We start from the raw sequence: 288,358 nt of genomic DNA on the forward strand, positions 1-288,358 counted from the left end.
ACGGATCCGACCTTCTCATTGTTGTGCCTAAGCATTTGCGCCGCTGTGTTCTCACCGAACTTCACGACGCTCCCACGGCTGGACACCTTGGCGTATCCGACACGTACGAGCGCGTCCGGCGCCGTTTCTTCTGGCCAGGCCTTGCTAGTTCGGTACGCCGATACGTTGCCCCGTGTGACCTATGCCAACGTCGTAAAACACCACCGCTGCTACCCGCTCGCCATCTTCAACCAACTGACATACCCGCGGAACTATTTTACCGTGTTGGGTTAGACCTGCTTGGTCCTTTTCCCACATCAACATTGGAAAACAAATGGATAGCCGTTATTACAGACTACGCTACACGCTACGCTATTACGCGAGCTCTACCGACCAGCTGTGCAACCGACGTCGCTGACTTCTTGTTACGGGACGTTATATTGATTCACGGTGCTCCGACACAGCTTCTCACAGACCGTGGCCGTACATTTCCATCCCAAGTCATCGCCGACATTTTGCGTTCTTGTTCCACGCAACACACACTGACAACCGCTTACCACTCTACAACAAACGGCCTCACGGAACGATTTAACCGCACTTTAACAAATATGCTCGCTATGTACGTGTCGCCCGACCACCGAGACTGGAACCTTGCCTTACCCTACGCAACTTTCGCGTATAATTCATCCCGTCACGACACAGCGGGCTTTTCGCCGTTCTACTTATTGTACGGAAGAGAGCCGAATTTACCACTGGATAGAGTTATCTCAGCTCACACCTTGTCCACCAGCGAGTATGCCCGCGACGCGACTGCGCGAGCCGATCATGCCCGTCAGCTCGCTTGCGCTCGGCTGATGGCGTCGCAAACCAACCAATGCCGTCGGTACGATGCGGAACATAGAGACGTACGTTTCACTCCCGGCGGTACCCTCGTTTTACTCTGGTCTCTCATCGTCAGCTGGGCCTATCCGAAAAACTTCTGTCTCATTACACGGGACCCTACCGTATATTGCGTCAAGTAACACCTGTCACTGACGAGATCATCCCCATCTGTCCATCATCATTTACTATGCGGCCCAGTGATATCGTACACGTCTCGCGGATCAAGCCTTACAATAATTCGTCAGATAACGACCTTTAAAGCACCGGGACGGTGCCTCCGCCGCCGGGGGTCATGCTACGTGCCAGTGCACGGAGCTGAGGAAGACAAAGCAGATAGACTGGCACGAGCTAATCTGCGTAGCTGGGACTTCTCGCCTAACCGGCTGTAAAGACATCGGTGACTACCCCTCTGAGTCAGTCTCCTTCCCGTAACAATATTGTGCTCGAAAAATTAATAGTTACACGAATTATGTCTTTCTTAGAACACGAAAGTATTCTTACAACCTGTCAACATTGGTTTAGAAAGGGAAGGTCAACCGACACAGCAGTTTTGTCACTTTCCGAACTTATCGATTTTCCCCTAGATAACAGCAGAACAGTGGTAGGTATATTTCTAGATATGAAAGAAGCCTTTGATACTGTCAATCACAACATAATATTAAATAAACTAGAATGCTATGGCTTTCGCGGAATGTTTTTTGAGTTCTTTAAAAACTATTTAGAAAACCGTAAACAAACAGTGCAATTAGCCAACACCCAATCAGAGTTTCTTAATACAACTATAGGAGTACCCCAAGGTTCTGTTCTTGGACCAATATTTTTCTCGCTGTTTATTTACGACTTGCCTAGCGTGCAACGAAACTTCTCCATATTTAGGTATGCTGATGATACAGCTCTGATATGCGCTCAAGATTCTTTTAACCAAACCATAGCATCTGCGAACTCGGAGCTTGTTGATATCCACCAGTGTTTCTCTTGAAATGGACCAACATCAAATATACAGAAAACCAAGTACATTGTGTTTACTTCACCACGCAAAACCCTTGAGAAACACACATACACACTCACACTAAATAATTTAGTGCTGCAAAGAGTACATACGATAAAATACGTAGGCGTTACCCTTGATGAAAATTTTGACTGGAAACCTCACATTGCCGAGGTCTGCAAAAAACTGAGTAAAGCTTGTTTTCTTCTATATAAATGTCGACACATTTTTGATTTACTGACTTTACATGTAATTTACTTTAGCATATTTCATAGTCATTCAAATTACTGTGTTGTCACCTGTGGTCACACATACCACACGCACCTAGAACCGTTAATAAAACTTCAGAAAAGAGCAATACAATTTATAACTAATTCTGACTATATGGCACACGCACTACCACTCTTCCAAAATCTAAACATCATGCGTCCAACACACTAATAGATTATAAAACAGCTCTCATGGTCCATTCAAGTATAAACACTAACTATCCAGCTCAGCAAATTTTTTATGTACCAATTATGGAAGCCGTAACAAAGTGAAAGGGAAATACCTGACTCAGCAAATAAAGAACGTATACGGTAAAAGAAAACTTACTGCTAATGGAGTCGCCGTGTGGAATAACCTTCCACAAGAAATAAAACAGAATAAGAATTTCTCTCTTGCACTAAAAAATATTTAATAAATAAAATATAGGCGCCCAATAATACAATGCCAGAAATAGTTATATTATATACATTTTCAAAAAAAGTTATGTAGCACACTATTACAATACTTAAGTACACGCCTATGTGCAATTATATAATATGTATGTATATATTAGAATCTATTTTCTTTCAGTCCTTAATCAGTATTGTTATGCTATAGAGATACATATGTCATGATTAGTTTTCATATATCACAATGTACTCAATTATTTGTTGTGAAGTTTGATATGATCTCAAATGATGCCTTACATGCCTTTCTTTTTTTTCTTTTTTTTCTCTGCCTGCATCCATGATCATGATCATTCGCCGAGCACTGTAAATTCATTACGTTATATTCAGTTGTCCATGTGTAAAATACTTGTATTTGTAAACTTTCTTTTGTGTGTAAATGACATGCCCTTTTCTAAAATACTTTCTTGAATGAATCCCAACTAGCCTTTAGCCACGGATTCAGACTCATTTTTTTTGCACTGTTGTATACTGCACACTATTTTTATGTCAATAAAACTCAATTCAATTCAAAAAAGGACAAAGTTCCGTATGCGTAGTGGCAGAGAGCGATCCCGCGCGCTGGCAAGCTCCTTCAAGAAAACTCCGCTGTGTGCGAGCTGCAATTCGACGAAAGGTACATCTCTCGGAACTTCGAGCCCTCGGTGAACGACAAAACTTTCCGCGTTGAAAGGGGTAGAACCATTGGCGTGCGCAGGATTCTTGTTCGGGGGGAGGGTGGAGGCGAAGGTTCATTGCAGCGCCCCTTCTTCCTACAAATCAGTGTATGAGGCAGATTTAGCACCCCCTTCTAGATGAATATGGGGAGCTACCGCAACCCTCTGCCCCCTTCGTGCGAATGCCTATGGTTAGGCCTTTCGAAGAAGCTTTTTCGCATTTGTAGACGCCTTTGAAGTCACTTTTTAGGAGTGATGTAGCTACAACGAGCTTAACAAAGACACCTTGAAAAAAAATGTAACACTGTGCTGCCCCAAACTTCGTTCAAGCCTCCCTAATCATTTGACGAAGTTCTTTGTGCTCACCCATTTGTGTTTTACACAAAGGCACTCCACAAAGAGCGAGTGCATCTTCCCGTGAAAAGAGGAAGTACCTGAAGCTCAAGCGCGTCATTTAGCCAAGGAAAACAATGTTCTGTGGTTAGCTTGTGAACTATAAAACTTTTTCTTGCAGATAAGAAAAGACGTGCAACAAACTATTAAGAATGCATTGTTGTAAACACATAGAGAGTCACTCGGAAATGCGTTGAGTGACCATTGTGCAGAAAATAATATGTTTTCATCCAAATGCTGCTCGTTATTCTCGTCTTTCAGTTTGCGCGTTAGCGAAAATCAAAATAACAAAATCAAAATTGCGGTTTTGATACTTCTAATCTCTTTGTAGTTCACCAGTGGCCACTTATGATGTAGCGCAGCTCAAAGCGCTGCTTGAGTGAGAAGTTGGGCGGATCCATGAAGATTCCGATTGACATTTTTTGTGGGTCAGCATGCAGGCTATGGCACGCGCGCTCCCAATGCAGACTCTCTTGAAATATTCACGGGATGGACGGACGGACGGACGGACGGATGGATGGATGGATGGATGGATGGATGGATGGATGGATGGATGGATGGATGGATGGATGGATGGATGGGTGGGTGGGTGGGTGGGTGGGTGGGTGGGTGGATGTATGTTTGTATGTATGTATCGATGGATGGATGGACGGATGGATTATTGGATGGATGGATGGATGGATGGATGGATGGATGGATGGATGGATGGATGGATGGATGGATGGATGGATGGATGGATGGATGGATGGATGGATGGATGACGGATGAACGAATGGTCCCGGCTGTGATCACGCGGTGATTCACCCCACCTAGCCATGAAGTTAGGTACCATGACTATGTGTTTAAAGGGCCACTCACCAGGCCCCATACAGAATTTTAGTTAGGCAGTGGAAGTTGTTGGGTGTCCGATGAGGAACATTTTGCCAAAGAAATTTTTCGAATCGGTTAAACACGAGCGGAGAAAACAGGTTTTTTGAAGCGGCGCGAAACGAGGATTAGAGGCGGTGAAGCTCCAACCTTTGCCGCTCCTACGCGTAGCCTTCGCAAAGCAAATTTCTTCCCCACCATCTCCAGCATCCGACCATGAGGTGACGTGCGCAAGACGTGCCCAAACAAGTCCAACTCCCGAGCACGCGATTGGCGTTGCTTTGTTGACCAGCGTTATTTTGTGGTCTTCTGCCTGTTTCTGCGGGATGGTTTGGAAACGCTGGCTTAGACGCGGTAGAGTAGATGAGCACAATGAGTGCACGAGCGCGTAGGAGCATTGCACGGCGGTTGTCTGCTTAATGCGCTGACCGCGGGGACACGAACGCATGCGAAACCCTGGCACAATAGCCCTGCATCTTGTAGCATTTCATGGGAATAAATGAAAGAAAAACGTACACAATTTTTCATTGCGTCTCATTTATTTCAAAATTTATTAATCTCTTAAAGCAACAAATACATAAACTACGCATGTTGTGTTAAACAATTTCTGCCATGTCACGTGGTACACTGATGACAATGTCACAGCAGAGTCGTCTACGTAGAGGACCAACGGCACTGCATCGCCATTCCTACACCTACGTCATTCCCTCATTCTCTGCGCGTGCACTGGCAGAGGGGAGACGGAGAAGCGTTCATCTTGAAATTTGACCTATTTCCGCGGCGCGTAGCGTTGCAAATGTTGGCAGACATGATCACGAACGCCTCGTCTACGCATTGCACTTGTCAGCTCAAAATTGTCAAACCTGGTGAGTGGCCCTGCAAGGATTGAATTTCACTCAACCTTTAATTGTAACCACCAATCAGTTAGCCTCCTCCTGGTTATTTCTACCCATTTAATCTCTATTTTGCTTTCACTGTGCCTAAACCTTAATGTTTGGAACAATTCCGCGCTATTATCTTGGACTATAGGAAGGAGCCCTTTACAGAACATTATCGAATGTTCAGCCACTTCCTCCTACTCTCCACACGCAATATAGCTTGTCTGTGTCTTCGTATTTGGCTCGGTACGTCTTGGCCCGCAATACTCCCGTTCTGGCCTCGAACAGCAGAGAGCTGCCTCGAGAATCATCGTAGATCTTTTCTTTTTCAATCTCCTGCTTGAAAGTTCGGTAAGTCTGCAGTGACGATTTCATAAGCATTCTAATCTTCCACAAGTTTCTCTCTGTTTCCTGCACCTTCTCTTTAACCGATGTTTTCTTTTGCATTAGTACTCTACTGTTGTCTTAATATTCGCTCGACAATTCTTGAGCTTGCTTTCGCCATTTAGTATCAACATTCTCCATGTACAAGTAGCTGAAAACTTTCCTTGCCCAATGCTCCTGTCCCATTTTTTTCGATCGCTCTTCAAAATCTCTCTTGCTGCTAGTTTCCCTGCACTCAAACGATTCCCATCCCAGGTCACGCTGTACCCGCTGATTTGCGGTATCCCAGTGTGCTCTCAAAACAAGTCTACCTATGCAACGTTGTTTAATTTCAGGTCTTGATTGAGCCTTTGAATTCAACCACAAGACCGCATTGCTGATCATCAAACCCGAGACCATGACACCTTTCTGAATCCCTCTCACAACTTCATACCTGTTGAAGTTTCAGAGTTCCCTACTTTTCATTACAGCTGCATTCCTGTTACCCTTAGTCATTACGTATATTTAATTCTCCCATAGGTACTCAGCCCCGTTATTTATCCATAAGCCCAAATATTTGTAATTATTCATTATTTTAGCGTGACTTCCTGTATGTTATGCTCACTGCCTTCGTTATTATTAAAATCATGATTGCCGATTTATCCCTGCGGATCTTCAACTTTAACCTATCTTCCTCATTACCACACATGTCTATCAACCCCGGCAGATCTTCCTCGTTGTCGGTTATTATTACTGTATCATCTGCATACACCAATGCTGGTAATGACTGTTTAATTTCTTTTTTTCACTTGGCGAAACCGAACGTCAATGCCTCTGCAAATGCAATCTGTGTCAAGTCCAGCGTTCGAACCCTCCTGACAAGATCAACTCAACAACGTCAACTCAGCGGCGGTGCCGGTCTGTCTTACGCACCGCACAGCGAGATCCCTCAGCCCACGAGCGGAGCAATCGGCGCCTTCCATTCTGGCGAGTCTTACGCAATGCGTGGCAACACCAATCGTCCTTGGGTGCAACCACGCGAAGCGGCTCCGGATTCGATGAGCATGACGCGGCCCAGCGGCGGTTCATTGGAGGATTCTGACATCACGGCCTGCGGCACCTCTGGTTGGATGTTGGTGACTCAAAAGATCTGCCTGGTGCCTATAAAAAAGCCCTGCGGCGTGTCGCCAGCTATAGACTTGTGTGTCAGAGAAGCCTCTCGGTTGCTTCGAGCCCCTTTCACTGTCAGGGCGGCCGGTGTCCTTGGCAGTGGCGAGTTTCGTGGCGGCCTTCGTAACCTTGTCGGCGGTGCGCTTCGTAACAATGGTTGGCAGCTGCGAGAGAAGACATCTGAGCTCTTGTAGTCCCTAAGCTGTCGGCTCCAGTGCCGAATTCGTAACGCCTCTATTTGTATGCTGTACATAAACTTTGCCTTACCTCACCGTCGTCTCGTCTGCTCGTCTATCAGCTCCGCGCAGAAGCAGTCGTGAGCTGAGTAACATACGCTACCAAACGGCTGGTGACCTTGGCGGGGGAGTTCGAAGGAGTGACGCCTTCGGGACCGTATTGGCGTCTCGCCTTCGTAACAGTGGTGGCAGCGGTGGGATCGGCCGGCGTCAGCGACATTGATGCTGTGGGTGCCTGATGTTTTCCCCTCAGTTCACCTTACTCTAGCACAGGTTACAGTAGTTTAGAAAATGGCTGTGTGAAGCATTAGAGTGAGCTTTGATCGTTTCAAGCCAAGCCGAAGTGCTTTGAAACCCAAGGTAATGTGGAGGGTGTAAACACGGCAGTGTTAAAAATTGCTTGCGTGTCTTGCTAGTAGACTTATAGTGGGTACGTCAAGCAGATTCTTAACAGAGGCAAACAGCAAGAGGCTAGTGTGAACGATAGAGAACCTTAAAGTGAAGTATTGATGGATGGAAAGTCCTTTATTAAAAAAAGGGGGAGGCCCAGGACCTCTGTAGAGATAAGCGGGACTTTCTAACTACACTACTACTTTACAGTGTCACGGGTTTTTCACTTATTGTATTCACCATCACTGGTACTGAGGCGGTATAGGGTCAGTACTGTGGTTTGTCGGACCCCCTAAACCACTCTCATCAGGCCGCTCGGACTTCCACATTGGGCAAAAAAATAACTGCGTGTCCGCGTCCATAAAGAACGCTTCACGATAATTTTTGGTTTGCAAAGCTTGTACGGCCATTCCCCCTTTTCCAAATGCGGAACACTGCCACAGTAAGGGGTGAAGGTCTGCGTGGTACGTCACTGTCGCAAAGTCTAGTTGTCGCCATTTTGCTAAAGAGTTTGGTGTGTATACCGAATTTGAGGGGACCTTATTAATGAAGACTTCTTGGGAGCGCGAAAGCGTACATTTGCTGGAAAATAGGACTGGTGGGATAACCTGCACAATGCGTTTTTTACTAGCAGGACGCAGGGACGTGCGTACGGAGTGCATTGTGGCTACCGAGGGAGCCATTTGACTTAAGAGCTCATACGGGTTCATACTGAGGGGTGGGAGCAGAGAAAGATTGGTCGACCCCCCTGCGGCAGCAGCAGCGGCTTGTGCCGCCGTGTTGCCCCCGGGCACACCCGTATGCCCCGGCGTCCAGATAATTTCTATTGGCCTGTCGGCTTTTTTCTTGCCTACGAAGGATGCTTTGAATAGCAGCAGCTGTAGCATCCTCGGACGCAGGGCGAAATATTTCCGAGTAGGCAGCGTGCGAGTCGGTAAAGACACGAAGGGGTTTCTGTATAGTGTATGGGAGGCTTGCAGTCGCTCCACATGTGGCAAGTAGTTCGGCATGCATTGGGGTACCGTTCGGTAGATGGCACCTGTAGGCCTCAGTGTACTCAGTGCTTGTACAGCATGGGCGAAAGAGCTCATGATGAAGGCCCTGGTTTGCGGCGCTTATTGTCTGTCATCAGCAAGGACATTGCGCTGCAGTTTCAAACATATATTGAAACCGAGTTTGCATGGTATCAAGGGCTTGTGTTAGAGTGTTAACCAACTCCGAGCGAATCGCATGCTCCAGCTTACTAGATTCTTGAGCTCGTTCTTATCGAAAGAGCCCAATAATGTGAGAATAGGCGGAGTCCTTGTCTGTGACCGGTTTAGAACGATGTGTCGGAGAACAGCTCTTTCTTTTATTTCGAGAATGACTGCGGCTTGGCGTTGGGGACCGATTCCCTTTCTTTTGGTCAGGCATGAGGTCGCGATGTCTCTGATTTTCCGGTCGTAATTCCTGTACTTTTTGGAGAAGGTTGTTGATACACTGAGTCAGATCGAAAAAAGCGGCTGTTTGAGCACAAGTTACTTTCCGAGGCGTCGGAGGGGTAGGCTGTGTGGCAGATGTCATAGATGATGAATCAATAGTGTTGCGAAGGAGGGCTGATTAAGATATATTTCGTTCAGGACAATCAGGACTGAGTGAAATGTGTGTGGACGCTCCACAAGCCACGCAATGACGAAACTGCTTACAGTTTGGGTCGACCTCATGCAGAGCTTTGCCACAGTACCAGAATACTGGCGGGAAGGAACAGTATTTTGCAACATGGCCCAAACGATGACCATTATAGCATGCGACCGGGTGAGGCCGATATTCGTAAACACGGACATCATATTCAAACACTAAGCGCTTCAGTAAGGAGTATGTATCAAATGTCTAAAGCAGTGGCTGTGTCATACCGAGCATGCGCACATCGGTGATTGTTGCCTGTTCACAGTGCAGATGCGCTTCGATGTACTCAATTGTTAAGCTGGGTCTGATCTTCATTACCCCACGAGAGCTGCTGACTGCGTGTGGCTGAAGATTCGATGTGTCGACATCAGTTACTCGCACGCTACCATTGACTGTTGCCACTAAGTGCGAGAGTGTACATAGTTTGCGAAAATGACCTTCGTCAGAAAGTGTGATCCGTACGCAGTTACTGGTTATGTCAAAGTGGAGAACTGACATTTCTGCAATAAAGGTTGACGGAGCGCTTTGCTCGATGGCGTCTGTAAGGCCTTCTTTCGAAATGTCTGTCACATGCACTTTGTTTAGCGGCCTGATCAAAACAGTATAGCGGGGCCGACTCACCTGTTCGACGTGCAGTCTGTTCGGTGACACTTGGCGTCGGTAGTACATGGCGTTATTCTTTTGTACCCCGTTGTCGAGAAGTTCGGTGGTGCCGGTGGAAGAGCCCACTGCCGTATCGAGGACACGAGGTCCGGTAGACGACTCTGATGACAACGTAAACAGCGTAGCATCCATTGTCTCGTTTTCGTCATATAGCGTTGCGAAATTGCTTGCGTTCACTGGAAAGCTTGTGCATACCGTGGTCGTTTTCACAGTAGACGTCTAGAGATTCGGAGTGAAACACGCCGGGCGTAACAAGTTCACCAGGCACGGCATGGTTGCGCGGACGTGGTGCGTACGCGGTGCGAACGCGGCCGTTGGCAGCTGTGCCCTAGGTCAGTCTGAAACTGCTCGCTAAGCTTAGAGTGGTCAGTTCACAAAACAAAAAGAAAAAGAGAAAAAGGTTCTCCAAAAACGCTATCTGTGCGATACAGGCTCACCGTGTAACTGGCATTCACTTCTGCGGCAACGAACCATTGTCTATCAGCCGAAAAAACTAGTCAAACTGACAAGAAAACAAGGAGACGAGGTCCGGCACGTCTCCCATCGTGGTCACTCAGCAGCACCCCCCAAATTGAAGGAACTCATCGAAATTTGTGAGGAACTTGGCATTACTTTGGGCCGTGCAAAATGAAAGCAAACGATCCTTGAGATCAAGAAAGATGAAGGAGTGTCGGCTGAGGAAGTTGATGAGGCCTGGGCGGATATCAAAGCACCCTGCGAGGAGGCTGAAAAGGCGAGAACATCGCGAGCATGAGGAAGCCGAGAGACAGGAGCGCCTCGAGTTGAAACGAATAGAAATGGCAATTCTACAGTGTTCGCAGGCGCCTAGCTTAGCTTCTGCGATAGTTCACGTCAGCGGTTATAAAATTCGAAAGAAACTGCCACTGTTCCCAGTAGGGGAGGACATGGCGAAGTATCTCGTAGAGTTTGGACACGTGAGTGACCGAAATGCTTTAGAGCGGTCTCTTTGGGTGCAGAACCTGTTAGGTCTTCTTCCCGGCGAAGTGTCCAACGTAATAACGTGCTTGTCGAGGGAAGCGTTTGATAGCTATGAGGAGGTTAAGGAAGTGCTCTTGAGGCGTTATAAGTTGTCACCCGAGGCTTTCACGCAAAGGTTCCGGTATACTAAAAAAGGGGAATGAGTCACACGTTGACTTCGCGTTTCGTCTTAAAGCCAATTTAATTGAATGGCTCAAGGGCGAAGGTGTTTATGACGACCGCGATAAAGTGGTGGAATGCGTTGCATTGGAACAATTCTACCGCTGCATCGAGGAGGATGTCAAACTTTGGCTGCAGGACAAACTTGGTGAAGTACAGCTAAACAAGGCAGCAGAGTTAGCTGAAGAGTATTATACTCGCCGAAAGTTGCATAGCAGAGCAGTGCGCGTTGAAAAGGATAAAAGGGAAGAGGGTTTTTCAAAGAAACCTACTCTACGGAAACCTGCTCCACACCGTAATTTCAGGAAGGACCCGTCTCTCATGAAGGACACTGTAGGGCAAGGGCGAACGGAAGCGGAGAAATCGAGTGAGGTTCCTGAACAACGCACTGATACCACACGAGCGTTTGAATCACGGAAGCCGCTAATCTGCTACAACTGCAAAAATGAAGGGAACATCGCGATAAACTGTAAGCAAAAGTTCGCTTTTGCAACAAACCGAGAATCGGAAAAGAATATGCGGTTGTTAGAGCCGTATCTCCAAGAAATGAGTGGGAATAAGAAAACGTGTCGAGCACTTCGAGACTCAGTGGCAACCATGGACAATGTCCATCCTTCGTAGGTGTCTCCGGATGACTTTACCGGAGAATGCGCGTGGATCAAACAAGTCGACGAGGAGCAGAGTGCTTGCTTACCAATTGCTACGGTCGTCATTGAAGGCCCGTTCGATAAGCTTCGCACCGAACGGCTGTGTCTGCTGCGCTTCCCTATCGTTTTCCTGATCTTTTCTCTAATAACTCAGAGCAGCTTCTCAGAGAGCAGGGTAAACCGTTTTTCTCCAACTTAGCGTACATGGCCCTCACGCGATCGCAAGCGCAGAAGCTTTCGCAGGAGCTTGATCGTGTTCAGTGTAGTCTAACACTACATGCAAAGGCTGCTGAACTGTGTGACCTTGGCGGCGAGTCGACGGAACCTCAGACAAGAAATTCTCCGTGTGAGTCATTCGAGCAGTCACTCGAGCGGCCCGTCACCGAAGTGACTGGCATGGTCTCTGTCTGCGGAGGAGACGACATGGTGTCATTGACTCGGAGCGAGAGGGGTGCAACGCTCTCGCCTGTGGCAGGAAGTTGGAGTGAGCTGTTGAGAGTTGACCGAATAACGCTCAATTGAAAGCAGCGTGAGGACCTTTCAAAATAAGCACTAATGGAAAGCGTTAACTTGGAAAAAAAGAAAAAAAAGATTGCTTCTTTTCTTGAGAAAGCAGGACTCCTGTATCGGAGCTACACAACTGCGCAAGGACGCAAGTATGACCAGCTCTTGGTGCCACGAAACTATTGTCGCCACATATTGAAACTGGCGCATGAAAACGCGTGGGCAGGGCATGTCGGCATAAAAAAGACCAAGGCTAGAGTTTCCCTAGCTGGAAGGATATCCTGGAAGGATATCGAAGACTTGGTATGCTCATGCGACGTACACTTGTAAGAGAGCGGGGAAATCCACGGACAAGTGGAAGGCAGCCATGAAGCTAGTCTCAATTATCACAGAATCTATTTGGCACCTGCTAATTGATATAATCGGGTCATTGCCAGAGTCAAGGCAAGGTTGTCAATACATTCCTACAGCCCTCTGTGTAGCAACAAAATTTCCGAAAGTGATACCACTTAAGGAGCTCGATTCCCCTCATGTCATGGACGCACTCCTATATTTGCACGCTTCGAATATCCGTCTGAAATCCAGTGTGACAATAGTAGTGTCTTCACCAGCTGCCTTACCTCTACCTTTTTGGATAAATGGGGAATAAGAGTAGTGCACAACTCGATCCATCACCCGCAATCTAATCCGGTAGAGCGTATGCATTCCGTTCTGAAACGGATACTGAGAGCTCTTTGCTACGTGCACAAATGCGACTGGGAAGCGTGTATTCCTCCCGCTATGTTCGCTTAGAGATCAGCTCCTCATGATAGCACTGGCTTTATCTCTGCAAATTTTGTGTATAGCAGAAGTTTGTGAAACCATAGCGAATGTTAAGTGAGTGCTGGGAGGGATTCCATGAGAACCCTAATGTAGTTGCGTACGTTCTAGACCTCCTTCAGAGGCTTGGAAAAACAAAATATCTTGTGGAAAGCCACATGAAGGCTTCTCAAGTATGGTCGAAGGAGCACTACGGCAAATTGGTGAAGAGGTGCACCTTTGAAGTTGCTAGTCAGGTAATGCTGCTGCGGCCGTCCAAAAAGAACAAGCTTGAGGTTCATTAGAAAGGGCCCGTTAATGTAATATCGAAGCTTTCTGGTACCAATTATGAAGTGAAATTAGGAAGGCAGCGGAAAACAATTTACCTTAGTCACTTGATGAAGCCATACGTTCAACGTCAAGCGGTCTTAACTCTAATTTTGAATGCTTCAGAAGAAGGAGGAGCAGAAGTTTTGACCTCTAGGGATGTAATCGAACGGGAATCGGAGATAATCTTGAAGCAGCTGAATCTAGAGCCTAGTTTAGGTGAAGTCCAGAAGGAGGACCTGAGAATGATTGTTTTCGAGCTTAAAGACGTGTTCTCGGACCGTCATGGAAGCACGACGGTGATTAAACACGATATCGAGCTAAATTGTGAGGAGCCAATCTGTAGCAAGCTGTATCGATGCTCCCCTGTGCAAAAGCAGAACACGAAAGAGGAGATGGATAAAAAGCTGGAGTTTGGAAACTTGGTACCGGGCGAGAGTGACTAAACCTCCACTCTAATATTGGTTCAAGTGGTGGGAAAAGATCTGAGGCCATGCTTCGATTATTGGCGTCTTAACGCCATAACTCGAGAGCAAACTTACCCGATACCAAACCTAGAATAGAGGGAAGAAACTGTGTCGCAGTCTAGCTATATTTTCATGATAGAACTCGTGGGAAGGTATTGGCAAGTCCCCCTTTGAGAGCGCGCTAGCCGCTATGCCACATTCATTTCTGTATTCGGAACGTATCTTCATATTAAGCTGAGCTTTGGATTGAAAATGCGCTCTGTTGTTTTTTAGGCTTAATGAACCGCGTTCTTAAAAGCCTCTCTGAGTTCACTCTGCCGTATACTGACGATGTTGCCATCTTCTCAAACACCTGGGAAGAACATGTCGAGCATTTACGCACCGTGCTGAACAGCTTGAAAGAAGCTGGTCTTACAATGAAACCTACTAAATGTCACCTACGGTGCAGCGAGGTGTCGTACCTGGGACACGTTGTGGGGCATGGCCGGCGTAGACCTCCAAAAATTAAGGTAGCCGCTGTCGTGAACTATCGACGACAAACCACGAAATCTGAAATAAGGGCATTCTTGGGCCTAGATAGATACTATCAACATTACGTGCAAAATTACTCTAGCATTGCCTGCCCTCTAACTGACGAACTTCGAAAGTCCGAGCCGGTTAAAGTATTATGGGACTCACTAAAAAAAAAGAGAATGCGTTTCCAAGCTGAAACAGGCCCTAAGCGAAAAACCCGTTCTCATGGCACCCAATTTTTCTAAGGGATTTGTCATTCAATACGACGCGAGTGGTCGCGGCATGGGAGCTATATTGTGCCAGGAAAACAGTGCTGGTAACGAAAGGCCAGTTTTTTATTTTAGTCGAAAATTCAGCTGCAGGGAAGAGGCATACAGTACCTCTGAAAAGGAATGCACTTGCCTCGTGTGGGCCGTTAAAAAGCCAGCCTGTTATGTCTCCAGTTCGACGTTTGAGGTCGAAACTAACCACTGTCCTCTAACCTGGTTAACTAATATGTCGCTTAAGAGTGGCCGGTTTCTGATGTGGAGCGTGATAATCCAACAGCACATTTTCGACGTTCGCTACAAAAAAGGGAAGCTTAATGCCAATGCAGACGCATTGAGCCGTGAGTTTTAGTTAGTACGTCCTCCACCTTTCGGTTTCTCGCTGGCGCTTTGGGGCAAACGTTTGTCCTAATCACGGCCTTGGCTGAGCGCTCTCTTCTAGAGTGATATCAAGGGGCCAATTTTATGTTGCATTGTATCACATTACGATGTTGTATGTGTAAAAATTTGAGTTCTCGTTTCAAGAGTTTTGTGCCCACATGTGCCTCTTGATGTAGAGGGAAGGAAATTTCGATAGACGCGTAGCTAGGTATACGTTGTACTACACTTTGTCTAGTGTCCTGTCGGGTCACCAAAGGCGCTTGCTTGTGTCGTGTGTTGTCTGTTGGAACTGTTCTTGACAAGTTGCAGAACCATTGACAAATGCTGAGACCGAAAATCATCAGAAGAGACGAGTGAAGCTGGCCGACAAGTTGTGGCGACAAGCCAGTGGAGCTGGGATCTGTCTTCAAGATATGGATGTGTTCACGGGACTGAGCCTATAGCTACATTCTCCCAATGGCCCTGGAGGCAAACCTGGAGGGACCTGGCGAACGAGCGCACCCGACATCCGAGCCACGTGGAAGCAGCTCGTCTTTCCGGCGCATTGTGTGGTGGCGGGGTTGCTGTTACACCTGGAAGTCCACACCGAAAGTCAATGCCTTTGCAAAGGCAATCTGTGTCAAGGCTAGCGTTTAAACCTGCCTGACGCGATCAACTCAACGACGGCATCAAACGTCGGCACTAAACTGTCACGCAACGCACAGCGAGCTTCCTCAGCCCACGAGCCCTTTGAAGCCATCGGAGCCTTGCAGTTTGGCGAGTCTTACGCAATAAGTGGCCACCTCACTCGTCCTTGGGTGCAACTAGGCGCAGCGGCTCCAGATTAGAGGAGCATGACGCAGCCGAACAGCGGCCCCATTGAGAATTCTGACATCACGGTCAGTGGCGCTTCTGGTTGGACGTTGGGGACTCAAAGGATCTACTCGGTGCCTATGAAAAAACCCTGCGGCGCGTCGTCAGCAATAGACCTATGTGTCAGAGAAGCCTCTCGGTGTCTTGGAGCCACTTTCGCTGTCGGCGCATCCGGTGTCCTTGGCAGCGATGAGTTTTGCGGCACCCTTCGTAACCTCGTCGGCGGTGCGCTTCGTAACAGTGGTTTGCAGCTGCGAGAGAAGAAATCTCGGCAGTTCGAGTCCCTAAGCTGTCGGCCCCAGTGCCGAATTATTAACGCCTCTATTTCTATGCTGTACGTAAACCTTGCCTTAACTCACCGTCGTCTCGTCAGCTCGTCTATCAGCTCTGCACAGAAGCAGTCGCGAGCTGAATAACACACGCTATCAAACAGCTGGTGACCTTGACGGTGGATTTCGGAGCAGTGGCGCCTTCGGGACCGTGTTGGCGTCTCGCCTTCGTAACAGTGGTGGCAGCAGTGGGATGGGCCAGCGTCAGCGACATCAATGCGGTGGGAGCCTGATGTTTTCCTCTTAGTTCACCAGTGTGATGAGTATGACGAGAGCGCCATAGGGGCAAAATCGGAGCGGGAAATGCACTGGAAGAGAAAAAAGAGGACTGGTGCAGAGAGCGTTCTTGGCCGGCTTCGACGGTTGTCGGGGCTTTGGACCCCGTGTCCTGTGCGCTCGTCCCAGTCGAGCATGACGTGGACGCCAGCAAGACGTCATGATGCGGGGCATCGAATTAAGCTCGAGCCATTGAGCTACACGAGAAGACGTGTCTCACTGTGGATACTACTGCGATGGACTCAACGCCCTGTTGCCCGGTGCTTCAGCCACCGCAACGACGGTGTGCGTGAGTGTTGTTTTCTAGACTTGGTGTCGCGGGAGCGAAGCATGCTGACCGTAACGACGTAGACTTTCTTCTCGCGCGGAAGGAACTTTATAGTAAACTTTCCATTTATCATTGTGAGATTGCATCATATGTGTTCCTTTCCTCGTCCAATGTAAAAAACGTCTTCTGGTTATCGGGTTGTCTTGAGTGCGTCCGATGACCTGGGTCCATTGAGTAAACCCCTTACTCTCCACAATTGGCGAGCCTTGCCAGGATCGACACTTGACATCTTTCAGCCGAGAATCGGTCGCGCACAGGACTCCTGTTAACGTGCACAGACTGCTTTGCATTGAAAGGAGGTCGGGTGGTTTTGCGCCGACTTAGAGCGAATGTTGCAAGAAGACTTTGAAGAGGAACATAAGAGAATTTATGTTGAACTGCGGTACATGTGCAAAAATGACAATGAGCGTGTGCCTTTTCGACAGGAAGGAGAGAAGCTGGTCGTTCATTCACAAAATTTTATTTGTGTCCTGAAGCCTGGTCTTTTCAGACTGAGGCTGGCCGCATCCACGTCGGTACCATCAGGCCGAGCCTTGTGGCGTCATCGTCGACCTTCTGGACTGCTCGTAGTTGCTCTTGATGAGACGCGCTTCTCACCATCGTCTGCCAGTAACGCCATTGTTCTTCGGGGTAAGCGAGAGTCGCGGGACAGCCCGCCAGCATGTGTCCGATCCCAAGGATGCCATCGCACGCGTCACACTTGTCTTGTCTGAGATCGGCACAGCTATCTTGGAAATCCGAGAGATTGCAAATAGGGTAGCGCTTAAGGAGGTTAATGAAGAGGACCAAGTCAATTCTCTCAAGGATGAGATAGTTATCCATGATGTTGACACAAGTCTGTCAGGTACACTCAAAAAAGTGTATGTTGGTGAACGTGATGGTGCAGCTCTGGGTACACGATCTGCAAGTGAATGTGTTAAGAAGACATGTGATGGCATTGAAAGTGGCATAAGTATGGAGCAGCATGGTGTCTGCAGTCGTCAGCTGAAACTACTCGGCCAAAGAAAGAGCACGACATGCGTATCTGAGACTCTTGTTTCGGAGCCCAACGAAAAGCGAGTGGCAATGACAAACCCTAAAATAGAGCCAGGAGATAATTTTAATTTGAGCAAGAGGGGCCAGAACCCCCAGAGTAGCAGGGGAGCTAGGAACGCTGTGAGCCCAAAACATGGTACTGCGTACCGTGCGGAGGCACACGAACTTCGAGACAACAGAAAGATGTGGCGTGCTTTGGACTGCGTAACTTGGCGCTGAGACCCCAATGTTTGGATTGAATACTGCTCCATCTATATGAACATCGAGAAGCCACCGCGGTACACAGAAGCACACAGGAAGGAAGAACTCTGGTTCTGCGCTAGTACGTGGCAGAAAAAGAGGAAGAATACATACCTGGCTGACCGATTCCAAACTGAACTGCGACGTGACAATGGACTTCAAACTGGATGCATAAATGCAACAAAAGTACCAAGCTAAAGGCATTCCTATTGTCTTCAACACCTCGACACCGTCAAGTTGCACGCTACATGAACTACTTCAACTGGGCCAGTCAAAAAGCGTGCAACTTTCTTGCAGAAGACGGAAGAATGTGATGATTAAAATGAGAGCGAAATAGGGGCAAAATCGACGCGGGAAATTAACTGGAAGAAGAGAAGAAAGAAGACTGGTGCAGAGAGCGTGCGTGGCCAGCTTCGATGGTTGTTGGGGCTTTCGACCCCGTGTCCTGAGCACTCGTCCCAGTTGAGCCTGGCCTGGACGCCAGCAAGGCGTCATGGTGCGGGACATCGACTTAAGCTCGAGCCAGTGAGCTACGCGAAAAGACGTGTCTCACCGTGGACGCTACTGCGATGGACTCAACGCCACGTTGGCCGGTGCTGCGGTCACCACAACGACGATGTGTGCCAGTGTGGTATTCTAGACTTGGTGTCGCTGGAGGGAAGCATTCTGACCGTAACGACGTAGGCTTTTTTCTCGCGCAGAAGGAACATTATTGTAGACTTTCCCTTTATCAGTGTGAGATTCCATCATATGTGTTCCTGTCCTCATCCGATATAGAGAACGTCTTCGTGTTATCTGGTTGTTTTGAGTGCGTCTATGACCTGGGCCCACTGAGTAAACCCCTTACTCCCCCCAACATGACTACTCTAGCACAGGTTATAGTAGTTTAGAGAAGGGCTGTGTGAAGCATTAAAATGAGCTTTGATCGTTTCAAGCCAAGTCAAAGCGCTTTGAAACCAATGTTAATGGGGACGGCGTAAACACGGCAGTGTTAAAACTTGCTTGTGTGTCTTGCTAGTAGACCTCTAGTGGGTACGGCAAGTAGATTTTTAACAGGCGCAAACAGCAAGAGGCTAGTGTGAACGATGGAGAACCTTAAAGTGAAGGAGGTTATCAAAACTTGTAAAACCTGGCATTACTTTGGGCCATGCAAAACGAAAGCAAGTGATCCTTGAGATCATGAAGGATGAAGGAGTGCAGGCTGATGAAGTCGATGAGGCCTGGGCGGATATCAAAGCACGCCGCGAGAAGGCTGAAAGGCGAGAACGTGGCGAGTGTGCGGAAGCCGAGAGACCGGAGCGTCTCGAGTTGAAACGAATAGAATTGGCAATCCTACAGTGCTCGCAGGCGCCTAGCATAGCTTCTGCGACAGTTCAAGTCAGCGGTTATAGAATTCGCGACCAACCGCCACCGTTCATACTAGACGAGGACATGGCAAAGTATCTCGTCAAGTTTGATTAGGTCTCTGAGCAAAATGCTTTAGAGCGGTCTCTTTGGGCGCAGAACCTGTTAGCTCGTCTTCCCGACGAAGTGTCCGACGTGATAATGTCCTTGTCGAGGGAAGCGTTTGAGAGCTATGACGAGGTAAACGAAATACTCTTGGGACGTTATAAGTTGTCACCCGAGGCTTTCAGGCAAAGGTTACAGTATGCTAAAGAGGGGAATGAGTCACACGTTGACTTCGCGTTTCTCTTAAAGCCTATTTAGTTGAATGGCTTAAGGGCAAAGGTGTGCATGACGATTGCGATAAAGTGGTAGACTGAATTGCGTTGGAGCAATTCTATCGCGGCATCGAGGAGGATGTCAAGCTTTGGCTGCAGGGCAAACTTGGTGAACTACAGCTAAACAATGCGGCAGAGTTAGCTTAGGAGTATTATACTCGCTGGATGTTGCATATAAGGGTAGTGCGTGTTGAAAAGGTTGAAAGGAAAGAGCGCTTTTCAAAGAAACCTGATCAACGGAAACCCGCTGCGCACAGTTTTTTCAGGAAGGACTCGTTTCTTACGAAGGACACTGTAGGGGAAGGGCAAACGGAAGCGGAGAAATTGAGTGAGGATTCTAAACAACGCACCGATATCACATGGCGTTTGAATCACGGAAGCCGCTAATCTGCTACAATTGCAAAAAAGAAGGGCACATTACGATAAACTGTAAGCAAAAGTTGGCTTTCGCAACAATCCGAGAACCGGAAAAGAACATGCGGTTGTTAGAGCCGTATTTTAAGAAATTACTGTCAATGGGAAAACGTGTCGAGCGCTTCGAGATTCAGCGGCAACTATGGACGTTGTCCATCCTTTGTTGGTGCCTCCGGATGACTTTAGAGGAGAATGCGCGTGGATCGGACAAGTCACCGAGTAGCAGAGTGCTTGCTTACCAATCGCTACGGTTGTCATTGAAGGCCCGTTCAGTAAGCTTTGCATCAAAGCGGCTGTGTCTGCCGCGCTTCCTGATTGTTTACATTATCTTTTCTTTAATAACTCAGAGCAGCTTCTCAAAAAGCAGGGTAAATCGTTCTTCTCCAGCTTAGCGTACATGGCCCTCACGTGATTGGAAGCCCAAAAGCTTTCACAGGAACTTGATCTTGTTCAGTGTGGTCTAACACCACCTGCAAAAGCTGCTGATCTGCGTGACCTTGGCGGCGAGTCGACGGAACCTCAGGTAGGAAATTCTCCATGTGATTCATTTGAGCAGTCACTCGAGCAGCCCGTCGCCGAAGCGACTGGCGCGGTCTTTGTCTGCGGAGGAGACGACATGGCACCATTGAGTCAGAGCGAGAAAGATGCAACGCCCTCACCTGTAGCGGAAAGTTGGAGTGAGCTGTCGAGGGTTGATCGAGAAACGCTTATTCGAGAGCAGCGTGAGGACCTCTCGATTAAAGCGCTAATGTATAGCGTAAACTTGAAAAAAAAGAATGTTTTCTTTTTGAGAAAGCAGGGCTCCTGTATCGGAGCTACACAAATGCACAAGATCGTAAGTATGAGCAGCTCTTAATGCCACAAAGTATTGTCGCCAACTGTTGGAACTGGTGCATGAAAACACGAGGGCATGTCATCTAGGCAAAAAAAAAAAGACCAAGGCCAGAGTTTTTCATGAATGTTATTGGCCGAAATGCCGGAAGAATATCGAAGACTTTGTACGCTCATGATACACTTGTCATAGAGCGGAGAAATCCACGGACAAGGGGAAGGCACCCATGAAGCTTGTGCCAATTATCACAGAACCTTTCGGCACCTAGCAACTGATATTGTTGGGCCATTGCCACAGTCAAGGTGAGGTTGTCGGTACATCCTGACGGCCCTCTGTGTAGCCACAAAATTTCTGGAAGCGATACCACTTAAGGAGCTCAATTCCCCTCATGTCGTGGATGCACTGCTAACTATATTTGCACGCGTCAGATTTCCTTCTGAAATCCATTGCGACAATGGTAGTGTCTTCACCGGCTGCCTTACCTCTACCTTTTTGGTTAAATGTGGAATAAAAGCAGTGCACAGCTCGATTCATCACCCGTAATCTAATCCGGTAGAACGTATGCATTCCTTTCTGAAACGGATACTGAAAGCTCTTTGCTACGAGCACAAATGCGATTGGGAAGCGTGTATTCCTCCCGCTATGTTCGCTTTGAGATCAGCTCCTCATGAGAGCACTGGTTTTAGCCCTGTAGAGCTTGTGTGTGGCAGGAGTTTGAGAACGCCGTTGCGAATGCTACGCGAGTTCTGGGAGGGATTCGATGCGGACCCTAATGTAGTTGCGTATCTTCTAGACCTCCTTCAGAGGCTTAAAAAAACGAAAGATCTTGTGGAAAGCCACATGAAGGCTGCACAAGTGTTGTCGAAGGAGTACTACGACAAATCTGCGAAGAAGCGCGCCTTTGAAGTAGGTAGTCAGGTAATGCTGCTGCGGCCGTTCAAAAAAAAAACAAGCTTGAGGCTCATTGGGAAGGGCCCGCCAAAGTAATATCGAAGCTTTCTGATACAAATTATAAAGTGAAATTAGGAAGGCAGCCGAACAAAATTTACCACAGTAACTTGATGAAACCATAAGTTCAAAGTCAAGTTTTCGTAAATCTGCTTTTGAATGCTTCAAAGGAAGAAGGAGCAAAAAGTTTGACCTCTATTGATGTAATCGAAACGGGATCGGGGGTAATCTTGGAGCAGTTGAACCTAGAGCCTAGGTTTAGTGAAGTCCATAAGGAGAACCTGAGAAGGATTGTTTCCGAGTTTAAAGACGTGTTTTCGGACCATCCCGGAAGCACGACGGTGATTGAACACAATATCTAGCTAACTTGTGAGAAGCCAATTTGTAGCAAGCCGTACCGATGTTCCCCTGTACAAAAGCAGATCATGAAAGAGGATGTTGATAAATTGCTGGAGTCGGGAGTCATAGTACCGGGCGAGAGGTACTATACATCCCCTCTAATATTAGTTTAAGTGCCGGGAAAAGATCTGAGGCCATGCGTCGATTATCGGCGTCTTAACGCCATCACTCGAAACGAAACTTACCCGATACTCAAACTAGAGGAGAGGGAAGAAACTGTGTCACAGCCTAGCTATGTTTCCACGTTAGAACTCGTGCGAGGGTATTGGCAAGTCTCCCTTTCGGAGCGTGCTAGCCGCTATGCCACATTCGTTTCTCCATTTCGAACCCCTCGTCCACTTAAGCTGAGCTTTGGATTGAAAAATGCGCCTTTCGTTTTTTAGGCTTAATGGACCGCGTTCCTAAAGGCCTCTCTGAGTTCTCTCTGGCGTATCTTGACAATGTCGCCATCCTTTCAAACAGCTGGGATGAACATGTCGAGCATTGACGCATCGTGCTGAACAGGATGAAAGAAGCTGATTTTACCATGAAACCTTCTAAATGTCACCTTGGGTGCCGTGAGGTGTCGTACCTTGGACACGTTGTGGGGCATGGCCGGCGTAGACCTCCAGAAATTAAAGTAGCCGCCGTCTTGAACTATCCACGACCAACCACGAAATTTGAGATAAGGGCATTCTCGGGCCTAGCTGCATACTATATGCATTACGTGGATAATTACTCTACCATTGCCAGCCCTGTAACTGACGTACTTCGAAAGTCCAAGCCGGTTAAAGTAGTATGCGACTCAGAAAAATAGAATGCGTTTTGCAGGCTGAAACAGGCCCTAAGCGAAAAGCCCGTTGTCATGGCACCCGATTTCTCTAAGGTATTTGTCATTCAATGCAGCGCGAATGATCACGGCATGGGAGCTATATTGTGTCAGGAAGACAGTGCTGGTAACGAAAAACCAGTTGCCTAGAGTGACCATCACTCTGGTTGCCAAGAGTGATGGTCACTCTGGTCAACCATCTTTTTCTCCGTATTTTCCTCAACCTCACATTGCCTACACTTCACGTAAGCCTCTTCTTCATCCGCTTCTGCACTTAAGTCTACTTTCAAACCCACCCCACATCCTGAACACTTTAGTCCTTTTAACCATTACTTTCTGACACCAATTGTCCCTATGACTTGTCTCACTCGATAATTACAAAACTCAAGCCCTGTCCTACAAAAAGGAGAAAGTCTAAGCTCTATTACAGATATTTGCGTGTTCAATATACGTTCACCTCCCCCACGCGGTGGCAAATAAAAACAAAAAAAGAAAAATTCAAACACACACATACGCACAAGCTAATAAATACCTGGTTACTGACCCCCGAAAAAGCCGTACAATAAAATAAGTGCTACAGAGATTTTAACTACTGCCTTATAATTATAAAGACAAGCTCAACACTTGCAAAACCACTTATTTACGCAGTCGATCGGGAGCGCTCAAAAAACGTGTCCATCCACCGTGTCAGACCGAACCGCTCGCGCAAACGTGTGCCAGCGCCACCTGGCGGCTTCCTCCCAAGGCGTTACGCTCTAACCGACAGGTTCATCACACTTTCCTAATCTAGCCACTATACTTCAGCGGCGCTTGTACCCCAATGGGAATTATGGGATGTACAGGCTTCAGATCCACTTTGGATGGATTACGTTCTTGACATTCTGGACGCTTCTTTTTAATTGTAGAACAAAGTGATATGAACTCGGATTTATTTAAACTTGCTTCAATTATTTGTGACAGAACTCTTTTGCAAAAACTTTTCGCAACCAGACGGCAAAAGTGATACCTGGTCGAATAAAACCAACGGGGTTTGCATCACTGTGTCATTGCATTCTAGATTTGGCATCAAGCTTTAATGAATTACTTTTCACAACACTTGAAAACAAACAGGCTTGTTTTCTCTCAAAACTGTGTATTATCTGTTTGTGGAATTAACAGTACAATATTGAGTGTGAAACACTTATTGTTTCGTGTTCGGCGACGTTAGGTGCGTCTGTCCCAGTGGTCTCAGTGGAATGCCTTTAACGCATCTCTAGTTTTGTTTGGAAGTCGAGTCAGCGGAGCATGACGGTGTGTCTACTTTGCTTCGTCATTGCTTTGCAGTCAATTTAAAACGAGCTTAGGCAAGACGTGCTCGTGAAAGTCATGAAGTCGAGGCAGTATAATGCACTGGAATGAGACGCTATATCTACGTGCAGCGGTGAGTAGACGAACTGTTAAACACGACATTTAAACTGTTAAACACGACTCGTAAAGCTCCAACGTCGCAGCAAATCAGGAGATCCAGTGGTCGTCAGCCTCTTCGAAAAACAAAGACACTGCTTCAGCCTCTTTTATCGCACCCCACTATCCTAGCTGCACGAAGAACCAAACTGAAACTGTAGAAAAAAGTCCGTGGACACTTCGCCAGGTAACCCTATCCAATTTGAAGCCTGTTCTTCTCATAATTCCCATGGACGTACACAATCGCAGTGCCAGATTTCTTTCTAGCTACTATTGTATGAAACTCTATGCCTTACAACATTTGAAAACAAATATACTCGGTTTGTCCTCGAAAGTACGCAATATCTTTATATAGAAATAACAGCAGAGTATTAAGTAAGAAGCACTTAACGTTTTGTCTGCTGCGATGCCAGATGTGTCTGTTCATGTGGTCTGCCCCCAACGCACTTCTTGTTTTGTGTTGAAGTCGAGTCAGAACAGCGTGGCGGTGTGACTGCTTCGCGTCGCCGTCAATTTGCAGTTGATTTCAACGAGTTTTGGCAACAAGCACAAACATCAAACGTGATCACGGCGTGATATCCTGCACTGGCATGGAACGCTACGTCTATGGGCAGCGGTTAGTGGACGACGCTTCGCATAAGGTGGTAGGCCACCTTCAAAAGTAATTTTTTTTCGCGAGGTGAACTTTTAGAGTTTTATTTTTCTTGCACGTCCAAACATTCACATATATGTTGCAACAAACATTATACTGTTAGCGTCATTAGTTTGCGAGTTACAGCAAGTTTTCTATACCCTTTGCTCCTATAGAAAAACCGAAACCACATTTCCAACTGTGGTTTTGGTTTCGAAAAATTGCTTTCAAAAGCAAGTGTTGTTTCATCTATGCTATTCAAAATACTTTATGCATTTGATGGTCACTGTTATATAAGATGATGTCAATAAATACAACTTTGTGTTTGAAGGTCTTCGTTAATCTCTAACAACAGCCACAAGACGGACGCACAATGCTCGTCGGAATTTTTGTTGTTTGCCTTGGTCAGGCTACGTCAGGCTTCGTTCTGCATTTGTTCCACGTGTCAACGCTACTAGGGCTGTATCCTTAGGCCACCTGGACCATAATACGACCAGCATGGGGAAGTGAAAACACAGAAGACGAGGAAGCACGAGTTTGCTGGAAATCACTACACAATGACGAGGCTACCTACTGACACAGACGCCGGTATTTCGGCGACTGCTAAGAAGCTTCGGGACATGAACAAGGCGTACGAGGCTTCTTTAGAAAATTCTGTGCTCCAAGAGAACAGGATAATGGACATTGTAGTCTTTCTCAAGTGTTTTCATTGCTGGAAAGTTCCGAATGCATGAACACAACACTGAAGCTCGAGGAACGCTCTCACCAAGCGATATGCTCGGCTTGTGCGGTGTTGTGTACCGACTGTGGGTTCAAGCGCCCATTTCATACGTCGAAAAAGATGGGTCGTGCCAATGAGTACAATTTACGTCTGGTTTACGCGATGCGCCAGTTAGGAAAAGGGCACGCTGGTGCGAAAACGTTTTCCAAAGTGATGAACATGCCTGCTCCTCCACGTCACTCCGCCTACGACAAATTGTCATCTCGGATTTCTGCAGCGGCAGGAGAAGTGGCATCGAAGTCGATGACTCATGCTGCTGTGGAAGTTTGTCGTGTTGTGGGTCAAGCCGAGTGTGGTGTTTCAGGTGATGGCACGTGGCAGAAGTGTGGCCATTCGTCTTTGAACGGTTGTGTGTCTGTGATTTCTGTTGAGACGAGAAAGGTTATTGATGTTGAGGCTCTTTCTAGTTCGTGTAAATCTTGTAAAACCAAATGCAAGTTGAGGCAAGATTGTGCTTCGTAGCAGGAATGGAAGGCACACCATACTTCCTGTCAAGCAAACCATGAAGGAAGTGCTGGCAGTATAGAGACGGTTGGTCTATACCGAATATTTGAAAGGTTGAAAGGCAAAAAAGATTTGAAGTACCTGCAGTACTACGACGATGGTGATTCCAAGAGCTATGCTGCTGTCAAAGACATGTATGGAAAGGACAGTGTGCAAAAACTGGAATGTATTGGGCATGTCCAGAAGCGTGTTGGCTGCCGCCTCACAAAACCGAAGAAGATAGTGCGTGGACTCCGTAGTAAGGGAAAGCTCACTGATGTCCTCATTGGCCGCCTGCAAAACTACTATGGCATCGCCATAAGGGCTAATGTGGGCAACCTTTCTGCAATGAAAAAGGCTACCCTTGCTAGTCCTTTTCATTGCAGCTCTACCGACAAGCAGCCTAGACATGGCCTGTGGCCACTTGGACCGAAAAGCTAGTGCGGATACAAAGGGTCGAAGCACTCGGCCAAGGGAATTATGTACACAAAGAAGGACTTCCAAATGATGCGCTCAACAAAGTTAAAACTGTCTACAGTGATCTGTGATCTGATGAACTGTGCTCTGATGAAATACTCATTCAGAACCTAACCAGGCGTGACGGGAAGCTCGAGCCAAGTCCCTTCACAAGCGCTTCCCTCCCACAGTCTATGTAGACGTGGCCGAATATGCAGATCATCGAGCTTTCGCGATAGCAGTTGTAGACGGATTTCAAAAACTGGTCGCTAGTATGTCCCTTTCAAATTCGACAGAATCCCTGGAAGCAGAGGAAGCGGCATTTGCTTTAGCCATTGTTCACTCCTCCGCTTAGTATATTTTGTCCGATTCAAAAACTGCAATTCGTAATTTGACCTTTTTCAAAATTTATTCTCTGGCTGCTTAAATTCTTGAATCATCTCCTCTTCATGACCGCCTCATCACCGTCCTCCAGGTCCCTGCGCTTTGTGGACACCCAGACAACACGGCCGCTCACACCCAAGCCCGAGCACTCACCAACCCGTTTCACAGCGACCTGCCTTCGCTTTCAGGTGCCAGAGGTGGACTCCTCAGCTATCACATAACACTATTTTACCCAAATTTTCGCCTAACGTATCCCTCACCACATAAATGTCTTCCCGGAAGTGACCAGGCTTTGTGGCACAGACTTCAAACGGCCACAGTGAGGACTCCTTTCCTTCTCTCTTTTACACATGGCGAAACCTCACCTCATTGCAACTTATGTCCTAGCACCAGAGTCAACTTGCATCACATATTTCTGAATTTTCCAAACAATTCCAAGCTCCCGAGGTAAGGTTCAGAACACTAGAAGCAATGGGAGGCTGCTACGCGCAGCTCGCAACCGGGGTTGCAGCTCTGGACAGTGAGCTGGGCCAGAAGGGTCGCCGAAGCACAGCAGTGTCCGCCCACCTAGAGCGGCCCGAGGGCCCGTCGTCATCCTTCTTCCACTTCCCCTGCCATACCCCCCTCAAATGATCCCTTTGTCAATCCACAAAGTTGCTTACCTACCTACCTACCTACCAGAGCCGTAGCATGGCAACACATCATTTACTGCTTGAACGAAACAGTACCTTTTCTAGTGCATTATAGGTCTACGTGTTTTTGCGTATGTGATAATGGCCTGAACTCGTCTTCAAGCGTCTGAAATTGCACGGTGCGATAACCTCGGGCTGGGATCAGTCATGCATCGGACACGAGAGACTTAGTGCACTTGGCGTTGACGCGACGGCAACGTTGTCACGCTCCGTGTTCATGAGCATTTGTGGCAATGAAGAAGTAAGGGCAGCAGCAAGGATATTCCTTAAAAGATGTGCGATAACGTGTCTTGCATACGTCGTGTTCATCGCTTGTTTCGGCTGCCTCTCAGCTTGTGTGCTGGTAAGTACGAATGTCGTCAATAATATTGCTACGGTATGTGCCGGGTAGGTAGAAGAGGAAGACGACGTTGTCTGGTGCGGCCTGAGGACTCCATCTTTACCGCGACTGCCGAACTTTATCCTCACCCTGTAAATAAATCCACATATCATTTAATTCAACCGTAACAGTTCTGTGGTGGAGGCGCTGGGTAATCAACCAAGCAACACGACGCTTCAAGTGCCTGATCTACGACGAAGCCGCCGCCTTGCTGGACTGCCCCCGTTACCACTGGCAGCTGAGATGTCTCGCGGCGAAGAAGGACACCGGATCCCCGCAGCTGCAGACCTTCTACCAGTCCCAGCAGCACCGCTAGTGCCAGGTTCGCGTGCGGCTGGTCCCTCGTTGCGTTAGTATCTGATAGTGCCTCGCACATTCGGTGGCAAATCTGGTGAGGACGTGGACGCCTGGCTCACACACTACAAACGGGTGAACGAATACAACCAGTGGGACGCGTCGACCCAGCTGACCAATGTAGTATTTTTTAACGAACACAGCACTCGTGTGGTACGAGAACTACGAAGATGCCCTCACGCCATGGGATCGCTTCGTTTCCGAAATAAGAGCGTGCTTCGGAGACTCCGTAGCTAAGAGAAAGCAGGCCGAACAAACGTTACTGCACAGAGGTTAGATTGCAGGAGAGACGTGCACGACCTATGTAGAGGCAATCTTGAAGCTCTGCAATATTGTTAGCCCTTCTATGTCAGAGGAAGACAAAGTTGGCCACCTGTTGAAGGGCATTGCCGAGGACGTGTATCAGTTCCTCATCAGCAAAGACAGCCTTGCTACGGTAACCGATGTCATAAACCACTGTCGCACATTCGAGACCCTGAATATGCGACGTATCACCCGCAAGTTTGGTCGCCTACCGAATGTAACCACCTAGGAAAGTGTTGACGAATAGACGCCGCATGATCTCGCGTCGACAATACGCCAGATCGTTCGGGAAGAGCTCACTCGCCATGCTCGCCCGACGCCGTACGAAGCTACACCCGCACCGCCTCCCTCTCGCCCTCCTGTGTCAATTGCCGCAGCAGGCATCGATGACTGCAACTACAAGCCACCCTCACCACCGAGGTCACAGCGCAATAACTACCCGCTGCCGAGGTACGAAGACCGCTTCAGTTACCCCCATCAGCCAGCCAACACCTATTACGACCCGAACGAAGATGTACCCGTACCACTACCACATCAGCGCAATGCCTTCCAGGAGTACAATGCATACTGCCAGGCCCCTGTGTCCTACCGTTGCGGTATCGCCGGGCATATAGCTCGGTTCTGTCGTCGACAGAGGGAGCCGACATCCCGATATCGTTCCCCATCAGAGTTTCCGCCAGTGGGCACTGGTCACAACAACGGTCATTGGCCCGCCTATTTCAGGAGTACCTCGCGGCGGGGAAATCACTGTGGCAGTTCTCCCGCTTCTGACCGTAGTTTGACGCCTCCATCTGGCTGACTGCATCGTTCGGCTTCGCCAGGACGACGCCTGTCATCACCGCCGCCGCCGGGAAACTGGCCAGCGCGACCGATGGAGGTGAGGTCGCACAACAAGATTTGCCTCAGATGCCTCCGCCAGTTATAATCTCCAAGAACAAGATACGTGTGGAAGTAGATGGCTTTTGTACAAGTGCTTTGGTGGACACTGGTGCTACGATATTAGTTATGAGTCTTTCTTTCAAAAGTCGCATTGGCCGCAAAGTTATGTTTTCTTTTGGCGAATCAACAAGGTTTTGTGGTGTTGGTGGGGAGGTACTTCATCCTGTCGGAGTTTGTGCCGTCAATGTCTTATTGGCAGGAAAGGTGTTCCGAACAGAGTTTCTTGTTCTGCAACGTTGTACCCACGATGTGATCCTCGGTCTTGACTTCCTCCAAGGATGTGGCGCTTTCGTCGATTGTGGAAGTGGTGAACTTTCCGTCAGCGACGACATTGTTCCTGCCCTCGTCGATGAGGCGCCGCAGGCCGCAAAGGACGCTGTGATTGTTTCCGACGAGCTGACAGTGCCGCCATGGTCAATGAGGTCAGTTGCGCTGTTCGCCCCAGAATCTGCCACAACTTTTGACGCCATCGTTGAACCTTCCATCGTTCAATGTCCTAAGAAAGGCATACTCGTCCCTCGTTGTTTGGTATCTGTTGTGAAGGAGCAACCTTTCTGTGGGCACTGAACTGTTCGCCAATGCTCGTTGTGCTCCCTCGAGGAATGAAGCTTGGCGTCTTCAATGATTCCACTGAAGGTTCTGTAGCGGTCGTTAACAATGATGAAAGCGAGAAAGGTACAGTCTCTGGCAAGCGCAGTTGCTCTTACGAGTCGCAGATCCTAGGCATGATTAGCGCCACTTTGCGGTCACACGAGCAGCAGACGTTACGCCATCTTTTGAGGCGACATGCTTCTGTGTTTCACTTTTGCCAAGAGGAGAAGCGACTACCTTTACCATGTTCTCGCGCTCACCATAGGATTGAGACCAGCACTGTCCATCCGATCCGACAAAAGTCTTACCAAGTGTCGTCATCAGAACGAAGAGTTATTGCCGACCAGGTTCAGGAAATGCTGAAGAAGGGTGTCATTGAAGAGTCGTGTAGCCCGTGGGCAGCACCGGTCATCTTGGTTAAGAAGAAAGATGGTGCCTGGCGATTCTGTGTTGATTACAGAAGACTCAATGCCGTGACCAAAAAAATGTATATCCGCTGCCTAGCATTGACGATGTTATTGACTGCTTACACTCGGCTTCGTACTCTTCTTCAAACGACCTACAATCAGGATATTGGCAGATACCTATGCACCCTTTTAGACAAGGAGACCGCATTCGTGACGCCTTATGGACTGTACCAATTCAATGTGATGCCGTTTGGGCTTTGCAACGCCCCCTCCACTTTTAAAAGGTTAATGGACTCTGTCCTTCGTGGTCTTAAATGGAAGGTGTGCTTATGCTACCTGGATGACGTCGTCATTTTTGGGCGTACCTTTGAAGAGCACAACGTCCGTTTAAGCCTTGTTTTAGACTGTGTCGGAAAGGCTCGCTTGATTTTTAACTCTAAGAAGTGCCGGTTTGGTGAACGACAAGCTTTAGTCCTCGGTCAACTAGTTGACAAAGATGGTGTCAGGCCGGATGCCCGCAAAATCGATGCAGTCGGCACATTCAAACCACCCCATACACAGAAGGAACTTCGCAGCTTCTTGGGCCTATGTTCCTACTTTTGCCGCTTGTACCCCGATTCGCGAACGTAGTACACCCACTGACGAGCTTGTTGCGAAAAGACAGTCCATTCGAATGGACACCTGATTGTGATGCCGCATTTTCTGAACTGAAATTTCTACTGACATCTGAGCCTATTCTTCGTCATTTCGATCCTTCTGCTCCTACAGAAGTACACAGTGACGCAAGTGGAATTGGCATCGGAGGTGTGCTTGTTCAGCGCCATGATAATGCAGAGCATGTTGTTGCTTATACGAGTCGATCCTCTAAGTAAGGCTGAAATGAATTATACGGTGACAGAGCAAGAATGTTTAGCGGCTGTATTCGCCATTCAGAAGTTTCGATGTTACCTCTACGGTCATCCATTCACGATTGTGACAGACCATCATTCATTATGTTGGCTTGTTATCCTCCGAGACCCTTCTGGCCGCCTTGCTCGATGGGCTTTACGCCTTCAAGAATTAGACTTCAGCATTTCGTACAGAAGTGGACGACGTCATTCGGACGCTCATTGCCTTTCTCGCCTGCCTATGACCACGACGGAGGACAGTGCAAATACCCTCGACATCTGTTTTGCTGCGGTCTCTCACACGTTTCCTGGCGCCAATATCTTGAAACCACAACAATTGAATGATTTATCTTTAGACCCTTTGTTCGTTGACGCTCGGAGTCTAAAAGGCAGTGGTCGCTTTCGCATTCGTGATGGACTGTTGTGCAAAACGAATTACTCGGAAATCGGCGCACGTTATTTACTGGTTATACCTCAAAGTCTTCGATGCGACGTTCTCCGTACTATGCACGATGATCTAACGTGAAGACAGCTTGGGTTCATTCGCACCCTGCATTGGGTGCAGCAGCGTTTTTACTAGCCTCGAATGCGAGATTTTACGAAACAATACGCCTCGAGCTGCGAGAACTGCCAGCGTCACAAACGACCTACCAGTGCACCGCACGGCCTTCACCCCGTAGAACCGCCTACTACGCCTTTCGAGCAAGTGGGCATCGACCTATTGGGCCCGTTTCCGCGATCTTCAAACATCAATCGCTGGATAATAGTGTGAGTCGACCACCTTACGAGATACGCCGAAACCGCTGCGATACCATCTTCTACAGCTGATGGCGTCGCTGCCTTTTTGTTACGCTCCGTTGTTCTTCGCCATGGTCCACTTCAAGTAATCATCAGTGACCGTGGTCGCCAATTCATCGCGAACGCTGTGGAAGAATTGCTTCGCCTCTGCACTTCACAGTTCAGACATTCGACATCATGCCATCCCCAGACGAATGGTCTTGTACAACGCACCAATCGAACTCTTACTAACATGCTCGCTATGTACGTTGCATCTAATCACAAAAACTGTGACGAGATCTTACCATTTATTACTTACGCATACAATACAGCGAAGCACGACACCACGGACTTCACGCCCTTCTACCTGTTCTACGCTCGATCACCGCACAGCTCCCTTGATACAATCCTCCCATTTAAGCTCCATACCGATGAGTCCGTGGCCGAAACATTGTGCCGGGCTGAAGAAGCCCGCCAAATCGCTCGCTTGCGCACAGTGGCATCACAAGATCGCTCCAAGCAACGGTACGATCAACGCCTGATGCCATTTCATTCCGCAAAGGTGAATTAGTGTGGTTGTAGACCCCCAACGAAAACCTGGTTTATGTCAGATGTTTTTACCGCAGTACACAGGCCCCTACGTCAATGTAGATCGCTTGACTGACTTGACGTACGTTGTGGCACGCTTGACGACACCTTCTCGTCAGTCAAATCGAACGCAGTTGGTGCACGTGGCTCGCCTCAAGAAATTTCATCCCTCCAGTGACTTAAACTCGCCCAGCGGGCTTCGTCTGTGAACCGGGGATCGCTAAGGTATGTGCCGGGTAGGTAGAAGAGGAACACGACGTTGTCTGGTGCGGCCTGAGGACTCCATCTTTACCACGACTGCCGAACTTCATCCTCACCCTGTAAATAATTCCACATATTCTTTAATTCAACCGTGACAATATGTTAGGTGCGTATTGCATTTGTCACTAGGGAGTTTTAAAATACCGTTTGCAAGTGCTGCGGGTGTTGCGGGCGAAGAGAGCGCCATAAGAGTTTTAGAATAGCGTTTTCCCTGCTGCGAGCCGCAACGCACGATCGCAGCGACACCCTAGCTTCGAAACCAGCGCTTGCAGGCCACATGCAGGCTGCCATCACCGCCCGTAGCCTCGAAACCACCGCTTGCGGGCCATATGTGGGCCGCCCTCACCACATGCAATTTCGGATTTTCTGCGTGCGGACCGCGAACGCGAACTCTGACTCCCGTTACGACGCATGCGCAGTGGCAGTGACCACACTGCAAGGGCTCGTGGTGCGCAATTCTAAAGCTCCCTACTGAAGTCTTAACCTAACGTTTCTGGCATTGTGCTCTTCGGCGTAGAGATCTTTTTTTGTGCTCTTCACTTCGCGTACTGTTTTCGTCAATTGCTTTGCACGAAAGAGAACTGTCTGCGATGCTTCGCAGCACGTTTGCTTCAAAACTATTACTTCGCTCAATAAATTGAGTTGCCGCTTGCGTTGCTAGGTTTTCTTTGTGCCGCTACATGTATTCGGATTCACTGCATAAGTCAGAGCTTGTAAAAAGTGCAGCTATTCTCAGTATCGTAATCTGTTCCGTTTGCAAATCGCCTAAAGCTCAAACGAGCGCAATAAAAGAAGTGGTGAATCTACAAAATTGTTTGCTAGCTAGCTTTTTGGACGTTATCTCTAATTAAACAATCCTGCTTTCTTAACGGCTTGCAGGACACGTAAAATTGCTTTGTTTCCGATGTGGCAACTGCTTGTGGCAGTTTTCACAAAAGAGCGATGTAAAGTGGGCAGGAGAAAATTAGCGTGGAGGTGAGACAGAAAACGTAGTCAAAATTTGTCTTTTCATTCTTCGGTTCATGCTGGAGTTATGTGCTGAGGCAAGTACTGCCATGTCGCGTTGTTCACTGTATGTGTAGTTATGTGCGTTTATTGCAGTTTTATTCTACTGCTGTTCTTGTAAATTGTTGCTTATATGTTTATTTCTTGTGTGTAATTTTGTAATCACTATAGGGCAGCCGTATTTTTGTGTCTCGCAGTGTAATAAACCTGTTTTTGTGCCTGCGTTTATGAATCAATAACAAAGTAGGAGTGTGCTTACCGAAAGTATCCCTTGAAAATAAAAGTTCTCGCTCCTCCAGTGATTGTCCTGTTTTATTTAAAAGATGTAAAAAGCCACACATTCGCATCGTGTGCTTGCCGCTCTAGTGGTGCACCTTACACGAAGCTCGTCGATGCATGCGAACGAAGCGTTAGAAAATTTAAGTATGGCCACACAGATGTGCACGCTGGCAGAAGTGGTCTCGACGGCTGTGTAATAATCTTAGTCACTACAAAATGGCCTTCGAGACAGCCTTTTCTGTGATCTGCCATCTCTGAGGCCCCAAAGTTTCACCACACCTGTTTGGTGGGCTGCGAACCAAAATCAGGCGCACGGGCCTATAGAAGTGCCCTCTCTTGACCTTTTATGCTGGCACCTTGAGGCTTCATTTTGGCAGCGGTGGCAGCTGTGGGAACACGCGGTTGATGTTTGCCTTTAATTGCTTCAGTATCTGCTATTGGGACAGATTTTAATATTGCTGTCCGCTGCCACATCTTGCTTCATTGTTTATAGCTTTTTTTAGCCTTTTTCTCTTGTGTGGTTCTTGTAATCTAAGATGGCACCTGATCCTGAGTTTCTAAAAATGTTGAAAGAAGTGAATCAGAAAATTCACGACATGCGTGCTTCTTTGGAGAGGAAATTCCGAAAAGAATGCAGAGAACTGAAAGCTAGCATGGAAATGTTTAACTAACGTTTCGAAGAAATGAGTGCTAGTATGAAGGTCATTGTGCAAGAAAATATAGATGTTAAAGCTCAGAATTCTCACTTTGTGTCTGAGTTTGCACTCCTTTAGACAGAGGTGCAAGCAAATGAACAAAAGATAGTACAACTGAAACAGTCGTCGCGAGTCAGAAACCTAATAATCAAGGGCATTCCAGTTTGACGGGATGAAAGTGTCTTGGCAATGTTACAAAAAGTTGGTAATGTTATGGGTCAACCTGTTGCACAGGGTGATACTGCCGCATGTCACAGGATTCCAACAAAAGTCCCAACGCAATCAAACGTTCATGTTCAGCTTACCAGTAGGTCGAAACGCGATGCAGTTCTTGAGAAGGCCAGAAAGAAAAGGTTTCCAACTACTCATACCGGTTTCACACAGTCTGCCCCAATATATAATGATGAACAACTACGTTTCGAACGAAAAATGCTCCTGGGCATGATCATTGCGAAAAAAGAAGGAATAGGGTAGCGTTTTGCGTGGACGAAGGACGGCAAGATTTTCGCAAGGAAAACTGAATCTTCCCGAGCACTGCGCACAGCTTGTGTCTCGCATCTTGATAAAATCAACTAGCGATATGATGGCTTTTTTCGATGACGTCATATTGATGAACAATGACAGCGCTGCTTATCTTTTGCCTTGCGAAGTTGGTTACTTGTATGCAAGAAACAAGAATGTTTTGTCGTTCGTCTACGTTAACGCACAATCAGTTGGAAACAAGGAAGATGAAATTGGTGCGCTTTTGACTATGTTTGGTTTCTCCCCTGATGTACTTATGATAACTAAACCTGAGTTTAAAATAATACAGATTTGTTCAAGTTGCCTGCATTTATTACATTTTTTTTGTAAAGAGGCCTTCCCGAAGAAGAGGAGGCGTTATGTTAATGACAAAAGCACGCTACTGTGCCAGACCATTCACTCTAAATCAAAAAGGTGTTAAAAGGGTGTGTCGTTTGTCCTTTTGCACCTATATAACGGGGCTGTCACAACCATAAATCCCTTTAAGAACTATCGGAACAGGGTCTAACAGTTAATCCCGAGAGACGAGCTCAAGGGACTAACATTTAGTACTCACAATTGCACCTTATAGGGCAACTGTTATTCCCCACATTTACATTTTACCGGGCAACCGTTAGTCCTTGCAGTTGCACCTCGCCGGACAAACGGTTGATCCACTCAATTACTCCATTCAGATAAATTTTTTATCCCCAGTTCAAGCATTGTTTTTTTATTTTTTCCTGCCAGGCCTAATACTTTTTCCGCTTGTTTTTCTGCGGAGTGAGCAACAATTAGCGCAGAAAAGAACACGCGAAAAAGTACTTAGCCACCTATGTGTAACTGCTTTCACAGTCACGGCAACAACGAAAGACAAAAGTGACACATTGAAATCTTTTATTTTTCTACATACAAAGGAAGTTTCTCAATTTCTTAAAGTGAATTCATGGTGAAGTGTCAAGTCCAGTCTCAATGTCACATCTTAATCACTGTTTGTGGAGCTCCTCCGACGGAAGCAATAGATGACAGGCATTGCAGACGCCAGCGCACCCAGCCTTCTACCGGTTGTGTTCCCACGGCTATACGTACAATGAGACTGTAAAAATAGTTATTACGTGACAGATGAAGATGCACGCATATAACAAGTACGTGCAAGTTAATATAAAAATATGCGTGTAAAATATGACACACAAATAACTCTACCTTCACATCTCTTAGAACCCTCATGAAGCTGCTATGACGAAATAGATGAATGACAGACATCGCAGACGCCAGCGCACGCAGCTTTTAGCACGCTGTGTGCCTACGGCTGCACAATAAGTATGTAAAATAGTGAGTCACACGTGACAAAGGATTAATACGAATGCATATGAGAAACACGTACAAGGTTACATAAAAACATACGTGAGATATTACATGCTAATAATTTCACCGTGATGTCACCCATTGTCAAGGACTCATTTCGGTCCCCGTATCCCAACAGCTTAGGAGCGGTGGCCGCAGCCACAACTGCCCGAACCACCGTGCCGCCAACAAGTCGACGAGTTCTAAGCGAGTGACGTCGTTCAGCTCGAGCAAGCGAACGCGAGACCAAACACGGAACTGCACGCGGAGTGTCTGCCGCCAGAAAACTTCGAACAGGAGAGCAAGCGTACGCTTGGCCGCCGACAAGTACAGCGCTGAGCTGGTTTAGAGCTAGCGCCGAAGATATCAAGGGTAATGCGACCATTTCCTACAAACTCGAGCGAGTGCGAGTGCAGCGCGCAACCGCGAGTCCGCCGCCGCGGCCAACAGATGGCGCCGAACTGCTCGTGACCGACTGACGGGGAAGCCAACTGTAATGGCGACCAATTTTTACTGAGTTCCGACGTTGGCGAAAGCCCCGCCAGCCCGTTCTGGTGCACTTACAGCGCGCAACATACCACAACCAAGCTCGTTACGAGAACCAGCAACGTGTTTTCGAAGACTCCCAACACAGCGACGAGGTCTCAGCCCAATATCGTGAGCCCGGAGCTCATCGCGGTGGCGAATACAGGCGAGCACTCGATGAGTGAGCGTACGGGAGGGCGGCAGCAATGGCGGACAATTTCCAGATGGTCGCAAAGCACAGGCGAACTGCAGACGCCCAAGCTGACCTTCGCGGTGAATTTTGTGCGTGCGATAAACAACACGACCGGGCCCGTTGCCAGCAAGCGTGATCCGTATCGCGCACGCAACACGTGGAGTAGGATAAAGAATGATCACCTACGTGCGAAAGAATCCAGCGCTGATTTCTGCCCTGAGTCGGATTAAGTAATGTATCCGATAGGCCTGCTGTCTTCTCGGCCGCCATGTTGGCCTTCCCAACAGTTGTTGTCGTGTGTTGGTCGTGACTATCTAGAAGCCAGAAATGCACAGCGCGTCGTGGTGACGTGTCGAGACCAGCTCCAGACTTCATGAGTGCAGTGAAACTTAAAAGCAGCTGACCCGCTCGTCCAAGCGTACACACAAGCACCACGTCGTTATTCCTAGATTGTCGAATCCAGGCGGCCGTGGTCGAGCACTCCGAGCACAACGCAAAGCGAACTGTCACCAGCAATATACGGGGAAATACTGAGCCAGGAGAGGAAATGACGCAGAGCTGGTCACCTTGGCAACGCTTTGCGCACGTCTGTTCAACCCTTCGGAGTGTGCTTGGAGACTAAGTGGTTTGCAGACGGCCCGCTTCCCTCTATGGTTACTCCTCAACTGTTTATCTGTTCATCGCGCGCGCCTACTGGGCTCCGCGTTACTCCTTTTTCGGGCAATTTTGCCTTAGAGTGTTGAGTAATTTTCCTTTGTTACTTTTGACGCTGAAGTTCTCTCGGTGAAATACAATGATAATGTGTATCGTGTTTTATATAGACCTCCAGGTGCGAGCTTACCTAGCTTTCTTTTAAGGATGATTACCTAAGCAGGAAAATCAATAACCGCTTTAAACTCATTATGGAAGGTGATATAAACATTGACTTTCTGGAGAATTTGAAACCATGAGACGATATATGTAGGATACTTCGATGCAATGGTTTTAAAAATTTAATAAAAATTCCTACATATATTTCACTGGACATAACTAGACTGATAGACGTCTTCCTAAATAATGTTCAAAATACACATTTATCATCAGGTGTTGTAGGAATTCACATTAGCGATCATCTCCCAATATTTATATTTAAGCAAGCCTCATAAAAGCGCAAATCGTACATGTTTGTCTGCACGGGACGTAAATGCACACAACTTAGACAATTTTTGTAATGAAATATTGTTCATTGATTGGTCACTTCGCTGCTTATTGCCGATCCTGAAGCTGCGTATGAATATTTTCATGAGAAGTTTAAAGCTGCATATGAGAAATGTTTAAGGTACAAAGTTTTTAAACCTGGCCGCAAGTGCAAAAATCCCTGAGTCACAAATCATTGTTTAAAAGAAATACGCATAAAAATCGCTTATTCCATAATTTCATTTCAACACGGTCTGAAGAAACCTTGCGTCAATTCAAGGTTCAAAGGAATAAAGTGAACAGCCGTTTATGTTGGGAGAAAAGAGTAGACTTGCAAAATTTATTTGACGTTGGTGTTGAAATAAATGTGACAATCAGTGGAAATGTATTAACGCTGTTCTTGACTGAGATGACTGTAAGGAGACTATTAGTAAGATGGAAATTGATAGAAATTAATACCAGAAAAATATTTAGCAGAAACCTTCAATGACTATTTCTCTATCCCAATTGTCTGAACTTTTTTAGTGCCCGAACCAGTCATTCTGAATTTTTGGCTCCTATGACACCCAAGAGAATAAATGACACATTTCTATCAATCACAAATACCCAATGTAGTGATGCTGATGGTTTCGAATTTGTGCCTGCAAAGTACGTAATATATTCCATCAGTCCGGCCCTTACACACTTCTACAATCTGGTTTTATCCTGTGCTACTTTTCCAAAGAAGCCTCCAGATTACTAAACGTATAGTGTTACACAAGGGTGAAGATAAAAGCGCTTTAACTAATAATCGAGCATTATCAGTCTTGCCAATTTTTCAAAACTGCTTGAAAGGTTAATTTAAAGCCATATTTCTGTCTCTATAGCTAAGCACACATAATGACCAATATGCTCTTTGGGTTCACCAAAGGACAATCTACTGAAGCAGCCCTTCTAACACAAAAGGAAAGAATATAAGAATTTTTTGAACGTCAGCTATGTGCATTGGTTATTTTGTAGACTATTCAAAGACATTTCACTTCGTAACAATACCACACTTATGGAAAAATAAACTACTATGGCTTCCGGGGAGAATTTCTGAAATGATAAAATCTTACTTTCAGCATCACATGCAAAAAGTGGTAAATAATATTTACACGTCTAATGTGAAGCCACTTGCTGCAGGAGTACTACAGGGAAGCACCTTGGTCCTTTGCTTTTTACATTTATAATAATTATTTAGTGAGCATTGATCATGATGTAAAATTTATTATATATGCGGATGGCACCACAATTCTTGCAACTGCGAAAGATGCTGAGGATGCCATGAATAAAGCCAACGTAATTCTATCAAAACTGTCGTCTTGGCGATAGTTATAGCGCGTGAACAAAACGACGACACAGAGACAAGAAGGACACGATAGACACGAGCACTCTGTGTCTCTGTGTCGTCGTCTTGTCTTCTTGTCTCTGTGTCGTCGTTTTGTTCTCGCGCTGTAACTATCGTCATGCCATACCAACTAGCCCAAGCTGCCACACTTCTATGTCGTCTTGGAGCACAGCGACCTCATTGAAAATCGACGTTAATAAAAGAAAAGCTGTACCTTTTAGACCAAAAAATCGAAACATTGACACTTCAACGAGTTTACATCTTGTGGGAATCGAGAGTGCCCTCCTACCGGGCGCCTCGTTCCCCAGCTGCCGCGCCGCGCCGGCGGCGTAGCCCGGGCGCGCATAAGCACCGGAACCCGCCAAGATGCCTGCCAGGGCACCTCTTGGTCTGGGCCAGTCAACCGTCGGCTCCTTCCCGCGCTGGCATATCCGGGCACGCTGCGCTGGCGTGCAGCGCGGGCTACGTGACAACACAGCGCCATTTCCTTTTGGGCGCGCGTGACATCCTCCTTTCCTACGAGCTGTGTTGCGCCCGACGATTCGCTAACCGCTGCAGATGCTCTCAGGCCTTCACGAGGGGTCGACGCGCTGCTAAGCAGGCGGCTTCTCGTTCGTGCGTTCGACTTCGGCCCTTGTGCGGGAGTCGTCGCGCCCTAGGCAAGCGTACTTGCTAGGTCTTGCGGAGTTCCCTATACGGCCTCCAAGCCCGTGAGTGTCGCACTGTGCTGCATCTTGGGTTAATAAACCCGTTGTTCTTGTTTTCTGCCTCGTGCGTGGTTTCTGCGCCGTGTCGGAGAAAACGACGAACCCGGCCGCAGCGTCGTCGCACGCAGCGGCAGTGGAGGACGTCGCATCCCTACATGGTTGCGCTTAGTAGGTAAGCCTAGTGCAAACCTATCTCCACATAACTGGCGCCCAACTTTCGGCATGGCTTCGGCATGGCTTCAGAGCAGACCTCTTCGAGGCGCTCGTTCCTGTTCAATCCTGTGGCGACGGACTTGATCTCGTTCGAGGCGGACGGCTGCAACAGCACGGGGTATGGCCCTCTCGGCGACTCTCTGCTTTCGTTCACCGAGAGAGATCACTTTTTCGGGGCCCCCTACGGTTGATTGATGGATTTGTGGGGTTTGACGTCCCAAAACCACCACATGATTATGAGAAACGCCGTAGTAGAGGGCTCCGGAAATTTGGACCACCTGGGGTTCTTTAACGTGCACCCAAATCTGAGCACACGGGCCTACAACATTTCCGCCTCCATCGGAAATGCAGCCGCCGCAGCCGGGATTTGATCCCGCGACCTGCGGGTCAGCAGCCCTAAGCCACTAGCTACTAGACCACCACTAGACCACCACAAGACCACTAGACCTTAGCCACTAGACCACCGCGGCGGGGCGGGGCCCCCTACGGTGATGCGAGTCGCTTGAACGAGGACCACAGTCCTAGCCAAGCCAGTAACGGGCTGTATTTGGTGTTCGAGACTCACGCGCTTACGGGCCCGTTCCCGGCGCAGTCTCCGCTCGCTGGCCTTTCCCCGCCAGCAGCACGGTTGACAGCTCAAACAGCCGCACCCAGTCCTTCCTACTGGGGGCACTCAGGTGCTGGCGGGAACGCGCTTACTGACCCGCCACGGTCGCGAGCGCAAAGGGTTAACGATGTCGTTTGCGAGCCTGCTCGCTTAACCGACAAACGTAGCCGCGTTCACCGACGCTCGCTGGCCGGAAACTCACGTGGGTGACGCTTTCGACAGACGTGGGCCACCGTGCTCCGCTGTCGACGCGCTTGCCAGTCGCGTGAGGCCTCAAGCACCAGTAGGAGCGCAAACCCTACCCTCCTCTATGTCGTGTACTGGCCCTTTTCGGTCGGACGCGCATGTTGGGGAACAGGCGCACGCACCTGTTACGGCCGCGCCCGCGTCGGAGCAGTCGCCGCTGCACGCAACTGCGGCGCAGCTCCTAAACGTTCGTTTTGGAAGCGGTGCGCTCGCAGCCTAGTGCTTTAAAAGGAGGCTCCGAGTCCCCTCAGCGAAGCGTTAGTTGCGCATGGGCTGTTCATGACTCGTCACACCGGAGTTCCCCGAAGCATGAGGCGGCCTGTATCGCGAGAGGCCGAGACGCGCTCGACGTGTCGGATCGCACTCTGGACCCGTACTCGTACGTCCGGGCGGCCACCGTTGCCCGGCAGCGTGAAAAAGAACGGAAGCCCCGTGCAAATGTGCACGAGAGGATATGCGATCGCGGAGCCCCCACTGTGGCTAGCGAACGGACACCTCGTAGCTTTAAAGGATTGCCAAAATTTCCCCCCCCCCACTGTTGGAGGAAAAGGCGTTGTCTGCTTTCGTTGCCGTGAGCGTGGTCACACCGCGTGTGAGTGCAACGCGCTCCAACCGACACAATGGCCTGCTCGCCCGTCGGGAAACGAGGTGAGCCGTTGGTGAGCTCGACCTTGTCGGCGGCGGCAGCAGTAAGAGAGCACGGGGGTGTAACAGAACCTCTGGCACCAATGGCGTGTCACGCTGGACATGACATTCCAGCCACGCCAGTGCCGTTCATCGCCCTTACGATCGCTGGTCGAGAGTTTGCGGCGTTTCTGGGTAGCGGGGATTCGATCTCGCTGTTCAGCGAAGAGGTGAGGGCTCATTTGCGCGACCGCTCTGCCCGCATTCGAGCTTGCGACACTGCCTTCCACCTCGCCAGCGGTACCACCACCTCGTGCGGCACTGCGCGGTTGGTTGTGCGTTGGGAGAATCGCGCACGCCGACAGCGCTTTGTGGATCTCCCTGGTCTTTCCCGTGGTCTCGGCTGCCAGTAAGTCGCCGGACGCCACGAGGAGGAAGGAGGAGAGGAGACTAAGCGTTGCCCCCGCAGCCTGCGTCTCCCCCTCCGATGACAAGACTGGCCCTTTGGCCGGCGCAGCGGAAAATGGTCCCTGTGTACAGCTTTCCCTCGAGCATATTGCTGCCGCGGTGAACGAGGTCTCGGCTATGCCGGTGACCCCCAGCTAAGCAGCATTTCGAATGGCTCGCTGCCGCCTTTGCCGGACAGCTTTTCAAAACGCGAGAAAGCACGTCTGTCGTCGCTGTTGACACATTTCCGCTACACGTTCACAGAACGCCCGGGTTGCACCTCTCTGGTGAGGCACCGGATTGACCATGGCGACGCACTACCGTGGAAATGCTATGCTCGCCCCGTTAGTGCGTCAAAGAGGAAAGCAATTGACCAGGCACTGAATGAGTTGATTCAGACCGGAGTTGTCCAACGCTCAAACAGCCCTTGGGGTTCACCGGTAGTAATAGTCCCCAAAAGAGACGGCTCTCACCAGCTCTGTGTGGACTACGCCGGCTGAACGAGGTCACGAGGAAGGATGCTTATCCTATGCCTAACGTTGACTCGATAGTGGCTGCTCTAGGCGGTGCTTGCTACTTCAGCACCTTGGATGCTAGCCGCGGTTACCTACAGGTTCAGATGGAGCAAGCTGACGCGGAGAAAACTGCGTTCACCTCTCACAGATGTTTGTACGAGTTTACCCGCATGCCGTTTGGCTGTTCTGGAGCTGCAGCTACGTTTCAGAGATTGATAGACCGTGTTATAGGGGACGCTAAATGGCAACACACCATGGCGTACCTCGACGACATCGTCATCTGCTCTCGAACGTTCGAGGAACACCTTCACCACTTGGAGGATGTCCTCAGGAGATTGCATGCCACCGGGTTGACTCTGAACCCGAACAAAGCTCAAATATCTGAGACTCGCATCTCACTATTAGGCTTTACCATTCAGAGCGGTCGTGTTCTGCCATGCGAGAAGAAGGTACGTGCCATTGTGGAGTACCCGACGCCGGCAAAGTTTCATGCCCTGAGGCGCTTTTTGGGCATGGTAAACTACTATCGACCGTTCATCCCAGACTGTGCGCCCCTCAAAGCGCCCTTGACTACACTCTTGAAAAAGTCGGCACGATGGAGCTGGGGGCCAAAACAAGAGCGAGCCTTCAAGGCGCTTTCCGAAGCTGTAGTGGCCACAGCCGAGTTAAAGCCGCCCGACCTGAACAGGGAGTTCGTTGTCCAAGCGGACGCGAGCGACCTGGGTCTCGGCGTGGTACTCCTTCAGGAGCACGAAGGCGCCCTCCGGCCAGTCGCCTTTGCGAGCCGGTCACTTAACGCCGCCGAGCTTAACTATAGCGTCACACAAAGGGAATGTCTCGCTATAGTTTTTGCTCTCCGGAAGTTCGACTGTTATGTCGACGGCGTGCCATTCATGGTGAAAACGGACCACATGGCACTCACCTGGCTTAAGCGCTTGCGCGAGCCCTCGGGCCGCCTCGCGTGCTGGGAGTTGACCTTGCAGCGGTACAACGTTGTTTTGCGCTACCGGAAAGGGAGTTCGAACGTCGTGGCTGAAGCCTTGTCGCTTGCCCCCGTTTTGGCGTCCGGCACTTGTGTCTGCCACTCCCGAGAGCAGTCGCATCAAGTAGACCCTGGGCCCTGCGGCTCCAAAAGGACGAAAGGCGTGAACCCCGATGGCGAAGTGACTTTCGAGTCGACAGCATCGGGTGAGGACGCATACCTGGTAGACCCTGTCACGTCCACCAGTATCGTCTTTAGCAGAGAGGAGATGCTGAAGGCACAGCAGGACGATCCGTTTTTTCAACAACACATTGTTGACGAGCTCAAAGAGCTGAGCTCCCAAGTGTAGCAGGGCGGTCAAACCGCCGGGCGCGAACAGACTGCTGGTATTGCTGTCGGCGCAGAATGCCGTACACAGGCTGGTATTGCTGCGGGCACGTTGGACTCGTACCTGCTTGATGCCGACGGCGTTCTCCTGCGCTACGTCCCATCTGAAGAAGCTCCTCAGCAGTCTTTCAAGGTGGTGATGCCCCGCAGTCTAAGGAAAGCCACCCTAGATTAATTCCACGACTCGTGGTTGGCCGGACACTTGAGTCACCTTAAGAGTTTTCAAAACTTGTGCCGCTGCGTTACCTGGCCAGGCATGAAGCGCGATGCCCTTCACTACGCCCGCTCATGCCGCGTGTGCCAATGCGTCAAGCCTCGCGGGGGCAAGCCTCCCGGGCTCATGCAGCCGATCGACAGCCAATAACCTTGGCAGGTCACGGCCTGTGACATTATGGGACCTTTCTCAAGAAGCCGGAGAGGCCATATTTTTTCTCCTGGCTGTCACTGATCACTTCACGAAGTGGGTCGAACTGTTTCCCCTTCGGAAGTTAACGGCACGCGTAATCTGGGACAAGTTGACCGAGGTCTTTACCCGTTTTGGCTTTCCGGCGGAGTTGATCACGGACAATGCATCCTATTTCACGGCCAAGGTGTTTGTGGATGCGTGTGCTGCCTTTGGCATTAAGCGCCGTAAAACAACCACGTATCACCCACAGGCCAACCCGACCGAGCGGATCAACCAAAACCTCAAGCCCTTGCTGACAGCCTTTTCGCAGCAACACAGTGATTGGGATGCCTGTCTCAACGAGATAGGCTTCTTCTTGCGGTCTACGGTCAATCACTCGACAGGGTACACGCCCGCCTTTCTCAACTTTGAGAGCGAGCTGCCTAACCCCATGGACAGCGTCCTGCGGGGCAGTGGCGGTGCAAGCGCCGTGATGGTCACCCCGTCTGGCTACGCGGCGGAACTGCGCTCACGAATGGACGCGGCCCTCGACCTGGCGCGTTCCAACCTGGAAAAAGCGCGAGCTGGTCAGAAGGCTCAATATGACCGGTCGCATCGGGATGTCCGTTACGATGTCGGCGATCTCGTCCCCAGGCGCAATCACGCCTTGAGTGACGCCGCCAAAGGCATCTCGGCCTCCCTTTCGGCCAAGTGGTTGGGCCCATACCAAATGCAGACCAAAGTGTCGCCCCTGGTATACAAGCTGGCTGACTCCCTCAAACCTCAAACCTTTCGTTGCCCGCAGCAACGACTTCGGGGAGGGGGAGGCGATCACCGAACCACAGGGAAACCGGGATAAGGCTCGTTCCGAACCACGCCACCGCTACAACCTGCGAAAACGCACTTAGGCTGACTTTCGCCTCCAGCCTGTAGCGAGACGTTATCCCCTCCATGTAAGGGAGCGGAGATTTATAGCTGCTGTGCTAGAGCCTATTCAGCAGCAAGAGCAACGGCGACCTGGCGAGCTTTCTCTCTGGGAATACCATTACATGCGCTGCGCGCGGAATATCCATTCAGTTCCCAGCGCTTCCGGCTGCTCGAGAAAAAAAAGCCCTTTCCCCGGTGGCTCAATCTCACTTGGTATCTTCCGCGTAGTCGGCGGGAGAAGGGAAGCGTGCGCCCTATTGGCTGACGCAACCTTCAATCCGACGGAGTAGGCTCTCTTTATTGGGCCAGCCTGTCGCGCCTCCGGGACCGCACCTTCAGTTGCGTTTTGGCTTTTCACCGACACCCCAGCTTTCGTTATGTCCTCCTCGATGACGCGTTCTTTCAAGAAAAAGCCCGGGAGACCAGCCGCGCGCTCAGTCGTTCCGCGGGCACCGGCCGCGTCCATGCCGCCTCCGTCGAATGCTCCCCCTGCCCCGGCTAACAAGACACCGCCTCGTAGTGAAGTCGCTACGTGGACGTTCCTACATGGCACTGAGGCCCCGGTTGCCTTCGTGTCGACTCGTCGTTGGTCCAAAGTCTGGGTGGGGTTAGACCCCGAGTCCGTCCCGCGTCCTTTCCGCAAGCGCACCCTTTCGGACCTGCTCGACGCTTCTGGAGGTGCCTCGATGCCGTCTGTTCCCGAGGCCTCCTACTGCGACGCTTGCGGAGTCCTACTGGTGCACGAGGCTACCCACCTCCGTTCACGGGTTCACCGAACGAAGTCCGGTGGTGCCCCTGCGGTCCTGTCCACTCCGGCGGTGCCGCCTGGCCCGGGACTTCAACCTGCCTTGTCGACCTACTCCGTTCAGGTGGTCGTGGCGGCGCTCGTCACGGACTCATCGTTCAAGTCGGCCATCGCTGCTGCGGGTTCTGCCACTCTCCGGCGGCCCCTGGTTCCTGCTGAGACGCTGCCAAACGAAGACACTGGGGCGCCCGTCGATCTCTTGGACGACACTGATCTGGACACCTTTATTCGGTTGTTCCGAATAAACGTGTCGGCGGATGCTTTTATTACGGCGTCTTTAGGGCGGCCTCGGCCTTAAGAGGGAGGAATGTGGGAATCGAGAGTGCCCTCCTACCGCGCGCCTCACTCCCCAGCTGCCACGCGTGCGCCGACGGCGTAGCCCGGGCGCGCATAAGCACAGGCATCCGCCAAGATTGCTGCCAGGGCGCCTCTTGGTCTGGGCAAGTGAAGCGTCGGCTCCTTCCCGCGCTGGCATGTCCGGGCACGCTACGCTGGCGCGCTGCGCGGGCTACGTCACAACGCAGCGCCATTTCCCTTTGGGCGCGCGTGACATCCTCCTCTCCTACGAGCTGTGTTGCGCCCGACGATTCGCTCGCCGCGGCAGATGCTCTCAGGCCTTCACGAGGGGTTGACGCTCGTTTAAGCAGGCGGCTTCTCGTTCGTGTGTTCGACTTCGGCCCTTGTGCGGGAGTCGTCGCGCCCTAGGCAAGCGTACTTGCTAGGTCTTGCGGAGTTCCCTATACGGCCTGCAAGCACGTGAGTTTCACACTGTGCTGCATCTTGGGTTAATAAACCCGTTGTTCTTGTTTTCTGCCTCGTGCGTGGTTTCTGCGCCGTGTCGGAGAAAACGATGAACCTGGCCGCATCGTCGTTGCATGCAGCGGCAGTGGAGGACTTCGCACCCTAACACGGTTGCGCTTAGTAGATAAGCCTAGTGCAAATTTACATATCTCCACAATCTCAATAACTTCATTCAGCCAATTGTAAGCTCTTTTAAATGCCTTGGTGTCATGTTTGAGCAACATCCATCATGGAATGATCACGTGCAAATGGTGGTGGGTAAACTCTCTCAGGTGATTGGATTACTGTGCAAGTCAAGTTTTTTTTCGTCCAAAAAGGGTTAAACATACATTATATGAATCTCTGTTTCTATCATACCTAAACTACCGTCATTTCGTCTGGGGCTCAACAGTTACTAACATTTCTACTCTCCATAGAATGCTAAAAAGCTATGCATTGTATTCTAAATGCTGCGTACATAACGCCAACGAGTCCTCTTTTCGAAAAATTGCATCTGCTACCAATGCCTAACATTTACAAAAATATATTGAAAATAAGTTATGACAACAGTATTAGAAAAAATGACACCCTAAAACGCATTTCCAATTTGATGCCAAAACATAAAACAATTAACACAAGGAGCTTCGAAATATGGGAACTAACTACTGAGGTCCAGAAAAAGTTATACCTACCGAATGTTGCAGCATAAACTTTCATACCTTTCAAGCATGAATAACGTCAAATAACATTTCAGTTCGTTGTGTCAAAAAGTCAACATATGCTGTATGTGCACATGCCTATGTGGTAGTGGCCAAAATGCGGTATATATTTTTGTATAAAACATCTGTTTCCACTTTTTATATGTATTCTGTTCATCAACTTTTGCGTTGTCATTCATATAAATTTTATTTTGCTTACTTTTGAATTTTCAGTATGTCTAATGACGAGTAATGTTTCTAGATTTGTATATTGTGTATTATGAGTTGTGTCACTAGCTTATAATTTATAAGTTATGTTTCAGTGTTGAGTTGCTGCTCTCATTCGTTGCTTGTTTCTGCCTGAAAAATATGAGCTAATTCTAAGCTATATGTCTAATGATGAGTAATGTTTCTAGATTTGTGTATTGTGTATTATGAGTTGTGTCACTAGCTTATAATTTATAAGTTATGTTTCAGTGTTGAGTTGCTGCTCTCATTCGTTGCTTGTTTCTGCCTGAAAAATATGAGCCATGAACCTCGTCAAGCCTTGCTGGATTTTTGTTCATAGTCCTCAACATTGTACAAATGTTGAAATAAAGTTTCATTTAATTGGATTTGAAGTCACTTTTGGTGAACCACAACGAAGGGTTACCTTCACGCATTCTTCGAATTCTGATTGACATTTATCGAAAATGTGTTAACGTTTTTAGTGTTTCCCCACTGCTATCTGCGTTCCTATCTGCTCAACTTCTGCACTACTGACAGTCTCATATTCGCTCACGTTTACACTCAGCTCCATTCACACGTATCTCAACACACATAGCGTTCACATGCCCCCTCAGTTTTACGTGATCAAGGATGCAAAAGGGGTCGCGATATGTCAAGACCTCACCCGAGCGAACTCTTTATGTAACATTCTTGATAAAATATCTCCAGTGAGTCACGTATTTAAAAAATGTTTTACTAGATTGCAACCACTGAAAATTCATATTTAAAAGTACACGAACAAAGGGTGTTTTATCAAGGCCGAATGATGTGAGATATTGACGTCGAAAAGAATTGAAACCATGATAAAAAATATCATTTTACGCCGACGGACTCATTATTTGGCTCACTTAAACTCAGGTCAGTCATGAGTCTGGGTGGTAACACTATGGCGAGCTTGAGTCTGAGTGAGTTTGGTTGACAAAAAGTTTAGCGATTCCGAGTCAGAGTCCGGTCGAGCAGAATGGGGTTCTGTCCGATGAGCTCTCAAAGCAAACTTCACTTCTTGAGTAAGGTTTCGTGAAATACCAAGTGCTCAGCACACACTTTTTTGAGAGGATTTTCCCACACACTGGCCACGAGATCGTGCGCGCGCATGCCGGCCGCGCTGATTCCGGGCGATGATTCGGGGACAACGGGGTTGCCGAAAACTGCTAGGGTGCCCCTGCCACGTACAGTGTAAAAACACATTTTTTACCTTGCGCGAAGACTATATCCACTCCATCATCTAAAACATAATAGGCCAGAAGCTCTTACGCTCAGACTACTGCAGATGAACACGCACTTAACCAGAGCTCCCTTCATGGTGTTTATCCAGACATGTTCCGCAATGACGCTTGACTGGCATGTAGCCACGGTAGCGCACATGTTCTGGAAGTGCAAAGCAATGTACACTAACCCCTACACTACTTCGGTCAGGTAGGAGTGGGTCCTACACAGCTCCCTGCTGGCTGACCAACTTCGGGTGGTCCAGTAGGCCCGTGGAGTAGCCGAAAGGCTTGGCTTGACTGTCCCAACAAGCAAGTCGCCCGCTGGGCGCTAACGCGTGCCTTGCGAGACCACAATAAAGTTTCACAACGAACCAACTAACCAACCTGCGTGTTTCTCAACCCTTTCAAATTTTTTCTCCTCATTACAAAGCACAACCCAGAATAGCGAGAAGCCTGTGTGTCTCACGCGACGACCAGGTGTAATGAGCCTCTCCCACCCCCCCCCCCATCGGCACAAAAGTTCGCCGAGAATGGGCGAGCTATTCTGTATTCGTCAATAAATGTGTTCGCCTCTCAAGCTGGCTGGCTTTGTACTTTAATCAGTTCCATATGTTGGCTTCTTAATCAGAAACAATGCATAGACAAGACATTGCGAAACAATTTTATTGTCCACCGGCGAGCGTCAGGGCTCGTGTTGCACCGTTAGCGGCATGGCAGCAGCGGCGGCGCCTTGCATGGCAATAGGCACGATGCGCTCATTGGGCGCCGTGGAAGGAGGCACCTTGGGCGCCGTGATGGTGAGCACACCATCAGGCGAAAGCGTCGAGGACACCTGCTCGGGCAGCGTGTCTTCGGGCAGGACGTAGCGGCGTGTGAACTCGCGAGACACGAAGCCGTGCTCATCCATGCGCTCCTCGTGGCGAGCCAACACGCTAATGCACCGGTCCACCGTCTTGACCGTGATCTCTTCCGGCGAGAAGTGGCTCACGTCCAGCATCACCTGCACAGTGGTGCCGCTCATTGGAAGCGGCAAGCACAAGCGGTGAGCACGAGACAGGTTATTTTAGCCGAGTGGCTCTACCACACGGTTAGGGCGGCAGTTCCAGAAGCTCGTGGTCGACACGTAACCATTTCAATCTGCAAGACCTGTATATCTCCTACCACCCTATAAAGTGGCCGTTATGATCGAGCGACTCGGGAACATGAAATGTTTTTGTGTCGTGGTAATAGCTTACCCGAATCCAAGCTTCATTGGCAAGATATATACAGACAGAGAGATCCAAATCAATTGCGTGAAGTGGAATGGAATCGTTGCTCTAGGTGAATGGCACAGGTTTCGGCCGTGTCTTGTTGCTTTCAGAGACCGTGACAAGGAAAGAGACTCGCGGCAAACAGTGTTGTACAGTGTAGCTCTTTGAGATAAAGCAGAAGCCATCCAGATGGCCCACAAAAGTTAAACCTCGCTGCCCCAAAGTGAGAGCCACCTTCATCAACCTAAGTGTTGACCTTCAAGACCGGGATACAGTTAAAGATATACTCAATGGTAATCTCGCAGCATATAAAGCATGGCACACCAGCACCACTAAAACACCCTAATAACTTGTAAAACATTACCACAAATACGTAGCGTCTTCAAACGCGAAGCTAACGACAGCCGATGAGAAACAAGCACCCTCCGTGTGTGCGCATACACCTTTGCTTTTCACCGTCTTTGCACCTTTCTGCCTCACAATTAACTCATTCATCTCTCCAAATAACTTGAAAAAAAGAGTTCAATCAAACAAAACGATCCAGATTGCAGCCAAACTCACACCTCTCCTCGTTGTTCATGTAGTGCTTTTCCGTGGTTGGCATCACATTTCCTATATATATCCTTAAATTTTCTTGGGCATCTGTGTAGTTTCCGATTTCCTTCAATAGCATTAGAGATTTGTGAGGTTACGTACAAACTGAAGAGAATTAGTTGGCCGATTGTTACACTCACTTGGAAGGAATCCGGCTCGTTCCGCAGCTCGGACACCCCGCCTCCTCCCCTGGACAACTGTCTACGGAAAGGAGCCCGCATGCCCATCCGTGCGGGCCTGAGAGCCCACAGGTCATCATCAAGCAGTGCGGTGCCGAAGTGCTGGTCGAACAGCCGGCTGTTGTCCCACGTGTCCCAGGTGTCCCACCTGTAGTCACGTCCGACGCCAGGGCGGGGGAAGCACGCCGATGGAATCAGGCTACGAGCCATGTCTCCTCTCACCAGTGAACGTTATAGGCTTCACCTCTGCACAGGCAGATTCATAGTTGGAAAGGACAGACAGACAGACAGACAGACAGACAGACAGACAGACAGACAGACAGACAGATCGCGTGAGCACAACGACAACGTCTTCAATACGGTGCAGGGTCAGATCAGCATTCATTGCCCTGGCTTGTCCTGGAAAGCTTGTCCTGGCAAGCAAAGTGCTGGCAAAGCATGCGGTTCAACTAACTCACAAATTTATTGAAACGGATTTGATTAGTGCTTCAGCGCAGCCTCTATAGCGCTTTTAAATCAAGAATATGATTATCCGGCTGGGTTTCAGGACACATGTATTGACATGAGGCGGCATTCTCGGAGTACAAAAAAGGGTGAAGCAACAAAGATAGCACCTGTACTTCCTTTCTTTTCTTTCTTTTTTGTCTCGCATCCTGCCCCTTGTCTTTTATGTATGCCCTTCTTATCGAAATAAATCTAGTTTAAAGTCGCGCTCTTTCCCTCCATTGTCTCGTTCTTTCCAAACTGTTCTATGTGCTGTTAACATTTTTAAATAAAACATGGGTGATACGTCCATCAAAAGGATTGGTATAACACCAAAGTTATAATTGCCTTCATCGATACAGTGCTTATCGTGCAGTAAATATGAGTTTCTGCAGTTTCTAATGATGTTTGCCAGCGGTGGCCCCGTTTGACGTGGATGCACCTACGTTGACGGCTCGTGGCGCACCTCAGTCGCCACGACAACCACCTATGATCGTGATTAGTTAAATTACAATCACAAACTTTCAATGTGCAATATGCGTCAGTGGTTGCTACGGCGCACAATGCCAAAGCCTACAAATAATGCACAAGCTTCAGTAGGTTCACACCTAAAACTTCGGGGACAATTAACTATTGTTCCTAAAGTTTTAGGTGTGAAGCTACTGGAGGTTGTGCATTATTCGTAGGCTTTGGCATTGTGCGCTGTAGCAACTACTGGCGATGACGATTATGCTTATGACAGTATAGAACAAGAGCGGTAAAGACCACACCGTCCCTTTCTACCATTAAGGCACAGGACATGTAAGGTACCCTTTATACGTCATGACGATGATGACGATGAAGACGATGGTGATTATCACGGACAACGGCGGGCATGTGCAGTACGGGACATCTCGATATGCTCTACGATGCATTTCGTAAGACTGAAAACAACAAACAACCACCAAAGGGAATGTTCCCGGGCCTAGTCCTTGCCAATGTCCGGCTAGATCCGATACCAGAAACATTATTAATGAAGTCACTAGGATATTCAGAACACGACCTGAACATACAAGTTGTGACTAATGAACATTGTATATTTAGTGCACCGCTTGGAACCCCTTTGCATGCGTGAATGGACAAGGTCAGGGGTAATTATGACAACACTGAACGATCTTGCTGCTTCTCTTACTCGTCATCATAAAAATCGTGGATATGCCATGTTTTTTAACCTATACCTGAACACGGCGTAACGTGAATCCCGTGTCAAACTACATGACACAAACTGGTATTCAATGTGCACTTTTTCAAAACGCCGTCAATTAAGGAGGTAAGTGACATGCTGTGACAGTGCATTCATGTCCATTGGTGTCGGTTTCCTTATTACTCGGGAGAATAATAAAGCAATCTCCGAGGCCACGCTGTAACTGCGTCATCGAGAAATCGCTGACTATAGGCAGACAATGTTGGGTGCCAGTAAGTTTCATGGCATAATACTTCTCATTACTGCTCATAGAAGACAATACTATCCCGCCCCACCTCCGGAAAGCGCTGTGCAATGCGTGTGAGATATGTAAGGTGCTTTCGTAAGGTGCCTTGCATCTGCCTTGGTTGCTCAGTTGGTACAGCACCGGTTGCTCATCGTCGCTAGAGTTTTTGCGAACTGCGGGATAGAACGCTTCCTTGGTAAAATATACATGGGACATTATGCTACAATTACTCCTGGAACTGAAACCACGTAAGCATATGGTAACCAGTCCTGGGCAGTAACTAGTTACTATAGTCGGTTACAGCCTGAAAATAAACGCAAGCTAAGCCTACAGCGGTCGCCGTCATACCCACGCCAAAATTCACATAGACTTCTTGCTTAACTACAGTCGGTTATTTACGTGACGTCAGACAGATTTCACGGATTTCCGACATATATCTTGTCCATGCAGGCTAGAGCTCATTTCGCTAGTTTTCGGTCAGGAAAATTTAATTTTTGCAAATTTTATAAAGAATACTGACTTCACTGCACTGCGAAACGTAACGTTCCACAAGTAGCTGCAAAGATTCAATTAGCAGTATGCGTAGTGTTGGCATTACCATTGAAAACGTGCATATTGTTAGAATGGAAATTGACGGTCGTTGTTCTGCTGGGCAGATAAATCATAGGCATGCTGCAGTACCGGGAATGGAGCGTGTATGTATTCTCAGATATCCATCGTTCCGGCACGTAAAACCCTCACACAAAACTAGTTACTATTAACACACTACCGGTAACTAGCAATTTTTTTCAGTAGATTCTAACGGTAACTGTTCACTTTTAGGGTAAAGAGACTAACTGCCATTTTTACGGTGCTTATTGCTCATACCGCGAAGAAAATTTTACCCGTCAGTGAGTCTGATGTTGTAAGGGTAAAGTGAAAAACGTCGCGAAATTATCGGAATGAGTTTTTCCTCTGTAGCATATATAAAGTCATGTGCTGTCACGAACCAGTTCTCAAGAAAGCATGCGCCTCTGATTTCCAACAGTTACGTGAAAACCAGGCGCGCTCATCAGACGCGACGAATCGTACCCAGAGAAAAAAAAATCACAGCATACCCACAGAGTGAATGATGATGAGTGGGGCGAAGCTGCGAAGGGTTTCATCAGCAAGCCATGAATCATCCACTCGCCTCGTCTGTTTGTCCACCCGTCCATCCGTCTCTCTGTCTGTCTGCCCACCCATCCATTCGTCCGTCCGCCCTCCCGTCCGTCTGTCTGTCTGTCTGTGCGCCCGTACATCTGTTTGTCCGTCTGTTCGTACGTCTGTCTGGTTCTGACGTGTTTAACCAACGCTGAGCTCCCACTGAGCCTCAAAAAGTGCCGCTTCGCCGCGCGAGAGCTGTCAATTTTAGGGCACATCATGTCCAAGCATGGTGTTGTACCCAACCCTGCAAAACTTCGTGCAGTCGCCGAGTTCCCAGAGCCTGCTACGCTCAAAGAACTACACAGTTTCGTCAGACTACGCTCTTCTGGCGCTTCGTTCATAATGTAGCGTCGATCACGTCATCACGGACCAACCACCTACGCGGTGACACAGACCTTTCCTTTTATTGCACTGACTGTGACATCGCGTTCGACACGCTCCGTCATCTACTCACCTCTCCTTCCATTCCTTGGCATTTCGGCCCAACAGCTGCAACGGAAGTTCACACAGACGCTAGCGGCGTTGGTCTTTGCGCTGTCTTCGTCCAACGTAAGCCGGGCTATACTTCGAATACGTCATCGCTTATGTGAGTCGCACACCCACTAAAGCTGAGGCCAACTACAGCGTCACTGAAAGGAGTGCTTATCTCAAGTGTGGGAGCTTCACAAGTTTCGCCCTTACTTGTACGGTCAACAGTTCGACCTGGTAACGGATCACCATGCGCTCCGACTCGCCACAGTGAGAGACCCTTCTGGCCGCCTAGCCCGCTGGGCACTGCGAGTCCAGGAGTGGACATTCGCGTCATTCATCGCAGTGGACGCAAGCACTCTGACGCAGACGCCCTATCCCCTTAACATTTATCTCCCGACTCAGACTGTGAAACCAATGGCTCCAACTCCATCGCATCGCTCGACCTTGACTGATTAGCCAGCGAACAACACCAGAACCCATGGATTGCTTCCCCTTTTGACTATCTCTCTGGTGGTCGACCCCGCCGGTATCGCGATCTTTCCGACATCAAGCGGCTCATTTCGCCAATCATGATCGGCTGCTACACCAACGCCACTACGTCCCTGAAGGGTCTAAGTGGCTCTTGGTTGCCTCCCGCAGCTTGCAGTCACAAATATTCGCCTCCTTCCACAACGATGTGCAACGTAGCCATGCCGGAGTTTCAAAACTTCAAACGCATTCGGCATCGCTTCCACTGGTGTGGTGTGCATATTTGTCGCAAACTTATTATGGGCTGCCCTGGCTGTCAGCGTTGTAAATCACCTCCTTTCCACTCGCCCGGTGTGCTTAAGCCACTTCTGTGTCCTGCCAAACCTTTTCATCGGGTCAGAAGTATTCAATATGGCCTACTACAGATAACATCACATGGTAATTGGTGGATTGTAGTCACTGTGGAACATTTAACACGCCACGCTGAAACCGCCGCCCTTCCAAGTGCCACTGCGCGGGACGTTGCGTCTTTCGTCCTCCATCGCTTCATCCTTTGAAGTGGTTCACCTCGAGGACTACGCTGTGACTGAGGTCAAGCCTTTCTATCAAAAGTTGTCGCAACTCTACCTTCCGAATGCCACGTTGTCCATTGTAAGACCATGGCATACCACCCACAGTCTAATTGGCTCACCAAGCGATATAACCGCACCCTCGGCGATACGCTCGCAATGCACGCGACATCTGATCATGCTAACTCGGACCGCATTCTTCTATATATCGCGTTTGCATACAAAACCGTGGCTAAGTCTACCTCCGGATTTCCACCTTTCTCCCCCCTCTATGAGCGCGAACCTTCCTATAATCGACACTCCGTTTCCATATAGTCCAGACCCGTCCGAATGCCCACCTGTGTCCGAAGCTTCCCCAAAAAACGGAAGAGTGCCATGAACTCGCTGGCACCTTTACATCACAGTAACAATAGCACCAGAAGAAAAGCAATGTCGACTCTCCACGGAGCCACATCTATTCCCCGGGATCTCTTGTAAGGGTGGCTGTACCTTATCAAACTAATGGCCTTCCCTCAAAGCTCGTTCCAAAGTACGAGGGCCTTTACCGCGTTTCGGAGCAGACCTCCCCAGTGAATTTTCTAATTCAGCCAGTTTGCCCGTCCGACAGACAGCATGCACTGGCATGAGCGCGACATTGTCCACTTGGCCCACCTCAAGCTATACTATAGCCCTCTGCCTCCAGACTGTTAGGTCATCAGGATGGCGCTTTCTCAGTGAGGCGAAATTGTGACTAAGAAAGCGCATCGCTGGCAAGTAGCATCGCCAGCGCTTGGGTACAGGGTTCTTGACTCGTCTCGCTCGCCTCGCGTTGATCGTCGCCGGCATCCGCCTGAACGCTGCTCTGTTCCGATTGCGTTTTTTAAATGCGAAGCATTTCTCAGCGAACTTCGGCGACTTTAAGCGTATCTACACTCTGAAAACTTTCACACCCTAAAAGGTGCAAAACGGGTGTACGCATTAAAAGCACCCTCATGAACACCCTTTTTATGCCCCATTTTTTTAAAATTTGAGGTGTTCGTAATCAAAACACCCTCAAAACCCTATTTACACCCTAATACTTGGGGTGTAATGAACAAGGCTACAAATGAATCATTGATATGTGGGGTTTGACGACCCAAAATCACCATACGATTATGAGGGACGCTGTAGTAGAGGGCGCCGGAAATTCCGACCACCTGGGGTTCTTTAACGTGCACCCAAATCTGAGCACACGTGCCAGCAAGGCTACAAATGCACGAAGACCCCATAAAGCTAAGCAAAAAGCATCAGCTTAGTTTTTTTACCAAAATGCACTACATTAGGTCGGTGAAGGTGCGCTAAACAGTGCTGCTGAATATTACAAATGCGCGTTCTGACTAGTAGCTCGTGCTGGCCGCACTGCACCATCACAATGTTCACTGCGATTCAGATGCACTGTTAAAGAACGAGTATAACGCAACAAATCGCTGCCGCAAAAAAAAAAAAAGCAGCGTCCGCGCTATCAGCAAAGGGCCGGAGCTATCGTTAAACCAGATCTAGCCGGTTTAACGCTAGCTGAAAGCGCGCCGATGCCATAAAGTCTCGTCGCCTAGACAACGTTGGCTACCCGGTATTGCTGCGTGCCGGGCGCACAGCGCGGGAAAGGGGTCGACGTCGTCTTACATGTCACTGCGTGCGCTGGCGAAAACCCTCCCGTGTGTGTGCGTGTGGCGCGCGTGGCTTCTCGATCGGTAGACTTTATTAGTCGGTGTTTAGTTTGAAATGTGCCTGCGCTCTGTGCTCCACCAGTGTGTTCTGTCAGTGCTGATTTTTGCGAAGGTGCACCATCCTGAAGACTGGACCTGTGGATTCATATTGTGGAGCACTCGAAGTGAAATAGTGAGTACCGCTCTCACGTCGTTCCGTTCAACGCTTTGTTAACTGCGTGAGCACGAGAATAACGCCTTCGCCCCGCCGCGGTGGTCTAGTGGTTAAGGTACTCGGCTGCTGACCCGCAGGGCGCGGGTTCGAATCCCGGCTGTGGCGGCTGCATTTCCGATGGAAGCGGAAATGTTGTAGGTCCGTGTGCTCAGATTTGGGTGCACGTTAAAGAACCCCAGGTGGTCTAAATTTCCGGAGCCCTCCACTACGGCGTCTCTCATAATCATATGGTGGTTTTGGGACGTTAAACCCCACAAATCAATCAATCATGTAACAACATGACAAAATGCTACGCTCATGATGTGCTCGTGGCCGTTTCGCTCGCTTCACATGTACCAAACTTGATATTACGCAACGCGAACAGACGACATAGGTAAATTACGCGTTCAAACATGATAATCATTACATGCATGTCATGTAACAACATGACTACAAGCCACACTCATGATGCGCTCGCGGGCGTTTCCCTATATTCACATAGGACAAATTTTGTATTACGTGACGTCAATGGATGACGAATGTACGTGACAGGTGCAAATATGATAATCATGGGATGCGTGCCATGTGAGAACATGAATACATGCCATAGTCAAGGCGCCAATACAATTCGACGCGACGTGGTGTGCGTGCTCACCGGCGTTCATTCATAGCGTCACGCCGGCGTGGCCACGCCTGACGCCGGTGCTGCCATATACCCGCAGGCACTCACCGCGCTGCGTTGCTTTCACGCATGCGCGTTTTAGCGCGTCTGACGTCCCTCCATCACGAAAAGAGGTAGACGCAGTGTTGTCGGGGTAACGCATTGGCGCAAAATGCAGTATGTCGTATTTTTTTATTTTAATTACAGATACTGCAGGCCTTTCTCAGGCCCATGCAGGAGTGAAAACAAAGAAATACATTGACAGAAATTCGACAAACAACTTGACAATACATCAGTGTTGCTTGACGAAATTTAAAACGTACAACACACATAATGGGAGGCGTAGATATGCTTACACAATCACGTGTAAGCATACGATACGGTATGCATGCAGTAAAAGAACACAATGATAATGTTTTCCAATTTTGAAACGACACTTTAACCAAAGCTTATATTACAAACACGCTGAGGAAACACGTCTAAAGACACAGAGTTGACAATATCTTCAGGTAGCATATTCCAATAAAAAAATTGCTCGAGGAAACAAAGAAAACTTATGCAAATAATGTGGCTGATCGGTTGCCTAATAATCTTACCGTGATGAATTCTCACTGATCATTTGAAAGGCTCTTGGATTTAGTGTTTCCGCGACATATTGAAGTGACCGTAGTAAAGCTGATAGAGGAATTTCAATCTAGATATGACCCTACGCTGCTCGATTGTTTGAAGGTTCGCTTTATTACGTAAAGTGGTTACACTTGAGTAATGCGAATAAACAGAATAAATGAAGCGCAAAGCTAAATTTGGTACTCTTTCAATTTTACTTATAAAGTTTTGTTGGTAAGGGCTCCAAATGACATCTGCATACTCCAACTTAGGTTGTACTAGTGCCTTATAAGCGTTTAATTTCACAGCAGGAGGAGTACTGCGCAACTTTCTTTTCAAAAATGCCAATTTCTTAAGTCCACCCTGACAAATGTTATCAATGTGTGTTTTCCAACTGAGGATGCTTGTAACTGTGACGCCGAAATATTTAACCTTATCGTATCTGTTGATTGTAGCATTACCTAAAGAATAAAAAAAAACCGAGAGGCCTCTTTTTGTTGCTGAATGTAATCGAAGTTGTCTTAGTACCATTTATTCGTAAAGCCCCCATTTGTACACCATGTCTCAATTGAGTGCAAGGCATTGTTTAATTTAATTTCGTCATCTCGGGTTTTAGTAGCTTTGTATACCACGCAGTCGTCCGCAAATTATTTAATATGGATAGGGGGTGCAGCAGTAAGATAAATATCATTATATATACTAAAGAAAGTAGGGGACCCAGTACAGAGCCCTGCGGGACTCCAGAGTACACATCCAACTCTTCAGAGATACACTCATCAATGGCGACACACTGTGTTCCATTTCTTAAGTAACACACTATTCATGAGACTACTTTTCGTTCAACGCCAATTGAGAGAAGTTTTGTAATCAGATCGGGGCATTTCCGATGGAGGCGGAAATGTCGAGGCCCGTGTGCTCAGATTTGGGTGCACGTTAAAGAACCCCAGGTGGTCAAAATTTCCGGAGCCCTCCACTACGGCGTCTCTCATAATCATATGGTGGTTTTGGGACGTTAAACCCCACAAATCAATCAATCAATAATCAGATCGGGATGGGGGACGACATAGAACGCCTTTGACAAATCTAGAAATATAACGTCGGTTCGACTTTAGTATTTAGTGTACTAATAAAGTCATCCGTTATTTCAGATACTTGGGTAACACTTGACAAACCAGATCTAAAACCACGCTATTTCAAAAAAGCAAATTGTTATATTCGAGGTAAGTAATGATAGCAGTATAAATAATTTGCTTGAAAAGTTTACAACAAGAACTCGTTAAGAAAACTGGTCTGTAGTTGTTAATTTCTAGAGAAGAGCCAGATTTATGCACGGGAATAATTTTTGCCGAGCGCCAATCATCAGGAATAGTCGAAGTGCGTAGGGACATAACATAAATTTGATGCAGATATTTAGCTAACCACGCACCATATCTACTTAAAAATGTATTGAACAGTTGATAGGGGCCAGCTGATTTCTTCTCGTCTAGTTTATGCAAAAGGCTGAGGACACCATCCTCTGTTATTTCTACTTCAGGCATAGGACAATCAAAAACGTATGACGGCAGCGCTACGTTCGAAGCTGTTCGCGTGAATACAGATTGAAAAAAATGCATTAAATTTGTTAGAACTTGTTGTCACGTCAACAATACTTTTGCCTGAAACATTTATCTCCAAAATGCCCTGTTTATCTTTAGAGAGATAGTGTGAAAACTTTTGGGGTTCGTTGTTCATGAATTATTGCAGAGTAACAGAAAAGAAATGCTCTTTTTCTAATCGCGTTTATCCTTCAGATTAGAAATAAGGCTTTGTAGGTCGCTTGTGTTACCGCGTTTGCGACGTTGCTTAATTTTTTGTTTTAAGTGAATAATTTCTCGCGAGAAGCAAGGGTACTCTCAATTAATACGTTTTCTTTTTAATGGTACATACTCTCGCTCGCAACAGAAAACAATTGCTTTAATGCAGCAGCACTTTGCAGCAGCAGTTACGGCTCTACGTATCGGCATCTATTCTAAAGGTTTTTCAACGCTTCCGCAGGCTTTTGGACGATTCCGAAGAAATCAAGTGTGCTGTTGGACGACGGTTGCCACGGATTCGGTGGTCCTGTGCTACCAACCATTTCAGCTTTTCGACGCCTGCTTCACCACCTGACTGAGCCATCTGTGTTCGTGCATTCTACACGAATATCAGCGTCGGCTATCCTTGGTGGATAAGGGATCATCTGCGTGGATCTACTGCGCTGATCACCTGCTCGCGTTCCGGCATAAAGCGGAGGCCCGTCTCACCCAGCGTCACTTTGCAGCAGCAGTTACGGCTCTACGTATCGGCATCTATTCTAAAGGTTTTTCAACGCTTCCACTGGCTTTTGGACGATTCCGAAGAAATCAAGTGTGCTGTTGGACGACGGTTGCCACGGATTCGGTGGTCCTGTGCTACCAACCATTTCAGCTTTTCGACGCCTGCTTCACCACCTGACTGAGCCATCTGTGTTCGTGCATTCTACATGAATATCAGCGTCGGCTATCCTTGGTGGATAAGGGATCATCTGCGTGGATCTACTGCGCTGATCACCTGCTCGTGTTCCGGCATAAAGCGGAGGCCCGTCTCACCCAGCGTCACTTTGCAGCAGCAGTTACGGCTCCACGTATCGGCATCTATTCTAAAGGTTTTTCAACGCTTCCGCAGGCTTTTGGACGATTCCGAAGAAATCAAGTGTGCTGTTGGACGACGGTTGCCACGGATTCGGTGGTCCTGTGCTACCAACCATTTCAGCTTTTTGACGCCTGCTTCACCACCTGACTGAGCCATCTGTGTTCGTGCATTCTACACGAATATCAGCGTCGGCTATCCTTGGTGGATAAGGGATCATCTGCGTGGATCTACTGCGCTGATCACCTGCTCGTGTTCCGGCATAAAGCGGAGGCCCGTCTCACCCAGCGTCACTTTGCAGCAGCAGTTACGGCTCTACGTATCGGCATCTATTCTAAAGGTTTTTCAACGCTTCCGCAGGCTTTTGGACGATTCCGAAGAAATCAAGTGTGCTGTTGGACGACGGTTGCCACGGATTCGGTGGTCCTGTGCTACCAACCATTTCAGCTTTTCGACGCCTGCTTCACCACCTGACTGAACCATCTGTGTTCGTGCATTCTACACGAATATCAGCGTCGGCTATCCTTGGTGGATAAGGGATCATCTGCGTGGATCTACTGCGCTGATCACCTGCTCGTGTTCCGGCATAAAGCGGAGGCCCGTCTCACCCAGCGTCACTTTGCAGCAGCAGTTACGGCTCTACGTATCGGCATCTAGTCTAAAGGTTTTTCAACGCTTCCGCAGGCTTTTGGACGATTCCGAAAAAATCAAGTGTGCTGTTGGACGACGGTTGCCACGGATTCGGTGGTCCTGTGCTACCAACCATTTCAGCTTTTCGACGCCTGCTTCACCACCTGACTGAGCCATCTGTGTTCGTGCATTCTACACGAATATCAGCGTCGGCTATCCTTGGTGGATAAGGGATCATCTGCGTGGATCTACTGCGCTGATCACCTGCTCGTGTTCCGGCATAAAGCGGAGGCCCGTCTCACCCAGCGTCACTTTGCAGCAGCAGTTACGGCTCTACATATCGGCATCTATTCTAAAGGTTTTTCAACGCTTCCGCAGGCTTTTGGACGATTCCGAAGAAATCAAGTGTGCTGTTGGACGACGGTTGCCACGGATTCGGTGGTCCTGTGCTACCAACCATTTCAGCTTTTTGACGCCTGCTTCACCACCTGACTGAGCCATCTGTGTTCGTGCATTCTACCCGAATATCAGCGTCGGCTATCCTTGGTGGATAAGGAATCATCTGCGTGGATCTACTGCGCTGATCACCTGCTCGTGTTCTGGCATAAAGCGGAGGCCCGTCTCACCCAGCGTCACTTTGCAGCAGCAGTTACGGCTCTACGTAGCGGCATCTATTCTAAAGGTTTTTCAACGCTTCCGCAGGTCAGTGGCCTTCTTGTTGTTTTGGGCATCGTGCGTTGCCGTGACTGCTGCTGTGAGTGATTTAGTGCTGTGAGTGATTTAGTTCTGCAATTACTACCGCACTGTACAACCTTGCTCATTGTTTTGATTGCCTACAAACATGCCCTCAAATGTCGAGTTGGCGAAGCGCATTGAACAGCTTCAGGCCTGTACTGAGAATAAACTGGGAGAAATAGCCTCTAAACTAATTGAAGAATGCAAACCCAAACTTCTGGCACTAATACCAGAGACGTCAAAGCTGAAGGCTGAAGTACAGAGCCTCGTGTCAGGCGTCAGTGGTCTCAATGTGCTTGTTGAGGAGCTACGCTCCGAGAACGCCACGTTAGTTGCCTCTAATAAGTCTCTAAAGAAACAAAATGAAATTTTAACCAACCGTGTGTCAGAACTGGAACAATACTCGAGACTTAACAACGTAGAACTAAAGGGAATTCCGTGCTCTCACGGGAAGATTGCACAGCCATAGTAAAAGCTGTGGCTACTAAAATCAACTGCACTATTCTTCATTCTGACATCGACGTCATTCATCTCGTCCCCACTAAGAATGACTAAAAAAACATAATCTCGCGCTTCTGTTCTCGCGATAAGAAGCAAGAATTTTTAAGCAAGGCTCGCAAAGCCAAACTACACACGAATGATCTCGGATTCCCAGGCCCTCATCATTATCCTCTGTATGTAAATGACCACCTCACCGTAGAAAACAAAAGGTTATTTGCGAAAGCTCTTTCCCTCAAGAGAGAGAAGGGTTGGGCGTTCCTTTGGACGGATAATTGCCTTATTAAGGCGAGGCAATCAAACGAAAGTAGGGTGTATCGGATTCGCACTGAAGCTGACCTTTCTATCTTTCGATAGATCTGGTCACTTATCTATCTAGGAAACTCTGCGCGTCATCATGTCGTCTTATTTTAGTATCAATAACTTAGATTCCTTCTTGAATAACTCTGCCATTTCAGTAATTCACATTAACGCGCGTAGTGTAAGAACAAATCATGATGAAATAAACGCTGTTTTACACTCTTTCAAAAGTTTCTTTTCCCTCGTCTGCATCTCGGAAACATGGCTTACACTAGAGGATCAAAACTTGTTTGGCTTACAAGGTTACTTGTCAGAATACTGCAATCGCACATCACGTAGCCATGGTGGCGCAGCCATCTTTATCTCACCTACTTTGCCCTATAAACGCAGATCTGACCTTCATATTGTCGTCGATAGCTGTGAATCTGTTTGAATAGAACTAGACAAGCCCTCATCCACTGGTAAACTTATCATTTGAACTATCTATCGGTCGCCTTCATCGTCAATCTCTGAGTTCTTTTCAAGTCTCTATGCTGTCTTTGAAACATTATCATGTGAACGTAAAAATGTTGTTATTGTGGGTGACTTAAACATTGATTTACTTGAAGATACTGCCAATCGCATTGAATATGCAAATTGTTACCAAGGTTTTGGTTACGAGTCCTTAATCACACTTCCAACTAGATGCATTCCTGGCCGCAGTAGCACACTCATTGACCATGTTCTGTCTAACTTTCTTTCACCTGAACACAGTGGTGTTCTTAAAGTAGATATTACTGACCATTACCTTGTTTTCTTCTCATGTAAAAACTTCAAGCATAATCGCGATTTAAGATTTTCTAAATCAATTCTAAACAAAGAAGAGTATGTGAACCGCGTAACAAATGTCGACTGGTCTTTCATTGAAACATGCACTGATGCCAACTTAGCTTTTGATTTTCTTTCGTCTCGCATATGCAAATGCATTCATGATAGCGTCACGGTAGTAAAATGTAAAAGAATATACTCAGCACCCCATAATCCCTGGATAACGAACAGTCTATTGACATGCATGCGTAAAAAAGAAAACCTCTACAAAAACGTCAAACGCCGTCCTTTCAATATGAATCTAAAATATCGTTACACCCTCTATTCTAATACTCTCAATAGACTCTTAAAAGCAGGTAGAAAAAGTTATTACGAAGAAAAAATTGCGCGTGCTGGCAACAACTCTAAAGAACAATGGAAAATTATTAACTCCTTTCTAAACAAGAACACGTCCGCATTAACTATCACTGAGCTTCAAATTGCTGACCGTGTCTTAGATCAGCCAATTGAGATTGCGAATGAATTCAACTCATTTTACTGTAAACAAGCTTCTAGTACACCCCCATCGTCCAATGAATCTCAGGTCCGCTCTTCACAATCTTTCTACCTCTTCCCAACAGACCCTAACGAAATTATCAGCATTATTCATAATCTTAAAGTAACTTCTCCTGGACTGGACGGAATTCACTCGTCCTACATTAAGCTAATTGCCAACCATATTGCCGGCCCTCTATCCCGCATTATCAATCTTATATTCAAGACAGGAACATTTCCATCACAACTAAAACAGGCCAAAATAATACCAGTGTTCAAAAAAAGGCGAGAGAACTTTCATATCTAACTATCGCCCCATAGCTATCCTATCATCTTTAAGCAAACTAACACAAAAATGTATTGAGAAACGTACAACTAATTACTTGTCTAAGTTTTCGATTTCAACTCCTAGTCAGTTTGGTTTTCGACCTGCTTTCTCGACTAATCTTGCATTGTTAACTTTCACTGATAAGATTAAAAAAGCTATTGATTCTGGTGAATTAGCTGGAGCATTGTTCATTGACCTAACCAAAGCTTTCGACTCACTTAATCACAGCATCCTGGAAACCAAACTCACGGCCATTGGTAATGTTGGACCTGCCCTTACACTCATTAAAAGTTACCTCTGTAACAGACAGCAGGCTGTTTATGTTCGCTCTACTTTATCAGATTTTCTTACTACTGATCAGGGTGTTCCTCAAAGGTTCATTCTTGGCCCGCTTTTATTTTTAATTTACATGAATGATCTTCCCCTCTCAGTTACTAACTCTCTGCCTTTTCTTTATGCCGATGACACTACAATACTTGCCACTGGTAAATCAATTGACTCTTTAACGCTAAAATTACAAAAAGATCTAAATAACATCTTAAGCTGGTGTCTCACGAATTCCCTTGGTATTAACCCTAAGAAAACTAAGTTCATGATATTCCACTCAGCTAACAAAGTTCTTCCCTCCCAAATTTCTATTAAACTAAATGGCTCACTCATTAACCCTGACAATGAATGCTCTTTCTTAGGAATCGTTCTCGACAGCAACCTAAAATACTCTAATCATGTTATTCATTTGCGCAAAAAACTAGCATTTGGTGTAAAGATTCTAATCAGAGCACGTTACTACTTTAACATTTCAACTCTAATCAAGTTATATTATGCTTTTATTCACAGCCATATTAATTATTGCATCACCACTTGGGGACATACATACCTCACCCACTTATCTCCCATCGAGCACATTCAAAACCAAGCCATCAGACTAATGACTTTCAGTTCATATCGTTCTAGTGCATCATCATTACTTCGTAACTTCGAAATACTTTCTACTGTTAGTTTATTTAAATATCACCTCATTATCATGCTGTTCAAGTCCTTGCACCATCTTGTCCCATCAAGCGTCTTTTATCCTAATGCTTTGTTTAACTTAAACCGTACTAGATTCGCTTCAAATGGAAATTTTCTACTACCTACTATCCGCACTAACTTTGGTCGCCACACTGCATATTTCTCAGCATTATCATTATGGAATTCATTGCCATCTCACATCAAGCAATGCTCGACTATTGGCACATTTAAAAACAATTGTATTCGTACTTGATAAACTACTAGATGTTTTTATCTTGTTATATTGTTTATTCCACTCTTCTTTTTACTTGTTTCTTAGTTAGTGTTGGTTTTATCAATTTACTCATCTATTTTCACTGCTACTGCTAATTGAGTAAATTTTGTAATCCCATTTTGAACAGGAGGTCCCCCTGCAGCCTTCTGCTTTTGGACCTCCTCCTGTATATATACTTTGTATACTGTTCCTTTTTCTGTACTAATAACTGAAATAAAAAAATAATAAATAATGTTTGACCACATTTCTTTACAATTCGTGATTAGGCTGAAAATGACGAAGCGCGATTCCAAATATTTTAAAACAGTATCGTCGTCCGCACGAGTGTAGTCTCTGACAAGAATTTCTGACGGCTTAGTAAAGGAACGTGTACCCGAGATAGGACATGACAAAGCGAGCAACTTGTGATCGGATATCCCGTCCTCAACACTAACGAATGAGCCTTGAAGGGACCTACTAACAAAGGCCAAATCAAGAAGTGATGAGGACGAGTCAACAACCCTAGTAGCATCGGAAGCTAGTCGGTGTAAAGAAACGTTGAACGCAGTCATCAGCAGCAAGTCAGCAGTCTTGGACTTTGCGACATTTTCCACCGGGCCGCACCGACAGACGCTGGTTGCGCCTGGCGTCAGAGTATATAGTGCTCACGTTTTGCTAACGTAGCGTCGCTGTGCTCAGCGCGCGCGTGCGTCAACGCTACATTGTAGTATATTGGGCGCTTCATGATGCGCTTGCGGCGTTTAGATAACTCCACATATACCGAATTCGGTATTAGGTGACGTCCATAGATGACGAAAATATATGAATGGTGCAAACATGATAATGCTGATAAGCGTGTCATTTAAGAAAATGACAACATTCCACGTCCATAGCATGCTCGCGGCCGTTTCGCTAGCTCCACATTTACTAAATTTGGTATCACGTGACGTGATAGATGACGAAGGTAAACGACACATCCAAACATGATAATCATGACACGTAAGACATGTACGGCATAAGTTACCTCCACCTTGTAACATTGTGCTGATTTGAGAGTGACATACAAATCTTCCTCATTCGTGCTTCACATATCATCGATTCTCACTGTACATGGGATCGTCAATTTTTTTAATGCGAAGCAATTTTAGCGAACATCGGCGACTCTGAGCGTATCTATCTATCTATCTATCTATCTATCTATCTATCTATCTATCTATCTATCTATCTATCTATCTATCTGTCTGTCTGTCTGTCTGTCTGTCTGTCTGTCTGTCTGTCTGTCTGTCTGTCTGTCTGTCTGTCTGTCTGTCTGTCTGTCTGTCTGTCTGTCTGTCTACGACATTTAGCTCTCCTGCCTGTTTCGATAAGGGTATCAATACCAAACGTGGTATGGCGTAACGTGAGTGTATGAAGAACATATTTGACTAGCCATAACATGAAAACCATGAAATGTTTGTCATGAATGTCCTGATTTACATGTCATGGACCTGCTGCTCTTGTGGTGGTTTCGTTCACATGGCATGTTGCAAAACTGCTGTGGTATGGCATGATTACATGACGAACACAAGCGACAGACACTAACATGAAAATCATGACATGCGTGTCCGGTAACAACACGATTACATGCCACACTCATGATGCTCTTGCGACCGTTTCACTAGTTTCACTTATACCATATTCGGTATTACGAGATGTGAAATGATGACAAAAATATGTGACTGTTGCAAACATGATAATCATGAGGTGCGTGTTATGTAACAACATGACAACATCCTGCACTCATGATGCGCTATCGGCCGTTTTGCTAGCTTCATATCCACGAAACTTGGTATTACGCGGCTCGAACGGGCGACATACGTAAAAGACGCATCCAAAAACATGATAACCACGACATCCATGTCATGTAACAACGACTACATGCCACACTGATGATGCGCTCGTGGCCGTTTCGCTAGCTTCACATATGCCTAATATGGTATTACGTGACGCCAATAGATGACGAAGATACGTGACGGGTGCAAACATGATAATCTTGAGATGCGTGTCATGTGAGAACATGACTACATGCCACAGTTATTACCCCAATAGATTTCGACGTGACGCGTCACGCCCGCGTAGCCACGCCAGGCGCCGGTCCTTCCGCATACTCCCAGGCGTGCGCACCGCTGTGTTGCTTTGACGCATGCGTGTTTCAGCGCGTCCGGTGCCTTCCGTCACAGAAAGAGGGAGATGCAGAGTTGTCTGGGTAACGCATCGGCGCGAAATGCAGCCAGTCGCATTTCCCACCGGTTGCCGTCGGGCCGTGCCGACGGACGCTGGTCGCACCTGGCGTCAGATTATAAAGTGCTCGCGTTTTGCTAACTTAGCATCACTGTGCTGAGCGTGGGTGCGCGCCAGCGTTATACATTGGAGTATATTGGTTCTTCTTGATGTGCTCGGGGCCATTTTGATAGCTCCACATATACCAACTTTGCTGTTACGTGACGTCTATGGATGGCTAAATATGTGACTTGTGCGAAAATGATAATCCTGACACGCATGTCATGTAAGAACATGACAACATATTACGCTCATAGCGTGCTCGCGGCCATGTCGCTAGCTCCACATATACTAAATTTGGTATTGCCTCAACTGAATAGATGACAAAGGTACACGACACATCCAAACATGATAATCATGACAAGGAAGTCATCTACGGAAACATTTACCTCACGTCGTAACGTTGTGCTGATTTTAAAGCGACATATCAGCATTTCTCATTTTTGCTTCGTATATCATCGATTCCCACTGTACGTTTGATCTGCACATTTTTTTCTTGTTTTTCTTGTTTTTCTAGACAGAAGAGGGAAGAACACCAGCGCTGGAGTGGTGAGACGATGCGAGTCGGTGTCTTTTCCGGTGAGTCGGCGTCTCCCTGGCATGTTGAAAAAGGGCAGTCATGCTGCATTAGACGCCGTTATACCGATCTCAAAAAACATAGTAAAAAGTTCACTTCCACTACAGACGCAACAGCGATGCCGCCACAGATGCACGTTCTTGCCCAAAACCGCAAAAAACACACGTCCACTCACTTTAACTTCACCAGTGTCCGTCGCCATGGTACTGTGTAGCCGGAAAGACTCTCGTATTCTTGCATGGTTCTTCAAGAAGCTGTCGTGAAAATTACCTCACGCGTGTCCTCCCGTGTAGGTGCTGTTGAATCTAGTCGAAGCAAATGACATCCACGTTCTTTGTATGAAATGCATGTTGGCTATCAGCTACAACTCTGTGCACGTATCCTGGAAGCTGTCCAAATGACAGGCTGCGCCCGCATAGCTGTAGCAGACGTTCAACAAAAAATTGGCAGATCCCACGTACAGTGAGATTCGATGATATGCGAAGCACGAATAAGAAATGTTGATATGTCACTTTAAAATCAGCACAACGTTACAAGGTGGAGGTTAGTGATGCCATACATAATTTTGTGTCATGATTATCATGTTTGTGTCGTTTACCTTCATCTATTCACGTCACCTGATACTAAATTTAGTATGTGTGGAGCTAGCAAAACTGCCGCGAGCACGCTATGAGCGCGGAATTTTGGGATGTTCTTATATGACACGCGTTTCAAGATTACCAAGTTTGTATCAGTCATATATTTTTTCATCCATTGACGCCACGTAGCACCAAATTTGTTATATGTGGAGCTAGCAAAAAAAAATCGGCAGATCCGACGTACCTCGAAACTCACGTTATGCAGAGCATGCGGAAGAAAGGTTACCGTGTGGCCATTTTTTCTTGAGCGTGACGTCATGAAATGGCGCTAAATTATTGTATAAATGTCGCACACACATACATATGTTGAAGAGTTTCAGATGTTTATATTACCAGTTGTTTTCACTTGCGCAACAATACCAACTGGAACATGCGTATGAGCTACACCAGAAGCTGATATGAAGCGCTGATGCTCGCGAAGATGCTTGCCCTGGTCACTGCTACATAAATCAACTTCAGCACATGGCAACTAATCACATCTGACGTTAACCCGACTTGACAGCTGTATCAAAATAGTACATAATAAATGTTTTTAAAATTGAGTACGCAGCACTGAAACCACTATTGCCGTTGCATGAAAATTAACGTCTATTTTAAGAGTAGTTTCGAGACCAGGCGTAGCTCTGTGGTAAAATGCTTCATTGGCACCCAGAATGCTTGGGCTTGATTCCAGCTTGGACTCGTCTGATCGACGCTACCGACGTCGGCTGGTTCTTAACACTCGCGCGTTAAAATAGCCCATGTGTGTTGTCGTCGTTCTTGAGGAGATACAAAGTGTCAATCACCTGTGGCACATACCCGCATACCAGTGGCACAAACACACCCCTGGGTATGTGACACTGTCTGGCGGGAAATGTTTGATGACGTACGTGACAGGATTGTAACATTATTCATGTCTTGACAAGTGAATCGTATTCGTCAAACCATCTTCCCTTCTCATGCTAAATTTGGTTCACGCCAAGTAGATAAGGTGACCACGAGAGCACCCAATCGTAAGCGCCTAGATAGATACATACGCTCAAAGTCACCGAAGTTCGCTAAGAAATGCTTCGCATTTAAAACTGCCACAAGCGCATCATGAAGGGCCAAATTTTCCAAGGCAGCGTTGACGCGCGCGCACGCTGGGCACAACGACGCTACGTTAGCAAAACGCGAGCACTCTATATATAGTCTGACGCCAGGCGCGACCAGAGTCCGTCGGCGTGGCCCGACGGCAACCGGCGAGAAATGCGACATGCTGCATTTCGCGCAGATGCGTTACCAAGACAACACTGCGTCTCCCTCTTTTCGTGACGGAGGGACGCCGGACGCGCTGAAACGTGCATGCATCAAAGCAACGCAGCGCGGCACGAGCCTGCGAGTATTTGGCACGACCGGCGCCTGGCGTGGAAACGCCTACATGACGCTACAAAATGAACGCCGGCGAGCACACGCACCGCGGCATGTCGAAGTGTACTGGCGTCTTGACTGTGACATGTAGTCATGTTCTCACATGGCACGCATCTCCTGATTATCATGTTTGCACCAGTCACGTACCTTCGTCATACAATGAAGTCACGTAATACCAACTTTGGCATATGTGAAGCTAGCAAAACGACAGCGAGAGCATCATGAGTATGGCATGTAGTCATGTTGTTACATGGCACACATGTCGTGATTGTCATGTTTGGATGTGTCATTTACCTATGTAGTTCGTTCGCGTCGCGTAATACCGAGTTTAGTACATGGGAAGCTAGCAAAACGGCCGCGAGCGCATCATGAGCATAGCATGTAGTCATGTTGTTACATGACACGCATCTCATGTTTATCATGCTTGCACTACTATCATACCTTCGTCATCCTTTCACGTCCCGTAAAACCAAATTTGGTATAAGAGAAGCTAGCGAAACGACCACCAGTGCATCATGACCGGGGCATGTAGTCATGTTGTTACATGACACGCATGATTATCATGTTTGTACCAGTCACATGCCTTTGTCATCCATTGACGTAGTGTGATACCAAGATGGGTATATGTCACGCTAGCAAAACGGCCGCGAGCGCATCATGAGCGTGGCTTGTAGTCTTCTTGTTACATGATACGCATGTCATGATTTTCATGTTACGGTTATTACATACCATACCAGTTTTGCAACATGCTATGTGAACGAAAGCACCGCAAGACCTGTAGGACCATGAAATGCAAATCATGACATGCATGACATACACTTCTTGATTTTCATGTTGGGACTAGTCAAAGTTGTTTTTCATACATTCGTGTTATGCCATACCAAGTTTGGCATTGATACCATTATCGAAACGGCCAGCAGAGCTAAAAGTCGTATGCGGCTAGATAGATACGCTCAAAGTCGCTGAAGTTCGCTAAGAAATGCTTCGCATTTAAAACTTCATTCTACAGATGCAATGAAACGTGCATGAGTGTATGCAGCAACAGCAATGGAAGCACCGACGTCCCTAGGGAAGGATGCAGTAGCGCCGCCAGGAGTTTTCTGCGCAAATGGCTCTCCCGAACCCTCCCGTTCATACCACTATGATGTTGGTTCTATTTTACTAAACTGCCGAGCACATCCGAACGCGCTCCGCTCCCCGCTCTATAATTGCGGCATAAAGCGAGAAACGTGCGCGACTGGCTTCCTCGCCATCCGAAAAAACCGAAAAGGCGGAAATTTTCAATTGTTTGACCTCGTAGCATGTGAAGTTCTCACGATCGAAAACAGGCTCGCTACAGGCAGGAACTTTTTTTGTTCCGGTGACGCCTGCCTCACTTGTATCCTTTGCGGGCGCCAGTTCGCCAATGGAACAGGCTTCCGTCACTATGGACGCACCGTTAACTCGGCAAACCAGTAGCAGCAGCCATGGCTCTCAACGCAGCTGAGTTTGTTATTTGGCAGTGGAATTGCATGGGGTTCGGGAAGCATAAGGCCTCCCTCCAGCCGTACATTGCTTCATTGGCGGTTCAGCCACATGTGATTGCTTCACAAGAAACCAATGACGCGGTGGTTGCCGTGCCTGGCTATTGATCTATAATGTTTAGGGCGGAAGGGCAACGAGGCCTGGCTGTCTTGGTTCCGAACAAATGTGCGTTTTAGGGGTGAAGCTCCTTAGGGCGTGGGCTGTGCGTCCCCTGTAGCCTGTATGTAGCCACCTCTAGTTTAGTTCTTGCAGTGTTCACTAGATGGCGGTACCGTCCCCTGTATGTAGCCACCTCTAGTTTAGTTCTTGCAGTGTTCACTACATGGCGGTACCGTCTCCTGTATGTAGCCACCTCTCGTTTAGTTCTTGTAGTGTTTACTAGATGGTGGTACTTGTAGCTGATGATAGAAAGATGCAAGATGTTGTAAACTAGAAAGCGGTACTTGTAGTTGATGAAAGACGCGAGATCTTATAAAAGAGGAATGATGTCACATATGGCGCGTGTCATTGGTTGAAGGCAATCGTTCGATTTAGTGCGGCGACGTACGCTAGGGGGAGCGTTGTAATAAAATCCGTTCGCTGTTGGCGCGCGCTCGGAGTCGCCGGATGGATAAGGCTGCACAGCGGAGAGAGCGCAGGGCACAGACCATAAAGCCGTCATAATGAAGGGACATCGCAAGCCATCCATCGTCTAAGAACAAAGAAAAGTTGATTTGTGTATATACACACACAGCGTTTCTCACGTCTTTACATGATGATCGACTGGGCGAATTACACGAAAGATTCACAGTTTACCGATGAATCCCTCCAGAGCTTCGCCCATTCATCATCATTCACCCCGTGAATATGCCATAATTTTTTTAGAGCACACGCTTGCGCTCAGCAAATCTACTTTGGAGGCCCAGCTGGTCGAAATTACCCCGAAGCCTAAGTACAGCATATTCGTTTTGAATATTTAGAGCAGCTCTCGGAATCACAAACAGGTGTCCTCCTCAGTGGTCTCAAAGACGGCTACCCTTGCAGGCAAGTCACCGCTCGTATATCTATCGGTGACTTTAACGCACCTCACCCGGCCTGGGGTTATACAAAGGCCACTGTTAAAAGGAGAAACCTTGTTAGAGCTATGGTGGACTGTTCCTTGGAGCTGGCCACGGATTCTCAGTTTCCAATTCAGCTGTCTAATTTCGTTACGAGACACCACTCCGGACCTGGAATTCATGAGAAACGCGGGGGTAGTTCAGTGGGCTAACCTGCAAAAAAGTGTCGGAAGTGATCACTTGATCTTCGCAGTCTCGAAGGAAACCCGAGTGGTTCCACCTAAAGAGTACAGGGTGACGGACTGGGACGAGTTCAGGAAGGCCGTAAAGCTGATCAGACCGAATATGCCACATTAAGGAACTCTTTTCTGGACTCGCGGAGGGTGCACTCCTCGCAACCAAGACTGTAAAAAGTAACTTACAGGTGGATACAATGTACTCTTGTCTTGGCAAATATTGGATGCTGAAAAATTTCTCGTTGAGAGATGGCGCACACAGAAGCCAAATGGGTCGCTCCGCAAGCGCATACCTCGCCTTAACAAAGATATTGATGATTATCGTCGGGAGCTTTTTAGGCAGCAGTCGAATAATGTTGGCTGAAAGAATATGGACAGATGCGCACTGGAGGTAAATGGAACCTCTTGAAGGCTCTGCTCGACCAGACAAACTCCAAAACTAATTAGAGGTTAGCAATCAACCGCTTAGTCTAAGCACAGCGGAGCAGGGGGTTGCTAAAACCACTTTATGGGCCTCTCACTAGGTCTTAAAATTTTGAGCTGACAAGCGCAATGCGTAGATGAAGCGTTCACTATCACGTCTGCTCAAATTTGCAAGCCTACGCGCAATTGAAATAGGTCAAATTTCAAGATCAACACTGCTCCCCTTCCTTTTGCGGGTGCGTGCCCAGAAAATGAGGGCATGACTTGCGCGTATGAATGACCCCACGAACACGGCAATGCAGTGACATTGGTCCCCCACGTAGACAACTAGGCTCTGACGTTGTCAGCAGTGACACGTGACATAGCCTAAATTTTTTAACACGACCTGCGTAGTTTATGTACTTGTTGCTTGAAGATAATAATAAATTTCTAGATAAATAATGAGACGCAATAAGAAAATGTGAGCGTTTTTTTCTTTTTTTTCTTTGTGGATTGCAACGAGATTCGGGGCTAACGCTCCGGCATTTAGCATACGTTCGTGTTCCCGTGGTCAGCGCATCGAGGAATCGACAGCCGTAGCACGCTTCGACGCGTTCACGAACCCATTGTGCTCATCCAAGGCGCAGGCTCATCTATTTTACCGCATCTAAGCCAGCCTTTCCAAACCATCCCGCAGAAACAGGCAGTAGACCTCAAAACAACGCGGATCAACAACAACAAAAAAAAAGAAAAAAATGCCACTCTGGTGCACAGGGGTTGTGTTGGTTTGGGCACGTTATGCGCACGTGACCTTTTGGTCGGATGCCAGAGGGAGTAGGGAAGAGGTTTGGCTTGCGAAGGCTTCGCAGAGGAACGTCAAGGGTTTCGATCTCGCCTCCTCTCATCCTCGCTTCACGCCGCTTCAAAAACAGTATTCTCAGTTTGTAATGAACCGGTTAAAAAAATTTTTGTGGAAGAATGTTCCTCATCGGACATCCAACAACTTTCATGGTCTAACTAAAATTTGGTATGGGGCCTGTTGAGTGGCCCTTTCACTATAGTGCGCAGAATAAACTCACTAGTGTGCTGACCGCGGCCGTCGCAGTGGCACGGAGAATGATGCCTTCCACCAGCGGCCACCAGATTGCGATTTCCACAGGGACTGTGCTATGTCGACCCAATGGCCGAGCGGCCTGAGCCGGAGCGCGAGTGGAGTGTGGTGTGGCGTCTCTGCTACGGCGGATGGATATATCCTACGGCTGCGTCTCTACCGACACTCCAGCCAACGCGCGCGTGCCGCAGGGGCCGGTGGGCTCTCTAAGCTCACTTAGAACTGTAAAACGCTGGTTGGGAGGCGATGCCTTATCAAAGGAACATTTTTCGTTGCACTTGAAAACGCACGTACCTCCCTTTACCATTAATACGGAACACGTTATCGAGTGTTTGATAAATATTATTAATAAACAAATGAATACGCGTGGTTTCCGAGGAAAAATTGAACTTTAATAATGCTCCATAAAACTTAACAGTGAAACTCACAGCATTTGGTTGATTTGATTATGCCACACGATTTACTATAAGCCAATTTTTCTATTACTCAAAGGTAGGATGTGTTCTTCGAATGAGCTTCAATTCTCTAATGAAGTTGACGCTATCTCAACTCATTAACTTCATAACTGGTATGTTCCGAATGCTACGGCTAACACATATCAAATGTTGTTCAGTCGTGACCCGGTGGCGCAACGGTAGCGCATCTGACTCCAAATGTTGTTCATTTTTGAGGATTTTGGACACATTTATTGAAACACCCGGTACGGATGCGGACATGGTCGAGTGGTGCAAGAAAGATGCTGAATAATAACGCAACAGCAATAAAGAGCTCACTTCGTAGAAATGCCTGGGTCGGCGACGCCAGTTTAAGCGAGAAATCATCTTGGCCTTGAAAAGAAATCGAGAGTGATGCAAATAAAATTAAGGATACAAATTGTTGTTTGAGTTTTTTGCGGGGAATTTCACTGATGACACGATCTACTTTAATTTTCAACGAGCGCTCTATGTAGCAATTACTAAAATGTTCCTCACAAACTACGGCCGCCGGAGTTACGATTCTATAGATCTGCGGTCTTCTCCCAAGCGGCTAAGTGTTCTGGGTCTGCAGCTGCGCTGAATAACCAGACCCACTCGTTGAGAGCGTGGAAAAAAAGCAGGTGCTGTTTTTACGCCTCCTTATCTGCGACGACCTCCCGGTTTCGTAAAGACACAAGAGTAAACAACACGCACAAAAAAGAAACACCGCAATGACATGCGGAGGCATGAACTACCTGTTCAACATCCAAAATGCCCCGAAACTTCACATCAACCGACTGTGTTTACGGACGCGAATCCGAAGTGTATGCAAAGAGCAAGAGACGCGCATCCAAAGCGCGTGCGACGGGCGCTCTCGGCGCGCTCCGCTGCTCGGATAGCATGATCTCTAAGGGTGTCGCCGTCTGGTGGCCTCCGGAGGAAGGCATCATCGGCAGTGCCAGCCTCTCCCATTGGAAACGCTCGGCGGCCGCCACACTAGTAAGTATATTTTAGGCACTGTACTTAACGAACAGCTTATCTCGCAAACTTCCCGGGGTGGCCGCCGACAAAAGTGGACGCCACCGCATTGAGCTAAAAAGTTTTCATGTATTTTTTTTTGGTGTACCTCCTCAGCATTCGTAAAAGTTTGTTATCACTGCATTTCAGACGTCAAGAGGAACCAGTGCATATCAAAGTGTTGGACCTGGGACGACTTTTTCCGCCCCTACGTTTGTGAGAAGACTTCCACGCAGTAGCGGCAACGCTAAGCCTGCCTTCGCGTAAAGTGCCAACCACTGGCACGCGTATGCTCGCGTCTACGCGTCAAAAGCGTCAAATGCGCCTCTCGGCGTCGGCTTCGGAGGGGCATACGCGAGCAGGCGCGAGGGATCAAGCCGGGCTTGATATTTCGCCTCGCGTACGCTACGTCACCACGCGTACAGCGGCGCCAACCAACCAGAGGCCGCGCGCCAACCAACCAGAGGCCGCGATGATCCGAATGCTGTGCCTAATGGCCGCCGCTTCGAAGGCACAGCCGAGTGCTGAAAGCAAGCATGAAAACTACTCCAAACGTTCCTGAATGACCGCTTCGTAATCTAGATTGACAACGAAACGACGAACGACTGCGAGTGCCACCAGCGTGACGCGGTTTCGTGCCGAGTTCGAGCGACGCCGACAAATCCACCAAATGCCGGCACCGGTCCCGAGTGCGATCGTCGGCCGAGCGAAAACATCGCACAGACTACTGGAGCATGTCGGTGTTCTTGTGCTTTGATTTGTGATTTTCTGTGCTAAAAATAAGTGTGAACAGACTTCGGAGGTTCGAAGCTTTGAGCGCGAGCCCTCGCCTACCGCGGAGGCAATTCAGAGCGGTGTCATCTGGATCCAGCGTAGGCCTCTACCGTCTAGTTCGTATGAACCAACACATGCGAGGAACATCGGCTGAGAAAGATCTACGGTAGTCTCCGACACAACATAGACACCGTATACGACGCCCAAAACATTGCGTAGTGCATACGGAGGAGTTTTTATCTACACTGTGTTTGTTTTCAACATCGGTATTCATCATCGCTGAAAGTGAACCTCGCACTAGCCAGCACATTTTGGTGATGTGAAATCGTGCGTACTTATATAAGTGTATTCGCGAATTGTATGACGCTGAAACATTCGTTGGCTTCGGTGCAAATCGTTTTCGTGTGTTGCCAAGCTATTAACAAGCGTGCTTTGGTTGGTATCAGTGTGATGTGATTTCGTGACGGGTACCAGCGACGCTGACACATTCAGCTGTCAGCAGTCTCATGTCCATTCATATCCAAGATGGAAACTAGAGCGTGCGTTGCTGTGGTGATCGAAAAAGAAAGTTGCATGATTAAGTGCTGCTGGTATTGCCTGCTATTTCACTTCTCGCTTGTTGTGCTTCTCGGCCACGCTCAGTTGCACATACATTGTTTGGAGGCATTCTAACATACACATTCTTAATTTATAGTTCATTCTGATACTCATAGCAGTAGGCATACGATGGTGCTTCTCCGTTGTTTTACAGTGCACTATAATATAACACGCGTTTTGTTTACAGCTAGACAGATAACTGAAAACCTTGTGAGAAGCGCCTGATTTGAAATTAGCTACACGATGACACAATAGCAGGAAGAGAAGGTCACCACATGTATGCACAGAAAGAATGAAGGTGCACTAGTACTGTACAGCACTTTGTATAGAAGAAATGCAAAAAGTACCTCATGTGACTTATGAGATCTTTCAGAACTGTGCATGTATTTATCTGTTCCTCTAGACTGTAATGAGCTGAAGATATTATTAGATGGTTTCAAACATTGAATCTTTGTATGTGTTTCCAAGGACTGCTTCATTTCTTTTCAGGTTTTTAGTATACACATTAACTTGGACTATATATGCATACACTTAAGCACATTCAGTTAGGCTATGTTAAGAACCTAGCCAAAACTTCTGTATGGTGCTCTGGTGCAATCCTATGACCGGTATCTGTCCGATCAAAAATTTTGGGCATGCTTTATTGCATTCTAGGGTATTTTGACTATTTATGACATGTGAAAGCCACAGTGCTTGGCTGCCGTCTCAAAACCAATTTCTGTCTCATCAAGAAGTGTCAGATGCACTTTGTAGATGTTAAAAGATATTGAAACTAGCTGCAAAGTGCAGAAACCTCCAACAGAGCACTGATCTGCAATGACAGTCCAGCCTAGAAATCATTTGTAGTGCTCCTTAACACGTTCAAATAAAGTTGTCGAACACTGGAATGATCTACTTGACTTTGTTCGTGATACCAGTGTGTCTGACTTTTTGGAGGCACTTGTATCATATAAATCTTCTGTTTATCTCATTTCTTATTGGGGTGCACTCAGGGGGTAGTGATATTTGTTTACGTTGGCACACTTACTGTGATATCACTGTTTAAATGCTTTCATTTTGTATATATGTACACCACTTCTGCAGTAGCCTCACATTGGGCTGCCGTATTTGAAAATAAATAAATATACCATCTGAAAGTGTTCCACGCTGTGCTTGGTTCCAATCTGATCACTAATATCTGTTGCATCATAAAATGTCTGGTGTGTTTTATTGCATTGGAGAACATTTTGACTGCCTTCCATACAGGGTTCAGTTCCAGTATTATGACCGATATCTGTGACTTGATGAAGAGTTGAGTGCAGTTTGTCGTTTAACAGAATACTTTAACTATAGACAACATCCAGAAGTATTCCATACAGGGTTCAGTTGCAGTCCTATGACCAATAGTTGCAGTCCTATGACCAAGCAACCACAGGTTGCTTCACTTCTTCACTTCTGGTCGTGGCTATCACCGACTGCTGGGCATGAGCCACGGACAGTGCGTCTGCCTGATAGCGACCAGTTTTCGGCCAGTCCAGGATTTGGCCGGAAACACCCCTGCAACATCTTCCCGAGCCAGGCGGCCACTTCATCGGCCGTGACGTCATCGCAAGCCCAGGATAAAAACGGATGGCACGAACCTGGCCTCTCCAGTGGGCGTGGGAACAGCGCAGAAATGCGGCACCGTAACCTTGCTCGCTTGTTCACACAGGTTGCTTCACTTCTTCACTTCTGCTCGTGGCTATCACCGACTGCTGGGCATGAGCCACGGACAGTGCTTCTGCCTGATAGCGACCAGTTTTCGGCCAGTCCAGGATTTGGCCGGAAACACCCCTGCAACATCTTCCCGAGCCAGGCGGCCACTTCATCGGCCGTGACGTCATCGCAAGCCCAGGATAAAAACGGATGGCACGAACCTGGCCTCTCCAGTGGGTGTGGGAACAGCGCAGAAATTCGGCACCGTAACCTTGCTCGCTTGTTCACACAGGTTAGTAACAATACTCCTTTATATGCAAGGAAGTCCAACAATGTGTGCTTGATGCTGTTCGCACGCCCGGGAGTCTTGTTGTCACTGTTAAGTGAATGTGTAGATGTTATATCTATGCTTGTTTTGCTATCTGGCGACGTTGAAGAAAACCCAGGGCCCAATAAAAAGGTTCCTGAGTCTGACGTATCGAACAGGGCTCATGAGCCAAAATTTAGTGACATGTTTGCTCTTCTGCAGAGCGTGAACTCTCGAACCGAAAAAATGGAACAGGACCAAGTGAAGTTAATATCTAGCGTGAATGAAATTAAAAACAACCAGGAAGCAATCGAGCGCAAAGTTAATGACATCGACCGTAGGCTCGCTGCTGTCGAAGCAAAAGCGTGTGACAACGCCGAGGTCGGGGATGAACTTTTGCAGCTAAAGCAGCTAACCGACCATCTGAGCAGAGAAAACGCTAGATTACACGATGAACATTCTCAGCTTGAGGATAGAATGAGACGCAGTAACCTCTTGTTTTACGGTTTGACAGACTGTCCGCAGGAGAAATGGAACCAAACTGAAGAAAAACTGGTTAAAGAGATCAGTACCGTTGTTAAGTCACCAGTGCCGAGCGAAGCTCTTGAGCGAGTACACAGGCTAGGAACGGACAGGCCCAACCAAAATAGACCAGTTATTGCTAAGTTTGCATCTTTTAAGTTAAAGCAGGAATTACTATCGCTCAGCGGAAAATTCAAAGAGAATGGCATCACTGTAAGTGAGGATTATTCCCTTCAAACACGGCAGGCGCGAAAGAAGCTTGTAGAATTTGCCAAACAACGGGACGTCTCTTTCAAGCTTCGGTAAAATAAGTTGCACATAGGTGATAAACGTTACAGTTACAATTTTTCTGACGACAGTGTGTACGAACTTGGTGGCGCCTCTGGGGAATTCGTTAATCGGCAGCTTTCACGCGAACCCTCAGTATCCAGGGCACCGTTATCAGCTGCAAACTCGCCGCAGTAGCGACACGCGAGGGGTGGGGGGCGGTGCCCAAAAAATTCGCTTTCTTTTCTTTTCACGAACATCAGGAGTGTCTTATCGAAACGCGATGAACTAAATGCGGCGGTCGACTCATGTGACGCTGATGTTGTATTGTTAACTGAAACGTGGCTTACTTCAAAAATTAACAGCAGTGAATTGTTTGATTCTACAAAGCGTTTCAATGTGTATCGTCGTGATAGAGGTGATAGATGCGGCGGTGGTGTACTTGTTGCTGTAGCGGATCATATTTCTTCGTCTTTTGTGCCTGTTGTAACCAATTTAGAGATCATATTTGTTGAAATTCGCACATGTTATAAAAAGATTATCTTGGGTATCTGCTACCGTCCACCGTCCTGCGATCCGAGCTTTGTCAATAGCCTTCACGATGTGGTTAACATAGTTATGGAACGTTTTCCTAATGTACCAGTCCTTTTAGCCGGAGACTTTAACTACCCAAATATATTTTGGTCCAGTGATGTACCTCAGTCAAGTCCGTTCTCTACTGACAGTTATAATTTTTTGAGCTTTTGCTCTGATTTCAACTTTACACAAATTGTCACCCAACCAACTCGCATTACACCTACTACTTCGAGCGTTTTAGATCTCGTGTTAACCAACGTGCCTGACCTGTTCATGTCTCCACTTGGTTTGCATCAATTAGGTGATCATTCTTTGCTCCATTTCACTATGGATGTTTGCGTTCCTCACCAGGAAAATTATACTAAGCACATTAGAGATTACGCTGCTGCCGATTTTGATGCCATCAATAGAGAACTTTGTTTATTTCTGGACAGTTATCTTGATGAATTCGAGGCTCGTTCCGTTAATTCGAACTGGATTTTGTTCAAAGAAAAAGTAGCATACCTGACTGAAACGTTTGTTCCCCTGAGGCTAGTCACCACCAATAAGCATGCTCCCTGGTATAGCCAATCTTTGAAAAGGTTGGCTAATAAGAAAAAAAGGCTGTTTCGGTCCGCTAAAGTTTCTAACTCGCAGGCCAGATGGGATTCTTACTACGTTGCTAATGGGGAATATAGGAGGGCCACAAAAGCAGCAAAGGAAACCTACTATAATAACACACTCCCCAATATGTTAGTCAACAACCCGATACAATTTTGGAGGGTGGTGAATAAAAAAGATACTCATGAAATAACACTTAAAACTTCGGACGGGGTAACCCATAAAGATGATTCTCTGTGACACCTTCGCGGCGGCAGTGTCAGGTCTCCTCAACAAAGGTTCAAACCCTGTTTGTCAAGCTAGTGGTTATCTCCCGATGGAAGCAATTCGTTTTGACACAGCAGGTGTACAAAAAATAATAGAAAATCTTAAAGTCTCGTCTTCCGCCGGAATTGACAACATTACTTCCAAGTTTTTAATCAACACTAAAGTCTACAGCGCCATAATCTTAACAAAAATATTTGAGCAATCTCTGGAAGCGGGCTGTCTTCCGGATGATTGGAGTGTGGGAAGAATTATTCCATTCTTTAAGTCAGGTGATAAACTTTGTCCGGAAAATTACAGACCAGTATCAATCACTTCGATACCATGCAAAATAATGGAACACGTAGTTTATTCGCAGCTTGTAAAATTTTTAGAGGGCAAATCTTTCTTTACTGATTCGCAGCATGGATTTCGTAAAAACTTTTCCTGTGAAACGCAACTAATGTGTTTTATACATGATTTGCATTCTATTCTCGACAACGGCACACCCATTGACTGTATCTTTTTAGATTTCTCAAAAGCGTTTGACAAAGTACCTCATGATTTACTCATTTTAAAATTACGGAGCCTCAATATAGATGATAACGTCCTCGCGTGGGTGATTGCTTTTCTCAGTAACCGTTCCCAATTTGTAACTGTTAATAACTTTGATTCGCCCAGGGTCCCGGTTGGCTCTGGGGTCCCACAGGGCTCCGTGTTGGAACCATTGCTCTTTCTGGTCTATATAAATGATTTGCCTCTAAACATTACTTCTTCAGTGAGTCTTTTCGCAGATGACTGCGTAATTTATCGGGCAATTAAGGGACATTCAGACGTTCTAGAATTGCAGGCTGATATGGATCGGGTTCAGGAATGGTGTGAGACTTGGGGCATGGCGTTAAACGTTAACAAATGCAAATACATGCATGTTAACCGACACAGCACTAGTATCAGGTCGTATCATATTAATAATGTTCTACTCGAAGTAGTAAATTCTTATAAGTATCTAGGTATCCATATAACTTCTACATTGTCTTGGAAGACACACATTGAATATATTGCAGGTAAAGCTAATAGCACGTTGGGTTACCTTCGAAGAAATTTAATCAGGTACCCGTTTCCTTGGAACTCTTACTCTACAAAGTATTGGTACGTAGCAGATTAGAATATGCAGCATCTGTTTGGGACCCTGGTCATGACTCGCTTATCTATGAATAAGAACGAGTGCAGAATCGGGCAGCGCGCTTCATCCTTTCAAATTACCATCGCACCTCGAGCGTCACATCAATGAAAACTACACTAGCATTACCCCTACTGTCTCTTCGCAGGAAAGTGTCTCGGCTGTGTATATTCCATAAAATTTACTTCACCAATCCGTTACTCAGAAGCAGATTATTGGCCCAACCAACTTACGTTTCCACTCGCATTGATCATCGCCATAAATTAGGACTTCCTTTAGCGCACACCAAGTGTTTTTATAATTCATTTGTGCCAAAAACATCTGTATGCTGGAATCATCTTCCTTGTGATATTGTTGGTATGAAAGATGCTGCTTTATTTAAAAATGCCGTCACTAATTTTATTTGTACGTAGCCTCAGTTCAACCCTGTAGCAAACGACGATTGCAATTTTTCTGTTGTTGTATTTTGCTTTGTATGCTGTACATGTATGCATGTACCCACTCCCCTCTGTAATGCCCTCGGGCCTTGAGGGTAACTGAATAAATAAATAAATAAATAAATAAATATCTGTCTTATCATGAGGTTTCAGGTACAGTTATTTGCGTTAAAGCATATTTTTACCACAAAAAATGCCCAAAGGCATTATATGTATTGCTTGGTTCCATTCCTATGACCAGTGTCTGTTGTATCATTGAGAGCGAGGTGCGGTTTATTGCATTAGAGAATATTTCCGATACGCTTATCATTCGAAAGCCCTTTGCACAGTGTACAATTACAGTCTCATGACCTAAATCCGTCACATCATGAAGAGTAGGTGTGGGTTGTTGCACTGGAGAACATTTTGGTTGCAGACAACATTCGAAAGCCTTCTATACAGGGTTCAGTTTCAATATTATGACCGATATCTGTGACTTCATAAACAGGTGGGTGTCGTTTGTCGTTTTAGAGAATACTTTGACTAAAGACAACATTCAAAAGTCTTGAATTAGGGCTTCAGTTCTAATATTATGACCGATATCTGCGACTTCATAAACAGTTGGATGTCGTTTGTCGTTTTAGAGAATACATTGACTAAAGACAACGTCCAGAGGTCTTGCATTAAGGTTTCAGTTCTAATATTATGACCGATATCTGCGACTTAATAAACAGTTTGGTGTCATTTGTCGTTTTAGAGAATACTTTGACTAAAGACAACGTCCAGAAGTCTTCCATACAGGGTTCAGTTCCAATATTATGACCTATATCTGTGACTTCATAAACAGGTGGGTGTCGTTTGTCGTTTTAGAAAATACTTTGACTAAAGACAACATTCAGAAGTCTTGCATTAGGGCTTCAGTTCTAATATTATGACCGATATCTGTGACTTCATAAACAGTTGGATGTCGTTTGTCGTTTTAGAGAATACATTGACTAAAGACAACGTCAAGAGGTCTTGCATTAAGGTTTCAGTTCTAATATTATGACCGATATCTGCGACTTAATAAACAGTTCGGTGTCATTTGTCGTTTTAGAGAATACTTTGACTGAAGACAACGTCCAGAAGTCTTTCATACAGGGTTCAGTTCCAATATTATGACCTATATCTGTGACTTCATAAACAGGTGCGTGTCGTTTGTCGTTTTAGAGAATACTTTGACTCAAGACAACGTTCAGAAGTCTTGCATTAGGGCTTCAGTTCTAATATTATGACCGATATCTGTGACTTCATAAACAGTTGGATGTCGTTTGTCGTTTTAGAGAATACATTGACTAAAGACAACGTCCAGAGGTCTTGCATTAAGGTTTCAGTTCTAATACTATGACCGATATCTGCGACTTAAGAAACAGTTCGGTGTCATTTGTCGTTTTAGAGAATACTTTGACTAAAGACAACGTCCAGCAGTCTTCCATACAGGGTTCAGTTCCAATATTATGACGATATCTGTGACTTCATGAATAGTTGGGTGTCGTTTGTCGTGTTAGAGAATACTTTGACTAAAGACAACGTCCAGAAGTCTTGCATTACGGTTTCAGTTCTAATATTATAACCGATATCTGTGAGTTCATGAACAGTTGGGTGTCATTTGTCGTTTTAGAGAATACTTTGACTAAAGACAACGCCCAGAAGTCTTCCATACAAGGGTCAGTTGCAATATTATGACCGATATCTGTCACATCATGAAGTGTCAGGCACAATTAGTTGCATTAGAGCACATTTCGAATATGGAAAATGCCCGAAGATATTCTACGCAGTATTTGGTTCCTATCTTATGGCCAATATCAGTTGTGTCAATAAGAACCAGGTGTGCTTTGTTGCATTAGAAGATATTTCGAACACGCACATCAGCCGAAAGCCTGCTACTCTGGCCTCAATTGTAGTCTTATGACTGAGTTAATTCTGTCAGATAATGAAGTTGCAGGCGTGATTATTAAGTTGAGTGATATAAAATATGTTGGTAAATATACTGAAGGTACCAGCATATGCAAGATATTGCTAGTAACTTTGGTAGTGCAGGTATAGAAACCCGGTGGTTTGTAAACCTGATCAGGAGGGCAGCCACGCCTCATTCACCACAGAGAGGAGGGGGGGGGGAGAGCTCAATGTCAACTCCATATATTAACATAATAGGGAGGGGGTGCTAAGTCAGCCCTGGGGAGGGGCACTTGGACAAATTTTTGCCCCCCCCCCTCCTTAAGGAGAACCCTGCACACGCCTATGATAGACGTACAGTATGCTAGACGCGAATGTTCATTCGCGGGAGCGGCGCACGCACCGATGTTGATTTCTGGTGCATACCGCTGTAGTTACTTTGGGCACTGAAATGTCAATTACTTCTAAAATAGTCTAAACTGTGGTGTTTGAAGCACTATCATCTTGTTAACGTGTTCTCATATCCTCTAAAACATACATTCCCGCTCCAGTTGAGAACGTGCCATTCTGTGCTGAACTTGGACAGTTCTAAGCCAAAAGATCAAGCAACATTGTGCATCGGCCTTGGACGCGTGGGCGTCAATGCGGTCGACGCGTGCCAGTAGTTGCGCGCCCTTTTCCTCCACAGGCGCGACTAGACGCTTTTGAAGCGTAGGCGCGTGCATACGTGTGCCAGTGGTTGGCACTTAAGAGAAGTGGGCGCTTCGACGCGAGAGCGCTCATGACATGCCTGAAACAGACTGTGCCGACGGTGAGCATCCCGACAGCTCGGCGGCTGCTGTGGCGGCGCAAGAGAACGCGGCTAGCAGCACGGCATTGATCGGACCAGTTGATGCCTTTGTAGACTAGCGTGACGGCATGGAATAGCAAGACACCAATACACCGGTGTACAGTAGCCAACCTAACCCTCGAACGACCGCGGAAGGACAATTCCAAAACGCATCCGGTGATGAGGACGGCTGGCGAACGGGGCTGACGCTACGTCCGAAGATAGCCTTGACACAAGGCAATAAACTGAAGGCCAACGTGGGAGAAAACGAAGGCAACACCAGCCAGCCACAATATTCAAAGATGAGACATTCCACCAGACAGAAACCATTCTCCCGGAAACTGCTACCACTACCAAAAGAGGACTTTAATGTGGTGAATTGACCACACCAGGCACTACTATTGAAAAAAAACTTTATAAGACCATCAGACCGCAACTCGCTGAAGTCGTGATAACAGCCTGACCGGGCAGAGTAAGTGAGGACAACTTCCTTCTCCACCTAAAGCCACCAGCCACCAAATAGTGTAGCAGGTGGTTCTATGGGCTGGAGCAGGCCGGCCGTCTTCAGTGGTGGTCTTTTGCGCCTTTGACATTCGCGACATGTCTTCACATATTGCTGCACGGACGCCAGTAGCTTGGGCCAGTAATACTTTTTATGAATTCTGGCAAATGTCCGGCTGACGCCCAAGTGACCAGACGATGGTTCATCATGATAAGCTTCTAGGATTTCGGGTCTCATTGCTAACGGAACGACGAGTAAAAACTTCTCTTTGTTATGCCCGAAGTTCCTTTTGTATAGCACATTTTCACGGAGACAGAATGAAGATAATGTTCTCCTAAATACACGTGGGACCTGGCCGCCACGCCCTTCGAGGTGTTCGATCAATGGGAGCAGTTCTGCGTCAGCTCGTTGATGCTCCGCAATATCTGAGGCTTCCATCACACAGAGATGTGTCGAGTCGTCTTCTTCTGAAGAAGTAGAGTCAAGTGGCGAGCGTGATAAAGAACTGGTATCATTGTGTTTTCGCCCAGACTGGTGTACAACAGTAATGTCGTATTCTTGCAGTCGGAGGCTCCATCTGGCAAGACGTCCCGACGGGTCTTTCAAGTTCGCCAGCCAGAAAAGTGAGTGGTGGTCGCTGACGGCACGGAACAGCCTTCCATAGAGGTATGGTCTGAACTTGCTGATATCCCATACCACTGCCAAACACTCTTTTTCTGATGCGGAATAGTTTTTTTCGGCTTTTGAGAGGGTTCGGCTGGCGTAAGCTATCACTTTTTTTCTCCATTTTGCCATTGTACGAACACTGCGGCGAGACCAATATTGCTTGCGTCTGTATGTAGTTCCGTGTCAGCGGTCTCGTCGAAGTGGGCAAGGATCGACGGGCTTTGCAAACGTTGATTTCATTCGTTGAAAGCTGTTTCTTGTTCTTCACCACAAGCGAATGATTCTTCGTCTTTTTTGAGTTTGTTTAGAGGTTTGGCGATTTTCGAGGAATGTTCTACTAATCGTCTTTAGTAAGCGCATAAGCCCAAAAATCGACGCCCCTCTTTCTAGTCTCTGAGCTTTCGGAATCCTGCGACCACCGAAGTCTTGTCAGGATCAGAGCCAACACCTTCCGCGCTGATTACGTGTCCCAGAAAACGAACCTCTTCGGAGTCGAACTGGCACTTTTCTGGTTTGATTGTCAAGCCGGCCGACTGGATAGCCTGAAGTACTGACCGCAGTCTCTCTACGTGTTGGTCAAACGTCGCAGAAAATACCACAACATCGTCCAAGTAGACTAGGCATGATTGCCACTTCAGCCCCATGAGGACACTGTCCATCATGCGCTGGAATGTCGCTGGCGCACAACAGAGGCCGAAAGGTAGTGCTTTAAACTCGTACAAGCCATCCGGGGTTACAAAAGCGGTCTTTTCACGGTCGCTTTCATCCACTTCGATTTGCCAATATCCGTTTTTTAAGTCGAGCGAAGAGAAATATATGGCGTGCCGTAGCCGATCCAATGTGTCATCAATACGCGGTAAGTGGTATACATCCCGCTTGGTTACGCTGTTTAGTTTGTCTACACAGAATCTCAACGTGTTGTCTTTTTTTCACACGAGAACTACCGGCGATGCCCACGGGCTGCTAGATGGCTGAATGACATCATCCTGCAACATCTCCTGCACCTGGCTCTTTATAAACTCTCGTTCTTTCGGAGAAACTCTGTAGGGGTGTTGATACACTAGCCTTGTTGTTTCCTCTGTTATAATCCTGTGCTTCACGATTTCCGTGCGACGTACTTTTGATAAGATGGAAAAACATTCTGCGGATTCATCTATCAGGTCTTCCAGGATTTTCCTCTCGGCTGGCGATAGACTTCGGCTGATTGAAACTGATGTTCCAATGTCATGCGTAGTTTCCAAAGTAGGCGGCTCTGACGCAACGGCACATGAGTCGGTAACTTTGGTAAAGCTGTGTAGAAAAGTGATGGCAGTGTCTTTTGCGACATGCTGAATTTCATTTCCGAAATTGGTGAGCAGTACGTTGGCAAGCCCGCCACATAAGCGAATAATGCCTCGAGCTATGCAAATACCTTTCTTTAGCAGCAGATCGACATTGCCATCCGCTATTTCAGGGTCGACGAATGCGTCATTCCTTACGCCAACCAAGACGCTGCATCGTGGTGGCACGGTTACGTAGTCATCAATAACACGCAACGCAGAACTTCCCGTCTCCTCGTCTATGGCCAGCTTTGTCGAAAAAGAAATACTAGAATTCTGCAGGTTTATTGTGGCGCCGTCATCTAGCAGGAAATCCATTCCGATTATTTCGTCTCTCGAGCATTCTGGCAGAACTAGGAAATGAGCGATATAAGTGGCTACCTGAATGCCGATTCTGGCAGTGCATCTTCCCAGAAAAGGCATCAGATGGCCCCCAGCCGTGCGTATTTTGGGTCCACTCCAAGGCGTCAAAACTTTCTTCAAATATTTTGCGATTGCATAGCTTACGACTGAATAATCAGCACCAGTATCAACCAATACATTAAATTGCCGCCCGTCCATAGTAACACTCAAGTCTGAAGAAATTTTTTCTTTACTTATATTCGTCGTCATTTTCTGCTCGTCGCTGCTTCACTGGGGCCTTGACGGAGGATCTTTGCTCTGTTGGACATCAGCGGCCTTGCCTCCCCAAGTCGCTGGCTTCAGTTTTCCTGACGCGGGCTCGTTGACCGATGGTTCCGTGAATTTGGTGGTGAACTTGGACGTCGCGGATTCGGCGATCGATAACGATTTGGTGCTGGTGACCTTGACTGGTGCTGCTCCGCCGCGGTGGTCTAGTGGCTAAGGTACTCGGCTGCTGATCCGCAGGTCGCGGGTTCGATTCCCGGCTGCCGCGGCTGCATTTCTGATGGAGGCGGAAATGTTGTAGGCCCGTGTGCTCAGATTTGGGTGCACGTTAAAGAACCTCAGGTGGTCGAAATTTCCGAAGCCCTCCACTACGGCGTCTCTCATAATCATATGGTGGTTTTGGGACGTTAAACCCCGCAAATCAATCAATTGACTGGTGCTGTAAGCTAGCGGCTGGAGATCTGTGCCTTGAAAGGTACTCCTCTGTTTCTATAGGCCTTTCATTATTACGCGGGCATGGAGCATACACAGGAAACCCACGCAGACCGACCCTTCGGTTTGGACTGTGTCGGTAAAGATGTGCAGCTTTTCCGCAGTGAAAACAGAGCAGTGTCCTGTCAGGTGTGCGCCACACATCACTTTTCCGTGGTCTCTGCTCTCTAAGAAAAAATGGGCTGGTCGAAGCTGACAGGCGGGCACCGGGAGTCGCGAACGAGACATTGTGGACGGCAGGTTGGCGTAAAGCGTCTGCGTACGTTGATACATGGCGTTCTTGCAGGGGTTGTTGAAGTCGAAGAGGTTGCACTTCTAGTTCCGGCTGAAGAATGGCGTGCCGAACTTCATCACGGATGACGGATCTGAGGGATGAAACTGTAGGCATGACTTGCGATTGGAGAATGTTACGAAGCTCCTCTTTGACAATGGAACGCACCTGCTCCCTCAGCGTCTCGTTGCTGCTGTCTCGCTTTGCCAAAAGGACGCCCGCGGGCTCACTACCGGCATCCCGATTGTAGTGGTGGGCACGCTGCTGCAGTGCTCTTTCTATGGTCGTGGCTTCTGTGCGGAATTCAGCAACGGTACGAGGAGGATTGTGAACCAGGCCTGCAAATACGTCCTGTTTGACTCCACGCATCAAATGGCGCACTTTCTTTTCTTCGGTCATGTTCGGATCGGCTCGTTTGAAGAGGCGGGACATGTTCTCGATATACATGCTGACACTCTCGTTTCCAATTTTCTCGCCTCATCTCAGACATTGGTCCTTGCGACCCGCTCGAAATCCTCCAGCCAGTCTTCCACATCTTCGTGCGCGTAACCGTGGAAGGGTTCAGGTAAGCACGGGAGAGACACGACGAGTTCAGAGGTTGAAGCTGGATTAGCCATTTCTCTGAGATTGGCGGTTACCGCTGCCCGTGCTGCTGGAGTAGTGAGGAGTGGTCCAAATTCAGGTGACTCATCTCGGAGGCGGCGACTTGAACGCCGGTGTACTGGAGTAAGTTCGCCAGGCTCGAATCGCTAGGGGTCAGGGCTTCTTTCTCGTTGGTTGCGAGGCACTGCAGACTCTCACATAGCGTCTCTTTAGTTGCGAGGCACTGTAGTCTCTCACTTAGCGTCCCGTTGGTCCTCTTCGTAAAATAATTAGGAGGAGCAATCTCTGTGGCAATATGACATCAGTGTTTCAACCTTGAAAGCTGCATCTGGTCTATCGCTTCTTTCGTATCGTCGTTCCATTGCCTGTCTTACGCTTTGTCATAAGTTGTTTTATTCGTCTCTCAATCAAAAACCGTATATCACAGCCGCATCACGCATTTCTCACCGCACCAGTCATGCACTTCAAGTTGGCCTCACGCCATTGCATACCACTACGTTTTCTGCTTCTTTATTCTTCGAAGCAGCGTCAGACTGGAACGGCCTACTCTGACATCGTCAACATTGACTCACCATCTGCTTTTCAAAAACGCATCACCGATCATCTGCAATGTTAACTGAATCATTCCTGTTATATTCTTTATCTTGTAATCCCACCCCTTATGTAACACCCCTTGAATGAGGGTCCTTAAGGAAAATAAACTGAATTGAACTGAAATGAATGCCCCATACAGAAACTGGGGCTACAAAAGAGATACAACCAAAGAAGAAATTATTCGTTCGTGCCGTAGAAAAAACAAGCATACAGCTGCAAAAGCTGCCCTCCGCTCCAACTAGGACTGGGAATAGCGTAAGTGCCGATACGTACCCAGACTTCAGATTTCGCTAAATGTTCGAGACAGGCAATGGCGAAACGTAGAGGAAAACCTGGGAAGCAACCATTTAATCCAATTCTTCTCTACTACAACTCTCAAACTCAAACGCTGACTTAGCGTCTGTAACGAATTGGCCACCATATTGTAAGTACCTGTTCCCTTCAATCACTCCAGAAAGCGTGGAAGAATCGGCACTGGGCCTTAAGAGGGTTATGAAGCCTCTACCAGGAAAATTACCCTAACTACGGAAAGCCCAGTGGTCGGCACGCACGTGCTCGATTTGTAGAACTGTAGACGGGCACTCACCAATATAAGGAAACTGCAGAAGCTGAACAGGAAATTGGGAATCAGGATTGCAACATTATCGGAACAGGTGAATGCATAAGCGCGGAAATTACTAGCGGAAAGGAGGGTCCGGTTTACTGATTCTTTAAGGGGAGCCCTATCGACGGCAAAAACCGGCGACGGCGAAGAGTATGCTTGACCCCGAAAATACAAAGACTGCGACTACGTGAGCGCTCAGAACACTAACGGGTACGTACCAAGGCGACAATGCGAAATTTCTGCAGGATCTTAGGGAGCAATACATCGGAACAAAAGATTCGCAACATGTTATACGCACTTACGTAGGCTTAGTACTAACCTCTGCCTTAGTGCCCCTCTAACTAAGGCAGAGCTTTTTTCGGCCACAAAAGCATTTAGGAAAAATTCAGCACCCGGGGAAGATGGTAAAACCAATCTAATGCTCCGCAATTTAGGCGATGAGCAGCTTGAGCGCTTAGTCAAATATTTCAATGAGCTGATTTGGAAGACTGCGTGGGCGCTTTCCACAACAGTGGAAAGATGCAACCATCATAATCATTTCAAAAACCACAAGCTTCACAGTCTGTCGAACTTATTTATGTCTGATATCCTTCACATCCTGCCTTGGGCAACTCTGTGAAAAATTTTCACACGAGGCTCTCGAATTACATGGAAGATCGTACTTCTCTATCAGACTATTTACGGCTTCAGGAGACACCTATTATTTAGGATATATTTCTTAGACTTAAAGAGCAGGTCCTAAGCAATATTCCTCCGAAATGTGCACATATTTGTAGCGCTAGACCTTTAAAGTGCTTTTGACACCGTGTCGCACGAACTTATACTCGAACAACTAGAAAAAGTAGAATGCGGAGAGAAAGTGTACAATTTCATACATTTTTTTTCTCAAAAATACAAAAGCCACGATAGGAACAGACATGGTCAGAGAAATTCGACCTGCCAGGTAAGGGTACATCTCAAGGGGCTATCTTACTTTCTCTTTGATTTAATTGAAACATGGATAGGCTAGCTAGGAAGTTGGAGCACATTCAAGACTTAGAATTATCACTATATGTGGACAAAATCACCCTGTGGGTGACAACAGTCTCTCCAGAGTACAAAGAGAAAGTCCTACAAGAAGCAATAGAAGCAGTTGATGAGTTGGCGGAACAAAGTGTCATGTCTTGTGCACCAAACAAATCTGAATAGATAAGGTTACATGGCTGTAATTATTGAAAAGACCAAAAGGTTTGACTATGGCTAGGCAACATGGACCTCTAGGAATAACAAACAATTCTAGTCTTAGGTCTATGGCTACAAGAAAATCGCAGAGCCTATTTTACAATGACAGCGGTGAAAGCGACCACCAAGCAGATAGCTCGCATGATAAACATAGTGGCGAGAAAAGACAGAGATTCAACGGAGACAAAGGCCATCCGACTAGTAAACGCTTTTTTCACAGTAGGGTCACATATAGGCAGTCGTATCAAGAACTCAGCCCTAGCGAGACGTGATCTTACTGTTAACGTATGAAGCGGCCCTGGGACTTCCACCCGGCACATTCACTGAAAGACTACAAGCTCTCGGACTTTAACACTTTCAAAGAGCTGAGGGCTGCGACTGTGCCAGGACAGGGAAAGCGCCTCGGCCGCTTGAAGCCGAGACAGTTTGTCCTTGCGGACTTCGATTTTGCTATTCAATGACAGTAATGCGAGAAGGATCTCGTTTTTGTACGCAAGTCATTACGGGAACAATTGATAGTTTCTCCCATTCCAAAGAATATGAGTAAACTCTACCACGGTGCAAAACACGCGGCCAGAGCGGGGCAACTCATTAAATATTTCGGTTGGCACCGTGATATAATTTACATGGATATCGCGAAGGCCGCCGATCATGGTCCCGTTATAACGGCAGTGAATTACTCTAAACATTCAAATATAACCATTTCAGCCACAGTGCGAACCCCTTGTACGAGCATAGCTGAAGTAACTGCCATAGTATTAGCAATTAAACAAGCGGGCACTCAGTGGCCGTCATGACAGACTCGCAAGCGGCTTGCCAAAAGTTCATAAGCAGTCATCTACCACGCCTAACTCTTAGGCTGCAAGGCGAAATACTCCAAGCGGGCACGCGGGGGTCCCAAGAAATGAACGGCGCTCACTAATTAGCGAACGGAGTTGACGACGCTCCGACTAAAATATAAAAAAACAACAACTACACGACATTCAGGTGTACAGTGTCGAGAACGACAAATGTACACGTCTCCGCATTCGCAGCTCGGAGTAGGAGCCGCTCGACAATAGCGAAAACGCCTATGCGCACTTGACACTATGGCCCGCAAAGTGGCCGACGGTGTGCGCCGGTCAATGCACATGGTGTGCGGGGCAGCCATTTCTTCCCCACATCATGTGGGAATGCATGTTCAGGCCACTAAATATAAACTTTTTGTTAGTACATTCCTTACTAAGGGAACCCTGGGAGGCCGTTCTTGCTGGAACCGACTTGAAGACCCGGAAGGGTCTCTAGGACCAGGCTGAGGGTACAGCAATGGCCGCTGTAGTCTTGGGATAGAGCACCACCCTTGCCGCTCTCTTGTCTGTCTTGTTTTTGAATGAAGTTTTTCAATTATTCAATCAATCGCCACTAACGGAAGAGGCTATCTGATATCTTGAGCTGGTCGTGAGTTGTCACTGAGTGATAGCTCTTTACACCATTTGTTTTGATGAGTGCTCTGGATGAGCGCCAAGGAAAGGTTGAGATGGGCGCTTCCATGTTGATTTTGAACCATAGTAATCAGTGGCTGCTCGCACATTTAACGAGGTAATGGCGCTGAAGAATAAATATCTTAGTTATCGATGTGCAACAGCACATGTTCACAATAGTAAATGCCTTACGAATTGAAAAGTGGATATATCTGCGGCTGTGTTTTCCTGCGCATGCATGTGGCTTGCTCACACGTGTAAATTTGACAGTGCTGAACCGCAGTGCTTAGACGGAGTATACGTGTGACGGTAATTGATGTCTTCGTCTGAGGCGCCGAGCTAATCATGCGTGACAGGTGGCTAGAAAACTCCAGGGCCGGGCAGCCAAAACCCAGAAGTGCCGTGAACTGGTGAAGCGATTTGAAGCTTCTTACATTTGTACAGCCGCTTGCGAGTACCGATGCTTTATTTCACTCAAACAAACATCAGGGAGTTCGCAGGCGTAGCTCAGGCATAGGAGTCACTATACTCGCGAGGCTCGTGCCGCAGCACCAGCACTTTGTTGATGTCGTCTTCTAAGCTGACATGTCAAATATTTTGTCAAAGGTCTCCTCAGATTTACATTTATTACCGAAAAGAGTGTCTACACTCTAAGGCAAAATTACCCGAAAAAAGAGTAACGGAGCCCGATAGGCGCGCGCGATGAACGGATAGACGGTTGAGAAGGAACCACAGAGGGAAGCGTGCCGCGTGCGAACCACTCCAAACACGCTCCATAGGGATCAACCACCCAGGCAAGGTCACTATGCGTCCTCCTCCTCTCCTGACTCAGTCTTTCCTCGTATTTTGTTCGCGACGGTTCGCGTTGCGTCGTGCTCGGAGTGCTCGACCACAGCCACCTGGATTCGGCGATCTAGGAATTACGGCGTGGTGCTTGTGTGTACGCTTGGATTAGTGTGGGCTGCTGCTTCTACGTTTCGCTGCACCCATGAAGTCTGGAGCAAGTCTCGACATGTCACCCCGCCACGCTGTATATCTCTGGCTTCAAGATAGTCACGACCAACACACGAGAGCAACAGTAGGGAAGGCCAACATGGCGGCCGAGAAGGCGGCAGGCCTACCGGATATATACTTCAGTCCTACTAAGACAAGAATTCAGCACTGGATTATTTCGCAAGTATGTTATAATTCTTTATTCTACTCTACTTGTCGCGTGTGCGATATGGATTGCGCTTGCCGGCAATTGGCTTGGTCGTGTTGTATATCGCACGCACGAAATGCACTGCGAAGGTCAGCTTGGGCGTCTGCAGACCACCTGTGCTTTGCGACCGCCTCAAAATTGACCGCCATTGCCGTCGGCCTCCCGTACGCTCGCTCATTGAGTGCTCGCCTGTCTTCGCCGCCGCGATGAGCTCCGGGCTCACGATATTGGGCTAAGACCTCGTCGCTGGGTTGGGATTCGTCTAAAACACGTTGCGGGTTCTCGTAATGAGCTTGGTTGTAATATGTCGCGCGCTGTAAGTGCACCAGCATGGGCTGGCGGGGCTTTCGCTAGCGTCGGGACTCAGTGAACATCGGTCACCATTACAGTTGGCTTTCCCGTCAGTCGGTCGCAAGCAGCTCGGCGCCATCCGTTGGCCGTGGCGGCGGACTCGCGTTTGCGCGCTGCACTCGCCCGAGTTTGTGGAAAAGGGCCGCATTACCGTCGATTTCTTCGGCGTTAGCTCCAAACCAGCTCGGCGCTGTTCGTGGCAGCGGCCAAGCGTACGCCCACTTTCCTGTTCGAAGTTCGCTGGCGGCAGACACTTCGCGTGCTGCGCCGTGTTTGGTCTCGCGTTCGTTTGCTCGAGCTGAACGACGTCACTGCCTTAAGACTCGCCGACCTGCTGGCGGCACGGTGGTTCGCGGAGTTGTGGCTGCGGCCGCCGCTACTAAGCTGTTGTGCTACGGGAATCAAAATGAGTCTGACGATGTGTGACATCACGATGAAATTAGTAGCATGTCATATCTTACGTGTGTTTTTATTTCACTTTGCACGTATTTCTCATATGCATTCATGCTCAACCTCTCCCACGTGTGACTCTATTTTATGTACTTATTGTGCTGCCGTGGGCAGACACCGTGCTGAAAAGCTGTGTGCGCTGGCGTCTGCGGTGCCTGTGATCCATCTCTTTTGTCAGAGCAGCTTCAGAGGGACTGTGTGAGATGTGAAGTTAAAGTTATTTGTGTGCCATATTTTACACGCATATTTTTATATTAACTTGCACGTATTTGTCATATGCGTGCATCTTCATCATCTGTCACGTGTGTCAAACTATTTTTGCTATCTTATTGTACGTACAGCCATGGGAACACAACAGGCAGAAGGCTGCGTGCGCTGGCGTCTGCAATGCCTGTCATCTATCGCTTCCGTCGGACGAGCTCCACAAGGCGTGAACAAGATGTGACAGAAGACTGAACCTGTACACTTCACCATGAATTCACTTAAAAGAATCGAGAAACTTCATGTGTATGTAGAAAAAAATAAAAGATTTCGATGTCTCACTTTTGTTTTTCGTTGTTGCCGTGACTGCGAAAGCAATTACGCATAGGTGGCTAACTACTTTTGCGTGTGTTCTTTTCGGTGCTATTTGTTGCTCACTGCGCAGAAAAACAGGCGAAACAGTATTGGGCCTTGCGGAAAATAAACAAAAAAAAAACAATGTGTGAACTGGGGATAGAAAGTTCATCCAATTGGAGTATTTGAGTGAATCAACCGTTCGTCCGGCGAGGTGCAACTGTGAGGACTAACGGTTGCGTGTAAGGTGTAAATGTTGAAACTTACAGTTGCCCTATAAGGTTTAAATGAGAGGACTAAATGCTATTCCTTTGAGGTGAATTGTGGGACTAACGGTTACTCACTAAGGTGTAATTGTGAAGCCTAATGTCAGTCCCTTGAGCTCGTCTGTGGGGACTAACTGTTAGACCCGGTGCCTTTAGTACTTAAAGGGAATAATGGTTGTGGCAACCCCATTAGTCCCCAAAGGACAAACCACACCCTTTTAACACTATTTTGCTTTAGAGTGTATAAACCCATTAAGTACGTTTTCTCGTATCTACTTTTGGCCAACTTCAAGAGTATAGACATCATGTTTGGTACTTCTTATATCACGATTGGAATAACCTTTACCCCACATATTCCTTAAAGAGTCCCTGTAGCACTTTTGTCGCAGCCTTATTTAGAACTGGAACGTGTGTAGAAATACTTGCTGAGACGAACGCAACATGAATGAAGGAAATTGGCCCACGAAAACTGAAGTGATCAATGTTTAAAACTCAAGCTACGTTCTTTTTCATGTTATACCATAGCCTCCTTTATTTAAAGGAGGCTATGGTTATACTCACCTGCTGACGTCACCGCTTCCAGTCACAGCGCGCCTCTCACAAAAACATGCCGGAAATGTCACTTCAGGGTGGCTTTTACACAATACCTTGCTACCGCTTTTTCAGATGATGTTGTTAGCATGCTTACCACGAAACACGTGTGTCGGGTAGCAGATGCTCCCACAGTCACACTGTGTAAGATACATACATACGGTTTGTGCAGGGTAACTTCTCAGCTTGCATGAAAAGCATGAAAAGCGCATTCTACGGCAACGCCGGTGTCTGTAGAGTTTCCGATTTTCGGCTCGCTAAAAACGCGGAATGCGTTGGCACCTTCAGTTGCTGGCGTACTGTGGCCTCGTTCACAGACTAAGTGTCATGGTCGTTTTTATAAAAATACATCATCAAAAAACAGGAACGTATTCTATCAGAGAATGTATAAAGAGGGATTTTACTTTTCTTACCATTCACTTGTATGGCCTAGCTACCACCACATGAACATTGGATGCTACTTGTCACGTCAAACCTATCAAAAGCGAATGGTTTTTGTAGTCACGTCACATAGCATGACGTCACTCTACATAACTAAAATAGGCGATGTGTGTCGTCGTTGTCCGAAATAACTGTAGTTTGTCCCGTTAATTGAATATATGACAGCTTTGACTTCGGTGTTGCCACTTGCGCAACGATATTGGCACATTGCACAGCACCAGATGAACTGATGAGAAATACATGCTCATGTTTTGTCACGTGGCCTCTTTAAAAGACCGGGTGAAGGATGCAAGTATTTTTTTAAGCTGGTGTCGCATGTACAGTTATTACGTACCTGAACCAAGCAAATATTATGGGCTGAGGATTCTAAGAATTCTAACTTTTCAATTTCTCTTCTCCATTAAAAGGTCTTATACGCCCTTTTTTGATAGTTATTTGCATTCTATTTCTTTATTTATTTATTCATTTATTTATTATAATACCCCCAAGACCCAGAGGGTGTTACAGAGGGAGTGGGCACAAATGAAAGCGGCAAAGGTAGCAATAACCACACCGAAGGAAATAAAATAAATCACAATAGGAAAAAGTACAAAAAAGGCACGAGCAGGCAAAGAACAGTAGGCTGTCGTCACACCATGAAGTGTTTTGAAACTGCTAACTTGAAAAGCCTTTGATCCTTAGTGGCAGCAATCAAGGGGGCAAGGTGGTTTTGATTTCTGCTTGTCTTCGGAAGAAAATATTGCAGAAAATGGTTGGTGCGGCGTAAAAAAATGACTACTTCATTTAGTTGGTCAAGACGGCATGAAAAATATGCAGATTCCCACATTAATGCTTTTTTTAAGTACTTGATTATGGAAGAAAATTTAGTGGAAGAATGACAGACGAAAGGCTGTTTTTCTAGTGACTAGATCAGGAAATTGTAGAGTATATTTCATTAAGGTCACGCTGGCAGTACGAGCCGAGTTGTTAAGAATGAAGCGGGCTGAGCGGTCATGGACAGCTTCTAAAACCTCAATTAACGCTTATTGAGCAGGGTCCCAAATTGCGCACGCATACTCTAATTTTCGTCGGACTAATGTTTGCTAGAGCTGTGTGTGGGGTGCTTGGCGGCAGTTTCTGCGGGGGTAACGAAGAGAACGGTTGACATTGTTAATAATGTATGTGATGTCAGAATGCCACAATAGATCAATTGTTATGTTAATACTAAGGTATGTATAGCTATAAACCTGCTCTAACTTAGTTCTATTTATTGTGCAGTTGAAAAGTTTTAGAGTGATGGAGGAGCGTTTTGATTGTCAAGCTTTTACACTAAGTTACGTTAAGATTCATTACCCACGTGTTGCACCAATCAGAGACGCTATCAAGATCAGCTCAGAGAAGTAGTTTGTCGTCTTCGTTAGTTGCGGTACAGAACGCAGTCGTCGGCAAACAGTTGTATGAATGATTTAATATTACCTTTTAGGTGATTGATGCAAATTAAAAAAATGAAAGATCCCAGAACGGAACTTTGCGGTGTGCTGGATCTAACTGCACAGGGATTTGAGGAACAATTATTATCAGTAACATACTGAGTGTGGTTAGTAAGAAAGCACTGACTCCATTCCAGGGTGTTAGGGTCGCTATTCAGCGCACTAAGCTTAAGCAGTAGTAATTAGTGTGAAACTTTATCAAAGGCTTTCGCAAAGTCTAGATATTGCTATCAACCAGTATTTTGTTATCTAGTGATGAGATAACGTCATGGGTAAAAGATAAAAGCTGGCGTTATCACGAATGTTGCATTCGAAAGCCATGCTGAAACTTAGTAAAAAATGCGTTGATTTCGGGAAATTCCATGAGGTTAGACTAGATTAGGTGTTCTAGCTTCTTACAGAGAATGTTTATTGAAGAAATCGGCCGGTTGTTACCGGGAGAGTGTTGGTTTTTGGATTTCAAGACGGCAATAACCTTTCCCATATTCCAGTCAGTTGGTAATGTGGCACACTGTATAGACTGCTTAACAATGTGTGATAGTACAAAGGATTGATTAATTGATATGTGGGGTTTAACGTCCCAAAACCACCATGTTATTGGTGGGCTCCGAAACTTTCGATCACCTGGGGTTCTTTACCGTACACCCAAATCTGAGCACATGGGCCTACAACATTTGCGCCTCCATTGGAAATGCAGTCGCCGCAGTCGTGATTCAATCCCGTGACCTGCGGGTCAGCAGCCGAGTACCTTAGCCACTAGACCAACGCGGCGGGGCCACTATGCAATGGAACAGTAGAATTCAGTGTCCTTTAGAATTTTCGCGTTGGTGTCATCAGTACCACAGGCAGAAGACAGCTTAAGTTGCCGGATTATGTTGATAATTTCTTTAAATTTTATCGGTATGTAATCTATTGCAAAAAATCACTTTGATATACCAGCGGCACCGAAAGTGCACATTAATTTTAAAAACATTGCAAATTACTTCGCTAAGAAGAGAACAACATTCTTCGTTACAAATCGCGCAGCCATTGGCGCCAGTGAGTGATATGAAAGTTTGTTTTATTGGATTGATAGTTTTTCAAATCTTCGATTGGTTAGTAGACATTAACAATAGAAGCGGGGTAGCTATATAGTTATGCCTGGCATATTTATGGAAATTGATACGTAGAAAGAGCTCCACGATAAGCCTGCCAACGAAAGACATTGATGGGGAGTTTAGCCGAGCGAAAGAGGCGTTTTTTTTTCTATTAAGAAGTATTTTTAAATTTGCTGAGAACCACGGCGATCCCTGCTTTTTTACATACTTCGAAGCGGCAGATGTCTGCTGATCAATTAAGTAACTTTGTCGCTAAAATAGCACTGATTTGGTTCGAGTGATCAGCGAAAAAAACGAGGCATATAACTACCAATGAACTGTTCAAGTTCCGCGTTTATTGCATCATAGTTCCCCTTTTTGTAGTTCCTTCTGGTCTTTGTGACCACAGTTCGGGGTGAAATATCATTATTTAAAGTTCGCTGAAGGCAGCAGGGGTCACTAACACCAGAAAATTAAGTGAGGGAGTTAAGTAAGTAAGGTGTCGTAGTCAAGAATAAATCTATAGCACATTGGTAGACGTAACGACTCCTCTGGTTGGTTGAAGGACCGTCTCTTTTGGGTTGATATGTAAACATAAATCCCAAATTATTTGTTCTCTACTGTCATCTCTGTGACAATAGGACTGGTACCTGACCAATCAATTTCTTGAAAGTTAAAGTCTCCTAAAAGGAAAAGATGCGAGTGCGGAAACTGTACAACCAGTGACTTCAACGCGTCAGGCAATTCATTACAAACGTCAGGCGCCACGTTGGGTAGCCGATAGCATACACAAAACAGGACACTCTGATGACGTAAAAGAATAATTGCTCAAACTAGTTCTAAGGAAGAATTCATCGGTATCATGCGTGACTCTAGGTTATCGACTACCGCTATAAGCACACCTCCCCCTTTTCCACATCTACAATCGCAGCAATAGACAGTGTACATTTTGTCACCCTCAAATAGTTCTCGACTGGCTACATCGCGGGAAAACCACGTTTCAGTGAGCATCACAACGTTTGTACGGTACAAGTCAATGACAGCCGATAATTAATCTTCCTTATTGATTATGCTTCTGACATTTGATAGTGAGAAGGATGTGCTAGCCGAAACTGAATGCAATCATTTGAGATTCTGGCTAAGACAAGCAAGGGCCTCTGCCTGTAGACGTAGGAGCTGACAGAAAGTCGTGCCCACTTTCGTTTTTACCAGATTCCAGTTCACAGGTGCCACCTAGAAAATAGTCCAAAGAGAAGGGGTGGCGCCTATTGGTAAAAGACATTACGACTGTTTTAGTGCAGTTAACGTTCACTTGCCACGTGTCACACCAGTTGCTAAAAGACGTGAGATACGTATATATAGATACGTATACATATACGGTCAGTGACACCAACGTCCACGCTCACGCCGTCACAAAACCCAGCCGAGAGTGTCCATTTAATCGCTACAGCAATAAAAAAAACTGTTTATAATACTGCGCAGCATGTTTACGAGAAAGTCTTTTCTTTCGTCAAGAAAGTGAGTCACCACTCGCGTTGTTAGACTTTCTTTGTGCCAGCACATATAATTGAATTCAATGCATGATATAAATTTTGTGAAAAGTGCTGTTATGCTTAATATCGTTATCTCTCGCGTTCGCAAATCGCTTAAACTCTGATGAGTGAAACAACAGACATGTGGCAAATATACAAAATGTTTGTTGTCTAAAGCTAGGACGTTGTCTTCGGAATAAATACACCTGCCTCGCTAACAGATTGCATGGCACCTAAAATTGCTTTGTTTCTGCTGCGGCATCTGTTTGTGTCTGCTTTCGCGAAAGAGGGATTTGAAGTAAGTGTAGGAGCAAGTTTGTGTGAAGGCGCGAAAAAAACGTAAGCAACGTTTTTTTTTTTCTTTGCTCGGTTCATGCCAGAGTCATGTGCTGCAGTAACATGTGCCGTGTTGTGTTGTGCACTGTATGTGCATTGTTTACTGTTCAGCGGGCCTTTTTTTAATGTTCCCCATCTGTCCATTTCTTCTGTGCAATTTATACAAATGATATTACAGGTGTATTTCCGCGCCTCGCAGTCCAATGAACCTAATTATTCGTGCCCGCGTTCATCAAACGCTAGGGAAGTGAGCATATGCTCAATTCTTTGGCCTTTTATGAACGCTAGGGATGTGAGCACATGCTCACTTCCATGAAAAATATCACATGAAAAGAAAAGTTTTTGCTACTCCAACGATTCTCATGTTTTATTTAAAACATGTGCGTATGCACAGCGGCATCGTGTGCCTGCCACTCTATCAGTGCAGCTCACAGGAAGCTAAACAATCCATGCGAATGAACTGTCAACAACAGCAATAATAATAATATTAATAATAATATTGATAATAATAATAATGATAATAATAATAATATAGTAATAATAATGGCCTCTGGATTGTGCACGCACGTGGAGACTGTATAAGAGCACGCACGTAATCTCGGAGACTGTATAATATTGCTAATCGCTAAAAAGTGGCCTTCAAGACATTTTTTGCTGTGGTCAAGCGTCTCTGAGGCTGCGAAAACTCCCGTTTGGAGCACTGCGAAACCAAATTAGCCGCAGCAGTCTATGAGAGTGCCCTCTCTTCAATTTTTATATATTGCTCTATGCTTATACCCCAGTGATTACCGGTTCTTATCGCTACTGCCTGTCCACATTTTTCCAAGCACATTTTATGCACATTTATTCTCTTGTTAGAAATCTATTGGTATATGGTAATACTGAGCCGAGTCCCGGTCCATCTGAAAAGGATCTGCTGACGAAGCTATTAGCCAGTCAAAATAAAATGAGTCCAGTTGTAGAAATTATTCAAGCCAATTGAAAGAAATGAGAAAGATTGTCACCCTAACTGAAAGTACCAATGGGTATGAGCGCAGCTTTCAATCCTCGAGAAATTAACAACTCAAGTAAATGACATGGACAAGGTTATTTCACATGAGGCTGCTTGATTATGTTCAGCCTTCGTAAAAATACATGACCTGGAAAACATAAAATGTCAATACAATTTGGCAGATCCCAAGTACCTGATAATCGGCGTTATGCCAAGCACGCGGAGGGAAAGTGATCATGTTGTGATTTCTTTACTGAGCGACACGTCATGAAATGACGCTAAATATATGTACTGTTGTGAAGAGGAATGCCCACTACTAAAGCGATATCGACACGTTGGCGCGAGGCACGAGCTAAGACTGCCTGGTTGCTGCTGCGACGTTGCCCGTACACCCGGCTCGCTCTTGCTGCTTCTGCACCGACGCTGCTACCGCTTTCGAGCTTGCATTTACATTATATTTTGGTGGAGAGTGCTGCGGTCTTCCCCAGTCCTGGAACTGCGTAGCCGAAAGCTGCCGTCCGTCATGCCTGACGACACTGTCTTCACACCCCCACCGGCTTCGCCACGCAGGAGCTGCCCCGTTGCCCAGCTCTTGCGAGAACCCGACATCTTCAGCGGCACCGACGAGAAAGACGTTGAGGATTGGCTGGAATCTTATGAACGAGCCAGCGCTACTAACAAATGGGACGATCCCACAAAGCTTGGTACCGTGATGTTTTATTTAACTGATGTTGCCAAGCTGTGGTACAGAAACCACGAGGCGGATATCCCCACTTGGACGACCTTCAAAACCTGCATCGCAGATGTTTTTGGACGCCCTGGTGTGCGCAAACTTCGCGCAGAACAACGCCTACGAGGCCGGTCCCAACAAACCGGTGAGACATTCACCAGCTACATTGAGGACATCCTCGACCTCTGCCGGCGTGTCGAACCGTCGATGGCAGAAACTGACAAGGTGCGACATATCATGAAAGGCATTTCCGACGACGCCTTTCAAATGCTGTTCTCGAAGAACTTTGTCACTGTCTCTGAGGTCATCGAGTTGTGTCAGAGTTACGACGAGCTGCGACGACAGCGTCTCCTCACGTGACGCCCTAACGTCCCGGAGGACACCCTCTCAAGCCTGACCACCACATCTGACCTTCAGCCACTGCTATCGCAAATAAAGGAGTTTGTTCGTGCTGAGGTCGCTCGTCAGCTATCGCTGCTATCAACAGCCGGCCAACCACCGTCACCGCTGCCAGCAAACATTCGCCAGGCCATTCCAAGCAAGTTTGCGCGGCTCTGCCATCTGCCCGTGACACTTCACCATTGCCGAGCCCTGTTGCCTGTGCCGAGGTAAATGCACCTCTAAGCTATGCTGAAGTGACGGCTCGACCACCTCTTCAGACTTTTACGTCACTACCATCAGCCGTGCCGCTGTGACCCACTCCTCGGTTCACTCAGCCAAGGTCCGTCCAGCGTAGTGGACAATGGCGTACACTCGACAATCGCCCAATATGCTTTGCCTGTGGGCTACCTGGCCATGTAGCGCGATACTGTCGTCGGCGTGTCCCTGTCTACCGCCAGAGATACGACCAGACCTTAAAACCTGCTATTTATGTGCCACCACGCCCTTCGTTGACAGGCTCTCAGCCCCCCGACCAGACGTCATCGTACACCGACCACCGCCCTCCTGTTAACCGCCGCTCGCCATTACCTCGACGCCACTCGCCATCGCCGATGCGTCGTCGTCCTTCATCGCCGGAGCGGGAAAACTAATTGCCGCAGTTCCAGAGGCAGGAACTGCGTCGCCAGCGAAAAGACCAAGGCCTCTCACTTCACCAACGAATGTTCTGGACGTACATGTGGACGGCGTCGCTGCACTCGTCCTTGTCGACACTGGTGCCGCAGTTTCAGTGATAAGTCCTAGACTCTTCCGCTTGCTGAAAAAAAGTTATGACACCACTAGCAAGTATATCACTTCGTACAGCCAGCGCAGATCACCTCACACCGGCCGCTGCCTGTACTACTCGCATCGCGATTGATGGCCTCATTTATGTCGTTGAATTGCTAGTGTTGGATTCCTGCTCCCATGACCGGGCTGGGATTTTCTCTCCGCTAATAAGGCCGTCATCGACGGCTCTCGCACTGAGGTGGCATTTGAAGTGTTTGACGATGACAACGCTCCATTATATGATGCTCATGAAACCGGTGACAAACTATTTGTTGCTGAAGACGTCATCATACCGCCGCACTCTTTTGCCCTTACCATTGTGTCTTGCAACTCGCTCGCCGAGTCTAGTGCCCTTTTCACGCCGTCTGCTCCTTCCGTTCGTCGCAAGTGTTCGCCGCTACCTTATGCCCTTCTAGAACTTCATGACGGCGTCAGCAGACTGCTCATCTCGAACCTCTTGTCATGTCCTGTAACACTACTTCGGGGTGAGTACGTCGGCCGTGTTTACAGTCTCAACACTTCTGCAATTATCGACATGCCGACTGGTCCTTCCGCCGAACACGAAGTCGCCGGAGTGACCTGTGCCTCTTCGCCGCAGACTACTAGGCCGGACGTACTGAGCAGCTCCATCGCCGACACGTTAACCATTTCACAACGTGCTCAGCTTCTACGCCTGCTGAACAAGTTCCTTTCTTCCTTCGACTGCCAGCATACTCCCCTCGGCCGCACGTCAGCTGTGTGTCACCGCATCAACACGGGTACCAATGCACCATTGCGTCAAAGACCCTATCGCGTGTCCGCAGCCGAGCGCCAGCTTATTGATGACCAAGTAGCTGACATGCTCAAGCGTGGCGTCATCCAGCCTTCGAATAACCCTTGGGCATCTCCAATCGTTCTCGTTAAGAATAAGGACGGGTCACTTCGCTTCTGTATTGACTACCGTCGTCTTAACAAAATAACTCAAAAGGACGTTTACCCGTTACCGAGAATCGACGATGCCCTTGACTGCCTCCAAGGTGCGGAGTTTTTTTCTTCTATGGACTTACGGAGGGGCTACTGGCAAGTCCCTCTGGCACCTGAAGATCAGCCTAAGACGGTCTTTGTCACACCTGATGGCCTTTTATGAATTCCGTGTCATGCCTTTTGGTCTTTGCAACGCACCCCCAACATTCGAGCGGATGATGGACAATTATTTGCGTTGCCTGAAGTGGAAAACATGCCTGTGCTACTTAGATGACGTGGTTATATTTTCACCGGATTTTTCTACGCATCTTCGCAGGCTAGATGAAGTGCTGCAGTGCCTAACCGACGCCGGCCTTCAGCTCAACTTGAAGAAATGCCGCTTCGGCGCAAGTCAGCTCACCATCCTGGGTCATGTATATAAAGAGGGTATTCTTCCTGACACCACCAAGCTTCGGGCAGTTGCAGGGTTCCCCAAACCTGCGTCTCTGAAGAATCTGCGCTGCTTTCTTGGCCTCTGCTCATACTTCCGCCGCTTTATTCGGAATTTCGCGATGATCACCGCCCCCTTGACTGAGCTTCTACGCAGTGACTCGAAAAGTTACGCTTGGTCACCCGCCTGTGACGATGCTTTCGAAAAGTTGCGCCGCCTGTTAACCTCCCCGCCAATCTTGCGTCACTTCGACCCGACTGCTCTGACGGAGGTAGACACCGATGCCAGCGGTGTTGGACTCGGCGCGTGCTCGCGCAGCGCAAATCAGGATTCCAGGAGTACGTAGTCGCATACGCAAGCCGTACCCTCACCAAAGCGGAGAAAAACTACTCTGTGACAGAGAAGGAGTGTCTGGAGTGTCAATTATATGGGCTCTAGGTAAATTTAGACCGTACCTATATGGTCGCTCCTTCGACGTAGTCACCGATCACCATGCGCTTTGTTGGTTATCCACGTTGAAGGACCCCTCCGGCCGTTTAGCTCGCTGGGCTTTGCGGTTGCAAGAGCTCGACATGCGTATTGTCTACAGGTCTGGCCGACGTCACACTGATACCGACGCTCTATCACGCTCACCTGTGTCCTCCAAAAGCTTTGCATGTTTATCTGCCGTGGACGAAATGGTTGCCTTCCCAGAAAACTGTGACATGACGGCTGAGCAACGCAAGGATGACTGGATCAGCTCTCTTCTGCGATTCCTTTCAGATCCTCCATCTTCTCGAACGTTGCGCTGTCAAGCGGCTCATTTTGAGGTCCGGGATGGCCTCCTTTATCGCCGGAATTACGAGTCTGACGGCCGAAAGTGGTTACTGGTCATACCTCGCCATCTTCGTGCTGCAATATGTTCAGCTTTCCACGCTAACCCTCAGTGCGCACATGCGGGCATCTGCAAAACATACGCTTGGCTTTCCTCCCGGTTTTATTGGCGAGGCATGTACACCTTTTTGCGCAAGTACATTTAGTCATTCCCGCAGTGCCAACGGCAAAAAGATCTGCCTCATCATACTTCTGGTCCGATCCAGCCGATCCCTTGCCCAACCAGGCCTTTTGACCGCATTGGGATCGATCTATATGGGCCTCTTCCATTCACGGCTTCCGGAAACCGTTGAATTGTTGTCGCTGTCGACTATTTGACGCGATACGCAGAAACAGCTGCTTTGCCTGCTGCCACAGCACGCGACGTATCTTCTTTTCTCCTGCGGAACTTCATTCTCCGTCACGGCGCACCGCGTGAACTTCTCAGCGACAGAGGACGTGTATTCCTCTCTGAAGTCGTCAACGCACTCCTTGCCGAATGCCGTATCATTCACCGGACTACTACCGCCTACCATCCGCAGACGAATGGATTGACGGAAAGATTCAACCGTAGCCTAGGGGGTTTGATATCAACGTATGTTGCCTCCAATCACTCTGATTGGGACCTCATTCTACCTTTTGTGACGTACGCGTATAACACTGCTCCACAGGCAACTACGGGCTTTTCGCCATTTTTCCTGTTATATGGCCGAGACCCTTCCACCACACTAGATACCATTCTACCCTACTACCCCGATTCCTCCGAGTCTACGCCTATCTCTGAAGCTGCCCGCCGTGCCGAGGAATGCCGTAAGCTCGCCCAGTCATTTACAACTGTCGACCAATGGAGACAAAAATCTCGACGTGACGATAACCAGCCGTACCCTAGCCTTGTTCCAGACACTCTTGTGTGGCTTTGGGTTCCGGCTGTGCCTACAGGCCTTTCCTCGAAGCTTGTTTCAAAATACCAGGGACCCTACCGCATTGTCTCGCAGACTTCACCTGTTAACTACATCGTCGAACCCGTTACGACATCCACAGACCAGCGCTTTCGGGGTCGTGAAACCGTTCACGTACAGCGGTTGAAACCTTATTACGATCCGCTCGTACTCTGTTAACCGTGAGTCGCCAGGATGGCTCCTTTTCAGACGGGGGACGAAATGTAGTGAAGAGGAATGCCCTCTACTAAAGCGACATCGACACGTTGGCGCGAGGCACGAGCTAAGACTGCCTGGTTGCTGCTGCGACGCTGCCCGTACATCCGGCTCGCTCTTGCTGCTTCTGCACCGACGCTGCTACCGCTTTCGAGCTTGCATTTACATTATAGTACAAATGTTTCGAGTACAAACATATCTTGGACAGTTGTTTGCACTTGCACAATGCCAACTGTGACAAGCGTATTAGCAACACGAGAAGCTGATATAAAGCGCTACTGCTCACGAAGGTGCTGGCCCTGGATGCTACCACATAAATCAACTTCAGCGCATGGCAACTAACCACAATCGAAGTTAACTCGACGTGACGGCTGTATTACAGGACGACTTATGTAATGTTTTTAAAGCTGGGTAGGCAGCACTGCAACCACTATTGGCGTTTCACGAAGATTTACGTCTATTTGAAAAGTAGTTGGGACACCTGGCATAGCTTTGTGATAAAATACTTCATTGCCACGCAGAATGCTTGGGATTTATTCCAGCTGGGACCCTCATATTCATTTCTTACATTGGTCAGGTAGATGCTACCGATGTCGGGTATTTCTTAACGCTCCCGCGTTCAAATCGTCCATGTGTGTTCTCGTCGTTCCTAGGTAGATACCAAGTGTCAAACACCTGTGGCACATACCCACATACCAGTGGCACATCTCGCTCGTGGGTATGTGCCACTGTCCGGCGGGAAGTGTTTAACGACGTACGGATAGGATTGCGACATTATTCATGTTTTTACTAGTGCGTCAAATTCGTCAAGCCATTGTAGCGGAAGCTGCTAAGCACCACCGCATTCTTTTCTATCCCGTCTGCAGCCGGCCGTCGACAGCGCGCCTACTCGCGGCGCCAGCTCCTCCTCCTCCGTGTTCGGGGAACAACGTGTTGTCGGGGCCGGCTCCGGGGATTAGACCGGCGGCATGCTACGCCTGCTCGCTCGGTGGCCCCCTTTTCCTCTTTCTTGTAGAAGAACGCGGGGGTGCCTCATTCTCTCCCTCGTCGAGGGGAGCTCTCGTCACTCGCACGGAGTGGAAATAAACAGTCTTGCCCTGCAACTCGAAACCTGCTTCACGTCTCCTTTCTCGCTGCCTCCGGCAGCCGACATTTCCGGCCGCTACAAAATTGGTGACCCGAACGCTTCAACGAACACGCCGCGATGAGCTCCGACGACAACGCTGCTGCCTCCACGCCTGCGGTCATCGCCACAGAACTGAAGCTACCAAATTTTTGGCCGAAAAATCCAAGAGTTTGGTTCAGCCAAGTGGAGGCCCGTTTTCAACTCCGGCACATCACCTCGCAGTCGACAAAATACCTTCACGTCGTCGCAGCCCTGCCCCCCGAAATCGCCGACGCTATCGACGACATTTTGGTTTCACCCCCCGCGCAAGAAGAATATGACACCCTCAAAAAGACGGTGCTGGACCGCCTCGAGGCGCCTGAAGAAAGCAGACTGCAGCAGCTCTTGTGTCGCGAAGAGCTGGGCGACCAACGACCTTCCCAACTGCTGCACCGTATGCGGCAACTACTCGGTGTGCACGCGCGTCAGGACGGCCAGCTCCCACTTCTTCGTGAACTTTTCCTGCAACGGCTCCCCCAGTCGGTGCGCGTGGTTCTCGCGGGTTCAAATGAGACGTCCCTTGATCGACTAGCGCAACTTGCCGATCGCATCACGGAATACTCAACTCCAACCTTTGCGCCCATAGCTGCTGCAAGAACACATGAGCAACCAGATCGACTGTCGCGCCTTGAGGAGAAACTGCAACACCTTACCGAGACCATGCAGAAACTTGTGCTATCTGGCGCTCCCCAACAGAACGAGCAACGACGCAACCGATCACCTTCAAGACACCCAAGCTCTTCCCAGAGAAGCCATGCACGAGATACACAGGACGGAGTTTGCTGGTACCACCGTCGTTTCGGCACGGGTGCTAGCCGCTGCACTCAACCTTGCTCGTTTCCGGGAAACGCTCCGGCCAGTCGTTAACGGCGGCTTACGACATCGGCCCTCCACCCAGCCGCCTGTTTTTCGTAGTCGACCGCGTAAGCAACTCGCGCCTGCTAGTCGACACGGGAGCCGAAATCTCTATTGTCCCGGCAACCCCCGAGGATCGCCGACGTAGCAAGAACACATCGTCGCTGCAGGCAGTGAACAACACTGCCATCGCTACGTACGGCTTCCGCTCGCTGACAATAGACGTCGGACTCAGGCGCCTGTTTCGCTGGGTCTTCGTGGTGGCGGATGTTAATTTCGCCATACTCGGAGCAGATTTTCTCAGCCACTTCAACCTGGATGTGAGCGTACGTGACCGTTGCCTCAAGGATAACAACACATCCCTCAAAGTACGTGGTTTGGAGTCAAACATCTGCTCATCTGGCATCTGCGCCTTCAAGCCAGTATCAGCCTACCACGACGTCCTGGCCGAATTCCCCTCGCTCACCAAGCCCCGCAACACGGAACAGCCGGTGAAACATAACGTGACTCACCACATCGTCACCACCGGGCCGCCAGTCACCGCCCGGCCACGACGGCTGTCCAGCAAAAGGCTTCAAGCTGCACGCAGGGAGTTCGAGCATATGCTGCAGATGGGAATTGTTCGCCCTTCGTCTAGCAACTATTCATCGCCGCTACACATGGTGCCTAAGGACGACGATTGGCGCCCGTGTGGTGATTACAGAGCCTTGAACGCATCGACAACGCCGGACCAGTATCCTCTGCCACACATTCACGATTTCAGCGCGCGGCTGGCAGGTACGAAAATATACAGCAAGATCGACCTTGTAGCGGCATACCACCAAATCCCCGTCGAACCGCAGGACATACCAAAAACAGCCATAACAACTCCGTTCGGCCTGTTTGAGTTTGTCCGCATGCCCTACGGCTTGAAAAATGCCGCACAGACCTTTCAAAGGTTCATGGATGAGGTCACCCGGGGTCTTCCTTTCATCTTTGTCTACCTGGATGACATTTTGGTGGCCAGCAGAACGCCTGCGGAGCACGAAGAGCACCTCCGCCAGCTCTTTCAGCGTTTGGATGAGCACGGTCTGGTGTTGAAACCTCAAAAGTGCGTGTTTGGAGTAGAGGCGCTCAACTTCCTCGGCCACCACATCACTGCTGAAGGCATTATGCCATTGGAATCGAGGGTGGAATCCGTCAAGAAGTTTCCAGCTCCAACATCTTTTCGCAAGCTGAGGGAGTTCCTCGGGCTCTTAAACTTCCACCGGCGCTTCATTCCGTCTTGTGCTCGAGTGCTCCAGCCATTGACCGACCTGCTGCGCCGAGACGACCAAAAGGCACCAGAATTTTGTTGGTCTGACGAACACCAGAACGCTTTCCAGAAAGCTAAGGACGAGCTAGCCGCGGCTACCCTTCTCATTCATCCACGGCCTGAAGCTCCTACACGCCTCATGGTGGACGCTTCCTCCACATCGGTCGGAGCAGTGCTGCAGCAACAGGAGGGCGCCCAGTGGAAGCCACTGGGCTTCTTTTCGAAACGTCTGAAGCCTGCAGAAGCACGGTACAGCACTTTTGGAAGGGAGATGCTCGCAATATATTGTTCCATTAAGCATTTCGCTACTTCCTCGAAGGCCGTGAGTTCTACATCTTGACAGACCACAAGCCCCTCACCTACGTATTCAAAAACAACAGTTCCTCCTACTCAGAACGAGAGATCCGTCAGCTCTCATTCATCTCAGAGTTTTCGACAGACATCCGCCACGTTCCCGGGGTCGAAAACGAAGCAGCTGACGCCTTGTCTCGCGTCAATGCTTCCAGCACAGAAGTCCTGGACTTCGAAGCTATGGCCGCAGCTCAGCGGGACGACCCCGAGTTGACAAGACTGAAGGGAGGGGGATCTTCACTCGTGCTCTCGGAGGTTGCACTTCCCTACGTCCAGAGCACGATAACCTGCGATACCTCCCAGGCAGCACCACGACCTTTTGTCCCACTGAACTTTCGCCGAGTGGTATTCAACACTTTCCACTCCATCAGCCACCCAGGTGTCCGTGCCACCCAGCGGCTGATAACGCAACGCTTCGTTTGGCCCGGAGTCAACGCGGACGTGCGACGATGGGCTCGGACATGTGAAACGTGTCAGCAAGTGAAAGTGACTCGCCACAATCGGGCTGCACTACAGGAATTTCGGACTCCTGAGTCGCGGTTTGACCACGTTCACCTTGACCTCGTGGGACCACTACCGCCCTGCCAAGGATTTAGGTACCTGCTCACATGCATCGACAGGTACAGCCGGTGGCCCGAAGCTATACCAATTGCGGACATATCAGCCGAGACCGTCGCGCAGGCCTTCATTCAAACATGGGTGTCCCGCTTTGGCTGCCCCGCCCGCATAACAACTGACCGGGGACGGCAATTCCAGAGCAACCTCTTTTCCGCACTTTCAACGCTCCTCGGCACGAAGCTGCAGCATACAACCGCCTACCACCCCGCCAGCAACGGAATGGTTGAGCGCTTCCACCGGCAACTCAAAGCCGCACTGGCAGCGAAACTCGACCGCCAGCACTGGGTGCAGAAGCTCCCGCTCGTTCTTCTTGGCCTACGCTCAACGGTGAAGGAAGACCTCGGCTTCAGCGCAGCGGAAATGGTCTACGGCTCAACAGTGCGCCTCCCGGGAGAATTCTTCTCCGACCAGACACCTTCCGCCCCAACAGCCTCCGATCACATCGAGAAGCTGCGCGCATGGCTCGCGCAACTCAGGCCAACAGCACCTCGCATCGCCCGCAACAGGAAAGTTTTCACTTTTCCTGACATGGACTCTGCTACCCATGTGTTCGTGCGACACGACGCAACGAAGCCGCCCCTTACTCCGCCGTACGATGGCCCATTCAAAGTTTTGGGACGTACTAACAAAACCATCGCAATCGACGTGCGGGGGAAACGAGAAGTCGTCGCCGTTGACCGCGCCAAGCCTGCTCATATTGAAGTTTCCATTCAAGCAGCCTCTCACGTACGATTTCAGTGCTAACCATTGGACTGTGACCTTTCACTATTCAGCCCGTAACTGCTGTCCTTCTTTAAAAGCTCCGCAATCTAGGGGGGGAGCCTTTGTAGCGGAAGCTGCTAAGCACCACCGCATTCTTTTCTATCCCGTCTGCAGCCGGCCGTCGACAGCGCGCCTACTCGCGGCGCCAGCTCCTCCTCCTCCGTGTTCGGGGAACAACGTGTTGTCGGGGCCGGCTCCGGGGATTAGACCGGCGGCATGCTACGCCTGCTCGCTCGGTGGCCCCCTTTTCCTCTTTCTTGTAGAAGAACGCGGGGGTGCCTCATTCTCTCCCTCGTCGAGGGGAGCTCTCGTCACTCGCACGGAGTGGAAATAAACAGTCTTGCCCTGCAACTCGAAACCTGCTTCACGTCTCCTTTCTCGCTGCCTCCGGCAGCCGACATTTCCGGCCGCTACACCATCGTACCCTCCCAAGCGAATTTTAGTTCACGCTAGAGAGTCACCACGAGAGCACCCGAACGTAAGCGACTAGATAGATAGATAGATAGATAGATAGATAGATAGATAGATAGATAGATAGATAGATAGATAGATAGATAGATAGATAGATAGATAGATAGATAGATAGATAGATAGATAGATAGATAGATAGATAGATAGATAGATAGATAGATAGATAGATAGATAGATAGATAGATAGATAGATAGATAGATAGATAGATAGATAGATAGATAGATAGATAGATAGATAGATAGATAGATAGATAGATAGATAGATAGATAGATAGATAGATAGATAGATAGATAGATAGATAGATAGATAGATAGATAGATAGATAGATAGATAGATAGATAGATAGATAGATAGATAGATAGATAGATAGATAGATAGATAGATAGATAGATAGATAGATAGATAGATAGATAGATAGATAGATAGATAGATAGATAGATAGATAGATAGATAGATAGATAGATAGATAGATAGATAGATAGATAGATAGATAGATAGATAGATAGATAGATAGATAGATAGATAGATAGATAGACAGACAGACAGACAGACAGACAGACAGACAGACAGACAGACAGACAGACAGATAGATAGATAGATAGATAGATAGATAGATAGATAGATAGATAGATAGATAGATAGATAGATAGATAGATGTCGCCGAAGTTCGCTAAGAAATGCCTCGCATTTAAAATAACATAATAACTTCTCTTCGATGAGACCTTCACCGAATCTGCTCAAGAGCTAGAAAATAAGTCGTAGAAAGTATCTTAGAAAAAGTGCATGTTTCAGTTCCAGCTGTAGAAAGAATCAATTGATTGATATGTGGTTTCATTTTTTAAAACCTCCATATGATTAAGGGAGACGCGCTATAGGAAGAATTCGTAGGCTCGATTTGGGAGAAAACAAAACTCGCCCCGTAATCCTTTAGTCCTTGAATTATCGTGAAAAGGAGAACATTCTAAAAAAATCCTATGGTGAACGTGTGGCACCAACAGGTGGCGCACTAATGAAGTGCGCCAGCCCGCCTTCAACGCCGTGAGTGACCACTAAGTTCTTAACTGACGTGCGAGGAATTCTGTACTTCTGTGTGGTCCACGTTTTGCAGACGTGCGCGCGATGGCTACTGGCGTTAAAAGCGTGCCAACTGCAAGAAAGTGATGGGAACTCAAGGTTTTTTAGAGTCTCTAACGAAGAAAAAGGAAACAAATCATGCCCTGGCAGGCACGCTTTAACGTTACTGAAAAGACCACAGTTGGACGAAGTATTTTGAAAGGTGGTGTGCGTAAGGTGAGTGCGGACAAAGTGTTTTGAAAGGTGGTGGCCGACGTAAACCTGGAATTTTACACCGTCATCGTCGAAGTTTGTGCGAATGATTTTTTATCATTCTACCGGCTTATTACCGAGCGAACAATGACAAATCTAAAAAATATGATGTAGCGGGAAGTTGTCTTGAGGGCAACCGAGTGCAGTCGGCGCTAGTACGTACAATCACCTCCGATATTGTATTTAGTGATATCGTAACGATTGTGCGAATCTTACTATGATGTAGTTCTGTTTATGGCCGTTTCTAGGTCTGAATGAGTGATTGAGTAAATATGTTACGTGTCATCTTTGCAAGTGATATCTTAGCCTTCGCGTAGAGTAAAAACAACATCGCGTGGCGCCGTTTGCATGCGCAGCGCAGTCAGGGGCAAGTGCAATACAGGTGTATTAAAAAAATCGCAGAGTCCTCTGTGGGTTGTGCCACGCATCCGACTATTGTTCCTTACTCCCGGAACAGCCTGGGGAGGGCGACAGGAGTGCGAGCCCCCCCCCCCCCCCCCCCATTGAGAAAAGTTTGGGGTTAACCCCCCCCCACTTTTGATAGTGGTCACTGTACTGCACGCTGAAGAAACCAACAAGTAAAGTGAAGTTTTCCGTCACAACAGTGATGTTCTTACTGGAGAATGAAAATGTTACAAGGAAATGTTACAACATAGTGAAATTTTGCCAAAATTTTCTCTGTTATGACTTTACTTGTGAGCTCTTTGTGGTGCGGGTCGCCTATGCGACGCCTTCGCGTCTTGTGCTGTAGTGTTGCAGAGCAGGCAAGCGTTCAACAGGGGCCCTACCATATTGCATCCTTGTTCATGATTTTATTCTGTTGTGACTTGATGAAGCTACGGATGGCAACGAGCAAACTTTTTGAGGACCAGTCATAGCATTAACTGCTTTTGAAAATTAAATTTCTTCAGAAAAGATATATCGTCACCACTGCTCTGTCGAAACTGTTGCTAGCTTATGAGTGTGAGTAATCATTTCTGGACTCGAAAATCAGCCTAAAGGTGCCATTCTTCAGCCTGTTAAAGAGTGATTGAACTTCGTGGTATTTAACAAAAATAGTCGTGTGACCTCAGTGTATGCAAATTCATATCTCAGTGCGAGCGTCAATGAAGTTCTCTATTCATTTATATATATATATATATATATATATATATATATATATATATATATATATATATATATATATATATATATATATATATATATATATATATATATATGTGTGTGTGTGTGTGTGTGTGTGACGTATCAAGTGACGGTTAGTAGAGGTAGAGAAGGAAGAAGTCACAGTAGAATAAACATGGCGTATGAGCCAGGCCACGTCGCCCATTCATCGTAGCGTCACACGAGTCGGCAGGATGAAGACCTGGCCACCACTCATCAACCTCGACACATCATTCACGAAGCCACCTGCAGTACGCCTCAACTGAATATCGACCACAGAAGAGGTGATCTCAGGCGCATACAGTTACCGGCACCATGACAGAACCATCGACTGAGCTCGACATCCCCAAGTACACCGGATCAGCGGACGACGGACCCGTACAGGACTGGTTCAACCTATTCGAGATCCACGCCGCCGCTGCATCCTAGTCGGAACGGGAGATGATCATCAACTTCACTGACTACATCTCTGGTGAGGCATTCAAGTTTTACCTGAAACACATATTCGAAAACGACGAATCATGGCAAAAGATCAGGGAAGAGATGATTACACGCTTCAAAGAATACGATGAAGACATGTTCATACCTCATCAGCGGAAGGCTTTTCAACTGACCCATCACAGTTACGCGAAGTCTTCCCGCAGTAAGCCTATTTTCCAAACAAGATCTCAGTGAAAATATACCACCATTGTACCATCATATGACTCTTCCGAAAAAACGTCACGCATTCGAACACCGACTCGTAAATTGCACGTCGCAACAGACAAGGTAAAGCATCCGTATACCGAAAGGAATTTAGACCATTTCGGCAAGAGACTAAACCTAAAGCCGGCTTTGCCAAGAACAATGAAATCAGCATTTTCAACGTGTTCACTGCACCACAACACTTCACATTTTACTGAACCACCCGAATTCCTTGATGCTTCGTGTCACACACAAGGCCCAGACGGTTTCGAGCGTGCGACGGAATTCACGCGTGACGAGCTAGTGAATCCTCACAATACCAGCCCCTACCCTGACGTTCCGGACCAGGGTCGTTCGACAGGCATTGTCAGCCTAACTACGCTGCAAAAAGAAAAGCATACGCCATCAGAACCACCTGAAGCCATGTCTGTTGTGCTCTCATCGTCAAGTGACAACACACATGTGAGTCAAAGCACTGCAGGAGTTTCGAATCCACCAACGCCGGCGCATTGTCAACTCACCGAAGCATTTACAATCAAGGATGCCTCACAACCATCTTGGGAGCGTTCTCATCAGCCTGTCACGCTGCTTTCATCGCAGGACAAGCCTAGCAGTACAGTGTCGACTACCAACAATCTACTGATCACATCACCATCTAAAGAAAAGCAGACTCATGTTCCTGAAAGAGGCCCATCTGACGAACTTTCACAAGAAGACGAGCAATTTCAACAAAGGCAACTCCACGAACTCCAAGAACTGCAACGGCTACTCGAACAAGAAGAACGATCAAGTGAAACCTCCTCACGAGTACACTTGTGGCTGAAAGATCATCAGAGACAATATCAATTAAAGAAGCAAAGACGAAGTCGATACCTAAGCCATCTTCGCAGAAAGCAACGTCGACAAAGTTTTCTGCACCAGTTCTCAACGCCGTGTCTACGATTCAATGAACTGAGAGAAGACCACAAAAAGCTACGAAAGAGACGTGCAGCTACCACGTGTACAATGAAGAAACAAAGGCATCATACAATCAGCTTCGGTTCTCGCACATGCAGGCTGCAAGCACTCGTTATGTCTCAGCCACGACACAGAAAGCAGCGTCTACGACGGAGAACTTCGTGCCTACGACATCCGACTCTCAAATGCTACAAGTACTTCGACCCTTGTTCATTCATGACAAGAATCGCTGTGTCATTAGTAATTTCTACGTTCAAGGCGTGCTTCTGTTGGCCAGAACGCAACAGTCAACCTCGCCCACCAGAGTTGTCATAAAATTCATCGGACTGCTCAATCGGCCTTGAAGATTTAGTGAGATTGTGGAACTCCGTCGGGACGTGAAACTGCGAATTTGGACATTGTCTGTTTATTGGCTTCTTCAATTTTTTGTTGGTTATAAACGGTGCCATCTTTCGGGGGGAGGGGGAATCGTGTGACGTATCAAGTGACGGTTAGTAGAGGTAGAGAAGGAAGAAGTGACAGTAGAATAAACATGGCGAATGAGCCAGGCCACGTCTCCCATTCATCGTAGCGTCACATATATATATATATATATATAATGTCACGTGATTACAGAACGACCACAACGTCTGTTCACAAGAGCAGCACTGGACGTCGAGCCGAACCGAACGTTAGAGCACGAGCACACCAACAGTCCTATTCTTTTTTCACACCATGGCACATACTCGTATTGGCATGGCTAAACCTCGTTCCATGCCTGTGGCATTACCCCCCCCCTTCCAAAAAAAGTACCACCCTGATGATCAATGCCGATTAAGAGTTAAAGTAATTGCGTGCACGCACAAAAACACATGATGAAGCAGTGTCAGATGACTCGAGGGTAGTGTGGCTTCATCCGTTACACATAAACAATGTCGGCCTGCTGGGAACATCGAGATCGCCGAGCTGTGTCTTCAAGCAGAATTTCGTAGTTGACATCTGTACGGCGCCGTAGTACTCTATAAGGACCGAAGTAGTGGTGAAGTAACTTTTACGAGCGGCCCCTTTGGCGAACGGGGATCCACAGCCAGACCAGATCACCGGGTTGGTAAATAACATGGCGATGACGGGAATTGTACCTCTGCGAGTCGATTCCTTGTTGTTTTCGGATTCGCTCGAGTGCAAGCTGGCGGGCCGCGTCGGCGAGTCGGATAAAGTCCTTCGCATCAGTAGGAATATCGGTCATGTCAGGCAAGAGCATGGCATCCAGCATCGTAATTGCTTCTCAGCCGTGAAGCAACCAGAAGAGAGTGAAACCCGTAGTCTCTTGAACCGCAGTGTTGATTGATATGTGGGGTTTAACGTCCCAAAACCACTATATAATTATGAAAGACGCCGTAGTGGATGGCTCCGGAAATTTAGACCACCTGGTGTTCTTTAACGTGCACTCAAATCTGAACACACGGGCCTACAACATTTCCGCCTCCATCGTAAATGCAGCCGCCACCGCCGGGATTCGAACCCACGCGCTGTGGGTCAGCAGTCGAGTACCTTAGCCACTAGACCACCGCGGCGGGGCCTTCAACCACAGTGTTGTAAGCGAACGTTACGTATGGCAAAATTTCATCCCAGTTTTTGTGATCGCGGTCTACGTACATATATAGCATGTCAGCGAGCGTCTTGTTTAATCTCTCCGTCAGACCATTGGTTTGTGGATGGTATGCGGTCGTTTTGCGATGAGCTGTTCCACTAAGTCTCATGACGTCTTGCATCAATTGGGCTGTAAAGGCTGTTCCACGGTCAGTGATAAGAACTGTTGGCGCTCCATGGCGGAGGACGATGTTGTTGATGAAAAAACACGCAATCTCATTGGCTGTGCCTCGTTGTAGCGTTTTCGCTTCGCAGTACCTTGTTAAATAGTCAGTAGCGACTACGATCCAGCGGTTGCCATCATGCGACTTCGAAAAGGGCCCAAGCAAGTCCATGCCGATTCGTTCAAACAGTTGTGACGGGGTTGCAACAGGCTACAATAAACCAGCAGGGCGCACAAGTGGGGCTTTAATGATTGATTTGTGGGGTTTAACGTCCCAAAACCACCATTTCATTATGACAGACGCCGTAGTGCAGGGCTCCGGAAATTTCGACCACCTGGGGTTCTTTAACGTGCACCCAAATGTGAGCACACGGGCCTACAACATTTCCGCCTCCATCGGACAGGTGGGGCTTTACGGCACTAGCAATGATTGCATGTTTTAACGTAATGCTTGACATCCTGGGTGAGCTTTGGCCAGTAGTAGCGGATCCGAATCCGGGCAAGGGTACGTGCGGAGACAAAATGGCCCTGAACGTGCGAATGCCGATGGTGGACTCGAGCTGCGACATTGAAGGTATTTGATAAGTTGTCGGATCTCTGAATTATTCCACTGTTGTTGGGCCAAGTCAGATTCACTGACTGCACAAAGAAAATGGCCATCGGTATCATCGTCACTGGATGTCGTCGCGAGGGGAGCGCGCGAAAGGCAATCAGCATCAGCGTGCCTGCGGCCCCACTTGTAGACGACTGTAACATCAAATTCTTGAAGGCGCAAGCTCCACCTCGCGAGGCGCCCTGAAGGGTCCTTGAGATTGGCCAGCCAAGAGAGGGCATGATGGTCCGTAACTACTCTGAATGGATGGCTATACAGATACGGTTGGAACTTTGTTATCGCCCAAATAACAGCAAGGCATTCCTTCTCCAAAGTCGAATAGTTAGTTTCCGCAGATGACAGAATGGGACTAGCATAAGCGATGGGACGTTCAGCGCCGTCTTGCGACTGGACGAGCACAGCACCAAGACCGATGTTGCTTGCGTCAGTGTGAAGTTCGGTGGCGGCATCTTCATCAAAGAGCTTTAGTAAGGGTTCGCTCTGAAGGCACTGTTGAAGCTTAGAAAAAGCGGCTCTCTGCTCTGGACCCCACACAAAAGGAGTATCCGCCTCCAATAAGCGGGTAAGGGGTTCAGCGATGTTGGCAAAACTCTGGAGAAAGCGCCCGTAGTAGGTGCAGAAACCCCAAAACCGACGCAAATCCCGTTTCTTGGAAGGTGAAGGAAATGCAGCAGCGGCCATGGTCTTTTCTCGGTCTGGTCGAATGCCATTGTGACTGACAAGGTGGCCTGGGAACTTTAGTTCTTCGTAGCCAAAATGACATTTTTTTCGGTTTTAGCGATAGGCCTGCGGATCGAATAGCGACGAAAACGGACTGAAGTCATTGTAGATGTTGCTCAAATGTTTCGGAAAAAACAACGACGTCGTCTAAATACACGAGGCAGGACTCCCACTTCAGACCGGACAGGACGGTGTCCATCATCCTTTGGAACGTTTCCGGTGCAGAGCACAATCCAAATGGTAACACTTTGAATTCGTAGTGGCCATCGGGAGTTACGAATGCTGTTTTTCCCTGTCGCGTTCATCGACCTCAATCCGCCAGTAGTCACTGCGTAAATTTATTGATGAAAAATATCGGGCATGTCGAAGACGATCCAGAGAATCATCTATGCGTGGGAGAGGGTAGACGTCTCTCTTTGTCACTTTGTTCAGCTTCCGGTAATCAACGCAAAATCGAAAAGTGCCGTTTTTCTTTTTAACAAGTACGACGGGTGACGCCCGTGGACTGTTCGATGGTTGGATGACATCGTCATCGAGCATCTGTTTCACTTTAAAACGTATTGCCTCTTGTTCCTATTGCGACACGTGGTAAGCGTGCTGTCGTATAGGCCGTTCGGTAGGGTGCGTTATGATGCAGTGCTTCACGGTTGGGGTCTGCTTGATTTTGGAGGTGGACGCAAAGCAGTCACTATACGTACGTAAAATCATGCGTATCTGCTGCTGCTGCGCAGAGGATAACTGGCAATTCACGTCAACTGTACTGGCTAATGCAGTGTTACCTTCGGCATCAGTGGCAATTGGAGCGATAGTGGAACATTCTTCGTAATCAATGACTTCAGAGTTCGCGATCGCTGTTCGCTTTGCCAAATGTTGGTACTGGCCACCGAAATTCGTGATCAGAAGCTGAGTCCTCCTATGTTTCAGTTGGACGATAGCGTGCACGACACAAATCTGCCGAGCCAAGAGCACCGAGAGGTTAGTTTCCGCGATGCCACTACTCTTGTTGTCACAGTCGCTCTCCACAGTTACCAATATACCGTCTTGCGGCGGAAGTGCGATGGTGTCGTCAGCAAATCGAAGTGTTGTGGTCTGCGCAACTGCGTCCTTTTAGAAGTGTGGCAGCTTGGGCTAGTTGGTATGGCATTACGATAGTTATAGCGCGAGAACAAAACGACGACACAGAGACAAGAAGGACAAGAAGCGCTCGTGTCTTTCGTCTCCTTGTTTCTGTGTCGTTGTTTTGTTCTCGCGCTATAACTATCGTCATGCATCCTTTTGTTGGGCTGTATGGTCGTTAGATAACGTTATGAGCAGGCCGCGAAGGTTCATAATGGCTCCATGCTCGCGGAGAAAATCCATTCCGAGAATTAGGTTTTGGGAGCATTCGCGCAATACAACGAAGCAAATAATGTATGTCGACCCACGAATTCGGAGGCGGGCAGTGCATATTCCCAGCGGTGTAATAGGTGACCTCCCGAAGTCCGGAGGATGGTTTCATGTCGTTACCTTTCTTAGCTGTGCAGCGAGGTCAGCGCTTATAACGAAATAATCGGCACCCTATCTACCAGAGCGGTCAGCGGGTGGTCGTCGACAAGGACAGAGATGCGAGCAGATACACGTTTGTCGTCGATGGCAGACGCCGGTGAAAGGATGTCGTCGGATGTCGGGAGGTAGATCGGGTCTTGTAACGGTCGATCAACAGCGGCCTCACCCCCCAGAGGTCGCTGTACTTAGTTTACCCGGCGCGGGCTTGTGGATCTAGGCGATCTTTCTGCAAGGACGTCCGCAAAGATGGATTGTTGGCCAGATGACGTGGAACGCCGTGGAGACGGTGAGCGGGATTGGCGATGCGGAAGGGTTGAGGATCGCTGGCTTGCCATGTATTGGGCGACAGCACAGGGCCGCTCACCACCTCTGGGTCGACGAGCATCCGGACGAAAGCCAGGAAGACCCATGTGCCTGTATGCGCACTCACGGTAGACGTGACCTGGTTCACTAGAGTGATAACATAAAGGCCGGTTGTCGGCAGCACGCCATACACTAGATTTCCGTGTAAGGGGTGGGTTGCCGTACTGCGGTGGTCCTGAGTAGAATGACGGTGCCGTCTGCAGGGTGGAAGGACGAAACAGATAGCCAACAGCCGGTGCAGGAGTACGTACTGGTTCCGCGTACGTTAATAGTGGAGCTTCGGCTGGACGCGAGGCCGTCATGGGTTGGACCTCGACTGCACGCAGAGTCGTCATGGGGTGCACCAGCTGCCGGACCTTTTCGCGAACGACATCCGTTAGAGCAGCAACATGGGGCGGAGAAGACACCACGTGCAGCTTTTGCAGCTCCTCGCGCACAATACTGCTCACGAGCTCCGTCAGGTCTCTTACAGTCGCGACGTCAGGTGTTGGCAGGGCCGACGACACTGACGAAAGACTGCCAGGGCGCTCATACCGATAGGAACGCTGCCTTAGCATTCTCTCCATTCTCGTGGCTTCGCGGAGGAAATCCTCTACAGTGCTAGGAGGGTTCCGTACTAGTCCAGTGAACTGCTGCTCTTTCACTCCCCGCGTTAGGAGGCGCACCTTCTTCTTTTCCGTCATTTTGGAATCAGCTCGCCTGAACAGCCACGACATGTCCTCAAGGAACATGGCAACACTCTCGTTCGGACGCTGATTTCGGAAATTGAGGAGCCAGTCTCCTTGCTTCTTCCGGTCAGAACTTCGGAAGGTGTTCTGCAACTGGTTGCAAAACTCTGGCCAGGTTGTCATAGTGGCTTCATGGTTTTCGAACCAAGTGCGCGCAGAGTCCTCGAGATAAAAGTAGACATACCGAAGCTTCCGCTGCTCGTTCCACTCGTTGACGCTGTTGCAACGGTTGTAGTCGTCAAGCCACTCGTCGACGTCCTCGTAAGGGTTACCGTGGAACGGCTTCGGATTTCGCGGGGCGCTGAAGAACCATGGAGGAGGCAGCATTGATGTCTCTTGGGTTTGCATTCCCACACTAACCATAGTATTGCCGAGTTCTGGAAATGGTTCAAATTCAGGAGGTGGGCCTAGTTGTCGCCTGCTACGCCGTAGGTCAGCTGGTTCTTCCAAGTCATGACTAGTGTCGGGACCTTGCTGCTGATTGCAGTGCATACAACGCTACCCCGCCCCTCCACCAGAAAATGTCACATGATTACAGAACGACCACAACGTCTGTTCACAGGAGCAGCGCTGGACGTCGAGCCGAACCGAACGTTAGAGCACGAGCACACCAACAGTCCTCTTCTTTTTTAACACCATGGCACATACTCATATTGGCATGGCTAAAACTCGTTTCATGCCTGTGGCAGTATATATAGACAGAAGCGTAATTCATACAACGAACGTTTCAGCACAGTTTAGTCCGACGTATCAGCTGTGAGACCAGCCTTCGGCTGATTTACAGATGAAGGCCGGTCCCACGGCTGAAACGTCGGACTTAACTGTGCTGAAAAGTTCGTTGTATGAATTACGCTTTTTTCTACACTATCAGAGCCAGCGTGATATTTCTTACAGTTCATATATATATATATATATATATATATATATAAATATATATATATATATATATATATATATATATATATATATATATATATATATATATATATATATACCAAAAACAAAAGTGATGCTGGGTCCGGGAAATATTATTCGTATAGGAAAGAAGACGCACGTACGAAGTTATTTTATTCGACGTTTCGGCCTTGGGTCCGGCCTTCATCAGAATCATGATGAAGGCCGGACCCACGGCCGAAACGTCAAATAAAATAACTTCGTACGTGCGTCTTCTTTCCTATACAAATATATATATATATATATATATATATATATATATATATATAAATATATATATATATATATATATATATATATATATATATATCTTCGCCCTTTCCGTCAAAAGAAAGAGCAGCTCGTACAGAGAGTTGGTCCCCGCATTGACTGTTGCTGTCGTGCATCATCACCGAGTGTCTGCCAATAAACGTCTTAATGATTTGGTGAATAGTGCTGTGTCCTTCAAACACCTTCGGTCCGCATTCGATGCCCCTGGAGCTTCGATCCCGTACCGTGCCTCCTACCATGCGCCAAGACCGCGCTCAGTAAATGCTTTCTCCTGTGCCGACGCCATGTCCCGGTATCCCCCACATCCGCGACCCTCCTGTCTTTACCGGCGAGGATGGCACCGACGTCGAGGACTGGCTCGCCATGTACGAACACGTGAGCGTCCCCAATCAATGAGACTAGGCACGTAAACTCAGTTACTTAGTTTTCTACATCGTGAACTTACTTACAGCGCAACGCCAGAAAAAATACAGACAGGGAAGGAGTAAAACAGAAAGAAAAGACGGCACTGACTCACAACTGTTGTTTATTGGAAAAAACGGGGTGAAAATTATATATATATATAGGTACTGGCAGCCTACACCATAACATGCGCAGAATACGAGATGCACCGAGGTAGCGTTATCGCACTCATGGCAATAAACAAGCTTGGCTTAAATAACTTAATTCTTTTTCATGCAGTGTGACGGATGGTTCACTAACGCTCTTGCTACTCCTAATCTTTATATGATATGCCTCAGCGATTTCTCTAGTTAGCTGGTTAGAATGCTTGAAGATGATGGTGGTTCTCTCAAAAATGGGACGACAACGGCATGACCTGCAATGTTCCGGCAGATGAAGTCGCGCGATCAATTGAAGAGATAACTCATGCTCCCTTCAACGAACATTCACACATCGTTTCGTTTGTCCCACGTACTTCCTATCACAAGATAATGGAGTTAAATACACAGCTTTTCTTACGCAAGCGATGTACTTGTTCTCATGATTCACAGCGCATCTCCCTTTGGCCTGTTTGTTCCTCAGCGCATTATCAACCATCGGGCAAATGCGACCTACCTTATGTTTGGCGGAAAAAAAACGCTTACACCATACCTTGAGCCTATGTTTTTCAGCCCATGCGCCAATTTGTGTACATAAGGAAAAACTGCTCTTTTTCTTTTTCCATCAGAATTTTATTGAGCTCCTCTGTGTTTCACGAGCTTAACGCTCCGAACCGTTGACTCACACACAGACGAAATCACCTTGTCAGGATACCCAGCATCTACAAAGCGTTTTACCTGGTTATGAAAAGCAGTATTCGACACGTGCACACAGGATTTGCTGAGCGACGCATTTAAAATTTTCTTTGCAATCGCTCTCTCTTCACAATCTTAGAATGGTCAGGCTTGTAGTTTAAGATAGGCTTAACTGATCTTGGGTCATATTTCCAACACAAATGATATTTCCCAAAAGTTAGCTTTAGGTCAAAAAACTCTAGCTCGTAATCATTACAGACTTCGTGAGTGAAGGTGAGGCCTATACCATGCTGACTGAACACTAAGAATGTGGTCAATGTCCTTATGGTGAATGTCATTGTGAGAAAAAAATCACAAAATCGTCGACGTAACGAAAAACAGCACTGCAGCACTTACTAAGGTGACCTTCCAGCTGCCTGTCAATGTAGCCTAAAATATTGTCACTAATATTAGGGGCCATGCTCGACCCTATGCAGACACCAGACCTTTGTACATAAAGATCCCCCCGCCACGACACAAAGGTACTTTCAAGGTAAAATGACAAAAGTTCAAGAAATGATTCTAAAGAAATACCGCAACTATCGATGTAAAATTGTTCATCGTTGTCAAGCACAATGCAGTCTTTTACGCATTTCTTAACCAGGCAATGCGGAAGGGAATAATATAAATTTTCCACGTCGACACTGAAGGCGCTATGTAGGCTCATCGAATTATTTTTGAGGTACTCGCACACAGAATCCGAATTCGGTATGCGAAAAGGGTCAACAATATTCAGGCATGCTAGGTTCTTTTGCAGAAAACGCGAAACATCTAACTGCCAGCTACCTTTTTCCGAGACTATGGCCCGGAAAGGCATGTCTTCCTTGTGCGATTTCACCGTAAAGAAAACTTCTAACTCCAGGTTTTTCACCCGCTTTACGCTGGCTGCCAAACGTCGCAGATTCATTCCTTCTAACAAGGAAAGCGCTCGGTGTTTACTTCTGTTCCGTTAACACTGACACGCCTGAAATTTTTCTTAACTGCGGCCTCGCTCTTCTGTGAATACGCTTCAGAATTCATAATGGCAAAGTATCATTCTTTGTCGGCTATTAGTACATGCAGTTTGTTTTCACAAAAAAAATCAACTAGCGGCCTTAGTGAGTCCGTGCCCTCCCCCCCACGCCTTTCCCGTTCTGGCAATGGTATCAATACAGTCCGAAACACACCTTGAACGTTCATCTTCCTTGGCACACCTTGCGACCGTCCTCACTGTGGCTACCTTTTCAAAGGGATTCAGGCGGGGCTAGAAGCAGTACTTCGGGCCAAGTCTCAGCACCCTCTCATGTTCCTCTGGTATTGGCGTTGCGCTAAGATTAAGTACATGGCCCTGTACCAAGTTTGCTTTCTTCTTCACCGGAAGCGTCGGACGTACAATGCGCCAGAGGAACTCGCTGGTGGATTCGGCCGTGTCGCACCACTGTCTGTACCGGCGTGAACCAGGGTTGGGATCCAGATAACTCGAACATAATACGAAGTAGGTCCTTAAGCATCCTAACTTGTCGCGACCATTCAGACTAGAGAATTTTGCAGATTTTTCGCGAATGTCCATCCGAAGGCGTCAGCCAACCGCACAACACCTGCACGTCGGCCAGGCAAATTCCTTAACTGACGTGCCATGAAGCAACTCTGGCTTTGCACACGCACACGGCAATCATGGCTGCCAGGCAAGCCGGGTCATGAAGGTTCGAGTTAACACATAGAAAAGAGCCCTGGGTACTAGAATTATAATGTAGTAAGACGGTAAGTTGGGCCAGTTGGTTAGGATGCATCGTGAACTTACTTACAGCGCAACACCACAAAAAATACAGGACAGGGAAGAAGTAAAACAAAGAAAAGACGGCGCTGACTCACAACTGTTGTTCATTGAAAAAAACGGGGTGAAAAATATATATAGAGGTACTGGCAGCCTACATCACAACATGCGCAGAATACGAGATGCACCGAGGTAGCGTTATCACACTCATGGCAATAAACAAGCTTGGCCTAAATTAATTCTTTTTCGTGCAGTGTGACGGATGGTTCACTAACGCACTTGCTACCCCTAATCTTTATATGATATGCCTCAGTGATTTCTCTAGTTAGCTGGTTAGGATACTTGAAGATGATGATGGTTCTCTCAAAAATGAGACGACAACCGCATGACCTGCAATGTTCCAGCAGATGAAGTCGCGCGATCCCTTGAAGAGATAACTCATGCTCCCTTAAACGAACATTAACACATCGTTTCGTTTGTCCCACGTAGTTCCTACCAGACGATAATGGAGTTAAATACACAGCTTTTCTTACGCATGCAATGTACTTGTTCTTATCTCCCTTTGGCCTGTTTGTTCCTCAGCGCATTATCAACCATTGGGCAAATGCAACCTACCTTATGTTTGGCGGAAATAAGCATTTGCCTGTTGGTTGATGTTAAGGTGTCAGTGTTAAGGCCACAGAAGTAAAACACCGAGCGCTTTCCTTGTTAGAAGGAATGAATCTGCAACGTTTGGCAGCCAGCGTAAAGAGGGCGAAAAACCTGGAGTTAGAAGTTTTCTTTACGGTGAAATCGCACAAGGAAGACATGCCTTTCCGGGCCATAGTCTCGGAAAAAGGTAGCTGGCAGTTAGATGTTTCGCGTTTTCTGCAAAAGAACCTAGCATGCCTGAATATTGTTGACCCTTTTCGCATACCGAATTCGGATTCTGTGTGCGAGTACCTCAAAAATAATTCGATGAGCCTACATAGCGCCTTCAGTGTCGACGTGGAAATTTTATATTATTCCCTTCCGCATTGCCACGTTATGAAATGCGTAAAAGTCTGCATTGTGTTTGACAACGATGAACAATCTTTCATTCATGGTTGCGGTATTTCTTTAGAATCATTTCTTGAACTTTGGTCATTTTACCTTGAAAGTACTTTTGTGTCGTGGCGGGGGGATCTTTATGTACAAAGGTCTGGTGTCTGCATAGGGTTGAGCGTGGCCCCTAATATTAGTGACATTATTTTAGGCTACATTGACAGGCAGCTGGAAGGTCACCTTAGTAAGTGCTGCAGTGCTGTTTTTCGTTACGTCGACGATTTCGTGATTTTTTTCTCACAATGACATTCACCATAAGGACATTGACCACATTCTTAGTGTTCAGTCAGCATGGTATAGGCCTCACCTTCACTCACGAAGTCTGTAATGATTACGAGCTAGAGTTTTTTGACCTAAAGCTAACTTTTGGGAAATATCATTTGTGTTGGAAATATGACCCAAGATCAGTTAAGCCTATCTTAAACTACAAGCCTGACCATTCTAAGATTGTGAAGAGAGCGATTGCAAAGAAAATTTTAAATGCGTCGCTCAGCAAATCCTGTGTGCACGTGTCGAATACTGCTTTTCATAACCAGGTAAAACGCTTTGTAGATGCTGGGTATCCTGACAAGGTGATTTCGTCTGTGTGTGAGTCAACGGTTCGGAGCGTTAAGCTCGTGAAACACAGAGGAGCTCAATAAAATTCTGATGGAAAAAGAAAAAGAGCAGTTTTTCCTTATGTACACAAATTGGCGCATGGGCTGAAAAACATAGGCTCAAGGTATGGTGTAAGCGTTTTTTTTCCGCCAAACATAAGGTAGGTCGCATTTGCCCGATGGTTGATAATGCGCTGAGGAACAAACAGGCCAAAGGGAGATGCGCTGTGAATCATAAGAACAAGTACATCGCATGCGTAAGAAAAGCTGTGTATTTAACTTCATTATCGTGTGGTAGGGAAAACGTGGGACAAACGAAACGATGTGTTAATGTTCGTTTAAGGGAGCATGAGTTATCTCTTCAAGGGATCGCGCGACTTCATCTGCTGGAACATTGCAGGTCATGCGGTTGTCGTCTCATTTTTGAGAGAACCACCATCATCTTCAAGCATCCTAACCAGCTAACTAGAGAAATCGCTGAGGCATATCATATAAAGATTAGGGGTAGCAAGTGCGTTAGTGAACCATCCGTCACATTGCATGAAAAAGAATTAATTTAGGTCAAGCTTGTTTATTGCCATGAGTGTGATAACGCTACCTCGGTGCATCTCGTATTCTGCGCATGTTGTGATGTAGGCTGCCAGTACCTCTATATATACATTTCACCCCGTTTTTTTTTTCAATGAACAACAGTTGTGAGTCAGCGCCGTCTTTTCTTTGTTTTACTTCTTCCCTGTTCTGTATTTTTTCTGGTGTTGCGCTGTAAGTAAGTTCACGATGCATTCTAACCACTGGCCCAACTTACCGTCTTATTAGTTCTCTACTTCGTGGGTGTGGCCAGAATGTGGTACAACAACGACGCATCCAATTTCCCGACTTGGTCCGCTTTTAAAACTGCCGCCGTCGACGTGTTCCGCCGTCCTGCCGTTCGTAAGCTGCAAGCCGTACAGCATTTACGTGAACGATCACAGCAGACCGGCGAGTCTTTCACAAGTTACATCAAGGGCATCATTGACTTGAGCAAGAAAGTGGACGCGAACATGTCAAAGGCTGACAGAATAACGCATGTTCTAAAATGCATCGCCGACAATGCCTTCACCATGTTCCTGGCAAAGAACCATCGAGCTGTGGCAGAGGTCATTAAATTATGCCAAAGTTACGAGGAGCTGCGGCGGCAGCGCTTGACGACCCGTCGACTGCCATCACGTGACGCTGATTTCTCGGCCTTGTCAGCAGTTTCTGACCTGTGCTCGCCGAAATCAAGTCGTTCGTGCGTAAGAAAGTTGCCCACCAGGTGTCTTTACTTGCGTTTACTTCTCCACATCATGCTGAACAGCCGTCAAGCACACTTCTGCCTCCCCTCCGCTGAGCCATTCAGCAGGAAATTGTGGAGGTCGTTCCTGAATACCACCAGCCGCCTCCTCTATTGGCGCCACTCAACTAAGCCCAAGTTCTCGCCAGGCCGCCCTCACCGATTCCTGTGGCTGGCCCCCTTAGTTACACCGAAACCATCGCCAGGCCTTCGGAGAAACTGTGCAGCCTTCATACGTCGACGTAATCCACGTGCCCCGAGTGCCGCTCCCCATGAAGTCGTATCAGCAGCCGGCTCACCCATTGCATTCTGCGACATGAATGGGACCCGCGAACCGATGGCGCCCTTCCGACAATCGCGTCATCTGCTTTGCTTGTGGTTGCATCGGTCACGTAGCACGCTACTGCAATCATGTGCAGAAGCCGCAGGTCACCTCCAACTTTCCCAGCCAATCAAGCCGCTATTATGACCAACCACCGCCTGTGTCACCATCGTCCCACCCCGCTTCGTCTACCCGCCGTTCACCATCTCCGCGACGACACTCACTGTCACCGATGCGGCCACGTCCACTCGAAGGCGACCAGGAAAGCTAGTCGTCACAGTCCACGAGGCAAGGGCTGTGATGCTGTCGAACTGCGGAAGCCCTCAGGAAAGCCCATCGAACGTGATAGACATGCTTGTGGATGGTGTTCGTGCAGCTGCCCTTGTAGATACTGGAGCCACCGTATCCGTCATGAACGCAAAACTTAGCCTATCACTGCACAAAGTGACCACGCCAATTTCCGTGCTCTCCCTCCATACAGCCAGCGCCCAAAGCATTCACCCTACAGCGATGTGTACAGCCCGCCTCATGATTCAGAACGTGATGTATGTCGTCAAATTCATCATAATTCCTTCGTGCTCTCACGACGTCATCCTAGGATGAGATTTTCTATCCCGCCATGACGCCGTCATTAATTGCGCACCAGCAGAAATAGAGCTCACAATTTTCTTCTTTGACGCCGGCCGACAGTCCATCTGCTGCAAATAAGTTACCCGTTAGAGACGACACGCATGTGCGTGCAAACTCGTCCGCGGTGGTGTCAGTCTACTGCGCAAGTCTTTCCGATACCGCTGCATTCTTCTCGCCATCTAATCGTGTTTTCATCTGAAAAAACTCGCTTGTTCCTTTCGCGACTGTGCAAGTCACTCACGGACACAACCCTATGTTTGTTCTGAACTCATACCCGTACAGTGTTACGTTGGTGTGAGGCGATTGTCTTGGCAGCGAAGAACCCATCGAAGACGCACAAGTTATGGATCAATCCGATAACACGCACTTCCCAAGTTCAAGCACGCTTAGTGCTGTTTCTACATCTGCTTCATCATCCGCTAATGTATTCGATCCCTCCATTCCCGACAACCTAACGCCGAGCCAGCGTTCCCAGCTTCTGGGCCTGTTGGAGGAATTCCGCTCTTCTCCCGATGTCGCTCAACCTTCTCGTCGCACATCTACCGTTATGCATCGCATCGACACAGGCGCAGAACCACCACTGCGGCAACTCACATATCGCGTATCTCCCACAGAACGCCGTGTAATCAACAAAAGAGTCGACGACATGCTTCACCGCGATGTTATTCAACCCTCTAATAGCCACTGGTCGTCTCCCGTCGTTCGCGTCGCGAAATAGGACGGTTCTGTGTGGTTCTGTGTGGACTACCGACGCCTCAACAAGATCACTCGTAAGAACGTGTACCCACTATCACGAGTAGATGACGCGATTGACAGCCTGCTAGGAGCAGAATTCTTTTCATCCCTCGATTTGCGCTCAGGGTACGGGCTTGTACCTATGGCTGAGGACGCTCGACCGAAGACCGCTTTTGTCACCCCCGACAGCTTGTACTAATTCGGCGTCATGCCGTCGGCTGTGCAATGCGCCCGCCGCCTTTGAGTGCATGATAGATGCCGTTCTGCGTGATCTGAAAATGCACACGTGCCTGTGCTACCTCGATGATGTGGTCGTTTTTACTCCGGGATTCTCCACGCATCTTCAACGCCTGCGGCATGTTTTAAAGCGTCTGAGTGACGCCAGTCTGCAACTGAACCTAAGAAAGTGCCGATTTGCCGCTCGGCAGCTGACAATGCTCGGCTGCATCGTGTCTAACGACGGAATTATTCCTGACCCAGCCAAGCATCGGTCCGTGACTGAGTTCCCAAAGCCGACATCCGTCAAAACACTGCGCAGTTTCGTAGGACTGTGTCCCTAATTTCGGCACTTTATTCGAAAATTCGCGACTATCATATCGCCGCTGACGAAGCTTCTCGGAAATAACGGGCCTCTCCATTCGTGGTCATCACAGTGCGACGACGGTTTCACAACGCTCCGTCGTTTGTTGACGTCACCTCCCATACTCCGTCATTACGACCCTACGGCCCCTACAGAGGTACACACGGACGCCAGTGGTGTCGGCTTCGGCGCTGTCCTTGTGCAGCGCAAATAAGGGTTCCCAGAACAAGTCGTGGCATATCCAAGCCGTACGCTTACAAAAGCCGAGACTAATTACACCGTCACAGAGAAAGCATGTCTGGCAATCGCCTGGATCTTTACAAAGTTCCGACCTTATTTGTATGGTCACCCATTTGATGTCGTCACTGACCATCACGCACTATGCTGGTTGTCGTCATTGAAAGATCCCTAAGGCCGTCTCGCCCGGTGGGCACTTCGCTTGCAAGACTACGGCATCCGCGTGCTGTACCGCAATGGAAGGCAACATGCTGACGCCGACGCCCTGTCGCGCTCTCTCTTGCCTGATGACAATGCCCAAAACTCAGCGTCTCACCTTGCCATTCCTTCCATTAGCATTCATACCATTGCTACGGAACAGCGCAAGGATCAATGTATTGTTTCACTGATAGACTTGCTGACTGATCCATCCACTCCATCCACACGCGCGTTGCGTCGTAAAGTCCACCATTTCGCCTTTCGCGACGACCTCCTCCACCATTGCAATTACAACAGTGACGGCCGCCACTGGCTACCAGTCATATCTCGCAGTCTGCGCTCTGACGTAGGTGAATTCTTTCATTCTGATTCGCAATGTGCACCCATCGGGGTATCGAAGACTTACCACCGCATTCGCCAAAGGTACTTTTGGCGCGGCATGTAGCGCTACGTGTAGAAATTTGTTCGCTCCTGCATAGATTTTCAGCACCGCAAAACTTCAACGCACCTGTCGCCGCTAGGTCTGCAACCTCTACCTTGCCCATCCAGGCCGTTTGGGCGCGTTGGCATCAATTTGTATGGGCCACTTCCACTAACGTCGGCTAGTAACTGCTGGGCCATTGTCACTGTGGACCACCTCACGCGATACGCCGAAACTGCCGCTCTCCCCGCGGCTACAGCAAGCGATGTGGCCTCCTTCCTGCTCCAATGATTCATGCTGTGACACGGTCCACCCAAGGAACTCCTCAGTGATTGAGGCAGCGTATTCTTGTCTGAAGTCATCAAAGCCATTCTGAAAGAGTGCAACGTTGTTCACCGCGAAACAGCTGCTTACCACCCGCAGACGAATGGCCTCACCGAACACTTCAACCGTACGCTCGGTGACATGCTCGCCAAGTACTTCGCCGCCGATCACACAAATTGGTATGTCATTCTTCTCTTCGTCCCCTACGCATATAATACTGACCCTCAGGGCACTACTGGCTTTTCACCTTTCTTTTTTATTATATGGAAGGCACCCGTCGCACACATCGACACGATGCTACCGTACAAGCCAGATCCGTCCGAGTGGGCGCCTATTTCTGCTACAGCCAAGCTCGCTGAAGAGTGTCCAGAGCTTGAAAAGACTTTACTGCGCATGATCAAGAGCTGCAAAGAAGCATTCGCGCTGACGGCAGCACTACTGCACCCACTTTTTTCCCTGGGGCGCTCGTCTGGCTCTCAATCCCTGCCACTGCAACTGGCCTATCTTCAAATTTATTGCCCAAATACTAAGGCCCCTACCGTGTTGTCGAACGCACTTCCCCTAAAAACTACTTGATCGAACCCATTGAAACATCTTCGGACATGCGCCGTAGCGGGCGTGACATTGTCAACGTGGAGCACCTGAAGGCCTACCATGACCGCTAATACTAACCAGCTGTTAGGTCGCCAGGCAGCTCCCTTTTTGTACCCGCGGTAGTTGTGGCGAAGCCTTCGAACAGTGAGTCGTCCTCTCCAGCGCCTTCTAGTGGGTCGCCCTTTTCGTAAGAAGAAGAGCAGCTCGTGCAGAGAGTCAGTCCTGTCATTGACTGTCACTTGAGCTGACTAATTCAAGGATGATGCAAGTTGTCATCACGAAATTTCGTTGCCTCGTTACCTCCCTCAATTTTTACTTGCATAGATCATTGAATTCCGCTATGTGCATTTACTGTAATCAAGAGGAAACGATCAGTCATTTTTTATTACATTGTCGCCGTTTTGATTTATTCAGGCAAAGCATACTAGCACCACCTCTTCAAAGACTGGGCTTGCAATTATCACAACCAGATCTTTTTTTCATTTGGAGCCTCTACATTGGGTTTCAACCACAGGGATGTTTTATTCGCCGTTCAAGAATACATCACTGCGACTAAACGATTTTCTTGATAAATTACTGTCTCACTAATTTTCTTCTTTTTTTCTGCAAACTTGATATCGGTATTTCAAATCAAAATTAAGTTACAAAAAATTTGTAGGAATGACGCAATGCTGAAACTATAGGGCAAATTCACCTTATAATCGGCCAATCCCCTTCTTTGGGTACGAGCCATTTGCACAGGGAAATAACAACAACAACAACGACTGTCACTATCGTGCATCATCGCCGAGTGTCCGCCAATAAACGTCTTAACAATATATATATTGTTGCGGAAGAAAAGAGACGCCGTATGGAGGAGGCTGTGGACAAAATATAAATAAATAAATAAATATATTTCAAACCAGCAGCAGCAGCGGCGTGACCGGTAGACCAGACACCGAGCGAACACCACTCTTCGTCCTCTTCGTCCGGCACACACGCGCATCGTCCCACAAAATGTCAACATGCATGTAGAAAATCCCCGGTGGCAGAAGCGCCGTCGCGGCTCATCTAGACGTGAAAATCAGTGGGAGAGTGGTAAGGCTTCAGGCACGCCACATGTACAATATCGGTGGTCTGTGGAGCAGTTGAAGGCGATGAGGCAGCAGGGGCAATTTCGTTTGTCACAGGAGTAACCTCACGAAGCACTTGATATGGACCTGTGTAGCGCGAAAGAAGTTTTTCCGACAAGCCGACTTGACGGGGCGGGGACCACAGCAGCACCAATGAACTGGGTAAGAAGTACACGTCACGGTGCCATTGATCGTAAAACGCCGCTGGTTCTCTTGAGAGGCCAGAAAGCGAGTGCGGGCGATTTCGCGTGCGTGGTCCACCCAAGTGACAGCGTCAAGGGCATATACACTGTTCGGTGTCACGGTAGACGCAATGACTGTAACTAGGGGTAATGTAGGTTCTCGGTCGAACTAGAGAAAAAAATGGGCAGTAGGCGGCAGTGTCATGGCGAGAAGAATTGTAGGCAAATGTGACGTATGACAACGCGAGTTCCCAGTCGGTGTGGTTGGTAGAAACATACTTAGCAAGCATGTCTGTAAGAGTTTGATTCAGACGTTCCGTGGGTCCATTGGTTTGCGGGTAGTATGACGTAGTCAGCTTGTGTCTCGTTTGACAGGACTGCAAGATGTCGGCTATGGTATTCGACAAAAAGGTGCGGCCATGGTCTGTAAGCAGCTGCCGTGCGGCTCTATGCTGCAAAATCACGTCCTTGAAGAGGAAGTCGGCGACATCTGTGGCGCAGCTTGTTGGAAGAGCTCGTGTGATGGCATAGCGCGTGGCGTAGTCGGTGGCCACGGCTATCTCCTTGTTACCCGAGGAAAAAAAGACAAAGGGCCAAGTAGGTTCAAGCCAACGCGGAAGAACGGTTCTGACGGAATGTAAAGTGGTTGAAGGCATCCGGCGGGAAGTGTCGATGGTGTTTTGCGGCGCTGGCATTTCTCACTAGCCGCAACGTATCTTCTGACTGAACCTGCAAGCCCTGGCCAAAAGAAGTGTCGGCGTATTCTGTCGTAAGTTTGTGACACACCAAGGTGACCAGCTGTCGGAAGGTCATCAAGTTCGTGTAGAACTTCCGAGTGAAGGTGTTTCGGAATGACAAGCGGCAGGGCTGGTCCATCCGGCTCAAACCTTTGGCGGTATATTTCGCCATTGTGGAGCATGAATGAGCGATGGGACTGATTGGAAGATGGTGATTCGAGGCACTCAATGATAGCACGCAAGGACGCATCATGGCGCTGCTCGTCACCAATGCATATCATTTGCGAAACGAAAAAGACGCAATGCTCGGTGTCGGTGCCAGGTATAGTGCTCGCCTCAGCAACCGGGCAGCGTCTGCGTCCTGATGTAGGCGTCCGGACTTGTACGTCACCATGTAGGTATACTCTTGCAGTCGCAGAGCCCAGCGCCCGAGCCGGCTTTTAGGATTCTTCAGTGACGAAAGCCAACATAGCATGGTGGTGCGTTATTATAGAGAAATTCGTGCCATATAAATATGGGCGGAACTTCGTGACTGCCCAAACAAGAGCAAGACATTCACGCTCTGTTATTGAATAGTGGCGCTCGGCAGCTGTGAAAAGGCGGCTAGCGTAGGCACTAACTCGGTCGTGTCTCCACTGGCGTTGGGCTAGGACGGCTCCAATCCCGTGACCCCTCGCATCAATTCGGACTTCTGTCGGAGCGGACGGGTCAAAGTGGGCCAATATAAGTGGAGTCGTGAGGAGGGTGATGAGGTGAGAAAAAACAGCAGCTTGAGTGTAACCCCACATAAAAGTCGCGTCTTTCTTCAGGTCGGTGAGTGGCCGAGCAATCGCTGCAAAATTTTTCACGAACCTTCTAAAATAGGAACAAAGTCCCACAAAGCTCCGGACGTCCTTGACAGACTAGGGTACAGGAAAGCTCGTGATGGCACGAATTTTCTCCGGGTCAGGTCACACGTGATGCGTCAACAAGGTGGCCGAACACCGCAATCTACTGGCGGCCAAAGTGACATTTCGACGAGTTTAGTTGAAGGCCAGCAGTGCGGAAGTTGTCGAGAACCGCTGACAAACGCTGGAGGTGTGTCTCAAATGTAGGCGAATATACAAGGACGTCATTCAGGTAGCACGGGCATGTTAACCCATTGAACCCTTGTAATAGCGAGTCCATCATACGCTCAAACGTGGCTGGGGCGTTGCATAGCCCGAACGGCATCAACTTGAATTGGTCTAGGCCGTCTAGAGTTACAAATGCAGCCTTTTCTTGGTCTTTCTCGTCCACCGTAATCTGCCAATAGCCAGAACACAGGCCAATTGAAGAAAAGTATTGCGCGCCATGAAGACAATCAAGGGCGTCATCAATTCGGAGCAAAGGATAAACGTCCTTTTTCGTGATTCGATTGAGATGGCGGTAATCGACGCAGAAGCGCCACGTGTCATCTTCCTTTTTAACGAGCTCAGCAGTAAATGCACAAGGGCTCGAGGAGGGTTCAATAATTCCTTTGGCTGGCATCTTGTTGACTTATTCTTGAAGTACCTTACGCTCTGTGGCAGACACCCTGTATGGTTGGCGGTGAATGGGAGGAGAGTCACCAGTATTAATGTGGTGCTTCACGAGGGAAGTCTAACCCAGTGGACTGCTGTTGATGTCAAATATGTCGCGGTACGAAGCCAGAAGGCGGAATAAGGCGTCGGATTGCTCAGATTTGAGTTTCGGGATGATCATAGGGCGCAAAGCCGCATCAAGGAATGTGGCATCCTGCGGGCAACATGGGAGATCAGAGCATGCGTCTGCCACAAAAGCGGTGACATGGGTGTTTATTAGGGGCAAAGCGTGGCGAATGAAATCCCGTGTGGTAGTACTTGCTGCTTGAAACCGAAATTGATAATGGGCAGACATGTTCGGTTAGAGGCCATGGTTACGACGGAGTGCGGGACGATGATGTCGCGCGCCAGGAGAACATCTGGCATAGGCGTGACGACATAATCACCGTCAACAACGGGTGAACTTGTTGCCAATTCAACGAATTTGAGGGCTTTTGGCGGTATCCGACTGAAGTCTGTGGTACAGAGGCTTGTCGGTAGCTCGGATCGAGAATCTGGAAAAAGTGAAAGTTCTAAACAGAGAGTGCCGGCGGAACAGTCGATCAGGGCAGAATGCGTCGATAAGAAGTCCTTCTCCAAAATTAGGTCATGAGAACAAATGTCGAGCATGGTAATAAAACAGGAACATGGCGGCTGGCAAGGCTAATACGAGCGGTACGCATTCCAATGACGGCCACAGTGCCACAATCGGTGACACGGGCAGCTTGTGTTTTGGCAGGCGTGAGTACTTTTTTGAGGCGGCGACAGAGACGAGCACTCATTAGAGACACTTGAGCTCCAGTGTCAACTAAATCCGTCAAAGAAATACTGTCCACATGCACTTTCAACAAGTTGTTATTAGTAGGTAGCGTCAACAGAGGATTTGGGTCCGTCGCACTTGATGCAGCACTACCTCCAGGAGCTGCATAATCTAGTTTTCCATCCGGGAAGATCCATAGTTAGTCGGCGATGGATAGCGGCGAGGTCGGGGCGAGGGAGAACGGCGGCGTTGCGGTGACGGTGAACGAGCGGTAGAGCGGCTGTTAGATGTGTCGGAAGCAAGATACTCACGGCTGGGCGAATACCGATGGGAGTCCACGTATAGTCGAGAAGAAGAAGAAAATTGGCTCGAACAATGGGGGGAGGGGGGGAGCGTCCAAGTCCTGCGGCAGTAGCGGGGACATGGCCAACTCGGTGACAGCGAAAGCAGACTGCCTTTTAATCTGCTGTTCTCCATTCCGTCGGATTGCGGGATCTGGGCACAAAGTATGGGTCGCGGCGTGGTGCCTTTATTGGCATCGGTCTCTAGTCCGGTCGGGAGACGGAGCAGGTGGCAGGAAAACCAAGGTTAGCAATTTCTTGCCGCACGACTGCCTGAATAACTGACACCGCTGGAGGTGTTTGTACGGTGCCCTGGTCGAGTGCAAGTTGATGAAACGGCGCCGGATGGGCCGCCGCAAGCTCGTGCTGAACGATGCGTGTGAAATTCTCGTGCAAGGGTGGTGCGGCACCGAGATCAGTACAGGTTGACGTGACAGCCGTGTTAAGGAGCCGCGAAAATTGAGGCCGAACTCGGCGGTTTTTGGCCATTTCGAAGTGGCGGCATTCCTTCATTATGAGATCGACGTTCGTGACGTTGTTGTACACGAGCAAGTTGAAAACGTCGTCCGCGATGCTCTTGAGTATGTGGCCCACCTTGTCACTCTTGGACATTCACTCGTCCACTTTTCAGCACAACGCGAGCACGTCCTGCATGTACAAGACATACGACTTGGTTGATTACTGTACACGGGTGGCGAGTTCTTGTCGTGCGGCCATTTGTCGACCGGACGGGTCCCCAAAGATGTCGCGTAGTCGTTCCTTGAAGATGTCCCAGCTGGTGAGCTCAGCCTCATGAGCGTCGAAATATACACGCGGGGTGCCATCCAAGTAAAATATTACGTTGGCGAGCATCATGGTATGGTTCCATCGGTGAGACAGGCTAACGTGCTTGTACATGCGGAGCCAGTACTCGATGTCAAGACCAGGCTGGGCGGAGAACGTACAGGGATCACGGAGGTGGGACATCGCAAGAGACGTAGTAGCTGGCGCTCTAGCTGAAGGCGGTGACGGGTTGTTATCATTGGAAGCCATGGCCGGAGGCTGGACGGTGCGGCCACTGCGAAGCTTCGTAGTGAGGACGGGGAACGTTCCACCTCCACCAAATATGTTGCGGAAGAGAAGAGATGCCGTATCGAGGAGGCTGTGGATAAAATATATTTCAAACCAGCAGCGGCCGCAACGTGACCGGTAGACCAGACACCGAGCGAACACCACTCTTCGTCCTCTTCGTCCGGCACACACGCGCATCGTCCCACAAAATGTGAACATGCATGTAGCAATATACTGTTACAAGACTACATCACACTGAAAGAGCAAGACAGACAGCGAGAAAGACGACGTGATTCTGGGTTGTGGGGCACGCTCTCGCTTGCCATCTCGGCTTAAGCTTGGCGTCGTGCAAATAAATCACAACTGTCACCTCATTTCTCTGTGTGCCCTCCCGTAACGTTTTGGTGGAGGTGCTGGGTTGCAAAGCACGACGGAGCTTCGCAGCGGACGCCAAGAGTGGGCACGGCGAAGCGGCTGGAAAGATGCCGCTAACGAAACGCTTCTTTTTCGTTGTACAGGCCGTGTTTTTCATGCTCGCCGGGCCATCGGAACCTTGCACTACCGGGAATGAAGTTGCGGCGATTACATCTGTCTCTGCTAACTACTGTCCAGTGCCTTCATCGAATTTGGACATACTGGATACGCCCCCTCTGGAACATTGCATGCCCGTGACGTCATCGTTGGATCGCCCTTTTAAAGACAGGCCACACAGTTGGACCTTCAGTGGGCACGGCGAAGCGGCTGGAAAGATGCCGCTAACGAAACGCTTCTTTTTCGTTGTACAGGCCGTGTTTTTCATGCTCGCCGGGCCATCGGAACCTTGCACTACCGGGAATGAAGTTGCGGCGATTACATCTGTCTCTGCTAACTACTGTCCAGTGCCTTCATCGAATTTGGACATACTGGATACGCCCCCTCTGGAACATTGCATGCCCGTGACGTCATCGTTGGATCGCCCTTTTAAAGACAGGCCACACAGTTGGACCTTCAGTGGGCACGGCGAAGCGGCTGGAAAGACGCCGCTAACGAAACGCTTCTTTTTCGTTGTACAGGTTAGTTTTTCTCTTTCAAATCATAGGTCTGGAGACGAAATTGTACTTCTTATTGTGCCGTGCCCACAGACATGTTTTATTATTGCATATGAATGTTATTTTGTTTGCAAGTTATTGCTGTGTGGAGATGTCGAGCAAAACCCTGGGCCAACTGTTGATGAAATGTTTCACGAGCTCTTGAAGGGACAATCTGATATCCGAGCAGAACTTGTAAGCCTTAGAGCACGTTTAGACTCAACAGAATCATTAATAAGCACCTTTGGAGTGCGTCTGAATAACTTAGAAGCAAATGTTAAGCAACTACAAACTCAGAAGGGCGTGAGCGAATCGATACAGGAGTCTGTAGATTCCATTCAGCAGTTAATTGATATTCATCAGTCCAAGCTGGTTGACCTTGAGAATCGCAGTCGCCGGAATAATCTTCTTGTATTTGGTATCAGCGCTGCTGGGAGTGAATCTGAAGCAGAGCTACGTGAAAAGGTAGTGAAGGGCATATTTCATGATCGATTAGGGGTGAAATGCACGACAATTGCGCGGATTCATAGATTAGGCAAGCCGGTATCAAGCAGACGTCCTGTTATACTTTTTTTCCAAGATTATACGGAAAAGCAAGCTGTGTTGCGTCAAGCACATAAGCTGAAGGGAACCAAAATTTATCTTCAAAACGACTACTGTCCTGACACACTCCGCAAAAGAAAACTGCTATGGGCAACTGCAAAAGCAGACAGAGAAAGCGGTAGCAAGGTTGCTCTTGTTCACGATAAGCTTCGTATTGATCACACCTTTTTCTGTTGGGACGACTCGCTTAATGCGCGTAGGAAAGTGTCACATGAGATTGCCGTAGGGAATCCCAGCTAGCAATTAGGGGAGCACCAACTTCGTTTGCTTTGCTTCAATGCACGGAGTATAACAAATAAAATTGAAAAGTTGGAAAATATTTTGCTCACGCACGATCCTCATGTCTGTGTGATAACAGAGTCTTGGTTACATGAAGCCATTGGCGATAGCGAGATAGTTCCGCCGAACTACCAACTTTTTCGATGTGATCGTGGTCATCGGGGCGGTGGAGTGGCTGTCATTATCAAGTATGGCATTGATGTAACTATTGCTGAGCGTTTTCCAGTGAGAGAGAGTCTGCTTTTAAAACTTTCATTTGCTGATATGTCATTTTTTCTCTGTGCGGTTTATCGATGTCCTAATGCTGATGATTCTTTTATGAGCGGTTTGTACGATGAACTACTACGTCTACGAAGCAAAAATCTTATTTTAACGGGTGACTTCAATCTGCCAGCCATTAATTGGGATGATATAAATTATGGTACTTCTTCCTCGGCTGACACACTCTTAGACATAATGTTTTCTCTAGGCCTTGAGCAAATGGTAGGACACCCCACAAGGGGGAGTTCGATACTTGATCTGCTATTTACAACGGAACTCTTTACCGAAGCGACTATCACAGTTGAAACCGGTATTTCTGACCATAGATTAATATCATTTGTTTGGGACAGGCATGCACGTTGTAAATCAGTGAAAACGCCAGTGGAAAGTGTTGTAAGAGATTTCAATCGAGCGGATGATGTTGCAGTAATTGATTATTTAGAAACACATCTCCCCACATCTGTTAGTGATGTTGATAGAGCCTGGCAACGCTTCCGTGGTATTGTGGACTTCTGTACAAAGAACTTTGTCCCGCTTAGGAGAATACGCAGGCGTTCACATAACCCATGGATAAACCGTGAGATTATAAAGATCAAGAGAAAGATAAAAAGGTTACGAAAAAAACACAAGACTAGTACGCAACATTTTTCCGATCTTAAAGAAAAATTATTAGAGAGTGTTAGCAAGGCTAGGCATCAATTTTTTAACGACACACTACCTGAATTCATCAGGACAGATCCTGATAAATTTTGGCGCTATATTAAGCAAACTAAAGAAGGCGTTTCTGAAATACAAGTTGATGAGGTCACGATAACAGATCCGGCACTAATTGCTGATCATTTTAATAAATACTTTCAGAGCGTCTTTTCCGAACCACAGTATTATGAACTGCGAGACCCGATGCCCATAATCACGGATGATGTTCTGATAACTCGTGAAGGTGTTTTACAAATGTTACTTAAGGTTAATCCTAAGAAATCGTCAGGCCCTGACGGCATTGGTAATTCATTCCTACGACGCTATGCTGAACAAATCACTGACTTCCTTACTGCCCTTTTCAATGTATCATTCAAATATGGTCAGATACCAGCCGATTGGCGTAAAGCTCGTGTTGTGCCGATCTTTAAAAAGGGTAACCGCTATTCCTTGACAAACTACCGTCCTGTTTCTATCACTAGTAGCTGCTGTAAAATGTTAGAGCATGTTGTTGCAAATTACATTAACACATTTTTATCAGAAAATAATATTTTGTCGCCTTATCAACATGGTTTCCGAAAAAATATGTCTACGGTAACACAGCTTGTGTCTACAGTGCATGAATTCGCACGGGTTCTAGATATATCTGGGCAGACTGATGTGTTCTTTTTAGATTTTAGCAAAGCGTTTGATAAGGTGCCTCATGGAAAACTTTTGTTTAAACTCGAAAATATTGGGCTACCTTCGGGTATCGTTAAATGGATTCATATGTACTTAAATAACAGAACTCAATTTGTTGAGGTCAGGGGTTGTTTTTCTTCTTCGCTAAATGTTTCTTCTGGTGTGCCACAAGGTAGTGTGTTAGGCCCCTTGTTATTCTTAATTTTTATTAATGATTTAGTTGATGTCGTACATAAGGACATATCCGTCAGATTATTCGCGGATGATTGTGTTGTTTTTAAAGAAATATGTTGTGTAAATGACCACATATTACTTCAACAGTCTCTTACAAGTATAGATGAGTGGTGTCAAAACTGGGGCATGGAACTTAATAGTGACAAAACAGTTCTCTTGAGAATAACAAGAAAACGAACTCCCAGCCTTTATACTTATTTTCTCCGCAATAACCCACTCAAAGACGTAGAAAAATACAAATATTTAGGAGTCACTTTGACAAAGTCACTTACGTGGTCAGACCACATTACAAGCATATGCACGGCTGCACTTAGGAAACTGTGGTTTCTTAAGAGGAAACTTAAATCCTCAACGAAGGAGACTAGATTATTGGCATATAACACCTGCATCCGATCAAAACTTGAATATGCCTCGGTTGTTTGGGACCCTCAATGTAAAAAAGATATTGCCTTGATTGAAAAAGTTCAACGGAAGGCTGTCAGATTTATATTTAGCAAATATAAAAGATATGATTCGCCAACACAACTTATGCAACTAAATGATATCCAAACACTGGAAACTCGCAGGAAAATTAATCGGTTAACGTTCCTACACAAAATTCTTTCCGGTAAAGTTACAACAAGTCTGCCCAACTGTGTGAAACCTCTATCTTCTAGAAAAACAAGACATAAGCATAAATATTCATTGGCGCCAGTTTTTGCCCGTACCACTGCTTTTAAAAATAGTTTTTTCCCTAGGACTATTGCTGACTGGAACTCTTTACCAATAAGTGCTTTTCAGTCCGAAGATATTGAAAAACAGCTTGAAACTTTTTTTGTTTAGTTCTGAATGATGTATCCATATGGTGTGTATTCGCAGTGCCCGAGTAATGTAGTTAGTTGACTTCTGCTGCGCATGAGTGTTCTGATCACTGTTTATGTGCCGTAACTCTGTTGTGCAAGTGCACTATAAGTTGTCTAATTAAGTGCTGTGACATTGTACTTTTTTTTTGTTGTTTTTGCCCCTCCTGCTTGGGCCTAAGTATAGGCCTGCAGAACCTGTAAATAAAATAAATAAAAATAAAAAATAAAGTTGTCGCTTCTAACATGTCTAGCGGCAGGGATACTGCGCCAACAGCCAAGCCTCGCGCATCAACGGCGCCCACCTCACCTGTGGTAATTAAAACCACTCCACCCCGCGATCCTGGCAACATTTCGGGTACTGATGGCGAAGACGTCGATGAGTGGCTTCAACTCTATGAGCTCGTGAGTGAAAACTACAGGTGAGGGAAAACTAGAATCATGATGCAGGCAAACCTTATCTTTTACTTGAAAGGTACGGCTAAGGCATGGTTCAACAACAACGCGAAAGAGCTCACCAGCTGGGACGTCTGTGAGACGAAGTTGCGCGAGTTGTTCGGCCAATCTGCCTGGTGCAAGCAGGCCGCTAAGAAACAACTTAATAACCATGTCCAGACATCCACGGAGTCTTCCCTGGCCTATATTCAAGATGTCTTGACCCTCTTCCATAAGGCTGATGCCTACATGACCGAAGCCGACAAGGTTGTGCACGTACTAGAGGGAATCGCTGAAGATGCCTTTAGTCTCCTTGTATTTAAAGGCTGTTCGACAGTTCAAGACGTCATTAAGGAGTGCCGACGCTTTCAAGAGGCAAAAAGCCGTCGCATTGCCCACCACTTTCCCGTCTTTCTAACACTGCTGCAACGTGAACTTGCGAGGACCTCCGTTTTAAGACCCAGCCCAATTCACCCTCCGCTGACATTGCAAGTGTCGTTCGACGCGAAATCGAAGCGATGTCACCAGCACCCTTGAGGGTCCTGACGCCCAATGATCCTCAGCCCACCATATCCCTTATACACAGCGTTGTGCGCCAAGAATAGGCAAACGCGGGCCTTCGGACGATCTATTCTGTGTACCAATCCGATGTCCATCCACATACCTTGAACAACCATCAGCACCACCGGCGTCCTGCTCCACGTAACCGAGATCCAAACGCATGAAGGACGCCTGACGACAGGCCAATTGGCTTCCGGTACGAACGAGTGGGACACATTTCACGTCATTGCCGAAGCACGTGGACCTCGCCATCGTTCACAAGCCCGAACTACACGAACTTCGACGCATCAGCCCGCCCTTCAGGCCAAGAACCGCCCTACCATGATGATTCGACTCTTTACAACGTGACCACGACGACCAACGCCCAGTACAGCCGCTCACCTTCACCACGACGTAGATTCTCGTGGCCTCCTCCGCCACCCCGTTCCCCATCCCTGTCCTTCGCCCGACGGTTTCCACCGGGAAACTAAGTAGCTCCTGGAGGTCACGCTGCTGCTACTACTTGCCCTACAATGCCTCTGTTCTCCTTTCGACCAATCAGAACTTGCTTGATGTAAAAGTGGATGGTTTATCTGTTAAAGGTTTCGTCGACACTGGCGTCCAAGTTTCTGTTATGAGCTCGCACATTCGTGACCACTTAAATAAAGTCTTGACTCCATCCCCTTCACGATGTGTTCGTGTTACTGACAACAGTGCAGCTGCCGTCGTTGGTGTCTGCAGAGCACGCGTTACTATAGCCGGCCATCAAACCTCCGTCCTCTTCGCTGTTCTCACTAACTGCACCAATGATGTTATCTTCGGTCTAGACTTTTTGTCCACCCATTCAGCTCTCATTGACTGTTCAGCTAGCACGGTGCAGCTTGACCTGCGATTTACAACTAATACGCCCAGTTCGCCCTAAGTTCGTCTCTGCTCTGCTGAACATGTGCGTTTGTCACCGCAAACAGTTACCTGCATTGCCGTAACAGCGTCGCCACCTCTACATGATGGAAAATACGTGCTCACGCCCATTACATCTGTCCTTCTGACTCACAGTGTTACTTTTCCACACTATATTACGTTACGGAAAAACCGTGCTTGCATCCCTTTGCTGAACTATGCTCTGTCTCCGCAAGTGCTTCCGTGTGGAATAGCCTCGCCATGTTGGCACCCTCTGAGGATTGTGTCGTCTCAGCTTTGTACCCCAATGATGTGCGTCGGCCCAACTGCACGTAAGTCTGTTCTTCGTCAGAGAGTAAATCTTTTAATGTGGAAAAAATAATCGCGGTGGACCTTTTGCCGCATCAAATTGACGCGCTCCATCACGTCCTGGAATATTACTTGGACGTATTCGACTTCTGTGGCCGTCCGCTAGGTCAAACCAGCATTGTGAAGTACCGCATTAACACCGGCGATGCGTCTCCGGTACATCGACGGCCGTACCACGTTTCTCCTGCGGAGCGTCAGATCATTCAAAAGGAAGTCGACAAGGTGCTCGCCAAAAACATAGTTGAGTCATCTTCTAGTCCATGGGCTTCCCCTGTTGTTCTTGTAGAGAAAAAGGACAACAGTTGGCGATTCTGTGTCGACTACCGGCAACTGAGCCGGATCACTAAAAAAGACGTTTACCTGCTACCACGCATTGAAGACGCCCTGGATTGCCTTCATGGCGCTAAGTATTTTTCGTCCATCTACCTTCGCTCAGGGCACTGGCAAATTGCTGTTGACGACATGGACCACGAGCAGACTGCTTTTGTGACCCCTGATGGTCTTTACTAGCTTAAGGTGATGCCGTTTAAATTATGCAATGCTCCAGCCACCTTCGAACGAATGATGGACACTCTCTTGCGTGGGTTCAAGTGGTCAATTTGCCTATGTTACCTCGACGACGTTATTTTGTTTTCCCCGACCTTATAAACACACCTCGACTGCCTTTCCTCCATTCTTTCTGTTTTTCGTAACGCAGGACTGAACTCATCGATGTGCCACTTCGGACGCCAGCAAATAACGATTCTGGGCCATCTTGTAGACTCCTCTGACGTACGCCCTGATCCTGATAAAGTTTGAGCTGTGTAAAACTTCCCCGTTCTGTCCAGCACTAAGGAAGTCCGCAGCTTTTTAGGACTATGTTCTTACTTCAGACGTTTTGTAAACAATTTTTCAGACGTGGTCCTACCTGTTGCGGACTTGGTGAAGAAGAATGTTCCATTTTCGTGGGGTGCTACGCAGGCTTCGGCGTTCTGTAATCTGATCGCGTTGCTCACAACACCACCTATTCTGGCCCATTTTGACAAGTCTGCCCCAACAGAAGTCAGCACTGATGCCAGTGGCCACGGAATCAGGGCTGTTTTGGTGCAGCATTAAAGCGGCTGCGCCCACGTTATCGCATATGCCAGCCGTCTGCTCCCTGCGGCTGTCCGGAACTACTCGATCATCGAACAGGAATGCCTTGCTCAAGTTTTGGCAGTTGGCAAATTTCGACCCTACACACGTAGTCGCTGTTTCACCGTCACAACTGATCACCACGTCTTCTGCTGGTTCTCGTCGTTAAAGGATCCCACTGGGCGTCTTGGTCGATGGGCACTACGGCTCCAAGAATATAACTACTCAGTGTCTTACAAACTGGCCGTTTACACCATGATGCTGACTGCTTGTCCCGCCATCCAGTGGACCCCTCTTAGACTTTATATACAGTGCCGCCATATGTGTTCTCTCTCTCTCTCTCACCACACTGAGTTTTTAAAAACACAAGTAATCACGCCACTTAAATTCGTGTGATTCCTTGTGTTTTTACAAACTCAGTGTGGTGCGGACACCTTTCTATGTAGTGTGGACACATTTACGTGTGATGTGGACACTCAGTGTTGAAAAACGTGAACTCATTGTGTAAGTTTTGTGCTATGTGCATATGTATAGCCTTGTGTTTGCTACAAAATGTGCAATGTATACTTCTGTGCAAGAAAAGAGGAGTAGCCGGCGCCACAGATTGGCACCAACCTCTCCTTATATACATTTAATTAAAATAGGAGCAGTTCGCGCCCATTTGTGTTGACATTGTAGCGGTACAAAATACCTTGTTTAAGCACAAACAGTCGAGCAGACGGATTGGGCGTCGGAGAGTTCAGCTTCTCAATAATGTCACGCAAGACGGGATCTCGGCGCTGTTCATCACGGATGTTGCTCAAAGCAGAGAAAACTGCTCCTTGTGGTGCCTTCCCACCTACGTTCGAGTGTTATCGTCCAGCTCGACGACGCTCCCACTGCCGGCCACCTTGGTCTCCCTCAAACTTACGACCACGTTCATCGTCAATTTTACTGGTCTAGGCTTTATCGCTCCGTCCACCGCTACGTCGTCGCATGCGACCAGTGCCAACGTCAAAAAGAAAAACCCTATGAGTCCTGCCGGAGTCCTCCAGCCGCTTGATCTTCCTATTGACCCCTTCTTTTGTATAACCTTGACCTCCTAGGCCCTTTTCCTCAGTCTACCTCCACAAACCAATGGATAGCTGTCGCTACGGATCATACAACCCGGTGCGCCATCATGAGGGTTTCGCCAACCAGCTGTGCCACAGATGTGGCCGATTTTATTCTGTACAATGTCATCCTCCATCATGGTGCTCCATGCCAACTCCTCACAGTTCGTGGACGATATTTTCTCTCCCGAGTTATTGACGACCTGCTTCGTTCTTGCGAAACCAAACAACATAAATTTACGATGGCTTATCATCCATAAACGAAGGGCTTACTGAACGACTCAACCGGATTTTAACTGATATGCTCTCCATGTACGTCTTCTCTGACCACCTGTAACCCGAGGTTGCATTGCCCTTTGTTACATTTGCATTCAATCCCTCGCGCCACGATACCGTTGGGTTTTCACCGTTCTATCTCTTATTTAGCCACGACCCAACTCTACCTTTCAACACCATCTTTCCGGCAGCTGTCGATTCGACAACTGTATACGCCCGTGACACTATCAACAGAGCTCGCAAGGCACGAGAAGTCGCTCGGAAGCGCCTCTCAGCATCGCAAAGGCAACAGAAGCAACGTTACGACGCACATCATCGCGACGTCTCCTTTGCCCAAGGTTCTCTTGTGTTGTTGTGGACCCCGACTCAGCATGTTGGTCTCTCAGAGGAGCTGCTTTCCCAGTACTCAGTACGCTACCACGTCTTGTGCCAGGTCAGCGACTTTACCCACGAGATAGCCCCACCGAAGTTGTCATCTCCCCCCGCTTCATTGTCTACAGGCATTGTTCATGTCTCCCGTCTTAAGCTCCCCACTCCACTCCGCAACACCATAGAAAGCACCGAGATGGTGCTTCTTAACCCGGGGCTTATGTTGCAAGACTAGATCGCGCTGAAGAAGCAAGGCAGACAGCGAGAAAAACGACCTGATTCTGGGATGTGGGGCACGCTCTCGCTTGCCATCTCGGCTTAGGCTTGGCGTCGTGCAGATATATCACAACTGTCACCTCGTTTCTCTGTGTTCTCCTCCTGTAACAATGTATATATATATATATATATATATATATATATATATATATATATATATATATATATATATATATATATATATATATATATATATATATCAGGATCAGGTTCGGTTCCTGCCCACGGCCAGTTATCTTCTCACTGACTTGTCTGTCTTTCTGCTCATTTACAATAAAATTCTGGCTAATAACTTACCCTATACAATCTTTGACTATATTGTCTGTTAGATCTCAATATTATCGTGTTAACGACGGAAAAACAAGCCCTTAAGCTTACACTGCTTTCCATAATTCATTACTGAGGGTCTCGTACTGAAAGACTTGGTGCCTTTAGGTTCCATACGAGGAACCGTTGGTCAGCTGGCAGCTTGTAATAAGTTCACGTGCTACGTGACACCCAACAGGCCCATAAAGAGTGTGTCACACTCGCCGCCATGGTTACTGGTGTCGCTGACTGACAATGCCACGTTCTAGGCTGGAGCAAGGGCGTGCAAGGTCGAGCAGGTCGGTTGGTGCAGGATCAGCGCGCAACTAGAGATAAGTTTTCCTTTTATTTGTTAACTTCTTGCTCGTTTTGGGTGTTAGAGGGTTTGAAATAACTGTTCTAAGCACCATGATGTTTTTTCTCCTAATCAATAACTTGCGTTGCGGGTACTGTGGGTGTGGGACACGGGCAAAATTGCAGTGATGTTAACCACGTAAACGGGGTAGGCGGAAGTTCTGAAGAAGTTCGGTAGGTGTTCTGTGGTTCGGTGCGCCTGGTTAGTTGCTAAACTAAGACCTGAACACGACGTTGACCTCGTGATGAGCAACTAGCGAAGTTAAACGCGTGTGTGTGTGTGGTGTAGGCAGCCGCTTCAAACAGTTGCTGAGGTAGGAGAGTTAGTGAAGGCGGCGGAATTAAGGTTGATCTAAGGGCTATCAGGCGCTCGACCCGATATCAGGCGGGCGATGGCTAAGGAGGTTAGGAAAACTACCGGCTTGAGTGAGTTGGTGCAGTCCGAAGAATACAAGCGTTGGTGCTACTTTGACGAGACAGCATTCACGAGTTTGGCCGACGTGCAGAAGGCGAGCTTCGTGTGCAGGCTGTGCGAGGTACTGAAAGTGGCCGTTGCAGCACATGGAGACTTGCATCGAGGGGCTTCCGGAGGAGCTTAGGGGGGAACGGAAGCAGAGGATAGAGCTCCAAAAACAGCTTGGAACGTCGCGTGATTGGCAGGCGGCTACCGCCAGCCTATTAGAGCAAATGAAGGGCGACCTTCGAAAAAAACGGGAAGGGCGGGCCAAGCTCGAGGAGCAAGTAAAGGAGCTAATGGCGCTTTGGCCCGGCCAGAGCTGCGTGCGATGGAAGGCGTGGGTTGCGGAGAAGGCGACAGGCGGGGAGGAACAGGCGAGAAGAGAGGTCAGGAGGCCGCCGTGTCTGGCCACAGCATGGAGGCTCCGAAAACATACAACACTGTGGCGTGGAAGTCTTCTAGCAGGACAGGAATACAGGACACACAGCAAAGAGAGAAACAGATGAAACAAACAGGAAACTAGCTATTGGAGCGCAGAATGGTTTTAGTGGTGGGGGACTCCGATGTGGCCAGGGTCAGGGGTGGCGTCTTCACGATAGTGAAGGAAGATAGGAGAGTGAGGGTGGAGGCCAAATCAGGGAAGAGCATGGTGAATGCAATGACCTAAGGTGAGGAGGTTATAGAGGACAGCATGGAGGGCAAAAATGTCGTCATTATTTATGCTGATCAAAATGATGTGCTGAAGGCCAAGGGTCAGAACCTTCAGCGACAGTTAGAGGGTAGGATGCGTAAGCTCCGAGACGGCTTTGGGAATGTGCATGTGACCATATGTAATGCCCGAGAGGTCTGGCGGCAGTCTCGTGGAATTGAATGGAGGGTAGTGGAGGCCAACTGTGTGACCACGGGTATGACCCCGTATTCAAAACGCTCCTCGACTCGACCCCTCACTAGAAACGCTCCTTGAGTGGCGTTTCGAGTGAAGGGTGTTTCGAGTGAAGGGTGTGAAGGGTGTTTCGAGTGAAGGGAGTGAAACGCTCCTTGAGTGAGCTACCTTGAATCGTCCCTCGAGTGAAGTTTATGCGCCAACATCGTGTCCAAGGCGGAGTCCGTTTCGCTTTGAAAGCGTTTATTGATCAATTTGGCTGCCACCGCCGCGTTCTTTCAACAGTGATGGTGCACGTTCACTACAGAGCTGTCTTGTAACGGTTCGACAAGGGCTACTGGGGCGCCGGGACAGGCGGGCGTGGTGTCAAGCGGAGTGCTCACCAGTGCCGTGATGTGTGGTGTTTCGTGCATGAGCCAGAGGATCGCCTGTTTTCTGGCGTGCGTATACTCGTCGTGCGAGTGCTCCAAGACTTACTGCGGATGCCAGTGCTTTCAAGTGTTTTGATGAAGCTTGCACACCACACCATTTCAAGCGTGGCGCGAAAGCTTGACAAACAAGCTGAGAGAAAACGTAATAGCAAACTTTCGATGTGCTGCATTCATCATACTCCTGAGCGGCTTCCTCTCCGGTGAATCTTTGCTACCCTAGCCGAAATATACGGCGAAGCACACTTTCGTTAGATGATCGTCTGTATCTACGAGAAGGTAAGTTCTTCTTTTTCTTGATTTTTGTTCATTTTTCCATTCCTCAGGTAATATCACTATTAAGGACAGTTTAGTCAAAACAAAACACAATGCAAATAGGCCGAATAAAAGTGCTGTAGTTGCTACCACGCGTGAAACATAGCTTCGATATACAGTGTCTATGCAGCTCACAATACCAATGACCATCCACACCCAGCTTTAGGGAATCAAGCAGAGGCTCGTGCTCTGTGAAACGTGTGCGCACGCAAGAATGCATGAAGTGTCGTATAAAAACGGAAACATACGAAATAGATATAAAGCAGATACATTATAACATTGTTTTTGTAGGGTTGAACCCCCCCCCCCCCGAAGAGAAATTGCTGGCTACACCATTGATTCGTGCAATTAGGTTATCGAATTACAAAACCATATGCCTGGTGAGCTGCAAGTGCCAGAGCCAAACATGTGTTAAAATAGGCAAAGCTAAATAACTCAACCATGTCTGTTCTTTAACGCAATAAATATAATGAATGAGTACATCCCGAGAAATCAAAAAATGCGACTTTGGTGTTCTAGCTACTACATTTTTCTAATATTATGTCTTGCGCCTTTTGTACAGGGGCCAGTCTGCCGACGGAAGAACAAGAGGGAAGGTTTCCTAAAACGTGCCGTATGCGCAATGCATTGCAGAGTTTGCACGACTGTATACAAAAGGACAAAATCTGCAGTGATTGCGGGCAGCTGCACTGCATAAGACACGCTAGGGTGTCTACTACCTCGATCTTATTTATGATGTCTTACAATTTCGAAATTTATTTCGACAGTGTGTCAGCTGAATATGCTTGATTAATGCACGCTTTGCAGTTGCACGCTTATGTTTTCCACATGGCTCTTCATCAGCCAAACGTAATAAAGGTTTATTTTGCCATTCGCAATTTCTACTTTGTTCATTTTGAAAACATATTTATCGTCTTGTTCGCCTTTTCAGGATGAGATAGAATCACAAAAACCTCTTCTCCGATTCTACAGGACAGCCGTTCCACAAAAATCAAGCTTGTTTTATATACACCGGAACCACTCGCCTTCCATGAAACTGAGATGGCGTGGTTCCAGCGAGTAGACATGCTAATGTTGCAACAATAGCGGATATTTTATTGACAGGGGTTTGACCAGATATATCCGAGATGTCTCCAATACTCTTGAGCATTTTTTACCACTTTGTTGCACTGGTCTTCGTTAAATCAGCAGAGTAAAATACTCTGCTTCTTTACGACACTTTCTCCAAGGTCCAGTGAACCACCACGGTCGTTTTGAAGACAGAACAGCGCCAAACGTCAGAAGCGCCTTCAATTTTATCATTTCAGGCCCGTGTGCTCAGATTTGGGTGCACGTTAAAGAACCCTAGGTGGTCGTAACTTCCGAAGCCCTCCACTACGGCGTCTCTCATAATCATATAGTGGCGGATATATCTGGTCAAACCTCTGTAAATAAAATATCCGCTATTGTTGCAACATTAGCATGTCTACACGCTGGAACCACGCCATCTCAGTTTCATGGAAGGCGAGTGGTGCTGGTGTATATAAAACAAGCTTGATTTTTGTAGAACTGCTGTCCTGTAGAATCGGAGAAGAGGTTTTTGTGATTCTCTCATCCTGAAAAGGCGAACATGACGATAATTATGTTTTCAAAATGAACAAAGTAGAAATTGCGAATGGCAAAATAAACCTTTATTACGTTTGGCTGATGAAGAGCCATGTGGCAAACACAAGCGTGCAACTGCAAAGTGTGCATTATTCAAGCATATTCAGCTGACACACTGTCGAAATACATTTCGAGATTGTAAGACATCATAAATAAGATCGAGGTAGTAGATACCATAGCGTGTCTTATGCAGTGCATCTGCACGCATTCATTGCAGATTTTGTCGTTTTGTATACAGTCGTGCAAACTCTGCAATGCATTGCGAATACGGCGTGTTTTAGGAAACCTTTCCTCCGTGTTCTTCCGTCGGCAACCTGGCCCCTGAATAAAAGAATCAACACATAGGCCCGTATTCACAAACGCTCCTTCACTTGACCCTTCACTCGAAACGCTCCTTAAGTGGCGTTTTCGCATTCACAAACCGCCCTTCACTTGAAACGCTTCCTTCACTTGAGAAAATCTTGAGCGTTTCCTCGAGATTTCCAAGGAAGCGATCGAGCTACCTTGAATCGTCCCTCGAGTGAAATATTTGCGCCAGCATCGCGTCCATGGCGGAGCCCGTCTCACTTTGACGGTGTTTCTAGATCAATCAGGCTGCCACCGCCACGTTCTTTCCACAATGACGGTGCGCGTTTACTACGGAGCTGTCTTCGAACGGTTCAGCAACGGCTACTGTGGCGCCGGGACAAGTGGGCGTGGTGTCAAAAGGAGCACTCACCAGTGCCGTGATGTGTTGCGTTCCGTGCATGAGCCAGTGGATTACCTGCCTTCGGGTGTGCGTATACTCTTTGTGCGAGTGCTCCATGACTTACTGCGGATTCCAGTGCTTTGAAGTGTTTTGATGAAGCTCGCACACCGCATCAGTTCAAGCGCGGTGCGAAAGCTTGACAAGCAAGCGGCATAGCAAACTTTTGATGCGCTGGGTTCACCGTACTTCAGAGCGGCTTCCTCTCCGGTGAACCTTTGCTGCCCTAGCCGAAATTTACGACGAAGCACACCTCCGTTAGGCGACCATCTGTACCAATGAGAAGGTAAGTTCTCCTGTGTTTTTTTTATTTTTTTTCCTGCTTCGGTCAAATTACTATTAAAGACAGTTTAAGAAAAGCACAACACAATACATTGGGCGCAATGATTGTGCTACTGTAGCTACTACGCGTGAAACATAGCTTCTTTATACAGTGTCTATGCAGCTCACAATACCAATGAACAACCAAGTACACATTTAGGGGATCAAGCAGATGATCAAGCTCTGTGAAACCTGCATGTACGCTGAAGTGCGTCGAGTGTCGTATGAAAACGCAAACATATGAAATATAAATACAGCAGATACATAATGAGATTGTTTTTTTAAATTTAACTCCATTCCTACCCCCCGAAGAAGAATTGCTGGCTATGGCACTGATTCGTGCAATTAGATAATTAAATTATATACCCATATGCCTGGTCAGCAGCCCAAGTGCCTGAGCCAAACATGTGTCAAAATAGTCAAAGCTCAATACTTCAACCATGTCTGTTCTTGAACGCGAGACTTACTAATGAATGTGTGCACAGCTAGAATTAAAGAAAAATGCGGCTTTTGTATCCAAGCTATTACGTTTTTCTGATAATATTTCTTGCCTCTTTTGTGCAGGGGACCAGCTGCCGACAGGAGAACACAGAGAAAAGGCCTCCTAGAATCTTCCGTATTATCAATGCATTGCAGAGTTTGCACGACTGTATACAAAAGCACAAAAACAGCAGTGAATGCGTGCAGCTACACTGCATTCGGCGCGCTATGGTATATACTTCCTTAATCTTATTTATGATGTCCTCCGAGCTCGTACTTTATCTTTACAGTGTGTAGGTTGCATATGTTCATTGATGAACACTTTTTATTTGCATTATGTTTGCCACGTTGCTCCTCATCAGCCACATGTAATAAAGGTCCATTTGCCATTCACAACTTCTGTTTTGTTAATTTATCAATACAAAATTATCGTCGTGTTTGTCTTTTCATGATGAGACAGGACTGCAAAAACCACTTCTCCGATTCTACAGGAAAGCAGTTCTAGAAAAATTAAACTTGTTTTATATAAAGCAGCACCACTCCTCTTCCACGGCACTCAGATGGCGTGGTTCTAACTGGTAGACTTGCTAACGATGCAGCAATAGTGGATATTTTATTTACAGGGTTCTGACCAGATGTATCCGCGATGACTGCAATACTCTTGAGCATTTTTCACCGCTTTGTTGCACTGGTCTTCAATAAATCAGCAGAATAATATACGCTGCTCTTGACGACACTTTCTCGAAGGTTGAGAGAACCCACAGGATAGTTTTTAAAACAGAACAGCGCCAAAAGTCAGACGCGGCTTCAATTTTATGATTTCCAAAAAAATAAAACATCCCCTATAATTTATGTTGTGCCGGGGCTTTGGAATGCAGCACAGCCACCACGATCCTTTTCAACAGGTATTTCCAGTAGTTATATTGCAAATAAAATCCAAAACATTAGTGCGAAGGTCATTCATGCACTAACGATTGTGCTTCTGAGCATGCAGATGAAGGAGACGGGAAAAAAATTTAAGACATTGCCACTGTGTGAACTTGGAGACAGAAGCTACACAAATATAAAGGTTACTTCTATGTGAATCTGTCAGATTAGAAGCATCCACAAATACAGGGCAAATATAAAAACAATGCAAAAACATTAACTTATTCCTTGGAAGTTTTAAATGTTAAAGTTGACACACACACACACACACACCAGTCCCTGTTAACCGACTATATATGTTACTATATGAAGAAAACAACTTTAAAATGTATTTTTCGCCAATAGTGAAAGAAAGGCACACAATCGCTTTTCTTAACTTGCATAGCAGTCTAATTCGAACGCTCAGCCACGAGTATAACATGCCTAGTTTTTAGCGCTACCCTGGTATAACCTTGAATATCAGTTGCGAGCAATGTCTTTCAAATTTCCTATTATACGCAGAGGAACAACTACGAAAGCGCCACGGGGAAATTCGCAGTAAATGAGAAAAATAAACATTGCACAGGACCCTGAAATTAGGAACTGTGCACGTACTCCAGTAGCGAGAACGAATTTACGTACGAGTAATCCTTATACATAATGCGGTGGCGAATGCTAAAAGCACGCCAACATACTGTGATATATAGTAAACAATACTCATTCCACCGCGTTATACACTCGGTGGCTACATTAGAGATCAGAATGCTCTCAGTAAAGCGAAAGTAAACAAAGCAACAAACCATCTATTGCGCTTCCTGTCATCACTCACGTAGTTCGTTAGTCACCCCGGCGAAAGTAGGCTCTCAAACGACACACACGCAAACACTACCGTAAATATCAACTGCAATTAATAGACGCATACAAGACAAAATAAACTAAGCAGGTATACACGTTCAGCAGCAGACGAAATGCCATCAGCTGTTCGTTCAGCTGCCTGGGTTCGACTGTTGCCAGACTTGAAGGAAGGTTTCGCAAACTCTATCAGCACAAGGCTTAGGGAAACAACACTACCACTCTAAATGCACGTATTTTGCTGTAATGCCAATTTAGAAAAAAGAACAACTAGAAAAGGCGTTCTCTTAATGTACATAGATAGGCAATTCTTAACCACAATTGCGAATACTCTCGTTATCAGGCGCTTTTCTCGGCGCATGCAGTTCACTCAAGTGAAGGGAGCATTTCCAAGGCCTCCCTTGGCGAATGAAGTGTGAAGGAGCGTTCATGAAAAGCAGCGGCCTCTTGAGTGGAGGAGCACGCTCCACCTTGACTTCGTCAAGTCGAGGGGAGCCCTTGAGTGAAGGAGCGTTTGTGAATACGGGCCATAATATTAGAAAAACTTAATAGCTAGAACACCAAAGCCGCATTTTTTTTATTTCTCGCGATGCACTCATTCATTATATTAATTGCGTTAAAGAACCGATATGGTTGAGCTATTGATCTTTGCCTATATTGACACATGTTTGGCTCAGGCACTTGGGCAGCTCACTAGGCATTTGCTTATTTAATTCGATAACCTAATTGCACGAATTAATGGCGTAGCCAGCAATATCTCTTTGAAGGGGGGGGGGGGGGGGGTTCAACCATAAAAAACAATCTTATAATATATCTGCCCTATTTCTATTTCTTTTTGTTTGCGTTTTTATACGGTACTCCATGCATTCTTGCGTGCGTGCACGTTTCACAGAGCACGAGCCTCTGCTTGATTCCCTAAAGCGGGGTGTGGTTGTTCGTTGGTATTGTGCGCTGCATGCAGACAATGTATATTGAAGCTACGTGTCAGGCGTAGTAGCAACAACAGCGCACTCATTGGGCCCATTTACGTTGTGTTTTGTTCTTCCTAAACTCTCTCTAATAGTGATGTGACCTGAGCAGGGGGGGGGGGGATGAACAAAAAAAAAAAGACAAAGGAGAACTTACCTTCTCGTAGATACAGACGATCATCTAACGAAAGTGTGCTTCGCCGTATATTTCGGCTAGGGTAGCAAAGATTCACCGGAGAGGAAGCCGCTCAGGAGTATGGTGAATGCAGCGCATCGAAAGTTGGCTATTACGTTTCCTCGCAGCTTGTTTGTCAAGCTTTCGGGCAATGCTTAAAATTGTGTGTTGTGCAAGCTTCATCGAAACACTTGAAAACACTGGCGTCCACAAAGTCTTCGAGCGCTCGCACGACGAGTGTACGCACGCCCGGAGGCAGGTAATCTACTGGCTCATGCACAAAACACAACACACCACGGCACTAGTCCCGGCGCCACAGTAGCCGTTGTCAAACCATTACAAGACAGCTCCGTAGTGAACGTGCACCGTCACTGTTAAAAGAACGCGGCGGTGGCAGCCAAATTGATCGATAAACGCCGTCAAAGCGAGACGGGCTTCACCATGAACGCGATGCTGGCGCACAAACTTCACTCGAGGGACGATTCAAGGTAGCTCGATAGCTTCCTTGACAATCTCGAGGAAACGATCGAGATTTTCTCAAGTGAAGGAATCGTTTCAAGTGAAGGGCGGTTTGTGAATGAGAAAACGCCACTTAAGGAGCGTTTCCTGTGAAGGGTCGAGTCGAGGAGCGTTTGGGAATACGGAGGTCAGGCCCGTATTCACAAACGCTCCTTCACTCAAGGGCTCCCCTCGACTTGACGAAGTCAAGGCGGAGCGTGCTCCTCCACTCTTGGAGCCGATGTGTTTCACGAATGCTACTCGAGGGCTCTTTCGCCAAGGGCCGACTCGGAAACGCTCCTTCACTTGACTTACGCAAGACGCATCTGGTAGCGAGGGTATGTGATAAAATACCACAATAAATAACAAAAATTTAGGTTGAAACAATTTGGATAGGTGAAAAAAATGTCGACTGTCATTAAATGTGTATACAATGGAAGTATTAAGCGAGAGTTCAAATACTATAAGGTAGTTTCGATATCAGGCAGGCACCATATTAGCCAAGCCACGCCAGAGCTGAAGTCGCCAGGATTAGATGCCGGTTTCGCGAAGACTCGTTTGCACGCGTGAACGAAGTTTTGTTGCACCTCGTGTCGTGGTGCCGTAGTGACGAACGGTGCAATGTCTTTCAACGATGACCGTGGCGTCGCGCGTGACGGCAGGAAGACCACCGCAACGCGGTTCGTGTTCACGCGTGAGGAGCGTGAACTGCTTGTCAATCTGGTGACGCGGCACAAGGCAGTTATCGAAAACAAGAGAACTGACGCGCTCACCAAGCGCGCTAAGGACAGTGCCTGGGAAAAGCTGACGAGCGAATACAACAGCCAACCAGGCATTCGTCGCGTTACGGTGGCACAGCTGCGTAAGTTGTGGGACAATGATAAGTCCAAGTGGAAGAAGAAGCAGTCAGAGGAAAAGCGAAGCTTGTATGGCACAGGTAAGTTTACGTTTGTTTACTACTGTAAACGGGGAGTTTTCGAATAGCACTAAGTTAGCAAGTCTCGTGGGCGTAGCGTTTGCGTATGGGGGTCATATATGAGTTTTCGAATTGCGTCTCTTGCGTAAGCTATGCGAAAATGCCCTAATAAGGGCATAGGTTCCGCTCTGAATTATATGTCGTAAATAAATGTGTACCTTCAAGAATTGTGCGAATCATAGGCGTGCACAGGGTTCTCCTTCAGGGAAAGGGGGGTGACGGTTTTTTGCTTGCAGAAACATTTTTTTTTAAATATCATCACGTCGTCACCGTTCATTTTTTTTCGGCAAAATCTTCCTGCACTTTTTTTTCGCCATCGGGTGCCAAGTGTGTCATTACATTATGAATTAAGAAATGCTTTTGCTCATTTTGAACGTGCTTTGCCCTCTATATACATATATAATATATTGAGTGCAAGTTTTGGGTACTTTGTCAGTATTTCTGTGTATTTTTGCAGGACATAATTTTTCTCTAACTTAAATCACTGTACAGTTTTTTCTCTTAATTTCTTTTCTTGTATTTACTGATGCATATTTCTCTATTTACTGTGTACTAGCCCCTCTTACTCGATTCCGTATTGGGCTTTGTAAGGTTTGATGAATAAATAAATAAATGGTTAGTAGTAGTAGTACATTAAATAGTTATCTGTGTACCATAAATTTTCGCTGCCTATTTATCTCGCATATGCGTTGTCTTCCTTAAGCACTTTCTTTGTGCTGTCACTTGAAATTTCAATGTATCCACGTAACAACATTTTCGCACCTTAGGGGGCGGGCAAAATACTTGCCGGCCAATGAGCCCCTCATTGGCACTTGTTGGAGCGGCAGCATCACACATGGGGACACGGCTCCAGAACCCGTATGACAGCGATGGAGCCCACCACAATCAGCCAGTGCTTTCTTTATCGCCGTCGCGGATTTTCGAGAGCATGCTCACTGGTAGCCAAGACAACACGGAAGAGCTGCTTGGTAAAAGACGAATGGGCAAAAACTGTCAGATGTAGCAACTGTCGTGCTGCTATATTGCATCAACGTATGCATGTATACAATGTGGGAGGTGTTGCGTTTCAATGTTGTTTTGTTTTGTTACTAATGTCTCTGTTCCTACCATTTGCATATCCATTTTACTAAAAGTTACGTGTACAAATAATTCTCATTCTCATTTCAAGAACATGCCATGGTGTTAACAGAAAATAATGCTATGTAATAAGCCTGCTATTAGTCTTTTAAAACGTTCCTAGCAAAATTTGACGTGGTTCAGCAAGTACTTGTGTGACACATACATTTCACATCATGGGTGGCGTTATAATTAGCCCAACTTTGGAATTGTATTCAACTTTGTTTTTTGTGTGCAGATGCCCTTTTCCCAGCGCCACTTCCCGGCAGCAAGAGGCTGACTAGCCCACGAGCTAGTACTCTTCATTTGCCAGGGATAGAATTCGCCAATTGATTCAATATTTTTGCTACAACTGAAACTCATATTCGTGAAGTACAGTCACTTTCCTTATTGTGTTTGTGTCTGATACCGTATGCATGCACATGAAGTATCTGTCACCATGTGTGATTACTGGTAAGGGGCTTGTATGTTTGCAGAGTGACGGTGTTGCATGCCACCAGCTCACATTTTTTATTTTCATATTTACAACTGTTATTATTTTTTATATTTCCATCACGTACTGATTTGTTAAAAATGTCGCGTGTTCACGTAAAAGCATGGACACACACAATTATTTGTGCCTGTACCATAAAGAGGCTTTTCTGATCACGTCACATGCCAGCAGAGCACCAGTTCTGCTTCTTTTGTATGTGCAGACACTACCAATTTCATGCCATGGTCAGCTGTTGGAGTCACCAAGAGCTATGGGTTTGCCGACATCGGGAGCACAGGCCCCGCTAGTCATAAGGCCCAACTGCATGCAACTATAAAAGCGCTGGCGACATGGCTTCTCGGGTTGTGTGACTAACATAAAACAGGAATATTGAAGATTCGTTATATCTACAGTTTTATGTAAAATAAAGCCTGCCTTTTGCATGAAATATGTGGTTAACGTGTATCACACACTTCAGAAAAAGGATGCGGGTAAAGTTATTTTAAATAAAATGCTTCTGAGGTATTCCGCAGTAAAGCTCTCTTAGCTACTGCCATAGCGATATTCAGGTTGGACAAAACAGTATTATGAATTATGTGTGCAAGTAACAGGCCGGGCATGACCCGGATGAATTGCCACACTTCTCTTTTACTTGCAGGCCTGATGCGTGATATAAAACGCACATGTATTTATACTTGCAGCAGCAATCTAACAGTCATGCTGACACTGCTTACACGTGTTACGTTTCCCTACCTTATGCAATTGTATTGTGTGTGTGCAGACGAGACAATTCAGCCACAACTGCGATCGAGCAAGAGTGCTGGTTCCCCAGGACCTCAGACTACACAGCCACCCACGGAAGGTGCTTGCGCAAGCTGTCCCTCTCACACCTTGGCAGTAGTTGCTCCTGGAAACGAGGAGTCACGAACAGCAGCAGCAGCTTCAGAAGACAATCGGGAAAATTTGGTTGGTGCAGGAGAACGCCAACGGCCGAAATCAACGCGAAGCCGCCTAGCAGCCATAGAGCGTGTGCTCGCCCCAGAAGCTGCGGCCCGAATGGAGGCACTGAAAACTGATAAGCAGCGCAAGGCACAGCTGCATGCCCTAGAGCTGCGCTTGCGTAAGCAGCAGCTCTTGCACCAACGAAAAATGCACAGAATGCAAGTGCAGCGGGAGCAGGAGCTGCATAAAATTCAAGTGCAGCTGTTGAAGCAGCAGCTGGAGCAGCAAAAATGGCGCTTCAACATCGAGCGCCAGAAGCTCCTTTTTGAATTACAGGAAAAACGGCAGCAGCAGCGCATAGAAACCCAGCCGAAACAAAAATAAAGCATGTGTGCAATCTCACACACCTGATGCTTTTATTTAAAAGACATCTGCGGCAGCTCCATGTGTGATAAAAAAATTTTATTGTTGCGAGTCAGCAAGGATGAAAAGAAAACCTAAAACGTGACGAATTCAGGAACTTTTCAGCATGCTCTCGTATTTGAACATGCATAGATTTCCCAATCTGAGGTTGTTGGTCTACTCAAAAGAACATGTTACACAATTTATTCATTAGGCGAGGTAAATGCACGAGTAATCAGCCGCATTCGGCATCGAGATCCGAGTAGGGTGTCGGCTTGGTTCGCCACATCAGGCTGCTGCCGCCTTAAGTGTTGTGGGATAATCACAGGTGGTAGTTCCGCGTCTTGCCTTAGGACTGCAAGGTTGTGTAGGGCAGCACAGGCCGTTGTAATGACGGTGGAGCGCTCCGCCAAGTTTTGTAGCCCCATGTCTAAACACGGGAAGCGACGTTTCCACGCGCCAAAGGCCCGCTCGATCGTGTATCTAGTGCGCATGTGAGCTTCTTGATACCTATGCGAAGAAATCAATGTCGTATTACTGTATGAACTTACACTTATTAAACGATACACTTTAGTATTATAGCCAGGCCGCTAGTCAAAACTGCTGCTGCTAATATGCCGATTTTATCGTAACGTGGAATATATTCAGGGCACAAAAAACGATACATGTACCACGCTTATTGCAATAAAAGACTTCAAACGCGTTAAATAGCACACACGTACACGTTTCGTTCTGGAGATGAAAGTTAAAGGGTTATACAGGCGTACTAACCGGCTCTCAGGGCTGCCCGGTGGCGGGTCAGCCATCGGGGTCATGAGGAAAGACGTGCAGGGGTATCCAGCATCGCCAAGTAGGAGACCCGGTACTCGTTTTTTCCCGTACAGAACGCCTGCACGACTGTTGTCGAAAATACGACTGTCATGCACTGATCCCGGTCAGCTCGAAACGACGTCGTATAATTGTAGCTTTGGCCCTGCAATCACCTATTAAATATGCAATACATGTTATACTGTGTTTTTGTGCTGAAGCAGCCGTCTACTACCAACGTACTTAATGCCTGCGTGATCTTGTTTCAGTGCAGTAGTATTCACTTTTGTTTCAGAGTGCAAAGCTACAGTCATAAAAATTTAAAGCTATTCCATTTGTGGGCCAATATCAGCTGCATTCACGGGACAGGCGTTATCGCAGACGAAACACTCATGCAATATATGTGACGCTATTCGGATCGCTCCGCAGCCAGCACTCGCACGAGAGGGGTGAATTACCACTGCAACCAAAAACTTCATTTCCCCCCTTCCACTTCACCCCTAGCATTGCAAATGGGACCTGGGCCTGCTCGCTCATCTCGCGAATTGCTTAGCGCGGACTGAACGAGGACCGCGAGAGAACATGTGATGTTTGGTGTTGTAGCAAGCAATCTGTGGGTTTAAATCGCGATTTGGTTTTTCTTGTGAATACAGCTTTACTGGGTTGCAAACAAGCTAAATGAAATAATAAAAAACGCCGCGTTGTTACAATAGCATGCACGGGGTTTTATAATCGAATTATCTACCATGAAGTTTTTTTTTTGCTAATATGCAGTTTATGGAATGCCTTGTGCAATGTTAATGTTGAATTACTACATTTTAGAAGTACTGCAACGCTTCCAACGTTAGCAGCGAAGAATGAGCAAGTTACCTGAACATTTATGGAGAAGTACCCCTTCAGGTTGCGGTAAACTTTGCCATTCGGCCCACCGGGTGATTTGATACGGACGTGGGTGCAATCTATGCACCCTGTCACACCGGAAAACTTGGCGATCCGGTAGAATTCCACCATCGTCTCACGGAACGTGTCATCGGAGTTAGGGAAATTCACGACAGCCGGGAACAAGTGCTTCGCGATCAGCGGTGACACACGTTCGATGACGCGGCTCACCGTCGGCTGAGACACAGTCACCAAGTCGCTCATCACTACTTGAAAAGTACCCGCTCCATAAAAGCGCAGTGTAATCAGAAGCTGCATCACAGGTGGAAGAGGGTGGCCACGATTGCGGCAGCTCTCCTGAAATGGCAAGCCCTCAAGTAGCTTCTTCACGCTGCTCTTGGTGAAGCGATAGCGTGCGAGAAATTCACTGTCTGTGAAGTGCTCCATGGGGTTCAACCGGTCTCTCAATTGTTGGCGTGGTATGCTTACACAGTCCTCTACGTCGCCAAACAGCTCGTCGACGCGGAGAACATAATCGACGAACGACGCGTAGTCCGCCATGATACTTGGCTCGAGGGACGATTCAAGGTAGCTCGATCGCTTCCTTGAAAATCTCGAGGAAACGCCCAAAATTTTCTCAAGCGAAGGAAGCGTTTCAAGTGAAGGTCGGTTTGTGAATGGAAAAACGCCACTCAAGGAGCATTTCGAGTGAAGGGTCGAGTCGAGGAGCGTTTGTGAATACGGGCCTTACTGCGGATGCCAGTGCTTTCAAGTGTTTCGATGAAGCTTGCACACCACACCATTTCAAGCGTGGCGCAAATGCTTGATGTTATGGTGTAATGTGGGCCCAGGATCCGGAATAAATCAACCGGCAGTCAGGTGACTCTGTACACACAACACAGACTTTAACACAACCGATAACTCTTACAATTCACACACAACACACTATAGCGTTCCTTATTTACATGCCAAACGTCCTACGCGCCTCGGCACACGAACTCTCCTACTCGCCGTTATGACTGTTGCCGCTGCGGCGAGGTCGGTCGTCACCGGTGTTCCTTGTGCAGTCACGCTGCCTTGACCGTGGTGAGGTGGTGGTGGTGGTGATGGTGGTGCTGCAGGCCGGTAGATCACCAGGCCACTGCAGTGCAGGTTAATGGCCCGTCGCCAACATGAGCCGCGGCCACCTCGTGCCACCACTCGGGCCCCAGGACCTCAGGCCACGAACAGACTATGCTGCTGGTCCCCGTGTCAGCGCCGGCCACAGAGCGGGAAGCCAGCTCACCAGGTCCGCAAGGCTGCCGGACACCTGGTTGAGTGAAGCAGCCCGAAGCAGGAAGCCAGCTCACCAGGTCCGCAAGGCTGCCGGACACCTGGTTAAGCGATGTCGCGACCCGAACCGCCGACCAGCAGCTGCCATTCGAACTGTGTCACGCTCCAACTGCCCGAGCCGCACGCCCCGCTCGCGCTTCCTTTTCCTCCTCTTCGCCTCCAAGGCGTACCGCAGAGCAGAACTGCCGTTCCCTCTTCGCCCCGTCACGGGCCACACAATCCACATCATCCCACCACCCCCCACTTAAGATAGTTGTGAGCAACTATTCCATTCCACGCCAGGTGGTGAGTAGGCAAAAGTGCAGGCGCGTTTGTAAACAGGGAACAAGTTCACACGAATCCGAATGGTTGTGATCCACACAGCACGTAATGAAAAAAAACACACATGAAAAATACACAAGTGGAGAAAGATTTGAGCAATTCAGATGCGACTTAAGTAGTCCGCTCCTACATTGTCTGAGCCTTTTATGTATTCTACGGTAAAGCTGTACTCTTGCATTAGTAAGCTCCATCGTAACACTCGGTTATTGACGTGTTTGGCTGACTGCAAGTACCGGAGTGGCTGGTGGTCGCACTGAATAATGAAGGGTTTGCCGCATAAGTAAATGTGGAACTTCTGAACAGCCCACACGAGCGCTAAGCATTCACGCTCTATTGTGGAATAGCGGGCCTCTCTAGGCAGCAGATTGCGACTAGCATAAGCAACCGGATGTAAAATATCGTCCCCACTGTTTTTCAGAAGCACTGCGCCGATGCTTGTGCTTGAGGCATCAGTACGGAGCACGAAAGGCTTCGAAAGATCCGGTGTTTGCAGTATGGGACTTGCGGCGAGCTTGCCTTTCAGCACGGTCAATGCTTTTTCTTGCGTCGGTCCCCACGATACGATGTGATGTTGGCCTTTCTTGGTAAGGTCAGTCAAGGGCTTGGAAATCTCTGCGTAGTTCGGAATGAACTGCCTGTAATAGCCCGTAAGACCGAGAAAGGATTGTACAGCTTTCTTCGTCGTGGGGCGCTTGGCGGCTAGGATCTTGTCCAGCGTTTTCAGCATTGGTTCCACCTTCGCCTCGCCAATGCGATGTCCGAGGAATGTAATGGTACGCTCTCCGATCTCACACTTGCTCGGTTTGATTGAGAGGTTTGCATTGCGGATTCTTTCGAAGACAAGTCTTAAGGCTTCCATATGTTCATGCCATGTCCTAGTATCGATGACCACATCGTCAAAATAATGATGCACATTCGGCAAATCGCCTAGAACTCTCCTTATAAGGCGTGAAAATATCGCTGGGGAAGTTTTAATCCCAAAAGGCATGTATTTGAAGTGGTAGAGCCCCGACATGCTTGAAAATGCCATCTGTTCACGACTGTCTGGGGCCATGGGCACTTGCCAATAGCCCTTCGTGAAATCGAATTTCGAGAAAAATTTCTGTTTCCCCACAAGAGCTAGAACAACATCAATTCTCGGAATTGGCTCACTGTCGAAAACCAAGGTCTTGTTCAGCTCCCTAAAGTCAATGCACAACCGTATGGTGTTGTCGGGCTTCTTGACGACAACGATCGGCGCATGATGTGGCAACTTTGATTTCTGGATTATGCCCATTCGAAGCATCTCCTGTACCTCTTTTTCGACGTTCTCACGCAGCGCTAGAGGAATCGGGTACTGAGGCACGTGAACCGGCTTTTCGATGACGAGGTCAAGAGAGCATTCGACAAGTTGTGTCTTGCCGGGAAGGTCCGAAAATATGACTGCAAACTCTTAGCACAATTGTCGAACTTGTTGAAGTTGGTCTGTCTGCAGTTTGGGCGATATCTTGACGTCTGATGCCGTTTGTGTTTGGCATAGACTGAGAGAGGGGATGGTATCCTCAGAGTCATTGCTCTCACTGTTCGCCTCTGCCCCAGGTGTTGCACTTGTAGTATTCACTTCAGCCACCTGATGAGGAGACGTTATTTCTCTTTCCTCATACTTCTTCAGCATATTCACGTGGAAGACCTTGATGCTCTGCCCTAAGTCAATTGCATAATCAACATCATTCTTGGCTTCAGCAACTTTAAACGGGTTCTTCCACTGCATGAGAAGCTTATTGGTGTCTGTAGGAAGGAGAATTAAAACCTTGTCACCGGGCCGTAGCCTTCTGTGGCCGGTCTTACGGTCGTAATAAAGCTTTTGCTTTTCACGTGCTTTACCAAGCTCTTCATGAGCGAGATTACAGGTGTGTTCCAGTCGGTTTCGAAGGTCCACAGGGTAAGTGTACGTTGTTCGCACTTCATCCTCAATGTTCTCGTTCGTCCACAGCTCTCTTAAAACACTCAAAGGTCCACGCACATGTCTGCCGTAGATTAACACAAATGGTGAAAAGCCCAAGCTGGCTTGCGGTACTTCGCGATAAGCGAAGAGAAGAGGACCAATGTAGCGATCCCATGACCCCGGCTTCTCCTGACACACCCTTTTGAGCATGGCCTTCAGCGTAACGTTGAATTTTTCGGCCAATCCATTCGCCATGGCATGATATGGGGGGGGTGGTACGAAAAAACTTAACAGTTAGTAGTCGGCCCACTTCTTTCATGAGTTCCGACGTGAAAGTTCTACCTTGATCGGTAACCACTTCTCGAGGCCCCGCCGCAATGGTCTAGTGGCTAAGGTACTCGGCTGCTGACCCGCAGGGCGCGGGTTCGAATCCCGGCTGCGGCGGCTGCATTTCCGATGGAGGCGGAAATGTTGTAGGCCCGTGTACTCAGACTTGGGTGCACGTTAAAGAACCCCAGGTGGTCTAAATTTCCGGAGCCCTCCACTACGCCGTCTCTCATAATCATATAGTGGTTTTGGGACGTTAAACCCCACATATCAATCAACCACTTCTCGAGGCAGGCCCTTTCGGGAAAATATTTCAAGGAGGGCTTCTGCAATACTGACAGCGTCGATGCTGGGTAGGGCTACTGCGTCAGGATAGTGAGTAGCGAAGTCACTGAGGGTAAGCACATAGCGGTTTCCCTTATCTGATCGAGGAGATAACGGTCCGATCAGGTCAATGGCGACTCTTTGGAATGGTGTCCGTATGAGAGGCATGTTGCCCAACGGAGCGACTCCGACTTTCCCTTTCGGCGTTATCCTCTGGCAGACGTCGCACGACTTGACAAACCGTCTGATTTCTTCATGCATACCTGGCCAGTAAAAATCCCCAAGGATACGGTCTGTGGTACGTCGCACGCCTTAATGACCAGCCATAATGCCCTCGTGTGCAACCTTCAAAATGTGTTGTCGAAGTGTCCTTGGCACGACTACTTGCTTAAGGTCCTCCCCGTGGAAAGGCGGTAATGTCGATACAGTAGACCAGCCTCTTCATAAAAGTGGTACGTCATGTCTTTATTGGAGTGAAACTCCTTCCCAATCTTGCTGAAGCAACTCTTCAGACTTGGGTCGTCTTTTTGGCTCTCAGTTAGCTGCACTCGGGTCACTTCTAGCGAACCAACTAGCGGAATCTTCATCATACTCTCCGTCTTCCCCTGCGTCCGTACGACGGCAGAAAGCAAGGTTGACTTTTCCCAGCATGCCGGGATTTTGCTCGAACCAGTCGATTCAGGGAACAGGGCATCAGAGTACTCCCAGGTAGTATCTGGCTCCTGTGGTCCTTTTACTCCTGGAATATTGCCGAGCACGAGGTCGTACAAAGGGTTAGTCATGCATAAAGCGTTTACATCACCAACGAAGTAGGGCGTGTGTATCTGTATGTTTGCTTCCGGTAGTTTCTTGGCCTTTCCATCCAAAAGCATAACTCTTGCCGTCTTCCCGGTCAGGCATCGATCCGGCACGAACTCGCGTCGGACGATGGTCGTGTTGCTCCCTGTGTCTCGTAAGACACGTGCACGTTGTCCAAGCACCCGTCCTTCGACCACTGGCATGTTGTCGACTAAAAACATAGGTTGGTTCTCGCACTTCTTGGGGCATTCAGCAGCGCATGTCTCATCCTTGGACTTAGCCATAGGGAAGTAATCCTGTTTTTTCTGTTCTATCATGGCACAAGACACCGACTTGTTTTTGCTCTGATCCTTGCAATCGGTGGCTTTGTGGCCAAGCCGCCCACATGTTTTGCATTTCACAGACTCTTTCAGAACCGCACGACAATCTGGAGCGCTATGTCCTTTGCGGTGACACAGAAAGCAACTCGGCTGTTTATACTGTGACATACCACCGGGTTTATTTGCCTCCTTTGTATCATCTGCAATTTTACCAATGTTATTGACTCCCTGTGCTTCGAGAAAGCGGTCGGTGCACTCTGAAAGGGATGTAAGGGTTTTGCATTCCCTCTCTTTCAGTAAGATGGCCAGCTTCGGATTACAGCAACGCAAGAATTGCTCGGCTATAACATGGTCACGAAGACCCTCAAATGTTTGGGGCACATCAGCCATCTCAATCCAGTTATCAAAATAGCTCGAGATCCTTGCTGCTAGTTGTTTCCCTGTTTCGCCATCTTCAGACCGGGCTTTCCGAAATTTGTCTTTATATCCTTGTGCCGTGATTCTGAAGCGCTGAAGTAGGGCTTTTTTCACTTTATCATAGTCGAGGGCCTCGTCAGCAGTCATTCGACCAATGACAGTGAGTGCCTCACCAGTTAAGCACATGCTTACGGCTACTCCCCATTTATCTCTTGGCCATTCTTGCCCAGTAGCCACGCGTTCAAACCTCTGCAAATACGCGTGCAGGTCATCGCGTCGCTCGTCAAATAGCGGTAGTAACTTCTGCGGATTCAGGCATGACGGGTTTGCCGATGGGGCGAGTGCTGCCGCCACAGATGGCTGACTTTGAGCACTTTCCTGAAGCTGGAGCTCAACTTGGAGGATTTGCAGCTGCCTCTCGTCTGCTAACCGTTGCCTCTCGTCCGCTAAGCGTTGTCTCTCGGCTGATTCTTTGGCCTCTTCTCTCTCAGATGCGCGCGCTCATCTCTCTGCCTAATTTGCTCTCGCTCAATCCATTCGCGAAGTTCCGCACCAGACAAGCCTAACTGAGCTGCTACAGCCGCTAACTTATCGAGATCCATGTCTCTCGTCTTGTGCTGCGTGCACACACCTGACTGGCGATTTCCGCGTTCGAGATGTTACTGGCGGGATCCTGGCAGGCTCGCCAAGTTTGTTATGGTGTAATGTGGGCCCAGGATCCGGAATAAATCAACCGGCAGTCAGGTGACTCTGTACACACAACACAGACTTTAACACAACCGATAACTCTTACAATTCACACACAACACACTATAGCGTTCCTTATTTACATGCCAAACGTCCTACGCGCCTCGGCACACGAACTCTCCTACTCGCCGTTATGACTGTTGCCGCTGCGGCGAGGTCGGTCGTCACCGGTGTTCCTTGTGCAGTCACGCTGCCTTGACCGTGGTGAGGTGGTGGTGGTGGTGATGGTGGTGCTGCAGGCCGGTAGATCACCAGGCCACTGCAGTGCAGGTTAATGGCCCGTCGCCAACATGAGCCGCGGCCACCTCGTGCCACCACTCGGGCCCCAGGACCTCAGGCCACGAACAGACTATGCTGCTGGTCCCCGTGTCAGCACCGGCCACAGAGCGGGAAGCCAGCTCAGCAGGTCCGCAAGGCTGCCGGACACCTGGTTGAGTGACGCAGCCCGAAGCAGGAAGCCAGCTCACCAGATCCGCAAGGCTGCCGTACGCCTGGTTAAGCGATGTCGCGACCCGAACTGCCGACCAGCAGCTGCCGTTCGAACTGTGTCACGCTCCAACTGCCCGAGCCGCACGCCCCGCTCGCGCTTCCTTTTCCTCCTCTTCGCCTCCAAGGCGTACCGCAGAGCAGAACTGCCGTTCCCTCTTCGCCCCGTCACGGGCCACACAATCCACATCATCACACTTCACAAACAAGCTGAGAGGAAACGTAATAACAAACTTTCGATACGCTGCATTCACCATACTCCTGAGCGGCTTCCTCTCCGGTAACTTTTTGCTGCCCTAGCCGAAATATACGGCCAAGCACACTTTCGTTAGATGATCGTCAGTATCTACGAGAAGGTAAACTCTCCTTTTCTTGTTTTTTTTGTTCATTTTCCCTTTCCTCAGGTCAAATCACTATTAGAGACCGTTGAGAAAGAACAAAATACAATGCAATTGGGCCCAATAGGTGTGCTGTTGTTGCTAGTACGCGTGAAACATAGCTTCGATATACAGTGTCTATGCAGCTCACAATACCAATAAACAACCACACCCAGCTTTAGGGAATCAAGCAGAGGCTTGTGCTCTGTGAAACGTGCACGCACGCAAGAATGCATGGAGTGGCGTATAAAAACAGAAACATACGAAATAGATATAAAGCAGATACATTATAAGATTGTTTTTGTAGGGTTGACCCCCCCCCCCCCCCCCCCCCCCTCGAAGAGAAATTGCTGGCTACACCATTGATTCGTGCAATTAGTTTATCGAATTACAAAACCATATGCCTGGTGAGCTGCCCAAGTACCTGAGCCAAACATGTGTTAAAATAGGCAAAGCTCAATAACTCAACCATGTCGGTTCTTTAACGCAATAAATATAATGAATGAGTACATCCCGAGAAATAAAAAAAATGCGGTTTTGGTGTTCTAGCTACTACATTTTTCTAATAATATGTCTTGCCTCTTTTGTGCATGGGCCAGGCTGCCGACGGAAGAACAGAGAGGAAAGGTTTCCTAAAACGTGCCGTATTCGCAATGCATTGCAGAGCTTTCACGACTGTATACAAAACGACAAAATTTGCAGTGAATGCGTGCAGCTGCACTGCATAAGACACGCTGTGGTGTCTACTACTTCGATTTTATCTATGATGTCTTACAATCTCGAAATTTATTTCGACAGTGTGTCAGCTGCATATGCTTGATTAATGCGCACTTTTCAGTTGCACGCTTGTGTTTGCCACATGACTCTTCTTCATCCAAATGTAATAAAGCTTTCTTTTGACATTCGTAACATCTACTTTGTTTATTTTTGAATGTCTAATTATCGTCATGTTCGTCTTTTCAGGATGAGACAGAATCACAAAAACCTCTTCTCCGATTCTACAGAAGAGCAGTTCTACAAAAATCAAGCTTGTTTTATATACACCACCACCGCTCTCCTTCCATAAAACTGAGATGGCGTGGTTCCAGTGCGTAGACATGCTAATGTTGCAACAATAGCGGATATTTTATTTACAGGGGTTTGACCAGATATATCCGCGATATCTCCAATACTCTTGAGCATTTTTTTACCACTTTGTTGCACTGGTCTTCGTTAAATCAGCAGAGTAGAATACTCTGCTTCTTGACGACACTTTCTCCCCGTTAAGTGAACCACCACGGTCGTTTTTAAGACAGAACAGCGTCAAAAGTCAGAGGCGCCTTCAATTTTATCATTTACAAAAGAATAAAACATCTCCTATAAATTATGTACTGCTGAGGCTTTAGAATGAATCACAGAAACCTCGATTATTTTCAAGAGGTATTCCCAGAAATCATATTCTACAAATAAGAGCCAAAAAATTAGTGCAAAAGTCATTCGTTCATTAACGAATGTGCTTCTGAGCTTGCAGATAAAGGAGACGGGACAAAAATTTTAACAGGGGCCGCTGTGTGAACTTGGAGACGGAAGCTACAGAGATTTAAAAGTTACGTCTATTCGAATCTGTCATATTAGAGCATCCACAAATGCAGGGCGAAAACAAGAGTGAAAAAATAACTGCTCACTCAGGCATCCTTGGAAGATTAAAATGTTAAAATTGAAACACAAAAACACAAACACGCATTGTTAACCGACTATATATGCTGCTAATTGAAGAAAACAACATTAAAATGATGTTTTCGCCATTAGTTGAAGAAAGGCACATGATCGCTTTTCTTAATTTGCATAGCAGTCTGATTCAAACGCTCAGCCACGAGTGTACCATGCCTACTTTTTAACGCTACACTGCGTCTCTCATAATCAAATGGTGGTTATGGGACGTTAAATCCCACATATCAATCAAATCAACGCTACTCTGGTGTAGCCTTGAATATAAGTTGCGAGCATTGTCTGCATGTATTACATGTATTACCTGTATTACATTGTATTACATGCAAAGGAACAACTACGAAAGTGCCACGTTGAAATTCGCAGTAAATGAGAAAAATGAACATAGCACAGCCCCCTGAAATCAGGAACTGTTCACGTACTCCCGCAGCGAAAACGAATTCACGTGCAAGTAAACTTTGTCGGAAGCGAATTCTAAGAGCACACCAATATAATGTGATATAAAGTAGAAATTACTCACTCCACCGCTACACGTTCGGTGGCTATACTTTTGAGCAGAAGGCTCTCAGGAAAGCGAAAGTAAACATAGCAACAAACTATATGTTCTGCTTCCTGCCATCACTCACGTAGTTCGTTAGTCCCCCCGGCGTAAGCAGGGTCTCAAACACGCACTCAGACACTGCCGTAAATATAAACTACATTTAATAGACGCACACGAGACGAAATAAACTAAGTACGTAGAAACGTTCAGCAGCAGACGAAACACCATGAGCTGCTGCCTGAGCGCAACTGTTGCCAGACTTGAAGAGGGGGTTTCGCTAACTCTATCAGCTCAAGGCTTAAGGAAACCATGCTACCACTCTAACTGCGTGTATTTTGCTGTAGTGTCAATTTATAAAAAAAAGAATGAGGAAGAAAAGCGTTCATTTTTATACATAGATACGCATTTCTTAACCACAATCGCGAATACTCTTGTTATCAGAGGCTATTCTCGGCCTATGCAGTTCACTAAAGTGGAGGGAGCATTTCCGAGGCCTCCCTTGGCGAAGGAAGTGTGGAGGAGCATTCATGAAATGCAGCAGCTCGTTGAGTGGAGGAGCATGCTCCGCCTTCACTTCGTCAAGTCGAGGGGAGCCCTTGAGTGAAGGAGCGTTTGTGAATACGGGCCTTAGGAAAAAGACTGCGGGTGAAAATATTTCAGCATTATTGATTTCTCGCTGTCTACGAAGTCAATGCTTTGAACGAAGAGCATCTGCTCGGGAAGTAACTTTGTATTGAAAGAAGGGGATAATAAAACGGAAAATGCGTTTGGGTTCCCCTTAGTATAGCTTTGCTCATAATTTATCCAACAAGGATCCCGTCATTCTGAGCAAAAATGCGTCAAGGTCATCAAAACGTCTTTATTCCGCATTTTTTGTTACGATAGGTGTGACCTTCCTTATTTTCATGACGCACTTTTATAGAATATTCGCAACAGTAACTAAATAAACCATGCCTGCTCAAAATGCATCACATCAATGTTCATGTTTGTAAGGGACATGATGGCCCGTTAACGTGGAGGCTATGGCTAGTCAACTGTGTGAACAGTTTTTTACAGGTGGCAGACGCTCAACCTCCAGCTTTAAAAGCTTCGATATTATGGGGGGGGGGGGGGCACGGCTTTGCCGTTGTGCGCAACATTACCTTTATTAAGGCAAGCTATTGCACTTTGTGAGTGCTCACTAATTACGCAAACGACACAGATGAGAGCAACAGACACAACAGGGTAGGCCCTTACTCTATGGGGTAAGCGGCGCTCCTCTTGTGCCTTCCGTCTTTCTAGTTTGCGGGCTTTATTGATGAACACTGCGTTTCGGTCACAGTAGTTTAATTCCTGCTTCAATTCATTACTAGACCCGGAAGCAGCTAGTAGTAAAAGCCTTGCTGGCATAAGGATGGTTATTGTATACCTGCAATATAAGCAAAACTGCCAGAAAATGTCATGCATTTCTTGCTTTGTTCAAAACACCCTAAAAATAAGGCTGTAACTTGGTTGTTTTGAGTTTGTTTTCGTTACGGATATCCTAAAATTTTGAATAGAAGTGTAAAAAGGTGTCTACATGTGTGCTTTTAATGCCTAAACCTGTTTTACAACCTTTAGGTTGTAAAACGTTTTGCAGTAATGCATTTCATTCTAAAACGGATACTGAGAACTCTTTTCTACGAGCTCAAACGGGACTGGGAAGCATGTATTCTTCCCGCTATGTTCGCTATGAGATCAGCTCTCCAAGACAGCACTGGCTTTAGCCTGGCAGAGCTTGTCCATGGCAGGAGTATGAGAACACCATTGCGAATGCTACGCGAATCCTGTGAGGAATTCGATGAGGACCGTTATGTAGTTGCGTATGTTCTCGACGTCTTTCCGAGGCTTTTAAAAACAAGAAATCTTGTGGAGAGCCACATGAAAGCTGCACAAGTGTTGTCCAAGGATTACTACGACAAATAGGTGAACAAACGCACCTTTGAAGTGGGAATTCAGGTAATTCTGCTGCAGCCATTCAGAAAGAACAAGCTTCAGGGTCATTAGGAAGGGCCCGCTAAAGTAATATCGAAGCTTTCCGATACCAGCTATGAAGTGAAATCAAGAAGGCAGCTGAACAAAATTTACCACAGTAACTTGATGAAACCATACGTTCAAAGTCAAGCGGCCGTAAATCTGCTTTGTATTGTTTCCGAGGAAAAAGGAGCAGAAATCTTGAAATCTTGTGATGAAATTGAGAGGGGCCAGAGGTAATCTTGGAGCAGTTGAGCCTGGAGCCAAGGTTAAGTAAGTCCAGCAGGAGGACTTCAAGGAGGATTGTTCCCGAGTTTCACGACATGTTTTCAGACCGTCCCGGAAAAACGACGGTGAGTGAACACGATATCGAGCTAACCTGTGAGGAACCAGTCCGTAGCAAGCCGTATTCATGCTCCCTTGTGCAAAAGCAGATCATGAAAAAGATGATTGATAAAATGCTGGAGTTAGAAATCATAGTACCAGATGAAAGTGACTATACATCCTTTTTAATAATAATTCTAGTGCCGGGGAAAGATCCTACGCCATGCATCGATTATCGGCCTGTTAACGCCATAACTCGATACCTAACCCGATACCAAATCTAGAGGAAAGGGGATAGAAGGTGTCACATTCCGATTGCTTTTCGACGTTAGAGCTCGTGCGTAGGTATCGGCAGCTCCCTCTAATGGAGCGTGCTATCCTCTACGCCACATTTGTTTCTCAATTCGGAAATGCATCATTCACTTAAGCTTAACTTTCGATTAAAAAATGTGCCCTTTTGTTTTTCAGGCTTGATGAACCGCGTTCTCAGTGGCCTCTCCGAGTTCGCTCTGCCGTGTCTTGACGATGTCACGATGTTCTCAAACAGCTGGGACGAACATGTCGAGCACTTACGAGTCTTGCTGAACAGGCTGAAAGAAGCTGGTGACACCACGCAACCTGCTAAATGTCACCTAGGGTGCGGCGAGGTGTCTTATGTAGAAAACGATGTGGGGCGTGGCCGACATGGATCTTTTTACATTAAGGTAGCCACCGTCGTGAACTGTGCACGACCAACCACAAGATTGGATAAAAGGGCATTCTTGGGTATAGTTGGATAGTATCAGCATTACGTGCAAAACTACTTCAGCATTGTCTGCTCTCTAACTGGCGCACTTCGAAAGTTCGAACCGGTTAAAGGGGTGGTTTGGGATTAAGAGTGAATGCGCTTTGCGAGCTGGAACAAGCCTCAAGCGAAAAGCCCGTTGCGAAAAGCTCTTGCCACCTGACTATTCTAAGCGCTTTGTCATTCAATGCAATGCGAGTGATCGCGGCATGCGAGCCATATTGTGCCAAGAATACGGCGCTGGTAAGTAAATGCCCGTTTCGTATTTAAGCCGAATGCTGAGCTGCGAAGAAGATACATGCACTACCTCTAAAAAGGAATGCGCTTGCCTCGTGTGGGCCGTTCAAAAGCTGGCCTGTTATGTCTCCGGTTCTAAGTTTGGGGTTGAAATGGACCACTGTCCTCCAACCTGGTTAAATAACATGTCGCCCAAAAGTGGCCGGTTACTAAGATGGAGCATGATACTCCAACAGCACAACTTAGACGTTCGTTGCAAGAAAGGAAAGCTTAACGCTAATGCAGATGCATTGAGCCGTGCATATCAGTCAGTATCTCCTCTGCCTTTCGGTTTTTCGCTGGCGAGTCAGGGCAAAATTTTGACCTCACCGTGACCTTAGCTGAGCGCTCTCTCTCATCCTGAGTGATCTAAAGGGACCAACTGTATGTTTATTGTACTTCATCGCGTTGTCGCAAATGTAAAATTTTCAGTTCAGAATATAAGACTTCTGTGTCCCACATGTGCCTCTTGATGTGGAAAGAACGAAATTGCGATAAACATGTCGCTAGGTAAATATTGAACTATAATGTGTCTTTTGTTCTGTCGGGTGACCGAGGACACTTGCTTGTGTTGTGTGTTGTGTGTTGTCATCAAACTGTCCTTGACAAGTTGGAGAACTATCGACAAGAATTGAAACCAAAAACTGTCAGAGCAGACGAGCGAAGCTAGTCGACAAGTTTTGGCGACAAGCCAGTTGAGCAGGACCATTCTTCAAGAGTGTGATCTGCACATGGGACTGAGCCTGAAGCCACATCCTCCCCATGGCAATGGAGGTGAAGCAGGAGGGACCTGGCGAATGAGCACGCCCGACATCCAAACCACGTAAAAGCAGCTCTTCTTTCAGGCACTTTGTCTGGCGGCGGGTGTGCTTTTATGCCTTGGAGGTCAAAGCAAGCGTTATTGCTTCTGCAAAATATCATCAAATGCAATCAGCGTCAAAATCAGCAAACGAGCCAGGCTTATGCAATCCACGGAATCTCTTGCGGCGCTTTACGCAACGCTTGGCAAGCTGCATTACCCACAGGTTCCATTCCAGCCAGCTTACGCAATCCGCGTAATACGCAACGCGTGGCAAGCCCCTCACTCACGGGTGCGATTCCAGCCCGCGCGCGACCAGCGGTGGTTTCTGATTGCAGGCTTCGAACTACTGGCTGACGCAAGGGCTGCCCAGGACCTATAGAGTGCTTCAAGGTACAAGTGTTGTATTATAAAAAAATTCCCGTTACCTCACTTGCCAACTTTTAACGTCAAAACTGAAAGCACGTTTTTAAGATCTTTTCAAGGGTAAGGAAAATCTTTCTTTCGTTTTTCACATAAAAGAAACGTAGGTGCAAAACAGAGGCATGATTTCTAACTTTTATGTAGCTCAAAATAAAATTTATTTAAATATATTTTACCGAATATTCAAAGAAAATTGTAAAAATCAGTGGACTATTTTCTAAATCTCTTTCTTTTTGACGACGTTTTTGTCACCACTATTCGGCGACCGCTACCACTTTTCCCTTGATTGTTACAAATAAACATAAAGAAAAAATAACATGTATGCAAGGTGAAAGCAAAAATTCTCCTATGGGTCGAACAAGCATGCAGTCACCACGCACACTTTTAACGTTTGTCCGCTCAGTAGTGGTCACAAATCTTCGTTTCTTTTAAAAAGTGTTGCAGCACCTTCATCGCTTTGCCATTTGTTTTGGATGGTCATGAAATTTGTACATTATTCAACGCAAATGGCCACTCGGGATCTAACTTATGGAGTTCCTGTTCTAGTCGCCTTCGGTGTGTGTCGTGTTTCCGACAGTTGAGCAAGGCGAGACAGATATCCTCGCATGAACATGCTGACGATATTGCGCGCTGAATACGAAGTAGGAAGTGTTTTGTGTAAACACTTCCGAGCAGTAGGCGATGTATGAGTGTGTCAATACGTCTTGAAAGGTCACGGTCTACTTTTTATTCAAGATTAGGATCAACAATCTGACTAATCGCACTCAGTTTGTAACAACTAATGGCTATAACTCACCTCTTTCCAAAGTAACATCCAGCGTACCCCAAGGTTCCGTATTAGGCCCTTTACTTTTTCTTATATATATTAATGATCTCCCAGACAGCATTAACTCCGCTATAAGGTTATTTGCAGATGATTGTGTAATTTACCGCGAAATAAACAATGAATATGATAACCAATTTCTACAGTCAGACCTTGACACTGTCTCAACCTGGTGCAATAAATGGCTTATGACTCTCAACTCTAACAAATCTAAATGCATGTCAATAACCCGGCGATCTATTTCTCCCCCCTGTACCTACAGAATTAACGCTGTTCCCCTCCAGCATGTCTCTTCATATAAGTACCTCGGCGTTTACATTACCAACAATCTATCTTGGCACATGCATGTTACCTACATCTGTAATAACGCTAACCGAACGCTAGGATACTTACGCCGCAACTTTTCTCGCGCTCCGCTGTCCCTCAAAATTCTATTATACCGATCACTAATTCGCCCAAAGCTTGAGTACGCGTCCGCTATATGGGATCCCGTGCAGCAAAATTTAATTAACGCGTTAGAATCTGTTCAGAACTGCTCAGTTCGGTTCATTTGTTCTAATTATTCCCGTACTGCTAGCATATCAGAAATGAAATCTAACCTTGACCTACCCAATTTAACTGTCCGGAGGAAACTGGCGCGACTGCATTTTTTTCATAAGATATTTTTTCACAATCCATCAATGAAGCGAGACCTCATTTCACAACCGTCATACCACTCATCGCGCATTGATCATCAGCATAAGGTTGCCATTCCGTTTTGCCGCACCAAATTCTTTTCAGCAGCCTTCTTACCGAAAACAGCCGCCGATTGGAACCACCTTCCCTCTTCCGTTGTAACAATAACAGACCCTTTGTTATTCAAGACTGCAATTTCTCAGCAATGCTTGTAACTATACGCAGTTTCCATTATCTATCTTTGTCTTGTATGTGCTTGAATTCTTATACATTTTTAGTTGACTTATGTTGCCTTCCTGATTTGCGCATCTGACACTTGTTTCTTTATTTTGTCTTCTTTTGTGTGTTATAAATGTTGTACCCACCCCCTCTGTAATGCCCTACGGGCCCTGAGGGTATTCTAATAAATAAATAAACAACGTATAGAACCAATTCCTGAGTTTTGTCTGTGAACCAGGTAGACAGGCATAATTCACGTTTTGTTGTTCTTAAAATTCTTTTACCTCACATCGAGATATCAGAATAAGGCACGTTTGCGTAGAATGATGAGCGGTTTCCACCAACTCATCTGCCATTTCATTTCCCTTGATTCCGCAGTGACTGGGAACCCACTGAAATGCCACTCGATGATTCCATTTCGTAGCTTCTGAAAGCTCTGTTAGTATAGCGTGTACTGTACGCACATCAATGTGTATTGAAGTGGCATTTTCCACGCATGCGAGTGCTGCCAGAAAGTATGTAACTACCACCCATTTCCTTAGTGTCGATTACAAATTAATAAAGCTTATGGCTAGCAAAATCGGTACGAGCTCCGACGTTGTTGAAGAAGAGAAATGGCCTAACCGGCATGCATATTTTTTGTGTCATTCCGGCATTTTAAATGCTGATGTCGCTGTCTTTTTGGTGACGGAGCCGTCAGTGCACACGTGAGTGCATCCTTGGTACCTGTCAAATAGATGATGTGATGCCAATTGCTGTGCGCCAACAATTTGCACTTCATGTTTGCTGCGAAGTCCTTTTATTGGCGTTTCAATAGTTGGCAGCTCAAGCAGCCATGGCGGGTAGTTTAGGTCTAGTGCCCAATGTGTCGACACAGGACGCCGGGAAATTAACTGTTGGTACACATGGTGTATGTGCGCGCCGCACGGTTCACTATCTTGGATATGAGCGGATGGGAAGGGTTTTGCGTGACTAGTCGAAAGAGGTGCCGACATGTTTCCGCATTTCTAATTACTATAAAGTTGGGTTCTCTAGCCTCTGTCATTGTCAGAGAACTTGATGTTGCCTGTGGAACTCCCAGACATATGCGTAAACACCGTGCTTGTAAAAGCTGAAGTCGGTGTAGAGACGTCTGAGGGATCAGGAGAACTGGCGTAGAGTAGGCAATTTTCTGTGGAATTAGTGCACAATGGACGTGGAGTATAGACGCTGATATACCGCCCCATTTGTTGTCCACCAATGCTATTAAGGCACATCGGTGGACAATACCGGATGTCATTAAGGGACTGTGTTTGTAAACATTAAAAAGGTCTATGAAAACCAAGCGCCATGGCGAGAAGCAGCGTACGAGAGCATCCGTAGAAATCTTTGCTCATTGTCGCACCTCAGTGGCAGCCTCAAGCTGTCGGCCCCGGTGCCGAATATGTAACACCTGTCTATAGTGTACATAAACCTTGCCTTAAGTCATCGTCGCCTCCTCCACTCCGTCTGGCAGCTCTGCGCAGATACAGCCGCGAGTTGAAAGACGCGTTTCCCAACAACCTCGGTTCAACATTCCTAAATGTCGGATGAGAGTGGGCACCTGGGTGAGAGAAGGCCCTTGCCCCGCCGCGGTGGTCTAGTAGCTAAGGTACTCGGCTGCTGACCCGCAGGTCGCGGGTTCGATTCCCGGCTGCGGCGGCTGCATTTCCGATAGAGGCGGAAATGTTGTAGACCCGTGTGCTCAGATTTGGGTGCACGTTAAAGAACCCCAGGTGGTCGAAATTTCTGGAGCCCTCCAACACGACGTCTCTCATAATCATATGGTGGTTTTGGGACGTTAAACCCCCAAATCAATCAAGAGAAGGCCCTGCACCTGGATGAAGAAAAACATGGCTAAAGCACCGCTACGGCTTTTTCAGGTGTTGCCGTGGTTTTTTAACGCATCAACGAATGACGAATTACTAGCTTTCTAGAGGGTGTTGAGCGGCAATGATACCGTAGACAGTCCTATCGTCGATCATCGCTTCGCAAGTGTGACGTCACCCCTTGACACCCTACACGAAGAGCCTCGCTGCGACCTTCTCTTCAGCGGGCACGGCATAGGATGATGGGCCAGGCACCTGGATGAAGGACAACATGGCTAATCCACCGCTACTGCTTTTGCAGGCAAGTGCTACGAACAATAAATATCACTTTGTATCAAAGCGGCCATCGCTTCTTCGTAGTGTTGACATGCCCTCGCGAGTGTTGTGATATTTTGCATGATTGCTGGTCGATGCTTCTCTTGTTGTTTATGGCGGGGTAGTTTGAGGAGAATCCCGGACCAAAGGTGAACGAGTTGTTATACTCTAAGGCAAAATTACCCAAAAAAGGAGTAACGGAGCCCAATAGGCACGCGCGATGAACGGATAGACCGTTGAGGAGCAGCCACAGAGGGAAGCGTGCCGCGCGAGACCACTCACCATCGTATTCTAGAACGCCCCGCCCCTTCACTAAGCGCTTCACCTTCACTTGAGAAAGCCGATGGGAGCGCCGTCTCTAAGCAAGGCAAGTCATTGCATATCAGCGATAATCTGCTGCGATTTTTTAGTAGCGCAGCGTCATTTTCAGCCGAGCGGTGGTGCAGTGCTCAACTCTGTCAAGCGAAGGGTTGTACTCGAGTCGAAGAGCATTTGTGAATACGGGGGTTAGTCTCCAAACACGCTCCAAAAGGACGAACCGACGAGGGATTGCAGGCAGCGTGAAAAGCGTTGCCAAGGTGACCAGCCCTCCTTCTCCTCTTCTGCCGTATTTTGCCGGCGACGGTTCGCGTTGCGTCGCGCTCGGAGTGCTCGACCACGGCCGCCTGGATTCGAAGATCTAAGAATTACGACGTGGTCCTTGTGTGTACGCTTGGATGTACGTGGGCTGCTGCTTTAGCATTTCGCTGCACCCATGAAGTCTGGAGCAAGCCTCGACAGGTCACCACACCACGCTGTATATCTCTGGCTTCAAGATAGTCACGACCAACACACAACAGCAATAGTTCGGAAGGTCAATATAGCGGCCGAGAAGACAACAGGCCTATCGGATATATACCTCTGTCCGACTCAGGGCAGAAAACAGCGCTGGATTCTAAGGCAAGTAGGTTGTCATTCTTTTATTCTACTATACTTGTCGCGTGTGCGATGCGGATTGCGCTTGCCGGCAACGGGCTTGGTCGTGTTATATATCGCACGCACGAAATGCATCGCGAAGTTCAGCTTCGGCGTCTGCAGTTCGCCTGTGCTTTGCGACCGCCTGGAAATTGGCCGCCATTGCCATCGGCCTCCCATACGCTCGCTAATCTAGTGCTCGCCTGTCTTCGCCGCCGCGATGAGCTCCGGGCTGACAATATTGGACTGAGACCTCGTCGCTGTGTTAGGAGTCGTCGAAAACGCGTTGCGGGTTCTCGTAAAAAGCTTGGTTGTAGTATGTCGCATGCTGTAAGTGCACCAGCACGGGCTGGCGGGGCTTTCGCTAGCGTCGGAACTCACTGAAAATTGGTCGCAATTACAGTTGGCTTTCCCGTCAGTCGGTCGCAAGCAGCTCGGCACCGCCCGTTGGTCGCGGCGGCGGACTCGCGTTTGCGCACTGCACTCGCTCGAGTTTGTGGAAAAGGGCCGCATTACAGTCAATTTCTTCAGCGCTAGCTCCAAACCAGCTCGGTGCTGTTCATGGCGGTGGCCAAGCCTACGCTCGCTCTCCTGTTCGAAGTTCGCTGGTGGCAGACACTCCGCGTGCAGCGCTGTGTTTGGTCCCGCATTCGCTTGCTCGAGCTGAACGACGTCGCTCGCATAGGACTCGCCGACTTCTTTGCGGTACGGTGGTTCGCTGAGTTGTGGCTGCGCTGCCGCTCCTCAGCTGTTGCACTACGGGGATCGAAATGAGTCTTTGACGATGTGTGACATCACGGTGAAATTATTTGCATGTCATATCTCACGTATGTTTTCGTTTCACCTTGCACGTATTTCTCATATGCATTTGTATTCATCCTCTGTCACGTGTGACTCACTATTTTACATACTTATTGTGCTGCCGTGGCACACACTGTACTGCAGACTCTGTGCGCTGGCGTCTGCGATGCCTGTCATCTATTTATTTCATCAAAGCAGCTTCAAAAAGACTATGCGAGATGTTAAGGTAAAGTTATTTGTGGCCCCGCCGCGGTGGTCTAGTGGCTAAGGTACTCGGCTGCTGACCCGCAGGTCGCGGGTTCATATCCCGGCTGCGGCGGCTGCATTTCCGATGGAGGCGGAAATGTTGTAGGCCCGTGTACTCAGATTTGGGTGCACGTTAAAGAACCCCAGGTGGTCACAATTTCCGTAGCCCTCCACTACGGCGTCTCTCATAATCATATGGTGGTTTTGGGACGTTAAACCCCACATATCAATCAATCAAAGTTATTTGTGTATCATATTTTAACGCTTGTTTTTATATTAACGTGCACGTACTTGTCATATGCGTGCATCTTCATCTTTTGTCACGTGTGTCTAACTATTTTTACTATCTTATTGTACGTGCATCCGTGGGAACACAACAGGCAGAAGGCTGCGTGCGCTGGCGTCTGCAATGCCTGTCATCTATCGCTTCCGTCGGAGGAGCTCCCCAAGGAGTGAACAAGATTTGACAACGAGACTGCACTTGTACACTTCACCATGAATTCACTTAAAGGAATGGAGCAACTTCATGTGCATGTAGAAAAATAAAAGATTTCGATGTCTCACTCTTGTCTTTCGTTGTTGCCATGACTGCGAAAGCAGTTAAACATAAGTGGCTAACTACTTTTTCGTGTTCTTTTCTGCGCAGTTTGTTGCTCACTGCGCAGAAAAACAGGCGAAAAAAGTATTAGGCATGGCGAGAAATAAAGAAAAAAATATTTGAACTGGGGACAAAAAGTTCATCCGATTGGAGTATTTGAGTGGATCAACCGTTCGTCCGGCAAGGTGCAACTGCGAGTACTAACACTTGCCTGGTAAGGTGTAAATGTGGGGATTAATAGTTGCCCTATAAGCTGCAAATGTGAGGTCTAAATGTTAGTCTTTTGAGGTGAATTGTGGGACCAACGGTTACTAACTAAGGTGTAAATGCGTGTACTAAATGTTAGTCCCTTGAGCTTGTCTGTGGGGACTAACTGTTAGGCCCGGTGCCGTTAGTCCTTGAAAGGAATAATAGTTCTGGCAGCCCCATTAGTCACCAAAAGAACGAACCACACACCCTTTTAGCACCCTTTTGCCTTAGAGTGTAGACTAAACTATTCAGAATCAGGCTGCTTTCGATCGGAAGATGGGTCACATAAAAAGTGAAATTGTCACATGGATCGCCAAGACATATAAAATACACTCTTGTGTATGCATTTGACAGTATGAACCGCAGGATACGAAAATTGGAAAGCATAGTACAACAAGCTCAAAAGCTGGTTGATTACGAGAAGTCGTTGCAATAACGTGTTATCATTGGCGTAGCAAAGACCAAATCTGATGCAGAGTCAAATTTAGGGGACTTATTCTGGCAAAAATATTTGAAAAAACTATGAGTGTACAAGTTTATAGAGTCGAGGGAATTCGTCGCCTTGCACAACGGAAACCAGAAAAATGTAGACCAGTTATTTTGGTGCTTTATGACGCCAGAGAAGAGGCAACTGTGCTGAAAAAAAGGAAGAAAGCTGATGGGCCCTCCTTGGCGTGTTAGCTCTCACCAGGCGAAAGAAATCACAGGCATGCGTAGGAAATTGCGGGAAAGCGCAGCCGCTGACAGGGCTATGAAAGCAAAGGTTAAGCTCGGTCAGGATAAGCTTCGCATAAACATTGATACACGTGTATGAGATCACAGTCGAAATGACCATTGTCTACAGTCTACAAGCTCGAAACATACGGCTGATAAAAGAAGGCACAACCAATCAGGTCACTTAAAAGACACTCTTCATGAATCGGGCTCATCTACACAGATATAGCTACGTCTTTGAAGCTTGAACGCGCGAAGTATTGTAAACAAGACTACACAACTGAAATTTCTGCTCATTTCACAAAGCGCACATGTTGTATTAACAGAAACATCGTTGCATAAAAATATATCTGACGACTGCAGTATTCCTCTCGGCTATATGCTGTTTAAGAAAGACAGGAACACACGTGGTGGCGGCGTTTCTATTGAAGTAGAAGATACAGTATCAGCTGTGATGATTGATTGCGATTTTCCTAAATAAGTGTAATGTAAATTTTTTTTCTATGGTGTTACTTCAATATCGGAGCAGTGTATCGCGCACCATCTGCCTCGCCTGAGTTCCTAGAAAAAATTTGCGCCATTTTGTGTGCGAACGTGAAAGCAAACACTTAACTAATATGGCCAGTGATTTTCACCTACACTACATAGATGAGCCAAACCCATGTTCTGTTGGCACCGATTGGTCGGGAGTAGAAAAGTTTTTTGAAGCTATTGTCATGCATAACCTAAACTAAATTGGGCAAGAAACCACAAGAATAACGTCAACATCGGGGCCATTGTTGGATATGACGTTTATGTCAAATAAAATAAGTGCATACACTGTTATCTTGAAAATCGTATTTCTGACCACAAGATTATTGTTGTTAAGGTTGCAGTAGGATCTTGTGATTGTTTCAATCCCTAAATTCCTGTAGGCAATAATAATTATGCTCGCGATGATGAATTCTCCATTCTTGATTACCTGGAGTCTGTGCTTGATGACTTCGTAATTGATTACGGGAGTAAAATACTAGAAAAGTCATGACAGCACTTTAAGTTAATTCACAGCCTTGTGTGGAGTGCTACATCTCACCACGCATAAAAAAAGAGAAAGCACCGAAGCCCCTGGATAACCAGAGATATCCTTCACAAGAAATGATGATAAAAAGCTGCAAAAGCAGAAAATTAGGTGTGCCCAGGTTTCTCAGTTTCGAGCGGAGTTATAGCAAGCACTGAACACTTCCAAAAAAGTTCTTTGGTGACACGCTTAGCCGCTTCTTTAGAACGCCAACACAAAGCTTTTGGCGATACTTCAGTGACAGGAAGGAAGAAGTACAAAAAATAATAAAAGAGAACGAAGTACTGATAAACAAAAAAAATATTGCAGGTCATGTCAATCATTTCTTTCAGTCCGTATTCACCGCCCCCGATATTAGAGAGTAATAGCTGAGTGGCTCAGTGGCCCAGCGGGCCCTGCGAACGAGCGGAGACTCTAGCAGTGCATGCGTGGCACGCTGCGAGAACCAGCGTTTTTACGCCACAAGCCACGCACCCGCTCATATCGGCGCAGCGGATCAGCGGGTGAAAGGAGAGGTGAACAGCGCATGTGCAATCCACTGTGAAATCCGGCGTGTTTACGGAGCGAACCGCTAACCCGCTCATTTCGTCTCTTCAGCGGAGCGTGTGCAGCGGACGAGCATGCGGGCGTGTTCAGGATGGCAGCCCATAGAATAATGAACAAACTGGCAGCCCCCATCACACGTGGCGGCGATACTTTGCCGGCGACACGCTCAAGTGCAGCGCAACTTCGGCTACAAGTAAAAAGGCCCCGACGATGTTTGACTACAGAGGGGCACCCAGCCATTTTAAGAGAAGTGACAGCGACGACACCCTTTGACGATGACACAAACTGGATTGAATTATTAGAAAATTTGAAACATCTGCTCGGCTGGGAGCTCACACTTAGAGGCCTGAAAGATTGCGTCGGCCACTTAACTGGTTACTGGAAGCAAGAAAATCCTGATTGGTTGATAAGGGGGATTCAACGTCCCGAAATCATCATATGTATATGAGAGACGCCGTAGTTAACGGCTTCGGAAATTTCGACCACCTGGGGTTCTTTAACGTGCACACAAATCTGAGCACGTGGGCCTACAGAACTTCCGCCCTCCATCAGAGAGAAGGCACCAGAATTTTTAAGAAGTACTCCTTCTCTGGATCGAAGTCAAGTTTTATACTTCATCATCATCATCATCATCATCATCATCATCACTTAATTATGTGTGATAGCAGAGAATGGAAGCTTTGTGTTTGTTTATTGAGCGTGATTGGGTGGGGGTTACATATAGGGAGAGGTATACAGAAAGATGTCCCTTAGTGTAAACACTGAAATGGGACCTCTTGTTATAAAATACACAAAGAAAAAATAAAAACAGAAGCAGAATTGCGTAAAAGCAGCGGGAATATGCGTACAAAATAATGAAATAGGAATTGTGGCATGCAATTACATAGAGGTTATTGGACATTAAAATACACATAAAATGGAAATGAAAAAGTGAAGCTAATACAGTGCAAACCAAGCAATCGCTAGGAATGATATGTGGAGTTTTAACGTCCCAAAACCACCACAAGATTATGACAGAAGCCGTAGTGGAGGGCTCCGGAAATTTCGACCACCTGGGGTTCTTTAACGTGCACCCAAATATGAGCACACGGGCCTACAGCATTTCAGTCTCCATCGGAAATGCAGCAGCCGCAGCCGGGATTTGATCCTGCGACCTGCGGGTCAGCAGCCGAGTACCTTAGCCACTAGACCACCACGGCGAGGCAATCGCCAGGATTAAACACTAACAAATATTTCTAAAGAGAAGGAAAGTAATAGAAATGGAATAAAAAACGTGAAAATGTATGACAAAAAAAGAAAACGACATAACTACAAATAAGTCAAAAGTTTAAAGAAGGATTCAGAAAAAGACGAACTGAATCTTTAAAGGCATTTATTGAGGGAGAGGTTTTAGTCTCTAAAGGCAGAGTGTTCCATATCATGATGGCGGAGAAGCTCACTGTTTTTAGTCCGTAATTCGTGCGCGCCTTGGGCATTAAGATATTGTTTTGAAAGGAGAAACGTGTATTACTAGAGGAAGATATAATTTTATTACATACAATGCACAAAAGATCAGGATTATGTACCAAGCGGTAGGCAATTACAGCTAAGTTAAAGACGATCAGATTTCCAATAGGAAGAATATTTCGTGAAGAAAATAGTGGAGCCGAATGTGCATGATGATCACTGTGCGTTATTATGCGGAGAGCCTGTTTTTAAATATGCGCCAATGGGCTTACGTAAGTTTTATACGTCAGTGCCCAAGATTCAATACAGTAGTTTAAATGACTATGAAGGAAGGCAAAATAGAAAGCAGATAGTGTACGAAGTACAAAAAATTGGCGGGCTATGAGCAGAACACGAAAACCATTGGCGGTTTTTCTTTTTATTACCTTAATATGATAATTGAAGTTAAAAAACCACTCGAGTTCTACACCGAGAAATGTGCATTTTTTCAGATATAAATATTTCACAGTTATTAACATACACCGGGAGTGCGTTATCTCGCTTTTTTTACCTAAAACTGAAAATAACTAACTTTGTCTTATACGAAATAATAACAAGCTTGTTGTCAAGGCACCAATTATTGACGCTCTGAATGATCGCTGTTTAGCTGGGAGGTTAGGGAAGGAAAGGAGTTGTGAGCACTAAATATGGTGGTGTCGTCTGCGTAGAGCAAGGATTCTGTGTGAGGGAATAAACAGTCTGTCAGGTCACTTATGTAAACGAGAAATAGAAGAGGACCTAATGTTCATCCACCCCTATATTGGTAGTTTTGGAGCCTGAAAGTAAGCCTGAAATTGATAAAACTTGTGTACGATTGAGTAAGTAACCGGAAATAAAGTCTCGTGATGGACCAGTTATACCGTAGGAAGAAAGCTTTTTCAAAGGAATAGCATGATCGATAGAATCAAAGGCTTGACTGAAGTCAATGAAGACTGATCCAAGGAATTTTCTGTCATCAATTGTGTTTCTCATATTTTCAGTAAGAGCAACTAGTGCTACACTCTAAGCTAAGAACGGCCGAAATGGGAGCAACGGCTCTTTTTACTCCTTCAGACCGACTGTTACTCTCCGAAAAGACCAAGCGGAACAAGATGGCCGACTTGGTCGAGAATGGGAGAGCAACTGTGTTCATCTTAAGTTTGTAAGGAAGCAACGGAAGGAGGAACCGCTGTAAATGCTCTCGTCACGCAACGGTTACTCCCCGGCAGGACACCGCACACCAATATGCATGCCACCCACATTGATATTCATGGGCCAGATTATTGTTTGTTCTGTGTGCCAAACTTCACCAAACCGAAGCAGTGATTTATTTTGGCATCCGCAGATAATAAGATAGCAGCGCTGGCTGAACACAGAAGGCCTGAGAATACAGCTATGGCATGTACCTAACACACGCAGCAGCAGAATAGAGAGTTGGCACGTCAAAGCGGACCGAACGCCGAAACACGTGCAAAACAACGATAAAAAAAAAAGCATGGACACGCCGTTCGTCCGCGAAGGCAGGGCGTCAAAGTCGATCAAGCACCGAAACACGTGCATAAGGAGCACCCCCCCCCCCCCCCAGATATATCGGAGAAGAAAAAAAAAAGCGGACCCAGACACGCTTTTCATCAGCCGTACCCTTAGTAGCACGCTTCAACGTGTAGTTTGAGGGCAGAATGACAAATCTGCGCCATCTGCGCCCGCACGACAAGTCTGGCGCTAGTGTAGTAAGCGATGTAATTTACAAAGTAATTTTTATTCAGTGTTTATGTTTACTAGCACTAAATAAAAATTACTTTCAATTTTTTATATTTATTTATAAGTTTCAGTGTACTTCAGTTTTCTTTTATAAGTGTATTAGGATAACACACTGAAAGCATTGCGCTTACGCCTGTGCTGCCACTGCTCGACGTTTTTTTTTTTTTTTCGGCACAACAAGGTTCGCGTTCGCGCTACTCATATTCATATGGTCTGTGGTCGGCGAGCACATGGACATGCGAGCTTGTGAGCTATGTTTTGATCGTGTGTGTGTGACGCAGATTTGCGTTTCTACTTATTCGTGATGAAGGTTAGTGTATATTTATCTTTATGGAGCGCGAAGTTGTTGTGGATTTTGCTGCTGGGTGGAACAAACACATCGTAAACACGTCTTCAGCTATCTGCAAGCCTGTTCGCTCGTCGGACAAATGACTGTGCATGCATCAGCGTGCAGGTGAGTGGCATTTCCAGCAACATTTAGTGCTCTTACAATAGTTTGTTGAGTGGTTGCGCTATTAAAAGAAAAATGAATTGCTCTGTCTTACTTACCGTATCCATTGCTAGCCGTATCGGACTAAATTACCTCTATTATTACCGCCTGCATACCCTCTTGCTTCCCCTGTCACCACTGCAGTGCCAGTGTACTTTTGCCGTTAAAAGTTCATTTCCGCAACATTACCTCGCTTGAAAAAACATTAGGGCGGGGTTGTAGCTGCCTTCATACTGGCACTTTTCTACCATTGGCTTTATGTAACGTTAACGGCTGAGTGTTGGGGCCTTGGGCCGCAATTTTTAGAGCTGTAAAGTGTATGTAAATCAGTAAGTGAACAAACCATTGTCGCATCACTTCACTGGCATAACCAGGCGGTTGCGCACAGAATTTTTTTAGGCCGGGCGTAGGGAGCCCAAATTGACCATATTCGCTTGCCCGGCCTATTCAGATAAGCGGACCCCCCCCCCCCCCCTCCCCGCACGCCTAAAAAAAAACTGCCCACATCACTGCGTCACTTGCTTCACCTCTGCGCTGAACGTACTATTTTATAAGCGCACCATCAAGCGAGCAATTTACATATGGACAGAACAATTGGAGGAGGAATGACCCAAATCTTTCAAATTTCTTTAGTCATGCAAAACCTTCGCGAAACTGAATATTGTAAAAGACAATCTTAAATGCTGTATGTTCTCGTTAGCGTTGTCATTATTCTGCATCATGAAATCTTTATGCGCTGTGAAAACTTGGCATGCCATTGAAGTCACATATCGACGTTAATACCAATCGACGAAAATTTCGACAACCTCAATAACGCCGTTTGGGATTTGCCGCATGCACATAATTAGGCTGATTCCCACTTGGCTGTTCTTAACCTGACTTCACTGCTACCAAATGAAACAATATTTATGCATGTCTTTTACTACTTTTTTTCGGGGATATGACACAAATTTGGTTATACTGCAGATAAAGGTGCTCCCAACGATGCTAAAGTACAGAAAGCAAGTGAATTTTGGTAAGTGCAGACTTTTTGTACCACGTATATGAAAGCATCGCTTTTTAGGGGCAAACTGTGCATGTGTTGGCCAGAGAATAGTTTATCATGCCACATGGTTACACTGGCACTGACAATTTGACATGGCTCCGCTGGCCCGTGTGTGCGCTCACACTATTACCGTTAAGATAAAATGTTTATGTTTTCATTGCAGGGATTGCTGTTTGTACTAGAAAGCCAACTGCCAAGATTTGTTTACGCTGGTGCTCCTAAAAGTACGCTTTCCCTATTTACATGGATTTTGGCTTGCACAAAGCATAACACTTGGGCCTAGATTCACAAAGCTGTCCACGCGCAGGCCTTTATAACAGCGTTCCTTGACTTGCCTTTACCCTGTTTTCTCCAGATGTTTCATGGGTTTAAAAGTGCCATAGCATGTTGACCTCCCCCACTTTGAAAAATTCTGCAAATTCTGCAAAGTTCTGCAAGAGTGGGCTTAACTTTCTTGTGTACCTCCTTGCTGTTCCAAGATCCTGAAGTGTTATGCTCTTACTAGAGGTGGCAGTGTTTCTAATGTTTGTATTTCCATCACATTGACCATGTATGCATCTTGGCTTGACTGGTAGCACATCCTCAACAAATGTATTTGTGGCACATGTAGAAGGCAGTACAAAATAAATAGGCAGACATTCACAGCGAGAGCTAACTTCTAATAATGCTTTTTTTGGAAACCACGGTGCGCTTGTTCCAATTTGTCTAACAGAGCAGTAACCTGTTTGGCTGTGAATCAACAAGACGTTGAACTAATAAAAGCTTCACATCTTGTTGCTCTCAGATATATATGTATTGGCAAGCTATCTGTGACACTGTCAAACAAAGAATAAGAATATCTGTGCATGCCTTAAGATATATTGCTTCGTTCACATATCTCGTGGCTGTGACTCGTCAACCGAGTGAACAAATGCGCCCTAGTTTACTAAATTTAAAGCATTTTTTGAAGGTAGCATGGTCTACATTTATTTGTCTATAGTTTTGTCCAGTCGTTTGCGTCAAGTACAAAGAAATATACTGAAGATTATCATGTAGCCTCTACAAATGGTTGCTTTCAAGCAGGCTTTGCATGCTTGGCTTGTGCCTACAGGTATTGCACAATTCAAGATGCAGCAGCGTATGATAGAACAGTAGAACGGAGAGCAACTATGTGCACGAGCTAAATAAGTATTTTAAAATGAGCGGACGGTACGTGTTATTTGCCACACACATCATCTCACTGAGAATGCCCATTGGTGAATGGGCTCATAGAAATGTCACTCAGCTGTGTATAGGAAACAAGTTAACTGAACCTAAGGGTATCTTTAACTGCTACAAATATGCCTTGTGGAGGTGCTGCACATTTTTTTCCAGAATATTGCTGTCTGAGACATCATGTGAAAAGCGTCTACCACATCAGCATTTATATGGCTTGCCAAGTAACGTTTCGCCGAACCTTCCCTTTTTTTCAAATTTCATTTTGCAGTAGACATCCTAGAATGTAAGTGCTGCTGCAGTGTGTGGGACTCATTATGCATTGATTCTGGCATGTTCAACTTCACACTTCTATTTTTTTTTCTTGCAGCAGTGAGATGCTTCACATATGCCTGTGGTGACATTCCGCTGCGCTAGCCTGATGGAAACACCAGCTGCGCAACTTGAGTCCTTCAGCGTTGGAGAAGTTACCCTTCTCTCACTAATGATGACACAGACTGCCGTATGCTAGAAATTCAAGGTTGTTCTTTAGAAATTCAATTTGTCGAGGTATTTTGTAAGACGGACGGTATATAATTTTTCAACAACCTTACTGAAACAAGGAATAATAGCGATGGGCCTGTAAATATTTATGATTGACTTATTATATTTCTTCTGAACAGACACTATTTCGCTTTTCCTTAGTTGGGAAGAAAAGATGAAGTGCTTAAAGATTAAGTTAACGATATGGGCAAAAATAGGATTGATGACATCAATAATGTCCTTCATGTATCTGGCAGATATGTGGTCAAGTCCAGCGCTAGTTTTTTTCAAACTTAATATAGTGTTGAGAATTTCAGCTGGGCAGGTTTGAAAAAGATAAAAAGATTGCAATGGACGCCGTTTGACGTTGAGACATGATTGGCCGGATTTAGCGCTGATACTGTAAAAGTACTGGCTGAAAGCATTAGCAATGGCGAAAGTTTGAAAAGTCTTTCCGTCAAGACATATTTCAGTGATACAAGCTGCAGCTTTATTTTTGTTTTAGAAAGGAGTCTAGTATACGCCACTGCTTTCCCCTATTCTTACCAGCTTGCGTTATTAAACTTTCATTGTAATTTCGTTTTGATTTATTTTAATATGAGGTTTAATGCATTGCTGTACATTTTGAATTGTTCCCTCAAAGCCATATTGTAAGGTTTTTTTCTTAGATTTTCTGTTTAGATTGTCTTTTTTTTTCGTAAAAAGGCGAGAAGTCCCTGTGTTAACCAAGACTTCTGGGGTGACGCGTGCTTTTTTCGGCACAAAACAGTTGAAGACAAAGAAGTTACAGCATCAGATATAATGGAAGAAAATTCTCTATAAGGTGTACCAGGGTCAGTGCAAGAGGTAACGTGGGACCAGTTTATTGCGCCCATTGAGTCAGTAAACTTTTTCTTGTCAAAGATTGACTTGGAGAAACAAGTATTTGTAGGAGTAGCCGCACGATGAAAGCGAAGTGCTACATTGAAGTGGTCCGTAATAGTGGCACGGATGATAGAAGCCTCCAAAGGAGTCAGAATATTCGTTAAGGCATGATCAATTAAAGTACCAGAAGTGTTACCCACACGGCGAGTAGGTTCGTTTAAACGGGAGTCGACACCATACCCAAGAAAGGTGTTTTTCTACTGACTAGAGCTTGACTCATCCAAAATATTGATGTTGATGTCACCCATGATGACTATATTTTTGTTTTCTTGCGGGAGTGAATGAAGCAAGGCGTCAAGAGCAGAGCAAAAGTTAGCCATGGAAGAGCTTGGTCAATGGTATATGCAGCCGAATACCATTTTGCGTGAGTTTCAATTGAAATCGGGACTATCACATTCTATCCAAACTGTTTCACAATCGGGTACATCAAGAACCAAGTCGATTCTACGCCTGTAGATAACATTGTTAGATATGAATATCGTGCCCCCCCCCTCCCCGTGGCATGAGGATGCACGGTGGTTGTACTCTGCGTTGTAGTTCAGAAAGCAAAACAAATTTTTGTCAGAGTCGGTAAGCCAATTAAGTCTCCGAAACACAGATTATCAGAAACGAAGAGCATAATCTGCACAAAAAGGCGTGAAAATCATCGAAAGGATTGCAGAGGCTGCGCGCATTAAAATAAATTATCGAAATAACGGTCTGAGGTGACAAAGACTGAAGGTTATCTATCAATGTAAGGCATGGTAACGTCAGGATATGACATGAGCCTATAGTTTGAGAATACGCTTAGGTCAGCTTCGTCTCGAATTCGGAATACGCGGCTGTCAGTAGCTTCGCGGACCTTGATCGGACAATCATCCGTCCGCAAAAATTGCCATTTTTTTCTTTTAAGAGGCAAAGGGTGATCGTGAAAATTTTCTTGCTCTGTTGGTTCAAGTGATCATTTACATATACGGGCCGCACATCATCTCCTGAAAAACCAAGATCACTTGTCTGCAGTCGTGTTTTCCGTGCCGTGCTTAAGAATTGAGCTTTCTTTGATCGGAAACAAAAGCGTGCTATTAGATTTTTCGAATTCGAGTTCGGGGGTACGCGATGAACTATGTCAACGTCAGAGTCGGAAAGAGGGCATTGAATATCGTTATCGATACTCTTAAGAATTGCTAGGCAACTTTCACCCTGAGTGAATGGAACTCCTTTGATTTCTACGTTACTCTCACGGGAATATTGTTCCATCTCAGTATTTCTTTTTTCTAATTCAGAGTTTCGAGCATTAGAGGACTTGTTTTCTGCTAGCAAATGATTCTGTTCCACTTTGAGCTTTTCTACTGTTTCACTGAGAAAATTCATACCAATTTTCATTTCCTCGATTCTTTTTTCAACTTTTCTATTGACTAGTCGGCGTCAGACTTTATGGAATAGGCTTTATATAATACGTGATATATGTATGTGAATCACCTCACTGAATTGCCTCATTTGCCTAAATTTGCAAGAATCACAGACCTTCAAAGCATGGATTTACAATTGTTGACTATACACCAAACGCAAGAATTTGAGCGGCGGCAGAAGGTGCTCGAGATTGAAGAAAGAACAGCAGCCAATGAAGAAAAGCGGCTTGATCTGGAGGAGCGCAGCTGGCGCTTGCTAAAGGACAACACGATTTGAAGCGGCCAATTGACAACACGAACACCTGCACTTAGTTAGGAGTGTGGAGCAGGCAATCGAAAAGCTCAGTAATGAAATGGGTGACCCAGCAAGAAGAATTCCGGGAGGCACATGAATAAAAAAGTTTTGGTGTGTTACAGATTTCTTGCTTCAATAAGCAAGCACAGAAATTACCGGGTGTTTTAGTACACTTCCAAACACGGTGATTCTAGGTCAAAGTAGTGCGAGACCTGTGCACCATTTAGGCGAGTGTGACAGTTTGCCAGCATTGCACTCGCTTTATACATCCTTTCTAGATCCTGATGAAAGATTGGTTCTTTTGTTTTTTAATCTACGAAGTAAAAAGCCCAGTAATTTTGCCAAAACCCCAATCTACGGCCTGCCCTACGCTGCTCATAGCTTTGTTAAAGCCGCATTGCTCTGGTGTCAGTGATGCGCCGCCATAAGGTTCCAGCAGTAGTGGCCGCAGTGGGTAAGTAGGGTCCCCGTAAAAGTAGTAGTGTGACCCTGCGCGAGCTTTTCGAGCTTCGCGTAAGCCTGGCTATTACCTAAATTGCCTGAAAGAAAAGTTAAGTGAAATACTGCATTAGAACTACTGCGCCTGCTGATCCAACATTTGGTACATCTGTGTTAAAGAATAGAACAGTAGCAACAGAATAGGCAGATGCCCTAGCAGGCTTTCAGTGTGCCTGCTCATTTAACATAGTTTTATTTTCCCATCTTACGAGATGGATATTTATCAGGGATTGGTGTTAATCTTATAAACAGAATTGAAAACAGAAAGGCCCACAGGGAAAACACCAAAGAATACACTAAAGAGCATTGTGTACACATAGGTGAACTTAAAACACGTTATTTCAATGCAAAGTGTGACATCTTTTGTCTAGTAATTTAAGTCTAGTTTATTTTGTACTTGAAGGACGTGATCTTCCCACGTGAACGTGGAGGAAGAACTGAAGTTCTGGTATATGACAAGTTATTTACTTACCAGTATCATGCTTGCTACCTGTATAACATTCATCCAGATGGCAAATGATGCCATTCGGGCACATTATCACCTTATTCAGGGCTTGGAACCTTTTGTGCCCACCAAAGTACAGCTGCTGTTGTCTTGCATGTCGGCATATAGCCCGCGCAGTGCCGTCAATGAAGCCCCAACAGTTATAGAGTTTTCTAGTATATACTAGAGGGAACTGTGGCGCTAGTGTCTATGGGAGCTGCAACGCAAGGCGCTTCAGTGAGCATGGGAGTGATGGGTAGTACACTCATTTGTCTAATATTCGTAGTTCTGGCCTGCTTTCGGCTCCGTGCATGTTCGTGTGGCTTGGAGCTATTTTCTCACGAAACAAAAATCAGCAAATGTTCAGCCGTTGCGCTTCACCACCTTATTCTTTTAGACTTACCTTTACAAATCGGGTCGCGGAGTTCAAAAGGAATGAATCTCCCTTTCAAAACAAAACCAAAACAGACCAATAAACGAAGCCTCAAAGAGCATTCACTGCCCGCCAGTACGAAGACTAGGCAAATGTGTGTACTACCCATCATTCTCATGGTCGCTGAACAATCACAACGACAGATTTCTCTCTAGTTAATTTTAGAAAACACTATGCCAACAGTTAGTAAGGGGGGCTGCTTTAGCGTAGGTGGCCTAAAAATATATTGGAAGCAGGTACACCAAAACCTCCAAATGCAACTTCCATGTCGCTCTGATTGCTTCTTATCTTGAAAAAGTTCTCCAACGTGTCCGTGGTGAGCCAGCTGCGATTGTTTACGTCGTCCATGAGGTGGAAAAACTTCTCATGGACATGCCTCAAGACCTCTGTCGTCAACGACGATATCGTCGAGCTATGTCGGCGGAAGAAGCCCTCAAGATATTTCAGTTCGTTGGGATACGGCAGCCACCGAAGGGTAATACAAAGCGTTTCTTCTCCGGGGATCGGCACTCTTTGAGCTGTCAAAACTGTTTCGGGAATGTGCAAGGCAACCCGAAGCTTCCGCATATCCTCCTTTTCGAAACGGAAATATGATTCGAAACATGCCGTCGTTCATGGCGTCAATAATGAGCAGGCCACGGGAGGAAAGTGGATCACGTCTTTTCTCCTTTAACACCTCGAATACTTGAACATCATTTATCTCCAACCACTTCTGCTCAAAGAGAAGCAGTGGGTCGCGTAATATACTTCGTGGCATAGCGCTAAGGGCAACAGGCCGGCTATATTGCCGATGGTAGCACGTAAAGACACAACGGTGCTACTAAAAACCCATATACTCGATCGCTTGGCTTTCGTATCCCGGCTGCGGCGGCTGCATTTCCGATGGAGGCGGAAATGTTGTAGGCCCGTGTGCTCAGATTTGCGTGCACGTTAAAGAACCTCAGGTGGTCAAAATTTCCGGAGCCCTGCACTACGGAGTCTCTCATAATCATATGGTGGTTTTGGGACGTTAAACCCCACATATCAATCATCAAATCGATCGCTTGGCTTTACCCGGCGGTGACACCCTCTCTCTCCTTTTTTTCGGGGGGGGGGGGGGAAGGGGATGTTGAGCAATCCTTCATACTATCAAATCACTTACGGCAAGTCACGCAATAAAAGCGAAGAAATTGTTTCTACTAAACACCTGTGACCTATTAAAATGCATTTTTCAATATTATTTTCGCAGTGACTTCACTTTTATTCGGCAGGTGATGCAACTAAGCCTTTGGTCGATCGGCAGTAACTTCCACTGCTTCAACCATGATCAACAAGTGACGCAGCAATGCGATACGCTGAAGCGAGCGGGGCGTCGCTCAGCAGAGCTGGCTCTCTTACCAGCGTCTCGTGCATAAGTACCTCCCAATCAAAAGAGGACTGGCACCACCAAGTAGACAGTACCAGGGCAGGCCCAATCCAGGTCTTGAGGGCGACTTTAACATCGAGGAGATCAGAAGAGCCTTGCATGATCTCAACGGCAGGTCGGCCCCTGGCCCGGACGGTATATCAAAGAAGGCCCTTCGTAACCTTAATGACGATTCAATTGAAATCCTGAAGGATATGATCAATGCAGCATGGAAAGAAGGCAGGGTGCCAGAGCAGTGGAAGCTGGCCAGGACGATCCTTATTCCTAAGCCAGGAAAGCCCCCTAACTTGGACAACATGAGGCCAATATCCTTGACATCATGTATCGGCAAGGTTGCAGAACACTGCACAGGATAAACAAGTACTTGGAAGATAACGACATATATACACACAATATGGTTGGATTCAGGGCAGGGCTATCCACACAAGATGCATTGAAGCTTATCAAACACCAGGTCATCGACAACAAAACCAGAGACGTAAAAGCCATTCTGTGCCTAGATCTAGAAAAAGCGTTTGACAACATCCACCACTCATTCATACTCGAAGCAATTTCTAAGCTTGGTCTGGGGAAAGCCTTCTATGACTACGTATGGTCCTTTCTTACAGATCAGAAAGTCGTGATGAAGATTGCAGATATCGAAACCGCAGCAATCGAACTAGAAGCAAGGGGCACGCCGCAAGGGGCAGTGATTTCACCAATGCTGTTCAACATTGCCATGATTGGACTGTCAAAGAAATTATCGACCATTGAAGGATTGAAGCACAGCATCTACGCAGATGACATTACCCTCTGGTGCACAGGTGGAAGCGAGGGGCAGATTGAGAGTGCCCTGCAAGAGGCGATTGATACCGTAGAAGAGTACCTTCGTCCTTCTGGGCTCAAGTGCTCCTCGAGTAAGTCAGAACTTTTACTGTATCGGACTGCACGCCGGGGACCGAAGCCCAGGGGATGGAAGCCGTTAAACCAGATAGACATCCACCTCCGTACAAATCAAGGGGATGCCATCAAGAGGGTCGACTCCATCAAAGTCCTGGGCACGCTAATAGAGTCTAGCGGCACCAATAGCAAATCTATAGCCAAGTTAACTTGGAAAACAGACAGTGCGGTGCACCTCATACGCAGAGTGGCCAACAAAAGAAATGGGATCAAGGAAGACAACCTCATCAGGTTGATGTATGCGTTTGTTCTAAGCCATTTCACGTACGAGGCAGCAATGCACAACTGGTCAAGACCAGAGTCCGAGACACTGAATGTGCTCCTCAGGAAAGTTATCAAGAAGGTCCTGGGCCTACCCACACATACCAGCACCGAGCGTCTGCTTGAGCTTGGCATTCACAACACGCTCGAAGAAATAGCAGAAGCCCAAGAGAGAGCACAGTTTGCAAGGTTATCTACAACAAGGTCGGGGAGAATGATCCTGCAGGAGCTGGGCCAACACCCAATGGCAATCAGACGCAATTACAATGATATCCCCGACAACATCAGGGAGAATATCACGGTGTCTCCTATACCAAGAAACATGCATCCAGAACACAACGTCGGAAGAAGAATAGCGAGGGCCAGGACTATACTTCGTCAAGTCTCAAACGAGGAACGAGGGGTCGTATTTGTTGACGCGGCTTTTTACGCCAATGGGAAAGCGTTTGTGGCTGTGGCGGTTGATGGGGCTGGCCATGTCGTCAACTCAGCGACGGTCAGGACGAAAGACCCAATCATTGCGGAACAGGTGGCCATCGCCTTAGCACTCATGATGGATAACATTGAAGTCGTCTACAGTGATTCCATGGCAGTACTACGGGCGTTCGCCAAGGGGATGGTCTCTGAACAAACGCTGAGAATACTGCAAGGCAAGAACATAACGCATCATCTTCTGAGTTGGTTTCCAGCTCACCTTGGGCAAATCAACGATTCCCCTCCCAATCTCAATGAAGCAGCACACGAGGCGGCGCGAGAACTCTCCAACCGCGCCTCCCCGGGGATGCGTTCTACCGGTGAAGGGGATAACCGGGAAATTCTTACAACATATAACGAGCTCACTAAACATTTCTACCTGTCTAGAAGGATTTTCCCTCCACCTCACAAAAATCTAACCCGGCCCCAAGCACTTACTTTAAGGCTTTTGCAAACGCGGATGTACCCTACTTTGAAAATGTTACACATTATGTACCCTGACCTATACCCAAGTAATCTTTGTCCACATTGTGGGGAAATAGCTTTATTAGAACACATGCTCTGGCAGTGCACCAAATTCGCTCTTATATCAAACATCACCTCTGCCAGATGGGAGGCGGCAATCCGCAGCTCGTCCTTGGCAGATCAGCTCTGGGCTGTCCACCAAGCCCGCGAGGCGGCTGAGGAGCTTGGCATCTCAGTCCCCACGTGGGAGCTGCCCGCAACACAGTGATCTGTGTTTTGGAGGACCAAATAAAAGTTTATCCAATCCAATACCCGCACTAGTATAGATTCCGAAGAGGCCTCTCCACTATCACACAACTCATACAGACCATTCATGATTTCGCTAAGACAATCGATGCCAGGGAGCAGGTTTATGCAGTAGCCATATATTTTGCCAGCACCTTCGATAAGGTGCCCCACAGTAAGCTAATTTACAAGCTGGAAATAGTCAGACTTTACTGATCGCAACCAGCAGGTAAGCATAGATGGTGATGTCTCTGACTCGCTGTCAGTGCTCTCAGGAGTCCTGCAGGGATCTCTCTTAGGACCACTTTTGTTTTTGGTTTAAATCAATGACATTTTCGTTGTCATGAAGCCAGGTGTACAACTTAAACTGTTCGCCCATGACTGTCTATTTTATTTAACTGTACAAAAGAAAGTGGATCAAGTTAAAATTAACAGATCTTTACAGTCGTTGAGTGAATGGTACAAAAATTGTAATATATAAATTAATTATTCTATATGAATTACACACATATTACTCCAATGAAAATCTGTCTTTTAGTTTCATATACCATCGCAGACAAATGTTTGATACATTCTACTCAATTTAAATATCCAGGATTAACGATAACGCAAAATTTATCCTGGAATGTACACATTAACAATGTTTGTTCAAAGGCATATGGAAGGCTATGTTTTCTGCAAAAATAATTAGAAGGTGCAACAGCCGATGTAAAACTTGTTGCCTACAAAACCTATATAGGACAGTTTTTGAGTACGCGTCAGTGGTATGAAACCCCCATCAATATTCTATAAATAAACAAATAGAAAAAATAGGAGGTATGCAGGGTGATTTGTGTACTCCCGTTATCGAAGGACCGAGTTATTTATAGAAATGATCCATACTTTTTACTTGAATTTGTTAGGAATGTGCAGGCCGAAAAATCGTCTGAAACTATTATATCGAATTCTAAATGACCAACAAAATATTAGTAAATAAGTGTACTTACTGCCACCAGGAAAGTAGAGCTCAAGAAGCAACCACAACAGGGCCATTCAAGCATACGGAACTCATACTGACAGATTAAAATACTTGCTTTTTTAACGCAATTGACGTGTGGCATGACTTGCCGGTGTGTGTTATTGAACATAATAATTTGTCAAAACTTGAAAAGACCTTGGATGACTTTTTTCACAAGTGTAGCATTTATAGTTAATCTAACCTGCATTCGTGTTTCTGCTAATGATGTTCTTTTTCTCACTTTATTATTTTCATGTTACCCTGTCGGTAAGGACTCTCACCAGGGAGTTGACAGTATTGCAAATATATAAATAAAAGTAAAAAGCGCAAAACCATTTTTTTTTTCACCACATGCACGTTTCGCTTACAGCGCGGTAGCCTTTTCGCATGGGTGGATGGATGCGACGAGCGTCCATCCACCCATTGCGCACGCAAGCTTACGAGTGTCCATTTATTAAGGGGCATTGACATGTGTGTCACAAGGCTCACAAAAAAATGAGAAGAAAATTTTCTTTTTATGTTGGCTTAAAGCCTTATCTACTACGAGTAGGTAAATTTTACTATAACATAAAATAGCTTTATGTCCCACTTCTACCTGTTCAGGCAGAGTGACCTCCTTTTCCCACAACTTCTGTGGTCTATTCCTACTTTTCTGCCACCAGCATCTCTTACTTGCTTCTATCTGGACGTGTTCAGCTTTCCAAGCTTGTCCCTAAATGCAAGCCTCATGCAGGCTTGTACCCACACGTATAGGAAACCGAAGCTCAAGATTGTGGAGCGATGACAACGCCGCGCCTGGCCCTGGCGGCAAACTCCGGAACACTTGAGGAGAGACGCGGAAGAGGTCGCAGGCGAGTGAGTGTGTTTCGCCGAAACGGGAGCGCGTGCGACACGCCTGCAACGAGTTCTGCAGTCCCTGCTGGGAACTTGGGCGCCGTGCCGTCAACTTGGCGTGCTAAAACGAGACGCTCGCTGTGCGAAGTTGCTTTTCCGCGAAGGAAGAAGCGGCCCCACGGAAGCGTCTCCGAGGCCTCAAGTATTGTGTTGTGGGCTGCCACAACAATGCAGAGAACACCAAGGAACGCTCTCTACGTGTAAAGCTGTATCAGTTCCCTATATAGTCACAGCCGACAAACGCAGCCACGTTCGCGAAAGATAGAGCAAGCATGACACGATAGCAAATAAAAAGGGGGGGCGAGCACTTCAACTTGACCCGCTGTGGTTAAACTTAGCTTGCTGCTTTGCGGCGACGTCGGCGGGTCATGTGCGGCATGGAGGACATGACTCTAAAACTTCTCGGACATTTATTGCCATGACCGAATAACTTTAGTTTTTATTTATTTTTTCAGCTCGCCGCAAACGTTTTCTCATGACAGTACACTGCTGCTACTGCTGGATACCACATCAAAACAACATTTATATGGTTTCCATAAACGCCAACGCAGCACATCGATAAAACACGCGGCTTCATGTCGGCAGAATGAGACCTACACGGTATTGTCACGGAGGACCGGAGAAAAGCATTTCACTGTGATTCGGTCATCCTCGTCTTCCGTCGTCTGCTCCATATCATAAACTTGACTAACAAGCCTTACTCCTTTTGTTCGAATCGCTTCTTAGAAGTGCTTGTCCAGCTCAAAAATCTTCGTGAAGCTTCACTGCAGGCGGTACATTGTAAGGTGGCTCAAGCACAGTGCGCGCTCTCTGCACGAGCACGTAAGAGAGCGGCAGCGCATTTGAGCAAAGGGAAAACGCGCTATCTACATCCCCGATTTCTACTTTTGTACCAAAGATGGCGCTGTCTGTCTGGAGTCGCAGCATCATCATGCGTTGCTATGGCTTCCTATCAGGGTCTGTTTTTTTTTATTTTAGATATTTTTATAAAACACTGAGTCACAATAAGTTGGTTATCGTCTAACCGCCTCTCGATTGGGATTTTATTCTGAAGTTCTCCTTAAATATCATTTTGCTTTGCCCACGTTTCTATTTTTAATTTTACTGCTTGCATCACCAACCTGTATAGCACAGATGTAGTGGTTAGTGGTCTATACGAGTGAATGTTGACCTTTTCACTCTTGCCTCTATAGATTAAGTTCATTTTACTTTACCGCCAAGTGTGTGATATTTCCTTTCCCTGTAAGTACTTGACCGTGGATTTCAGCAGTGCTTCTTTAGTGCTGTTTAGTCATTCGTTAATGAGGCCGAGGAGTACTATACGAAGGAGTGCCGCGGTGCGGAGAAAAGTGTGGACCTCACCCACCTCTGAAAACTACCAGAGAGAAGCCCGCCGCGCGCCCGCCATCTTGGAGATCATAGTCGCTACTTTCTCTATATTAGAGACTTTAGACAATCCGGCTTTCGCGCGCCGCCGTATCTGATGACGCGGTTCAACCATTCAGCACTATGCCCCTCAAGCACCTGCGCAGGCATGAGCCGCTGCACGCACACGACTACCGCGCTGGCCACATCATGGCCGGATCGCGTTGCCACGCTCTACGAGGTTTCCCTTCAGTGTAAGTCTTGGCATGATGGAATGGTGCCTGATGAGTGGAAGTGCAGTCGACTGGTGCCTTTGTTGAATTCCGGAAAGTGTCCATTGGATTTGACACGTACCAGCCTAAAGCACTAGCAAGCTGCGTCGGCAAGGTCAGGGAGAGGATGCTGCTTACACGCATGGAATGGTACCTGGAACGTTATAACATCTATCCTGATGCTATGGCAGGCTTTCGACGAGGTCGGTCCTCAATTGATAGCGTCATTGACTCAGTGACCTCTGTGCAGCAGCAGAAAGCTAAGAAGCGGCTGTCGGTAGCTCTGTTCTTAGACGTGAAAGGTGCCTATGACAACATGACCCATGAGGCTGTTCTCAATGCTTTTGAAGCAGCTGAACTTAGAGGTCGTATCTTTCGATGGGTAAGAAGCTACCTCACAAAGAGATCGATGTTCGTTCTAACTGAAGATGGGCCTACGAATAAGCATTTCACAAGTCGTGGGGTGCCAAAGGCGGCGTTTTGAGTCCGACTCTTTTCAACTTGGTTATGATAAGGCGCACCGAAACGCTGCCACAGACGGCTTATCTATCTCTCTACGCTGATGATATCTGCATTTGGGCGTCCGGCGTGACACCGCCTCAAGTGTGCGCAAGGATACAGAAAGCGGCAACGATGACATCGGCATACCTTCGCCAGCAAGGTTTGACTATCGCCACGGGAAAATGCGCAGCGGTGGCGTTTACACGCAAACCGATGTCTTTTTACCCATTGTGCATCGATGGCAGAGCAACCGCATATAAGAGCAGTCATAGATTCTTAGGTGTCATCGTAGATCGTGACCTAACCTGGAGCCCGCATGTCGCATACCTTAAGAAAAAGCTCACTGACATTGAGAATGTATTCAAGTTCGTCGCCGGAAAATCATGGCGACCATCCGTGCACTCGATGTTGCAGCTTTATACAGCTATGTTTCTCGGAATCCTCCAGTACAGCCTTTCTGTCCTGTCCAACACGTGCAAGACTAACATCCGTGCACTAGAGAGCGTACAAGCACAAGCACTTCTGACATGTCTTGGCCTTCCAAGACGCTCATCGACAGTGGCAACTATTGTCATCGCGCAAGAATAGCCGGTCACAACGCATATCATTGTCGAGACGCTGAGAGCACACATTTGGCATTTATCACGACTACCGTCACATCATTTAGCGCCTTTGACAGCGCGGAGGCCCCATAATTCGTTCTGCGGTATTGTGACAAAACATCAGGATATATTACCGTCTGGCTTCAAACTTGCGACGCATCCAGCAGCTGCGTTATGGAGTATCCGTCAACCTGACGTGCGCTTATCAGTTCCTGGAATCGTTAAGAAGGCACGCATGTCACCGCTAGCTCTGAAGCAATTGACTTTGCGACTGTTGGACGAAAGATACTTCGACCGCATACATGTTTACACCGATGGCTCCACTAATTCTAACAGCTCTACAGGAGCAGTGGTTGTTCCATCTGATAATGTGTTGCTTCGATACAAGTTCTCTCACACCACGACGTCGACAGCAGCAGAGCTCGCAGCGCTTCAAGGTGCGTTAGAGTACATTATTCGGCAGCAACCTAACGAATGGGCCATCTTTTGCTACTCGAGGTCAGCCTTACAGACACTACGGTTTGCTATGCAGCACGGGTTACACGAACAATTCGTATATCAGATAAGACACGACTACCACGAAGCACTCAAGGAAGGTCACGATATTTTATTTCAGTGGTTGCCGAGTCATTGCGGAGTTGTCGGCCATGACCGCGCGGATGAAGCTGCTCGATCGGCTCGTGACCAAGACCTGCGTACACCCATACCACTTTTGAGAACGGACGCTGCAAGGCGACTACAACCACTTGCTCGCCGTATAACTCTCCTACAATGGAATACACCGGCTTTCTCCAACACGCACCTGTATTCGATCGACCCAAACTTGCAACTTAGTTTGCCATACAGGCTCCCACGATGCGCTGAAACTTTACTGTGTCACATGAGGTTGGGCGTGGCATTTACGCATGCGTACTCTCGTCTCCTTGGAATGGCGAGCACTTCGGCATGCAACATCTGCGCCTGCGAGGAAACGCTCGAGCACATTCTATGTCATTGCCCAGAATACCAGTCTGAACGACGTATTATGGAAGCCAAGCTCCGTCAGCTGGATTCACGGCCGCTTACAGAAGAGAAGATCCTGGGACCTTGGCCGACGATATCCCATACACGCAAAGCCACGAAAGCCCTCTTGCAATTCTTAAGGACCACCACACTTCACGACCGCTTGTGAAAGAACAGTGTGACACCATGCTGTGTAGTCTCGAGCTGACTATTCATCCTTCTATTTCTTACTCCTCTTCTTTTCTATCTCTTTCCTTTCTATTATTCTCCCTTTCCCCCACCCGTAGTGTAGGGTAGCCAATCAAGCTTGGTTAACCTCCCTGCCTTTCCTCTCTCTTTATCTCTCTCTCTCTCTCCCTTCAGTGTGAAACAGAGTACATTTTTTCACCGCAAGGTCGATATAGTGATTGCTACAACAGTAAATGGAGATGTCACGTGAAGAACGACAAGCAGCGCAAAACATTCAGCGTGCATATCAAGTAGAAAACACGCACGAAATGAGCACACACAGGACGACCACGAACTAGCAACTGTCACAGCTCCACTTTTTGCTTCGTATGTGAGCAGAGCACTCCTTGCGTAAGCGTGGCCATGGCAGCAAGCGAAGTGATCTTCGTGTCTCTCTAACCACTTCAAAGCGAACTCGCCGTGGAAGCACAAGACGTACAAAGCGCCTGAATCACGAGATAAGCACGCGCGCGCAAGTGCGATGACGGAGGCGCGCGCCAATCGCAACACTCGAAGCGACGACCTCAAGAACACGCCCAACGCGCGCCCTTCGCTCCATCTCGCTATTGATCACGAAAACGCGCTCAAGTTGCAGCACTCTGTGGATAACAGACGGTATATGGTGTATAGCTCACGGTTAGAGAATGTTCTACAGCGTGTGCTCTGTGGCCTAGTTGTATACAATTTCTCAGGTAGTTTCGCACGGCACACTACGGAGCAAGGTGTCATAGGTTCGACGTCCGGCGACGGAATCTTTTAATGTGCAGTCTGTTATTATGGGGTATACAACGTCCTATCCGCGAAAGAAATACGTCAGCGGAGCTGTAGTGGACCCTGCCATAAAACACTGTCTTATTTTGAAAGAAGGCCGTACGAGAAGCCTTAGTTAGGGTCGTCTTAGGTGATTTTGGAAGAGACCGTATGAACCTTTTTTATTGCGATACCAATTATATGGACACTCTCGGCTGGATTTCGCCGCCGGCATCGGCGTCGACGTCGATGTCATGCACTTACATGTATACGTATGTATATATCTGAAAACGCAAGAAAGAAAAAAATCCCAGAAAGAAGACTCCGGCACGCGGAATCGATCGTGGGACCTTCACGTCATGAATGCGAAGCGTTAGCCACTGAGCCACCAAGAGGTACCTCCTTGAACTTTTAAGCGGCAAGGTATTTATACCTACCACTTACCGCTGTTGGCGGGCATGTCGGGAGGGGGGGGGGGGTATGGTGTTTTCAGCATTATCCGCAACATGGCGCATTGAGCACGCGGCGGCTCTCATCTCTCACGCGTACTTTGGCCTGCGTAAAGAATAAGAGGGCGTACACTCGATAGCGCGCCTTGATCTTCCAGTGGGGAGAATTGTTCGTCTTGGCTAGCCTTTGAGTTTCGTCGGAACGATTCTGTCGTAGTTACCGGGCGCACAAAGCTCACTGCAATCGCTGCACAGCCTCCGTTTGCGAAAAGGGCACGCTTTTCAGACACAGCGAAGTAACAACTGAGTCGCTTATTCGTTTTATTCGGTACTTGTGAGTACGTTTCGTGCGTCCTTTGTGCAGGATAAACGTGGGGCACGTTTCGATCTGTTTGCCATTCTGCGCGTGTCTTTCCAGTTTGTTGCTATCACATCCATTGCTTCGCCTTTGCGACAAAGCTGTGGATTTTTTTTTACATTAGAAAAGAGTAGTACAGATTCTGTTGAGCAAAACAATACAATGGTGAGCGCACAGGCCCCTTCAAGCTATTTAACGTGGCGCGAAAAATAGCCTTCAGGCGGTTGATTGATTCATTGATATGTGAGGTTTAACGTTCCAAAACCAACATATGGTTATGAGAGACGCCGTAGTGGAGGGCTCCGGAATTTCGACCACCTGCCTCCAGGTGGTTGTGAGGGCTTGTTGACACCTAGTTTTCTACCATTGTTTTTGGGTGCATGTATTTCTCATTACGAGTATAGTCATATTAGATAAACATAACAATTTTCTAGCTTTAATGCATTTAGACTTTGACTAAAAATTCCCTCCATGAACGCTTTTGAAGCTTTTTTTGTGAGCACTTTGCGTGCGCGTTTTAAAAGTGAAAAGGCAGTTTTGTCCTGATCAGTTCTTTTAATACAATTGTTATTATGCAAGTTGAGGTACTTCTTAAATGCGAAGCATTTCTTAGCGAACTTCGGCGACTTCGAGCGTATCTATCTACCTAGCCGCTTACGTTTGGGTGTTCTCGTGGTCACCCCCTTAACTTGGCGTGAGATAAAATTAGCATGGGAGAGTAAGATGGTTTGACGAATCTGACGCGCTGTTCAAGACATGAAGGATGTCACAATCCCGTCTCATACGTCGTCAAACACTTCCGGTCAGACAGTAGCACACACCCACGAGCGGGTATGTACCACTGGTATGCGGGTATGTACCACAGGTGATTGACACTTATACCACTGTCACACGGGCACCCGTGAAGACCGTTTAACTTCCTCGTCTTTACGACAACGAAGATGCGGTTGGTGTCACACGGCCACCCTTACGCAAACGAAGGTGAACGGAACATGGAACATTTCGCAAAGGACGTTCAACGATCTCCCTTCGCAGCGAAACGAGGTACTCTCGTCCTCAGCAGTCTGGAGGTCAGAGAAAAATTTCGAGCACTAAGTGGCCGCAGTGAAAGAACAATACATTTTAGCAATATTAAACGTTCTTTCGTTGTAGTACTCATTCACAACGCGTGTTTGTTTACAATATTTACGCTCGCCAGAGTTCACTTACTCTAAACACCGATGCCCTACACACCGTGCCTCGCGAGTCGGGCCAGCCGGCGCCAGCCGATCAACGTCATTACCAGCGCAATATCGCACCACTTCCTCACGTAGTCCGCTGTGTCACTCATGGCTGAAGAACACAAAATGTGCGCTCACGAGGCAAGGAAGCATAAGAACTTTCGTATCGGGCATGTACACAGGCAACAAAACAACTAAAAGCACAATGTGGCCAGCGCCACTAGCAGCATTGCTACATTTAGCAAATGCGTTTTTATTTGAAATTATTTTTAATGGTTTGTTAGTCGCATACCTACTTTATAGTGCTTTTTTGTAAAAATCGCATACCGAGGATTCACAAAAAATCAATAGGGATCAAATTAGAATACTTTTCCGAAAATCAAACAGCGCCAACTGAGCCCCCTCGCGGCAACTGTTACAACCTTGTCATCGCCGTCAATATCGTGTGACACTGCTACAACTCCTTCTCCGTCGAACCCCCTAGGGGCGATTTACGTTGACGGTTTTCAACGGAGTTTGGTGGTGGCCGTGTGACAGGGGTATTAGTATCTACCTATAGGAACGACGAGAACACACATGGGCGATTTGAACGCGCAAGAGTGAAGAAATACCCGACGTCGGTAGCATCGATCCGACAAATGCAAAGATCAATCGTCAGGGTCCCAGCTGGAATCGAACACAAGCATTCTGCGTGGCAATGAAGCCTTTTACCACAGAGCTACGCCAAGCCTCGGAACTACATTTAAAATAGACGCTAATCTTCATGAAACGTCAATGGTGGTTTCAGTGCTGCATACCCAGTTTTAAAAACATTATGTACTCCTTCAATACAGCCGTCACGGCAGGTTAACGTCAATTGTAGTTAGTTGCCATGCGCTGAAGTTGATATATGTGGCAGCATCCAGAGCCAGCATCTTCGCGAACAGCAGCGCTTTATGTCAGCTTCTGGTGTTGCTAATATGCATGTTCCAGGTGGTATCGTTGCGCAAGTGCAAACAATTGGTTATATAAACATCTGCCACTCTTCAACATATGTCTGTAGATTCAAAGTTTGTACATATATTTAGCGTCATTTCATAACGTGTCCCTCAATAAAATTTGCAGCGCGGTCACCTTTCCTGCGCATGCTTCGCGTAACGTCGATTCTCAGGTACGAGGGATCTGCCGATTCTTTTTTTTAAACTATTCGTCTCATTGCGCTGATATTTTCACGGAATATACCTGTATCTTTTCCAAATAGTTTGACCCTCCAGTTTTAGAAAGCTTCGCAAGCAACAGTTTTAAAAAAAACATTTATTTGAAAGTCAACCCTGTTCCATTCCCTGCTATTCTACGGAACGTGGCTAGTGAGGGAAATATTTTTTTATTGCGGGATAAATCCATTCTTTTAGCTTGGGACTGATGCCGCTACTGTGCAGAGTTTGCATGGAAAATTTAATGGCGATGTTTACCATTTGTTTGCGTGTACATTTTTCAAAAACAGTGCATTTTGTTTTAAAGCTCAATCTCAAATTTTGTGCTTAAATACAGAAGAGTTGTTAATAAAAGCAGCGAGGTATATATTACAGAAAGTAAACGCCAAAAAGTATGATAGTGAATATTCCAAAATGGAATTTGAGGAGAGAACATAGGTCAGTCCATGAGCTAAGACGACCATGGCTTGCCTCCACGAATATGAACAAAAAGGGAGGAATATCATACAACTCCGTCTCAGACACCAGGATTGGCGGTTGCCAGATCTCGGTTCGGTGTCTTTCTCTTTACACTCTAAAGAAGATCCTGCCGCACAATGTTAGAGCATTGTATTGGGGGCTTCTTGCTTTTTGCGAATCATAGAAATCGCGTATGCAATATTCAAAAGTCTGAATGGCTTCGTCTGGCCCGTCCGCATGAGTAAGCACTACGGGGGGTCCTTCCACAGTGAGCAGTCGACTTTGTAAGTGCACGAGGCAGGTTGAGGACTGAGTTCTTGCGGGATTTCCAGCACTAGAAACTTCGACAACTATGTCCCGACAAGCCGAGTGAGCCACGAAAAAAAGTCTTCAACAGGGAGGCCTCCTTCAGGACGCCCTCTCCTTGGGGCTAAACTTCGCTGTGAAGAAGACAACTCCAGGGCTTTCGAGCTCAGATAGGTTTTGCAGAGGGCACCAGCGGAGGACGCAGTGTCCGATGATATTGGTGTCTTGAACACGAACCAAATGTATCTGTAAAACGTGCAGCTTACTTCATGAAAAGCAACCAACTCTGCGTCTTATCCACTGACAAGTAGGGTGGTTTTGCAGCTTTCACTCACGGTGTCTTTATCGCAAAAGCCCTTTACATCGTCCCTAAAGGTTTTAAACCATGTAAAAATTCACCGAGTTGGAAAGATAAAGCAAAGAAGCTGTCTAAAGAGCTTCACTTAGAGGGTATGCCAGAAAATACCGGTGCTAGTCACTTATTGCCTTGACGTGTTCTTTCGTTTAAGAACAAAAAATATCAGCGTGATTTTTGGGGCCATTGTGTCAGAAAACAGAATGCGGCAAAATTGTATACTCATGTTCTACCTAAACATGTGAAACGTGTTGCCAGCTGAGGACCCGTTTCTAGTAAAAAACTCTGACTGATCTGGATAACCTGAGGCCATCGTGCATTAGTACATTATTGCTTTTTTTCGGGAGGCACTCCAGATCTGTTCTATTCCCTGCCACACTGCCGTCTGCTTTGTTGCGTTGAGTCTCTGTATTGATCGCTTCAGAAATGTCACCTTTATGAACGTTACCAGGATGAAAAGCGGGAAAATTCTAAACCCTATTAGTTTCAATCTGCGGTCAATTTTCATCTTATGCAGGGTATCTCCATCGGCTCCCGAGTTGCGCCTGTATATTCTAAGTGATTTATTGTTAACGTAACTTGACAAGAACAAGTCTGATCGGCTCCCAACTCTAATATGCAAAAAGTTTAGATATGTTTTTTTAATTTTCCACCACTGCAGTGCTGACTTGATGATGATGATGATGATGACGACGACGATGACGACGCTTCTCATCATCATCATCAAAGTACACGGTAACGTGTTTGAACATTTTTGTAGTTTTTAGCGACTATTTATTATGCTTGTATGTTTATTATGGATATTATTTGTTTATCATCTTTAATGTGTGTAGCGACGCGTTGGAAACTTTGTATATAGATCAGTTAGATGTTTCCTATACAGGCGTTACATTAACCTGTTTATGCATTGTACTTTTGATTTTGCCCGTCCACGGTTTGTTGCAAAAAAAGGGGGGGGGGGGGGGGGGGACAGGCCTCGTCAAGCTGTTATGCGGCTTTTTGTTTGTGTTTCTGTTATCTCTACCATGTAGAGACGCGAATTAAAGTTGAAGTTCAGTTCAACATTGGCACCTACCCACTCTGGGGAATCAGCCATGAGACCAGTGGATCATACATACTAGATTTATGAATTATATTTAGTAAAAGCTAAAATAATTTTGAGATGATTTTTTAGTATAGTGGTAATCATGAATGATTGTTATTTTAAGTAGCACCATTTTGTGTAACCTCCCAGAGACTGAAGATCTTCTGACTTGGAAGGCTGGATAGAGATTTTTTGGTAGTTGATAGACATACCAAGTCTATTCGAGTCCCATATAAACTTTTCGACAGCTTTGAAAATATTCCTGTCCGAGTGTCCCCGTAAAGAGGCCCCAAATGATAACACAACGGCCGACGTAACTGGTAGACCACATTCCGGCAATATTATTTCAATACTACGTTTTCTGTGTAAGGAAAAAAAACGCCGGCAGCTCAACAAGAAGTGTTGGATCATTTTGAATTCATTTCAATGGGCGCAAAACAGGGGAGATTACCAATACCGCTCAGTGCATGTGAAAATTGATATTTGGGATGGAATGGAATGGAATGAAAAAACTTTATTTCGGTCCTGCAGGACGCGCTTAGCGCGTAGCGGGCGTCTCCCACGTAGGGACCGACAGGGAGTACCTGGCGGCCGCTTCGTGGGCCTGCTGGACAGCCCATTGCTGGTTGGCGAGAAGTCAGCTCCTGAGGGACCTCTCCCACTTGCTTGAGGTAGAGTCGGGAGGAGTTGTTCTACACTCCCAGAGCATGTGTGCGAGTGTCGCTGTGTGTCCGCATGATGGGCATGTGTCGCTGGGGTATGCATCGGGATAATAAACGTGAAGCGTGGCAAGGTTTGGGTACGTGTGTGTCTGTAATAGGCGTAGGGTTAATGCCTGCGGTCGGTTAAGTTTCGGATGTGGGGGTGCAAAAATGCGGCGTTCCAAGTAAAAGTGCTTTGTAATTTTATTGTACGTAATTGGTGCATCCCGATTTGTATCCAACCCAGCAAGATGAGGTTTGGGATTCTACAAAGCATTTTGGTTATTAAAACATCAGCCTGTCTTGCTGCACACCATTTCTTGCTGCAAGGCAACTGTAGGTGCGGAAAGTCCGGTGATGAATCGAGACTTGGAGTAAACACAAATAATGCATATCTTCTGAACCTTACCGGAGCTAGAAACGCCGTAAGAGAACAGAAAGAGAGAACTGGACCTGCCAGGCAAGCTTTCGCCAAAGAGTCCGCAACTTCATTCAGTAGAATTTTTTTGCGTCCCGGCGCCCAAATAATCACACATTTCATAGATGATGAGGAACAAGTAATCACAATAATCTTTGATTATCCGAATCTATTGAAGCAGTTAGTGGCAAACACAACGGCAATGAATTTGTACCTACAGCCACAGAAGTTATAGTTAAAAGAATATTACGGAGGGCTAATATAACAGCTAAGAACTCGGCCAAAAATATTTGGGTGTAATCTGGAAGCCTAATAGAAAACGACCACTCTGGTTGTGTAGAAAAAATTCTCACCCCGGCCTTTTCTTCACACTGCTAAGCATCAGTAGCTATCACAACCATAAAATCAATATGATTTAAGCACTCTCGAAACACGCCATTTGGAAGATTACTACGTAGTAATTTCACATTGCTAGGAAATATGTCGTCATATTGTCACAATGCAGAAACAGTAGCATTCGAATACAGGAAACTCACTTTAATTGTACCAGAACACTGGCAAACTGATCGGAAGAGAACCTCGTCTTCTTCTCTCGCTGCGCGTGTTCGCCGTTGTTCTCTTGGTGCTGCATATTCAATGTGGCATTTGCCCTCCTCCAGAGAGCAGCGTCCCGATGCTCTTCTACAAAAGACGGTGTAGTAGATGTATGGTGTAAATCAGTCCGAAAAGTAGGGCTTCATTCGCACAACGTGCACGATTTCTGGTTTTTGCTGGTGAGTTGTCGAGGGGCTGTCAGGAACGACCACGTAATTAACGTCGCTCAGGCGTTGTGAAACTGTGTAGGGGCCAAAATACTTCTTCAGCAATTTTTCAGATAGTCCCCGGTGGCGGATAGGACTCCATACCAAGACTTTGTCGCCGGCCCAATAGACGACTTGCCGGTGTCTCAATTTATAACGTTGGGCGTCGTAATTTTGCTGCCGGGTGATTCGTACACGTGCAAGCTGCCTCGCTTCTTCTGCTCGTTGGGTAAAAGATGCAGCGTCCAAATCGATGTCAGTGCAGTTGTGCAGTAACATGGCGTCAAGCATCGTGGTCACTTCACGGCCATGAAGGAGACTGAACGGCGTTCTTCGTGTAGTTTCTTGCTGTGCTGTATTATGAACGAACGTGATGTACGATAGAATGTCGTCCCAGTTCTTGTGATCCACGTCAACGTACATACTCAACATGTCGGCAATAGTCTTGTCCAGGCGTTCTGTTAAGCCGTTGGTTTGTGGATGATAGGAAGTGGTTTTCCGATGGGCTGTTCCACTGAGCTCAAGCACTGTTTTCAGGAGAGTGGTCGTGAAAGCGGCACCTCGATCCGTTATTATGATTGTCGGAGCACCGTGACTCAGCACGATATTTTCTACGAAGAATCGTGCGGTTTCAACGGCGGTGCCACATGACAAAGCCTTTGTTTCCACGTAGCGCGTAGGATAATCAGTGGCGACTATTACCCACTTGTTGCCAGCATGGGAAGTCGGATATGGTCCAAGGAGATCCATTCCAATTTGGGCAAAAGGTACCGTGGGCACTTGAATTGGTTGCAATAGTCCAGCTGGTTTTAACGGTGGCAATTTTTGTCGTTGGCAATCGAGGCACGTGCGCACGTAATGCTTCACAATAGCTGAAAGTCTTGGCCAGTAGTATTTCTGTTGGATTCTGGCCAATGTGCGTGTGTATCCGAGATGACCAGACGTTGGCTCATTGTGGCAAGCACAAAGTATCTCCTCACAGATTGACGTCGAAACGACAAGTAGGTGGGTGCTTCCTCTGGTAGAAAATTTCTTTTTACAGAGAAAACCATTACGTAAGCAGAATGACGGCAGGCTCCTTGCATATCTTCTAGGGACGGTTGTTGTCCGGCCATTCAAAAATTCAATAAGGGGAAGCAACTCGCTGTCTTTTTTCTGCTTGCATGAAATCGTAGTAGTGTCGACGACTCGTACAAAGGCCATGCTGTCAACTTCTGTGTCATCGTCGCGCTTTATCGGTGACCTTGATAAGCAATCGGCGTCGGCGTGCTGCCGTCCGGACTTATACACGACCGTCATATCAAACTCTTGAAGGCGTAAGCTCCACCGTGCGAGCCGACCAGACGGGTCTTTCAAGTTGGTGAGCCAGCAGAGGGAATGATGGTCGCTTAGTACGTGGAAGGAACGACCATAGAGGTGCGGACGAAACTTCATAACCGCCCATACGACAGCAAGACACTCTTTTTCCGTTGTGGAGTAGTTGGACTCGGCGCGGGAAAGCATCCTACTAGCAATGCGATCACACGCTCGGCTGAGTCTTGCCACTGGACGAGTACAGCGCCTAAACCCACGTTGCTGGTATCTGTGTGGACCATGGTAGGAGCATCCTCATCAAAGTGAGCAAGCACAGGCGGAGTCTGCAGGCGTTGTCGGAGATCGTCAAATGCCACCTGTTGATCGTCGCCCCATGTGGACAAAACGTCTTCTTTTGTAGGTCGTGTTAACGGCAAGGCTATATGGTAGAAATTAGCAATAAACCTTCGGTAGTATGCGCATAGGCCAAGGAAACGCCTGACTGCTTTCTTGTCTTTTGGGACCGGAAATTTTTTGACGGCCGCAATCTTATTGGGATCAGGTCGAACACCTTTATGGCTCACCACATGAACTAAAAATTGGAGCTCCTTGAAACCGAAATGACGCTTCTCGGGTTTCAGTGTCAGGCCAGCAGACCTTATTGCCCTGAATACCGATAGCAGCCTGCTCAGGTGTTCCTCAAATGTTTTTGAAAAAACAATGACGTCGTCCAGATAGACCAAACATGTCTGCCACTTAAGGCCTGACACAACGGCATCCATCAGTCTCTGAAATGTTGCGGGGGCTGAGCACAATCCGAATGGCAAGACTTTAAATTCATAACGCTCGTCAGACGTTACAAAAGCCGTCTTTTTTCTATCTAGCTCGTCGACCTCAATTTGCCAATACCAACTTTTGAGGTCCATTGACAAAAAGTAGCGTGCATACCTCAGTCTGTCGAGTGAATTATCGATGCGCTGTAATGGGTATACGTCTTTCTTTGTCACACGGTTCAGCTTGCGGTAGTCGACACAAAATCGCAAGCTTCCGTCTTTCTTTTTAACCAGCACTACCGGCGATGCCCAAGGACTTCTTGACGGCTGGATGACGTCATCATCGAGCATTTTCTTCACTTGTTCCTGGATTGCTTCACGCTCTTTCGGTGCTACGCGGTATAGGTTCTGTCGTATTGTCCTTGCCGTCTCCTCCGTTATTATTCGATGCTCCGTCAGTGGCGTTTGACTGACCCTCGAGGTCGATGAAAAACAGTCTTTGAACTGGTGAAGAATATCTACAAGACGCTGTCTCTGCGCTGGTGAAAAATCCATGCTTACGTCAATAGGTGGTGGGGCTCACGTGGCTTGCAGCTCGTCCTGGTGTACTACACAGCACTCACGGATTTCGGTGATCTCGTCGAAGTAGGCGACTGTAGTGCCTTGTGTACTGTGTCGTCGCCCGTTGGTAAAATTCGTCAACAGAACCTCCGCTTCACCACACACAACATTGACGATACTTCTGGCAATTGCAACACCACGAGAGAGTAGAAGCGTCAATACTTGTTCAGCGATTTCTTCTCCAGTATTCTTCTCGCTGCACGTGACTGAAATAAGGCGGCACGATAACAGAGGTACCTCGGTCACATCGTCAATGACTCGCAGGGATTTTCGGTGTAGCGCTGCGCTTTGATCCGCTGAAAAGGTCAGTACACCGTCCGGTATATTGATGATGGCACCATATTCAGGCAAGAAATCCATCCCCAAGATTGCCTGTTTGCAACAGTCGGAAAGAATAACAAGAGTTGCGAGGAAGGATGCATCCCCTATCTTCATTCTTGCGGTGCACTTTCCGGTAGGTGTGAGTATAGCTGCCCTCCAGCTCCTCTAATCAGCGATCCTGTCCATTCCATTCTAACCTTCCTGAGCGTATCTGCCAGACTCTCACTCATTATTGAGAAGTCCGCGCCAGTGTCGACCAATGCCATGACGTCATGTCCGTCAATCGTAATTGCAACTTCGGCAGTAACAACCCCATCTTTCGTCGATTCATTGAAAATGTGTCCCTCTTCGCTCGGCAGTATTGGGAGAGTTTCAGCACTTCGACGATTCGCAACCTTCGCCCCTGACGTCGCTGCTTTTAGTTTCCCCGGCGTGGACTAGGAGATCTCCCTCTTGGCATGTCAGTGGTGCTCCATCTAGAGGATGGAGAATGACGCCCAGGAGAGGGTGAGCGTGACTGAAACCCAGAAGGAGCATCCCGCGGGGTCATGACACTCGTGTCGACATCAGGTGTTCCGTTGAAATGGCGCCGAGGAACAGTAGAAGGAAACCCTTGGTACCCTGCGGCGCGATACGGGCAATACCGAACGATGTGGCCTGCTTCCGCACAGTGAAAGCGCAGGGGCCTATGATCAGGGGTACACCAGATGTCAGTTTTGCGAAGTGGTGGCCGCCTCGGCGTCGAAGTTTGTCTGTAGTACCAAGGCGCTGTCAGCGGATGTTGCTGGTGGTACTGATGTGGTGTCGGCACGTTCTCTGGCTGTCGGCGGACTACGTCTGCATAGCTTGCCCTGGGAGTGCTCGTGTTCGGCTCAGGAAGCGAGAGCACCTGCCTGATCTCCTGGCGTACAACTTCCGTTACTGAGGCGATCGCGCAGTCATTCGGTTTGGCGACGAGCTTCTTGACCTCTTCTTGTACGATTTCTCGTATTAGTTGGCGCAAAGAACCTTCGTCGGGTGTTATTGCTGTGGTCGTGGCTGCCACGCTGATCGGTGCACTGTGGGTTGGGCTGTCATACTGGCGATAACGTAGATGCAGTGCGCGTTCGATAGATGTCGCCTTTTTGGAGAATTAATGAATACTTGTCGGCGGGTTTCGTACGAGACCAGCGAAGAGCTGCTCCTTAACGCTCCGCATGAGGTGGCTAACCTTTTTGGCTTCAGGCATATTAGGATCTGCTCGACGTAATAGCCGCGCCATGTCCTCAACAAACATCGTAACGGATTCATTTGGTTTCTGAATCTGTGTCTCGAGGAGATGCTGTGCGATTTCTCGTCTTTCAGTGCTCGCGAACGTGTCGAGGAACTTCTGCCGGAACTCGTCCCAAGACAACCACACGCGATTCGTGAACCATGTTCGAGCTCCGTCTTGAAGCGGAAAATAAACGTAGCCAACTTCTGTGTGGTGTTCCACCCGTTAACATTCGCTGTGTGCTCGAATTCCTCGAGCCAGGCATGTGCGTCCTCATATGCGTTTCCGTGGAAGTCAACCGGAAGTCTAGGGTTCAAACAGTTACCTGTGTCGTGCTTGGGCTGGACATGTTGGGGCCAGTGCTTCCAGGCGCCGTCATGCTTTCTGGCACAGTCACGCTTTCTGGCAATGGACCAAACTCCGGGCTGAGGCCTAACAGGCGGCGGCTGCTGCGGTGAACGGGGGTGTCGATGCGCGGAACTCTTTGTGGGCTAGATGGGGGGCTGTTGTCAGGCGTCCCGAACATGTACCCAGCGCCTCCACCAGTGTCACAATGTAGAAACAGCAGCAGTCGAATACAGGAAACTCACTTTAATTGTACCAGAACACTGACTGGCAAACTGATAGGAAGAGAACCTTGTCTTGTCTTGTCTTGTCTCCTAGATCTTGGCTCATACCCACATGGGGAATTGGCCACACTGTACCTCTTGATAGATCATTTTTTACAACGCTTGCTAAAAAATAAAGAGAAATTAGATAGAAACAATAATAATGTTCCTTTGAAAAAACGTGAAAAAATTGCACAAGAATACGATAAACCAGAATATATAAAACAAATTAACAAGAATGAGGAAGGGGAAGAAAGAATTGGATATATCTGGCAGTACCACTAGCAGCGTATCCTTCCGGTTGCCTGAATGAATTTATGTAGCGCTGACAGAATAGCACTGTGGCCCACACCCAACTGACTGGCTACAAACGATAATCGGGTGGATGTATTGACTGGCAATCCGAGCATACCAATCGGTCTTTCAAGAATTATTCGGCGCAGTGAGGCGAAGCGGCGGCATGTGAGAAAAAAGTGATCGATTGTTTCCGGTTCATTGCAAACTACACATAGGTTAGTTAATGAAAATCCTGATTTGTTGAGATAAAAATTTAACAGAGGAACTCTACAGCGAAAGCTTGTGAGGGTCACCTCACATTGACGAGAAAGGCATTTTGCGGTGTTCCATGTGAATTGCAAGTGCCGAAATTCTTCAGATTGTACAAGCGACGTTTCGTTCATTTTTAAGATTAACAGGCGTTTGAATCGTTCGGCAGTAATAAAAGGAAACTGTGGAGCTACTAGCACCACCGGGAAATTTAAAAATGCCGAAGCGAGCGAATCAGCAATTTCATTTAGTTCAATTCCAGCATGCCCGGGGACCCAAAGAACCTCGTCTTCTTCTCTCGCTGCGCGTGTTCTTCGTTGTTCTCTTGGTGCTGCATATTCAATGTGGCAATATGATATGGCTAGCTCGCTAAACCTGCCACTCTTGATGATGATGATAATCCTTGACACTCTGGCGCACACGCACAAAGGGGGATCGGCCGAGAACCGGGCGGCAGGATCTTAACTAAAAAGCTAATGGTTTTTCAAAGAAAACGTAATTTTGGGCTGAAAAAAATATAGAAAGAAAAGCCGAAAATCGAAAAAGGAGTATATCTGAGCAGAGAACGATGCAGGCTATCAGATGCGATTTGAGACAGTGGTAATGGTGAGTCTAAAATTATATATATATATATATATATATATATATATATATATATATATATATATATATATATATATATATATATATATATATATTTCTTGAAAGTCTTCCTGGATTCCGGTCGAGTTATAAGTCACCAGAAGAAGCGAACGAGCAAACGAAAAACGATGCTTTATTACCAACGTTACGGCCGGGGACCGGCCTTCGTCAGGGCATACGTGCATATTACACTAACACGCACTTCTTAAAGACATAGCATGGGGGCCCCCAATTGTGAATCATCACTCTTAGCAATATTGACATACATGTTAACAAAAAGATATTCAGACATGCGCAGCATTTTGTTGATAGCGGAGAACAAAATGCTATCCGCTATCAACAAAATGCTGCGCATGTCTGAATATCTTTTTGTTAACATGTATGTCAATATTGCTAAGAGTGATGATTCACAATTGGGGGCCCCCATGCTATGTCTTTAAGAAGTGCGTGTTAGTGTAATATGCACGTATGCCCTGACGAAGGCCGGTCCGCGGCCGTAACGTTGGTAATAAAGCATCGTTTTTCGTTTGCTCGTTCGCTTCTTCTGGTGACTTAAATATATATATATATATATATATATATATATATATATATATATATATATATATATATATATATATATATATATATATATATATATATATATATATATATATATATATATATATATATATATATATATATATATTATAAAGGAGATTTATTAAGCAGGAAGGTTGATGCTTGGAAGGCTTGGAAGGCGATGCACCAGCCGCAATTTCCGAGCTCGAGCCGCTGCTGCACACTCGATGCTGCTGCCTCTGCGCCGGAATACTTCCTCTTCTTTACAATGGCCCCACGGAGAGAAAAGGAGCCATCCTGGCGACTTAGTCCTGGGCAGGCGGCGTTGAACCGTGGTATTGCTTGAGCCTCTGGACGTGTACAACTTCGCGGTTGCGACGTCGCAAGTCTGATGGTGGCGTAAGAGGCTCAATGAGGTAGTTTACTGGCGAAGTTTGTTCGACAATACGATATGGCCCATCGTACTTTGGCAGAAGTTTGGAAGAGAGCCCAAGTGTGCGATGCGGCACTGACAGCCATACAAGAGAACCCGGAAGAAAAATGGGAGTTGAGGTCTGGGCATCATGAATTGCTTTTTGCCTGTTTTGGTCATCGCAGGTAAAGCGACGAGCTAACTGGCGGCATTCTTCTGCGTGTCTGGCGGCGTCCAAGATCGGTAGGCACTCGGACGCGTCTGGTCGATAGGGCAAAATGGTGTCAATGGTGTGGGAGGGGTGACGGCCGTAGAGGAGGTAAAAAGGGGAGAAGCCTGTTGTCGCTTGCGTTGCCGTATTATAGGCGTATGTAATGAATGGGAGAACTAAGTCCCAGTTAGAGTGGTCAGGCGTCACATACATAGATAGCATGTCACCGAGAGTACGATTAAAGCGCTCGGTAGCCCCATTGGTTTGTGGGTGGTAAGCGGTACATGTGCGATGTACAATAGCACACTCAGCGAGCAATTTTTCAATGACCTCGGATAAGAAGGCGCGGCCGCGGTCACTGAGGAGTTCTTGAGGGCCTCCATGACGCAACACAAAATGACGCAGTAGGAAAGTGGCAACCTCCTGTGCTGTAGCCGTTTTAAGAGCAGCGGTCTCAGCATAGCGCGTTAGGTGGTCGATAGCAACTATTATCCACCTGTTGCCAGTCGGAGTCATTGGAAGTGGCCCATAAATATCTATTCTAACCCGTTCGAAGGGTCGGGAAGGGCATGGTAAAGGCTGCAGTTCACCGGCGGAGGCGTGTGGTGGAGATTTTCGGCGCTGACATTCGGCACAAGAGCGGACGAAGTTGCGGACGAAGGTATACATGCCACGCCAGCAGTAGCGATGTCGAAGCCTTTCGTAGGTCTTGAAGACTCCTGCGTGGCCACATTGTGGGTCAGCGTGAAAAGAGGAACAAATCTGCGACCTCAGGGTTCGTGGAACGACGAGCAGCCACTTGCGTCCCTCTGGTGCGTAGTTGCGTCGATAGAGAAGCGTGTCACGTATCGAGAAGTGTGGAACTTGGCGCCGAAGCGTTCGCGTCTTTGGGAGTTCAGAAGTGTCGGAGAGATGATTGAGGAGAGACGCAGTCCACGGGTTATTGCTTTGTTCGATAGCAATGGTGTCAAAGTCAAGCGCTGACAATGTGGAATCGCAAGCGGAGTCAGCTGTGGCATTCTGGGACAGGGGGGAACGGGAAAGGGCGTCGGCGTCAGCATGCTTCCGTCCTGACCGATAAACCACGCGTATGTCGTAATCTTGAATTTTCAACGCCCAGCGAGCGAGGCGGCCAGTAGGGTCTTTTAACGTCGAAAGCCAGCACAGCGCGTGGTGGTCGGTCACGACGTCAAAAGAACGACCATATAGATATGGGCGAAACTTTCCAAGGGCCCATACAATGGCCAAGCACTCCTTTTCTGTGACGCTGTAGTTGCTCTCAGCCTTGGTAAGTGTGCGACTAGCGTATGCCACGACGTATTCCTGATGTTCCGGTTTACGCTGTGCGAGCACAGCACCCAGGCCTACACCACTGGCGCGGTGTGGATTTCAGTTGGAGCTTCAGGATCGAAATGGCGTAGAATGGGTGGCGTCGTAACAAGCCGTCGCAGGGTGGTGAAAGCCTCGTCGCAGGCAGGGGACCACGATAAGAGGTCTTTACAGCTGCTGAGGAGTTGCGTGAGAGGTGATATAATAGACGCGAAGTTTCGGACGAATCGCCGGAAATACGAACACAAGCCGATGAAACTTCGAAGTTCTTTGATGGTGGCAGGTTTAGGAAACGCCGTAACAGCTCGCAATTTCTCGGGATCCGGAAGGATGCCTTCCTTGGAAACAACGTGGCCCAAAATGTTCAGTTGACGCATGGCAAATCGACATTTTTTGAGGTTTAATTGCAAAGCGGCGTTAGTTAAGCAAGTAAGGACGTGCTGAAGGCGACGTAAGTGTGTGCAAAGTTAGGGGCGAAGACCACGATATCATCGAGGTAACACAAGCATATCTTCCATTTTAGTCCACGCAGGATGTTGTCCATCATTCGTTCGAACGTTGCAGGTGCATTGCAAAGTCCGAAGGGCATGACGGTGAATTCATATAAGCCATCTGGCGTGACAAAAGCGGTTTTGGGGCGATCGGCCTCCGCCATAGGCACCTGCCAGTAGCCTGACCGCAAGTCTAACGAGGAAAAGAACTCGGCACCCTGCAAACTGTCCAAAGCATCGTCAATGCGCGGTAGTGGATAGACATCCTTCAGCGTGATCTTGTTCAATCGCTGGAAATCGACACAGAAACGAATAGAGCCGTCTTTATTTTTGACAAGAACCACCGGAGACGCCCATGGGCTCTGTGAAGGTCGAATGACGCCTCTGCGAAGCATGTCGTCTACTTGGTCAGCAATGACGCGGCGTTCTGTAGCGGACACGTGATATGGTCGTTGTCGCAGCGGTGAGTGAGACCAAGTGTCGACGTGGTGTTCTACTGCTAAGGCACGGCCAAGAGATGTTTGTTCAACGTCGAAAGAGTGGCGGTAGGTCTCAAGAATGGTGAGGAGTTGTGAACGCTGCGAAGATGTCAAATCTGCAGCGATGAATGGTTGAAATATGTTTGCCGACGTTGAGTCAGGCGCTGAGACGACAGCCAGTTCACAGACGGAGGTAGAAAGCACCTCATCGGGGACGGATATAATTCTGGAAGAACTGATTGTCTCGACGTGGCCAAGGCACTCGTGACAAAGTAGGGATAAAGACGACGACTCATGATTATAAATTGGCATTGTGGTTGACCCTTCTACAAGATCGAGAGCAGCAAAAGGCAGGGGGAGGGCTCTTCGGGCGACGAATATTGGAGATGGTGTGAAGAAGACCATGCCGTCGGATATGGCGCTGCATGAAACTGGCACGAACGCAAAAGAGCATGGAGGGATGTAGGTGTCATCGCTAACGACAAGTTTAGCGGCAAACTGGGTGTCGACGGACGCTTGGTCATCCAGTGAGCAAAATTTGACCTCAGCCCTAGCACAGTCGATTACGGCGTTATGACGTGACAAAAAGTCCCATCCCAAAATAATATTATGGGAGCATGATGAAAGAACCACGAACTCTATCGTGTACAGAACGTCCTGAATTGTCACGCGGGCTGTACATACTGCGGTCGGTTGAACAGGTTGAGCACTGGCTGTGCGAAGCGGTAATCCAGAGAAAGGCGTCGTAACCTTACGAATTGAGCGAAAAAATCCAGCATCTATAACCGAAACAGCTGCATCGGTATCTACAAGAGCGACAGTAGGGATATTTTCGACGAACACATCAATAACATTGGTAGGTGACAAATGAGGACTTGGGCAAACCGAAACTTGCGCAGTTCTTGCCTCAGGAACTGCGTCGTCTAGTTTTCCTCCTCGTTAGGTGCGGGCCGTCGACGCATAGGAGAAGGCGAGCGGCGGCGTGGAGAGGGCGAGCGCAGACGTCCCGGCCGAGGGCGGCGGTCGTCCTGGTAGCGGGCTGGCATTGGAGTGGAGGAACCGTATCGCGCGTTGGAGTCAAGCGGGAAGAAAGGCTCACGGCGGTTTTCATTGGTGATATGCGTCCGGCGGCGGCAATACCTTGCGACGTGTCCGGGGTATCGACAAGCGTAACATATCGGGCGATTATCGAGGGTGCGCCACGGGTTGGCGGTGTTAGTGCTGGTCCAGTGAACTGGAGCTGGGGGATAGCTCGCGTGAGGCTGGAACGGAGGCGCAGGCGCCTTGCGAGTTGGCATGGCTGCAGCCGCGGCGTAGGTGAGAGGAGCAGCCACAAGATTAGGCTCGCGAGCAGCTGGTAAGGCCTCGGCGACCTCTCCTTGAATGACGTCACGTAGAGACGATGGTAAAGTTGTGGTAGCTTCTGGTGTGAAAGGCACCAAGAAAAGCTGTCGTGCAACTTCTTCGCGGACAAATGCTTTTATTTCGGCTATTAGTGACGCGTGGTCATGACCACTGATCACATTATACAGCGATGCCAAATCGTGCGCTGGAGGACGTCTTGTCAGAGCTCGCTGCTTCCGCAATTCATCGTAGCTTTGGCAGAGGCTAATTACGTCGTTAACAGTGGTCGGGCTTTTCGCCAAGAGCATTTGAAAAGCGTCGTCGTCAATCCCTTTGAGGATGTGCTTACATTTTTCAGCTTCCGTCATTTCGGCGTTCACGCGTCTGCACAAATCGACGACGTCCTCTATGTAACTTGTGAAGGTTTCACCAGTTTCTTGTGCGCGTGTGCGTAAACGTTGCTCGGCCCAAAGTTTTCGGACGGCAGGTCGATCGAAGACTGCTACAATCGACGTTTTAAATTGCGGCCACGTTCGGACGTCTGCCTGGTGGTTTCTAAGCCAAAGGCTGGCTACACCCGCGAGATAGAACGAAACGCGTGTCAACTTGTCCGCGTCCGTCCATCTGTTTAAAGCGCTCACCCGTTCGAAAGTCGAGAGCCACTATTCAACGTCGTTGTCATCTGTTCCACTGAAGATTGGAGGCTCCCGCTGAGGAACACTGCCTGGACAGGTGGCCGGAAGAGATGGAAGCGTCTGCTGATCGGCGTCCGGCATAGCAGAAGGTAGCCGTCGAGAACGGAGTTCCAGGATGGTAGCGGGAAGGTGTAAGGGACGGTACCCGGCACGGCTCCACCAATTATAAAGGAGATTTATTAAGCAGGAAGGTTGATGCTTGGAAGGCTTGGAAGGCGATGCACCAGCCGCAATTTCCGAGCTCGAGCCGCTGCTGCACACTCGATGCTGCTGCATCTGCGCCGGAGTACTTCCTCTCCTTTACAATATATATATATATATATATATATATATATATATATATATATATATATATATATATATATATATATATATATATATATATATATATATATATATATATAGTTCAACGGCAAGCATTATCTTCAGGTCTGTGGCACTGCAATGGGCACGAAAATGGCCCCAAACTTCGCGAGCACCTTTATGGCTTCACTTGAAATCCCATTCATTGAGGGACGCACCTTGAAACCTTTCTACTACAGAAGATACTTAGACGATATTTTTATGATATGGAACCATGATGAGCGAAGTCTTTTCCGCTTCATAGAGGATTTTAACAAGTGCCACCCGTCAATAAAATTCACGCACAAAATTTCCAAAACTAGCATTAACTTTTTGGACGTCACTGTCACGGTCGAAAATGACCGCTTGTCAACAAACCTTTACAAAAAGCCTACAGACCGTCAACTGTACCTACATTTCAACAGCAGCCACCCAAAGCATTGCAAAACGGGTATTCCATATTCTCAGGCCTACCGGTACCGAAGAATATGCACCGATATGCGGGAGTTTGACAGACACGCGGAACACCTAAAGCATTCCTTATTGAAACAAAATTATCCGGAAGACATTATTGACGATGCCATACTACGTGCTCGCAACGCGAACAGGAATCATATAATTAAGGGACCAAACAGAGTATCTAAAACGACTTCCCAAACAAACCTTGTACTAACTTACTCCTCATCAGCGCCACGAATCAACAACATACTTTCCCCCAGTTTCAACATAATCAGGCAAAGCAAACGACTAACTTCTATTTTCGCGAAGCCACCTCACGTGGTGTACCGCCGGGATAAAAATCTGAAGGACATTCTTGTCAGAGCAAAAACAAACGCCCCCAAATTTCAATCAGGGTGTCATCCCTGCGGAAAAGCTCGATGCAAGGTATGCCCACAGATGATCACAACACGTGAATGCAAAGCGAGGTTCTCGGATTTCAAATTCTGCATAACTGAAAGCCTTAATTGTGACTCCAGTAACGTAATATACATGCTACATTGCAACATCTGCGGACAAGAATATATCGGCCAAACAGACACGCCATTACGGCTGCGGTTCGATAGTCACCGGTACAACGCCACTTCACTGCCGAAGCTACCTTTATCTAGACATCTGCGCCTGCCAAACCGCAGTTTTGAAAATATCAGCGGAACTCTTTTGCAGTCCGGTTTCTCAAACAGACGCGAGCGCGAACAGCGTGAGGCATATTTTATTTTCAAATTTCGAACATTAGTAGCCGGCATCAACGAGGACCCCGGAAAACTCAACTGCCTCCGAGAAGTAAGCCAGGAGGAAATTGGTGACACAGATTGATAGCTGGAGACCATGCTTTTTTTCTGACTGACTCGTACGTGTACACTGTCCTTTCTTGTTTTTGCTTTTCTTTTTTCTTTTTTTTCTCTTTTTTCTTCCTTTTTTTTCTTTTTTCCACATGCACATACAAAGTGTTTACGTTCGCCTACCACTTGATGACCATTGAAGGGAAACGGACGAAGATTAAAGGTAAGTAGCCGACCGACCCATTAACGGGAAACCCTTCCTTTACGCACGCCGCACGCCGACCAACCCATTACGGGGAAACCCTTTCTTTACGCACGCCGTCACGGACCCTCCCGGCACCGCGGCGACAATCTTGGGTGGCCCGACACACGTCAAGAACTGAACAGCACGTGATATGAACCGTATGTGGACGGACACGGACAGTTGGTTTCGTTCTCAGTGTTGACAGTGGTTCTTCCCCTTTTTTACTTTCTTTCTTTTCTTTCTTTTTCTTTTTCATCTTTTTTCCCCCTTTTTTGTTTTTTTTTTCCTTTTTCTAGTTCCCTCTCACTTTCGCAAACATCTTTCAAGGCGAGAGGGACGCGGCAGCAACGAAGTCTGGAAGCTCATGTCAGTATAACTCATCCCCTGATGAAGGGAGGACCCCTCCCGAAACTGTTGGGAAATAAATATATTTATCCTTGTTGACAACGCTCCCGTTGTGCCATATCCCATAGCTATATATATATATATATATATAGGCAGATTAACATGGCAATCGCTTTGTTTCAATTATGTATTCAAATACCGCAGAGCAGACGTCCCTGTGGCTATAACCGAATTTAATGCTGCCAAACGACAAAATTACTGCCACATTTAATTCTAATCCCAATTTTTCAAGTGGAGCTACTCTTTCAATTCTGTAGCCACTAACGCTCTCTTCTTCAGGCGGGAGGGTTTATCCCTCTAGTTTAACACAATAGTTGCCGGTTGACAGCAGTATTTGCGTTCTGGACATCAGGCTTTTATTGTATGACGAAGACATCTATTTAAAGTACAACCCTCACGCCAACAAACCACTGCTTCCGTATCCGTCGGCACACTCTAAGTTCGTGAAGACGAGAACAGCGAGGACTTGCTTGCTCAGCGCCCTGCGCAAGTCCTGTCTTGAGCACACGAGCGAAAGTTTCAACGAACAAATATGTCGACTTCGGTCTGCGGGTTACCTTACGCATGTGCTTGCCAGTGTAGCGGAGGGTTTTCTCAAGTATAACTCGTCAAAAAAAAAAAAGAAACTACCGGCAGCCAGCCACCAGTTGTTACGACAACAGTCTCCGTCATAACGTATATCCACCGACTAATAAAAAGGACAGGGTGCGAACGTAAAGGTAGTGTTTTCTGCTCCCACAAAAATGCAGTCTGTGTAGACTAACCAGGCTTGCCTCATCGGACAAGCAGGAATGCCAAACGAAGAATCAAAGTAGGTTTATAGAGTGCAATAATGCAGTTGTGTACAAGTTTCCGTTGAAATGTGGCAAGAATTATGTGGGTCATGAACGTTTAAAGAAACACCGGTACAACGTTAAAGAAAAAAGGGGTGGTTTCCTCGATGCCCACTGCGGGCATTGTAGTAAATCAAGTGGAAATGCAAGTGACGATGTCCGCACCATGTGCATGGCGATTTTTCATGAGTGTTCAGTGGTCGGCACGAGCAGAGGTCAGTGGACCCGTGAAATCATGGAGGCTGAAATGATTGATTGGCTGGGAGATAACTGTGTTTCAAAACCGTCAATCACCCTTTCGTGCAAGAAATTAGCGTATCTACGTAAAAATATATGAATTCGAAAAGTGCGGGCGATCACGATAATTCAAAAGCAACGTTAACTATATATATAGTTGCCTTTTCTGGAGGAAACATTGTTAAATGTTAGCGCCTGTCCCGTCTGTCTCTGCCCGTGTTTTTTTTTGTGTGCGCTATAAAACTACAGTGTGACGTACCGACACGCCCAAAACACTACGTTACTAAGTCTCAGAACATATATTTTGGCACAAATCGAGCAGTTTCAAACGGCCTACACAAAACAGTTTATCCACATGTGTGTGCCTTAGTGCGCTGTCACGGCGGGACATACAGAGCTAGTTTCCGGCTCCTCGCTCGTCCAGCACCGGTCTATGTTCCCGCTTCAACACCACTCTCGCCAAGCTCCTTCCGTAAACGCTACCATATTGTCGGAATGTCATCGCACAAGAATAAGTTCGTGGCGAGCGGAGCGGAGCCAATCTACACACGACGACTAAGTACGGCTGCGAAGATGGCTCCAGGCATGACTCGCCTGCTGATTTAAGCCAGAGTGATACGCGCCAACTCAAAGCGTACTCGCGACAGACGAGTCCAATAGTCTAATTGTCTTGCTCCTCGCAATGCATTGATGGTCCGTTGATACGAAATATAGTGCATTGTGAATATATGCTATGTAGTCTGACCATGAATGATGCAAGGGCTCTACGCTGCCACCGATATCGACCCCGTGCGTTGTAGGAGTGCAACTTTTTTATTATTATTATTATTATTATTATTATTATTATTATTATTATTATTATTATTATTATTATTATTATTATTATTATTATTTCATTCAAGCATCATGTATCCTAGAAACAGCGCATATCATAGTTCACCAGTCATCTATTGCAGTTGCCCTCCCGCCATGGCACCACCCCTCTCCCCCTTGTATGGCTTCATTATTCCGCACAGCAGCTCCAGACCATCCTGTGACATCGCCACCATCACCCAAGAACGTGTCACTGATAATTATCAATGATAAATAATTCATGGCTGCTTGTTTCTACTCTTTTGAATGCCGTTGTTCAACTAATGCTCAACCGATGGGCGTCTTCAATGAAATAAAACTAAAACTGAATTACCTTCCTTCTGACTTGATTTATATTCACAAAGCAGTAATATTTGCAGTGATACCTTATATGCGGTGTCTCAAAGCAAACGTACAAGGGGAGCTGCAGAGAGCAAAGGTCTCAGGTCCCAATATGTAAACCAACAAAATGTTACTACCGTCAGTCTGAAGACGAGGAGTTTATAGTACAATGATTCCTAGCGGACACCAGCAGATTGTCAGTGTGCATTTTTTTTTCTCTTTAAAGTTTATTTCAACGGGCATGTCGTGGCTAAGTATAGCGCATGAGTCACTGTTTCCTAAACGCTCCATAAGAACTTTTTACAAGATGATGATTGTGTTGTTTTAACTTAGGAAAACCGTAATATCCTTCATGAACCACACACTCCAATCTGCAGATGGACTCCGGAATGCTCGAACCGACTGGGTTGCGCCTAATTCTCCCGCCATAGCTCTCTCCTGGGCCGGATATGTGATGGGACCAACTGATATTTTTCTAGAGAGAACCAGTTCTCCCCACCCTTGGGAGCCACAGGCTGCCTCCGGCCCTCTCAAAACCCCGACAAAAGCTCAGTCGCAGCCCTGCAGCATCCACGAATAGCACTGACAGCGGCCGCGCATCCCTCTCGCCTGGCGAGCGCATTGCTCACCACGGCATTACTAAGTGTACCGCTTCTCGTATACGAGTACCGTGCAGACGGTCACTAGAGAATATAAAGAAGCAGCAACTCACGACGTGGTCCGTTCACTCCGTTGCAATATCCTTCTGTGATGTGCAGTCGATGAGTCCTCAATGACGGGGCGCGGATCGTGGCGGCACCAGACGCCGAAACCGTGTGAACGCCGTTCTCCGAACTTGGCCCGAGCCTGAACCCTTCTCCGTTGCCGTCTTTTTACGAGGAGAAAAGGCGAGGCGGCCGGGGAAGGGGCCCGAGTCATTTTGGTTGCGCAAGAGTTGCGTGCGACGGCCTGGGGAATGTTGCCGCTGCCTGCCTACTCCTTTGCACTCAAATTTCGCTTCCGAAGCTCAAGCTGGCTTGTCCAAGAGTTGACACTCGGGAGCGAAAAACGGTAGCTCGCGAGGTCGACGACCTGCATCTTCATGTGCATCCGTACTAAAAACGCCTATCACTTCATTTAGGGGCGAAGCTCCTTACGCCGTGGGTCGTACGTCCCGTGACGTCGTCGTACTAGTAGCCGCCTGTCGTTTAGTCCTTAGAATGTCCACTAGATGGTGGTACTTGTATATCATGAATATATGATGAAAATATGCGAGATAAGGATACTTGGAGTGTTCACTAGATGGACGGATGGGCGCACGAATGGACCGACAAACAAACCGATGGATGGATGGATGGATGGATGGATGGATGGATGGATGGATGGATGGATGGATGGATGGATGGATGGATGGATGGATGGATGGATGGATGGATGGACAGAAAGAACGACTAACAGAGACGAACGGATGAATGGACGCACGGACAGCCGAACGGATGGACAGAAAGACAGACGCACGGACAGACGGATGGACAGATAGGCAAATAGACAGACAGGTGGACGGACGGCTGGCCGCACGCACAAATGGACGGACGCATAGATAGAAGCAAGAACGAATGGATGAATGGAAGCATAGACGGACTGACGAACGCTTCCCTCCACTCATCATCATCATTCACTCCGTGGATATGCTGTGATTTTTTTGTTTTTTTTTTGGAAGAACTTTGACCAAGCAGGATTGCAATTTTTTTTACGAATTTATGATACGCAAAATGCAGGAGACGTTTTACAGACAGTGTTTCCAAAGTACGAGTACTCAAGGATACCCCTGGTGATGAAACATTGAAAGAACAATTCTAAGGCAAACAGTGAGGCAGAGTAGTGTCCAGTGAACACCGCCATAAAAAAGGGGGGAAGAAAACAATCAATCTATTTTGCCCGTAAACTTGCATTGGGTATAGTTGGTACAGAGCGCCATAAGAAGATTTTTTCGGCGCAAACAATACTGAAAAATGAAAATAAGAAAAAAGGTGGTGAAGAAAGAAACAGATTGACGTGAAGTAGCAACTGGTTTATTCTTCTTACAGCATCGCATATAGTTCTAAAAGCGCATACATTGCATGCATGCGCGCGCACAGCTTCGTATTGTATACGTACTAACAGATAAATTTCCATAATATTCACAACACCTGAATGTAAACGCATAGTTTTATATTACACGCGTAAACACAGTATCCTAACCAAGTCGTGCACGCAAAAATTCATATTCAATGACATGCAAAGAAACGAAGGCATCGCTGACACAATCAGCGCCTCTTTTTTTTTATTGTGAGGTGCTTCCAGAGCAAGCCTTGCTTATTCATTCCTGCTTCTGCCTAGAATCAGCGTATCATGAAACCGCGGCGAACAGCCAATGCAGAAGTTCAAATGCGCAACAATATGTGCGTCTTTGTCTAATTTGTTTGCTATTTTTATGCACAAGTTCCCTAAGACGCTCATTTATGCATCTTCCCATTTGCCTGATGCAGAACCTGCCCCATACCACAGACATGCTATATAACACACAGGTGTTGCAAGAAATAAAGCAGGCAACGTGTTTTATTTGGCACCCATTTTTGCTACTTGCGCAAGTGCTGGAGCACACCTTCGCGAGTTTGTTGGGCGCGGAAAACACCAAGGGCACCCCACGCCTGTTAGCAACTAAGTTCTTGAGTTGATGTGTGATCTTCTGTACAAAAAGCATTACAACAGGCATCAACAGCTCACGTTCATAGGTTGCGTTCTTACTGGTTTTCTTTTTCTGAAGCAGGGCTTCAACTACGGCCGTGAGGAGCGTCTTAGGACAACCTGCATCCAATACACGGCATATTAGGGACGAAACTCCTGATAGCGGCACCCATTCGTCCCTCGTAGTAGTAGTAGTAGTAGTAGTAGTAGTAGTAGTAGTAGTAGTAGTAGTAGTAGTAGTAGTAGTAGTAGTAGTAGTAGTGTGTAACCAGTCTTACATTTTGACCTCCAATGTGGTGCCAGTGGGAGATTTCTTCTGTGCATTGGTGAACAATAAAAAAATTCGCAGCGTGCGCGTTAACTAAATGCCAAATTCTCCTGTCTCTCATTCTCCCTTAGCAGCCATTGGCATGTACATTGAACACTATCTGACAAGAAAGGGTTGCTACGTTATACTCGCTGGGCGTAACCTCCTTGATTTCAGAAAGGTTTAGCGAGCGTTGGGCCGCAGTGCCATGAATACAGTGAACTAGTATATACCATGAACTCGAGGTGGTTAAAGGTGGGAAGTAGACATGAAGCGCAAGCCGTAAGAAAGAGCGCGTGTGCCTCCTGTAGTTCAGTCCTTGGACTGTCCGCTGGATGGCAGTGCTTCTATATGAGGAATATATGATGAAAGGATGCGAGATGGTGGTACTTGGTGTGTTGAATAGGTGGACGAACGGACACACAGACAGATGCATGGACGGACGCACGGATGGCTGCACGGATGGATGGACGCATGGACGGACGCAAAAGCGGATGCATGGACCGACGCAGGGACGGACGCACAGATGGACGTGCGGACGCACGAACGGGCGGATGGACGCACGGGCGGCCACACAGACGCACGCATGGACGGACGGAAGCAAGAACGAATGGACAGACGGATGCTTAGCCCCGCTCTCCATCATTCACTGCGTGGATATGCTGCCATTTTTCTTATATTCAGAACTCTCCTGCATTTTATGTACGCACGAATTTTTGAGAGCCGAACTTACACAAGTTTATACTATTCCTCTTTTAACCTCTTTCGAGTGGGCTGACTTAAAATGTAACAGCTCTTTTTGTACGCGTGGACTGTAAGACCCCCACACATGCCGGTCACATACTCCTACACTCGGGTCAAAAGCTTGTAAAACACTCTTCTGTGGCAGCTCATGCATAAAAGTGAGCTCTTGTCCGTGTTGCATAAAAACCTCTAAAATGTCAATCACCTTCTCCTTTTCTGAAGCCCTGCTTCAGAAAAAAAAACAGTAAGAACGCAACCTATGAACGTGAGCTGTTCAGGCCTGTTGTAATGCTTTTTGTACAGAAGATCACACATCAACTCAAGAACTTAGTTGCTAACAGGCGTGGGGTGCCCTTGGTGTTTTCCGCGCCCAACAAACGCGCGAAGGTGTGCTCCAGCACTTGCGCTAGTAGCAAAAGTGGGTGCCAAATAAAACACGTTGCCTGCTTTATTTCTTGCAACACCTGTGTGTTATATAGCGTATTTCTGGTACGGGGCCGGTTCTGCATCAGGCAAACGGGAAGATGCATAAATTAGCGTCTTAGGGAACTTGTGCATAAAAATAGCAAACAAATTAGACAAAGGGGCACATATTGTTGCGCATTTGAACTTCTGCATTGGCTGTTCGCCGCGGTTTCATGATACGCTGATTCTAGGCAGAAGCAGGAATGAATAAGCAAGGCTTGCTTTGGAAGCATCTCACAATGAAAAAAAAAAAAAGAGGCGCTGATTGTGTCGCAATACCTTCGTTTCTTTGCATGTCATCGAATATGAATTTTTGCGTGCACAACTTGGTTAGAATATTGTGTTTACGCGTGTAATATGACACTATGCGTTCACATTCAGGAGTTGTGATATAATATGGAAATTTATCTGTTAGTACGTATACAATACGAAGCTGTGCGTGCGCATGCAATGTATGTAGTTTTTTGCATATATATGCGATGCTGTCAGAAGAATAAAGCAGTTGTTACTTTGGCGTCAATCTGTTTCTTTCCTCCCCTCCTTTTTCTTTTTTTGTTTTTTTTTGTATTGTTCAGGTCAAAGAAGCTTTCTTAATGTATTCCTTGCCAGCGCTTTTACGAATAGACATAGACGGTCGTCCCTGTAATAAACTGGCCAACGCTGTTGCAAAACTGCCCCGCCGAAGTGGTGTAGTGGCTAAGGTACTCGGCTGCTGATTCACAGGTCGCTGAATCGAATCCCGGCTGCGGCGGCTGCATTTCCGATAAAGGCAGAAATGTTATAGGCTTGTGTGCTCAGATTCAGATGCGTGTTAAAGAACCCCAGGTGGTAAAAAATTCCGGGGCCCTCCACTACGGCGTCTCTCATAATCATACGGTGGTTTTGGGACGTTAAACCCCACATATTAATCAATCAATCAATCAAGGTATTGCAAAACTATGGACAGCTCGGCTTGTTGGTTGTACATCCGTCTTCAAAACAAATCGGGACGTGCGAGTAGCGATGGCAATCTGATAAAACTAAGATAAAGCTTAAGCCTCTTCAGATGAATTGCGTCGCCGTGCCATCTGACGTGGCGAGTGCGTATGCGCATCCTTTTAGTTTTGCGTCCCTACCTTTTCACTCGCTTGCAGCGGACCAAGTGATTACATGTTTGATTGATATGTGGGGTTTAACGTCCCAAAACCACTATATGATTATGAGAGACGCAAGTGATTACATGTTACTGAACAAGCGTGCCTCTACAGAGTAGTTCGTATTTTATTGCAGTATTGGGTGTAGCACCGCGTACGAAATTGGAATAATTTCCGAGCGTGGCACGTGGTAACGCCACCTTGGACGCCATCTGAATCGTTACTTCAACTTGCTGCGGTTGAAGCACCCCTTCTTGATGAGGAGCCCCTTTGAGGTTTCAGTTTTTCTAAGGAACTTGGTTCCATCAGGAGCTCGTGGTGTACCATTTGACGTCAAAGACTTCTCCTACTCTATGCCCCAGGACATGTTCATAAAGGTCGTCAACAAAGTGATTGACAAACATGGAGTGGTTCGCTTTCAAAATAAATGAAGCATTAGCGTCAAAGGAATTTTTCAGCTTTTGAAGACGTATCTGCCCTCTTCGATTGTGGAGTTCAAAGGTTCTCTATACCAACAAAAGCAAGACATCTGCAATGGTAGTTGCTTGGCGCCTGTGCTAAGCGACTTCCCGATGGCGCATTTAGATGAGTGATTTGAAGAAAAGTTAGGCGATGTCGTTGTTGTACGTGTATTTCGATAAGTAAATGACTTCCTTGTGCTTTTCCTGGTGGAGGGCAACTGCAGTGAAACTCGATCAAGGCAGCTTCTTCATTTATTTGAAGAAACGCTCGAAGGCCTGATCCTGACTATGGCGCTGCCAGGTGACCAACGTTTGAGGTTTTTGAATATAGAAGGTAATTTTTCAGGAGGCCGCGTTTGTTGGGCGTACTCTCCCCACTCCAAGAAGGCGTTTCTTCCGTTTACGTCTGGACACTCCAAGCTCGGCGAGCGGGGCGTCGTGGTATCAGCGCTGATCGACGTATGTAACTGCGCGGTAGTAAACACGGACGACAAGAAGATACAAGTACAAGCGCAGATACAAGTACAAGCGCACTGGCAATGAAGGTTTTTTAGCTCAGCACGTCAGTAGGTGTGGCTGCCTTGCGCAGTTCGAAAGCACGGTCGTAATGTTCAGGCACAAAGACGATCATACCCGTATGATTGTCGAAGCGGAAAAAATGGCACGGGAACCAGAACACTGCGTCAGCAAACCGTCGTTAGCTCTTTTAGATAAAGAGCTACGGTATCTGGCAAGTGGCGCACATGGTCCTTGAATCTGCTTTTGTCAAACGTTCACGTTTTGTCGATTGTTAAGTGCTAAGTCATCATTTTTGTAGATTTTCGTGTTTTCTGTTTCTGTTTCAGTCATATATATACTGCGCTTGTACTTGTATCTTCTTGTCGTCCGTGTTTACTACCGCGCAGTTACATACGTCGATCATGAATCACCAACTCGCCCAATCGTCCACCTTGATCAGCGCTGAGGAGTGCATTGCAGCGATCTTGCCTCCACAAGGTACAAGATATTTTTTTCAACGATACATAGAGAATAGGTGATGCCGGATCCCCCTCTTACATGCCGTAAAGACTGGCGAAAACGTTTCTGTGCAAGAAACGCACCGAATTTTCAGGAAAAGAAAAATGACAGTGTTTCCAGTCCAAACATTGCGGTCATTCCTTACCTTCACGGCGTCTTGAATCGCATAAAAAATGCAGGTCATGTAGGTTTCCGTGTATTATTTAGCGCCCCAAACAAGCTGGGAGTCATTTTCCGCCAAGTGAACTCTCGCGAACACAGAAATCAGACGTGCACCAAGAAGCACGTCACGTGCTTCGTCACTTGCTGAAGAAACGTCGTGTACGATATCTCTCTGGCGTGTGGACATATGTACGTTGGCCAATCACGGTGGTGCCTCAATGAACGTCTAAGGGAACACAAGAGCACGTTAACGAGTGACACGGGAAGCAACTTGGCTCTTCATTGCAGCAAGCAATACACGTCAGGCAACTGCGCACCTGAGAAGACGCGAGCACTAGGAAGATGTAGAAGGAAACAGGAGCGGGAAATAATTGAGGCGTAAGTCACCAAAACGTGGGGCAGCAGGTGCATCGGTAAACCATCTGTTGACCTATTTTTTTGTTTACAAATTTATTTTACAATCAGCTTTGGCGCAACAAACCCATTTGTTGGGCATTACAGCAGCTTTGAATTCCCCCACAACTTTATTCGAAGGTCATGTCCCAACCTGCTGCATGGCTTTGTTTTTGTTTACTTCCATTAAGTTTTCTTAAAATGACCAGTTGATTACCATGTTCACTTACCCATGTTTTCAACTACATATGTACTCCTAACCTTTCCTCGGTTGTGGCAATGTTAGTTTCTTTCACGTATTAACCTATAGCTTCTCTATGGTGCCCGGATGCACCAAAAGGAATTTGAGGCTTTGAAGAGATATGAATAAATAGGGGAATGAAGTTTTTTTTGCACTTCACACATACATACAGCAAAGCTGTCACCAAGTTGTGTGATAAGGGGAGGTATCCAATTAAAGCTTAGGAAAAGCAAGCACAAATTTTCACCACCATTTGTGCACCTGCAACAAGAATAGTCATTCTTATATACAAATCCATCATACGGAAAAGCGAAAATTTTGGAAAACAAGCTTTCACTCAATACGCTGCTGCATAATGGCTGACATGCAGCAGTCACTTGTTACAAAAAGACCATGTACAAAATATAAAATTTATTGTACAGAGCTATCATAATCACGTAATTAGATGCACAAGAAGCTTAAATAATTAGAAGCCACTGCATAAACAATGCAATAAACTTTCGGCTCTTTAAAGTTTGCAACGTACGCTTCTCTCTTAAAACAGTTGTTGTTCTTGGTCTTACATAGATTATTCAAAAGTGTGTTGGCAGCTGCTGTCAAAATAATGTGCATGACATTTTCTGGCGAGTGGTTAGAATCACATGCTTCCAAATAAACAAGGCCTTCAGAATCATGCTGAACAGATGACACAAGAGCAAAAGGGCCTCTTTCTCATTTGGAAAAGCAAACAATTTCAATTGAAAGCTCCTCGATTCTCCATTTATCAAGGTCTATGTCAGTAAAAAGTGCTGAATTCACTACAACAGCATGCGGAAACTTGAGTCCTCTTCTTGCCATATCTGCAAAGAGCCACGTGTCCTCACGGTTAAAAGCGGTGTTCTCCAGTATAAGGATTTCTTTGCATGACATACATCATAGCTTCTTCAGTGTCGCATGCGCACGATAGCCCGCGACATACATTACAACGAGAATCGCTGACGATTTTTAAAGACATCAGCATCGGTCAGTGCTATGCTGTTCTACCCACAAAGGCAATCAGCACTAATGACAGGGACTGGCTGTGCAATAACGTCCAGGTCAGGCAGTTTCAGTACTTTCTGGAGACCGAGCTTGTTCTCATATTCATAGATTTGCCTGATCGAGATGTGGTACTGTGCACCAGATGGCTAACGGCACTTCCCAAACCTGTCCTCGAGGAAATACGTCTAAAACATTTCAAGCAGCACACACCGGAACTTTGGCTCTTCGAGACAGTACGCTGAGATCTCATACAGAGCACCGCTCGTGTGACCAAAAGCCAAGTGCGTCTCTTTCGTCAAGCGGCCTGCCTCGTGCTTGAGGCTTACCCAATAGTCTAGCCACACTGGTATTTCTCTCAGAAAGCCCCACTTTTGACATAATCGGACACTGCATCTGATCACACAAGCGATCACCTTTTCTAGGAGTTTTCCCATTTACGAATGAACACCATGTCGAAATGATGTTAACGAAATCTGCTGTTGCTTTGGCATGTTGAACTGCAGAGCACTGTAATGCAGCAGCTGTTAATTTATTAAATATTCGGAGAGTGAGCTTAACATTCTGACGCTCCATACTTCAGGAGTTTAGGGCTTCTAGTGAGAGCGTTGGTGCCAGCTCTAAAAAGTTGTTCTGCTCAGCGTCATGTAAATCAACCAGTGATTTACGCAACTGATGTCGTGAGAATAAGTGGCTTCGGGTCATTGCTTTTGAGATCAGGGTAATTCCTGTACTTTCTACTCCTTCTCTAGTTTATCCAGTTGCTCGTTATGGACTTCAGAAGGTGGACAGGCTCCAAAATAAAGAAATTTAAAGTGGATGAGAGGAGTCAACTGAATATGGGTAAAGAATACTGGCTTTAAGGGGGCTAGCAAAAATTGTCATGACCTTTATAGCTAGATCATTGTTGTCAGCATCAATTCCTAGTATCTTGAATTCGATGGAATCAAGGTTAACGAGGAGCTTGAGCTAAAATAATGCAATGCTTTTGCATCGCTCTGTGCGACGGGTAGAATGTGAACTACGTCCTTGTTGCTTCACAAAAAGTTCTGCAACAAGAACACATGCGCTGTTTTGGCAGGATTAAAATTATTGGCTGCTGCACCTGTAACAAAGCCTGCCTTTTATTCAAGGTATGTTAGAAGATGTATCTGATCTATCATTAAAGTCACAATGCATTCATGTTCAGCCATTCCTTGCAAGACAGTTTTAGCATAACTAAAAAAAACATTTTGCTACTCAAAAGCTAGATTCAAGTCGTATGACGAACGTAAGCATCGAATTGTGTCTGGGTGTGAAATCTCAACTTCATGAGAACTTCTAATAAACCTGTACGCATGTGGAGAAATTACATGAAGCAGACCCGAGAACACAAGGTCATCTGGTAGATATTTTATGGCACATCTTTATTATCAGCTCGACTTGATTGATTGATATGTTGGGTTTAACGTCCCAAAACCACCATATGAATATGAGAAACGCCGTATTGGAGGACTCCGGAAATTTTGACCACCTTGGGTTTTTTAACGTGCACCCAAATCTGAGCACACGGGCCTACAAGATTTCCACCTCCATCGGAACTGCAGCCACCACACCCGAGTACCTTTGCCACTAGACCACTGCGGTGGGGCTATCAGCTTGACATGGCTTCTCACAAACTTTAGTACCTGTAAATTGCATGCCTGCCGTTTTTGAAGTTCAAATTCCTTGCGCACCTTGTCGAGGAGCGTAGGCACAATTGAAAGTACGTGGTGTTTCTTATCCTTTTCAATCAATGTCAGCACAAACACTCAGCAACTTTTCCACTCATTGCAGCACTCGGTCGAGCTCCCTGAAATCCCTCAATTTTGAACGACACGCACACATCCGATAAATTTTAAAGGCGGGACCCTCCGGGGAACACGCGCTGCACGGCGCGCTTTCCTTTGTGGTTGCTCCTCAACAGTCTATCCGTTCATCGCGCGCGCCTATTGGGCTTCGTAACTCCTTTGTCGGGTAATTTTGCCTTAGAGCGTATGCGGTCAGCACCAATGTTTGGAAGCGTTAGAGGGCCCTTTTAAAAGCTCCGTTTGCAAAAATTTGGGTGTCGGTGTCTACTTAAACGTCGATGGTAGAGCTAGAACAAAAAATGCACTTAAATACCTAATAAAGATTATTGCTCTTTGTGTACTCTTGAAAAAATGCAGTGCCGTTCTCTGCGTTTAGGGAGAAACGACGATGTCCTCAATGTTCGTCTTTAAATAGAGAAACGTACGTTGCTCCTTTTGCCACAGAGAAACATGTGTCTCTCTATGAGAGAAAGATGGCCGACCCCTGGTTAGCGAAGCGAGTAGCCTTAGCAAATGCATCGATTCTCGACTGAAAAGGAGTACACGTCACTGAAAGTTACAAACAACGGTCCCGCTGAGCTTGATATCAAACGAAATGATTAAAAAACAAGCAGACGAACCTGTAGTGATGAAAACATCGCGAAAGAGAACGACGGAGCAAGTATGTTTCGTTCAGCCAGTGAGGTGACGTTCACTCTGAAAGACACGGATACTGTAGAGTCCTCACCCGAAGAGTGCATGCTGGGCTTGCTGTATTTATTTCTCGCAGATTCACATATTGTAGCGACGTTATCCATGCGTTTACGGGGTCGCAAATCACGAGATGTGGCTCCAAACCATAAACTCGATCGCAGTGAAACCATTCCGACTCAATAGTGCATTACGATAGTTAGAGCGCGAGAACAGAACGACGACAAAGATACTAGAAAGACACGCCGTCGTTCTGTTCTCGCGTTATAACTATTGTCATGTCATACCAACTAGCCCAAACTGCCACACTTCTCAGTAGTGCAGTTTTGATAGATAGATGTACAACGTTATATAAGTAGCTGGAAGTGTGAGAGCGTCACAGTCAGGAAGTGGGCGGTAGCTGGCGCCATCTCGAGGGACTGAACGATACTAAATAAAAAAAAGGTTACCTGCGGCAACGTATGTTGTCATACCCACCAGCACGGCTCACTAGCGCGTAGTTGGCGAATCAGCCCATCATGGATTACTCACTGACACCGGACGCCTAATATGTGCTGATGCAATACATATAGCTACACATGCACACAAGGACACATAGTACACATATAGTGTCAACTCAATGAACAAGAGTACAATCAACAATACTCCACAGCGGCACATACTTCGACGTGAAAGCGCACAAGAATATATAGCAATGAACTTCGGCTGACCATAGTGGCACAAGCGACAAGTAAGCTTTGGTCAGCTTTTTTTTACGTTTTTAGGCCATACCACAACATGCGCACAAATAAATATGTTGTATCTGATTTTTAGACTACAGGACGTGTACAACGGTTGCACAATGGTGAACGGAATAATTAGTAGAGCTTATCAAGTTTCCGTGAAAACGATTGCCCCAAACCATGCATAGCATGCCAACGGCATTTCGAAGGTTGCGTCAACTCTCGACCACTGCCACACACAGTTTTTTTTTTTGTTTGCTTGAAGCCTTCGAAAAGGCAAACGCTTGCCGTTCGCTCGCTGTTTCGGAGGTACGTCTTTTTTTATTTTTCCACTTGTTACTCGGAGAGGGCGCAGCATGCAGGCCAGACTTGGTCTCCTTTGTGGTAGGTGTTCTGTGGTCGTGTCGACCTCGTTTAGTTGTTTTGTGCTAACGTTTGCTTATATTCCTTTTACGGGCTAACCACAAGTGTGACCGTTAGCCATGGATGCAGTACACCGCTAGCCCTTCAATGACAATGTTTTTGATGCGGTAACGACCGTCTTAGAAGTGTATACGTACGTTACAACGCGTGCCGTGCGAGAAAAATAAGAGATGACCTCACACCCAACGGTGTTCTTTCGGGAGTGATGGCAGCGGCTGTTGGCATCGCGGCAGCTCCATTACTTGAGTAGAGGAGCTAGCGCTGCAGTGCGCAAATTTACTATAACGTTATAGCATGCTGTGCCTACATACTTCTCTGCTTCAGATGCGTCTCGCGATTCGCCTCGCGTGTCAACTTGCAGTCGTTGTGCGTGCCACAGTTGTGTTGTTAGCGCTGTGGCTGTGGTGGTTACTATTACTCTGGATTTGGAACACTCTTTTCACAAAGGTGAGTGAGAGTGTTAGTACTTACCTGCTGTGCACAGCTGTTACTAGAAGTGCATTTTGTGTTGAGTTTCTCACGACAAAGAAGAATCATGTGGACGAGAAAGGCACACTACACGATTGCATAATTTCGTCCTACCTCTCAGTGCTGGCATGGGAAATTCAAACCGCATGCGAATGAGAATTTGGTTTCCACTGACAGAAGTCATTCGTTTACTTTTCATACAAGTGCAGGTATAATGATGTTTAAAACGTTTCTGATTATTGTAACCCAGTCTGGCAACTAAACGCTCCGTGCAACTACGCAGCTTGTTTCCCTTTGTGCTTTCGTCTGCCGTGGTAGCTTAGCCTCATTTGGTGTCGTGTGGCTACGCTGAAGGACGCAGGTTCGACTTCCGGCCATGGCGGCCGTATTCGAATGAGGGGAAAATGCAAAGAACACCCATATGGCGGTAGCGGCACGTATAACTCCACCAATTGTATATGAGCGTGCTTTCACGCATGGACTGTACAGAGGTATTAGGTTTGCTAGAATGTTGAAAAATTAAGTGTAATGCTTTTTTATGCACCTAGTTGAATTCATGGAAGCTATTGCTGCTGTGCGAAACTGAAATTGCGTATGCTTACTAAGCTTCTTCACTTCACTTCACTTTTTATTTCCTCAAGGGCCCCCTCAAGGGGGGTATTACATAAGGAGTGGGGTTACAGTTGGGCGACATATATACATAATGATAATACACAAGTATACAAACAAAAACTATACGTCAACAATATATATACATTTGTGAATTATGCACATCAACCAGATATGCATATAATAAGTAGCCACAAATAAACATAAGAGTAAATTAGTGCTTAAGCTTCTCAGCAAATGATGATGGGCAGGTGATATCAGCGATAGACCGGGGCAGGCCGTTCCACTCATTCGATGAACGGCAGAAAAGGAGGCCGAGAAGGTAGTGGTGCGGCTGCGTGGACGGGTTACTTGTAAGTGATGCTCAGTACGAAGGGAGAGGCGTGGGGGTGGGGCCAAGATGTATGGTGTGTGATGAAGCGAGCTGTAATAGAACTTGTGAAAAAGGATTAGTGGATCAACGCGGCGCCGGGATGACAATGAACCTAAGCCGGATCGTGCCTCCAGTAGTGATGCACTTGAGTGATATGTATACGATGAATGAGTTAATCTTGCCGCGCGATTTTGGACTGCTTCAAGTGCATTGGTGAGATATGCTTGATGGAGGGACCATATCGGGGATGCGTACTCAAGTTTCAGACGTACAAGTGTTTTACATGCTAGTAGTTTGACGTGAGGGGGTGCATGACGTAAATGGCGTTTTAAGTATCCCAAGGTTCGGTATCCCAAGCATGTCGACAACGAAAAAAATTCATTATTTGTGTACAGTCTAAGGTAATCCATAAAGCAAGACTGTTTAGAGAAGCAGAGCTCCTTGTATTAGTTACGAATCGGTAGCATGAAACAACAAGAGACACACACGGAAGTGTGCGGAGCATCGTGTGAGTGCCCCGCCACGGTGGTCTAGTGACTAAGGTACTCGGCCGCTGACCCGCAGGTCGCGGGATCGAATCCCGGCTGTGGTGGCTGCATTTCCGATGGAGGCGGAAATGTTGTAGGCCCGTGTGCTCAGGTTTGGGTGCACGTTAAAGAACCCCAGGTGGTCAAAATTTTCGGAGCCCTCCACTACGGCGTCTCTCATATTCATATGGTGGTTTTGGGACGTTAAACCTCACATATCAAATCAAATCAAAGCATTGTGTGAGTCTCTGGCGATAAAAAAGAGAGGCTTTTACTCTACACCTACTAAACAAAAAAGAAATGTCACTCCTGCACTGCTTGCATCAATATAGGGTAAAAGTAATCGCTTGCGACTGACCGTGGCCGGCAAGGCTCGGCGTGCGCATACGCATGCGCACGGGCAACACCCCCGTAGTTGAGGAGAAACTTGAACACTGAAGGAAAACCATTGCTTCTTTGGTCTTTGCCGCGAGAGGGCACGGTGGGTAAAGCACTCGAAGAACAAAGGTGACAGAAAAATATCAACAAAGAAGTGACTTATGTACTACAATAGACAAGGATGAATCAAGTGGCGCAATGGCTCCATTTTCACAAAGATAGACGGAAAGGTCTGAGAAGAGGGTTCGAAGTAGTACATCAACAGGCCCAGATGGCATTCCAATTATGCTGACAAAGACATTGGGTCCGAAGTCCAAGCAGACTTTGAGAGAGGCAGTGAGCAACATAATAATTGATGGGGAAGTCCCCGACGAATGAAAACTTAGCAGGATGAGCATGGTCTATTAAGGAAAGTGGAACAAAGCTGACATAAACAACTACCGTCTTAAGACACTGACCTCGGTGGTCTACACGCTGGCGATGCAGATTATAAAGGAAAAACTGCAGGCATAGAGAGAGGATGAGGTGGTGCTGGGGGAACTGCAGAATTGGTTTCGGAAACACACGAGGCTGGAAAACAATCTGTTCTCACTGACGCAGTGCATCGAAATAGCAGAAAAGAACACAGGCCCCTGTGGCTAGCATTTTCGGATATCAAGGGAGCGTATGACAGCGTGGTTCAAGAGGACTTGTGGGGAATACTAAACACACTGTGTGTGAAAGATGGAGTCACTAATATTTTGAAGGAAATTTATAAAGGTAACAAGGTAGTTATAAATTGGGAAAAACAGGTATCCAAGCCCACAGAGATAAAACGGGAGCTTAGGGAGGGGTGTCCTCTGCCTCCCTTGTTATTCATGATGTACCTAGAAGGATTAGAGGCCAAATTAGAGGGAAGTGGACTTGGCATCAACCTCTGTTTCATTGAACAAGGAAAACTCATTGAATAAACACTACCAGCATTGATGTACGCAGATTATATAGTGCTAATGGCCAACAACAAGAAAGATTTGCAGAGATTGATGGACATCTGCGGTAATGAGAGAGATAGGTTATATTTCAGATTCAGTAAGGAAAAATCATCAGTCATGATATTTAATGATAACGAAGGTAGTGAGCGTAGAATACAGAAAGTCACGCTAGAGATAGCAGATAAATGCAAATACCTGGGTGTACGGATAAGCAATGGGACCGAGTACCTAAGGGAACACGAAATATACGTGACGACTAAAGGTAACAGGAATGCAGCAGTGATGAAAAATGAGGCACTGCGGAATTACAATAGGTATGATGTTGTGAGAGGAATATGGAAAGTGGTCATGGTTTTTGGTTTGACGTTTCGCAATGCGGTCTTGTTTATGAGATCAGAAGTTCAAGAAAGATTAAAAATTAGGCAGCGTGGAATAGGTAGGCTTGTCTTAGGAGCTTACGGGAATACACCAAATCAGAAAGTACAATGTGATATGGAATGGACATCATTTGAGGGCAGGGAGGCTAGCAGCGAGATAAAATTTGAGAAGTGATTGAGAGAAATGGAGGAGGAGCGTTGGGCTAGGAAGGTATTCAGTTACTTGTACATGAAGAACGTCGATACAAAATGAAGGAAGCGAACCAGAAAATTGACCGGTAAATGCTTAGAAAATAGCAGGGGCCAAACAAAAAAGAATCATCGGTTAAGAAGAAGGTGAAGGAAGCTGAGAGCGATATATAGAGAATTTGCATGATTAAGAAGTCCACACTAGAGATCTATCGAACTTTTAAGCAGGAAATTGCTAGGGAAAGGATTTATGATATTACTCGGGGTAGTTCTCTACTGTTTAAGGCGAGGACGAAAGTATTGCGAACCAAAACATATCGGGCCGAACACGAAAGGGTAGACACGGTATGCAGTGCATGTGGAGAGGAGGAGGAAACTGCCGAACACTTGATAATGTTCTGTAATGGGCTTCACCCTATAGTTCAGGATGATGGCACAAAGTTTCTCAAAGCGCTGGGGTTTAAAGACAGGGAGGGCAAAATAGACTTGAAGCGGATAGAATTGACCAGAAGGAGGTTATCTGATTCGCGGCTAAAGTCAAGGCACGAGAGAAAACTAAAACCTTCACTGCAAAGTACCAGTCCTCAACCTCACTATTTAAAAGAAAAAAAAAAGCATAAAGCTGGTTCTCGGTTCACAAAGTATTACTGCTTGGTGGCGTTAGCCACCGCCCGAAATAAAAGGGTAGAGCCATATCTATCCATTCATGAATCCAATCATCCGAAAGGGAGAAAAGGCGCTGCGCCGAAGGAGAAGCGGAGCCCGTTTCTCCAATCTCGCTTTCTTTTTTTTTTTAGAGTGTATAAGGATCAAAGCAACGTGTTCTGCGTGCAAGAAGGTGTTCAATGTTACGCGCGTGTGCGTTTTTCTAGAGGTGAAGCTCCTTAATACGTGGGTCGTGCGTCTCGTTTATATAATGGTCACCTCCCCTTTTATTTCTTGGAATGTCTGCTGAATGGTGGTACTTGTATATGATGAATAAATGATGAAAAGATGTGAGGTGGTGGTACGTTGAGTGGTCGCTAGATAGACGAACGGACAGACATACGAACAGACGGAAAACTAGACAGACAGACAGACAGGCAGGCAGGCAGGCAGGCAGGCAGGCAGGCAGGCAGGCAGGCAGGCGGACGGACGGACGGACAGAAAGACGGATTCGGCCTGTGGATGATTCATGGTTTCCCGATAAAATCCTTCGAAGCTTCGCCCGCCTCGTCATCGTTCACTCCCTTGATATGCTGTGATTTTTTCTCTCACAGCACGAGTAAAGATGACGAGTAATAATACATGTGGCACCGGTTCGCCACTGAGATAACAGATGCTATATCTGGAATCTGTGCATAGGGAGCGCATACTTTTTCGTATTTATTGGCGTCAGTATGCCCTATAGCGTAAGTTAAAAAAAATTTGCCGCTCCCACGTACACTGGGAATCGTTGATATGCGAAACAAAAATGAGGAAGGTTGATATGTTACTTTAAAATCAGCAAAACTTTAAGAGGCTAACGTAAATTATGCTACATGAATTTCATGTCATTATTATCATGTTTGCGCCTGAAATTTGTGTTTGCCGTCTATTCACGTCACGTAATACCCAATTTAGTATACATGATTGATATGTGGGGTTTAACGTCCCAAAATCACCATATAAATATGAGAGACGCCGTAGTGGAAGGCTCCAAAAATTTCGACCACCTGGGGTTCTTTAACGTGCACCCAAATCTGAGCACACTGGCCCACAACATTTCCACCTCCATCGGAAATGCAGCCGCCGCAGCCGGGATTTGAACAATTTAGTATACATGAAGCTAGCGAAATGGCTGCGAGCGTGCTACGAGCGTAGCGTGTAGTCATGTTTTATAAGACAGGCTTGTCATAATTGTCATTTTTGGGCGTGTCATTTACCTTCGTGGTTCCTTCGCGTCACGTAATACGGAATTTGCATATGTGAAGCTAGCCAATTGGCCGCGAGCGAATCATGCGCGTAGCTTGCAGTCATATTGTTTCATGACACACATATTCTGATTATCATGTTTGCACCAGTCATATACCTTCGTCATCCATTCACGTCACATAATAATAAATTTGGTTTATGTGAAGCTAGCGAAACGACCGGGAGTGTCTCAGGAGTGTGGCGCGTAGTCATGACTTACCTGACATGTATGTCATGATTTCCACGTTACAGTGCGTCACTTATGTTTGCCATACAGTAATGTCACAGCATACCAGTTTTACAATATGTCATGTGAACAAAACCACCGCTAGACAAGCAAGACCATAACATGTATATCATAACATTGATGACATACGTGTCGTTATTTCCATGTTATGAGTAGTCGCTTATGCTCCACAGCCATACTATGCCATGCCGATTTCGGTATCTATACCGTGATTGAAATGGCAAGTAGAGCTCGAAGTCGCAAACGGCTAGATAGACAGATACGGTCAGAGTCACCGAAGTACGCTGAACGAGGCTGCGAGGATAGTTAAGTTTAGATACTTTCAGGATACTCTACCCTACTTTATTACGCCTGCCCCACAGAAAAATTTGGAAATCTTTTAGCAAAAATATCAATTGTGTTGAGCAAATAACTCATGAAGGATAAATTATTGTCGATAAGTAAACTATTGCCAATTATTTCAATTTGCTCTTCCATAACATTTTTTCAGCCTCTAACGAGCCACTGCACCGATTTTCTCGAAGTAATGACGACGTTCCAGATATTTCCTCTTTACCCGGTATTATTTCGTTGTTCCTGAATTTGAAAGCTGAAACTTCAACCGGTCCTGATCAAATTCCCAACACTTTTTTACGACAATATGCCGAGATGCTATCGGAATTTCTTATAATCATTTTCCGCGCTTCCATCTGTTCCGGCCGCTTGCCTGGTGACTGGAAAATGGGACGCATTGCTCCCGTGCACAAAAAAGGGTGGCAAAGATTTGGTGCCAAACTAACGTCTTCGTCTCGCAAAGTGCTTGAATATAACATGGCTAAATTTATCATCACGTTTCTTAATGAAAATAACATACTTTCGGATGTTCAGCATGGTTTCAGGATAGGGCTTTCCACAGAAACGCAGTTAATCTCTGTTGTGCACAGTTTTTCACAAATTTTAGATAAGGCATGTCAAGTTGATGTCATCTTTTTGGATTTCACAAAGGCATTCAATCTTGTCCCTCATGACAAGCTTATTCAAAAACTGGAATCAATTGGCCTTCCGGAATTTATAATTTCCTGGATTTCTTCCTGTTTGTCTGACCGTGTTCAGTTTGGAAGCATTGCCGGTAATTGCTCTGACCCGCTTCTGTAACTTCTGGGGTTCCCCAAGGGAGTGTACTTGGGCCTTTATCATTTTCAATTTATAATAACGACTTTGTTGATACTGTTTCCTCGCCGGTTCAGATCAGACTGTTTGCTGATGATTGTGTGCTGTTTAATGAGATGACTTCCTATGACGGCCAGGTCTTGCTAAACACTAACCTCCAAAATATCTTTGCATGGTGCGAGCAATGGAAGATGAGGTTAAACACAGACAAAAGCGTCTTTATGCGAGTAACCAACAAAAAAATATTTTGCCATTTACATGTCAATCCGGTACCCAAACACTAGCTCAGGTTGTTGAGAATAAGTACCTTGGTGTCACTCTAACCAACGACCTCAACTGGAATAAGCACTTCTCTAATATTTGTGCGGCGCCTTTCCGTACACTTGGTCTTTTCAGACACAAACTAAAGCATGCTCCTTCTACTGTAAAAAAAAAACTAACTTATTTGACTGTTATACGCCCCTCATTGGAATATGCCTCAATTGTCTGGGACCCATACACAAAAAGAAACATTGAGGCTCTCGAACTAATCCAACGCAAAGCAGTCCGTTTAATCACTCCAAGTACCGAAGAACTGATTCCCGCACAAACCTTATGAAAGAAAACAGTATACCCACACTTGAAAAACGTCGTAAAACTCACAGGCTCAAATTTCTTTTTCTTTTGAATAACAACAAGTTGTCAGTAAACCGTGATTTGTATCTGAAACCACTTACGACAAGACAAACCCGGCATCGACAAACTCATTTATTAACACCGTATTTCGCCAGAACAAACATTTTCACATACTCGTTCTTTCCTCGAACCATAAACGACTGGAACTGCCTACCTCAATCGTTAAACGGCTCTGTAGAGGCACTTGAGCGTATTTAACCATGACCTATGATATATCTTTTTTTATGTCTTTTGTATATAATGTATCTTTTTATTGTTCTTGCTGTTTTACACCTGTGTGCAATGCTATGATCTGTCCCTCCTGCTAGGGCTCTTAAATGGGCCTGCAGTATTCTGTAAATAAATAAATAAAATAAAGATGCTTTAAAAGCAAAATTTGGAATGAAAAGATGTTTCCGGTTTCCTGGCCGCGTAGGTGGCAAGTGCGAACTTGGCGAAGGCCCGGACAGCTCTCCAATAGGTGATGCAGTGTTGCCTTCGTGGCTGGGGCAACGCAGAATGAGCATAGCGCTGGGGAGGCTGTGCACCAGATGTCCATGTAGGCAGGATGGCAGGAGACAAAGCGGCACCCACACGAATCCTCCTGAGCGCAACCTCCTTTCGGCGAGTTAAAGGGGAACTCCAGCGTTTTTTCTTTGTTTGATATTCACCGCGTTGGTGCTGTGATGACACGAGCCAAATTATACAACCATAAGTCATATAGTTTTGTAGAAAACAAATTTTAAAATTTGTAGTTGATTTTGGACTCAGACTTGGCCACCCTGAGTACATAACATCAGGGCCTACTCTTTTTTTTTTCAAGAACCCCGCCTTTCCCAGCACACGGACGCAGCGCACGCTTTCTTCAACGAGGTGTCGACAACGCGAGCGTGGTTAGATTTTGTCAGCTCCATCGCCAACTTGCTTTTCGCGCATCAGAAGATCGAGGCACCTCAGCTATGTTTACATCCTGGCGAGCCATGTCGGTGTGTAGTGGATCTCGTGACGTCATTGGTGATGGTATTTTGTGACGTCATTAAATACCCACCATGGACGACAGAGCCGCTCCCTGTTTTGGTTTCTGTTTTGACTCGTCCTTTTTTGCTTAATTAAAATAATTGGCGAGAGTCTGGGCAAAATGAACCACCCTAGCTTTTTCAGGACTGTCAATACTATGCGAAAACAGCATTAGCTCAGTATGAATGAAAATGTACCGGAGTTCCCCTTTAAGCCACCGAGAAGGTCTGATCCACAGGGAGGAGTGTGTGCACGCGTGAAGCGCCGGGGGGTTTCTTTGTTCAGAAGCAAGCTGTCTCTTAGGGACAAACGAAGTTAAGGCAGCAGGTGTCGAACTGCCCGTGAAGGTCAAACGGCATCAGTATCCAATTGAGCCGCTGCGGACCAGCGGGTCCACAATACAGGCGCTCGAGTGAATCAGGTGGTGTATATCAGAGGCTATATGGAGCTGCTTGATCTTCTTCCCTCATTTCGCAGATCTTGAACTGCATGCGTGGAGTCCGTACAAGCAACTTATCGTGTGACAAAGAATCTATCTTAGATATAATGACTGTTAACCCGTCCTGTACAGCAATGAGCTGTGTCAATGTTGATGGGAACGGTGCATCAGTTTCATGGGAACGTGTATGTTGCGTTTCAGGTAGCGCGGGGCACAGGAGACTGGTGTGCAGAACGCAGTTGTCGCTAGCTGCGTCTACATATACCCCTAGTGAGTGGTCAATAGTTGTGACGACGCCCTCCTGTGCCACGTGTTGGGTGGATTGTCGCAGGCGAGTCAGTGGTTGGTTATCGCTGGCCTGTGCCTTCAGCTGTGTGTAACTTCCGCCAAGGGTTCGTTAGGGTGTGACAGCGTCGAAATATAGTAGTGAGCTAGAGCCACCGCCGCAGGAACAGCTTTAATGTTTAGGTAGCCAGCGATTCGACGCTGGTGTACGATTTCGTCGATGGTGTTGAGCTGCGCTTCTGTATGGAGGGTTCCCATAGGTGTTATACGAGGAAGGCATGTAATCACTTCCATGACATCTCGGTTGGTGGTTTCGAGCAAGTCCCTCAAGGTCAGTCGTTGAAACTGAGCTTGATAAAGAAGCTGAGGTTGCAAGATCAATCGCACCAAAACATAGGTCTTTCGAGAACAGGCACTTCCAGTCTTTTGAGAGATGCGTCTAATGAGATGGAGAGTATTAGCAAACTTCCGTCGAGCAGACTGAACCCACACACTCGTAGAGCCAGATGCGTCCAATTCGATCCCGAGCACACAGATTGTTGACACAGGGTTGAGGGCTTGGCCAGTCAGGCTCAAAGCAATCGGTGTCTGCTGGATGCAACGGCGACCTCTTCTGTTAGTGATAAACATGAATGCAGTCTTCGTGGCAGATAGTGTCAGTCCTATGTGGGCACACCAGTTCTAGAACACTCTGCAGTCTTGAGCGCTTCCTGCTGCCGTTGCAGGCAGGTTTGCCAGGTCTTCGAACAGAAAAAGAGCGAAAAATTAAGCAAACTTGCCATAACGGTAGGCAGTTAACTAAGACCCTTTGTTTTAGTTTGGAGCCAGAAATTATAGCCCAAAGTAGCTCAGTTTTCATGAATTATCACCACGTTCTGAGAAATGAAAATGCAAAATATACATCAAACTATTTTTTTTATTTCACAATACAATAAAAAAACAGGTGCCTTTCTGGAGGAGGTGTTAAACTAGAAAAGTGACAATTAATGCTGCACCTACTGTGAAGCGCACAAACTTTAGTTTACTTTTGCCAGCATGCCAGGCGGTACTATAAAAAGGAAGCTTCTAAGAGTCTTGAGACGAAGTTCAAATTTGATACTCTTGATCGTGAGAAGTTAATGCAACATGCTATTTCCTTAGGTCAATTTTTTAAGAGCCACAGTAGGCAACACTCTATTTCTGCAATAAATATAGGGAGAACAAGAAGTTTCATACTACCGTATCTAACTTCTTCATAGAATCAGCACCTCATGCATCCCTGAAAGCGTTTATTTTGATTCGTGATTCTATTGCTCGCACGTCAGCACTCGCATCCTCAACGTGACGAAAGAGCCATAGTTCCTCCTCAGTGTGGCGCTCGGGGCAACCAAATATGTCTTTTAGCAAGGCTTCGGAAGCGTTAACCATATTCAGCCTGAAAGTAGATGACGTGCAGTGCAGTCGGAAGCTAAAGTTAATGAAAAAACGAGACCGGCTGACTCTTCGCATTGGTCGCGTCTCCCTGGGAACGTTGAAAAGCTAACATTCTGATATGGTGCTGTCCACAAGTCAGACACTTGTTAGCACTGCGCGTTAACAAGTGTGCTGTTATCACTGTTCTGTCGGTTAATATTGAATTGTAATCGGAATACCTTTTTTACGAAGATGAGTGAGGCTGTAAGTAGTTGCTCTCCTTTATGCTCTCTAGTTCACGAACATTTCTTCTGGAATCGCGCTTTATGTGGGGATTCACCTACTAAAGGAGAATTTAGCACACAAGATATTTTCTAGCACATACGAGCGCATACATACGCATACCGAGCTCATTTCCAATATAAATTTGAAAAAAAGCCACGTGCGCTCATTTTGAATATACATCTGAGTAATGTTATGTTTAATTCAAAACACACGTGATAGAGGAATCTGGCTTCAGCGGCGAAAGTGATCAGCTTTTCGGAAACTCGGGACTTATACCCCACGTATTATTATTAGCTTTTCAGAAGTGTGGGATTGTAAGGCACGTTGAAGTTTTCTGTAGTTTTATTACGGTCTGTGAAACAACAAAAACACTGGGTGAATGTTAGTAGGTCATTTGCTGTAGTAGTTTCACACATTATTCTGCAGCTGCGTCACGCCAGTGACGACGTTAATAAACTTAGCTTTCGTTTTTTTTTTTGCATAAGTAGTGGTGACTGCTAGCCAGATATAAAAACACATGTGCTTTATGTGTTTTCTAAGCGGGCCTGCAATCATAATGGGCGTTCTACTGTTTAGTGTGTTCACTAAAAGAAGTGTTTTTATGCTTCAAAAGTTTTTATTTCGTTTGTGTTAGTAGACCACGCTAACAACTTAGACGCGTCCACGTAAGATACGCACGCCATGTATTTGCGTGCGCACACAGTAATAAAACATGCCTGTTTTTAAACGAATAGGATAGAAGAATCTACGTCACAACCGCCATGGCTGACTAGTGAAGCCGTGTCGGCGGTGAAAATGTCAAACCGAAATCAAAGTGGATTAGAAAAAATGGGGGACCCTTAAACTTCGCCTTTAGAAGTTGAACGCGATAGCGAAATCCGGCCCCTAGGGCACCCTTCTACCGCTATGTGCGTACTTATTAATATGTTCTGTTACTTACACACATACGCACGCACACACAGATGCACACGGTAGACTTTACCAGCGCGCGCGCGCGAATGGTACAATCTACATACAGTTTTTTTTTTATCTGAAGCAAGAGCGCACGGCCTCCAATACACACCATGCGCTCGCCATCTCGGAGGCCATAATGTCTGACAATGCCTCACATATAGCAGTAGATTATCTAGCGTTTGCTGTTTGCTTGATCAACGCCTCTGGAAAGGCATGATATATTTTCCGCTAGATTGAGATTGCTGTCAATTTTTAGAGCTGTTTGAATGTTCCTGTGTGTTTTTAGTGGCGATGGCTGCACTATCCCGGCCTTTTTCGACGTAGTTTGAGGCCTTTTAAACGCGAACTATGTCAGTGGGGGGTCGCGTGGACGAGGACAATTGTTCGATTTCATACGTGACGCCGGTCACTTGGCGGCACACACGGTATGGTGTGGAGCACGGGAACAGTAGCTTCTCAAGAAGCCCCATACGGCAGGCTGTGGACCACAGGAGGACAACAGATCCATGAGGAATGTGGGCGTTTCGGTGACGGCTGTCGTAAGAAGATTTTTCTCACGCTTCCGAGTCAGTTAGCCGAACGCGCGCAAGCTGACGTGTATGGTCAGTTCGAGCTACAGCTGCTTGAGCGTATTCAGTGGGTGGGTACGTCGAAGGAGGCACCATCGTGTCCATAGGCAACGTTGCATTTCAGACAAATGAAAAAAGTGCCGCCATATCCACGAAGTGAATGATGATGAGTGGGCGAAGCTCCGGAGGTAAACCTGGTAAACCATGAATCCTCTGTACATTTTGCCCACTCGATTTTATTACATCGCGCCCCCTAGCGTACGTCGCCGCACTAAATCGAACGATTGCCTTCAACCAATGACACGCGCCATATGTGACATCATTCCTATTTTATAAGATCTCGCGTCTTTCATCAACTACAAGTACCGCTTTCTAGTTTATAACATCTTGCATCTTTTCATCATCAGCTACAAGTACCACCATCTAGTAAACACTACAAGAACTAAACGAGAGGTGGCTACATGCAGGAGACGGTACCGCCATCTAGTGAACACTGCAAGAACTAAACTAGAGGTGGCTACATACCGGGGACGGTACCGCCATCTAGTGAACACTACAAGAACTAAACTAGAGGTGGCTACATACAGGGGACGCACAGCCCACGCCCTAAGGAGCTTCGCCCCTAAAAAGTGGTAGCTATGAAGCACTGCTGCATATTCATGCCATGCTGTTATCATCAGTTCCTGCTCAATAATTCATACTACCATTCGATGCAACCGTGCCGTCTATAAATTCGTTTGAGTGTCTGGGAAAGTCGTGTAGTTTTCTTGTCCAGTATGTTTCAAATAATAATTTTTCAAATAAGTAGTCATATATGCATCTGTTTTACACATGTTAGTAAAATGAAATAAAAATGGCAGCATATCCACGGGGTGAATGATGGAGCTTGGGGCAAAGCATCCGTCCGTCCATTCGTTCTTGCTTTCGCCCGTCCATGCATCCACCTCTGTGACCATCCATGTGTCCATCCGCCCGTCCCTGCGTGTCTGTTCGTGCGTCCACACGTTTATTCGTACGTCTGTCTCTGCGTGCGTCCATGCATCTGCTCCTGCGTCCGTACGTGCGTTCATTCGTCCGTGCAGCCATCCGTGCATGCGTCCATGCATCTGTCTGTGTGTTCGTTCGTCCATCTAATAAACACTCCAACTACCACCATCTCGCACCTTTTCATCATATATTCCGCATATAGAAGCACCGCCATCCAGCGGACATTCTAAGGCCTAAATGAGAGGTGGCCCACGCACATTTTTTTACGGCTTGCGTTTCGTGTCTACTTCCCACCTTTATCCAGCTCGAGTTAATCGCATCGCTCAGGTCCTCCCTCAGCTGGTCGAGTCGAGTTAATCGCACACTCCAAGTCAAATTTACCCGACAAGGGTGTAACGGAGCCCAATAGGCGCGCGCGATGAACGGATAGACCGTTAAGGAGGAACCACAAAGGGAAGCGTGCCACGTGCAAGCCACTTAGTCTCCATACACGCTCCAAAGGGATGAACCACCCGGGGAATGCATGCAGCACGCAAAGTGTTGCCAAGGTGACTTGCCGTCCTTCTCCTCTCCTGGCTCAGTCTTTCCCCGTATTTTGCTGGCGATGGTTCACGTTGCGTCGTGCTCGACCACCACCACCTGGATTCGACTATCTAGGAATAACGACGTGGTGCTTGTGTGTACGCTTGGATCAGCGTGAGCTGTTGCTTTTACGCTTCGCTGCACCCATGCAGTCTGGAGCAAGTCTCGAGACGTCACCACGCCGCGCTGTATATCTCTGGCTTCAAGGTAGTCACGCCCAACACACGACAGCAACAGTTGGGCAGGCCAACATGGCGGCCGAGAAGACAGCAGGCCTATCAGATATATACTTCATTCCGACTCAGGGCGGAAGTCAGCGCTGGACTCTCGCACGTAGGTGATCATTCTTTATTCTACTCTACTTGTCACGTGTGCGATACGGATCGCACTTGCCGGCGATGGGCTCGGTCGTGTTGTATATCGCACGCACGAAATGCACCGCGAAGGTCAGCTTGGGCGTCTGCAGTTCGCCTGTGCTTTGCGACCGCCTGTAAATTGGCCGCCATTGCCGTAAGCCTCCCGTACGCTCGCTCATCGTGTGCTCGCCTGTCTTCGCCGCCGCGATGAGCTCCGGGCTGACAATATTGGACTGAGACCTCGTCGCTGTGTTAGGAGTCGTCGAAAACACGTTTCGGGTTCTCGTAATGAGCTTGGTTGTAGTATGTCGCGCGCTGTCAGTGTACCAGCACGGGCTGGCGGGGCTTTCGTTAGCGTCCGAACTCAGTGAAAATTGGTCGCCAATACAGGTGGCTTTCCCCTAAGTCGGTCGCAAGCAGCTCGGCGGCGGACTCGCGTTTGCGCGCTGCACTCGCTCGAGTTTCAGGAAAATGGCCGCATTACCGTCGATTTCTTCAGCGCTAGCTTCAAACCAGCTCGGCGCTCTCCGTGGCGGCGGCCCAGCGTACGCTCGCTCTCCTGTTCGAAGTTCGCTGGTGGCAGACACTCCTCGTGCAGCACCGTGTTTGGTCTCGTGTTCACTTGCTCGAGCTGAACGACGTCACTCGCTTATGACTCGCCGACTTGTTGGTGGCATGGTGGTTCGCGGAGTTATGGCTGCGGCCGCAGCTCCTAAGCTGTTGCGCTACGGGGATCGAAATGAGTCTGACGATGTGTGACATCACGGTGAAATTATTAGCATGTCATATCTCACGTATGTTTTTATTTCACCTTGCACGTATTTCTCATATGCATTTGTATTCATCCGCTGTCACGTCTGACTCATTATTTTACATACTTATTGTGCAGCCGTGGAAACACACCGTGCTGAAGGCTGTGTGCGCTGGCGTCTGCGATGCCTGTCATACATATCGTTCGTCAAAACAGCTTCAAAAGGACTGTGCTAGATGTGAAGGCAAAGTTATTTGTGTGTCATATTTTACACGCATGTTTTTATAATAACTTGCACGTATTTGTCATATGCGTGCATATTCATCTTCTTTCACGTGTGTCTAACTATTTTTACTACCTTATTGAACGTACAGCCGTGGGAACACACCAGGCACAAGGCTGCGTGCGCGGGCGTCTGCAATGCCTGTCATTTGTCGCTTCCGCCGGAGGAGCTCCACGAGAAGTAAACAAGATGTGACAACGAGACTGGATTGTACATTTCACCATTAATTCACCTAAAAGAATTTAGAAACTTCATGTGTATGTAGAAAAACAAAAGATTTCGATGTCTCACTTTTGTCTTTCGTTGTTGCCATGACTGCGAAAGCAGTTACACATAGGGGGTGAACTACTTTTCGCGTGTTCTTGTCTGCGCTATTTGTTGTTCACTGCACAGAAAAACAGGCGAAAAAGGTATTAGGCCTGGCGGGAAATAAACAAAAAAACAATGTTTGAACTGGGGATAAAAAGTTGATCCGATTGGAGTATTTGAGTGGATCAACCGTTCTTCCGGTAAGGTGCAACTGTGAGGACAAACGGTGGCCCGGTGAGGTGTAAATGTGGGGGTTAACAGTTGCTCTATAGGGTGCAAATGTGTGGACTAAATGTTAGTCCTTTGAGAAGATGAATTGTGGGACTAACAGTAAACTCACTAAGGTGTAAATGGGAGGACAAAATGCTAGTTCCTTGAGTTCATCTGTGGGGACTAACTGTTAGACCCAATGCCATTAGTCCTTAAAAGGATTAATGTTTGTGGCAGCTCATTAGTCCCCAAAAGAATGAACCACACATCCTTTTCACACCTTTTTGCAATATATTGTATACTAGTTCACTGTATTCATGGCACTGCGGCCCAACACTCGGTAAAGCTTTCTAAAACCCAAGACGTTACGCCCAGCGAGTATAACGTAGCATTGCTTTCTTGTCAAACAGAGCTCAATGTACATGCCAATGGCTGCTGATGTGGAATGAGAGACAGGAGAGTTCGGCTTTTAGTTAACGCGCACACTGCGAATTTTTATTGTTGAACAACGCACAGGAGAAATCTCCCACCGGCCCCACCTTGCAGGTCAAAGCGTAAGACATGTTACGTACTACGACGAGGGACGAACGGGGGCCGCTTTAAGGAGCTTGGCCCCTAAAAAGAAAGGCGTATAGCCAGCCGTTTCATGGCGTGACGTATTGTAGGCGAACATGACAAAACGCAACGCAGCATCCCAATCTAGGTGGTCGGCATACACGTACATTGCCTGCATGTTGATAATGGTATCTTCATCCGCTCGGTCAAGCCTTTTGTCTGTAGATGACAGGCCATGGTTAGCTTATTTTTGGTCACGCAAGACATTAAAATTTCATTGTTGACCCGAGATATAAACTGCCTTCTATCGTTCGTCAGAAGCTGCTGCGGTGGTCCGGGCTGAAGGATGACGTTGTGGAGCAAGAAGACCGCTACTTCGTTCACGCAGCTGGTGGGAAGTGCGCGAGTAATTGCGAACCGTGTGGTATACGCCGTGGCAACGGCGACCCATCGATTTCCCGAGACAGACGTAGAGAACGGGCCAAGCAAGTCGAAGCCATCACGAGGAAACCGTTCATATGGGACGTCGAGTGATTGAAGACGGCCGTCAGGTGAGAGTGTTGACTTCTTCCGATGCTCACAAAGATCACACGAGGTCACGTAACGACGTACTGACCTCTACATTTCTGGCCAGTAGAACCGACGGCGTGCACGATCATTGGTGCGGGAAACTCCGAAGTGCCCCGCCATCGGCACGTCGTACAGCTAGGCCAGAACAGTCGAACGAAGGTGTGCCGGAATCACAAGTAAGAGGTCAGGAACCTCGGGTATCAGACTGCGACGTAGCAAGGTGCCATCGCGTAGCACAAAGAGGCGAAGGGATGAATCAGGAGCTGTAGAGTGGAGGTGGTGGATAATGTTGCGAAGAGTCGAGTCAGTTTTTTTTTCTTTTCTTGGATTGTGTCGGTGCCTTTCTGTACGTGACATCATTGTTTGTATATCCTATGTACCACTCCTGCTTGGACCGAAAAGGTCTGCAGTATACTTAAATAAATAAAGAAACGTCGTTGCTCCGCAGAAAAGTTGAACAGGTCAGTTATAGCAAGCAAAGATGGAATGATATCGTTCGCCGAAGAGTCTGGTGGGTCGACGAGATAAGTCATCGAATTGGGCCAACGCAGGGGGTGATGTGAGTCAGTCAAAGAGATGAGAAAAGGCCGACGCTTGGTTCGATCCTTAGGGGAAAGCGACGTCCTTTTTCAAAAGACATGTGAGAAGCTGTGAAATGACTGCGAAATCTTTAGCGTGGCGCAAATACGAGCACATGCCAAAAAACGAGCGAACGTCCTTGAAAAAATGTAGACAAGGCAAGTTGGTGACAGCGCGTATTAAGTGCGAAGCATTTCTTAGCGAACTTCGGCGACTTTGAGACTATCTATCTATCTCTCTATCTATCTAGCCACCTACGACATTTAGCTTTCCTGGCCGTTTCGATAACGGTATCCATACCAAACTTGGTATGGCATAACATGACTGTATAAAGAACATTTTTGACTAGTCATACCATGAAAATCATGACACGTATGCCGTGAATGTCATGATTTACATTTCCTGGTCCTGCAGCTCTTGCGGTGGTTCCGTTAACATGGCGCGTTGCAAAATTTTTCTGGTATGAAATGATTGCATGGCGAACACAAGCGGCATACCCTAACATGAAAATCATGACATGCGTGTCTTGTAACAACGTGAATACATGCCACGCCCATGATGCGCTAGCGGCTGTTTCGCTAGCGGCACATGCACAACCTCGGTATTACTCGATGCGAAGGGACGACATAGGTAAAGGACACATCCAAACATGATAATCACGATATGCGTGTCATGCAACAACATCACTACATGCCACACTCAGACGCGCTCGCAGTCGTTTCGTAAGCTTCACATATGCCAAACTTGGTATCACGCGACATTAATGAATGACGAAGGTATGTGACTGGTGCAAACATGATAATCATGAGACGCGTGTCATGTGAGAACTTGACTACATGCCACAGGCAAGGCGCCAATACAATTGGACGTGAGGCGGTGCGCGTGTTCGCCAGCGTTCATTTCGTCGGGTCACGCCGGTGTTGTGACGTCAGGCGCCAGTTTTGCCACATACTCGCAGGCGTGCGCCACGCTGCGTTGCTTTGACGCATGCGCGTTTCAGCGCGTCTGGCGTGCTTGCATCACGAAAAGAGGGAGACGCAATGTTGTCTGGGTAACGCATCGGCGCGAATTTCGCGCCGGTTGCCGTCGGGCCGCGCCGACGGACGCTAGTCGCGCCGGTCGCACCTGGCGTCAGACTATATATTGTTGGCATCTTTGCTAACGTACCATCACTGCACCCAGCTTGCATGTGCGTCAACGCTACATTGCAGTATACTGGGCCCTTCATGAGGCGCTCGCGGCTGTATTCCTAGCTGAACATATACCAAATTTCATGCCATATGACGTCCATGAATGACAAAATATATGATTGGCGCAAACATGATAATCCTGACACGCATGTCATGAAAGAACATCACAACATACCACGCTAATAGCGTGCTCACATTCATTTCACTAGCTCCACTAACACTAAATTTGGTGTCACGTGACGTGAATAGATGACGAAGGTAAACGACACATCCAGACATGATAATCGTGACACGGAAGTCATGTACGGCATCATTTACCTCCACCTCGTAACGTTGTGCTGATTTTAAAGTGACATATCAACCTTTCTTATTCGTGCCTCGCATATCATCGATTCCCACTGTACGTGGAATCTGCCTTTTTTTTTTTTTGCTGAATTATGCCATATACCGACAGCGCCAACAACATGGTCGAGCACGGTGATACCTCGGCATCCAAAGCGGCATTTTGAAGAGTTGAGTTGAAGATCGGCGGTGCGAAAGACTTGCAAAATAGCCGACAAGCGTTGCAGGTGACTGGTGAACGTCGGGGAGAAAAGACATTGTCCTGATAGCAGCGGCAGATCGAGCACTTTAAACCCCTCAGTAGCGAGTTAATCATGCGATCAAATGCTGCTGGCACGTAGCGCAACCCAAACGGCATGACATTAAACTGGTATAGACCATCGGATGTAATAAAGGTGGTATTCGCCCGATCATTTTCATCGACAGCCATGGGCTCGAAGATGGCTCAATGATGTCTTTTCCGAGCATCTTGTCAACATTCATTTGAATTACGTTGCGCTCGATCACCGAGAACGGTAAGAGCGTCAGTCTTGCGTCCACGGTATCAATTTGATGGGTCACCAGAGATGTTTGTTTAAGTTGTTTAAGGTGAAGCGAAATCAAAAACGTCATGGTGTGACGCCAACAAAAGGCGTAGGTCAAGGCTTTGAGAAGGGTCCAAGTCCGGGGCAAGCATGCTTTCGAACGCATCGTCAAGTGTCGGGCTAGCAGCTGGGCTGCCTGGAGGTGTCTGTGGGGCATCAATGGTCATGACAACAGGGCAGTTTGCGTCTAAATATTACATTTTGCCCAGCGTGATACCTTCAGGAAGCAGTTGTGCGCAGCGTTTAAGGGTCAGGACAGGTATAATCAAATCAAAACAAATCAAGTTTTATTATTTAATAATAAGATGCACAGACAAAAAATACACAGAAGTAGGTCCCGTAGTGTACACTATGCAAGCGTTGTTCGCTGGAACAGTCACAAGAGAGTGAGGCAGAGCTACTCATCACGTCAGAACGCCATCCAAGGAGAGGGTAATCAGTAGTCGTCATCACATACCGGTGGGTCTACGTTAAATGAGACGCACGTCGCAGTACCTGGGCGCAAGCAAACAAACTGGGCAACACATAAACGTGGTGGCGACATGATAGTGAGCTCAGGTATAGCAGGAAGCTCTGACTGTAACAAAGCGAAAGAACAATCGATCAGTGGTGCAATTCTATACACCTTCGAAATGCGAACGGAGGCAGTAAGTTCGTTACGTCAAAAGTGGGTGGTCTGCATCGGCCACGAAGACGAGAGGAAACGAACAGCCAATGTAGGAAATTGAGGCAATAAGCATGAAGGGCCTGCCCACACATACACAAAAATCACAACATATTCTTTGTTACGAGAGAGGCCCCAATGTAACGATCGCGAGGACCAACGCTCGGCAGGGAGTATCCAGGCAGTGGCAATGTGCCGAGACACTCGAGGAGGAGGGAGCATTACCACCGTTCAGACGCGTCTCCTTCGGACGCGCCCGGTGTCTCAGACGTGCGCACTCAGTGTCTCTGCAAGGGACGCCAACACGTTCGTGACATGACGATGGTGGTGGTGGTAGAAAACATTTTAGCACAGAAAATGTGCCAGAGAGATACCACGGAGTGAATAATGAGTGGGGCAAAGCTTGAAAGGGTTTCATCGTTAAACCGTGAATCCTTCGCCTGCCCGTCCGTCCGTCCATCCGGCTCTATGTTTGGTTGGCTGGCTGGCTGGCCACCTGTCGGGTGGTCTTTCTATTTGTTTGTCAGTCTGTCTGGCTATCCATGCCTGCCTGCCTGCCTGCCTGCCTGCCTGCCTGCCTGCCTGCCTGCCTGCCTGCCTGCCTGCCTGCCTGTCTGTCTGTCTGTCTGTCTGTCTGTCTGTCTGTCTGTGCGTCTGTCTACGAAAACGAACACGGACCGGCAGACAGGGTGACTAGGAATATCGCGGGGGATTCAGCCACAGCGGAAGTGCACGAGGCCCGCTGCGACGCCATGATTTCAAGTACCAAGATACTGAAAATGGGTATCTGTGCGTCCCCCATTCCCAACCTCAACAAGAAAGCTCACCCCGCAGCGCGAGGTCTCACTTACCGCACTCGCGATGGAGCTTCACATGAGGTACCAGGAGGAGAGGAGTGCTTGGAGAGGGACAGAATGTTTAGGTTCTGCGACATTATCCAATTCTAGCAAAATTCGAGGCACAGATTTCCACCACCTAGCTCCAAATAAGACAAATCTCAGGAGGTCGACTGGAGATGACTTCTAACTAGAACATTTCCCAACCCGAAGCACCTAAATCGCATCTACCCCGAACTATACCCAGACGACTCGTGTAAGCTATGTAGCATGAGACACGCCACCCTAGAGCATATTGTCGCGAGAGGAAACGATAGGCAGGAACTCGAAGTGGAGGACTGTTTACTCAGCCACAGCTGCCATTCACTTCTTCGCTCTCGTCTTCTGCCACCAACACAGCGTGGCATTACCCTCTCATCAAAGAAAAAACAAGAAGAAGCATCGCATGAATGCCACGGCTCCGAAAAACAACGAAAGGTAGTCTGAAATGTCTGTGTCCTTTGAAAAAAAATGACGAGATGAAAAATAAAGAAGCAAAAAAGTAATGCACAATTGTCTTGAAGGCCATTGCCACACCACAAAGTTCTTGACTTGCAGTCAACGCGACTAGTACGGCTTCATCCTGGAGACGTGAACCACACCCGAGGAGCGTGGTCTGCGAGAACGGTGGGACGTGTCTGCTGGGACAACTTCGTAGTTCACTACGCCGAAGCGATAAAGAACTCGGTAGGGTCCGAAGTACCGACATAATCATTTTTCTGAGCGTCCCCGTTGACTTATAGGAGCCCAAACCCAGACTCGGTCACCGGGTTCGTATATTACTGCTCTGTGGTGGGTGTTGTATCGGCGAGCATCTTGATTTTGCCGCGATAAAATGCGAAAGCGCGCCACCTGCCAGGCGTCTTCGGCACGCTGAACAAATACATCTGTGTCCGGGGTAATCGTGTCCGGCAGAGTTGGTTGCAGCATGGTGTCAAGCATTGTGGTGACGTCGCGGCCGTAAACCAGACGAAAAGGAGCAAAGCCGGTGGTTTCCTGCAAAGCCGTATTGTAGGCAAATGTTATATAAGGGAGGATTTCATCACAATTCTTCTGATCCTTGGAGACATACATCGAAAGCATATCTGCAATCGTTTTGTTAAGGCGTTCGGTTAACCCGTTAGTCTGCGGGTGGTACGCAGTTGCCGTTCAGTGCGTCGTGCCGCTCAGTAACAGAATCTGTCGGAGCAACTGAGTAGTAAAAGCAGTACCACGATCTGTGATGACGACAGCGGGAGCACCATGGCGGAGAACGATGTTCTTGTTAAAAAAGCCAGCCACCTCGGAAGCAGTTGCTCGCTGGGCGGCTTGTGTTTCGCAGTATCTGGTCAAGTAGTCAGTGGCAACCACAATACAGCGGTTACCAGCGGTAGACTTCGGAAATGGGCCGAGTAAATCCATCCCGACCTTTTCAAAAGGTGCGTGAGGGGGCCGCAAAGGCTGAAGCAGACCGGCTGATTTCGTCGATGGAGTTTTGCGGCGCTGACAGGCTGTGCATGTCTTGACGTACTGCTGGACAGTTTTCGTAAGTTTCCGCCAGTAGTATTTGTCTCTGATCCGCGCCAGAGTACGCGCGAAGCCAAGATGCCCTGACGATGGCTCGTCGTGACAAGCACGCAAAATATCATCGCGAAAATCAGCCAGAACGATGAAGAGGTAAACAGTTTTCGTTGAATGAAAGTTGCGCTTGTAGAGGATGTCTTGGCGTAGACAGAGAGATGACAAATCACGCATGAACTGACGTGGGGGTTGTGGGCGACGTCCCTCAAGGTATTCGATCAGTGGTTGTAATTCTTAAGTCTTCGCGTTGCTGCTCAGTCACGTTTAATGATGTAAGAATAGCAAGGCAACTGAAGTCTTCATCATTATCTTCTTCAGTGACCTCGACGGGTGCGCGGGAGAGACAGTCAGCGTCGGTGTGTTTTTGACCAGACTTGTAAACCATGGTTACATCGAATTCTTGTAACCGAAGGCTCCATCTTGCGAGACGGCCCGAAGGATCTTTCAGATTCGCTAGCCAGCAGAGAGAGTGGTGGTCACTGACAATTCGGAAGGGGCGTCCGTACAAATAGGGCCTGAATTTCGTTATGGCCCATACAAACGCCAGACATTCGTTTTCAGTCGTCGAGTAGTTCTCCGCAGATGAAAACGTGCGGCTAGCGTAGGCGATGATGCGTTCCACGCCATCTTGATATTGCACGAGAATAGCTCCGAGGCCAAGGTTTCTCGCGTCAGTGCGGACTTCTGTGTCTGCTTCGGTGTCGGAGTGACCTAGGATCGGTGGCGTTGGTGGGCGTTGTTGAAGGTCGCGGAAAGCGCCGGACTGTTTGGGGCCCCAGACGAAGGCGACGTCATCCTTGACGAGTTGTCGTAGAGGGTCGGCGATTTTTGAAAAGTTCGGCACGAAGCGGCGGTAATAAGCACAAAGTCCCAGAAAGCGGCGTAGATCGTGCTTTGTTTTCGGTATCGGGAACAAAGCAACTGCCATAGCCTTCTCAGAATCGGGGCGAACACCACTACTGCTGACAATGTGGCCAAGCAATTTCAGTTCCTCATATCCAAAATAACACTTTTCTGGTTTCAGAGAGAGGCCGGCAGTGTGAATAGCCAGAAGAACCGCCTCAGGCCGCTCAATGTGCTGTTCAAAAGTCGTAGAAAAAACGACTATGTCGTCTAAATACACTAAACAAGAGTACCACTTCAAGCCACATAAAACTGTGTCCATCATTCGTTGGAACGTGGCTAGAGCGGAGCACAGGCCAAAAGGGAGAACTTTAAATTCATAGAGACCGTCCGGTGTAATAAACGCTGTTTTTTTCTCGGTCCCGTTCATCTACTTGAATCTGCCAATATCCGCTACGGATATCCATGGAAGAGAAGTAACGGGCGTGTCGCAGGCGATACAAGGAGTCATCAATACGAGGAAGAGGATATACGTCTTTTTTCGTTATCTTGTTCAGTTTGTGGTAGTCGACGCAGAATCGTAATGAACCATCTTTCTTTTTAACCAGAACAACTAATGACACCCAAGGACTAGTCGATGGTTGAATTACGTCGTCGTCGAGCACTTGTTTCACTTGATGACGGATAGCATCTTGCTCCTTCTGCGACACGCGGTAAGCATGTTGGCGCATGGGTTGGACGTTGGGCTCAGTGATGATGCTGTGCTTCATTAGAGGAGTCTGCCAGACTTTCGAAGTAATGGCAAAACAGTCACTAAAGGATGAGAGGAGACGGAGGAGCCTTGCCCTCTAAGGTTCTTCTAACTGGCGACTGAAGTTGAGGCGACTAGTCACGTCAGTATTGCAGTTGTTCTCAGTCGAGATCGTCGTAATCAAAGGGAAGGCGTCCAAATCATCCAATGCCTGCAACTAAGCTATATAGTTGTGCGTTTCTCAAAATGCCTGTGTTCGCCACCGAAGTTCGTAACTAAAACCGTAGTTTTTCCATTTCGCAGTTGAACGAGACCTCGAGCAATGGCCAGTTCCCGATCAAGCAATAACGTCAGATTACTTTCGGTGATGCCCGTAATCGACTGCTGACGTGGACACTCAACACGCACGAAGATACTACTGCGAGGTGGCAACGTGACGCAATCATCGACTACGCGTAAGGCCACGCCACGATATTCGTTCTCGATGTCGGAATCTGGAGAAACACAGTTAACAAAACTGACGAACAAATCACGCAGATTACTTATCGCTCCATACTCTTGCAGAAAGTCCATGCCCGAAATGACCGGCCGAGAACAATTGGGCAGTACAAGGAATGATGCTACAAAAGCCGACGAACAAATCTCAAGCCTGGCGGTGCACCTTCCTATAGGGGATACGAGGTGTCCTCCAGCGGTGATTAGTTGAGGGCCGTCCCACGTTGTCAGCACCTTGTGTAGACGGGTGGCCAATGAAGCACTCATCGCCGAGTAATCAGCTCCCGTGTCGACAGGCGCAGTCACCGGACAACAGTTGACGGAAACGGTAATGGCAGCGGACGTTCTGTTGGCGGTTTCACAAACAGGCTTTAACGGCACGTCGTAAGGCAGCGGCGGAGGGTATTTGTCGGTTCGCGTGACAGCGGCCTCACCTCCGGAGGTCGCCGTTTTCGGTTTCCCCGGCGTGGGCTTGCGCAACTGATACCAGGGGACCCAAAGGCGGGTCGGGCGCGGTGCATTGATGTGGACGGACGGGGTGCTGGTGACCGTGACTGTCGTCGCGGCGGGACAGGAGCGTGATGACTACCTTCTAAGTAAACCACAATTTCTTGTGGGCGCTCACCATAGCGTGGACAACGTGCGTCTGGGTGGAATCCACGTAGGCCTATTCGTCGGTAGTAACAGTTGCGGTACATCTGTCCAACTTCACCACAATGGTAGCACAAAGGACGATTGTCGGGTGCACGCCAGACGGTGGACTTCCGCGGGCCAGGACAAAAATCGGCCTGAGAAGGCAGGCAATAGGCTGGACTTGGAAAGCGTCTTGGGGTCCCAGTAGGTGGATGAGCAAAACTTGCCGTCGACGGCGTAGAGACGCGTAGGGCGTCCGCGTAGGAAAGCGTGGGAGGTTCGACTTGCGATGGTGGTGAGGAGTGAACGAACTACCTGATTTCGTTACGAACGACGTCCGTAAGAGCAGCGCTACTGGGAGGGGACGCTGCATGAAATTTCCGAAATTCTTCGCGTACAACTTGCCGTATGAGTTCTGTGAGAACCTTCCTGTTATCACCTCCTGGTACAAGCGAGCACGCAGCGGACATGGCCGTCTGACGCTCATACTGCGACACCCGCTGCCGAAGCATGCGCTCAATAATTGTGGCCTCACGTATGAACTCAGACACAGTCGTAGGAGGGTTGCACACAAGGCCCGCGAAAAGTTGCTCCTTTACGCCTCGCATTAGCAGGCACACTTTTTTGTCTTCTGGCATGTGGGGGTCAGCCCGTCGAAACAATCGCGACATTTCTTCGACAAACATGGCGACGCTCTCGTTCGGCATTTGAAATCGCGAAGAAAGTGCTTGCTCCGCTCTCTCTTTCCGTTCGGGGTTACTGAACGCCTCGCGAAGCTGCCGATGGAATTCCTGCCAACATGTGAATGAAGTTTCGTGGTTCTCATACCACACTCTTGCCGCGTCTAAGAGAGAGATATACACGTTCTTCAACTTACGGCGATTGTCCCAGTCGTTGATGGCAGCGACCCGGTCGAAATGGTCAAGCCAGTCTTCGACGTCCTCACCGGCATCACCATGGAATGGGTCGGGTGTGCGAGGCGTGTTGATGACACAGGGTACGCTAGCGAGTGGGTCATGGTCGGTTTGGGTTGCGGATGTGGCAAACATTGTCCTCACGGAACTTGCCAAGGGGCCGTACTGTGGAGGTAGTCCTTGAAGGCAGCGGCTGCTTCGATAGATATCAGCAGACCCTGGTGCACTGGTGGTGGTTGCTTCTGGTTCAGGACCAGCAGGCACAAGACGTTGCAGTACAGTACCCAGCACGTCCACTAGTCTGTCGCGAGAGGAAACGATAGGCAGGATTTCGAAGTGGAGGACTGTTTACTCAGCCACAGCTGCCATTCACTTCTTCGCTCTCGTCTTCTGCCACCAACACAGCGTGGCAATATTTTATGGGAATGCACACAGATACAGGACGCCAACGTGGTCTCCCCAGAACTGCTTGGGGCGCGGTGAAGAGACGCGCTGATCAGCTCAGATCGGGCACATCAAATATGGGCCATCCAGCGAGCACGGGAGGCGGCTGAGAGACAGGGTCTCTCCACCACCCCTGGCGCGGCTTAGGCCCACGCCTCAATCTGCTGGTTAAATAAAGTTCACTCACTCACTGACTTAAACACATGTATGGCTATGTACGATCCCCATTACTAAACTACAGTATCGGCTGACGCAAGCTCTCATGATCTTGGCGCCGTGTTACTCCAAAATGAACCGTCAGGAATTCGACGTGCAGTTGCCTATGGTTCCAGATCTCTCACTACAACAAAAAAATGCTACAGTCAAACGGGAAAGGAGTCTCTGGCTGTCACATAGGCTGTCACCAGTTTCGACCAGTACCTATGTGGACTCAGCTTTGAGGTCGAATCCGATCACCTTCCGCTTGTAGCTCTCCTGTCAAGCAAAGATCTAGGCGTCTTGCCACCTCAAATTCAACGTATGCGGATCAAACTGATGCGCTATTAATTCTCCGTCAAGTATGTTCCTGAAAAACTGCTAGCCACAGCCGACACACTATTATGAGCACCCTGCTACTTGCCAACTTCCAAAGCAGTCAGAAGCTTGGAAGTCTATATAGGGAAACTTCTCAAGGATCTACCCCCACAACTGGAGAGTCAGCTGGATGAGATCCGTCGTCTTAAAGCTCAAGATAGCGAGTGTTCTTCTACTATGACTTGTTTTGAGAAAGGCTGGCCATCCAAGAAGAGAGTTCTGACCAATTTAGACCCATACTGGAAGGAGCGAGAAAGACTGAGTGTGTACGATGGGTTACTCTTACTGGATCGCCGCATTGTCAGCCCGTCAGCTCAACGCAAGGACATTCTCGCACTGCAGCACGAAGGACATCAAGGTGTTTACCGCTGTCAAGAACGCGCCCGCGATTGCGTATGGTTGCCCCATTGCAACCAGCATATCTAGGACCTTGTGGCTCAATGTGCTAAGTACGCTGAGACCCGAGCATTGCGTTGTGAGCCACTGACACGAACCCGATAACCGAAACGACCATGGCAACGCCTGGGAATCAACTTGTTCCACTTAGAAGGACACGACTATATACGTCCTCATCGTCGACTACTACTCTGGATTTTTCAGATGTTGACACACTCGGAACTTCGTCAACAAAAGCGGTCGTTGCTGTCATCCAGAGTTGTTTTGCTCGTTTTGGAATACCAGACGTGGTGCGAACGGACAATGTAACTCAATTCTCTTCCAAAGAGTTCGCTGACTTTGCAACGGCGTATCGATTCTGCATCGAGACCAGCAGCCCTCGATACTCTCAGAGTAATCAAGAGGCAAAGCACATGGTGTGTACCATGAAAGATTTGCTGGCGAAAAGCCCGGATCCGTACCTCGCTCTACTAGCATACCGAGACACACCTAGAATTTCGGGCATCCCTCCAGCTTAGTTACTCATGGGGAGGAGACAACTAACTCGTCTTGTAGTTGTGCCTGAACGACTTCTTGCGCTCTTACCAAATCACGAGGAATTTCAAGCACAGAATACTGCAGCAAAGTTGCAACAGGCAAAGGACTACAATTGCCGTCACAGTGCTGCTTTTCTGATTCCCCTATGTATGGGAAGATCATGTGGATAATGGTTTAGGTTGAAGCATTCATGTCCTCCGCCCAGCTCGACGACCAAGGTCGTACGTGGTCGAGACTCCAATTGGTGTTGTACAGAAGAGCCATTGCCATCTGGTGCCATTTGTAGTTGACCAATATGTCCAAAGACAAGCAGCAACGGATCAACGCTATAAGCGAGACCGATGTCCGCCATAAGGCATCGTAGTGCGTTAAAGCTATAAAAAAAATCGCACTTGTGTGAAAAACACACCGAATAGGCCAGCCACGTAGCAGTACACTTTGCAGATGCTAACCGCAGAGGCCACAGTGTTGATGAATTACTTTAGCACTCCAAGAGGGCGATACTACCCCACTGGTGAAGAGCCCTCTATGAGGAAAGAATCTCTGGCCGCGTCGCTGTGAATAGCGTGCTCGGCACTTATGGTGGATTGAGAAGTCATTGGTTGAATGCCCGTAGAACGAAATGTTTCTTTGACGTGTGATTGCGTACGTTCTATCGACGTCGTTTCGGTGACGTAAATACCTCACTGAAGTCTTAGCAGACCCCGGCATAAAACAGTATCGCGTTAAAGTTTGGTAGATCCCATGAGATATGGGAATCGGTTTCATGTCAATGCCGCATGTCTTCCTTTTTTCAGACAGCCGTTACAGGATACATCGACGTGCTTTCGTAAATGGAGTGGTAGTGATTGACTACACTGGCGTTGAAAGGGAAATGTACGACTTGACGCAACATTAGCACGTAAGGGTATGGACGTAAGTTTTTTTAGAAACGAAGTGCTTGCTTCGGTGGGATAATGCGACTATCATTCGCTATTGCATTCTTCCGTTGCCTAGCAACGCTTGATTATAGCTTGCTGAGTCATATGAGTGTGTCACTAGTCCCGTAATTTAGAGAGGCTATCGCCGGGATAATTCCAAGGGTGGACGTATCGGCCCTCCGAAACGCACCACGAAAGCATGGAGAATTTAGAATTGGTCCCTTTGGATGGATGCTGGATGGATGCTATGAGCGTCCCCTTTATAACGGGGTGGTGACAAGTATGCCACCAGGCTCGACAAAAAAAAAACCTTTTTTTCTTTTTATGTTGGCCTAATGCCTCTACTTCGATAAATTCTATCTTAATGGAAAAAAGGTAAATTTTCAGCTTAAGTTCTCTGCCATTTACGGCACACTGTCCATATTTTATTTTTCCAATATTTATTTTTGTCCTTTCTCTCTAATTTTCTGCCACCAATACTCTAACCGTCTCTTACTTATTTCAATCGCGGGTGTGTTCAGCTTTCCATTGTTGTCCCTAAAACCCAAGGCTTCCTGTAGGCTCGTGCCCAAACGTACACCTGGGTGGATATCTCCACATTCAATCAGAACATGCTCCGCCGTTTCCTTATCTTTCCCGCAGCATGTGCATTGTTCTTCTTCTTTACTGAATCTTGCTTTATAACTACGCGTTCTAAGGCAACCCGATCTCGCTTCAAACAGTAAAGCGCTTCCCCTTGAATTATCGTAAAATGCCTCCCTCCTTATTTCATTTCTGCCCTTTCGGTAGTTACTCAAAGCCGGTTTTTTCTCCATAGCTGCCATCCAGTAAATCCTCTCCGCCTCCCTGACTTTTCCCTTAACGCTCTTTGTTGACATATGGCTCACAATACCAGCCGTATATTTACTAGTGAGTCTTCTAGTTCTTTTTCTCCACTGTGTGTCCACGCTCTTCCTATACAAATAACGGAACACCTTCTCTGCCCATCTACTCTCCTTCATATTTCTTAGCCTTTCTTCGAACCCTATTTTGCTCTGCGCTTCCCTCGCCTCAAAACCTGCCCACCCCATATCGCCCTTTACAGCCTCGTTTGTCGTCTTCCCGTGAGCACCCAACGCGAGGCGTCCCACAGTCCTTTGATTTACATCCATTCCCGATTGCACCTCTGCCCTCATGCACACCACTGAGTTCCCAAAAGTAAGCCCTGGAACCATTACACCCTTCCACAGACCTCGAAGCACCTCATACCTATTGTATCCCCACAACGCTCTGTGCTTCATTATTGCCGCATTCCTCTTTCCTTTTGCTGCCGAGGCTTTTTCCTGTACCTCCATGTATCTATCACTCTCATTTACCCATACTCCAAGGTACTTGTATTCACTTACCCTCGGTATTTCTTGGCCTTGTATGGACACCGTCTGATCACAAGGATCATTGAATACCATCAATCCACACTTCGTTACACTGAATCCTAGTCCAAGAGCTTCACCTTCCCTTCCGCATATATTCGCCAGCTGCTGTATATCATCTCGACTGTCCGCAAATAAGACGATATCGTCCGCATAAAATAAACCTGGAAGCTTCTGCTCAATCATCATGCCGCCCTGTTTGTGTGACAGATTAAACCCAATGTTGCTACCTTCTAGCGCTTTTTCCATACTCACCATGTACAGCATGAATAACAGCGGGGACAAAGGACATCCCTGTCTCAGACCCCTGCTAACCTCAACGTTCTCTTTGCTACGCATTCCTTCCCACTCTATGCAAACTGTATTTTCTCGGTATATCTCCCTCAAAAGCTGTATACAGTCGTCGCCCATGCCCATTCCTTTCAATATATCCCACAAAATTTCCTGATTAACGTTGTCGTATGCCCCAGTGATGTCTAGAAAAGCCACGTACAAGGGCCTATTCTCTATTTTGGATATTTCTATACACTGAGTGAGAACAAACAGGTTATCGTCTAACCGCCTGTCGACTCGAAATCCGTTCTGAAGTTCTCCCAAAATATCGTTATGTTCGGCCCATGTTTCTATTTTCATTTTTACTGCTTGCATCGCCATCCTGTATAGTACCGATGTAATGGTTAGTGGTCTATACGAGCGAATCTTGTCCTTTTCTCCCTTGCCTTTATAGATTAAGTTCATTCTACTTTGTCGCCAACTGTCCGGTATTTGTCCGTCCTTTAAGCTTTTTTCTACTGCTTTTAACAATGCTTCTTTAGTGTTATGTCCTAGTTCGTTAATGAGGCTAACGGGAATCCCATCTAAACCCGCGGCAGTGCGCTTTGGAATTTTTCCTTCGGCCTTTTTCCAGTTGAAATTATCAAGTACTAGCTCTTCCTCTGTTGCTTTCTCCGCCACACTTTTACTCACCGGGGAGATCCCCTGGACGCTCTTTTGAAACGAATCGGCTGTTACCTTTTGGATGTAACCTAGCGCTTCGTACCCTTCCAATTGATTTCCTCCTTCATCTAGAATATGTTGTTGCGTTGTGACAGACTTCCTACCTAGCGCCTTTATGTGGCTCCAAAAAATCCTAGGCGCGGCCTCCTTTTTTTCGTGTATCTCTGTCATCCAGCGTTCACTTTCACCTTTAATTTTTGCCTCTACCAATTTCTGTACAAGGGATTTTTTCTCTAAATATATTTCCCATATTTTTTTGACTTCGTCCTGCGGCCGCTTCTCCTTTTTTGCCTTTCTATGCTCCCGTGAGGCTTCGCGTCGCTTCTCGATCGCCTCCCGGATTTCCTTGTTCCACCAACTTTTTGGCTTCCTTTTTCCTTTCCAGCAAACAGTTTTCTTCTCTTTCCCTATCTCCTTCGTCATTAGATGTAACAGCTCACTATACTCCCAGTCCTTGCCTGGTATTTCGCCTACTTCTTCCTCGACTCTTGCGGCTATATTTATTATTTGTTTGTCATTTAAATACGAGCTGCCAGACTTTGATTCCATGCTCATATTTTCAGTTTCGTATCCCATTTGTAATGTTATTCGTTTATGATCACTACCCAAGCTGTTAATGCCTTCCTCGTCTATCCTCATTTCTGTCAGTTTGTGGTAAATTCCTTCAGTCATGAGACAATAATCAATACTTGATTGCTTGTTTCCGACTTCCCGTGTGATCTGGCCGTCACATTTAGGCCCCGTGTTAACTATCTCCAGACTATGTTGCTCGCAAAGATCTAGTAATAACTTCCCATTGGTGTCTGAATATCCGTCAAGGTCATGTATGTGGGCATTCATGTCCCCTAGAAGGATGATTTCGGCCCCATTACCAAATTCCTTAATATCCGCACTCATGCAATCCACTATCTCCTGATTCTTTTCTCTGCAGTTATTCCCCGTCCACAAGTAGGCTACCCCTAGCCACGTTTCCTTTCCACCTACTGTGCCCCGAACCCAGAGGTGCTCTGAACACGTCTGTTTCACTCTAACCCATTTGGCTCCGCGGTGAATTAGCATTCCTACACCCCCACCTGTCCTTTCCGATATGGTCCTGTTACACCCTTCCCAAACATAATTTTTAATATGTGGTGGCTCTTCCAAGTCTCTAAGGTGTGTTTCTGTAACCGCATACACGCCTATCTGTTCTTTGTTTAACTGCTCCTCAATCTCTAACCATTTTGCCTTCTTTCTGCCACCCTGCATGTTTATGTAACTAATTGCAACACGCGCCTTTTTCCTTTTTCTTTTACCTTTTTTTCTGGTTTTTCGCAATTCTACCTGTCAAAGCGTCCTCCTGGTTGCTTTCCCTGTTACGAGCTACCCCGGACTCCGAAGGGCCCGTGAGCCCCCCAAAAAAGCTACTGCGCGTCCTGCCAGTCGCCAGCCCACCTCGTGTCCAAGCCTCTTATCGAAATGAATCCTGTCTCTTTGGAATCCACCCCACCTGTGCACTTCCCTGTTTAAATCCACTACCTCGAAACCCTTCTCTCGACTAATCCGCCATATCTCCTTGTTTGCGTCGACAACCGCTCTTCGCAGGTTGACGTTGCGCACCGGTACTTCCGGTACTGTGCATACTACAATTTGCACCTGGGGGGACACGGTGCGCATGTCATCCACCCCTCTCGCCAAGGCCGTCGCTAGTCCTGACGATTCTTTTTTCAGGACGTCATTTAACCCTCCCGCAATTACAACGAGGTTACGATTGCCAGCCTTAGCTGCGAGTTGTTCACCCGCTTGACTCATTACTGTCCCCAGCGTTTGTCCTGGGAACGTCCCTATCGCAACTCTCTTGTCGCCTTTCACCCTTTCTTTGATTGCCGCTGCGCATCGGACCAAATTTGAGTCACCGGCGATGATGACCTGTTCAGACATTCCTTCTGAAACCTGCACCTGGCTGCTGACTAGGTGACTAGCGTGAGTCACGGCTGCTGGTTTGCTCCCTCCCTCCCTCAAAACTACTTCCCGGTAGCTGGGCCCTGTGGCCAATGTATCTGCCTTTGTCATGCCTGTTTCCTTCATCTCTCCCGCACGGGGGGTCGTCGCCATAATGCTTCCGCCGTCACCTGCGTCTTCGTTCCCTTTCACGACCTTCGATAGGCCCTTCTCGGCTGCCCGGAGCCTTTCTTCCATGGCTGACCCTTTCGGTGTTCTAGCAAACGCCATCTGTGATCCACTGAACCAAGCAGAGCACGGAGTTGATGACAAAAACAAAAATATATTCTGAGATAAAGTATAACCAACAACACGCAAACATGCACACTTGGTGATAATTCAATACAATACATCACCGATCACAAGACACTCAAGAAAATGGCTACACAGCACAGAGAGGTACACTGGATAAAAATGGATAAAAACTTCAATTAGAAATTTATAGATCGGTTTGCAAAACGTTTGAATTAAGACTTAAAACTTTAGATCTGTAAGTGTTAGTGTTTTTTTTTTTGCTAATTATAAATGCCTACAAAGTGCAAGAAAGGCACCACGTGACACACCTGCTCGCGCGGCAGTGCGCCCGATGTTCCTAGTTCTCCCTAACGTTGCGCATATGAACGACTATAGAATTCGCCCGATTATGCTGTTCCGACAGGGACACAATGATGTTGGTGGCTTTGCGATGAGCACATCTTGCTATCAGCCACTAAAGCAATAACCGCTGTAATTGCTTATCGCTGTCATGAACCGGTGCAAGGGAAGCGTATCTTTCATACCCGGAACGTTACGTAGCACTAGAATCATCGTGCGCACTTGCGGCTGATCGTGTTCATCACGTAGTATTTTTGTATTTTGTGGGAATTGGTAACTACCAAAAAAACAATAATACTTAACAAATCTGAACCCAAGAACCACGACATTTCGTAAAAATCTCTCGAAACGACTAGAAAGGTATGCGGACATCTAGGTGTATTATGTGACGTTTAATAAACGTTTTTCACAGGAAGTTTTTAGAAGACGTTGAGAAAACGTACTTTACAAGAGGTTTTTTTAGAACGTTTACTAAACGTTATTTTGTAGAACTTTTGGCAGAATTCACTGATGAAGTCTTGATTGTCCATGCCTTATAAGCAGGGCGTTTTCTACGTTTCTTTTTTAAATCAATATAGTATTCACTTTACATATTTCTGTAGCATGTATTTTTACATGCTTCTTAGATATTTAAATGTAATAACTAAGCAATCTAGTCAGCATTAAAAAATTAAGCTGCGCAAATGCGGTGTGCGCCTGCGCGGCTAGAACAACTTTATTTGTCCGGACGGGTTTACCCGCCGCTCAGTCACCTCTCAAAGGAGCGGGTTTCAGTCAATTTCTCTCGTGTTTTAAATGCGTTTGCGCTTTGTGTTCTTGTTTTCTGTTCTGCCAGTTCTGCTGATTACGAAGATGCGCTATACTCAAGCGGAGACGCTTGGTTTCGAAACGTGCAGCACTCGACAGGTATGTACCACATTGCCGCTGTGGGCGCTTCATTATCACTTCAAGCTTGGTTAACCTCCCTGCCTTTCCTCTCTATTTATCTCTCTCTCTCTTATTACCACTTCGTTCATCACGTTTTTCCTACCATGTGCACGATAAGTGAGCTTTTGTTCACGAGGGAACCCAGTTTTTCTGTAGTATTTCATCAGTGCAAAGGCAAAGCTGTGAGAAGGTAAGTGCGGACAAGTTTTTTTTTTCTTTTGTGCGGAGTGTGAAGCATGCCCGCACTGCAGGAATTCGGCGGTGCCCCGCCGCGGGGGTCTAGTGGCTAAGGTACTCGGCTGCTAACCCGCAGGTCGCGGCATCGAATCCCGGCGGTGGCGGCTGCATTTCCGATGGAGGCGGAAATGTTGTAGGCCCAAGTGCTCAGATTTGGGTGCTCGGTAAAGAACCCCAGGTGGTCGAAAGTTCCTGAGTCCTCCAATACAGCGCCTCTCATAATCATATGTAGTTTGAGGACGTTAAACCCCACATACTAATCAAATCAATTCGGCGGCAGATTTGAGCAGAGTTTTGGCGGCGGCCGCCTCTGTCGGCACTGGTGTTGGAAGGGGGCCCTGCTCGCGAGTGACCGTTATTGGTGTTTATTAATTCTGCGGCGTTTGTTAGCAGTAGGCATTTATCATGGCTAGGGCACGAGGGACTGTTCGCATTGTGCGCTATTTAAGTGAACTTGCCTAAGGCAGTTTCATGTGCTGCACGTTTCATTTTATACAGCTACAGTATCGTTATACGTTATTATATCAGCGATGTTTTTTCTTGCGGGTGGCTGAATGTATGCCGGTGTATGCATCCGCGCCGGCACGCATCTTTATAAACTACCGTGATACGCAAGTTAATGCGTGTTCGTGCGCAGCATGTAGCATCGTCTTAGGTATGGCTTGCAAAGGTTGAACTTACGCTTAAGTGTTCATGCAGCTCGTTTAGCAAAACTTCGAACTTACTGTATACACCAGCAACATAGGTTGCCTCATACGGCCGGAATCCGTACATTTTATGCCAATCGTTCACCCTGAGCTGCATTTTCGAACAAATATTTCATGGCTAAATGTGGCCAAATTGCTGTACCATCCTATGCGAGTACTAATTCAGTCATTAGTTCACGCGTACGAGCAACATCAATTTTACTCTGCTTGTTTCCACTATGTCTGGATTTTGGTTTGGTTTTTCAATGCTTTATGCACCTTGCAAAACCTTGGTGTTGAAACTTTGCTAAACACGTTTACGTGCCCTGCCACGGTGGTCTAGTGGCTAAGGTACTCGGCTGCTGACCCGCAGGTCGCGGGATCGAATGCCGGCTGCGATGGCTGCATTTCCGATGGAGACGGAAATGTCGTAGGCCCGTGTGCTCAGATTTGGGTGCACGCTAAAGAACCCCAGGTGGTTTAAATTTCCGGAGCCTTCTACTACGGCGTCTCTCATAAACATATGGTGGTTTTGGAACGTTAAACCCAACATATGAATCACCTTTACATGTACGAACATTTGGAATAGTTTGGAGCACCCCCTCCAATAAAATTTTCTTAATAATGACAAGCTTAACAGTATATTGGATAAAGTAAACTCTCTAGACATGCGTTACAGATGTTGACGGGTTCTGTGGTATGTGCAGAATGAATATTTTATTTATCACTCAAAACTCGCGATAATGTTACAAATCATGGTAAGCATGCATAAGTCATGAACGTATTGTTGTTAAATTGTAAAATTGGACACCGTATTTGTTTGAGTATAATAAATATAGACTGCAAGTTTTCAAGCTATTGGCACTGAAGTAATTACACAAATTCGAAAATCAGTTTCATCAAATCATATTGCTAAATCGCGGTCAATAGCTTCCAAGATTCTGGTTGCCGGAGATTGTTGCAGAAGCTTGCATGCTTTATTTGGATGGTGTGTTGTTCAAGGTGGGTGAATCGTATGTCTCAGTATTTCCACGTTTTCTTTTTCATTAGACAGCCTATAATGCTTGAGTGAGGGGTACTGCCTTTTTTGCCAACCATAAGCAGTGAAACTGATGACAATAATTTGGCAGCACAAAACAGTAATTTAGTGACACCAATTTCTGAAAATATAGGTATAATCGTATTAGTGTGAGCAGCCTCAAAAAAAGCTACATTAGTTGTATTTGAAATCAAGTTTCTATTTATTAATTTAGGTTACCTGCAATGGATACTTGATGAAAGTGCATACCATCATGTACATGCTGTGGTATCATTGAATTTGCTTTCAACATACAATGCAAGAGCGCAGTTCAAGCATGGCTTTGACACATCTGCAATGTGGAAATTTTATTTTCTTTCATAAGGTTTCAACTGTGTTTGCCAAGAACCGCAAGAAAGTTTTGCTTGTGACATCTCTAGTTTGGGTACATCCTGCTTGTTTTAGGACTCATTGTTCCAAATCATTTTAAATAAACTGACAAATTCAGTTTTGCCAAAAGACACATGTCACTCAAGTCACTAAATTGTTTTTTTCCATGTTTCTATAACAGCCTATGCATGCACCTCGTCCGAACTGATTGTGAAAGAATTCCGGACAAGCCTGTCATCGATGGTGGCTCACAGAAAAGTTGGCTACTGAATGTGCAGCAGCTGCGCATGGCTACTGTTTCCTATGGAAATGGAACTTCACTGAGCCACCTGGTTGCTGTATTTAAGGAGCTCGCATGTCTAGGATGTTCAATACTAAGCCTTTTGTTTTTCTTTAAAAAAGTCAGTGCTGTAAGTTGTGTCTGCAAAAGCCACCTTTGCAGATAGCTGAATATTCAGGGGAAAACAATGTGCAACAATAATTAATACTGTCAGCCGTGCTCTTGAACAAGATTCAATAATGAACTTACTAGTGACTGCAGCAGGCAGCCATGCACGTATTAAAAAATCTGAGCCAGTCACATTTCTACATAGGTCTAAAGAAAATGGCATGCCTGTACTCAGATCTCTCGCTTAAAAGTTAAGTTGTGTCTTCCATCCTTATGCATGCGGGGCAGTGAGCACTAGCACACAGCTACTACTCCCTGAGGTGCCGCATATAATTTGACCATGGGTCGAAGCCATAGACAAGCAATATAATGGTTACCTTTTTACTACCGGCTGGTGATAGCAAGCACTGACTGCTCGCCCCACGAGGGAGTAATGTTTTGCTGATTCTTGCTGTTTGACATGCATAATTATGAAAAGCGCAATAAACTTCCGAAGGAATATCTCAGAGGATAGACATGCTCGAAGAATTTTTCAAAGTGGGAGTGTGCAGAAACACAACTGTCACAAACTTTTCTATGCAAACATTCCCACTTATTGTAGGCACCAAAATTTTGGTATTCTCAGTAGATTGGACAGCTGACAACATTACTGTCTTACTTTTTGTCCCCCTAGACACATAAATTATCTGCGAAGGTCGTTTTCTGTTCTTAGGCCTGAGTTTCAATGCAAGCACAAAGCACGTCTATCAATGTGTCACTGCTGCTTCCGAAGGTTTTATCTCATGCTTATTTTTTGTGTAATCTGCAGTTAGTCTCTTCAAATTGCACTTTTTTGCATTGCAACAAGGCTGTGGCAGATCAATGATTTTATTTTCACTGTAATAGTGACTGAATATTTTGTTTGAATGTGTTTGTAACTTTAGTTCATTGTCTTCTCTAATCTCATGCCGTAAGTGCAACCAAGTTACTTTCTACTGTCGTACTTAATCATACCACACTTTTCCAATATCTAACAATGTGTGATATATTACACTGATACCTAACCATGTTTAACGTTGTTGGTGATGACTGACAAAAGGCATTCTGGAATATTGTAGTGTTTATTACTTCACTGTGTCTTTTGTGCGAGTGTTTTGGGATGGTATTAGAATTCGGGGTCTTGCCAAAACCACAATTTGATTG

General features: G+C 47.0%; 1 protein-coding gene across 1 annotated transcript; it reads right to left on the minus strand.

Annotated features, from left to right (window-relative positions):
• Positions 1-50,976: 50,976 nt before the first annotated feature.
• LOC119173534 (alpha-crystallin A chain) lies at positions 50,977-237,412 on the minus strand. The gene is made up of 3 exons (XM_037424342.2): positions 237,239-237,412; positions 52,312-52,596; positions 50,977-51,327 (listed from the first exon to the last, which is right to left on the minus strand). The coding sequence occupies exons 2-3, from the start codon at positions 52,558-52,560 to the stop codon at positions 51,010-51,012; spliced, it is 567 nt and encodes a 188-aa protein (XP_037280239.1). The 5' UTR covers positions 52,561-52,596; positions 237,239-237,412; the 3' UTR covers positions 50,977-51,009.
• Positions 237,413-288,358: the final 50,946 nt, after the last annotated feature.

This window comes from Rhipicephalus microplus, chromosome 5 (genome assembly GCF_043290135.1).
Source record: "Rhipicephalus microplus isolate Deutch F79 chromosome 5, USDA_Rmic, whole genome shotgun sequence".
NCBI lineage: Eukaryota > Metazoa > Arthropoda > Arachnida > Ixodida > Ixodidae > Rhipicephalus > Rhipicephalus microplus.

Bases quoted from the DNA above. Each gene is read 5' to 3' on its own strand.
- LOC119173534 (XM_037424342.2), bottom strand. From the start codon at position 52,560: ATGGCTCGTAGCCTGATTCCATCGGCGTGCTTCCCCCGCCCTGGCGTC. The intron at 51,328-52,311 runs GTGAGTGTAACA...ACCACTGTGCAG, and splicing joins ACGAGCCGGATTCCTTCCAA to GTGATGCTGGACGTGAGCCA.